The sequence below is a fragment of the Silene latifolia genome, chromosome X, assembly GCF_048544455.1.
Source record: "Silene latifolia isolate original U9 population chromosome X, ASM4854445v1, whole genome shotgun sequence".
Taxonomy (NCBI): Eukaryota; Viridiplantae; Streptophyta; class Magnoliopsida; order Caryophyllales; family Caryophyllaceae; genus Silene; species Silene latifolia.
In genome coordinates this window covers 322,303,927-322,572,424 of record NC_133537.1, presented here as the reverse complement: position 1 = coordinate 322,572,424, position 268,498 = coordinate 322,303,927, and the positions used below count along the sequence as shown (strand labels likewise).

General features: G+C 39.3%; 14 protein-coding genes, 3 long non-coding RNA genes and 3 other non-coding genes across 25 annotated transcripts; 10 read left to right on the top strand and 10 right to left on the bottom strand.

Moving 5' to 3' along the window:
• The first annotated feature begins 17,619 nt into the window (after window positions 1-17,619).
• LOC141622033 (ribosomal RNA small subunit methyltransferase, mitochondrial-like) lies at window positions 17,620-19,822 on the top strand. 2 transcript variants are annotated; one of them, XM_074438108.1, is made up of 3 exons: window positions 17,620-17,780; window positions 18,383-18,879; window positions 18,981-19,822. In XM_074438108.1, the coding sequence occupies exons 2-3, from the start codon at window positions 18,460-18,462 to the stop codon at window positions 19,719-19,721; spliced, it is 1,161 nt and encodes a 386-aa protein (XP_074294209.1). In that variant the 5' UTR covers window positions 17,620-17,780; window positions 18,383-18,459; the 3' UTR covers window positions 19,722-19,822. The 2 variants fall into 2 exon arrangements, with proteins under 2 accessions (XP_074294209.1, XP_074294210.1); XM_074438109.1 differs by having other exon boundaries at window positions 17,670-17,780; window positions 18,435-18,879.
• Window positions 19,823-22,083: 2,261 nt separating this feature from the next.
• Window positions 22,084-23,068, top strand: LOC141622034 (arabinogalactan O-methyltransferase 1-like). The gene has a single exon (XM_074438110.1). It carries the CDS (start codon window positions 22,150-22,152, stop codon window positions 22,897-22,899), a length of 750 nt encoding a protein of 249 aa, XP_074294211.1. The 5' UTR covers window positions 22,084-22,149; the 3' UTR covers window positions 22,900-23,068.
• A 1,091-nt stretch (window positions 23,069-24,159) lies between these two features.
• On the bottom strand, window positions 24,160-26,932 carry LOC141622035 (pre-mRNA cleavage factor Im 25 kDa subunit 2-like). Its single transcript, XM_074438111.1, has 7 exons — window positions 26,591-26,932; window positions 25,895-25,940; window positions 25,632-25,725; window positions 25,486-25,562; window positions 25,312-25,398; window positions 25,099-25,209; window positions 24,160-24,843 (listed from the first exon to the last, which is right to left on the bottom strand). The coding sequence occupies exons 1-7, from the start codon at window positions 26,710-26,712 to the stop codon at window positions 24,772-24,774; spliced, it is 609 nt and encodes a 202-aa protein (XP_074294212.1). The 5' UTR covers window positions 26,713-26,932; the 3' UTR covers window positions 24,160-24,771.
• A 1,192-nt stretch (window positions 26,933-28,124) lies between these two features.
• On the bottom strand, window positions 28,125-32,569 carry LOC141618047 (V-type proton ATPase subunit C-like). The gene is made up of 11 exons (XM_074435167.1): window positions 32,284-32,569; window positions 32,096-32,164; window positions 31,874-32,001; window positions 31,683-31,782; window positions 30,368-30,435; window positions 30,138-30,279; window positions 29,837-29,953; window positions 29,334-29,459; window positions 29,086-29,169; window positions 28,909-28,988; window positions 28,125-28,681 (listed from the first exon to the last, which is right to left on the bottom strand). Exons 1-11 carry the CDS (start codon window positions 32,395-32,397, stop codon window positions 28,582-28,584), a joined length of 1,128 nt encoding a protein of 375 aa, XP_074291268.1. The 5' UTR covers window positions 32,398-32,569; the 3' UTR covers window positions 28,125-28,581.
• A 23,935-nt stretch (window positions 32,570-56,504) lies between these two features.
• On the top strand, window positions 56,505-57,474 carry LOC141622032 (thioredoxin H5-like). The gene is made up of 3 exons (XM_074438107.1): window positions 56,505-56,811; window positions 57,122-57,244; window positions 57,343-57,474. Exons 1-3 carry the CDS (start codon window positions 56,545-56,547, stop codon window positions 57,472-57,474), a joined length of 522 nt encoding a protein of 173 aa, XP_074294208.1. The 5' UTR covers window positions 56,505-56,544.
• Window positions 57,475-57,855: 381 nt separating this feature from the next.
• On the bottom strand, window positions 57,856-57,928 carry TRNAA-UGC (transfer RNA alanine (anticodon UGC)). Its single transcript has one exon. It is a non-coding gene; the product is annotated as a tRNA-Ala (tRNA).
• Window positions 57,929-58,047: 119 nt separating this feature from the next.
• TRNAA-UGC (transfer RNA alanine (anticodon UGC)) lies at window positions 58,048-58,120 on the bottom strand. Its single transcript has one exon. It is a non-coding gene; the product is annotated as a tRNA-Ala (tRNA).
• An 862-nt stretch (window positions 58,121-58,982) lies between these two features.
• Window positions 58,983-65,219, bottom strand: LOC141618045 (single-strand DNA endonuclease 1). 2 transcript variants are annotated; one of them, XM_074435164.1, is made up of 14 exons: window positions 64,987-65,219; window positions 63,941-64,098; window positions 63,418-63,479; window positions 63,201-63,328; window positions 62,814-62,865; window positions 62,398-62,470; window positions 62,248-62,321; window positions 61,994-62,053; window positions 61,635-61,803; window positions 61,176-61,275; window positions 60,583-60,665; window positions 60,105-60,205; window positions 59,816-59,946; window positions 58,983-59,655 (listed from the first exon to the last, which is right to left on the bottom strand). In XM_074435164.1, the coding sequence occupies exons 1-14, from the start codon at window positions 65,052-65,054 to the stop codon at window positions 59,130-59,132; spliced, it is 1,785 nt and encodes a 594-aa protein (XP_074291265.1). In that variant the 5' UTR covers window positions 65,055-65,219; the 3' UTR covers window positions 58,983-59,129. The 2 variants fall into 2 exon arrangements, with proteins under 2 accessions (XP_074291265.1, XP_074291266.1); XM_074435165.1 differs by lacking the exons at window positions 63,941-64,098; window positions 64,987-65,219 and having other exon boundaries at window positions 63,201-63,332; window positions 63,418-63,485.
• A 10,956-nt stretch (window positions 65,220-76,175) lies between these two features.
• LOC141618042 (membrane steroid-binding protein 2) lies at window positions 76,176-79,574 on the top strand. Its single transcript, XM_074435162.1, has 2 exons — window positions 76,176-76,717; window positions 79,008-79,574. Exons 1-2 carry the CDS (start codon window positions 76,407-76,409, stop codon window positions 79,363-79,365), a joined length of 669 nt encoding a protein of 222 aa, XP_074291263.1. The 5' UTR covers window positions 76,176-76,406; the 3' UTR covers window positions 79,366-79,574.
• A 5,211-nt stretch (window positions 79,575-84,785) lies between these two features.
• Window positions 84,786-84,892, bottom strand: LOC141624939 (small nucleolar RNA R71). Its single transcript, XR_012534741.1, has one exon. It is a non-coding gene; the product is annotated as a small nucleolar RNA R71 (small nucleolar RNA).
• Window positions 84,893-91,571: 6,679 nt separating this feature from the next.
• On the top strand, window positions 91,572-95,639 carry LOC141618041 (uncharacterized). 2 transcript variants are annotated; one of them, XR_012531283.1, is made up of 4 exons: window positions 91,572-91,586; window positions 93,186-93,325; window positions 94,214-94,326; window positions 95,108-95,639. It is a non-coding gene; the product is annotated as an uncharacterized LOC141618041 (long non-coding RNA). The 2 variants fall into 2 exon arrangements; XR_012531282.1 differs by lacking the exon at window positions 91,572-91,586 and having other exon boundaries at window positions 93,161-93,325.
• Window positions 95,640-101,099: 5,460 nt separating this feature from the next.
• On the top strand, window positions 101,100-103,113 carry LOC141618039 (uncharacterized). The gene is made up of 3 exons (XM_074435161.1): window positions 101,100-101,204; window positions 101,483-101,666; window positions 102,620-103,113. The coding sequence occupies exons 2-3, from the start codon at window positions 101,514-101,516 to the stop codon at window positions 102,842-102,844; spliced, it is 378 nt and encodes a 125-aa protein (XP_074291262.1). The 5' UTR covers window positions 101,100-101,204; window positions 101,483-101,513; the 3' UTR covers window positions 102,845-103,113.
• Window positions 103,114-103,613: 500 nt separating this feature from the next.
• Window positions 103,614-106,446, bottom strand: LOC141618038 (large ribosomal subunit protein eL24-like). The gene is made up of 5 exons (XM_074435160.1): window positions 106,337-106,446; window positions 105,321-105,396; window positions 105,109-105,210; window positions 104,200-104,348; window positions 103,614-103,920 (listed from the first exon to the last, which is right to left on the bottom strand). Exons 1-5 carry the CDS (start codon window positions 106,345-106,347, stop codon window positions 103,767-103,769), a joined length of 492 nt encoding a protein of 163 aa, XP_074291261.1. The 5' UTR covers window positions 106,348-106,446; the 3' UTR covers window positions 103,614-103,766.
• Window positions 106,447-107,356: 910 nt separating this feature from the next.
• Window positions 107,357-112,466, bottom strand: LOC141618046 (uncharacterized). Its single transcript, XM_074435166.1, has 7 exons — window positions 112,347-112,466; window positions 111,073-111,264; window positions 110,187-110,327; window positions 109,015-109,123; window positions 108,832-108,893; window positions 108,310-108,413; window positions 107,357-107,687 (listed from the first exon to the last, which is right to left on the bottom strand). The coding sequence occupies exons 2-7, from the start codon at window positions 111,163-111,165 to the stop codon at window positions 107,594-107,596; spliced, it is 603 nt and encodes a 200-aa protein (XP_074291267.1). The 5' UTR covers window positions 111,166-111,264; window positions 112,347-112,466; the 3' UTR covers window positions 107,357-107,593.
• A 4,794-nt stretch (window positions 112,467-117,260) lies between these two features.
• Window positions 117,261-119,650, top strand: LOC141618037 (uncharacterized). Its single transcript, XR_012531281.1, has 3 exons — window positions 117,261-117,411; window positions 117,686-118,632; window positions 119,383-119,650. It is a non-coding gene; the product is annotated as an uncharacterized LOC141618037 (long non-coding RNA).
• Window positions 119,651-127,725: 8,075 nt separating this feature from the next.
• LOC141620697 (uncharacterized) lies at window positions 127,726-128,898 on the bottom strand. The gene is made up of 3 exons (XM_074437502.1): window positions 128,700-128,898; window positions 128,265-128,366; window positions 127,726-128,163 (listed from the first exon to the last, which is right to left on the bottom strand). Exons 1-3 carry the CDS (start codon window positions 128,736-128,738, stop codon window positions 127,726-127,728), a joined length of 579 nt encoding a protein of 192 aa, XP_074293603.1. The 5' UTR covers window positions 128,739-128,898.
• A 12,559-nt stretch (window positions 128,899-141,457) lies between these two features.
• LOC141620696 (uncharacterized) lies at window positions 141,458-150,975 on the top strand. The gene is made up of 5 exons (XM_074437501.1): window positions 141,458-141,496; window positions 141,871-142,010; window positions 150,388-150,574; window positions 150,661-150,753; window positions 150,838-150,975. Exons 1-5 carry the CDS (start codon window positions 141,458-141,460, stop codon window positions 150,973-150,975), a joined length of 597 nt encoding a protein of 198 aa, XP_074293602.1.
• An 85,390-nt stretch (window positions 150,976-236,365) lies between these two features.
• On the bottom strand, window positions 236,366-237,507 carry LOC141620695 (uncharacterized). Its single transcript, XM_074437500.1, has 2 exons — window positions 237,097-237,507; window positions 236,366-237,013 (listed from the first exon to the last, which is right to left on the bottom strand). The coding sequence occupies exons 1-2, from the start codon at window positions 237,505-237,507 to the stop codon at window positions 236,366-236,368; spliced, it is 1,059 nt and encodes a 352-aa protein (XP_074293601.1).
• A 5,864-nt stretch (window positions 237,508-243,371) lies between these two features.
• Window positions 243,372-246,871, top strand: LOC141618024 (uncharacterized). Of its 3 annotated transcripts, XM_074435150.1 has the most exons (4): window positions 243,372-243,459; window positions 243,850-244,040; window positions 244,409-245,888; window positions 246,656-246,871. In XM_074435150.1, the coding sequence occupies exon 3, from the start codon at window positions 244,425-244,427 to the stop codon at window positions 245,886-245,888; it is 1,464 nt and encodes a 487-aa protein (XP_074291251.1). In that variant the 5' UTR covers window positions 243,372-243,459; window positions 243,850-244,040; window positions 244,409-244,424; the 3' UTR covers window positions 246,656-246,871. The 3 variants fall into 3 exon arrangements, with proteins under 3 accessions (XP_074291251.1, XP_074291249.1, XP_074291250.1); XM_074435148.1 differs by lacking the exon at window positions 243,850-244,040 and having other exon boundaries at window positions 243,375-243,459; XM_074435149.1 differs by lacking the exon at window positions 243,850-244,040 and having other exon boundaries at window positions 243,375-243,459; window positions 246,660-246,815.
• Window positions 246,872-250,401: 3,530 nt separating this feature from the next.
• On the top strand, window positions 250,402-253,424 carry LOC141622030 (uncharacterized). Its single transcript, XR_012532841.1, has 3 exons — window positions 250,402-250,561; window positions 251,725-251,934; window positions 252,958-253,424. It is a non-coding gene; the product is annotated as an uncharacterized LOC141622030 (long non-coding RNA).
• Window positions 253,425-268,498: the final 15,074 nt, after the last annotated feature.

Here is a 268,498-nt window from a genome sequence, read left to right as displayed (position 1 = left end):
CGGAGTATTACATCTTCATTAGGTCTAGGTGTTCATCCTATTACCCTTACATATCAAAATTAGCCCCTAAGACAGCACATTATAATGTCGGCTCACGCTTGTGCTGCTAATAATGATGATGCTGATACTGAGTCCATATTCTCTTTTGATGATGAACTAAAAAAGATGTCGTTCTTGCCGTGGGAATACAGTTTTCCTATATAGGTGTTAGCGCTTAATTTAATTAAGCTACTTAATTTATTATTTTAAAGGTGTATGCGGCACTGTTTTAGCCAAAAATTGATCAAATATTATTAAATCGTTTATGGTGGGTCAAAACGATCTACTCTATTTAGCCTTGAAACACGAGTTAATGTATATGTGATTTATGGTAAAAAATGAAAACTAAGTGACGGTAAGATGTAAATAACGACGAAGATGAAGTAAAAAATATAGACACGAGATTAGTGACGCGGAAAACCCAATGAAGATGTACCAAACCCCAAATCAGTTTGGGATTAAAGCTTTGATGTTGTTTTTATTGTCGAGGAACCGGAGATTTTAAGTTTTTTTATAAGGTTTAAAAAAAAAAACGAGGCTGAAAATTTTATCGGGTTTTATTTTCAAACTCATCCTTTCATGTTTAATTTTTTCATAAGAATGTTATAGCCTCTTAAAGACTCAAACCATCAACATATAATATGACCAGCCTAATCATGTTTTTTTTTTTTTTTTAGTGCAAATGGATGTTGCCTTTGACAGATCAAAGTGCATTCGAAACGGGTAAGGTGCCGCAACTTAGACTCGACAAAACATACAATTTCAAATCAGAACGCGTTGAGGAACTTGACTTGAAAAGGTTAAGGTGGTCGCTAGTTGTAAAGCTAGGGCGAGGTCGTTGGTCACTACGGTTCAAGGGTAGTATTTCTTGAGTTGGTCTAGGTTGGTTGGGTTTGTAAAATCCTCCCCGTCTAGGTCACTCAGTCTCACTGCGCCCCCCGAAAGTATTTTCTTGACCAGGTATGGCCCGACCCAATTGGGTTTGAATTTCCCCCTAGATCGACAGGTAATGGTGCTCGAACCGACTTGAGGACCAAGTCGCCTTCCCTGATGTTCCTGGGTTTAACCTTTTTGTTGAATGCCCGTTGTATACGTCGTTGGTATAGTTGGACGTTGTGCAAGGCGTTGAGCCGTCGTTCGTCTAGAAGAGCGAGTTGTTCATACCTTCGACGGGTCCATTCCGCCTCAGGAACTTGACTCTCCAGTAGGATGCGTAAAGATGGGACCTCTAACTCTACCGGTTGAACCGCCTCCATGCCATATGCTAGGTAGAAGGGTGTGGCGCCTGTCGGTGTTCGAATGGAGGTTCGATATCCCCAAAGTGCGAATGGGAGCTTGCTCGGCCAATTGCAGTAGTTGTCTTGCATTTTCTTGATAATGGTGACAAGAGTTTTGTTTGCTGCCTCCACCGCTCCGTTGGTTTGGGGACGATAGGGGGATGATCAATGTCGTTTGATCTTGTATTTGTCCAGCAAGGCCTGCGTCTCCGCCCGGAAGTGAGAGCCTTGATCGCTGATGATTTCATGGGTACCCCATATCTGCAGATGATGTTGTTTTGGATAAACTTGGCCACTTGTTTGGCGGTCAAGACTGCATATGACTGCGCTTCTACCCATTTGGTGAAGTAGTCGATGGCAACGAGGACGAAGCAATGTCCCTTAGTGCCTATCGGGTTGACTTTCCCGATGATGTCGATGCCCCAGGTTGAGAAAGGCCAGGGTGATGTCATGGTGTATAAAAGGGATGGTGGTATGTGTTGTATGTTGGCGAAGATTTGGCAATTGTGGCAATGTTTGACGTAGTTACGGCAATCGGCTTCCATGGTGGTCCAGTAGTAGCCTAACCGCATGATCTTTCGGGTAAGCATCATTGCGCTCATGTGAGGGCCACATTCTCCGTCGTGGACCTCTCCCATGACTTTTTTTAGCTTTGTGATGGTCAATGCAAAGGAGGAGAATCCCTTGGGGTGTTCTTTTGTATAATTGGTCTTGATTTATCACGAATTGTGAGATGCAAGTAAACGGATGGCTCTTTGTCCTCTTGGGTCAGAGTTAGGAGGGAATTCGTTTTTGGTTTTGTAGTTAAGGATGGCTTGGTACCAAGGTTCATCAGAGTTTTCCTCGTCGTTGTTGATGGCATAGACGTGAGCTGGCTCGCTCCTTCTCTCGACACATAGGGGCATCGATGTCATGTCATCAGGTATGTTGACGAGCCCGGCAAGTTTTGCCAGGGCATCAGCAAATTTATTTTCCTGTCGTGGCAAGTGGAAGTAGTCGACTTGGTCGAAAAACTCGGCCTCTTGATTGATTTTCGCTCGGTAGGGAGATAAGCTGTCACTTCGGATTTTCCATGATCCGGACACCTGATTGATGATGAGCGAGGAATCGCAGTGGACCCTCAGTCTCTTGATGCCAAGTGTTATGGCTTCTTGTAGGCCGATGAGGCATGCTTCATATTCGACGGCATTGTTGGTGACGGCAAAGTCTAACTTGACCGAGATCGGAACATGCTCTCCCTCTGGTGATATTAGAAGGATTCCTACCCCGAAACCTCTCAGATTAGATGCACCATCGAAGTATAGGTTCCATGCGTCGGAGTCGGCACAAAGGATGTCTTCGTTAGGAAGTGACCATGTGTCGGTCGTCGGATCCTCGTTGACGGGATTCTCTGCCAGGAAATCGGCGACTGCTCTTCCCTTGATAACCTTGAGAGGTACAAACTTGAGGTCAAACTCGGACAGCATGAGTGTCCACCTAGACAGCCTTCCGTTTAGTACCGGGTCTATCTTGGAATAGATGTGGACCGTGTAGCTGAGCATGTAATGCCGCAACTTCTTTGTTGACCATACTAGGGCAAGGCATGTCTTTTCCTGTTGGGTTTACCTCGTCTCATACTCGATGAACTTTTTGCTGATGTAGTAGATGGCTCGTTCTTCGTCGTCGACTGTTTGTGCAAACATTGCTCCCATGGCTGTGTCGGTGACAGTCAGGTATAGGGATAAGGGAATTCCTTGTTGAGGTGGCATGAGGACAGGAGGTTTGGATAGGATCTCCTTTATCTTGTCGAATGCTTTTTGACAATCGTCGTCCCAATCGGTGTGATCGGAGGCGCGAAGTTTCTTGAATATTGGTTCACAAATCATGGTGAGTTTGGCTATGAAGCGGCTGATATATTGAACCTGGCCGAGAAATTCCCGAATCTCCTTCTCGTTCTTAGGCCGAGGCATTTGTTGAATGGCTTTGATTTTTGGCTGGATCAATCTCAATGCTTCTTTTGCTGACAACATGTCCCAGGAGTTTTCCGGAGGTAACCACGAATGCACATTTCTGAGGATTTAGTCTCATGTTATACTTCCGCAGACGAGCGAAGAATTTCCGAAGGGCGCTGATGTGGCCGTCCCGTTCTCTTGATTTGACGATCATATTATCGACATATACCTCTACCTCCTTGTACATCATATCATGTAGGAGAGTGGTAGCGGTTCTTTGATAGGTTGCTCCGGCATTGATGAGGGCGAAGGGCATGACCGTGTAGCAACATGTACCCCACTGTGTAGTGAATGCAGTCTTGTGCATGTCTTCCTCAGCCATTTTGATCTGGTTGTACCCGGCATACCCGTCCATGATTGATAGGAGGGCGTACTCGGCGGTGTTGTCCACCAGAATGTCAACATGTGGCAAAGGAAGTCGTCCTTTGGACTCGCCTTGTTCAGATCCCTGAAGTCGACGCAAACCTGAATTCTCCCGTCTTTCTTTGGTACAGGAACAATGTTGGCCACCCAGTCAGAGTACTCCGACACTTTGATGAAACCGGCCTTGAACTGTTTATCCACTTCTTCCTTGATTTTCAGGGCCCATTCAGGGCGCATCCGGCGCATTTTTTGCTTCACGGGTTTAACTTCGGGCTTAATGGGTATCCGGTGCTCGGCAATTTCCCTGCCGATCCCAGGCATATCTCTGAAGGACCGGGCGAATACGTCCTTGTATTCGTGTAGGAGGTCAATGAACTGTCGTCTTTCCAAGGGGTCAAGGGTTGTCCATATCCTAAGTTCTTGAGGTGTGTTGTCGGTTCCTACGTTAATAGGTTCGGTCTCCTCAATGATGGGGGTCCTGGTTTCCCTCTTGTCAAGTTCTTTGGCTAAGTGAGTTGGGTAGTCACTCAAGTCAAATTCATCATAGTCATTCAGAATTGCATTACAGTTAAATTGAGACGAGTTATAAGTAAACTTAGCGTTCATTAAGTTGACACGAGCGAAAACCTCGGAGAGGACAGACATATCATGGTCGGTCAAAGGCGACACAGCAGAGGAGGTGGCCCCTGGAACAGGCTCCAGGTTGTCACCTTCCATGGGAGTGGGGATGACCCTAGTTGACTCAGCCTCTGAAGCAGCCACAAGCTTGTGATAAAACAGTGGGAAGGGGACTTTGGCTGGGACATCAGGAGTGCTAGGAGCTAAGACAGACTCTGACTCCGACTCCGACTCAGATTCTTCTTCACTTCCCTCTTTGAACATAGGGCCTTCTCCAGTTGTAATCTTGAGAATGCGGCCTTGGCGATCGGTCCATTTGACGGTCTTCCTCCAGCCTTGTGTAGCTTTCTCTGGGTCAGTATCAGAGATCGAGGCGGTGGGGTCAAACTGATTGTCCTTCAGGGCGATGTTGATGATGTCCTCTTAGTCGAGGTGCTTGATGTTATCCTCTCTAAAGAGGAGAGTGACAGCTTGTCCGTCGAGGCATGAGGACGACTTAGACTCGGTTGATGCAACTTCGGTGTTGCTGGGGATGAAGTAGCAGTCCTGGAAGATTTCTACACCCGGGTACCTGACCTTGGTCACAGAGTCATAGATCGTCTCAGGAAAGCCATGATAGAGCTCAGACTCTCCCTCGGGGACAAAGTATCCATTGAGGGTCAGATGATAGAGACAGAGGATAACTCCGTGCTTCTTGCGCTTCCGAATTAGGAGGTTCATCTCCTGGATATCTTCATTGGTAGGTTTATAGCCCAGCCCGAAGGGGATGTTGGGGACCTTAGCCTAATTCAAGGGAGGTAAGGTGCTCTTTAGCGGATTGAGGGGTAAACCTGGGAAGTAACCCTGGTGCATCAGAATGCGGTTGACTGTGAGGTTGGCAAACGGGTCACAATCTGAGGGTGTTGATTCATCAGTTAGGGCATTCACATCTTGAAATCCCCACATCTCGTTGTCATCCTCCTCAATGGCCTGGGAGGCTATTACCTTTTTCATGACGGCTTTGATCGGGGAAGTAGGAATCGTGATCGTTTTCCCGTTGAAGGGGACCCTGATTTTCTGATGAAGGGTGGAGGTAACCGCCTTGACGGCGTGGATCCAGGGACGTCCCAGAAGCATGTTGAAGGACGCGTCGATGACGACTACCTGAAAACTGGTTTGCCTTTCCAGTGGTCCGGTTGCGGCGGTTAGAGTGATAAGCCCTGCGACCTTACGACGAGTGCCTTCATAAGCGCGTACTCCTTGATTAGTTGGGACCAAATCAGCTTCTTTGATACCCAGTTTATGAGCCATTTTGAGGGGAATGACATTAACCGGGGATCCGTCATCCACAAGAACCATAGGTACATTCTTTTTGAGGCACTGTACGGTGATGTACAGGGCCAGGTTGTGGTTGGCTCCGAAGGGAGGGATATCTTCATCAGAGAAAATGACCGGGTTGTTCAGGTCGGGGACATCCTTTGTCATGTGTGCTACTACTTCTTCGGGGGAGGAGGTAGAGGGCACGGTCAGTTTTCCCAAGGCTTGTAGTAGAGCCTGCCGATGTTCGAGGGATGTAGCAATCAGTTGCCAAATTGAAATTTCAGCTTTTGCTTTTTGCAATTGTTTGAGGATCGAATTCTCGGGAGCCTTTGGTTGAGTGTCCATGTCTGGGACAACTTGGTCATTCGTTGTTGGAGCGACCGTTGAATTGTTCGGGTTTTGATAGGGGCGTCCGGACGGGTAAGATGACCGATCTCTTTCGCCTGCTTCTCTTTCCCTGGGACTATATAGATATCCTCAGCATCATCTCTCCAGATACCATTGATTTTGGGATCTCAGGGGTACCTTGGAGGGGTATTCCTCGGTGGTTAGTTTTTATGAGGGAAATTTTTGTGAGGGTAGTTTTTGTGAGGTTGATTATTGTGGGGGTGATTATTGTGAAGGTGATTATTGTGAAGGTGATTATTGTGAGGTGCGTGCCAGAATGGTCACGGGAGCAATCCATCCTGGTGAGGGTAGTTTTGGGTGTTTGGAGGACCCTCCCTCGGGCGTGGTGTTGGAGGATTGAAAATCAATCGGCGGTAAGCATCGTCAAGTCGGGTAATCCTTTCGGAGAGACTGCTATAGCTTCCTCGACTTGTTGAAACATGGCAAGCATGGTTGCGGCACTGAACATAAATACCCCGTCTGAGGCATCCTTTTCAAGGGCATTCACCTCGTCATCAATTGGTAAGATGAGGTGTAAGCAGTCCAAGGTCGGCTAGTCATCGGAGATAGCATGGATTCCCAAAGGGTTTGTCTTGTTGTTTGGTTTAGTTGGTGGAGGCAAAGGCAATTCCCTTTTCTCGATCATATCCTGAATGACGTGTTTGAGTTTGAAACAGGTTTATGTGTCATGACCTTTCCCTTGATGGTACTGAAAGTAGGCATTAGGGTTCCAGAAGCGGGATTTCTTAGCATCGGACGGATCTGGGGTGGGTCTGATCGGCTGTAACTTCCCTTGGCCCATAAGCCTTTTTAGGGCGCTTGCATAAGTTGACCCTATGTTGGTGAACACTCTTTGAGGGCGTTCAGCTCTCTTGGCGGTCGGCTCGAGGAGGTTGACCTCGTCAATTTTGTTTGTCTGGCCATAAGGACGAGATCCGGTTAATGTGCATCCTTGGTAGCCTCTACCAGTGGTTTTGGCTAGGACACCTTTTCGGAGGTCGTCTTCAATGCGTGTCCCAAGGATTTGCAGATCTTGGAACGTCTTGATGTTTTGGTACCTCAGTAAGTTGGCATATACCGAGTGGAGATTGTTGACAAATTTTTCCACCAAAGTTGACTCACTCGGCTTGCTGACCAACTGAGTGCTTACTCTCCTCCAACGGGTTAAGAATTCGGTGAATCCTCCTTGTCATTCTGGGTTAGTGTAGATACCTCATTTCTGCACCTCTCGCAAACCACCCGGTGATGATTGGGCCGCATGTTTTGTACGCGGAACGATTTGTGACAGTTCATAAGTTTATCGTCAAGTGATTGCTCAAATATTAATGTCTACTTCTTAGTTGTCATCTACGTGCCGATACGGTCGTTTTGACAGTAATTAGAGTACATTTGGAGTCCGAGTCTAAAACCGTCTCCATTTCCTGATAATCGTTCAATCCCGAGTCGGAATGTTCTGGAACGTTCCGGATATTTCTATTCCATATTTTATAAATATTTCACAATCTTTATCTTTTGGCAAACAATTTCCCGTAATATTCATATAAAGTATTAAGGAAAACCAAAATATTCCGTCCTACCATAACTTAAACACGGAAATCTTTCTTCCGCAGGAGGAAACCACTTGGGAACAGACGCAGCAGGTGTTGCGCCTCTTCCAAGAGACGCAGTGCTTGCTGCGCCTCTTCCCAGGTCCTATTCTGCGTAGTTTTCGTATCTTTTTCATATCTTTCCGAGATTCACTTCCAAAGAGTCTCCGAAACCCTGTTTCCTCCACGTGATTAGTATAAATAGGAGCCTTCGCTCCTCATATTTCTCACGCGAGTGTCCGCCCTTCTCTCCTCCCTTTGCATTCTAGACTTTTGTTCTTACTTTTTGGCGTCTACGTGCTTGATCTTTCGACCACGTAAGCTCGGATCCTTCTGAGTACCAGCCTCGTTTGCATGACCGACCAATTTGACCAACTCCACAATCAATCAACTTAATTAATCTAATCGTTTTCCTCTTACGAGGGCACTTTCTTTGCATTCGCGTCGAGCATCACTAATCGATATCTTAGTCCTTCTCATTTCGTCAACATGTAAGTCTGAGGGTGTATAATCTCTCTTTTATTATTGTTATTTACCTTTTTGTATCACTAATGTAAGGTTTATGTCGAAAATACCTCTTAAAACCGATTTCTAAACCATGCTTTAAAAACCTTTTTTTACGGATTTCCATAAGACTAACCGTCGAGAAAGGACGCAGCAACTGCTGCGCCTCTCCGAAGGAGCGCAGTACCTGCTGCGCCTCTTCGTGAGGCTGTCGCAGTTCCTGCTTCCTTTCTTCTTCCTTTGTCCTCTGTAATTCGTCAAAGTTCATTTGTTTCGTTTGTTTCTTTAATTATTCGTCATAATAGCATATATTTCACATGTATATTATTCATTATCATTAACATATTTAATTCGTCATTAAATTCGACTTAAATCCCTTATAACCAATATTTGCGGGTTTTCGTCATTAAATTCAATCCGAGTTGTAGAAGTTCGATTTGTTCATATTGAGTTTCTGGAATTCGTCTTCGATATATTTTAATCTGTCTTTTGTCATATTCATCGCATGTTCATCATTAATTCGTTATTAATTTGTCATATTTAACCTATTTAGTTCACCTATGTCACTAATCAATCATTAATCATGTATTTAATCCATCTTATCTTCGCCTCATCCATGTTTATCGTTTTCATGACCATTAATTGTATGTAAATAACCTACTAATCACTTCCATCTGAGTAAATAAATTAATCCATCGTTAAATTCACCAATGAGTATTAACAACACGCAATTCCGCTTCACGGCCGATTCAGTCGAAACAGACGCAGCGTCTGCTGCGCCTGTTCCAAAGGACGCAGCTCTGTTGCGCCTGTTCCGGGTTGAATTCTGTCCCTGAACTTCGTTGTTGTTTGACTTAGTTTAATTAACTTACATTTAACTAACTATTATTCGTATTACCACCTACTGGTCGGTTCGTAATTCTTTCTTTTATTCTTTTTCTCAAATTTTCCGTTTTAAAGGTATTTTCGACATAAATCGCCTAATCCATTGTAATCATTGTAATTTTCATTATTGTAATTTATAATTATTGTGTTTCTTTTATTGCTTGAATGTTTTCACATGTAATTGAGCATTAAATCCCTAATTCGACCTAATTGTTTGCTAAATTAATTGTCCACCGACTTAGTCTAATTCTCACATGCTAGGACTAAAACTTGGATGTTGCATTGCATGCATACAATCGACGATATATCGAGTACGAATAACTTCCCTAATCATTAGTAGAGGCCGCTATCGAGGCGGGCGGGATTAGGTGTTCGATCAAAAGAGCTTCCTAATACGTACTCTCACCCCTTACTCCAGATCTCCGTGAACACCCGTGTTCATTGGCATCCACGAGAGTCATTCTAGACATAGAATGCTAAGGGTAACGATTGCTTAGTGTTCATGTCTCTACTTTGTGTCTTGACATGACACAAGGTATTCGAACGGTTCCAATTTCCCATAAAAATTGGTGGCGACTCCAACAAAAATGCAAACGCTTATTTCTCTTCTCTCCCAAGCGCCCCCGTGGGCCCCCCGCTGTCCACATTTAGGACCTCAAGAGTACGGGTATTGGCTTGGATTTCGACATTGTCGGCATATTGCTTAGTAAATTCAACTGCAACCTCATCCCAGATAGTGAGGTTCTTCGGGTCAAGGAAGTAGTACCATTGGCGAGGAATCGGTTCCAAGGATGATGGAAAGATCCGGGTAAAGAGTTCCTGTTTAACCCCTTTTATGGCCATGTGTCTTTGAAGGCTCGAATGTGATTGAGTGAGTCCTCCACTCCCTTGAATTTGGGCAAATCAATCAAGGTAAAGTAGTCAGGTAGCAGATCCCCAACGGGTTCAAATCTTCGATTGTTCTCATGGTGGATGTTGTTACCCCGGGCTAGGAGTTGTTCTTCCAAGAGCTTGAGCCTCAAAGGCGGAGTGTTGTGCTCTCCAGTTTCCTTGTTTTTCAGGGTGTCGATACGGGTCTCGACACGGTCCAGAGTGACTTTAAGAGCAGTGAGTAGGGTGGCTAGCTGAGCAGTTGTGACATCTCTGTTGTCGTTGTTGTTGGACGAAGTTGAAGATGAGGCCATGGTTCTGATGCAGAAAAACGGCTCACATTACAACTTAATCCGACAGGGTTCAAAGACTGAACGCAGACAACGCAAAGGACGGAACGAAGATCGAACTCAACAAGACGAGGATGACCGTGCGTGGTATCTCGGTGCTGACTCGATTTATAATGTGACGGTGTTGACCGGACTTTGACTTGCGTCCAACGTGGTGGCGTGACGCTGTTGGACGAGTCTCATGGTGAGACGACTCATAAGTAAAGACCCATAGGTACGTTTGATTCGACTCGATAGACACGAGGCGGAATTGGAATGGTGGACTGAAGTTTTCGAAAATAGAAATTTCCAAAAAGATTCGTTCGTCGCTTTATGGACGGCTTCGAAGATAGGGATCTCCGCAAGTCGGCCAGTTGAAAGGTCGTCTTAAGTTTTTTTGCAAAAGACGGTTTGAGTTTGAGTCGGCTCGGAAAACGAAGTACTGTTTCCCAAGATGGTTTTTGAAATTCAAAATTGTATGTTTTGAAAATCGAGTTTTAAATGTTTGAAAAGGTCTCGGGGACGATGCGTGGTCCTCGGGATCTCGAAAGTGTCTCGAGAAAAGGGTGTGTGCCTTTCTCGGGTTTTGAAAGAGTCATTGTCGGCAAGAAACGGGTTAAAATCCGTGTCTAGACACGGCGATTATAACGGCGTAAAAAGGTGTTTTGAAATGGTTGTGGAAACCGAGCTTGAAAATCGTCATTACGACGGCCTAGGAAGGCGTGTTGAAATGGTTAGAAAAACCGGTTTTGAAAATCGTCATTACGACGGCCTAGAAAGTTGTGTTGAAATGGTTATAAAAACCGGATTTGAAAATCGTCATTACGACAGCCTAGAGAGGCGTGTTGAAATGGTTATAAAAACCGGGTTTGAAAATCGTCATTACGACAGCCTAGAAAGGCGTGTTGAAATGCGACGGTCGGCGAAAGACCGAGGTTTGAAATGGCCATTATAACGGCGTAAAAAGGTCTTTTTGAAAGTTTGAAAATGACACGGAAGGACTTATGATCACATAGCACATAAGCACTCGCAGTTTCATTATATTATGCATAATGTTGACACGGGTTTTGGCTTAAAAGGGTGGGTTACGCACCAAGCAATCAAAACCCGATTTGCGAGAGGGATACCAATCCAAACAAAATGTGTAAGGAGGGTGCCCTAGCCTCGTGCTCGAAGGTGATGAAAGCTCTTTGACGAAACAGAAATGTGTAACGTCAACGGTATATATGCTTGACTCAATCGGGATTCGAAACGCGGGGATGAGAAAACTCACGCCGACGAGACGAGCCAATTGGTCGAAAAGGTTTAGGTTGTGGGCCCGGACAAGGAACCCGACCGTGACCGTAATATCAATTAATGCATTCCAACCAAGACCTCGTTCGAGTCTCACCATCTAGGAATCACAAAGACGCAAGTGTCCTAGTTTTCCCCAGCGGAGTCGCCAATCTGTGAACACGGGCCCACCTGCGTATGCCCAGCCGATCTGTGGACAATGGCAGCGGTCTCTTGAAAGCCACGCTCGGCGGCGTAAAAAAAATGCTTTCGACCGGATCGTTTTAGATCGGTCGGTTTTGTCTCGAAACGATTAGAGATGTTCGGAGTCGCCACCAAGCATTTGTGGGATGCTTGGAACCCGTTCGAATCCACTTTATACCTCGGTCAAACGAAGCACAAAGCAGTGTTTGACATAGGTACTAAAGATAAGGAATCGTCCCTCTTTAGCATCCTATCTCTAGAATGACTCTCGTACGCCCTGGATAAAGTCGTCCACTATCCAAAGTTTCTGAGTAAGAGGTGAAGGTACGTATTGGGAAGCCCTTTAATCAGACACCCAATCCCGCCCGCGGTAGCGGCCTCTACCGATCGATCTTGGTTGGTTGAATGCAAAAGTTGATAAAACGGTTTAAATGCATGAATGCGCATCCAATAGTTTAAACCTAACATGTGAGAGCTTTCTAAGTCGGTTGATGATAGGCTTGTCGCGTACCTATGCAAAGATAAATTTCCTAAACACAAATAAATGTAGTAATTAGGGTCGAACCACAAGGAAACGGGAATTACGTCGTGAATTGCTATGGGGGGATTCTTATCAAGGTCGATTTCGTTTTTAGTTTGGTTTGGTTGTTTAATGATTAACAAAGGTTGTAATGTAAATTATATAATAAAAGGGAGTCTAAGGGCTTCGGGTCACACATGCAAAAGTAAACATATGATTATGATAAATTCGGTACTAATAACATTGTCAATTGCTTAGGCTTAAAGATACCCACCTTACGATATTAGTATCAACCATAGACCGGGTCTTAGAGAAACTTTCGTCCATGACTAGGTCGTCCTACTACACATGCTTTGTCTAATTCAATTCCGTGCCTCTCGACTTTTAGAATGAATGAACACACTTAATCTATGAATAAGGCCTTAAACAAAGATTAAACATTATGGTGCAAACATGTGATAGAAACAATATGAACAATATTATTATTAACCTATTTTATCATGTTATATATTTGATTTATGCATGGCTCCCCTAGCCCTTAGACTAAGAGATTTAGCTACTCATATTAAGGTGCAAATTGTAAATTATATTTAGAGGAATGATAAACATGATTATATATTTTATATAAACTAAATGATTTAACATGTAATGTGATATTAAACTAAGTGGTAGAAACGAAAGGCTAGCGATGTAGATATGAAAACGTAAATGGAAAAACATAAACTAAATAAGCAAGGGTAAGAATTACCGAAATAGAAGTAGAACTTGAATTGCAAAGAGAAACAAATGCTTGAATTAACTTGGAACCAAATGTTTAACAGCTACAAGCTTAATAAAATTGTAAACTAATATGAAAACTATTGAGAGAATTATATTTGCTTAAGGCTATGAAGAGTAAAATGAGACGTGAAGAAGAGATGCCCTAAGCCTTGGAATGCCTCTCCTATTTATAGGAGAGGAGGAAGAAACGTAAACATTCAAGAGGGGTGCAACCCCGATCGGGGTTGGGCGGCCCCGATCGGGGTCGTGTGTTTCCGGGTAATTTATACTTAATTCCTCACTTAATTGTTGAGGAATCCAAAGAACGTGATTAATGACCCTTAATGCACCCGGGTAAATGCTTCATCTATCATCTTTAGAGCTCCCAAAAAGTATCCTAAGCATGTTGGAATCTTATGCTTTCCACCTTGACTTGGACTTGAACATTGGGCTTTAACTTTGATTGTTGGCAACATTTACATTACACATATTGATCCACTAATTTCTCCATGCAAAACCTATTCCAATGCTCCATGCTTAGTCCAACACTTGGTCTTGTTTAGCTTAGTGAACTTGGTGTATAAAATGATAGGAAAAAGCCTCTAAATGCTAAGATTCCTATAAAAACATAACAAACACAACAATACACCTAGAACACGTGATTAGCTCAAAAATATACTATTTAAAGTATGATGAACAATAGAAACCGAGCTAAAATGAGGGGTAAACGTATATACAAAATGAACATATCAGTTGATTTAATCCAAGTATCAAGTATAAGATGTCGAGTTGGATTTATGGTTGATTTGCATGCAAGACGAAATTAAACATCCATTTACCGAATTAGGTTTATGGTGCATAACGTGATCCATTTGTCTTAGTAAAGCGTTTTGCAAATACGGCATTTGAATGAGCAAATTAGTCGTCTGATCCGTCCTATATCCGGGTTAGCCGGAGTCGGGATCGTCCTAGACCAATGCTGGAAGGGGAACAGACCCTGCATCAGGCAGCCAAAAGAGGCGCGAGCCTATTGGCGATGCAAGAGGGTCTCCCCTGGTTTGAAAATAGAAAAAGAAGTGGCCTGTTTAGGCGCGTGTCAGTCAACGATATATGACGTGTTCTAACCATTGAAAAAAAACGTTTGTAAAACGTATTGAAAAATGGGTATTTGAACCCGTTTTGGTTTGAAAAGGCCATTTAGGCCGCTTTTGTGTTGATTTGAAGAACGAGACTTGAATAACCGTCATTGTTTTGACGGTATTCGATGTCGGGTTCGACTTTGCAAGCTTGACATGAATAGTTTTGAAAATGATTGTGAACTAATTGTTTTAAGTTTATTTGAATGTAATTAGTCAACATTCATCATCGTACTCGGATTAAAATCCGACATGGTATATGGAACCTAGGATGACTTTGTGTTGATGACTAATGCATTTGTTTTGAAAATGTAAAGAAATGATGAAATGCTTTAAAATACCTTCCAAAATGTAAAGAAATGAAATAAAAGGCTTTAAAATACCTTTTAAATGTAATTAACCAAATATTATCACCGAAACACGGATTAAATCGTCATGGTATTAAGAACCAAAGGTGAAAAATGTTTTATGGTTAAAACTTGTAAAAATAAAAAGGGTTTGAAAATACTTGAAATGGTCAAAACCGTTTACAAATATGAAAATAAGGGAGATGAAGAGACCAAACACGGATTGGACTTAAGACTAGGCAGGGTCCTTTAGGCACGAGCCTATCTGCTACGTAAGTAGCCTCTGCCTCAACCAAAAGTCTGGTTTTGGCTCATTCTTTCCAAGTTTTGGACCATGTTATGCATGATTTAGCATGTTATAGTCATAAAACAAATGAAAACATGATAAAAGAAGATTTTTACACCCTCATACTTACATGCTAAGCATATGGCGAGAAATCGACGTAAGTGTATCAACTCGTTTGGTCGGAAAACTCGGTTTAAAACCGTTTTAGTAAGTAAAAAGAGTGTCTTGTTAAGTTTAGTGATGGTGTAGTGGTCGAGATGGTAGATCAAGTGATTTAATGCACGATGACGGTACCAAACAATGTGTAAGGCTTGTGTTTACGATCGGTAGGTCGTAAACACGTATCGGATTGTGACTTAGGAAGTCGAGTCGAGAATTTTAAGGGAGAAAAGAGGGGGCGGACACTCGAGTAACTCTCAAATGGTTGCATTTGAGGGGTATTTATAGGAAAATGAGTGGTTGTGTGAGTTTTGACCGACGTGGCTGCCTGGGCTGCTCAAAGAGGCGCGAGCCATGTAGCACATCTTCGAGGTGTCTTGTCGCTTTCACACAAGTGCAATCATGATTTGTTCTATCCTAGGATTTGGATGCGCATGTTTGGTACTTGACTATGTAAGATTCCGGGAAACCTTAACATAGAAGCTTTTGAATGGTTTTGTTTTTTTTGTTTGACTCGGTTTGACTCGTTGTTGGAGTCGGGATTTGAATTTTGAGTCGGTTTTTGGTCCGGTGTCGGTTTTGACTTTAGTTAGTGTCATTGTGACCCCGTCGTCATGCATTAAACACTCCAGGTACTTTTGAAAAGTTTTGAAATGTTTTATTTTCGAAATCGTTTTAAGTTTTCCGACGTAAAGTTGTACACAAACTGTCGATCAAACGCCGCGATTCCTAAGCATGTTGTAGTCCGATAATCATCGGGTGTTTGTTGGAGTCTCAGCAGATATTAGGTATCTACACTAAATTACAATAAAATGATTAATATCTAGCCTTTGCTCCCCGACAACGACGCCAAAAACTTGATGTAGTTTTAAAGAACCGCAAGTGCACGGCGTGCTATAGCACTTGGGGGTCAAATCCACGAGGAGCAAGTAGAGTACTAATGGTTTATAATTCAACGGTTTAGCTAAGTCAGCGATAAAATGAGTTTGAGATTATAGACTAAGCAACTAAACTAATTAAAGTAAATGTAAATAAACTAAAAATGCAAGAAGAACAAGTGAAAATAAGTAGTAATTCAAGATAAGAAAAGTTTAGGACCCGATTCTCCCACAAACAATTCGGGTATACTATCATGATTCCATTAGACTAGCTATTGGGGTGATACAAAGGGGAAGATGCCTCTAAATCGCCTAATATCTCCCTCTCGGGCTCGCATTAGGACACTAGTCCTCCCAACCCCCTTCCCTTTCGGTCTCGAAGGTCGGAATCCTAAGGTAGAAACCCGACTACCCTAGAGATGTGCACTTCTCAAGGGTACCCTAGCCTCTCCTAAGTCCAAAAGCCCTCACCATATTCCGGTCATCCAACTCCTTCTCTCGAAAGTCGAATTCAAACACTAGACTAGAGGTGCTCTCCCAAGGTTCTCCCTTTAGGTCTCAACCTAGGTTAGCAATAGGTCCAACCATAGAGTACCCGGTTCCCAACCTAACCAACTCTCGTTGGTGGACAAGGGTTAAAAACCAATCAATACTCACAATTCCCACGTCATCAAATCAATCCTCTATTCTACCCTTACTAATCACCCCAACAACTATTTTATAGGAATCAATCAAATAAACCACTCATGTTGGGGTTAAATCGAGTCCTAGCAAAAGGACTACTCACTAATCATAATTCTTAAGACAAAATAATTAATAAAGATGGATACTTTAATCATAAACATGATATGAAATTGAATTCTACATTTAAACATGCAATAATTCAACAAACTATGAGAAAAGACAAATTAAACTAAGATGAGAAGGGAATAAAGCAAAAAGACACAAACTTTGACACAATAACCCAAAGACTCAATCTTTGGATGAGAACAACAACGGTAAACAAGAACAAGATGAACTAAATAAGAATGGAGAATGAATTGAAATAAGAATGAAGAAAATCTTCAATCTTCTTACAACTCAATTACTAGAACTAAATAATATGCTAATTATTGAAGGATTTAATCTAATTAAGGAAAGATTAACAAAGTAATTAGCAAAAGGTTCAAACTTGGGAATGGAAATGATGTAGATCTAGGGTTGTGTGTACAAATGATTTGAAGGGGGGTATTTATAGGTTACACACCAATTAGAGTGGAAATTACAAAGAAGGATATTTTGCGGAAAAGGGGCTCCCAGCCGGTGGACCGACTGTCGGTGGCCTGACCGGCTGGGAGTCCGCTGTAAGGATTAAGTTGGAAAAATATCATCAGGTGCGTCTGACCGGTGGACCGGCTATCGGTGGTCCACCGGCTGGGAGCTCATTTGACTTTCCCTAACTTCTTTGTTGACTTTGTTCTTCAACCTGCACTCCCAGCCGGCTGGCCGGCTGCCGGTGCCTTGCCCGGCTGGGAGTTCGCTGGAAGTTCCTCAGTTTCTTCCTTCTTCTTGTGCTCCCAGCTGGTTAACCGGCTGCCGGTGGCCTGCCCGGCTGGGAGTTCGCTGTAACTTCCTTCTCATTTTGCCTTTGCTAAGTGTTGGGGGGACTTCCAGTCGCTTGACCGGCTGCCGGCCTACCGGCTGGGAGCTCTTCTCAGCTTTCCTATCCTCCTTCCTTCATGCTTAGTTTATCGAACCGTCTCTCTTGCTCCGATTCGTCCGTTTCCGCCTCAAAACCTGCGAGACGGACATGATATCATAGACTAGAGAACCAGGGTATAAAATGCAAGGCAAAACACATAAAACCGACTCAAATAGGGTCGGAATGCATGAAAATAGGGAGGAGAGTTAAGAAAGATTTCTGCAGAATGACTGTTGTTATTAGTCCATCACACACCACGGCACCACGGCCTGCGTACCAAAGTCAACATTAATATTCGACGCCAGTGATCCGATTGCCAACTCTTGTTGCTAAGTAACTTTATAATCGTGTTTATAAAGTGAAACGAAGGCTTATAATTCCGTATTGAAGGTATGTTTTTTTCTTAACAAGTTGTTCATGTACTCCATCTGTTCGACGAAATGCTTAGCTGATTACTGCTACGTTTTTGTTTCATATTTTTTGCCTATATTTTCTTGTGCATTCATAATATTTATTTGTTTTGTATTAATTGTGTTAATATATTTAGGTTATTGATTCTCAATATCCGAACAATAGATTTGTAGTTAGGGATTGAAACATACCCCCTCCGCCTCCGTTTCCATCATTTGTTCACTTTTTATTAAAATACGCCTTAGGTTGAACGAAAGGAGTAGATAGAAATTGTAGGGAGGCAAATTAGTAAATCAGTAAAATCTCGAAACTGTAAGTAAGACATTCATAATTTATCATTGCCCCCGCGCCCTTGGCAACTGTATTTTCAGGATGCATTACCATATGTTAGCTTATACTAGGTTGTCAGAAATTTTAATGTTTCTAAGTTGGCTTGAACAATGCTATCGGTTTTGGTCGCGTGGTCTAGTTAAAGCCCAAAGGTCTTGGGTACATTGTGTCTCATGTTATAATCGACAGTATTTTATCCCATTGTATTGATTCATTGTACTGATGTACATTTAAATTACTCGAGTTTACAGATACATGAGATAATATGAACTGCATCATGAACTTTTGGTTATCTTGTACCAGTTGAAGACGAATAGATTAAGACGACATGCTTCAGCGGCGTAGATTTTATTTTTTTTCTTCTACCATCTTGGTTCAGAGCTGCCAGTGCTTGTCACGATTCATTGATTACAAACTTTATCACCAATGCGTCTCAAAAAGCGGTGTTGTAGATGTAAATGGTGGTGAGAGGGGCAGCAAAAATAGAGATAGAGGTGAGTGTGAATTCCGACTATATAAAAGCAGGGGTCAACATCTTCTCACTAGCACACGTGTCCTTGACGCAATTGTGAAGAAATCTGATATCAAACCCACTGATACTGTTCTTGAAATTGGCCCGGGTACTGGAAATCTTACTCTCAGGCTTCTTGAAGCTGCAGAAAATGTTGTAGCAGTTGAAATTGATTTGAGAATGGCTGAAGCACTTGTAAAGCGAGTAGCTGATTGTGGACTTGAAGATCGTTTAACTGTAAGTCTGAAAATTCTGGCAGTCACAAACAAATTAGCGATATTAATAGTAATGTGTAAAATCTTGTACTGAACATTGGCTTATGCAACTTGTTCTGGCAGCTGATTCGTGAAGATGCACTGAAAACTGAGTACCCCAAATTCGATCTTGTTGTGGCCAATATTCCGTACAACATTTCATCACCTCTGATTGCTAAACTGCTTTTTGGGACATGGTCATTTCGAAGTGCAACTCTTCTTCTCCAGAAAGAGTTTGCTCGTCGCCTAGTAGCAAAACCAGGTGATTCGGAGTTTAATCGTTTGGCTGTGAATGTCAATCTGGTTGCTGATGTCGAACATATCATGGATGTAAGCAAAAGGGATTTTTTCCCTGTTCCTAAAGTTGACTCGTCTGTTGTTGTAATTAGACCAAAGGTGGACATTCCCAATGTTGATTTAAGTGAATGGTGTGCATTTACGAGGACCTGTTTTTGTAAGAAGAACAAGACTCTAGGGGCAACATTTAAGCAAAAGAGGCAGCTGATTGAGTTGATGAGGATATCTGCACTGATGGGGTCCAAGGACAATACTTCAACATTTCAAGATGTCAAGGATGATGATGGGATAGTCAATGACGCTGATCCTAGTAGGCCTTTTTATTCTGCCATGGGAAAGACTTTGTTCAAAGAAAAGGTGGTTGGAATTCTAAAATCTAGTGGATTCGAGGATAAGAGGCCTTCAAAGCTATCTGTTGAGGGGCTACTGCATCTGTTGTCATTGTTCAATCAAAATAAGATATTTTTTCATGATAAAGGGGGGAAAAGGAGTAATGATGTAGAACTCGCTGCTTCCTTCCAACTGTAGTTCTCTTGTTTTGGATGGTATCTTACATGTGAGATTATACTTACTAGCCAAACAAGGTATGACACTTGGACACCTCATTTTACGCCAAAATATGCAAATCTTTCATAAAAATGACCGAATCCGACACTTGCACACACACCATCAATTGTTGGCGTGGTGCAAGTGTCGACGAGGACTATATAAACTAACTATATAAACAACGTACTAATCCTTTGTATTAAATCAATATGAATTAGTACCCTGTTCGAGCACTTTCAATCAGATACTCCGTACTAATTGTTGTTCGTCAGTGAATTTGAATCACGTACTCTTAAGCTACATCCGATGATTCACTACCAATTTCTTACAATACGCATAACTGAGAAAGTCAAGTGACCCAAGATCAGAATTCACAGAATGAAAGTGCTCTTCAAGTGAATTAGTTTTCGAAGAGGGACATCAAATCAGGGAGAGACGGTATTAATGTTGAATCTCGACAGCTGCAACGGAATGGATGCATAAACAGGTCCCTAGTATTGAGCAATATTACTCCATCTGCTTGAGTGTAGTGGAGAGCGGGAATGCCTTAAAGCGTTGCAATGGCAACGAATTGAGAGGTCCCGGGTTCGACTCCCTACACGGGAGTGCTGCGGTTACCTGTCATCCTAAAGGATGTCTTACATGGCACAAGTGGTTTGCAGGGTATTGCATGTGCCCGGGGGAATTCAACCCCTCGTCACCAAAAAAAAAAAATATATTACTCCATCTCTTACAAGTTAGAACAGACGTATCTATGATCCCTAGTATTCCTCAACTACACGAAATTGACATTGGACAAAGCTTCTGTATTTGGTCGAAGCTGACGTTATTTGACAGGGTCAACCAGAAATTTGATTTGCATTAGTGTTGTAAAACCAGAGAGTTTTCGTGTGAAATTCTTGATCCATTTGATGATTTCCTCTATTCCGATGACAAAGGATAAAAACACGGTCACTGGTAGACATCCTAATCTGGCTGAACTTCAGGATGGTTAAAAAGCAAGATTTCTGGTCAGTTTCCTTTTTAGGCCTTGGGATGCGGCCCCAAGCCCATTGCATGATTTAACATAAACAAATGATCGGGACAGAGAAAGTACTAAACAACGAATAATCAAACCATATTAGCCTCACCTGTAACCCAACTAGAAAACAGTCACCCACGACCAAGAGGACATTAAGAACACGTTGCTTGGACGAAACCTTACTCTTGTGTCGATCATAAGCTCTGGACACAGTTTTAGAAGTGGGGGACATCAACTTCGAGCGACAAACACTACATTCTATCACTCCGTTCTTCATTTTACTTCCAAATGCTTATGTAAAGCAAAGCAGTCAAAATGTATAGAAAACCAAACCAAATCAAGATTCGCTACTATGCATTTCAAACGTAAACAATCAAAATAACTTCGCTACTATGCATTTGAAACGTAAACGATCAAAATAACTTGGGGGACGGCGTGCCGTGCAACCAACTAGTATATCAAAAGGTATGTCTAAGCACTTATTTGGATTAGAATCGACTTATTGACATTCTGGAATATAAAAATTTTTGTAAGAATGTATGGTAGTCACAATTAGAGGTCGTTGTTCAGGAAGACATTTTTTCAATTTATAGTTACTGGTTTGTTGAAGAAATGTACTCTCTTTTGTTCAAAAGAAATTTAATAGTCGCACATGAATTAACTTACAATAGGTCTCGCTTGTGACGGATACAAGCTTGTGACGGGTCAAGTATCAACCACATGAGTAGATAAGACAAAAAGTAGAATGCATAGGGAATTACAAATGACTTGTTTTTATCTTCTCATGTGGGTTTTATTTGACCTGTAATAAGCTTGTGACGGATATCGGCCGTCACAAATGAGAATTTGTGATTAACTTATGTTAATCTATGAAATCAAGGTTTTGATACTGACACGAAAAATATACCTAAAAACATTATCATTCATGCTCCTTTTAATATTTTTAAAATGTATTGAACCTCGGTGAATTTTAAATATAAAAATTACCAATTTATCTCCAATAAAATCATTAAACTTTTCTCATTGCCACAATAAATTTTCCAAGTAAATCAACTAAAAAAAAAAAAAGGAAAACTCAACAATAATGTTCTACACTTCCATTAATAAATGACCGTCACTTGTAAATTCCTCCGTCGAATCCGTACCACCATCATTTTTATTATTTACATAGCAACTAGTGATTCCATTAATCTAGCACCATCAATCTCCCATACATTTATCATCTAATCTCGAGTTCTGATGAAGTTTAAACACAGATCATACCGATACGGGCGATACCAAACAATATGAAAAGCGACAACAATATTATTCACCAAATAAAAAACAATTTTAGCCAAGTACGTTTAATAATCGTCTCATTTCTTAGTTTCATTGTTGGGGGCATTGTTAATGTTTGTTATAAAAATCGACAACTCGTCATCAAATCCACAACAAGTCATCAAATCCATCGAGCCACCGGCAACAACAATCGAACAAGAGGCGATATTGCATTATGCAACATCAAAAATCGTTCCACAACAATCGTTACAAGAGATTATGCAATCGTTTAGCGTACTACGTACAAAGGCCCCATGCAATTTCCTAATATTCGGGCTTGGTTACGACTCGGTCATGTGGGCGTCATTTAACCCGAACGGGACTACACTTTTCTTAGAAGACTCGGCCGAGTGGGTTGAATCAGTACTCAAGGACGCTCCCTTTTTACATGTAAAAACGGTGTCGTATCGTACCCAACTCAAAGACGCTGACGGGCTACTGGCGACGTACCGAAACAATCCCGATTGTCACCCTAGAAAATTGTTGAAAGGTAACCGGGGGTGCCCGTTAGCCTTGGAGAGTTTACCGGATCAAGTGTACGAAAAGGAATGGGACGTGATTATGATAGACGCGCCTCGGGGGTGGGAACCCGAACACCCAGGACGAATGGCACCCATTTTTTCCATGCCCATGATGGCGCGTGGGAGAACACGCGCTGGAAATACGCACATATACTTGCATGATGTCGATAGACACGTGGAAAAGACGTATGCAATGGAGTTTTTGTGTGAAAAATATAAGGTTGGTGGTGTAGGGAGATTATGGCACTTTGAGATACCGCCTTTTGGAAAAAATATCAACGATGATGCCACATTTTGTTAAATACTTCTTCCGTTAAGGCTTAATTAGACACACAAATCACTACAAAGCATTCGCATTCAAGGAGAATCGATCCCACATAAGATGCAAAGCAGCAGATAGCAATGCAACCATGAAAATTTTATGAATTGCAGATTTAATAGCAATGGATAAATGGTTGCTGTTTGAGTGTAGGACTGTGAGCTGACACAACTTTGTAATTAATTACGAGTATGTCAATAAACCATCTCAACCAAAAGCTTAAGCTGATGGTTGAAGTTCCTTGATTCGCTAACACTCCCCCTCACACGAAGGCCCTTTTTTTTCTTTTTGGGCTTGAAGTGTGGGTGCAGGCGGGATTCCCTGGCCTGTTCTGATTATCCACTTTAGAATAGAGGGGGTGGGATTCGAACCCGTGACCTTTTGGTCACCAGGCTCTGATACCATGTCAAGAAACCATCTCAACCAAAAGCTTAAACTGATGGTTGAAGTTCCTTGATTCGCTAACAGAGTAGTATTCTTGGGCGGAGGCGAAACTATTTACTACGAATGGGATTACGTAGGATTAAATCTTTTTTGCCAGTTAGGAGCGGCTCCCTCAAGTAGCGACTTTACTTTATGACACTAAATCGGGAAAAAAAAAATCAATAAATAAATAAAAGAAGCAAAGATCAAAGTCATCTCATGTAACCCAAGATGTGTGAGTCTAGTGGAATTTCAGGGTAACCTCAAAGCTTCCTAAGGAGGAATTGCGAGGTCCTGGGTTCGATTCCCTAGATGAACACTTTCCTGGGGACCTGACGCCCGGGGAGGGAATAATCCCCGCGGGAAAGAACTCACATGGTACAGGCGCCTAGCAGGGTGGGGTCCTGTATCCGGGGAGGATCCAACCTCTTCGTCATCAAAAAAAAAAAAAAAAAGTCATCTCATGTAATGCATTCAGAATTCTAATTTCAGTATATAAAGAAAAAATATGTCAGAGCTAAACCGCTACGTAGCGTAGCGGCGTTCTACTATACTTGATTTTCTTGCGGTTTTTTTTTTGTTTATTTTATTTCAGGCAACACCGCTACATGAAATAGAGACTTTTGCTCCGAAGTTGAAAAAAAAAATAACCAATTTTTTTCGCAAATCTTTTTTCGGAAACCTCCTAAAGTTCCTACTAAAAAGATGAAATGATTTTTGATTACCTCAAATCCGAGTAATAAGCCTTCTGATATTAAAAGCTTGTAACTAACTCTTACAATAGATAACTAACTCTGTAACTAACTCTTAAGCTATATACTCCAACAATTACCTACTATCTTCAACGCAAGAGGTTAGAATGTTACATACATTGTCTAACATACATCATATAGGTACATACTACATAGTGTGTCCGTGCAGATTTAATGAGAAGAAATGGCTGAAAACAAGTAATTGACTAAATCTTCAAGACTATGAAAAGACCATGGATATTCCGCGGCAAAAAGGAAAGAGTTGAAGCGATCATATCTCGTTAACTCGCTGCACCAGTAGATAATTGTCAAGAAACCATCTCAACCAAAATGTTCATATATCATTTGCAGTTTTTGGTGCGTAAAATAAGCTACAACGTCAATTTTTCTAATGCTTACAACCGAGTTTTCTAATTCTAATAGAGACTAAACGCGAAGCCGCTGATTTGATGCCAATCACTGTACCAAATACCAATCAATATGAATATGCTACTGTATTAACATCAGACTATCAGATACTAATTAATATCAGTGAATTAGAATCACCTGGAAATTCCAGCAAGTGATTCGCTACCAGTTTCTTACAAAACATAACTGAGAAAGTCAAGCAACCGAAGATCAGAATAACATGGGAGAATTCACAGAATGATGGTGCTCTTCAGGAGAATTAGTTTTCAGACTAGAGAGACATGGCTTTAAAGTCGAATCTGGACAGCTGCAGTGGAATGGATGAATAAACGGGTCCGTACCTCTGTCATCAACCAAATATTGAGCAATATTACTTTTCATCTCTTACAATGCAACAGACATGTAATCACAGCAACACTGAATGCCTAACATACAAGTCCTACAGTAGTCACTAGGAAGCGGAACAAAGCATTCGCATTTTATTTCCTCCAGACGGTGAAAAAATGCAGGATATTAATTATTTAAGTCAGCAATGCAACCATGAAAATAAATAGACGGTGAAAAAATGCAAGACGTGAAGCTTGATTAATGTACGTACTTGGGGATTGTCATAGAGGTCGAAGAATGGTACAGCAACAAGGTCGTAGTTCCCTGGCACTACAAAGTCTTGTCTATTAGACAGATGCACTATGAACATCTTTCTCTCTTCCTGCATTCACGAAACACAAGGACTAAAAGTGTCAGTGAACAAAAAAGTAAGAGCGACAGAGCGTCCGTAGAATAAAAAGTTTTGAACTTGAAAGGAACTTACCTTTGGTTTCTCTATATGTGGCGGACAGTAAGGATACATATGTTTTGTAAAGTTCGGACGCCACCACATAGCCACTTCCTGTCCTATCTGAAACAAGAAAACATCAATTGATATTCAGTAGTGTCGTAAAACCAGAGAGTTTTCGTGTGATAATACAGATGGACGACATAGTACCTGCCAATCTGGCTGAAATTCTGGAGGTTGGTTAAAAGCAAGATTTCTGGACAGTTTCCTTTTTAGGCCTTCAATTTCTGCAAATTACTCGAGTTTTAGCACTCCTCAAATATCGAGCTGAAAATATTACGAGAGATCAGAATTACCATCCTCGCCCGGCCTCAGCTTGCCACCAGGAAGTTTGTAGAAAGCGTTTCCCTTTTTGAGCATCAGTACGTGTGGATGCTTGTGCTCGTGAACCTGCAATACCAAGCCACCTTATACATATTATTATTCACACGACACAATCCTCAGGACGTAAACTAAATAAACCATGGAAAATCGACATGCCAGTAAGCTCGTATTATCATAATCCATTAGGAAACTAATAAGGCCATGCCATTTGACCGAAAAAGAGTTAGAAACATACCAGTAGAATACCTTCCACACTCGTTTTCATGCCGTATTTCAAATACCTGATAATAAATCAAGCGAAACAGAAACCCAATTAGGCTCCATAATCCATACCAAATACACGATTAGTCGAATACTTGGTACATTTTTAAGAGAATTTTGCATATAAACTACCAACAAAAGAGTTTAATACAGTTTCGCAAATCGCACAATGCTACGCAGAACACCAACTTCACCAATATTTTCAAGATTACAGGTCTCAAATTCTTCATTTCGTCATAATGCAGGAAACAAACAAGTTCTGTAACTTAAACCAGCAACTCTTTGCTCCTCAAGATGAAAAGAAGCAAAAATTCCGAGCACACGGATCCAAGAACAAGCACAACAGACAACAGAATTGTTAAATTAACCAATAAAATTCAAGCTCCTAAAATGCTTAGAACACCATGCTATGAAACGACGAATCCAAGACCGTCTTTTTGTATGAAACGACGATTCTTGCACCAGAAAACAACAACAATCCACTAAAACCATGCAACAGGAAGAAATCCCAACAGAGTTAATACAATGATAACTATACTATACTATTCAAGAAACAGGAAATGATGCAAACTTGAGTTACATACAATCAAGAAAACAAAATGTATAACTAACTACAATAAGAAAAACAGAACAAACAAAAACAAAGGGAATTCAAGTGAAAGATGCAAACTTGTATTCCATGTGCGTAAAGCGAGCAGCATCACAAGTACGTCTCTGAATTTTAGCCCCCTTAATCTCAACACTATAGTTAGATAATGGGTAAACATCGACTTTAGGATGACGTGAGTTCATCGTCTTTCCTTGTTTAATGAAGTGGAATTCAAGTTCTTGGAAGAATGTAGGAAAGTTTTATGAATTGCAGAGTTAATAACAATGGATAAATGGTTGTTAAGATACAAATATGGGAATTGTTGTTTAAATAGTTTGCTGTTTGAGTGTAGGACAGTGAGCTTACAGAACGTTTTTTTCACTCCCGCTCTAAAAAAATTACGTGTAATTAATTAGCGGGTTTGGGCTGAGGCGAAATATTTACAACGAATGGTCTATGTAGTATTCAATCTTTTTCCTCCGGTTAGGAGTAAAGCGGCTCTTTCAAGTAGCGACTTTACTTCTAGACACATAAATTAGAATGGAAAATAAAATAAAAAACGAGCTGATCAGAGTCGGAGCTTGGCCTTGCTCGGCTTGTGCTTGTGAAACTAAACTCGAGTTCAAGCCGATTTCAAGCTTGAAAAAACTGTGTTCCCTATCAAACTTGCGAGCTTTAACCCGAGCCAAATTCAAGCTCAAATCGGGCCTATATATATATGATTGCTAAATTGTCGGGTTTTTTTTCCTTTCGATATTTTCAATAACAAGGCTTAAGGGTTATTTATAAAACTATTAGGCAAATAAAAGAGAACATTTGATATGTGTGATACAAAGACATATTCATGATCAAATATTTTTATAAAACCTGAGCAATATCTTATCTAGTTACACAAGTTTGAGCCGCTCGCGAGCTTTTCGAGCCGAGCCAACATAAGCTAGGCTTGACTCGTTAAGCTCTCGAGCCGAGTTTTGACCGAGCTTCGACTGAGCCGATCTCGAATTTCACGCTAGCTATATCGTCTCGTAATCACCCCTAGGGCCTCACCTAACGGCTTTGCTCAATGCAATACAAATCAACATACATGCATTCAGAATTCTAATTTCAGTGTATAGAAAACAGTTATTCGGAGCTAAACCGCTACGTAGCGTAGCAGCTTCCTACCGTGTCAACACAAATTATCATTTGTGCCGGGCATATCCGTCGCAAGCTTGCGACGGGTCAAGTACTACCCATGTGGAGTAGATAAGACAAAAGCAAAGTACAACCCGTCACAAGGAAGACTTGCTGGGTGCTGCCGTATCAATTCGTTTTTAATTTATTTTATTTCAGAGCAAAACCACTACATGAAATAGTGTTTACTCGGGAACTGTGAAAGAAGAAGCCCAAACCACACACGTCAAGAAGGATCGGGCCCTGCTGCTCAAAGCAAGATGCACTCTGGAGTACAGAGTACTAATACAGTCTACATGGCATTGATGTGGATGTTTGTCCAGCAACAAAAGAGACTCATGGTGCTATTTGCCACTTATTATTATCCGAAACCTGCAGGAAATCGCGCTGTTGTGCCTCTTACCAATACCTCAGCCTGTATCAGTTGAGCTACATTTTCAAGTGAGACAACCAAATCAAAGCACAAATAAAATAACGCAGTTGTTCGTATTACATCGGTTTTACAAGAGACCAACTGTAGATGGTTTATTGACATGGAGCAATAAAATAGATAAAAGGTGATGTACATCTTGTTCCCCCACTTCTTTTACATACAAATCAAATGTATAGGAAATGGCAATTTCCTCAAAGCTACATGCAAATAGTATGCCTTTGAGGATTATTATAAACTTTGAGCAATATCAACAAACAATAAAGCTTTTGAAACTTCACCGCACTGTGATGAAAGAACACAATATCTAAAGGGACTTGCAATGCTCCATATAGGAAGATATCGAGCACAACTCCCTTTATGGCAAAACCAAGGCGTGAAAAAAAAGAATTGCGCAAATGCTGATCTACAGGCACTCTACCTTCAATGCTCGGACTCAACCCAGGTTAACAAGATAGTAGTCATTAACCTAGACAAGGTTGATTGTGAATGATACATATGGATAGGTATCAGCTTCGCCTGCCAGACCAGACATTACTCCAACTTCATCTTCTGCTTTCCAGTGAATGCTGCGCCCAGAAAATTTTGATTATTCACAAAGTAAAACTAAAACAGGTATGTCATGAGGAGACAAATGTGACATTCTATTTTAAAAGTAAACGGTCTTGTGTGATTGACATAGAACTGTATGAGGAAATGAGGATATCTACATTGTGAAAATACACAATACGACCAGAGCAAAACGATAGTAAAAAGCTTGATATAAATGATTTGATAGATTCAGATTGGTCGTTACCTGTTAGCAGGCCCACAAAGACGTTCAAGAATTGAGCGCACTTTCTTTTCACTCTTCTGAGACGGGGCCAAAACACATGCCTACGATATCCAGAAAAAGGTCAGTACTAGATGAATGGCAAGTTGGCAACCACTTAACTAAAAATATAGAGAAAGATAAGGTCAAAGGCCTAGATACCAGGAAAGATGGTGGCAATCCATATCTCAAGATGCTCTCAGTGAAGACACGTACAGCACAGAAATGCATCCATGAGCTAAATACCTGTTCACGGACTTTGTTAGTTTCTTACAAATGTCAACTCTCATTTCTTGTGTTCTGCAAACTATAAATACAATTTTTATCCTTCCAAATAAACAATTTAGCTAGAACTAGCTCATCAATAACTTTAACCATGAAGTGCAAAAACGTTTTCAGAGAGTTTTTACCTCTCCATAGCTAGAATAGCACCACTGTAAAAGGGAGCTTCTCATTGTTTCTTGGTCGTGCGCCAATTTTTCCAACTCTTGATTCTTTGAGTCTTGTGTTTCAGAGTTGCATTCAAAATCTCGAACCTGATTATTATCAGATACAATGAACAAATAAGATTTAACAATCATAAGAGAGATAAAAACAGGGTTCAGTTAATACCAGCATGTCCGACATGCTTGGAAGAAACCAAAAGTTTTCGACTTTTTCATGTCATATGTCCATCGATGGAACATTCCAACAAGGAAGACATAAAAGAAGGTAAATAGATAAAAGAAATATTTAAGAATCATAAAAGAAATAAAAGCAGGGTTCAGTACTTCAGTCGACACCAGCATGTCCAATATGCTTGGAAGAAACCAAATTTTTTTGATCTTTTCATGTCATATACGCGCATTAATGGAACATTCCAACAAGGAAGACATAACAGAAGTGAAATAGATAAAAATTGAAACCAAAGCACCTGAAACCCTCTTTCACGTGCTTTTATTCTGAAATTATCTGCAACACGGTTGAAAAGAGTCACTGTGTACAAAGCATATTCATTGTCCTCGTGAAGCTTTTTAGATGATCTAGGGACCTGAAAAGGCTCAATTTAGTGTCAAGAAAGCTGCTAGCAAGGAAGACCATTGATTTGCAACAAAAGACCATAGAAAATAAATGCAACTATATGTTGGCATATGATGATTTTCGCCACTTTCGATATCCACATGGCACTATTTTTTGTTCTTAGTTATCAAATGACTAGCAAAAGAAGCCTTTACCACATAGTCAGTCAATGTCTCATAGCTTGACAGCCAGTCTTTTTGTGAATATTTGGAAACAACTGCCAAAAGTGTTATCAAATGCTCTGATGAAACAATATCCTCTGGCTTTACCAAATTGGAGAGATCTCTCACGGCTAAGCTGAGATAGTGACAAACATAATCAGCCAAGACTTCCAGCAAAATGTTACTGGAGATACACTGCCATAAAAAAAAAAATTAAAACTAACCTGCCAGTTTGTTTGCGGTTTATTGCATTAAGTTGACTACGGACATTGTTATACTCAGCAACACGGACCTAACAAAAGTAAAATTTACAGGTTTAAATGATCAATTTTTATCTCAAACTAGCAAACTATACAATTCAGAGGGTGGAAGTGGTCTAATGCAGCACCATCAGAACCAAATACATTTATCATGCGTTGGGATTCACATATTACACTGTTTAAAAGGTGTTTCCACAAACAGTTTGTTAGTCAATGTTTAAAAGGTGTTTCCACAAACATTTTGTTAGTCAATGTTTAAAAGGTGTTTCCACAAACAGTTTGTTAGTCAAATGAATTTCATTGTAGATTCTAGACATCTTGAGGATATGGTAAGCTGATTGATAATCTGATCATATACTCTTAATTTTTTAGATCTTCGCAGATGTTTGGCAAGCATCTTTTATAAACATCTTATATGTAGATTGTGGAAGAAGTTTCCACCCTTAACTTTTATCTGCAAGTCATAGATTATGCTTTCAGGACCCGACTGATAGCTGTAATTCATTGCATGTAATTCATATGGTGTTTCTATGAATCTTAAAATTCATTGCATGTTTCTCAGTTCTCACAACCAGCCTTCACAGAGTTTATCAGAGATCACTTTGTTTAGAGGTAAAGCTGCGAAAGACAACAGTGGATGCCCTAAAGAATAATGATCAGAAGAGGATGAAACAGGGTAACCATCAATCGATGGCTTCAAACCTGAGTAACCAAACTCGCTCAACTTTAGCAAATCACGAAACTATTGGAGCTTATTCTATTGTGGTACTTGTTTGAAATCTAGATATCTATATCTAATAGTCTAATACATAAGTTACTCTTTCAAGAGCTAGCATGGAATCCCAACTATCACCAGTAGTCTTTTTGGTTGAAAAGAGCACTCAATTAATTAATCAAGAGTTCGGAGCATACAATAATATAATCACAAGTTTGCGAAACTATAATCACGCTAGAATTTAAAAAACTAAACCATATTACAATCCAAAAAAGCCAACCGATTGCCATTATTTCGACACCCTATAGGTGCACTTTACCAGAGGACTATATTGTTGCTTAATCAGAAATTGTCAAGACATCCTTGCAACTAATTGGGTATTATGACTTGATCTAACACTCAGCTGATAGTTTCAATATTTCGAGAAACACTAATCAAGTAATCATTAAAACAACTTGCAACATAAACCTCATTAAAATCATAGCTGCATATCCAGTTACATATAACAAAATATGATATAATCAAGAGAAAAGAAAGCACTAAAAATGTAGGTCAAAACAGTACCTTAAGATCATCTTCAACCTTAGAAACAAAGCTATGAATGCTACCAATTGTCTCCTTCAACGGAGACATAATCGGATACTTGGCTTCATCCCAGACAAACCTATCCAAAAAACGAAACTCACCAATTGTAATCGAAAATTCACAACTCAATAGAATTCAACCAAATATTGAGTAAAAGCCAAAGACGTCACCTAGTAAGGTAAGAATCAATCGGAACTCCATCAACAGTCAAAGATCCGGCATCGACTCCTGACGTTCTCTCTAATTCATCGATCTGACGCCTGATCTTATGCGTCACTCCCTCCACAAACACATTTGACTATACACATACACCAATTCAATTCAATTCACAAAACTCAAACCACAATTCGTAGAAATCAACACACATTGTTGAAAAATAAGCAAATTTGTACCTTCAAGAGATCGTCGGCAAGGGAAAGGAGTGAATCTAGGGTTCCGACGCGAAGATTGGGGACGTTAAACTACAAAATTTGATCAAAATTCGCAAAATTAGGTCAAAATTGTTGAAATTCAATGTATGATTAACATAAACACACAAAAATTGAGCGGTAGAAAAGTAAGAGAAAAGATGAGAAATTACGCGGTAAAGAGGAGTATCGAAAGATTGTCTGGAGATGGAATCCTGCAATTGAGACCAGAGAGTTGAAACAGAAGATTGTACTGGAAGAGACACCATCCAGTATCGTGTCGCCATTGTTGTCAACTTGTGATCACTCTTTTCGTGTCTTTGTTTGATTGTTGAAGAGGGAGAGAGGGGTACGTAAGTCAATTTCAAAACATGATCTCCTACTCCTATCCTATGTCTTCCCGGATAATTTGTCGTTTGCTTTTCGATCGGATTTTTACATTGTCGTTTGCTTTTGGGTCGAATTTTTTTGCAATGGTGTGCGTTTTGTTGAATAAAACTTACCGTGGGAAAACCGCTAAGTGACGTAGCGGTTTAGCTTCGAAATCAAATTGTTTGGGTTGGCGCTTAATTTAGTCAAAGGTACTAAATTTATTATTTTAAGAGTATGTGGGTCTATACGCTAAAGAACAAGTGATAGGGCCTAAGTCATATTAACCCATATTGAAAATAAACGAAGTCCAAGAAGAAAAACACTGGAATAGGGGAAGCTATATCAGGCGCATGGATGAAGTTTAGAGAAGACTCGACGGTTATTCAACCGCCTCCTCACTAAGAAGTACGTAGTTGTTATCAAGAAGCAGGGTATTTGCCTATATATACAAGAGGCATTCATCCGAATAGAGAACAACTCAAACAACAACTACAACTTAGTCTATCTTTAAATTGTAGATTCGTGGCTTAAATTAGATTAGCATAGCTTTAGACGTAGCACGGTGAGCCCATCCAATTATGGAGGTAATCAGTCATCTATCCCCTAGTTTGTAATTTAGCAATCCACAAGTACTCTTGTGAAAACTCTAGTTGATGCTGTGTTATTGGATTTTTCTTGATATATAAGTATCGTTGGAAATTCTTGTGTTTAAGTTTGAGAATTATATCATTCATCTTTGAGCGCTAAATTATTGTAATTTAGCGTTGTTTATTAGATTACGCATTTAGAACCGTGGCTCAAACCAATGCATTAAAGGGTAGATCACAAAGTGTAGGAGGATAGTTACGACTTCCAAGATACCTTAAGGTACTGTGCTTGTTTCCACACAAATAGTTTATGTAGCGGTTTAGCTCCAAAACATTCTGTAATGCAATACAGTTAGTATTCTACATCAAAGTATATACCTAAAATGGAAATGACCGAAATGAACTAGAATTGAATATGTAAACAATTTCAGGATAAAATGGATAGACCTTTAATGAAAAGTCATTAGATGCTATTGACTTATTGAGACTTTAAGAGCAAGTCTTCGTGACCAAGGTTTGATGGTCATGAGATTTGACCACTCGGCCCAAATCATTAATATCTCTATGCATCACTTGTAGTAACTTTATATTTTTATCGGTTAACTAATTAGCATCTTTAGAAATAATCTTTCCGCGTTTATTTGGTATATCCAAGCATCTTCATTTTTTTTTTGTGTAAATTGGGGTGTTCACTATCGACAACAGTGTATAATCCTCTCGCCGCGTGTGCTCTCACGAAGAGGTAAACGGCTGGCCAAAGAGTTTGCTCCATTCCCATTGAAGGGATCGAACCCTTGATCTCATGGTTAAGGGATGAGGTGAGCAACCACCACACCAAACACATTTGGTTACATCCATGCATCTTTATTGAAACAAGAGCATTTTGACTTTTTTAATGAAATATGGAGTATACTCTGACTCTTTGTTTCTCATACAACAAATACAAGGGCGTTTAACACCATGTGCAAGTGGAGCGATGGCACCAAGTTTCCAATTTTTTAGGGCCAAATTTGATGTGTGATGATAAGTATTTTGAGATAAGAAATATGAACGTTTTATCAGATAAATCATAAATGAGAAAAAAAAATTATTAAAAGGTGTCTATATGGCTACTGAATAGTCACTACACTTTTCCACGATTATTACTCTGATAGGTTTTCATTATGAAAGTTGGATCGATAAGTTTGCTTTAAGAATAGGCTTTTATTACAAGACTTCTAATTTTAGGGACGGCATATTGCCACGACCAACAATACAAATGCCACGAAATCATTAAGGTAAATATCTAAGTCAACAAGTCTCACTACGCATAAAGTTCGTGGCATTAAAGAAAGTAACGGTGGCAATATCACTGCCCTAATTTTATTAAGACGCCCCTATATCGGACCGGCCCAGGGGTCGTGCAAGCGGTGCGTCCGCACAGGGCTCTCGACTTGAAGGGGCCCCAATCGTAAGAAATATCTGTGTTAGTTAATAATTAATTTAGCGCGTAATTTTAGCATATTAATCAGCTGGACTCAGTGGTAAGAGTAATGGTATATATTGCCAATGATCTTGTGTTCGATTCCCACTTCAAGTTAAATTTTGTTAAATTTTTAAACAATGTGTTGTTCAATTTCAATTTTCAGAAAAATAAGACCATGGGGAATCGAACTCGGGTGGCATCTCTACTTTATCATCCAACTAACCACCATGCTAATTAATTGTTATTGAAGAATGGAAAAGAAATATATTTATGTACTATATTACTTCTAGAATTGAGAAATAAACTAGCCATATAAAAATTACTCAAAATAGTTAACATACGTTTTTTCAATTATTCTTTTAATAAAAATGGTACCGGGGATCCTTTATAAGATTTCGCACAGGGCCCCCAAAACGACCAGAACGGCCCTGCCTATATACATGCCACGGGTTTTTTGGCAAATTATAAAAAGTGTGAAAGTTGTATATTGTACCGCCGTCTTACTCATTAACTATTGTTAACCAAAAATGATTATAGCATAAAACTATTTTATCGGATAAGAAGACATTTTAAATGGTTAAACCCTCATTTATCACTATCATTTTGGCCAATAGTTATTGGAAAAAAAAAGGTTCCATGTACATTGTACACTGTACGGCTGTACCTAGAGCTAGCAAAAACTAACCGACCCGTTGATAGGCTATCGCATACCTATGCAAAAATAATATTTATACCCTAGCAAAACAAATGAATGTAGTACGTAGGGGTCGAACCACAGAGAGACGGGAGTTTATAATTTAGTTGTTATGGATTGAACTTTTATCTCGGTAGGTTAACGGTTGATTGATTGGTTTGGTTTGATGTGATGATAAAACAATAATAAAGAAAATGTCTAGGGAGGTCGGGTCACACATGTTAATTATGTAAATGCTCATGTCAAGTTAGGAAGTTGATTTTACGATAAATGTTTAGGCTTAAAGACACCCACCTTACGATATTAGTGTCAACCATAGACCGGGTCCTAGATAAACTCTCGTCCATGACTAGGTCGTCCTACTACACATGCTTAGTCTAATTCAATTCCGTGCCTCTCGACTTTTAGAATGAATGAACAAAATTAATCAATGAATAAGGCCTTTAAACATAGATTAAACGTGACGATGCAAACATGTGATAGAAACAATTTATCAATTTAACTTAGCCTCATTTTAACATTTACAATTTACTTAGTCACGCATGGTTTCCCTTCCTCCTTAGACAAATGCAACTACTCTAACATGATGGAAATGTAAACTAAACTAATGCTAAATGAAATGATAAATAACATAATGAAAATAGAATAAGAATTACCTTGAATGGAAATGGAAATAGAAATAAGGAACAATACTTGTAATATAAATAACTTGTAAATGTAAATTGTTTTATAACTTGTAATGTAAATAGGAAATATAAATAACATAAATTAAATCTAAACTAAGAGCTAACCTAAACTAACTACTAAATTTAGAGAGAATTTTTATGTAAAAGTGTGTAGAAAAGATGGTAAAAGATGCGTGAGATTAGCACCCCTTATATAGGAAATAAGGGAGTAAACTTTTGTAGAGGAATCCCAAAATGGCATCCTAAGCACACTCTTAATTTTCCTTCAATTCTTGAGTAATTGCCAAAAGGAATCTCATGCAAATTCTTAATGTCTCTTTAATCACATGGTTAAATGTGATATTAGCATCCAAAGCTTCTTAGCATCCAATATTTTCCACCATAATTTGGACTTTGAATTTGGGCTTGACTTGCATATTGACTTTGCTTGCATTTTCATTTTGATCCAACACTTTTTTCATGCAAAATCCATGCACTTCCAACACTTAGTCCAATCCTGCTCTCATACTTAGCCTTGCTTCTAGTGTTGACACATTTTATAGTACTTTAGCTCATTTTCCTACAAAACACACTTGAACACACAATTGCACTAGAAACACAATATTAGCTTAAAAACACTTTGATAAGTGCTAAATGATATGTAAAATCAAGCTAATATAAGGGGTTAAAATGTATAAAATATGCACTTATGACTCGTATCATAAAAATGCTCGAATACATGCTCACAGAAATGCGAGAAGGAAATGAGCGATTTATCAAAGCTTCTACTCTTCCACCTTCCCAATGTGAGTCTTTTGTAACTAATAATTTAGAACTATTGGAAGATGATGATGATGGTCCTAATTTTTCTTTTAAAATTCCCCATAACATCACTCTGATTGACCATTTAGAGACTCGTGACATTAATCTTGTAGTAGATAACACACTCACCATTGACGATATTGGGCTCGAATATAATGAAAAAGATGAGGTTTTACACGAGACCTTAGACCCCTTTGAAAATCCTTTCGTGGAGGATGTGGTTGACCTTTTTAAGGTTGATGAAGGACTTAATAATGCTAATATAAAGGTTAAGTGGGATGAACCCCCCATTTTTGACAAGTCCTACCACTTAGAGTTTTCATACCACCAATTTGAGACCGATTATAATTATAATTTGTGCACTAACGATTATTTTTATGGTTTTAAGCATGATGCTCCTTTCTTGCTGACGAGTGGAGTACGGTGGTTCTATTTGAAATCTCTCATGGGCAATTTGATAAGATTAATCCTTTCTTGCCTTTGATCTTTCAAACTTATATCTTATCAATTGCTTACATATGCTTGTGTATTGCTCATGCACAGGTATATGATTTACTTCTAAGGGCATTGACGTGCTTTTTAGAGGACGATGGAGGATCCAGTAGAGAAAAAAATAGTTTGTTTTTATTTCACTTTTTACGCAGTTTCATGTTTTATTAGAATTAGGAATAAATTTTAGACTAATTAGCTATTTTGAGTTGTGATTTGTAGGTGTTTGAAGAGGAGAAGAGGCGTTTTGAAGGATAGCATACTACCCCATGTTGTAACCTCGTTCGGGGTCGTAACATTACGTTTTTTTTCAAAAAAAAAAAAAAAAAAAAAAGTCAACGATCAACCCCGATCGGGGTCGTGACTTTCTTCCTTTTTGCGCGTTTTAATAAAAAACGGAATATGCTAATCTTTTCCATATGCTTCAAAAGCAAAGGTCGGTACTCCTTCTCTCTATTTTTCTTCATTTCTCAATCAAATCACCTCCGAAAACCTCTATTAGCATCAAAGACAAAGTACCCACCGGAATTTTGACCCCTTTCTTGATGATTTGCTAAGTAGAGGAATCCCTCAATGTTTATGCTGGCTTGGGGGAGGCTCGTTAGTCTAGTAAGTTTTCTTTCCTTTGCATTTTAGTTTATTTCTCGCAACCCATTAAATATGACCTCTTGTTCTTCTCGTTTATGTGCTTTGAGCCATTTTAATGGTTTCATTGGGTAATTTAATTGTTGGCACATTGAGGACAATGTTATGTTTAGCTTGGGGGGAGATTGCATTTGCACATTAGTTAGTTTGCATTTAGTTAGTATAGAATTAGTGAGAATTTTTGAAAAAATTGTGTGAATTTTTGCTTCTAATTCTCTGCTTGTTCTACTTATGCCCTCTTGTTTGTCCCATTTTTGGCTTGATAGTTCTTGATTCGTTACTTTTGACGGGATATAGCATGCATGGCGATGTCTTGACATAGTAGGTGGAAGATGGAAATTAAACCAAGTAGGCTTGATCTTGACTTTTGGCAAGCTACAAAATTGGTAAGGTAGAACCTCCTTAAATGCCATTTCATCTTTATTTGGTCTCACTTAAGTGAGTGGTAGGTATCCTTATGGTGTGTGTTACATTAGACGCACAAGTATGGTCTTCTTTTCATCTCTTTTAAGCATTACTTTCATTTTGCTACGCATTTTTGAAGCCAAATTCACATTGATAAATTTGCCCATTTTCTAGCCTCCTTCACATGTTCTTATTCCCTAGCTACATTAAAAATAGCCTACCCTTATTAAAGCTAGTAGCAATGTTTTTTGGTGATGGGATGCTCAAAATTGGGATGTTCTTTAAAATTTATGTTATTGTGAATTTGTTTACCGGATGTCAATGTTTTCCGGTTGTGCTATGAAAGAAAGAATTAGAGTTGAAGAAAAAGAAAAAGAAAAATGAAAAAAAAAATGAAAAAAAAAGAAAAAAAAAAAGAAGAAGAAAAGAAAAGAAAAGAAAAGATTGTTGAAAGGAGTTGTTGATAATAAATGGTAGAAGAAGAAGAAGTTAGGATTTCTCATATGGTTAATTATATATTTTGGAGAAATTCTTAAGGTTTGTAATGTAAGAAGTCATTTGTGTTCTAATTGGGCTATTTTGGGTTGGAATGAGCATTTTCACATGGTTTTGTTGCTAGCTTAACATTAGCTCTACATATCCATAATCATTTGTCCCTCTTATGTCCCATATCACAATAAAGTCTTCTTCTTACCCTTTGGCTTCATTATTTGTTTGCATTTGATTGTTTTGCTTATGATTTGATTGTTTACCATATTAGATTGCAGGCACATTCTCATGAGTCGAGGATAGCTTGAGTGATTATTCACAAAAATGTCATTTACACAAAATTGAGTTATGAGTGGATCGTGAGAGTCCGAAAGTCCGAAAGTCAAAATATCATGCAAGAGCCGAAAAGTTTACTTAAAGTCGACCACGCTACGCCGTTGTGTAAATCTCAACCATGACTTTGCTTATCCTTATGCCCACGTTGTTTAGGGATTTGAATAATTTTGCTTGTTAGCTAATTGGGATTTGCAATGTTGGGATGAACGAGCCTCGGATGCTTGTTGCTCCAAATAATCTTGAAGAAGCATTGCACGCCTCAATTCTTCTTGGCGAGCTACCTCCCGCAATTGACTTTGGCTAGCCATGAAATCAAAGAAATCCCAAAGTTCTAGCCCCATCATGTAGTAGACACTCCCATTACTCAAGTTTAGAGCTATTTTCCGGGTCTCAAAATTCATACCATTAAGCGCGAATGGAACCATGTAATCCCCATCAAGGACATGTCCAAAAGAGAGGAGACTATCGCAAAAATGGCAGAATCGGGCAAGATAGTAATGAAAAGGCTCATCTTGGAGTTGTGAGACGAATTCGTAATTCATTATGAATGGCCAATAGCTTTATCACCTACAAAAATAGGCACTAAAACTACAAAGAAACCGTAAGATGAATCTCAAGGAACAAGTGTTCCTTGAGGCAAAATAAAATAGGATAAAATTCAACAACTAAATAACAAACAAAACCGTCTCCCCGGCAACGGCGCCAAAATTTGATAGGCTATCGCACACCTATGCAAAAATAATATTTATACCCTAACAAAACAAATGAATGTAGTACGTAGGGGTCGAACCACAGAGAGACGGGAGTTTATAATTTAGTTGTTATGGATTGAACTTTTATCTCGGTAGGTTAACGGTTGATTGATTGGTTTGGTTTGATGTGATGATAAAACAATAATAAAGAAAATGTCTAGGAAGGTCGGGTCACACATGCTAATTATGTAAATGCTCATGTCAAGTTAGGAAGTTGATTTTACGATAAATGTTTAGGCTTAAAGACACCCACCTTACGATATTAGTGTCAACCATAGTCCGGGTCCTAGATAAACTCTCATCCATGACTAGGTCGTCCTACTACACATGCTTAGTCTAATTCAATTCCGTGCCTCTCGACTTTTAGAATGAATGAACAAAATTAATCAATGAATAAGGCCTTTAAACATATATTAAACGTGACGATGCAAACATGTGATAGAAACAATTTATCAATTTAACTTAGTCTCATTTTAACATTTACAATTTACTTAGTCACACATGGTTTCCCTTCCTCCTTAGACAAATGCAACTACTCTAACATGATGGAAATGTAAACTAAACTAAGCTAAATGAAATGATAAATAACATAATGAAAATAGAATAAGAATTACCTTGAATGGAAATGGAAATAGAAATAAGGAACAATACTTGTAATATAAATAACTTGTAAATGTAAATTGTTTTATAACTTGTAATGTAAATAGGAAATATAAATAACATAAATTAAATCTAAACTAAGAGCTAACCTAAACTAACTACTAAATTTAGAGAGAATTTCTATGTAAAAGTGTGTAGAAAAGATGGTAAAAGATGTGTGAGATTAGCACCCCTTATATAGAAAATAAGGGAGTAAACTTTTGTAGAGGAATCTCAAAATGGCATCCTAAGCACACTCTTAATTTTCCTTCAATTCTTGAGTAATTGTCAAAAGGAATCTCATGCAAATTCTTAATGTCTCTTTAATCACATGGTTAAATGTGATATTAGCATCCAAAGCTTCTTAGCATCCAATATTTTCCACCATAATTTGGACTTTGAATTTGGGCTTGACTTGCATATTGACTTTGCTTGCATTTTCATTTTGATCCAACACTTTCTTCATGCAAAATCCATGCACTTCCAACACTTAGTCCAATCTTGCCCTCATACTTAGCCTTGCTTCTAGTGTTGGCACATTTTATAGTACTTTAGCTCATTTTCCTACAAAACACACTTGAACACACAATTGCACTAGAAACACAATATTAGCTTAAAAACACTTTGATAAGTGCTAAATGATATGTAAAATCAAGCTAATATAAGAGGTTAAAATGTATAAAATATGCACTTATCACCCGTGAAACTTGTCCCGTCCGAAACCGACCCGGTATAACCAAAAATTGGGTGAACTGAAACCTACCCGACCGACCAGAGGCCAAATCAATAACCTATATGTAACGACGAATTTTGTATTGCGATAACTGAAATACAAAACAAGGAAACAAAATGAGTTTTTATTAATATCAGAAAAGTTCGTGTACAACCTCTAATAATCCTCTGGTTCTAACCAACAGACAGGGTACGCGTGCACGATCCACGTAGGGGGTGTGCGTGCGTTTTGCAGGGGTGCGCGTGTAGAGGGTGTATGCACTTTACGCGCGACGTTGACTTGTATTCTTGAGGGGGTCGAACGACTTGAGTCTCTCTTGAATGTTTGAATGTTTGAATATTCGAGTTTGAATGTTTGTAACACCCCCACACTCCAAGTGCCTTACCAGGACCACTCAGGTATAAGGATGCCACCATCTCGGTTATCCGAGGCATGATATTCATAAGACAATAACGAAACAACTTTAAAAGTAAATAAAGTTTAAGGTGATTACATAGCAATACCAAACTGATAAAAAGAAATACAAGATCCTCAAACGGTCTACTGCTAAAACTATCAAAACTATAAAACATCGTCTGACACAGCGGAAGACTTCTAACTGCCACGTGATGACTCATCCCAGCTATCCCATACGCATCACATCATACCTGCTCAATAACTGCTCACCACCCCCGAATGGATCACCACAGTTTTTAAAACATTTAAACGGGTCGACTAATCACACAACTCAATATATATATCAACAATAAGATAAACAGGCAGCTTAACCGTCACACACACAACCACACCAATTCCAACAATCTCAATCACCGACTGTCCACTGGACCAGCCCTGCTAGTGGGGGACCGCATCCGTACTCACCAAATCCCCGCTCCTCATAATGAGCGATAACCCTATCCATTAATGTGCACATCCCTTCTGTGGCGGGTTCCACAGAAGGCGAAATTAGGGCGTGAAGCCACTCCCGCAAGTGACCTCACTCAGCCGAGGACACGCCTCGAGAACCAGAGACCACAATCACAATCACAATCACAATCATAATCACAATGACAACCGTCACAATACAATTACTATATCAAACAATCAATCTCAACACATCAACAATCATCCCATTATGGGATTAATACTGAGTAGGAAATCCTACCTGGAACAGCAATACAATCAGACGGTCTCAACAACTGTATAAAAAAGCCTCTTCTACAAATCCTTCTCCTATCATACATACACATAATCACTACCAATCATTATCTACAACAAAACCCCCAATCCCAAAATTAGGGTTTAACGAAACTTGACGAAATACTATAAAATTGGTATGTAGATCTTACCCTCGACGCAAGGATCACAAAGGTATAAAGAACGATGGAATCCGACCTCTCAGCTCCGGGATTTGTCAACAACACGGATGAATGCGAAGAACGTAACTTGAATCTCCCTTTTAATGTTATTAGGTTTGTAAAAGTGTATTATGAAAGTGACGGAAAGATTTATATATTAATCCGTGTTATTAACAAAACCCGTCGAATTATCACCCGCTAACCGAGCTACTCGATCGAGTAGCTAAGATACTCGATCGAGTGCCCCCTTACTCGATCGAGTACCCAACAGGTCAGAAACTATTTTAAAACGCAACTCACCCTTACTCGACAGAGTAAGGCCTACTCGATAGAGTACCCAAAGACTCATAAATACGGAGTATTACAGTTTGAATATTCGAGTTTGAATGTTTGAGTTTTCTTGCGCAGGCGGCACGAATTTGTTGAGCTTGTTGACTGCTTACGTTAAATTTCACGAGATTTTCAGAGAGAATTCCAGCACTTTTCTTTTCTTCGAGTTTTTCTATCTCTTCGATGAAATGAACTTCGCCTCTATTTATAGAGAATAGTTGGGCTTTCACGGGCTTTGGGCCATTAGGCCCATTTTCAGCTTGTTTGTAAAGTTGGCCCAAATTGACTTTTGTTTGGACCCGAATAACCCAGAATGACCCAAATTTGATTTAAAAGGGACAAAAATAACTAAATTGAGTAATTTATTTATTATTAACTCAAATTAATTAATTTTTGTATTTTCGACATTTAAATAAAATTTTAATGCCTACGAATTGCCCCCTCGAGACTTTGTCATACCCACTTTCGAAGTGTTTTACCGTGGCGGGATCTTGACACATTTTTTTGGTTTGACTTGGAAGTTGACGGGCATCCATCATGTTGCATCGATAGCATTTTTTGGCCATCCTGTCATTATCTGACTTGGCGGATGACTGGCAACTCTTCTCAATATGTTTGTGTCACCTTGGTAATTTTGTAACCTTGAATTTTCATCATTCTGGCCATTTTGTAACCTTAACGGATGACATTTGAATTTTCAACACCCTGGTCATTTGTAATCTTAACGGATGACACTTGAATTTTTGCCACCCGGGTCATTTTACAAGACGGATGACATTGTTTATGAGATAAATATTCTCCACTTGACAAGTGGCACAAATTTTTGCGGCTCTGACCTTCCATGTTTGTGAAAATAATCTTACCTCTTGGTTACGTACACCACGACTTCATAGGTAAGAAAATTTACGAGTAAAGTAGAGTAGAAGGACCCAAAGTATGCAAAAGAGTAGGTTTAAGGACCTGAAATATTAAAGCAAAGGTTTAAGGACCTACAATTAACTTTCCATCCATTTTTCCGTTACAAACCACTAAATAGAGTACTACATCTGCAAATTACAAGTTTCCCACCAAAAAGACAGTGTTATGGACACCATTAGCCAAGTGAATGATACAAAAATTTCCAAATATGTATTTGTTCCCATAAAATATGGAAAAAATAATTCTTCACTTTGTTATGCAAAAAATTCACCAACGTGCTGCTGAATATGTCCATTCACCAAACTGGATCATACTATATAATATATCGACCAAGTTTCCGAATAAGTATATATACTTTGAGCTTGATTATTCATCTAAATTTCGTTTCTTCTTTCCATGTTATGAGAAAAATCCCGATGAAGAAGAATGAAAACCCGAAAAAAACGTTAATGTAATAGAGTATTAATTTAACCGGAAATATTTGTAAACTACCTGCAATCGTTGTCTAGTAACACACATTCTGCCGTTTGAGTCAACGAAAGACATCAATGTATTTTCTGATTGGATGGAGGCTTAAGAAGGCATACTGGGAATATCATTATGCTTATTGGTCATGGATTGTAAGATTTGGTGACCTTCATTGTCAGTGTAGTATGCCATTCTTTTTCTTGGTTGCATCATCTATTTCGATTCACAAAAATACTTATAAAGACGAGACCGATAAATTATGAAATATAAAAAAGTAAAAAAAAAGTTAAGAATACTTACACTAGCTGATCTGGTAAAACCGTTTGGATAAGTATATACACCATATCCCCTCTGATGCATTGGTGTCCTAGACTGTTGTGCTCTTCCATTTGATGTCTCTGAATTTTGGATTTGTTGTGGACCGACTTGTGGTACATCTTCACTTGTTCTAGTGCATGCTGGTACTCTTATAGCATTAGTGCTCTTGCACTTTCTTTTGTTGTGGCCAGATTGATTACATTTGCTGCATCTCATAATACCACCAGATTTGGTGAGCTTGCCAGAGGAATTTTCACCAATTTGCGTCCTCCTTTTTGTCTTCGGCCTGCAAGCTTTGAGTTTCTTCATAGGCGGGGGGTTAATTGGTTGATATTCGGAGATAGGCCATTCATGTGGACCATTGAGTGGTTCCATGCTAAACTAATAGGCTTTTAAGTACCCTGCCTTGTGATAACATTCAGGAACATAATGCTCCGGGTGCTCCACGTTTTTCCATATAGCTGTTATTGCATGTTTACATGGTATACCACTCAATTGCCACGATCTGCAACTACATGTCTTGTATCGCAAATCTACTACGAACTTAACTTGAGTGGCTCCATCTCTTACTCCAAAGCAAAACTTCCCATCTCAAAAAGCCGACCAACCCCTTGCTTCAATCTTAGCTTTCTCTAATTTATCCTTGATTCTTGGGCATAAAAATATATCTTTTTTTCCCAATCAAATCTCTTTTGTTATACAACCTCTCCATCAAACTTTCTCGGATTTCTTCTAACATTGATATTACAGGTTTTTGCCTAAATTTTAGAATGTAGGCATTGAAAACTTCACTCATATTATTATCTACGTTGTCACATTGTGATTGCGGAGTGTAGAAAGCCCAACACCATTTTTTGTAATTCCTATTCAGCAAATCATTCGCCCCTGAATCTGAAATTAACCTAAACTTTGCAATATTTTCATAAAAATCATTCTCGGTTGAGCTCTTAGCGATTGCCCAGAACCTTCTCTTGTAATCTAGCCCTCCTCCAAACACACCCCTGAAGTTCACATACACATGTCTAGCACAACACCTAGATTCTGCTTGTGGCCACACATCAGAGACGGCTCTTAAGAGCCCTTTTTGCTGGTCAGACATAATGGTGTATCCACTGCCATCGGTTGTTCCCAGGTCAGATGCTAGTAATTCCATAAACCAACTCCAAGATTCGGTATTTTCTAATTCAACTACGGCCCAAGCAATAGGAAACATTTGGTTGTTCCCATCCCTCCCCACGACCACAAGAAGTTGTCCGCCGAATGGTCCTTTGAGAAAACACCCATCTAGAGATATAAAAGGCCTACAACCTGCCAAAAACCCTAGTTTCAAGGATGAAAAAACATATATAAACTCTTTGGAATACCCCATTATCCAAGGAGAATTTAACAGTGTTGTCAGAGTTAGCCTTTAATATCTCAGCCGCATACCTATGAAGCAACAAATATTGCTCCCTATATTCACCAACCACCGATAACTGAGCCTTTTTCCTAGCTTGTCCTACCATATAATTTGACACCTTAATCCCCCATTCACTCCAAACAGTGTCTATAATTTCCTGTAACTTTATATAAGGATTAATCTTAAACTTGTTCTTGTAGTACTCTGCTATCCAAGAGGAACTGATTTTTTTCACCACGTTTCCTCTACCACATTTATGTTCACCATTATAAGTCTTTACTTGGAATGTCTTGCTTTTTCCGGCCCAAGATGCCCATATTCTCCAAGGACAACCTGGCGTTTTGCAATTAGCTCCTACTTTGTCTTTATGATTTTTCTTGTATTTGATATCGATCCCCAAGTTTACACAATAATTAATCAATGCTTTCCGAAAGTCAATTGCATTATTAAACATTTGACCAACAAAAAAGGCGGTATCATGTGGGGTTGTCCCAAATTTGTATGTCATGTTACTCACCCTTATTTTCTTAGAACTTTTAGTGTTGGCAAGGTACCCAATGTCGTTATTATCTGAGCTATCATCAGGACTATTTAAGTCAGAGTTATCCTCATAATCACTTCCATCACTATTTGGTTGCTCCTTTGACCATTCAACTAGCCTACCAAGACCCTCCATCTCACCCTCATACGCTTTTTCTTCCTCTAAGCTTTCCTTAATTTTATCTCTAGCTTCAACGACTTCCTCATCTTCATTATCACTCCCTTCGTAATCATAATCAATGTCTCCAATGACCATATTATGGTCAGTTGCATTAGTTCCATGTGTGTCTTTTAATAACTCAGTAAATGACACATTCATATCTAATTCACTAGTTCCGAAGTCATTAACATCAAACCCAAGCTTATTTTTGATATCACCCATTACGACTGCATGTTTAAGAAGAAGAAAAAAAACAAGCTTTCGAAAAAAAATAAAAAATCAAAAGATGTGCATTAATCATAATTACAGATTTACAAGGAAAAATATAAAGAACAAAAAGTTTCATCCATGTTTAAGAAGCGGGAGATTTAATCGCATACCTTAACTTCTAAAAAGAATGAAATTTAATCAATATTGCATTGGAAAATAAAAATTCATTACTACTTTGGTGATGATTGGGGTTATTGTGTATTATGTTGAACTAATTTGGTGGGAAAGGGTTTGGGGTTTGCCTTTGTTGCCGCCAAAAACACAAATGGGAGAAGAAAGTGACAGTGCTTTTGATAGATTTTAGGTTTTTTTAATTTTCTATTTATTTGGTATATACACATGTACCTACATGCGTAGACATTGATGCATAATTTGACGGATTTTATGACGGAGTTACTTTGAGGTCCTTATACCTACCTAATAATAGTTTGGGTCCTTAAACCTCTAAAAGTGTAAATTTTAGGTCCTTAAACTATGGTTTACTCGAAAATTTACAACTCAAGTGTTTAACCGACCCAGCCACTTCTTAACGCCATGTTATTGGTCCTTTCCAAAGGTGGAACCGGCATAGATTTTCTTGTAGGGCAAGCTTTTCATTTTCTAATCATAAACTGTGTGTATATATACTTGACGAGTCATGTATCTTTCAGTCCATACTTCTATATTGTTCTTGTTGAAGCTAATAAAAACAATAGCAACAGCTAATCTTCGTACACATATACTATTGTGTTTTATCATTCTCTTGTACTGTAATCATACATTTATGATTCTTTTTTTTTTTTTTATCTTTTTCGTTGTTTTAATCTTTCGTTGCCTCTTTACTTTCTTTCGAGCTGCTCTGTTCTTGTATCACGAAGTATACTTCGTAATAGCTTTGTTATTTTTTAATGTGACAACAGTTCATGCTCCTTATGAGACTTCAAATCTTCCTGGAGATTTGTCGAGTTGAGAAGTTGAGATTGGTCAAGCTAGCTCCTTGATGATTTTTTTTTTCTTTTTTTTGGAGATTTGGCTTTGATAAATATGTGAACTCTTCGTAAAATGTAGAGATTTGACTACAACTCAAATGTGTTTCCTTTTTTAATCCTTTTGCAGGTACTGAAAATTTGAGACTATTGGAAGTTGAGAAAAAAAGACTTGGAGCGATAGCTGGGTTTCAAATTTTTAGTTTTCATACTGAGTCGAAGAAGGGATCGTAATACACTAATGCCCATCTTTATTTTTGTTAGCTTGCAGGCAGCTTGATTTTTGGCGACGACAAATGAAGGCGGGAGGTTAATTTTTAATGAGTAGTAACACTCCGTACACAATCTTCAATTGCACAAGTTGTGGCCTTGTGGGTATTTTTGTTGATTGATGAAATTACTTTCAATGTTGTAGGGGATAAGGCTATACGGCTACACCCTGTACCCATACGACCATATTTGACGTGTTCTCCTCAAATTTGAGTATGCAGAAATTAAAATAGTTGTTACTTTGGAGTACCACATGTTCGTTCTTTATATATATGCATTGAGGTAAAATCATCCACAAGCAAAACTCCAACAAGAATCATGGTGGTCATCATATCCCCATCTAGTACTCGGTCTGTATCATGCTTGACTTCGCGGTACTTGTTTGTTACAGCGGTCGATCAATTTGACGGCATCCAGCAAATTTGATTATTGCTTTCATAAGACTTTGGGAGGATGACGATTTGAGGAATTTTCTCTATTGAAATGTCTTTTGAGGCTTTACTTTGTAGCCAACTCCTGACCATTTTTTTTGTTTGATTCCTGTGTAGGACAGATTATTCAACAATGTTGAATCTTCATTGTTCTCGTCCTTCTCGTCCTATCAACAAGTTTTTGAAGTAATCTTATACTTTTTTGTTGTTCAAACTGGACTTCTTAACAACAAAACTTGCATTATTGATCTTATATTTGAGTTCATTTTGATGTAGAGCTACGACCATTGCCCGAGTATTGAGCTTGCGACGATTAATTCAAACGAAGGCTTCAGTATCGTGATCGTGAATCTCTAATCTCTTCTTCCCGTTCCAAGGACTGCAATTTGGAGAAGCATGAATTTTTGTTTGTAATATTTTTTTTTTGTCCAATGGTGTGACTGCAGGGATTAACACTGTCTATTCGATCGTTCTTGTGCAGGTTGATCTCTACTGTTAGATTTTGAAGATTTTATCATTATGCAGTGGCCTTCTATTTTTTATATGAGTTAATCATGAAATAAAACCTCATCCATTGGTGTTGGAGCCGTTGGAGATTTTATTTTCTAAGCTAGATCATCAAGCAAATTAGCTTATGTATACGTATTTATCTCGTTGAAACTTTATCAATCTGGGAAGTCCCTTGTGTTTTCCTGTGAGTTATCGCAACCTGTCCATCAACCGTTTGAGGTTTTATTATTCCAAGTTAATCACTGCAAGTCTTTTTGTCCGTGTATTCCGTCGAGAATTCATTATTTATTTCAAAGGAGATGCTTCCTTATTCTAGGCGAGATCTCGTCAATTACCGATTATCATGTTATGAACCGACCTATCAACAACTTCGAGCAGGTCATTACATGAACTACCATGCAATGAACTCGTTGGGTCATTTCGGTTATCATGTGATGTATATTTCTTGGAGACCACATCAAATGATTGAATCCCATATTCGAGCTGGAGCCCTGAAGATTATATTTGAAGAGCCTTCGTCTTGATAACTTTTTTCGGGAGATCATTCTGATTCTCATATGAGCTACCATGCAATGAACCCGTTAGGGTCATTTCGGTTAACATATGAGCCCATGATGCAGAGCACCGAGCTGTGAAGCGTTGAAGTTTTTTGTGGAGAGCTAATTTCGATTCTCACATGATCTACCATGCAATGAACCCACTGGGTTATTTCGGTTTAACGTGTGAGCCGAGCCCATAATGCAGAGCAGCGAGTCAAGCATTGAAGATTGAAGATTAATCTGGAGAGCTGATTTCGATTCTCACATGATCTACCATGCAATGAGTTAACATGTGAGCGACCATGGAGTGAACCCATCAACCGTTGGAGATGACTACAAGCATGTTATTTCATATCTCATATGAACTACCACGCAATGAACCCATTGGGTCATTTTGGTTATCATATGAGTTATTATGGCCGCGAAGCTTTGGAGATTACTTGAGGAAGTATTATATTAATTGAAGATTCTTGAAAAGGATGGAAGACTCTTGAAGAGAATGCATCGTGAAGTGTCTATAAATATTTGAAGACTGAAGATTTGAAGATGATTCAAGCATTGATTCAAGCCTCTCAAAGAGAAATGCTACACGAAGAGTATTGGAGTCTTTCAAAGACCATTGACGCTTTTGAAGACCGAATTATCTCATGGAGTTTCGTGAAGACTTGTTGAAGACTATTATCAAGGCTTCACGGAAATGGTGTTTGTTTGGAGGGATGACTGTACTCGAGCTACATGTTCACTCAAGCTGCATACGTACTTGCAAGGTGACAAATATGACAACTCGCAAGATCAAGCCGGCGTAGTTCAATTTTTGATTTTTTTTTTTTTTTTGATTGATTGATTTTTTTTTTTTGAGGTATGATACACATTTTTTTTCGTGACTGCACTCAGGCTATATGTTCACCCAAGTTACCTACGTACTTGCAAAGTAGAAACAACACTCCACAAGATCAAGCCGACGTAGTTCATAGAGGTTTGCAGTTTTGACTCTTGCGTAGGAGCATGGCTTGCAGTTTACGCTCTTGCTTAGGAGTCTGGCTTGCAGTTTACGCTCTTGCTTAGGAGTTTTATTATGTCGTTTATCCTCTTGCTTAGGAGGTGGAACTTGCTTATTTAGTAGCATTCTCAATATTGCTCACCTTGTATTTGACGTACAGGGGAGTAGATATTTCTTCGTTATTTTCATATTTATCGAGTTTAGAAGTTTTTTGTTGATTTGTGAGTGCTATAATTCGTCTCTTTACTTTGAGGGGTTCTACTTCAATGATATCTACTATCTCCATACGCTTCATACTAGAAGGAATGAGACTTTTGACGTCATTGTTATCTTTCACTTCTTTGATTTCTTGATATGCAGAAGCAAAATGTCGATGTTCACTGTGACAGACATTTATGGACATCCCTAGGCGACTGAAGACACGGTTTGTAGTAGAACTTAAGCATTGAACCACCAAAGTCTCTTCTTTTGTATGCAATAAAATGGCTGACGTGAACGAGCGTCTTCTACGCGAGCTTAGCCTCTTGAAGACATATCGATGATTACTCAAAGGTAGTTGTCGCTCCTCTCTAGCTGCAGATCTTCCTAGTCGATTAAAGACAGACGAACGTGGTCTCGTTTTAGGTTGATGTATCATATGAAAGACGGAGAACGTTGTTGGAAGAGGTACATTGTTTTCCTCTCCACTTTCTTCATTTGTCATGATAGAGATAGTGTTGACACTAACTTGGTTAATGTGATCTTGTAGGTGCTCTAGCGTTATTTTATTTCCTTGTTTTCCTCGTTGTTGGGCATAATGTGTTTCTAGTTTTGCTTGCCCCATTTGTTTCTTTATTGTTATTGTCTCCCAATTTTTATGACCATCCACCATTTTGTTATTATTTGTAGGTTGGCTTATGTCTGGCGATGCTTGAGCTACAGACGACAATGCCTTTCGGCTCCAGATAGCTAATGGTTCAAGACTTTTAAACTGAATCGTGTTTACGCACCATCCATTCTCATTTGAGAAATCGTTTTGTACTTCATGTAAAGCAAGGATTGGCAGAGTTATAGGATGTTCCATGGCAACAGAAGCATGATTAGTTGTTACTGTTTCATCAAGGTCCAAGTTGATTTGTCCATCTCTGACAAGTTGCATAATCTTTTCCTTAAGAGTTATGCATTTCTCAAGGGGATGACTAACCAATCTATGGTAATGACAATAGTTAGGATTAGTCATCTTGTTAGCTTGTTCCGGTCGTTTTGACTCTGGAAACTGTATTACGTTCTTTTCTAGGAGGTCATCTAACATATTTGACAGGTCAGAGTCAGCAAATGGATACTTCTTAGCCAACAACTCTTTCAATGTAGATCGCCCTCTTTTGAAATCTTTGATAAATGCATTTTGCTTATTGTCGAGCGTGGGATTCCTGGATATCTTCATTGGTTTGTTGCTAACACTGACGACCATGGTCTCTTTGGCTTCTTCTTCGACATTTTGGTATTCCTCCTTTTCATCATACTTTTGAAAGTACGTTGCTTTTCACTGATTGTGCCCCTTAATTGTGATTTCCATGTCATGAGCGCGCGTTGACAGCTCTTGGAAACTTTTAGGCTTGATGCCTTTCAAGATGTAGAGAATATCCCAGCTCATCTCGTTGATGCACATTTCCACCGCTGAGGTTTCACTTAAGCGATCCTTGCATTCCAGGCTTAGCGCGCGCCATCGGTTGATGTAGTCAACGACAGGTTCATATTCCCACTGGGTTGTATTTTTCAATTCACTCATACTGACAATGCGTCTGATACTGTAGAATCTGTTGAGGAATTCATCTTCCATGTGACCCCAACTTTCAATTGACTCCGAGTCCAAATCCGTGTACCAATCGAACGCAATTCCTTTAAGGGAACGCACGAACTGCTTGACTAGACGATCACCATCAGTCCCAGCATTGTTGCAGGTCTCCACGAAGTGGGCGATGTGTTGCTTTGGATTTCCCTTCCCGTCGAACTGTTGAAACTTCGGAGGCTGATAACCAGGAGGCATGCACAAACTGTCAATCCTCTTAGTGTAAGGCTTGATGTAGTGCTCACTGCTGATCGAGCTATTGCCTAGCTGACTTTTGATTGTATTGACTATCAACTGCTGGATTTGGTTTTCAGTGAAGGCGCCAATTGCATGGCCGGAAGGCTTTCCACTATCATCTTTGTCATCATCCTTATCAGTATCATCATGTTTGTCGGAGTCGGTGTGCTCACTTGCTATCTTCTTCTCACGGATCTCCACCACCTCGTTCTGAAGTTCTTCAAGTTTCTTGTTCTTCTCTTCATTTTCCTTCATCATCTTTTCGAGCAGATTACTCATGTTTTGGATTTTTTCCTCAATAGTAGAACCAGCAATCACCATGACTGAAACACTAGAGGCATCCTTCTTCTTTGACGAAGCCCTAGGTTTGTAAGGGGAAGCCTTCTTGTCGACCTTATCACTTCGAGTCTCTTCGCGCGAAGGAGTAGAGGAAGCAAGGATAGTTGTAGCAGCAGCAGCTATGGAGGCAACATAGATCTTGCGTGGCCTGGTAGGGACATGTGCAGAGCATAGGCTAGTAGCAGCAGCGTTGATAGCAGCTTTCTTTGCCATTCCTCTAGTGCAGATGTCAACTGATTGCGCGGCTGGGGAGGTAGCAGCAGTGGGACTGCCTTGCAGGATAGATGCGTAGGTCTTCTTGGAAGCGTCAGGTGACATGTCCTGCTTGGTAGACATCCTTTTTTAGTAGACTTGGCTTGTAAAGTAGTAGAGATGAGAGGTAGAGATTTTCACGTCGGGTTCACCAAATTTGTAACGACTAATTTTGTATTGCGATAACTGAAATACAAAACAAGGAAACAAAATGAGTTTTTATTAATATCAGAAAAGTTCGTGTACAACCTCTAATAATCCTCTGATTCTAACTAAACAGACAGGGTACGCGTGCACGATCCACGTAGGTGGTGCGCGTGCGTTTTGCAGGAGGTCTGCGCGTAGAGGGTGTATGCACTCTACGCGCGACGTTGACTTGTATTCTTGAGAGGGTCGAACGACTTGAGTCTCTCTTGAATGTTTGAATGTTTGAATATTCGAGTTTGAATGTTTGAGTTTTCTTGCGCAGGCGGCACGAATTTGTTGTGCTTGTTGACTGCTTACGTTGAATTTCACGAAATTTTCAGAGAGAATTCCAGAGCTTTTCTTTTCTTCGAGTTTTTCTATCTCTTCAATGAAATGAACTTCGCCTCTATTTATAGAGAATAGTTGGGCTTTCGCGGGCTTTGGGCCATTAGTCCCATTTTCAGCTTGTTTGTAAAGTTGGCCCAAATTGACTTTTGTTTGGACCCGAATAACCCAGAATTACCCAAATTTGATTTAAAAGGGACAAAAATAACTAAATTGAGTAATTTATTTATTATTAACTCAAATTAATTAATTTTTGTATTTTCAACATTTAAGTAAAATTTTAATGCCTACACTATAGGCTATAGCAGCCTTATTTGTTCCAACCAGACCCTACCAGAGGCTAAACCGATAACCGATAGCAACCTTATTTGTTTCAACCAGAACCGACTTGACTCATCCCATAATCCGATATTTAATTAACCCGATGGATGACTCGATAACGACCTAGCTTAATAATGGTGTAAATAAAATCAAACTACAATGAAAACACCTACTCTTTGTTTAGACGTACAAGAAAAAAAAAAAAAGAATCCAACTAAAATTAAATACATTAGATATATAGAATGTATGTTGATAATCTGACCCGTATTGACCCGAACTCAATGCGACCCGACTTATCACCTGCTGTTGATTCGGCACGGCGATGACTCGACAGGAACTTTAATGACCCAAATATGTCATTAACCCGGGACATCCCAAACCCGATATGACCCACCTGTTTTAACTCGACCAATAACCGCCTATATTTGCCTTTGAGTTTTGGGGCTTAAAGCTCACTTTATCCCTTTGGCAAAAATACTTCCTACCCTAGTAAAATCACAAAATACTGTAAAAGTTAATTTAGGGTGCTGATTTTCGCAGTATACATTTTACTCATTGCAGTACGTTTTTGACCATAATACCCTTCTCATTTCTCCAAACAAAATGTACTACATTGAAAGGGAAAAAAAAAAAAAAAAATCAACACCACCAGGCAACCACCATCACCTCCACTGGACCCACCTATCCTCTACCATTACCAGCCGCCGCCCACACACATGCCACATCCCTCGCTCAACTCCTCGGATCCCCACCGTGACATCCACGCCCAACCGCCGCTCAAATCCCCCTCACACCCTGACCCACCGCGACTTGACTCATCACCACCCCTTGACTCGCGCGATTCAGACCTCTTACCCACCGTGACCCGCATCCTCTACCTCAATCTCCCACCACCAGCGTCGTTCCTTCACCCGCCCCCATTGCCGGCACCACCACCAACCACTACTATCAAACCCTAAATTGAAAACCCAAAAAATTGATTATAAAACAAAAAACTACTGAAATTATTAAAATAAAACCATAAATTTGTTCTCTAGTTTGCAATTGACAAATTAAACACCTTTTTACATTCAAAATTTCATCTACTATTGAAGAAATTGATTGAATTGAGAGATTGAATGGATAGGAATTGAAAAGGAAAGGTTTGGTGTTGTTTTTTGGTAGAAGGGTATGAAATGGAAATTTCGGTGTAAAATGTACTGAAATGAGTAAAATTCGTACTGCGAAAATAAATTGCGTTAATTTATTATGTACAATTATAATATTGTTCTTGAAAAAACTTAATTTGTTAGGTGTACAACTATAAAATTGTTCTTGAGAAACTTGAACTTGAGACTCAACCCGCGAGGATTCCCTTCCCCTCTCATTTTTTTTAGTTGTGACACTCAAATCTCAAATGCATGCATGGAATTAATACTCAACCCAACTAGTTGTTCCAAGATTAATCCAAAGCTTTAATTATTCACTAAAACTTGGGAGAGACGGTCTCTCACTATGTTACTGAGAGACCAATATTTCGTACCCTTTTATTTGTATTTCGTACCCTTTTTATTGTTGATCGTGACATAGTAACTTTGTACCTATTTACATGATAAATGTACCCATTTTATCATTAATCATGATTTGTACCTATTTCATTACTTTTAGTACCACTTTTTCTTAAAATTGTACAATGGTCTCTCAATAAAGCTTATTAAAAGATCGTCTCTCAGAAGACCTACTCTCAATTATTTCACATAAGATTTCGACACTACAGCAAATCTATCATGACATACATTCCCTCCTCAGTCTCCCCTCAAGAAACATGTGTAGAATCGTAATCTTACAAAGAAGCATAAAATGTATACTAAAATCAGCAGTCCATTATGCTACAGAAATACAGACTATTTTATTTAACCCTTGCACATGTTAAAACATAGAGTTTGTAATGAGAATGGAAAAGAGTTGTTTATGGGTCAATTCGTCTATTGAGTCTAGTCTATGATCTATCTGGCTAACAAAATAAGCGGGTATGATTCGTACTACTATAATTTAAGAAAGAAAATTACAAAGACCCGGTCCATAAACCCGTCACAGACCCACTTGTTAGTAGTCAAAAAACTTAACATGAGCCCGACCATGTTCGGCCAAATCCTCGTTTAATCGGCTCTAAATCAAACAATTGACGCACAAGGTCTTTTTTTAGAGGAGTCAATTTACAATTAATCAACATTTCTTAAAAGTAAGACAACATATTCCATGATTCCATCTCAACTATAAAACACCATTGTATCAAACTCTCTTAATCCATCATATTCCAAAGATAAAATCAATTAGAAAATAGTTATAACTAATTTGCTTTTGTGACATATTTTCCAAAATCTCAACAAAAATCAAGCATGTCAAGCTACTACAGAAGAGAAATGCCAATTCAAAGTAAGGCTATCATTCAAACCCCTCCTTGTTACAAGTTCCCTGCTACCCAATGTTCTGAATTTCGCCGAATCAAGGCGCCTGTCGGCCACATACCATCTCGTTATGAAAACCGGTCCAATGTTGTTGCTAAGTTTTCAGGTCACACTGCAAACACCAACCGGGTCATTGCCTTTCACTCCTCAGCATGTTGGAGGGATTACTTTCGTGCTTCTATGATGTCTGATAAACTGGTATGTAATCATTCCTACTTGGCTCATTGCAGATGTCAACTAGCTTAGCTGGTAAAGTTAAGAGAGGTGATATGACCCGAGTTTAAACCCCGTCAGCATCAAATTCAGCTCTGTGGCTCTCTTTACACGCAAACCAAAAAAACCTTCTACTTGGCGTGTTACATGAAAAATGTTCCGAGTACATTTGTTGTGTAATGAAAAATGTTCCGAGTACATTTGTTGTAAAAGAATGCGTAGTATTTTATTTTATGAAATATCTTACATAAATAATACTCCAGATTACTGATTTATGGTTTACATTGTTTTGTAGATGGTGATATACTTCACGGCTTCATGGTGTTCACCATGCCGGTACATGGCACCAACTGTTGACGAATTTGCTGCTCATTATACCGATGTCGAATTTGACAAGATCGACGTGGATGAATTATATGTAAGACAACCCTTTTTATCAACATTTTTTCTTAATTCATTAAGACTTGTTTCGCTGAATTTGTGCTGATAAGTTAAAACATCTATGAATGTTAACAGAATGTATCACAAGAGTTGGGAGTTCAAGCAATGCCTACATTCCTGTTCATTAGGGGAGGAAAAGAAATCGACAGGGTTACTGGAGCAAGGCGCGAAGAGCTTCAAAGGAAAATTGAGAAACATCGGGCTTAATCGTACCTTAATCATCTTACAATTTATACAAGTTAATAAATGAGTTACGAGTATATTGGAATGTTTTTTCTAATTCAAATGTATTTGCGTAATAGTTATTCCCTTAGAGCAAATGATTGGGATGACGGGTGTACAATTTATTGTATTATCTACGCTATACTCCTACGAAAACTAATGTATTACTTCATCGTTCATTAGCAATGATAAAATTGAACTATTATGGAGACCTTCATGAAATCTTGCCATTGGAAAATACATTAAAAAGAAGTAAAATGCATAATGTGGTATATTGATATTTGCTCTACGCATTAATCTAAAAAAAAAAAAAGTAATATAATAATAATAATTATTATTATTATTTAAAAAAAAAACATAAAAAATTGGAGATGCGGGGGATCGAACCCCGTGCCTCTCGCATGCAAAGCGAGCGCTCTACCATTTGAGCTACATCCCCAATTTGTGTTTTTAATTGTTTATTATTGTTTTATTTTCTTTACAAGCTAATCTAAAATCAATATTCTTTGTATAATGTCGTATATTGATATTTGATCTACGCATTAATTTAAAATAAAATGGAGATGCGGGGGATCGAACCCCGTGCCTCTCGCATGCAAAGCGAGCGCTCTACCATTTGAGCTACATCCCCAATTTAATTTTGAATTGTTGATGATTATGTTATTAACCTTTATAAAGCTAATCTAAAAATAATATTCCATGTTACTTTCAGTCTAATAATAAAATTTATTATTCTGTTAAAGTTTGAAAATTATTCGACCCTTATGAGTTACTCCCTCCATTCAACTCCACTTTACATGTTTACTTTATTACGTTTGCCAACGCGACTTTTACTCGGTAAATATCTTTAGTTACGTATTTGCAAAAATTATAAAAGTTCGATATTTTTAATGTACTCTTAAAGACGAATCAAATAAGATCCCACATGAATATATTTTAACTTATGTATCGAGAGAAAATTGAAGTTGAATGTCCGCTTGTGAATAGTGTGCAAAAGAGAAACATGTAAAGTGGAGTTGAATGGAGGGAGTATGAGCTAAGAGCGTGTGTCGGGTGAAAGGGGAAAATTATCGTGTTAGATACGGAGTAACAAATAGTAGCTACGTATTGTTTTTATACAGATAGAACTATTATGTTGTATTGGTAGATTCAAGTTTAATCGGATTCGGAAAATGTTTTATGTTAGACGACTTTAAATCGTATTAGGACTAAAACTTTGTTATTGTTGTCAATACTCGGCCCTTGAATAGCTAACTTTGGAGGTGACGAACCTCCAAGTTAGGTTCGAAATAATGCTTGTACTATACGTCTATACATATGAATTTTCTTCTCGTCTATTTGATTAGCTTTGTCAATACTCGGGTATCTCATACAATGATTTGCGGTTATTTTCGTGGTTTTTAGTTTATTCAAATGTCCATACCTGATCTGTAAACTCAATCGTAAAAATGTTATATAAAAAAACAGTGATATTATCGACTCACGGGACCATAGGTAGAAATAAATGGAAGGGGATACAGATTACATAACTTTCCACACTTTTCATATAATCATATTCTTCTTACAACATTAGATACAACACTCAATAATTGGCTAATAAACAACAGGAAATCATAAGTAAAACACCTGAAATTTAAAATTTATTGAGAAATCTCTTCCCGAATACTTGCCAGGAACAATCTAAGATCCCTCGCTTTCCTAGCATGTTCGGGTGATATCTCCATATCAGAATCACTAAGATCAATAACATTTACTAGTTCTGTGTTCCCTTGACACTTCGAGACATATCGCAATTTTACTTCAGGAGACGGACTTAAGAGATCAACAATGTCCATTGCCACAACATTTGGAGGGTCTGGTTGGTAATCCTCGCTGCCATTAACAATTTTGCTTTCACATTCTTCATTGAAAAACATGTCGGAAACCGTTAAATCAACTACACTGCTACTGTGAGTACTGTCGGAGTCCTGCCTACTATTCCGCAATGAATTCTCACGCCTTGCATTGCTGTCGGATTCAATTTCTAATAACAGGTTCTGCAGTTTCAAATCAACATTAGGCAAGGATGCTTTCTCATCTGATTTCTTTGATCTTGGTTTTTTATTCTTCTGTTTCTTTTCCTGAGCTTTTCTTTCCTTGAATTCTGCAATCTTCTCAGGACATGCACTGTACATAAAACACACACACAAAAACTATAAACTTGCTGTTTTGCCCTCTTTTTTTTTTAATTATAATTCTGAATTCCCATGTGACTGCTGTTTGCTATAAAAATCGATTCAAAAGCAACGTAAATAAATGGATGAGACACGAGAGGATTGACGCATACCTCTCCACAAGATCAGCGGGTACAACTGATGATTTAAGGCCATCTAAATCTTCCCAGGAAACTTCAAAGCAGTCTACACACTTAATTCTTCTGTGCTTCAAAACTTCCGAAATTGGACAGTTTACAGGCATCTGTGCATAGAAAAACAATAATAGAGGATACTTTAAGATTATGCTACTATATCAGTGAAAGAAAGGTTAAATTAGTCCAGAGAAAAGAAAGTAAAAGGTATTTCAAGGAAAAGCCTTTTTCTGCATTTGAAAAATTTGAAAATATTAAGAACGTTTACCTCGTGCAAAGGGAGTGCAACTCCTAATCGTGAAGAAGAAGAACGTAAATTGGCAAATCTTCGTAGATTTCTTTCGGCAATCTTTGGAAGAATATACTCATCTGTAAAAAGTTGTTCGGACGCTGAGAGTAATGTCAACTTTATTGCGAAAATAATCTTTTAAGATGAGTGTCTCAATGGTACTTGGGAAAAGAAATGAAGAATCCGAGTAACAACAAAAACATTTATGAAGTCCTGGAGACATAACACTAAGAAAGACTTCATTTTTCTTTATCACACACTGTTTGAATCATCAAACTCCAGTTATTCACTTTTTTGTCAACGTGTCTAAATGCTAAGATTTGAACTCGTAAATACAAAGTATACTGATAATCACTTTCTGTTCTTTTCAGTTATTCGTGACTGCAGTAAATAAAGACATATTTCAACAAAGTATCAGCACCAATCTATTTGCATAGCCAATGGTTAAGCAAGCAACCTGTCTTTTCTGGAGGCCACTCAAAAAATTTGGCACATATTTCTTGAAGCTCATTTCGCTGGAAAGCATGTACAGCAAGAACCCTGCACGAGTAAGAACAACAAATTCATCTACATAACTAAAATACAAAGAGAAGGGTACTTTATATCTTCATGACAAGCAATAAATGAATAATAGAATAATTAAATGAACAGACATAAGCAACTTAATCATAAAACACACCCCCTTATCCCTGGATGGCTGTGAATCATTATTCTACGTTTCTCCATGAGCATGTTTTGAAGACTTACACATTTCTTTTTCTTAATATGTTCTCTTACGTATCTTCGCACTTGCTTTTCGACTACCTCCTCTCCCCCTTTTTTTCTCTCCTCTTGCTCCCCTCTCTTTCACTCTCTCAATTTTCCAAGTTTTATTTTCTTTTGGTCTATAGGCTGTGTGGAGCCACAAGGGCAAATTTTCATACTGAATGGTTTCATACCCAAGTCATGTGTACCACTTCCATATGACGCTTCGTGAAAGTCGTACCCAAATTAGACTGAGATTAAGGCTTTTTTGCCATAAACAAAGAGTTGAAGTATTAGTGTATTTACCTATAAACAGGCTCTGAGTCGGCTGGATGACACTTTGGCTTCATATATGCATCAATAACCTGCAAAGCTTCATTGTCCTGTCCTAAATGCTGCTGACAGCCTATGAGAAGACAATGGGAAAAGTTTAAACAAAGCTCCTTCACCTATTTTTATCATGGACTAAATACTGAAAAATATGAGAATTTTCCATGTATGACATCAGGACATGCACCAAAAAGTGAGCACGCGTGACCACCTAAATGGCTCGCACTTTATAATATATGTAGGTAATTAATTTCAAATAACAGCAATATTGTGTGTAGTTTTCATAGGTTGAACGATGATAGTTTAAGGCATGCTCCAAATGATTTATTTAATGAATGTGGGAGAATGTCCTTGGATCTTAACCCCGAGTTTAACCCAACATAATAGGGCAAGGATGTAGTAACAGTCAAATTTGAATTTTAGTTCTCAACCCACCAGTATCCTTTACATGACATTCTGAATAATTCTCTTTATCACTGCTCTTTCGAGATTGCACATTTTTCTTCGAGGATTTCAGTGTCTTCAAGAAAGATAATCCTTCTGATGTAATAAGACGAAGAACAGCATCTTCACCAATGGATCTAACAACTTGGCAAGCCGTTTCCTGTAGCCAAGGAAAGAAAGAAAGACCATCAAGAACAACAGCAAAAAAGCCTTAGTCCCAAATTGAGCCAAGGAGAGGAAGATAAAATAGTCAATCCTCTTCCACAAAAGATTCTATTTCAAATTATTGGGTTAACATATGCAAGTAGTCTAGTAGTCCATTTTTAAGTAAGGCGCAAAAAATGTCTTACAGGTCCAAATCCGCGAACTCCGTGAGAATAATCACTTCCCAGAAGAAGGGCCAGGGCAATCTGAAAAGTACAATACAATAATCAATTACATGCTTACAGCATCCACGACAAATAATAAATTGACAAAATGCAACAGAGGTCAAGTAAATCACAGGCAACAGAAGTTTACTAGGAAATTATCAAGTGACTGACGAGATTTTGAATATACGGAGCGAAAAATTACAAGGTTTACCAGGCACAAGAAAAGACCTTACCAACGAACGCCTTCCAAGTCTAAGCTTCTTCTCAATCTCTTTCATTTCATAGCAAACAATATAACCTCCCTCTCCTAATCATCAAGTGAAAGCAATATAAGATTTGTAAGAATAACTACTCGGCAGAGAAAACAAAGGCAAAATACCCACCGAGACAGATATCCCTGTAGACAGTTTTTGCACCAAAAAGGAAGATATCTGAATCCGAAGTGAAACATCCATCCTGAAACAGCAGTAAGTGAACAACACTACTATTGTGATAACAAATGGCTATCCCTCTAGGTAGTTTATTTTTATTCCAAATCACTCTGTAGGCGCCAAGATTAAAAGGGAATTTATAATGGTTTACTCCAGTCAGCAAGTATGAGAACACATTTTTTCACAATTCTAGATAGCTCCTCAATGCAAATGGAACAGACGCAGTTTGCCTCGCCCAAAAATAAAAACATATAATTCATGACATGTTTCTTCTAGGGTTCTTGGCTTCTTGCAATGTATGAATTAGTATGTAAAACAATGCCAAAGAGCATGGTGCTTATAAGAAGGAAATAGAAAACGGAACTCACACAAAGTGATTCGGAGTTTAATAGTGCGCACTGTGCCTCAGCTTCCTCAACCCTGAAGCATGAGAAAAACATTGTCAACAAACTCATATTGGAGGGATAGAGCCATGTTTCAATGCAGGAAATGTTGTCTAAAGACCTCATGCTGCCCCGACTTAAAGTGTCTCATAGAATTTATAATACAAGTATACAGCACGACTCCTCAGCTGTTTTCCTTTTCCCGTTCTTTTTAAGATGTCAATGGTTGCAAGGTGGTTACTAAAATCATTTGTCTCACTTCTATCAAGTTGGCATTTTCATCTAGAGGTAGTGCCACGCATTCAGTTAAACCCTTCATAGCTAATTAAAAAACATAAGGTTGTAATAAATCAGAAAAGTAATGAAGCTTACCCATCTAAGCAAGGAATACCAAGTGCTGTGGCAAGAGCTTTCGCCTCTCTGATCATACAAGAAAATTCAGAACCCATATTTCTTCGAAGTGAAGTACCCTTTTGTCTCTCTATGTCATCTTTCGTAACCTAGCTTGAGAAAATAAAAAATTAATGAACAAGTTTCTAATCTCATTTGCTAATTAAGAACTTGATGGAGAGGCAGCAATGGGACGTACATCATTCAATGTATTCAAACGCCTCCTATACGTAGAAAGTTTAATAGCCGGGACTGCTCCATCTATTAAAAAGCAAACAATATGGAGATTTCTGAAAAAAAGTTTTTCAGAGATTTAAACATAGTCCTGTCCAAATAAACACAGAAGATTTATCTATTTCATGGATTTTCATCTCATAAAACTCTCTCTATATGCATTTTACAGGGCAATTTTTATCAAAAGTAATCCATAAACAGCCTTTGTTTGTTAGAGACGCAAGGCTAAAATTGAATAAATCAGGCCCCTCCTAGCCAAAAGGTAGGAACCAGTAATGTTGTTATCGTATCTCAACGAAACACTAAACAAAACAATCAGATTAAGAATTCGATGGCTCCAAACCCCCCACAATCATGGCTTTGACATACATGACATTGCCCAAAAGATAATTACAATTTGTAAAACATCAAAACCAATAATCTCAACCACTCTGCAAGCACCCAAGACATACAATGAAAGAAAGCCAAAAGAAGGATTTTGGACGAACCAGTCACACAGATAAGACTACAATTCAAAGCAATGAGAGCCCTGAGACGGTGAAAGAGGCCCCTAAGATAAACCTTGTCTTTCGTAGCACAGTATGACTTGTTGACACTTTGGAGTTGTACCATCCAACATGAGAGGTCTATGCACACCCTCTTGTTCCTGCAGCCGCAATAAACAACAATATTTAGCTTTCTACATCATCTTATGAAATTAACCCTCAGCTAGCAGCAAAATTTATAAACTCCGCTGTTCTTTTATAAGGACCAAACTCAAAATCCTATAACGTTTCTCAACATAATTAACAGAAACAGCAACAATAATGAGCATATGTAAACATTAACATTATGGCCGGGTTTCCCCATGCTCGCCTGATAAAAAGGCAACGACTGCGAGACCCTTCCTATCCAAATTGAAAACTGTAATGAATTGGACCAAACAGAGGTGTAATTAATAGAGATAAAACACGACGGACAGAAACACAAGACAACCAATGATGTACTAGCAGCAGAAAAGATCAGATTTTGAAGCAAAATTCAAAATGAACATCCAACATTGGCAAAATGAATGGTCAACTAATCATTTGTTATCAATTATTAAGTTATCAATTTCCTCCGTCTGAATCATTTGTTTACCTTCGATTAGAATACTCCTCAGAAAGAATTAAAAAAAAAGGTCGAACAAATGATTGGGACAAAGGTAGTTTCATACTATCATACACTACATGAAAGCACAAAAGTTCAAAACTTTGGGAACTAAATCATAAAATTGATTTGAACAATTGATTGAGGATTAATAACTAAACGGCAAAACAGCCCACAAAATGCAGAAACAACAATTAACAGCAATAAACAAATTAATCCATTGGAAACAGTTATTCTAATGTAAGGCCGCCTTACACAAACATTGTGTAAAACGGATCCTTCAATACAAATGACAAGTTAGTTACTGTATAATAAACCGTTATACAAACTTCTTGTGTAAGGCCGCCATATAATAATAGTAAGAAAAATGAGGTAAAAATGAGAAATGGAAAGTGAAAAGACTTACTGAAGATGATGAAGAGGCAAAGTTGTCTTGCATGATTCTAAAATATCCCACAAGTTTTTAACCCCCATTTTTTATGATTCTTCACCCAAATTGTCAAGAGATTAAATTTGAGGGGCACAAAGGAAGAAGGAAGGTTCAAGATTTGGTAGAGAGAAGCAATGGAGTGAAGGAAAGTTGGCGTCTTGATTTTTTGGTTTGGACAAGGAGAAGTCTTGATTTTGAATTTGCATAATAATTTGATCGTTGGAGACTGGAGACTGGAGAGTGTTGATAACCGAGTTATTGGTTTCAAACCCAAACTGAACTACTCCGTAATACTCGAAGTGGCAATCAGGACAGTCGAGTGGGGTTCAGGTTGGGTTATGTCATATCGGAATTATATTGGGTTTATGCCATATCGACTCAGCCTTCTCTTTCGGTGCGAGCCAGGTTAGGATTGTTATTGGTCGGGTCATTTCGAATCAAATAATGAATCGGGTCTGATTTGGGTTGGCCATTAGCAGGTCGGATCCAGTTATTTTATCTCATTACTTCAATTTTTTACCGTTAAATTTTGTTTTAACCATTACTTAGTTGATTTCCTTCATTATTACGTCAAAACATATAAAAAATTGTCGGGTAATCCGTTTCATCGGATCAATATCTAGTTGAGTCGGGTTTGGGTCACTAATCATCGGGTCTTGTCGGGTTAAGGGGCCATCATCGAGTCGGGTCGATTTTGGTTTGCAACATACTCGGTTCTGTTGAGTCGGGTTTGCTCGGGTCACTCGGGTTGGGTCAAGCTTGCTAGATTAACGTAATACTACTACTACTCTCATTTTTTTTCTTCTCTCATTCGACTTGCTTGTCAAGATTTCAATATTTTGACCTTAAATACATTAAAAACAATTATGAATTGTCTTATGATACTAATATATTTATATCTATAAAATATAATTAAAAGACTACCCTAAAATGATAAATAAATGTCACCTAGACAAAGCCACGTAGGATCCAAAAAGTCACCTAGATTAAAATTTAATGTGACGTGGCATATTTAAATGTGATGTTGCATATTTTTAATGTGACATGCCCGAATTAATGTTACATGGATTATCAATTTATTATTACATGACATTAATTTAAATCATTTATCTATAAATTAATTTAATTCACTTATATTTATAATTAAAAGATATTATCATTATTCTTAAATTAATTTTGTATATTAAATATATTGTCATCCAAAATTTATATAACCCTTACAAATTTACATCAAATTTCATAATTTATAATTAATATTCACATTTTAATTAAATTTTTTGTAATAAAACATGTTAATAAATTTCATAATTTATAATTAAAATTGAAATTTTTGTAATAAAACATGTTAAAGAATTAATTAAACCTCTTCATATTACTAAACACTCACCATTATTAAATCCTATTTAATTCATTGTTTTTAAAATTTTTGTAATAAAACCTATTAATAAATTAATTAAACATCTTCATATTACTGAACACCCACCATTATTAACATTTTCCTATTTATTTTTTTTTAATTAAACATGGTAATAAATTGATTAAAACTCTTCATAATACTTAACACGCACCAAATTAATTAAAAGTTTTTCCTATTTAATTAATTTTTATAATATAATATGTTAATAATTTTATTAAAACTCCTTATATTACTCAACACCCATAATTTTCACTAGCATTTTGTCCTATTTAATTCATCTCTTGAGGTCCACGATAATCAATTATCTAATTTAATAATACCACAAAATAAATTAAAATTAAAATTAAAATATGGGAATTTATGGTTGTGTAATGATTATAAAACCTATAATACCTATAATAGTTTCTATTTAATTTATTTATTTAAAATATGCCCATTTGTCATGAGTTTCTAAGTTGTGGATTGTATTTTATGGTTTAATTTATTTATTTTGATTATATTGAGTATTATTGTCGAGTATTATTATCGAGTATTGTTGTTGTTGTTGTTGTTGTTGTTGTTGTGTCCAATAAAATATATTTTAATTTATTATGTTGTTGGTTTTATGAATCATTTGCTTTATATTTGAATTCATGTTTTCCAGTTGATTTAATTTAAGTGACTTACATTTGACAATGTTTTTATTCGTTTGCCAAGTTTTTGAGAGGTTGATGTTTTATCTTTTGTTCAATGTATTTTTTATATAATTTTAAAGCATCATGAAACGTATGTGAATGCAGATAAGGCAAACCATCACGTGGGTAATCTGAAGAGAGAGAAAATACAAAAGGAACGAAACTGAGGTAAAATTAAAGGTAAAAAAACGTAAGGTAGAAACTGATAAGTAATGGATGATTGTTGATCTCAAAATAGAAGTCTTATAATATTTCTTTTAGTTTGTTATTAAACGTATATTGTGGTGTAATTTTACTATTATACTTTCCCAATCAACCTATATTGATTTTGTATTTTTGTATTCACGAGTATAATCATCAATAACATATATTTTTCTTTTTCATTTTATATGAACTATTATCAACGCATGTAATAAAAGGAAGCGAAAGTGAACCTTTGGGTAAATATTAAATAGTATGATTTCTAAATTCTAACCTGTATGTTTTTAAGTTTATGTGTTTTTATTTTTCAAAAGCGGAATAGATTATTTTATAGTCTTTAATACTATTTTTATTTTTTATAGGATCGTGGACATAAGTATAACAAGAGATGGATCAAATTCTTGAAATAGTAATAAGGAACTTAAAAAAATTTATGAACCTTTTGGAATTTGGATTTAGGGAATATAGTTTTTTAGATTATTGAGCAATTGAAATGAAAATTTAATTCGTAATACATACATATGGAGTAGATACCGACCATACCGTTGAGTCGTATCTAATATTTTTCTCTTGATATAATAAATGTTTTTCGGATGTAAATAATATATATTTGAAGCATGCACATGGTGATAAGACTTCAAAGATATTTTTATGCGAGGGTTGATGGAGAGGTCTGGAAATAATTTAGACATGACTATACTGAGCTATTGAGTTTACAACCTTATAAGACGTCATACTTAGTTAAATTCTAAATATTAACAATACGATAAAAATATCAAAATTAAAACGAATAAACCCGTGAATTTCACGGGTCAAAAACCTAGTTAAATTCTAAAAAACTGTAATACTTAGTTTGATGTATTTTATTTAATATTTAAACGCGGTGTTTAATTACGAATAGATTTTACATACTCCGCATATATCAAGTAAACCTTTTTGAAATTTTTCCTAAATAAATCCTTTTAAAATTTGGTTTTACTATTCACATAAGTAAAAAATGAAAGTCATACCCTTAAGTAAGAGATGAGAGCTTTTATAACTCAGCTCGATATCTGGCTAGCTTTGATACATCATGGATTCATGGGCATTACATAATAAGGAATTGGAATGTGTTGTGTTTTTGACATTGAATGGTTGTAAATCTCTTTTTACCCGAGGATATAACAAATTCCGGATCAATGAACTCGAGTAGTAATCAACTCATGTTGCTTGTTAAACTATAGACCAAAATTAATTTATTTTTCGCAAGATCACATTAAAAGATAATTGTCTGTCAAACTTCGTAACTTCACTTCATTTTAACCCATAAATTTCTAGCTAACCATGGTTATATAATAAAGGCTTTATTTTCTTGTAGCAAATTATTTTTTTTCTTTAAGATTATTATCTCAAATTCCTAATCCCTTAAAAATAATTTAATTGTAACACCTTTCAAAAATATACGGTATCACTCATCTACATTTCTATACTTAAAATAAAGGGTTATTCTACCTGATAACCCTGTATTTTTTCAAATTCTATATGGTAACCCTATTTTTCAGAGAGCACACATGTTAACCCTCAACTTTGTTAATACGCATTGCCGTGTCCCTTAACATTTTTTTCCGTCAATTTTGTCCGTTAAGTATGTGACGTGGCCAATTGAATTTTGAGATTTTCTACAGGGTAACTCTTAGTCTTTATAAATCCTACAAAATAACTCTATTCATTTTTTTTACAAGAGAAACACTCTTAAAAATACTTCATTTATTCATAAATTTATCATTCTTAGTACATTTTTCACTCGATTACTCCAAAAAACGTCAACTCTTAATATCATTATCTCTTTAAGGTATCATTACCATAAATTTCCAAAAATCGGGTTCAATAATTAACAAAGAAATCTACTATTAAGTCTAATGTTTACAAATGAGTCTCCACTCCTTAATTTTACCCAACTTTATTGTGTCAATTTGTCGAATAATTGAAGTAAGTTATATTGTGTTTACAACGTTTTCAATTTTGTCGTATTTGATGAGGTTTTGAAAACATACGTTTATTAATTATATTAACCCTATGAATCAAATTTGGGATTGATTATTATAATGCTCGGAATAGAGTACTTTTACTTGGTATTTAGAATATCTTATTGGGAATTTTTTTGATATCGAACAAAGTTCTTATTGGATTTTTCTTTAAAAACTGGTTAATTAAAGGGTAATGAGGATGGATATGACAATTTGGGAGTAATCGAGTAAAATCGTGAAAAAAAATATTAACTAAGGGATTATATTTTTATGAACGTGTGATTGTAGAAAAAGTAGGGTTAACTTGTAGAATTTTTAAAAATATAGGGTTACCTTGCAGAAAATCTCAAAGACACATACTTAACGGACAAAATTGACGGAAAAAAAGTTAAGAGTCATGACAATGCGTATTAACAGAGTTGAGGGTTACCATGTGTGTTCTCTGAAAAGCAGAGTTACCATGTAAAATTTGAAAAAATATAGGGTTACCAAGTAGAAAAACCCTAAAATAAATAAATAAATCTATTAACTAATCCTCTCATAAAACAAATTGCACAAAGCACAAACAACTTGGACATTCCATCATTCATTCCCTCCCTAACTTGAAACTTCAACTACTCTCAATGATTAAACTGTTTAATATTTTACTTAACAGAAATGGAAAAAGCATGTCAATATTTAATGCAATTGCTAAATTCTGCACGAGGTTTTACTTTATCCCGCACATTTTACCATAATATTCCAATTTTACCCTTTCTTTCGAAAAGAAATTTAAAAAGTTCTCTTCCTCGCAAAACTAAACCAATTCATCAATAATTTGTCTATTATAGATCTTAATTCGCACATATCATGAGTCATTTTGGAGTTTTGTCAACAATTTTATTAATACACGGCTTAATATTGATTTAATGAATATCTACATAGTATAAAAGATGGGTTTTTTCATGGCTTCCTATTGGTCCATATTTTCTAGGAACAATTTCTTTTGTTTTTTGCTGAAAAAAAACCACGTTTCTTTAGGGGATTTAATTATTTACTTTGGTTGTGCATTGTGCATTCATTCACCTTGATCATAATAAAACCAATTATTAAGAACCATGCATCATACATTATATTATAATTATAATACAATATAAAAAATTACAAAATTAACATATTTGTGCGGGAAAAAAAATACCATATAATCAATTAAAAACTAAAATCAGAAAAAGAATTAAAAAGTAGATTACATGCAGGTTATAAAAGAAAACTTATTGTGAATTAATTTGAAGAGGGTAAAAATATTATGGAAAAAAACGAAAGTATCATTTAATTAAAAAGAAAAATTAATTTAAATATGTAATTTTAATGCAAAAATAATCTACCTTTAAATCTCTACTGCATTCCCAGTAAATTAGACCGGCTTTTTTTTGGCACAAACATAGTTTATTCTCAAAAGATTTAAATCAAAGAAATAAACCAGGTTTAAATCACATGTAAAGGTAATATAATCTTAACTTCTTAAGAAAAAAATTATGCCTTTAAAAAAAGTATATGATAGAAAATACTCCGTAAGATCCATATCACAAAGAATTTTCCAAAAAAAAAAATCTTTAATTTCTGAAATAAAATCCTATTTATTAAAAGAACAACCACAGTGCTGATGTGTCAGCCTGTGGTTGAAAGTACATAATTTTATTTTTTCTAAGTAGGTGGTCCACCATGTTCTCGCAACTCTTTTATTTCCCTCTAGAATAATCAATCTGACAAATTAGAGTCATGTGAATTGTTTAGTGCTCCGTGAATAACTTGAATAAAATAACTTTTATCATTAAATTAATTATAATATAAATATTATTCTAATAAATTTACAAAATAAAAAATACAATTGACAAATTAAATACAACAAAAATTAAAAGCATTTATAAAAAATAAAATAAAAGCCGAAAAACTATTCAACAGTCTTTTAAAAACTCATAACTATCGGGAAAAATACTGAAAAATAACGCCAAAAAAATTAGATACGTAAATATTATCATGAAAAGTATTCATAGATGACATTAAAATTAAAAAAAGTCACTAGAACTACACTGTTCAAGCGCTCATGAGTAAACATTCACATATAATATTTACTCCGTATGAATAACGAAAATCAATTGGTAAATTGAATTAAGTCGAAAAAAAAAATAAGAAGTATTTTGATAAAAAGTACTTGTAAATTTTTTATTGAAACCCGAAAATATGGACAAAAAATACTTACATACAAAAAATTTATTTATAGAAATCGGATGCAAAATTACTTTGTATGAAGGGTCGCAGCGAGAGAAAGGGATCGGGACATTGAGAGTTTAAATGATGTTCGGATGATGTTGAAATGACAAGTGTAGAGGAGTAGGTGAGACGGAAATCAAATGAGTAGGGGAGATGGAAAGGTACAGAGTTGTATGTTGTGGAAAGGTAGGGTTTATGGCAATTTTATACAAGGGAAGGATTCTAAGATGTTATGGGCATGATAATTTGGGTTTTTAATTCTTTAGTCTTTCGTATATATGGAGTACTTATTACGGACAGACTATGAGGTAAGGAGTAGTTTGGTTCATGAATTTATACGTGGACCAACCCATATTAATATAACGTCGATCTAAATTTATATGTTTATATAGTATATAATAGGTCTTTTTTAAGACGGTTATATTCGTCTCAAAGAATAAAAAAAACAACACGCATTTCTATATGAGATAAATTTTTACAAATTTCAATGCTTTTTATTTTTGTCTGATGTGTGAAAATTGAACCGTCTTAAACTTAAGTCGGATATGATCGGTCTTAAATAAGCGAATATTATATTACGTGCCATAAGTCACAAGTTTAAGTCACATGCATGATGCATGATACATGTAAAAAGTCACGTGTCAAGACAACGGGTTCATATAGCGTTCCGGGTTAAGGTCCCAATACGTAAACTTTTTACAAGAAAAAAAATCAACTAATTTTACTTCACAAGTATTTAGACCAAAAGACGTCGTGAAAGTGCCCAATTGTTACAAGTCAATGTAAAAATTCGAGATTTAATATTAATATAAAAAAAATTAAAAATTGAAATAATGTAAAAATCAATATCTTTTTTAAACAGCCAACTAAGAAATGTGAAAGTAATGGATTAGAAAAATATTTATAACTCCTATTAATGTCGTAAAAAAAAGAGAAAAATTACTTAAACAACCAAAAAAGAGAAACATTACTTAAAAACAAAAAATAAAAATAAAAATGTATTCATTGAAAAAGATAACCATGTATAACTACTATCGGCAGAATGACAGTAAGTGGATTATACATCCGATGTATTACCACCAATTGCTTAGTTTTTAAGCATTACAATAAAGTTTTCGAGTTTTGTTTTAAAGTTCAAAAAATTAAGCTCAAAAAAATTACAATATAACTCAAAAACATTACATATAAGCTCAGTTAAATTTGAGTTTTGACGGAAAAAAATTAAAAGGTAACTTATAAACTTTAAAAATCTCAGAAAAAATACACATAAGCTAAAAAACTAATGAGGTCGGAGGTAGTACATCCGATGTATGTTCCTATTTCTCGCAGAATGAGGATACTACATAATATTAGGTCTTTATTATTAATAGTAGGATCCTAATAATATGTATGAAAACCATTAATTTTTTAAAAAATAAAAACTACTAAACAATGATAAAGCAGAAAATAACTTAAAAACGAAAAAAAAATGTAAATATTTTTCTAAATAAATCATTAATCTACAAAGTTTAAGACAATATAAGTAAATATTCACATAAGTAATGTTTGAAATAAATTTCAAAATAATTGAAAATGTGTTAATTTAATTGTCATTAGAATCATGGTTCGATTTTACGATCGAAAAAAGTTGTAAAAATATGGTCATATGATCATAATAAAATATTAATTATCAATATTTTACGAATAATTATAACTTCTTCCATTCTGGTCATTTGTTTAAATTTGATTTTGGCACAAAAATAAATGAATGAGAAGGGAACCATTTGTGGGTCTCATTATTGAGTAACAAGCGGATAAGAGGTTATGTAGATGATCAAATTAATCTTCAAAAATATTTTCAATAATGAAAAGTAAACAAATAAATGAGACACCATAAATGGAATAGATAAACAAATAATCGGTGAAAGGATTAATAAGGATCATTTTGATAATAATCAATTGAAAAAGCAAACCCGTGCAATTTGCACGGGTTTAAGACTAGTGTGTTCTAACATTTAAACCCAAATAAATCATCATTTTTTGCCAAAAATTATCTTTAATTTTGATAATTGTAGAATAGAAAAAAATTGGAAAGTTTAAAAAGAACATGCATTGAAGTCTTATCAAATTTAAGATTTTAGAAGAACATAAATTGACTAAAAAGCAACTAGACAAAATATAGGATCCAAACTGAAAATATTATAAAATTAAACATACCAACCCTGACCCAAATCATATCAAGACTTAAAATAAAAGGTCTAGAGTAGCTATAATTTTTCGAACATGTGCTTGAATTTGTCGTACAAAGAAATTTTTTAAAACACAAAAAATTAATAGGTAAATTTCGAAAGAGTAAAGAAAGGGAAATGCATATGATCTAAGGTTCATCAACAAATGGTAGTAAGGGTGATTGAGAGAGAAGGGGTGACGGTATGACGGGATTAAATATTTTAGGTTTGGTAAATTTGGGGGAGTGACGGTAGTGATGAGGTTAATTGAATATGATAATTGTGGGTTTGTTTGGTTATTAATAGGTGGGTTTAGGGTTTGAAATGGGTAAATGGCTGGTAAATTTGGCCCACACTTGAATCTGTAATGATCATTGTTTTGAGTTACTATTTTACTTCTTAGCCCATTATATATACACCAATTCCTACTTTAAACAACATTAAAACGGTTTTTAAGTTTAAAAATAATATTGTAAAGCCTCTTTTAAGACGGTTATTTTTAAGACGGATATAACCGTATTAAAATTAAAACGGGTCAAATATATGTCAATAAAGATAAGTCTTTTGCTAATATCTAGACAATTTATTTTATCATATCTTAAAAAATGTTAGTTATTTGACCCGTCTTAAATTTGAGACGGATAATGCCTTTTTTAAAAGAAAATTTGTGCTTCATTTGATACGTCAAACAATTTAACTTATGTATTCAATGGTAGCGCATGCTACTACAATAATACGACCCGTGTATTTTTTGCACGGGTTTAAAACTAGTTTATGTAAAGAAATATGAAGTAAGAAATTTGTAATTAGGATTTCTTTCAACTGCACATTGTTCATTGAGATTGCACCTAAGATGTTGAATACTCCCTACAAACTAAGCCATCAATAACTCTATTGAAGTATTTGCCATGCCATATTGCCATTCCCCAATTTCAATTAACATCATTGTGATTGCGCAAAACAATGTTAATTATATATTTAATCAAATTCATTGCTGTCGACTACCATCGTTGGAGTTAGATGTTCGTTTGTTGGTGGAGTGCGGTGTTCGTCTGTTCGGTCGGCGTTGGTGTTGGCGTTGTGAGACGAAGGGGAGAATATAGTGTGTTCTCTTGTGTTTTTTTGGGTTTTTTCAATTCTCTCTCAATGGTTGTGAAATGTGAGAGGGGCATACTCGGTGTAAGAGAGAAAAATGTGCGGGATTTAGTAAAATGGGGTGCGGGATTTAGCATGTCCCGTATTTAAAGCACACATTCTTATTTAACACATGAATATTCGGAGAAAAAGGATTATACATCAGATATACTACCTCACACTTAATGAGTTTTTGACTTTTTGTGTATTTTTATCGAGTTCTATAAAGTTTATAAACTACATTTTAGTTTTATGATGTCAAAAATCAAATTTTTCCGAGCTTAAATGTAATTCTTTTGAGTTATGATGTAATTTTTTGAGATTAATGTTAAGTAAATGAACTCAAAAACTATATAATAAAACTCAAAATTTTTAAATTAAAACTCAAAAATTTTATCTTAATGCGCAAAAACTATACTATCTGATGTACTACATCAGATGTATAATCACTTACTGAAATATCGTCTTAAATTTAAATAGATTAAATAGTACAATTAAGATAAAAACATAATACTTAGATATTAACAAAATTTTGTAGCATATTTATATAAATGAAATGTTATTTAACACTTTCTAATTGAACAATGTCAATATTTTCTTCTTCGCCCTTACCAACATAAATAACATTATAAGTGTGTGTTTAACCTTGCTTTTTAAAGTGTTTTTGGACTTAAAAACACTTTTTGGCCAAACATATCTTAAATTTAAAAACTAATACTCGTAAATTTTCAAAAGCTCAAATACTTTTTTGTCCATAAAAATAGAAGTATCAATTTGATGTTTCTGTTTCTTGAAAACTATTTTTGAAAAATTAAGCTTATAAAATAGAAACTCATTTTAACCAAACTAGGCGAATCTACATCTAACCAAGTTTATGTATAATTTTTCTGAGTTTTTTAGAGTACTCCCTTCATACCACACCAATGGTAACATTGACTTTTTCACACTTATCGAGGCACGTTTTGCAACGTAAATATCTTTTGGTACGCATTATTAAAAATTATAAAAATTTGATATTCTTATAGCATTCATGACGATAAATCAAACAAGATCTCACATGACTATATTTTGTCTTATAGATTAGGAATAATATCGAAGATTCCCTACGAGTCTACGACCATGAATAGTGGTAAAACGGTCAATGTTACCATTGGTCTGGTATGGAGGAAGTATTTTTTTAATATTTAAATGGGTAAGTTCAAAAACTTAATGATATAACTCAAAATCTACAAAACTCGAAAACCTTATAATAAGCTCAAATTCTGCCCCATAAATTACAGTACAACTGGTGGTATAATCTATTGACCAACATAAGTACGAAAATTCTCATCCAAGAGACCAAGACGGCAATATCCGGTTTAAACTCGAGACCGATATAATCTTCTAGACATTTTACTATAAAAGAGAGAAATTAGTGAAAAACTCAATATCCCCCTCCATCAAAGACCCTCACTTTCCTCTACCCTACCTAACCCCCAACAAAAAATCTCAAACCTTTCCACAAAAAATGGCATTAGAGCTATGGGAAACACTGAAAGAAGCCATAACAGTATACACAGGATTATCTCCTGTAACATTTTTCACAGTAGTTGCTCTAAGTCTAGCTTTCTATCATGCTGTTTTCGGGTTATTTGGATCCTCATCATCTGCTAATCATCAACATCCCAGATCTTTTGAAGAACAAATGGAACCGTTACCGCCACCGGTTCAATTAGGAGAGATTACTGAAGATGAGTTGAAACAGTATGATGGTTCTGATAGTAAGAAACCTTTGCTTATGGCTATCAAGGGTCAGATCTATGATGTTTCTCAAAGCAGGTGGTTATCTTTTTTAACTGTTTATTTTTAAGTTGATTGATTGTTAATTAGTTGTGTTGTTAATTACTCCCTTTGTCTCGATCATTTGTTTACCTTTTTTATTCTTTGTGAGGGGTATTTTAATTGAAGGTAAACAAATGATTAAGACGGAGCTAGTATGTTTTTATTTTGTTAGGTTGGGTGATTAATTAGTTGTGTTGTTAATGATGTGTTTCTTGTTAGTTTGATTGTTGAAATTGATTAAATTTAATTTGTGGGATTTTTGCGATTTCATGTTTTTGTGGCTTGATTGTTGTTAATTGGTATTTAGGGTTTTGTTAAATTGGGTGAATAATTAGTTGGGTTGTTGTTAATCGTGTTTTTGTTATTAGTTTGATTGTTGAAGCTGGTTAGTTTAATTTTGGGGTTTCTGTTTTTATTCGAGGGTATTTTAATCAAAGGTAAACAAATGATTAGGACCGGAGGGAGTATGTTTTTATGTTGTTAAATTGGGTGGTTAATTAGTTGTGTTGTTAATTATGTTTGTCTTGTTAGTTTGATTGTTGAAATTGGTTAATTTAATTTGTGGGTTTTGTGTTTTCATGTTTTCATGTTTTTTGTGGCTTGATTGGTGTTAGGTAGAAGTTGGGTGGTGTTGTTTTCTTGGTTTTATCGATTTTTTGGGGGATTGATTAGTACTTCCTCCCTCCGTCCCAATAATTTGTTTACGTTTGATTGAAATACCCATAAAAACAAAGAATAGAAAAGTTTAACAAATGATTGGGATGAAAGGAGTAGTATGTCAGAGGGGATTGATTAGTATATTTCGCCGTTTCAATCATTTGTTTACCTTCCGATTGAAATACCCCTATAAACAAGTATTTAAAAAGTGAACAAATGATTGGGAGTTGGGACGGAGGTAGTCGTATGTTGGATGGTTCTATTTACTACTGATTTGAGAGTGTGAATTGGGAATTAACATTTTTTTTTTGAAAGTACAGAACAATTCATTAATAGAACGCCATATGGCACTTACAAAGGATAGCTATAATCGAAAACCAATCTAATGGAAACCAAAGAAAAATAACTTTCTTATTAACTAGGGATCTCAAAACATGATCTGGCAATTCGGCTCGTCCTATTATCGCTATCTTCATGTAGCTTTTGAGGGGATCCTTCGTTATTCTGAGATAAAATTTACCTCTGACTGATTCCAAAGATCTTATTATCTGGGTACAAGTGATTTGTCAACTGGGAATTAACATTTTTGATTATATCTTATTATCTGGGTATCTCGTGTCATGAATCATGATGCTTTAGTTATAAATTTTGATGTTAAAGAACTTATAGTCTTTGAAGCGTGTAATCTATAAGTTTAATTGGTTTTTAAGTTCTTCAGTGCTCACCAAACTGATTGTGATGCTTTTTATTGTGAATTAGTAGTCATTTAACGCAATTCTTGATGCAAAGCTCATTTTCGACCTTTTGGAAACGACCTCTCTGTGTTATAGGTGAAAGACTGTACTTTTGACTCCTTTATATGCGGTGGACTGGAAGCCCTTAAGACATTGTGGTGATGTTATTGTCGTCGTTAAGTTCTTGGACATAAACTAATTATGGTTGCTGTTATTTTCTGCTTGACAATTAGGGTTGGTTAGTGTTAGGTGTGTGTGAAGTTTCAAGCTTTTCGGCAATTATTAATATGTCATTGAAATTGTGTTCCATGATATTTAAGCCTCTAGTTGGGGGTTTCAGCCTTCAAGATGTGACTTATATTTATGCAGTTGTTGGTTATTGGTGAAACACGTATTCTGTGCTGCAACCTCATATTGGATCTTTCTTTTACGGACTGCTTTTCTAGCCTCATTCACATGCTATGTTTACTTGTACTTGTTAACCGTAGTTGAATAGTTACATTTTGTGAAGGTGGCGAGGAAGAAACTTAGTGTTTATTTCGTTTCTTTTGTGTTTTCTTATTGTCCATCGTTTTGTTTCCTTAATACATCGACTATCCATCGTTCTGGTTTCAATCTGCCAACTGTTTAGAGTGTTGCTCAAAAAAAAATTCGTTACGGTGTCTAATGAGACTGAGACTACATAAGATATTCATGGATCCGCCAAGGCATCAAATTAGGATTTCCAAATGAGCAGGCAAGTTTGAGTGCATGAAAGCTATGAAATATATTGGCAGCCATCTCAATGTGCGACTTCTGTTTCGTTTCTGCATATGTAGCATTTAGCCGTTTAGCACTGATGTTATTGCTATGTACTTCTACGCCCTAATTTACATCGTATATCGCACATTTTCCAGGATGTTCTATGGTCCAGGTGGCCCATATGCACTGTTTGCAGGCAAAGATGCTAGCAGAGCCTTGGCCAAGATGTCCTTTGAGGATAAAGATTTGACCGGTGATATCTCTGGTCTTGGTCCGTTTGAGCTCGAGGCCTTGCAAGACTGGGAATACAAGTTCATGAGTAAGTATGTCAAGGTCGGAACTATCAAGAAAGATGTTGCTTCAGGTGATGAACCGTCATCTAGTGAACCCTCCGAAGCTGTTAAAGCTACTGACAGTGAAGTTCCAAAGCAAGAAGATGTCCCACAGGAGAATGCAGCTGTCGAGACAGTCAATACATCTTCTCTTGGTGAGGCCGACAAGAAGGAAGAGTAGTGTACTTGTACTGCTGTTCGAGGGAGTTTTGAATATCATCTGTAAGAGTTTAAGTCGGGATTTGGGTTAATGTCGTGTATTATGGTGATGCATTTGGATTCTTCACATTGGATTTCACTTATCCTGAATTTCTTGGATGTAAAATGTACATGCATCTTATGTTTACTTCGTCAAATAATTTGGATTTCGAAAGCAATCACTGTTATGCTTATTATATGTTCAAATTTACGGGTTTTTTTGTTAGTCCTTGATGCTGTGTAATCTTGCCATCTTGGCATAACACCATCCTAGATGATACTTCCTCCATTCAACTCCACTCTACCTATTTCATTTTTGTACACTATTCACAATTGTGTATTCAATTTCGATTTTCTCTCGACATGTAAGTGGAAATATATTCATGTGGGATGTTGTTTAATTCGTCTTTACGAGTATATTAAAAATATCTAACTTTCATAATTTTTGCAAATACGTAGCTAATGATATTTAGCGCTTAAAACACGCATTGGCAAACGTGAAAAAAGAAAGTGGTAGAGTGGAGTTGAATGGAGGAAGTATAACGTCTTTACCAACAAAAAATGGCTGACATGGTCTACCATACTCAATATTTATGTAGCTGGATTATATATTATACTCTGTATATCTTTGATCAGTCATCGAGATTAGGACAACTTGATAGTCGAAAATCTCGAAATTATTTTTGAGATGTATGTATGGACAATGTCTGGAACAAGGAGATGCGCTGATGATTGTTGAATGATACTCCCTCCTATTCTATATATTCTTCCCTATTTCCGTATTCGGTTATTCGGGTTTTCTTCCCTATTTCCTTTTTTAGGTTGATTTGTGTGGTCCAAATTCAATGGCATGTAGGGTAGTGTGTTTTGTGTGGTCCAAATTCAATTTATTATTTCTTGTGGTAAAAGGAAAGGGGAAGAATATATAGAATAGGAGGGAGTATAATATATAGAGTCCAATATTGTGAAGGACTTCCCAGCCATGTTACTTTTACAAACTACTTAATTTTTTTAAAATAAAATACTAGCAAAAAAAAACATGGGATTAGATAATACTCCAATTTAATTGTATGGTGAGATAGTGTATGGTGGGATAGTATATTTGTGTGGTTCAAATTTATTTATCTGGTGGGGTAGTGTGTTTTCTTAATTTTTGTGTCAAAATGAAATGGGAGGTTTATTGTGAATATGAGTGAGTATATAATATTACATCCGTTCGTTAATATAAAGATAAAATTATTGGTGGGCCTTGAGATAAAATTTACATGAGTTTAAACAAATTCACTCAAGATTTTCAATAATTTACCAAAGTCTTGACAATGTCTTAAGTTGAGTCTTGGAAATCCAAGACTTAACTTAAGACTCTTGTAGGGTCTTGACACAATATTCAAGGGGAGGCATCCAATGAATGGATACCATATGTTATTCTTATTTTTTTGTTATTTTTTTTAAGCCTCACACACTTTCAAGTGAAGTGAAAAAGTAGAGTCTAACGGATAATGTATAAAGTTTGAGGTGGGTTTGAGATGATCTGAACAACCTATAAATAACAAAAATTAGTGGAAAACTGATGTGACAAAGTCTGACCAATAATCTTATCCTAGAGCAAGTGCAATGGAAGAATTTTTTCATTTGCCATGTCATAATTTGACACTCTCAAAAGTGAAGTACTCCTTACCCCAATAGAAGAACTTTTTTTTTTTACAAAAGTTAGGCGGTTATGAGTAATAAGAGCTCTCATCTCTTAAACAACAAGAACTTAGGAGGGGTCAATCCATTAAATTATTACAGCTGTCGGTATGTATACTGTCGCCAAAAAAAATCGGTATTGCTTTTTCACATACGAATTTTACTCTTTCACATACATTTTTTTACAATTTTACCCTTGCCATTTTTTCGTTTCCTCAACCAATTAATTTCTTCCTCCCTTCCCTCATCCCCCTTCACCACCTCCGTTCACAAACCCTTGCTCCGGTCGATGCACCTGACGTTTCTCCGTCCAATCTCAGGCTGCCTCTACTCTAGTCTAATGATATCTTTTTATACATTCAGAGAAAAAGGTCTCTGATAAGTGGCATTTTAGTCGTATTTTACCACGAATTTATACCTTATTCCGACTCGATTTTGCGTGCTAAAATGATTAAATAGCTCATTTAATAGCTTTATTAGTTAATTAGTATTTAATGGTTTAATTCTATTTATCGCAAATAAATATATATATATATTTGTTAGTGTATTAGTTCTATTATAAATTTATATGAATAATGGTTTTTATATTAAGTTTATATTATCGCTTCACTTTTATATAATTTAATTTTGTAGGACTCGTATTCGTGAATAAGATAAAGGTCAAGAAGCAAGACGGGTCAAAACAAGTCTAACAAGCTGCAAAACGCCAAAACGGATAAAGTGATAAGAGCAAATTAACCAAGTTGACCAAAAGCCATCAGCAATCAGCATCTTCATTTACCAAGTCAACTAAGTTACTCATGCAAATGAGCTCCATCGTCATCACCAATCATACCTCCATCACCATTGTTGTCCCCTGTCTCCACCACACGACATCATCAACCTCACATCACCAACCTTCACTCACCATTAATTCACCTTCCTCATGTCATCCGTCATCGTCCTCCATTAACAGACATCACCACCATTACCATCGTCATCTTCATCATTCAGCTCCACCTCGCCACCATTTTAATCCACCACCATTAACCAATTAGCAGCTAGTACTCACCACCATTACCGTCCCACCTCAACAATCACCATTTTCACTCCCCTGCAATTCAACCATCATCATATTCAGTCACCATCCGTACCCGCATCATCATCAACTCGTATCATCGGGTATGAACTCGGAATCAAAGCAACAACAGAATTGAAGACGAGAATGAAGAATGTTGGCCCACTCAAATCAATGAAAACTGATGAAGCTTTGCCCTGCCGGTCAACCGGCAGCCGACATCCTCAACCGGCAGAACGCACCCATTTATCCTCCCTTTTGGTGAAGGTCTCGCTACCGGTATAGGGACCGGCAGCCGTCTAGCCGGCAAAACGCACCAAATCAACTACCTCGCATCATTTTTGTGATCTTCTACCGGTGCCCCGGCAGCCGGCCTACCGGCATAACGCACATCTCATTTATTTCTTCCCTTTGCTCCATGGCCTCGCTGCCGGTGAGCACCCCGGACGCCGGTGGACCGGCAAGACACCCCCTTGCTGCGTTTTGAGTCCCGTTTTCCCCTTCCCCTTTTTCCTTTTTCTGGGATTTTCGATTGTTTTGTTTAGGGGTAATTTTGTGTCGATTAGTTTTTATAATTAGGAATATTACTAATATTATTATTATCATTAGTATATTATTAGTATTATTAGTATTTCTATTAGAGTGAGTATTATTATTAGATTATTATTATCATTGGTTAATCTAATTGGATTTGTAATTAGAGGGGTTATACTTGTATAAAGCACTCCTCTCATATTAGACATGACCACTACCACTAGAAATTAGAATAGAAGGAGATTAGTTCATCACTCTCCTCTAAAATATTGTAGAACCCTAATATTTCCTCTCTCATTTTTCATTCAATAAAATTTGCAATCTTTCTTTAATTATTAGTTTAATTCTTCCTTTGTTTATCAAGTTCTTCATCCCTCATTAGTATACAATTAGTATTTTGGGTTGTATTTGAAGATTAGAAGAAATTCATTCTTCCATTATTATCCAAGATTGTTACTTTCCTCTTTGTTGGTACAATTCTCATCTTTTGTTTACATTATTTTCATTTGTTTACATTTCTTATGTTGTTTTATCATTATTCATCTAAAGTGGTAATCTTTATCATATTTACAATGTTTACTTGTGTTTTGTTGCAATTTATTGTTGAATTCTCACCCATGAACATGTGTGAGTAGTCTTATCTAAGGTCATGGGGGGATTTGGGTAATTAAGGGGATGAATTTGGGTTGTTAACCTTTTGAATTGGGTGATTATGTGGTTTCTACTCTTAATGCATTTGAAGTGTTTGTGGAAATGCCTCAATGAAAATTGGACATTTTATTAACATGTTTGGCTTACCTTGTGCATTGTCTTTATTAGATGGTTATAGAAGTGTTTATAGATGAGTTTTAATGAAAGTTAGAACATCTCTTTGATGCATTCGGTCCGTCTGGGTGCTCATGCTATTGGGTAGTCTTTATGCTTTATTTGTAGCTAGTTCATCTCGATCAAGTGACAACTTATTGAGGAGCTTAAGGTGACTAAGAAATTAGTCTTAAACCCTTGACCACCATTATTACCCTTTTCTTGTTAGACCTTGTTTCTCCCCCTAATTGCCCTTTGTGAACCCAAAGACCTTAGCCTTCCATCAATTGAATACAATCCCATTTAGTTTAATTTAACTTGTTTGCATCTTAGTTTTAGATAAATCAACATCTTATTTTTATTTGGCTAAACTAAAGACTTAAACAAACCTAGTATCTAACCCCCGCCATCTTCGTGTTCGACACCCGAATAAATAATACTTTTATTTGGTTTTATAAATTGTTTTTGATTGGGAAGTGACGGCAAATCCCTATATCAAAATGGCGCCGTTGCCGGGGATGGCGTTAGGTTATGCTTAGTTAGTTAGAGTCTTAGGCTTAGTCTTTACTTGTTGTTTGCTTGTTTGTGTAGTTTGTGTGCTTCTTGTAGAGTGTGTGTGATTTTTGCCTTACCCTAGTGTGTAAAAGCACTAGGAGTCTTACGGTTTGTCAAGTTGTATGCCTAGGAGGAACCACCAAGCTTTGCTCTTTGACTCCGATCCCGAAAGGCTTTTTAGAGCCTTAAGGAATAGGACCATTGCAAGGGTTATAACCTCTTCTCAAGCAACTATAAACCAAGCAAATCCACCCATCCAACCTCTCATTGAAAACACAACTCAACAACAACCAAACATCACAATTGAGCCTTCAATAGAAAATCCATTTCACAACTTCCAACTTCCAAATAACCCACCTCAAACACCACCATCTCATATACCAAATCCACCACCACCACCAATGGCTTTACGTGACCATAACCGTCCTAACCATAATGATGCTTGTGACCCAATTAATTTTGGCGCCTTGGCTCCCAACAATTTTGAGATGCATCCCGCCCAAGTCGGGTTGATTGAGAAGGATTTGTTCGGGGGGCATATTGAAGAGGATGCCCATGCTCACCTCCGGAAGTTTAAGAGGAAGGTTTCAATGATGAAAAAGAATGGGGTGTCCGAGGACACCTTGAGAATGATGTTGTTTCCGTTTTCATTGACGGGCAAAGCGGACCGATGGTTGAACATTCACCCACCGGATACTTTCACTACTTGGGATGCCTTGGCTAAAGCATTCATGGCCAAATATTACCCTTCCTCAAAGACCGCGATGCTCCGTAATGAGATTCATACATTTCAACAAGAGGATGGGGAGTCTTTGGGTGAAGCTTGGGACCGTTATCAAGACTTGATAGCAAGTTGTCCCCACCATGGAATACCGGAATGGTACATCACTCAAACATTCTTCCAAACTTTGCTACCAAGAACTAAGGAGATGGTAAATGCCTCCGCGGGGGGAGGATTTGATCACTTGAGTGATGAAGAGGGCACGACATTGATCAAGAAAATGGTAGATTCGGAAGCAAACTATGGTTCTAGAGGAAACATGTTAAGAAGGAATGGGAAGTTTCCTAAGGAAAACTCCTCCAACTCCGAGACAAATGCCAAGCTCGACTTACTCACAAAACAATTTGAGAAGTTTCAAAGAAATCAAGTGCACCAAGCCGCAACCTCACATGGGGCACCCATGGAGGAAGTGGCTCAAGTCTCAAGTTGTGAACTTTGTGGAGGAAGTGGTCACACATATGACTTGTGTGCCGACAATTACAACAACTTTGATGGGAACAATGTGCAAGAGGTGAATGCTTTCCAAGCATTTAACAATTTTTCCAACCGTCCACCTAGACCCTCATTCAACAACAACCAAGGATCCAACCAAAACTTTGCCAACCAATCTCAAGCATACCAAGATTATAGGGGTAACCAAGGGAACCAAGGTAATCAAAACTTTTACCAAGGAAACCAAGGAAACCAAGTTAACCAAGGGTTTGGCCAAGGATTCAATCAATGGAACAACAACAATGGGTTCAATCAAGGATACAATAATAATCAAAGGTACAACCAAGGGCAAAATCAAGGGTTCAATCAAGGGTACCAAGGGAACAACCAAAATTCCAACTTTAAAGATCAAGGATATGGTTTTTCTCTTCCAATTTCCAACCAACCTTTCAACCAAGAGCCACCACCCCAAGCAAGCAATACCATGGGAGATGATAAATATGAAAACTTGGTGAAGTTGATAGGGGATTTGGCAAGTAATACCCAACAACAAATCAAGAGTCTTGAAGCTAAAATGGCTTCCCAAGCTCTCATGAGTTCTCAAAAATCACCGGGTGTACTTCTAAGACAAGGGCAAAATCCAAGAGACCCTATGAAGGCAAAGGAAGTTAATGCTATCATGGTTGGAGTTGAAGAGGAAAGAGAAGAGTCATTTGATTTGCCAAGTCAAGAGGAGTTATCTTACACTACTCCCTTTTCCATGGCTATGGAAACATTCCAAGAAGTTGACCGTGAGCCCGAAAAAGAGAGCATAGAAGACTATGTGCTTGAGCAAATAATGACAATTCATGGTACAAGCTTGGATGTTGAAGTTGACCCGGGTAAGGGAGAGATGATTATGACTTCACCAACCACTATGAGTGAAGAATTTGTGCTTGAAGAAATTGTGAAATCACCAAATGTGATGGTAGAAGTTGAGAAGAGCCCGGAAGAAGAAGAGATGGTCATGGTAGAAGAACACTCTTTGGCCAAGCAAGAAGAAGTCATTTCTAGAAGAGTGGACATTAGTAGACATGAGCTTGATGCCTCAAGTGAAGAGTGCAATGTGGTCAAGTCTAAAGTAATTCCCGTCAAACTTGATGACCCCGGGAGTTTCTCAATTCCATGTACCGTTGGTGACCAAAAGGTGGATAGTGCTTTATGTGACTTAGGGGCAAGCGTGAGTGTCATACCACTTGCCCTTGTGAAGAGGTTGAATATTTCAAGCTTAGCCCGCACTTCCATTACAATCAAACTTGCCGATGGAACAATCAAATCTCCAAATGGGATTCTCAAGGATATCATGGTTCAAATTGGTAAGCTTTCAATTCCTACCGATTTTGTTGTATTGGACATCCCTATGGGAAGACGCTCTCGTGTCATTCTTGGTAGGCCATTCTTGGCCACGGGAGGAGCCGTCATAGATGTCAAAGAGGGACAATTGTCATTCAAAATTGGGAAGGAAAAAGTTGAATTCAAGCTACCACATGCTTCAAAGAAAACCGTGGTTCAAACCATGTTTGCCGTGGAAACATTAGAACTCCATGAGAATGAAGATGAGAACATGGAGCTTTTAATTTCTTGTGAGCCGAAAGTTGATGATGAGCCACCGGATAAGTTCCTTGAAAAAGAAGTGAATGCTAAAGATAAGTGTGGGGAAATGGGCAAGACTTGGGAAACCGAGTTCAATTCTAGCACCAATGCCCCTCCAAAATCAAAACCGGGAATTGAAAAGAAGAAGCCAAAAAGATGGAGAAAGAGATCAAAAGGTAAAAGGGTATGTGACCCTAATTTTGACAAAGAGACTAAGGTAAAGCTTGAAGAAGAAATGAACCGAAAATGGCAAGAGATTCAAGATGCCATGAGTAAGTTGCATGACTTGATGATGAAGACCAAGGGGTCGTGTGTTATTGACTCTTGTGTTGAAGGTGGAAGGTTGATGGGATCTCGGGATATTGATCCCGGTTGAATGAAGACTTTTGAATGAAGAGGTTTGGTGGAGTTACTTAAGAACCACCGCAATGTATATATTCTTCTCCTCTTTAATTAAGTCTTTACCGCATTTTGCATTTAGTAACATGATTAGAAAAGGAGCTAATCCAAATTAGCTCTCTTTGCATTCATATAGTATAGTTGCATCATATTTCAATTCCGCATATAGAATAGATCATGCATTGCATACCTTTTTGAAAACCACTAAAAATTTGAAAAATCAAAAATCACCAAAAACATGTATTTCATTTCCGAATTTTCTCCACACATTGATTTCCATTGAGAATATGTAAATAAATAAGTGTGGGGAGGAAATTCCATCATTTTAAAAATCCAAAAACATGTTATTTACTTTCAAATATAAAAAAAAAATTCCAAAAACATGTTCCTTAATTTCGAAAAATTCAAAAACCACCAAAAATATGTTGTTTATTTTTCCTATTCTCTCCCTATATTTTGTTCCATTGAGGACAATGTAAATTTCAAGTGTGGGGAGGGAAATATCCACTTTGTGAATATTTGTTTATATTTGTATATACCTTTAAATGTGATAAAAATACAAAAATGCCTAAAAATTGAAAAATTTCAAAAATTTCAAAAATATTGCATTGTTTATATTATATATATTGCATTTGTCCTAACCATTTTGATAGGCAACACATGAATCATCGGAGAAGACGCTTGGTAAAATTCTTCCAATTCTTTTCTCCTTTATCCTTCCTTTTCTTTTTGTATATATAAGCATGGAGGAGGACGGGATATGTGATGTGGGTGTTCCTTTTGGGAACCGTTTTGGATATACTTGTGTTGTTGGTGTGTTGTTAGGACTAGATATTGTGTGCACTTAGACTAGAAATGTATATATGTGTTCACTCTTGCATTCACATAGCTTGTTCATATGTGTAGTTTGCATCTATACACGTTGCATTTTGTTTGTAAAAATTTGCATAGATGGTCTAAATGTGGAGGGTATATGTCGTCAATGATGATAATTGTTTTGCCCGTGTCATTTCCCTCTTGATAGCTCGTGCCTTTTGATGACACATGTTAGGGTTTTTGCTTGCAAAAACCCGGAAGTCTAGCTTAACAACCAAGTTGCGACCACCTTGTGAGACCGTATTAGGCCCGAGACTAGACCTAGGCTCGACATAACTACTAAAATGTGAGGATAGAGCCTCCTTATGGCCGGTCCATCAAACCGGTCCCGTTTAGGTTATGAGAGTAGTTCTCCTTACGTGGTATGTCATGTCAAAACGCATAAGTATGGAGCTCATTCCTTGATTCCGTAGAAGTGTAGATGTGCATATTGAGACAACTTTGTTCAAATAAAGTAACCTCACAATAGCCAAATAAGCTTTTGTTATGCCCTTGAGTCAATTGTTTCCTTTTGTTAACCCATTTTGAGCCTAAGCCTTATCGTTTTTATTGCCAACAAAATAACTACATCCCATAAACAACTCACCTTGGTTGAGTAGTTCGTCATTGTGGTTCTTTTGTGGAGTATATTTGGGTTGAAATTTTGACTTATCTTGAGGTGTATGATCGAAAAGCCACATGAGTGAAGCGCAACTTTTGTTTAATAAGAGGTGAATAAGTCGTGAAGAATGCAAGAAAGAAAATCAAAGAGAAAAGAAAAAAAAATGAAGAAGAAAAACAAATAGAAAAAGAGAAAAATGAAATGAAAAACAAAAAAAAAAAGAATGTATATTTTTGTCTCAAATAAAGGGTTAGTAATTTGCAAATCGAGTCTTGTTTTGAAGAGTATTGAATAATTTTTGAAAATGGCAATCTTGCCATATTTTGTGGAAGAATTTATTTGCATTGGTTGAGTTTAGTGAATTGGTTAGATGTGGCGACTACTCGATCTTTAGCCTCACATTTCCTAAAAATGGTGCTTGCACCAACCCCTTTTCACCGAACCCAAGCCCCATTACAACCCGGTTGTCTCTCTTGTATGTGCATCATTTAACATTTCTCTTGCGGATATTGGATGAAGTACCATATTAGATTGCGGGCATGCTTCGCAAGTCGAGTTAGGAGAGTGACTTTGGTTACTTTTTGTCACAAAAATCACCCCGTTCTTTCATTTGAGTGACTAGTGAAACCCGTGAGAGTCGGTCTTTGGTCTCCTTTTGGTCAACGGTTTGATATGGAGTCGAATCTTGCGTGTGTCGTGTCATTCTTGGAAGTATAGCGAAGTACTTCCTCTTTCCTGCCTAGAATTTGTTTCTTTGGCATCCCGAGTTGTCAATTTTGGTTACTTGAGCTAGAATTAGGGAGTCGACACATTGGTAAGACCCAGAGACGGCATCCTCCACTAATGACTCTCTCTATTTAATTTTTTGAAATCAAAACGACCGCTTAGATGAGGAAAGCGGTTTGACTTTTTGTAGATGCATCCATTGCTTATTTGTGTGCCTAATGTTGGATGTGTCAAAATTTTCCGCAAGCCCCCACTTGCCTTGCATCGGAATGCATACCTCATTGTGTTTTGGTGTGAGTTGAAGGGACGGAGAAGGCCCGTTAATTGCCTTTCATCGGATATTAGTAGCTTAGATAGTCTTTTATATTAAGGGTCTTAGTTTATTTAATGAGCTTACTCGAGGACGAGTAAGGTTTAAGTGTGGGGAGATTTGATAAGTGGCATTTTAGTCGTATTTTACCACGAATTTATACCTTATTCCGACTCGATTTTGCGTGCTAAAATGATTAAATAGCTCATTTAATAGCTTTATTAGTTAATTAGTATTTAATGGTTTAATTCTATTTATCGCAAATAAATATATATATATATTTGTTAGTGTATTAGTTCTATTATAAATTTATATGAATAATGGTTTTTATATTAAGTTTATATTATCGCTTCACTTTTATATAATTTAATTTTGTAGGACTCGTATTCGTGAATAAGATAAAGGTCAAGAAGCAAGACGGGTCAAAACAAGTCTAACAAGCTGCAAAACGCCAAAACGGATAAAGTGATAAGAGCAAATTAACCAAGTTGACCAAAAGCCATCAGCAATCAGCATCTTCATTTACCAAGTCAACTAAGTTACTCATGCAAATGAGCTCCATCGTCATCACCAATCATACCTCCATCACCATTGTTGTCCCCTGTCTCCACCACACGACATCATCAACCTCACATCACCAACCTTCACTCACCATTAATTCACCTTCCTCATGTCATCCGTCATCGTCCTCCATTAACAGACATCACCACCATTACCATCGTCATCTTCATCATTCAGCTCCACCTCGCCACCATTTTAATCCACCACCATTAACCAATTAGCAGCTAGTACTCACCACCATTACCGTCCCACCTCAACAATCACCATTTTCACTCCCCTGCAATTCAACCATCATCATATTCAGTCACCATCCGTACCCGCATCATCATCAACTCGTATCATCGGGTATGAACTCGGAATCAAAGCAACAACAGAATTGAAGACGAGAATGAAGAATGTTGGCCCACTCAAATCAATGAAAACTGATGAAGCTTTGCCCTGCCGGTCAACCGGCAGCCGACATCCTCAACCGGCAGAACGCACCCATTTATCCTCCCTTTTGGTGAAGGTCTCGCTACCGGTATAGGGACCGGCAGCCGTCTAGCCGGCAAAACGCACCAAATCAACTACCTCGCATCATTTTTGTGATCTTCTACCGGTGCCCCGGCAGCCGGCCTACCGGCATAACGCACATCTCATTTATTTCTTCCCTTTGCTCCATGGCCTCGCTGCCGGTGAGCACCCCGGACGCCGGTGGACCGGCAAGACACCCCCTTGCTGCGTTTTGAGTCCCGTTTTCCCCTTCCCCTTTTTCCTTTTTCTGGGATTTTCGATTGTTTTGTTTAGGGGTAATTTTGTGTCGATTAGTTTTTATAATTAGGAATATTACTAATATTATTATTATCATTAGTATATTATTAGTATTATTAGTATTTCTATTAGAGTGAGTATTATTATTAGATTATTATTATCATTGGTTAATCTAATTGGATTTGTAATTAGAGGGGTTATACTTGTATAAAGCACTCCTCTCATATTAGACATGACCACTACCACTAGAAATTAGAATAGAAGGAGATTAGTTCATCACTCTCCTCTAAAATATTGTAGAACCCTAATATTTCCTCTCTCATTTTTCATTCAATAAAATTTGCAATCTTTCTTTAATTATTAGTTTAATTCTTCCTTTGTTTATGCAAGTTCTTCATCCCTCATTAGTATACAATTAGTATTTTGGGTTGTATTTGAAGATTAGAAGAAATTCATTCTTCCATTATTATCCAAGATTGTTACTTTCCTCTTTGTTGGTACAATTCTCATCTTTTGTTTACATTATTTTCATTTGTTTACATTTCTTATGTTGTTTTATCATTATTCATCTAAAGTGGTAATCTTTATCATATTTACAATGTTTACTTGTGTTTTGTTGCAATTTATTGTTGAATTCTCACCCATGAACATGTGTGAGTAGTCTTATCTAAGGTCATGGGGGGATTTGGGTAATTAAGGGGATGAATTTGGGTTGTTAACCTTTTGAATTGGGTGATTATGTGGTTTCTACTCTTAATGCATTTGAAGTGTTTGTGGAAATGCCTCAATGAAAATTGGACATTTTATTAACATGTTTGGCTTACCTTGGTGCATTGTGCTATTAGATGGTTATAGAAGTGTTTATAGATGAGTTTTAATGAAAGTTAGAACATCTCTTTGATGCATTCGGTCCGTCTTGGTGCTCATGCTATTGGGTAGTCTTTATGCTTTATTTGTAGCTAGTTCATCTCGATCAAGTGACAACTTATTGAGGAGCTTAAGGTGACTAAGAAATTAGTCTTAAACCCTTGACCACCATTATTACCCTTTTCTTGTTAGACCTTGTTTCTCCCCCTAATTGCCCTTTGTGAACCCAAAGACCTTAGCCTTCCATCAATTGAATACAATCCCATTTAGTTTAATTTAACTTGTTTGCATCTTAGTTTTAGATAAATCAACATCTTATTTTTATTTGGCTAAACTAAAGACTTAAACAAACCTAGTATCTAACCCCCGCCATCTTCGTGTTCGACACCCGAATAAATACTACTTTTATTTGGTTTTATAAATTGTTTTTGATTGGGAAGTGACGGCAAATTCCTTACATCAGTCTCCATATTAAGAACAAAGCATTAATTGAGCACGTCAGTTGTTGCTTGTTGTTTTTGAACGAGTCAAATGGTTCTATGTAGCAAGAATTACTCTTTACTAATTACTACTCTACTAGCAAACTGGTAACACGCACCTATGGTATTGCTCTGAAAACATATTCTACATCTTTGTTACCAGTTTGCTACTCTACTAGTCAAATGCTTCTTCATCTTTGTTGCTTGTTGTTGCTTTTTCAAAGGGTATTGTTCTTTCACAAAGATGAAGAATATGGATATAATAGATTATATACGCTGGAAACACATTAATATCAATCAATTTCACTAATTGACAAACCCTAATAATTTCAATGGAGTATATTAATAATTTTTGAACAACAAAATTACTTAACTAATTGAAGAATTATAATCCATTATTCAAGATTTTAGAACAATTAGATTCAATTTTAGGGTTTAGTGTATACAAAACTTAATTTGTCTAGCTTAGGAAAAGGGTATGATATGGAAAGAAAATGAAAAAAATGTATGTGAAAGAGTAAAATGCGTATGTGAAAGAGCAATACCCAAAAAAAAATGGAAGACTTTTTTTTTAAGGAGAAAACCCGCATAAAAAATTATCGCTATCTTTAAATAATTTAAGTGGGTCACAGATTATTGGGCTTATTGGGCCTACAATTAATATCTGGGTTGGGCTCTATATAACATATTGTCGAAACTTTTCACATTACTTTAGTTGAATAAATTAAAATTAATTGGGAATTTATACAGTCCACAGGAATCTGGAAAGTATACCATAGAGAAATGCAACTCTAAATTGTAATTCAACCTCACCATTCTGTCTTTCTACAATTCCAGTTCATTCTTCCTTTATTGTTTACTTCTCTGTGGTTTTCCTTTCTCAATTTCAGGTAAGTTTCATTTCCTTCTTCTTTTTAATTTCTCTTTTATTTCTTAATTACTCATTTATATATAATCTTGGGTGTTATTGAATCAATGATTTGATATTTAGTTGGTAGTTTAAAATGGAATTGGTTCTTCTCGACGCAATTTTCATCTTGGGTCATTTAGAAACCGCCTTTTTTGTGTTGCTAACGCAAATATAAGGTTGCGTATATCCAACCCCCCTTACCTTTCGATTTTAGGCACTGGGGTAAATCCACTAAAGTTGTTGAACTGGATTTTTTTTTTGTGAACTTTGATAAGAGTTACATTTTTGACAACGTTGCTTTCGGGTTTTTCAAGTGCTCCCGCGAATGGCGGGTTAAAGGGGTTGGTGGACACGGTGGTAGAAAGCCTTACTCTTGTATCAGACTATCAGCAATAGAGAGAGTGCTTCATATACGGAGTATTAACACTAAGGAATACATTTAATTGAATGAGTCGTTTGCTACAACCTCCCGTCCCAATTATTTGTTTACCTTTTATATTATTTTGCGAGGGTTTATTTTAATGAAAGGTAAACAAATGATTGGGACAAAGAGAGTATGTTTTACCTTTACCTGGTGTAATAGCCGGTGAATTTCTAACTCCATTAGAAACGGAGATTGATGGAGATGTAATTTAAGGTTGTTGAGATTGTTTGGACCTCTGATCTCGTGTTTGGAGGGTGAGAACTCTAGCTACTTGAGCTCCTACATCTCAATAATAAGCATGAAGTGGGAATCATGGAAAAGCGCAGTAGACTATCGTTTTTGTGTGGAATACAAGGTTGTTAATTCGCAATAGTTACCATGTAGGTATTGGCTGATCATGTCTTGTACTTCATTTGAATGCTCTATTTATATTTTATTGTTCAGATTTATTAAGGGAAATGAAGAGGACAAGGGGACTGTTGGATGGTCACCAAATAATGGAATGCAGATCCAACTTTGTGTTTGGATTTTCATTATCATCGATTCAACCCATTGAGGTAAGTCTGTAATCTTTCTTTTGGTTGCTTCTCTACATGATTAGACTAGTATTCTTGTTTCTTGTACATTACATGAGCCAGAATCCTAAATACAAACATTTGACTCTATCTGATAACTTTATGTGTGTACATGCCTGTGCCCGTCTGTATATGATTTGACTTGACTGCAATTAATCCAATTTTGGTTTTTGAAAACATGCTCGTGCCTGTCTGCATATGTATATGTTCCAGTTGTTGTGGTCTTTCGGAACTAATTATCCACTCCAGATTAGTCAATAATCCCCAATCTTCAGACTTTCCCTTGCAGTAAAATGAAAATGGGGCTTATTGACTGATACGGAGGGATTAAGTAGAGGAATTAGGAAGGTACTTTTGTATAATTAACTGCTGATACGTCTATGAGGTGAAGGAGTATCGACTGCCAGTCTGCTAGTGGATTGTTTGCCTCCTGTAGAACTGTGTAGCAAAATATGTTTAATTTGATGATGATGATGATGATGAAAAGACCATCAAATGGTGTTAATTAGACTTACCATGATATGGTGTTTCTTATGGGTACTTCCAAGATTATTAGAATGAGTAGATATTTCATGACTGAATCCGTGATGCTTGGACTCGTCCATCCACCCCATCATATCAGTGTCGGGTACAAAGATCCGACATGGGTATGGGTCCGACTTCCGAGTGTGAAAATGCAGAAATAAGTACATGACATGATGACAACCAATTGAGTAGAATTTGTGACAATAAAGCAATGACACCGCCTTTAACACTGTTTCAGGATGAATGCACTGAATCCGATGATCGCATTAGTAAACTGCCAGATGAAATACTTGCTATGATTCTATCCTCTCTGCCACTTAAAGAGGCTGCAAGAACAAGCATTCTTTCAAGAAAATGGAGATATGTTTCGTCGATGGCTTTGAAACTGGATTTGACGCTTAGAAGTGTTAGAATGTAGCATGTCGAGATTCTGGGGAACTGTAATTAAGACAAAAGTTTTGCAGCTTCAAAGATGTAGGAGGATTGGGATTGGATTCTTCAAGCATTTGTGTTCTTTGGGTGAAAGGGATGAATCTTAAAACTGAAACTCCCGCCGTTTCACTAGCTTCTGTGCACTCTTCAAAAATTTGTAACAGTGTAAAAATAGCGTCCGTGAAATAAAGGGAGTATATGAGTAATATGACTTCTGGCCATAGTCAACCACAAACTTCATGTTTAGGGCCTATTTATCTAACTCGAAAAAATACAGTATTTTTCAGGATCCAATGAAACTTTTACATGGAAGTATACAATTAGATGATGATGTGAAATGTGAGTTACTGAGTTGTGAGTAATGTTAAATGTGTTGTGTCCATTGCCCCAAACTTGAGAGCATGAGTGCACACTGAATATCACTTACTCTTTAGTAAACTCCAGTATTCACTTGCCTTCAAATTTCCAATTGTGTGGAGCGAGTATTTGTCCCATCTTCGTATTATAACTTAATCGAACATGATAGATATCCTCTTCTTAAACTTAAATCAAATTCAAACGTTAAAAATTCGGAAAATCGAAGGAGTATTGATTTAGCCAAATTCTCATACAAGGATGTTTGACGCAATTGTAGAAACGTATAATCCCCGATTTGAGTGATTATTATGATTGCATAAATATAGGAAGGGTACAACAACTAATTAGCTGGTTACAAGGCTAACTATGTAAACTAAATATCTGAACAATATTCTACTATAACAAAAAGATTACAATCAATCAATAATATACATACAATCAATAAGATATTTCCTAATACACCCCTGCAGTCGGAGCGGGAGGAGAACAGACGCTTAGACTGGAGCGAAACCGAGTGAACAAGTACTTGGGAAGGCCTTTAGTGAAAATGTTGTACTGGTATTCAGTAGGAACATGAAGTACTCGAACCGTTCAACGAACTTTTTCACGAACAAAATGAATATCAAGCTCAATATGCTTAACCGGGTTATTGGAAAGATAAACCGCGGAAATATTGTCACAATAGACAAGGCTAGCACGTGTGACTGAAACATGGAGCTCTAATAATAAATTACGTAGCCAACTTGTCTCGGCAACCGCATTAGCTACACTCCTATATTCGGCTTCCGCACTAGACCGAGGTAGGTTGGTGTTTGGAAGACCAAGACACCAAATTATCGCCAAGAAAAACACAATAATCGAAAGTGGCAATTCATTACTCTGCTATTTACGTACTCCCTCCTCTGTCTACCCTTTCCAGTTTTGGGTATCACATTCATTTGTTTACGTATTAATTATCGTTAATCTATTAATTTGACCCTTATTAATCACACATTAACAATATCATAAACGTAATTGATTTTCGCAATACACATTTTACTCATTTCAGTACTTTTTGCACAAAATTTTCCATTTCTTTACCCTTGACTAAAAAACAGGAATTCTAATTCTCTCTAACTTCTCTATATTGTCATATATTATATTAAAGCAATAACCGGAGTGCCTCTTTGATTGCCATGTGTTATTGCCACTTGTCACTACCATATGTTATGAACATGAATATCTTCCCATAATATCATATATAAATAAACCACTTATAATTTCCTTAATTAAGTTTGCCTCCATTAATTGCATAAATTTGGAATATTCGAAATTTAAGCCATGATTAATGCAACTGAAAGATATGGATGCATTCATTTCCTATTTGGAAGGATAATCAATTAGGTGAGATTTTGCTAGAAGAACTTATTTATCAACACAAATTCTTACTTAAGACGGGCACTATCCGTCTTAAGTTATAGACGGATACCATTTTGTGAGACAAAATGCCCAAATAGAGGATAGTGGGAGGCAGATGGGGGTGTCCCCACCTTGTCTCCCCTATTTGTTTTGTGAGTGTAACTACCCGTCTTAAGATTCGACCCGTCTTAAGCAAGACCAACTCATTTATCAAATATTTTGAAATAACTATCTTTATTAATCTTTGCATTCATTTCCTACTTTAAATGGTCTCATGCTATCTTTTACCACTTAATTTCCATTTTTTTCCCTTTAGTTTGACGATACGTATCATTTTTTTCGTGACTATATAAATAAAATGTGTGAGATTGTCCACCACCATTCTTAATTTTCTATGATTGCCTCCAATCGCCACCTTCGCTCACCATCAACTCCCTGCCCCAATTGAACAAATAGTCTCGGTCCATTGTTTCGGGTATGATTTAGCAAGGTATGACAATCAGAACATTGTCGTTGTTCTTTTTTAGTCTTTGTTTTGCTTACCCTTTTTTTTTTTTTTTTTTATGTCGCAGTTGAAGTAACACTAATTAAAGTGTGTCGATTATAATTAGTTTTATAATTGAAATTAATTCACTTTTTGTAGATCGGATTCCTAATAATAAGAGTGATTGGTGATTGCCGACGTCAGACTCAAGGTCGAGGCCCCAATTAAACGAGATGAAGGAGTTGGGTAATGAAAAATGGTATGAGGTTGACTTGCATTTTATTCTATTTTGGAGTAATATTATTAATTATTATAATCATCATTTTTCTATTTTATTTAGCCTTTAGAAAGTATTGTTCTCAAGTGAAGATGAATTTCCATATTACAATCATTGTTTGGCAAGTCTTCTTCATAAGTTTGATTTTCTATCAAATGTTGCAGGATGCCATTCACTCTACCACTTGTCATTGGGTACGAAATTTGCGGATTTTTGAAGAGTTGCCTTATTCATTGCCTAAGATTCTCACGGGGGTGAAAATCGGCTTCCAAGAATAATTTAGATCGAGTTGCTAAATGAACGAAATTTGACAAAGATTATATATGGCAATTAACGGGGTATAAATAAAAGAAGAAGAAATCACAAATATCTTTATCCTAATCATTTGCTTACTTCTAATTAAAATACTCATCACAAACAATAATAAAAAGTAAACAAATGATTGGGACGGACGAAGTATAACAATTATAAGAACCGAGATTATGATATTCGAGTATTTTTAGGACATTAATCTTTAAGATTAGAGGCATATCCGATAATTTTAACTCGATCGTAGACATACGTGGTAGAAAAGGTGAGAATAATTATACGCCTTTTAAAAATGGGAAATGATAAATACAACCCTTAGGGCTGTATTTAAGGAGTTATAAGAGGAAGTAAATCCTTAATATTTGTATTGATTGCATTGAGTAATGTGTAATTTAATTATTAGTTCTTAAGTTAATTCCTCATATAGAAGGTATTAAATACTTAAATACAATCCTAAGGGTTATATTTAACATTATCCTTTTAAAATACATGAAAATACACTTTCAAAAATGGCTGAGCAACTCTAATGGCAAGCTACAAGGTCTTGTAGCTTGCCTTGCCACATCGTTTTTTTAAGCAACACGACTTTTAAGCTACAACGTCCTCCAATGGTAAACTACAACAAATCTGGCTTAAAAGGGCCCACATAACAAATAAATATCATAATTTGTTTTATTTTATTTTTTTCTTAATTACTAATTTATTTCAAGCATGTAGCTTGACAAAGCTACACCTGCTTACAAGCATGTAGGGATGGCAATTATGACTCAAACCGAACCGAACCCAAATCGAACCGAAGGAAAAAATTTGATCCAAACCCATTCTTTGAAAACCCATTCCCGATTCACTATTTAAAAACCCATATCCATATCCACTATTGGAAAACCCGAACCAAATCCAAACCCGATCCATTCATATCCGAACCCGATCCAAGTGGATATTATTGAAAATTTAGGTTTTATTAACCTTGAAATTTAAATTTTCTTATATAAGATTAAATTTTTATGTAGTCAAATCAAGTTTCGTATTGGGTTTTGGATTATGTAGTGGATCGGGTATGGATTTGGAGCGGGTATGGATTTGAAAAAAATATAATGGATCGGGTATGGATTTTAAAATTTTGGATATGGATCGGGTATGGATATGGATCTGTGATCCAATAAGTAAGTGGATCGGGTTTGGATCTTGCAAAACCCAATCCAACCCGACCCATTGCCATCCCTACAAGCATGGACGTATTTCTATACTCCAATGGTGAGCATACCGCTTGAATATTTAGAATAATTGCAAGCAGATCCCTAAATGTAACCATTGGAGTTGCTCTTGGTGTTAAAATGATTAAACTCCTTAATTTTTTTTCGTAAAGTTATATATTGGATACTAAGCAATCATGGTAACCGAGATTATATGAACATCCCTTGTCATTTTGTTGATTAATAATCTAATTTCGAAATAAGAATTACCTAATTGTACCTAGAAATCAAAACTTTTTTAAAAAAAAAAGAATTAACGAAATTTGTCAAAGCTTAGACTCGAATTCAAAAAAAATGAAAAATTACGCTTATTTTCATATTTGAGTAAGATCATAATTCTCCTTAAATTTTAGGCATGGGGTGGCTTAGGGTGAGTAAGTCGCAAAAGGGTACGAGAATGGTTAGGGTCACGCATGGGGTGGGGTCGGGATGATGATTATGCTCGTGGTACAGGGGGGGAAGGGTGGAGGCAATAGGGAGAATGGTGGTTGGAGGACGTAGAATATGAATTGCAAGGCGGTTGAGATATGGATTGATAGGGACGTCGTGGTTTAAGGTTCGATCATTACTGCAACGAAGGGTCTCCTGGTGGTTCTCGAGGTAGTCGGTCAGTGATGTCGAACCCTGCTTCCAAACGTCTGATGGTGGGTGGGAGGAAAAATGAGAGAAAATGTAGAGAATTGATATAAGAACAAACAAGAAGGGTATTATGATAAAAAAAAAAAGTGTACATTAATGAGTAAAATTAAATGTATAATGCGTAAATAAACAAAGTATGAAATATCCAGTAATTTTATATCTACTTTTCAGATTTCATCTTTTATAAGTTAAAAAGTCGGGAAAAAAGAGCAAAGTACTTCGAATAAAATTAAGCAACATAACTTATCAAAAGTGTATGGGTTAACCATTTTCGTTATCGCCCGTGCAGTGCACGGGTTCAAAAACTAGTTATCCTTAATTTCCTTCAATCTCCTCCAAACTATTCAAATGACTATTAAATATAGAACATGTGTATACTGAAAATTAAATTGACTTTTTCTTATTGTTTTGCAATTAGGGTTTATGTATCTCTTAATTTTTCCCAAAATCAAAACTTTAATTTTTCAATCAAATCACATTTCATATCCAAAGACTAAATAAACCATCATCAAACGTATTGTTGCAGGATGAATTTTTAGACATATACTTTGTTAATCAAGTACGGAGTAATTCCTACGGAGATAGGGTTTTTAGCATTTTAATTGGTGATTTTAGCATCTTTAATTAGTTTAAGTACGAACCATTAGCGGTGTAGTACAATGTGCTCTTGTACGTAGTTAAACTGGTGATTATTTGTACATCGTTAATGATTGATTTTAGCGTAGATCTTATGTAAATTTATCTACATAAAATGATCGTCAATGTAGTATATTAATACAGTAATACAGTACGGTTATCAAAATCGTAAAATAATTATAAACGTAGTACATATATTAGAGGAGAATGGGTATGTGAAATTAGAGAGAATAGCTTAGAGAGAATTTAGAGAGAGAAATTAGAAGGGAAAATCGGAGGAGTATAACTGTCAATAGAGTATTACGATGAGTAAAATTTGTACTTCACAAATCAGCACCTTATCATAAATCACAAATTCACAAGTCCATCAAACTAGTTGGCTTAAGTTAAAATACCCAAAGTTACTAAGCATTATGGCGGGAAATCATAAAAACGACGGCGTATAATGTTCCAACCAATCCTTTAAAACCTGCTTCTTATGCTTCTACCGCCATCCTTTAAAACGACGCTGCGAAATCATTAAAACGACACCGTATCATCTTCAATCCAGGTACCAATATTTCTCTCTCCACTTATTTATAGTATCAATTTTATTCAATTAATCACTAAATTGAAATTCAGTGTGTAATTAATCACATACTAGTCTGTATCCTAACACAAATTATAGAATAAGATCGTCTTATAGTGTGAGACGGTGACACAATTAGACTGTATTACACAATAATTATTGATATCACGAGGCTGATTTACGTTGCTTTTCAATTCAATTAGAAATTCCCAAATGTTTGAGCTATGAAATACTAATTTTTGAGCTAAATTTACATGTAGGAGATAAAAAGTGAAATTGAAAAGGGAAAAAATGGGGCCAATACAAGTAAAATGCAGTTGTGGAGAAGAGAAATGTCCAGAATGGGCAATTATTGAGGTGCAAGGTGTGGTTGAAGTTAAACCTGAACTCCAAAACAATCTCCAAAACCTCGAAATCGGCCGCCTTTGTCGTCCTTCTTCTCAGGTTTCTCGAATTCTCCTCTCTTCTTTTGTTGTTGGCTCATTTGCTTCTTTACATTTGCAATGCTTAGTTTGTTTATCAGGGTTTAGTTAATAAAATTTGACTGTAAGTTGGTCCAAAAAGGTGTGATCTTTTTGTTTGTTGGAGAAATTGAGTGGTGGGTTTTTGGTGGAAAGGTTTAGTAATGTGAATTGTCGTATTCGATTGGTCGAATTGGGATCTGTTTGAGGTTATTTGGGTGTGTGTTTGGAGATTAATTAGAACTGAATTCATTGGAGCAGGAGTTTTGGGAGATTATGTCCTGAATTTGTTGTATTTTGCAGCTTAAAGATTTGTTCTTTGATGATGTTTGCTGCTCTTTGATGAATTAGTTTTTAACCTTGATCATTTTGGGGAAACTGTTGGATATTTGAGTCATTTTCCAATGGAGGTAAAGTGTCCCTACTATTTGGCTTCAGAATGTTGAGTAATAAGACAAAGGACACATTACAGATTAAATGTCTCCAAAATCGTTGAATAACATTCGATTGATGATTCATGTGATTGCGAATGCATATTTCATCTTTGGTAGTCTTACTCGTCTATAAGCAGCTTTTTCATGATTTCAACACAAGGGTAAGATGTATGTATATATGAGCTCTATTGTTCTGCGATAGACAAGACTTGATCTAAGGCATTGCGATGATTATATTGTTGTTGCTTTGTTGGATGATGTAGTCACTCTCGCATTTCATTGGATTTGGATTTATGATTGATTGAGGCAAAGGCTCATTAAAAGGCACTATAAGTCATATCCTCTTTGCAATTTGATATAGGTCGTGCACATTCGATCCCATTATCCATTATTTGTTGCCTTGTTGGAGCATTTGAGGCACCTGTAAAAGATTTGGCATATACGGTATTAGTCTTCATATTTCTTAAGGTGTCACTTATGAAGTCTTTGTTCTGTTACATAGGAAACATACACATTTACGATTGGATACCACGAGCTAACAGGCTCAAGGGTCAAACTAAAGAAGCCGCTTGTGGTCCTGAAGAAAGTGAAACATTCTGATGAAGATCAAGAGACAAACACAAACTCATCATCAACAGTGGAATTGGATGTGATTGGTGTCATTAGGCAGAAAATTCTGTTCAAGACGAGGCCAAAAGCCCTCATATCCGTTACTAAGAAGACATAGTGAGCAACATCCTCAATCTAGTCACGACTTTCTGCTTGGTATGCAAGAACATGTTTAGTCCCTACTCTCTGTTTGGTATCATTTGCGCTGAAGGCTGCAAGAACTCTAGTTTACGGTCACCCAATTGTCAGTGCAATGTTTGGTTTGATCTAAACCTGTTTAATGTTCCGATTGTTATCAATCAAAGTTGTAATTCATGCACATGTTTGGTTTGATCTAACTTGTTTGATGTTCCGGTTGTTATCAATCAAAGGTGTAATTCACCCACATGTTTCGTTTGATTTATAACCTGTTTGATGTTTCTGATGGTTATCAATCAAATCCGTAATTCATGACGCTATCATTTCGCACATTTTTTTTTTTTTTTTTGAGTGAAGGGTAATTTTTCTTCCTGAATAAACGGAATGATTGTCGAACTGCAAGCCGAGATGATGAATCAAACTTGCTCACATTTTCAGGAATTTAGTTGGTAAAATTCACCAGTTCTATCAAGGATCCTCTACATTTAGGAAATGACGGTTCATTTATAGACCAAGACATTATCGGGAGTATATTCTCTCCCAGTTTACGAAATTGATCATTCTAAAAAAAATACGGATGATCGGAATGAAGAACAAATGTAAAGGATCTTAACTAAATATCTGAGTTGCTTTCGGAGGAAGATTTTTTAGAGAGAATCAAGGAACTACAGAAGACCGATTACATCGAAGCTATTAAAATCTTCCCATTTCAGAAAATAGAGTCACTCAAAACAGAAAGAAAGGTAAGGGGAAATGAAAAAGAACTGATTTAACCAAATATCTGGTGATACAACAATCTCTATGAAATAGCCACATCCATATTCCAAATCCAAACATATTAAAACCCAAAATTTGACAGTCCTCAACAGAACACAAATCTAGAACTACGGAAGTGAAATTATTCAACGCTTTCCACCACCGCCACCTAGCTTGGGTCCTTTTGCTGCTCCTCCCTTGGGTACACCCTTGCCCACACCCTTTGATGTTTTGGCCATTACCTCGGCTTTCTTCGCCCTCTTCTCATCCTTGGTTTTCTTAATTCTTTCCTTGATCTCACTGGTAAATTACACAAAAGGACATCATGGGTTAGAAGAGGATCATGTCTCATGTAAATTAGCAAATTACATTTAATACAAACTTTGCTGGGGCAGTGAAAGGCAAATGCATTTTCATGTTGGGAGTTTGGACGGTAATAATAGGGTCCCTTTCATTTTTCTACAACAGTGCAAACCCTTTAGCATAGAAACGGTTTTAAAGGAATCCCTTCGCCTTTAATCACTCTCCTAATATCATATCCAAACAATGCCAAAATGAAAAATAAGAATTGGAACTAACCGAAGAGCAGCCTCCCTAGCGGCATCTCTGACTTCTGGCTTCTCAGCTCTCTTCTTTTGGATGACTTCCAAAGTTGCACCCACAATTGACCTTGAGTATGGCTTCTTGGTTGATCTTCTCCTCTTCTTCACAGCTTCGGCAGAAATATCCTGCAAGAGTAGTAACAGATTAGCATTACAAAAATCAACAGTAATAACAGATTAGAAAAGGCAAATGATGTTAGCAAAAGTTATACTCCCTCCTATTCCAGATAATCGTCCCATTGTCCATTTCCGTCTAGTCGGGTAACTGTCCCATTGTCTATTTTTGGTAAGTGTTGTGTGGTCCAAATTCAATTCCATTTCCGTCTATTCACATAACTGTCCCATTGTCCGTTTTGTGTGGTCTAAACTCACATTCTTAATTCTTGTGCCATTTTCACAATGGGACGGTTATGTAGAATAGGAGGGAGTATGATACAGTTGTATGCATCCACAACCAAATCATTAACCTGACCGTATTATAAAATGAGAACTACCCAAGAGGCCAAGCCGTCTCATGTATACAATTGTGAACTGTCTCAAATAAGTGTTGGTAACAGAATTTGATCATGATTATTGTGATCTGATCTGATTATTGAATGTATTAAGAGAGAATATTGAGAGAGAATTCTTGAGAGATAAAGTGTTTGTATATTGAATGAATCAGGTGAGTACAATTCCTTATATACAGTTTAGATACACGGACTTAGATAACTAACTATGACTAACTAAGGTTAGTTATGTAATATAACAAGTTGTAACTAACTCTTTCTTAATCTTGTAACTAACTTCTCCTTAGTCTCCAACAATAAGACTCACTAACACACTTATAGATGAATGCATCTAAAAAACAAAGAGATGAACAGATGACGAAAAAGTGTTATCTAACCTTCTTGTGCTGTTTTCGGTACACAGCAGTCCAGCAAAGCTTAGCAGGCCTGAGCTTGTTGTGAAAGTACCTCTTACATTTGGAGTTTACAAACAGGAAAACCTTCAAGAGCAACATAAAAAAAGAAGTCAGATAATTGAAAGGATATCAAGAAGCAAGGTATTAAGAAAGCAACTCGAGATCAGCAAGTGAACGCCACAACGAGAATTTACCTGTGAGTCTCCACGAACAAACCTAATACCTCTGCCAGGGTAGATCTTGGCACCGCTGAAACGGCATAGCTCAGTCCTGACAAACAAGAATCATTGTCAACATTCACGACCCACACAAAGTCATTTAACAATTCTATCAAGCGTAATTTGAGTATACTTGACCATCAACAACCAACACAAAAGACTAATACTATTCGACTAAAGAGATGCAGCCTACTTTAGCTATTGAATTCTGGTTGTAGCAAATTGCAATATCGGGGGTGTAGACCATTAAGTTCTGATAAAAATATTGAAATCATTGTGTGCAACAGATTAAGAATGTTACATCAAAAAGCCGGAAACTTTAAGGCTTTTTCAAAATAGTTTCCGAATCACTACTATCAAGCACTACTGATTAGAAAACTGCCATTGACTTAGCTCATTTTTACCATATAAGTCCATAGATCAACAGAAATATGATCCTTTTGATAAAGTAACGGCTCAAACCGCAATATGTGCGCTAGCTAAACCGAAACACTAGACATTAACCAAGCCGAAAGCGGTAGTTTCATACTTGCATGATTTAACAGCATAACACATCATTTCAAACGCTTAGCTAACACTTCGTCTCATGTAAGGCGATATCTGTCCAAATCATGGTGAATCATTTGTTCACCTTGATTAAAATACTCCGCATAAAAGGTAAACAAATGATCGGGACGGGGGGATGAAAATGATACATTAATGTCAAAAATTACTTCGTAGCTATCAAAAGATTTGATTTACACAAGAATTTGTGCTTAAACTAGTACATCATTAGCAATAATTTAATCAAATTTGATATGACTTAGGTAAATCAACATCAGCGTCGCTCATTTTATTAATCGGTACGCGTAAAACAACAGACGATGAAATGTAAATTAATACTATATAAATGAATCTAAATAATAGGTAAATGATGAATAATCAAGCAAAGTTAGTGAACAAACTAGTGTAGATACAGATGACTAAGCGGTGAAAGAAGAAGAAAACCATACTTGAGAACCATGGTAGCTGCTGATGTTGGAGATTCGGCGCTGTGAAGCTGCAGATAACCCTAATCTCCCAAATTATATGCGATAGTTTGTTCCAAAATGTATGTGAGGCGTTATATGGGTTGCCAAAACCCTAGGTTTGCTTTGGGCTGATTAATAATTAAGGATATAGCCCATGGGCTAGAGGAATTACCCAATACCGAGTACTACTAGTAAAATTTTGTTGGGACTGGCTTAAACCTGACAAAATTAACCTGACTCGGCATTCGAACTGAGAACCAATATGATTTGATATGAATGTTTATTATTGCAAACTGACCGTTATTCATAAGGAATTTGATAGGACTAGCCCTGAATCCAAAATGACCATGCCCCATATGACCCAAAATCTTGCACACCGAAAATGAACTAGACAACACTGACTGACCCGACCTGACCCATTTTCTAGGTCTAGACTTGCCATTTTTCTTACAAATACAACGCTAGGGGAAAAATATTGGGTAAAATCGTTATATGTATATGATAATAATAATCATATTTTAATGTTATGTTAATAACTTAATGACTTTTGAAGCACGTAATTGTTTCTCACATATGAAAAAACGGAGATTTTTGTTTTGTTTTATAGGACCATTTTAAGCAAAAGACTAGCCTAATGACCACAAAGCCCAACTAAGTAAGTTAATAAATGTGCAAGAAAATTGTTTATTTTGGTAACATAATACTTTATCTTGATAACTTGCATATTTAAATATGTCGGTATTCATTATAAGATATCGGGAACTAAAAATAAAAATGAAATATGAATGTAATTATATGTTAACCTTGGGCTTTTTTTCTTTTGGGTCAGTCTTATGCTATAGGACGATTCTATAGGAGAATTGCTATTAAAAAAACGTTTGAAATAGATCAGGCTGTGCGTTGATGCTGAAGAATACACGGCATGTTTGAAATAGATCAGGCTTTCAAAATGTGTACGGAAATGGCAATCCATTTGTTATTCATTCGTTTGTGAACACTTCGTGACTAAATATGGTGCATATGCATTTCATTTTCGACATTATGTTGGCTTTTGACTAATACAATGACCGTTTTATTATCCAAAAAGAATAAGTTCATTTTGCGGAGCTACAAACTGGATTTCTCAATATATCTTCTATAAACCAAGAATTGGAAAAGCACATCATAAATTTTATGTACAAAAGGTTTAGTACTCAACGGCACGGAAGGTGACGGAACACTGTCAATACAAAATCTTATTCAGACGGGAGGTGTACGACTCCTCAGCACTTCCGTTCGTTTGCTTCTCTCCATAACATCAACGAGCCATTCCACGCTTTCCTTAATCCCTCTACTGCAATCAAGCCAAACACGATTTTATCTTTGTCAACATTTACCCAACATGACCCACACCATACAAATAACTTGAATATTGCCATATATTGACCCAATCTGACACAAATTTTGATAGTCCCAAACTTATTACCCCTCAATGACCCAGCTAGCCCGAACGCAAAATGACCCGTACTTGTGCTTACCAAACCCACATCCCCAAGTCACCTGTTTGCTAGGACTAACCCAGACCATACAGATTCCATGGACAAGGAATTTTCGCTGGCCTGTCCGTGAATATTCACATTTTCATGACCATAGAGATATTTAGTGATTCTAGAACCACAAGGAACTTAATTAAGACGAACATGGAGCTAACATCGAGAATTCTTCTTCGTGAGCAAGTCAGAGCATTCTGGGGGACTGGTTTACAGGCTTTGCTCAACCAGAAAGCAATTCCAAAAAGATTTCAGCATAAACTATCATCATGCTTGCTTAAAATTTAAGTCATTTCATTAACAATGTACCGCAAAACTGATACTCATATCGAACTATACAACCTTGCTTGAAAATGAAAGTCATTCACCATAAGAGATACTAAAAGGTACGACCATAAGAGTGTGAAGGAAGAGAATTGGTTTTACCCGTCATATGCTGAGACACCTTTGAATATATAGGCCCGCTCATCCAGTTTTTTGAGATCCAGGTATCGAGCTACTTCATCAGCTGATTCCGATGAAGAAAGATCCTGTTATGGGAGGAAGAAAATGAAGATTGAGAAGTCAATCGATAGCATTTAAAAGTACGCATGGTCAATCTTATTATTGTATTCCCCCAGCTCAGTGAAACCATAGAAATCCAATTTGTTCTACTGTAGGTAAGATGCTTAACATCCATCACTTCACTTCAATCTCACTTAACAGGCACACAATGCCACATGTATCATTCCTGAAGTAACAGTCCTCAACTTAAGCCGTCACAAGTAAACTTCTTTAGACTACTGGACGGCATCAAATAGAATGGCTAAATGGCAGGAAGCAACACAGTTCTTCTACATATGAAAGTGATTTAGTCCCCGAATCACTTTCATAGAAGATATAGTTGTAGGTCTCGGGGAGCAAACGGAAGAATATTTTAGACATTACAAACCAAAATTCGTAGTATACCTGCTTGTTCGCTAGAATCAGAAGAGGAGCACCTTGCAAATCCTGGTGTCGAAGAACCTTTTCTGAGAGATGTCAAGTAATCAAGAAATTATTGTCTTGCAACCACCGAAGAGATATGGTTATGAACTTGTGATAATCTATTTTGAAAAAGAGTGAATGGTAATAAAATTGAAAACAACTAACCCAACGCAGATTTTGAATCTTCGAAGCGTGAAGGAGTATTTGCATCAACAACAAAAATCACAGCATGAGCCTCTTCATAATATTTTTCCCATATCGAACGAAGGCCTAGCTGACATGCCGAAAACAATACATCAGTCTTTCAAACGACTTAAAATGTATTGGAAGGAACGAACATCCAATACAGCAGGGTAATGAGCAAGACCCAGCTGGTGCTGAGACACCTAACAAAAAAAAATATGGACGGAACATTGAAGCACTGACAGAGAGACAGGTCATTCGTGTCATCAGGAAGGAGGAGCCTGGTGACAGCAAACTTCACTATCCAATCCTGGTATGTGCATAGAGCTAAGGACAGGACAAATAATTAAACCCCTCCCCGTCCCAATAGAAGGTAAATGTCCATGGAAGAGAAGTGTAAATAACAAAATCTGTGGGAGCCGCACACTCGCACCTATACAAAAACTACTTGAACTTGATTGGTTGAATGAGTTCAAGCAAATCAAATAGCCGACTGTGTATACAAAGCAACTTTCATGTTCTCATATGATGACTAAAGACTACACTCAGCCCGTGAAATACTTAAATCTTCTATGGACCACGACATCCAAGGCCAGTAATCAAAGAGTAATGTGCTGATGGCTACAGGGCTTACGGCTGACGGGAGAAGCTCCAACAATGGTGATGTTTCAAAAGAAGGGATAAGAGAGAAAAATTCAATGCATAAAAAAACGGAGTAACAGGAATATTCCTCTAGCCTATATTATTCTATAAAACAAAGAATCTCAGATCTGCAGTAACGTACATACACGCAACAATGAACAGTGCATTGATACACCATATGTTTATGCTAACATAGACATTGAGGCAGTTATCAGCTATCCAGAACCTAAACTGGAACCATGGTTACCGGATTCGCTATGAATACGCCCATGCCGATTCGCAATTCGCTTTTACAGAATGTGTGTTATGTGTATTTTCGTTAAGCGACATGATAGAATTCGCTCTTAACGACTCGCGATTCGTAGGGTACCCAAGCAAATCCGGTAACCCTGACTGGAACAAAGGTTTCTCTTTGATATAGAGAGATCTAACCTTTCGCACTAATAGAGTAAAACCCGGGAAGTGGAGGAATTTAACTATACAAAACCACTCAATCAAATAGAGGCACACACCTGGCCACCCAAGTCCCAGAACACAAGCTTTGTGTTTGCAACTTCAATACGTCCAATATTGAGTCCCACGGTTGGAACAATTCGATCAGGTGGAATACCTTCCAAATTTGAGTACAGTTCTTTCAACTTTTCCAGTAAAGTCTGCAAGACAAAAAAAAAAATAGCATGAATCTCTGCAGAATATCTTTAGTTAGATATTTCCTGTATCTAGAATACAAACAAAAAAAAGTGGAAAATAGGGCAACAAATAACACACAAAAGAACGTGATGAGTTATTGTATACGAATTTGAAGAAAAAGACTCAAAGAGAGTAAGACAGGCACATACGACTACATGTAAATTCATACTAAGTGAGACCCATTAGAATGCTCTTGAACTACGAACCAAGAATTCGAGAGTTTGTATTACATGTCCATAATCCCCTCTCACTGTCACAACTCATAAATCTGATTTGGATTTCAGATGCTTACAAAAGCCCATCTTATAATTTAGTCAGAACAGGAGATGCACAAGGTACTATCTCAAATTAACAGTAATACAGATTCAAGGCTTGAGGTAACACTCCCCTCCACTACCACTACATTTGATCAGACTTTTATCATCAGAATCATTAGACAATGACAAGCTCACAACAAAACAACAGAGACACCAACAAAAATATGAGCAATATAGGCGGGGTATCAACAGAGACATAGAATGATAAACTATAAAACAACAATAACAACAACAACATTACCCAAGTACCTCAATGGCTCCCGCAAATTGCGGGGTAAGGAGGATTGGATGTACGCAGCCCCACCCTTGTCTTAGGAACAGAAAGAGGTTGTTTTCGAATAAAATGATAAAACTATATGAATACAAAAATGCTAGATGAGATCAAACTTACAGTTTTCCCAGCCTTGTCGATTCCAAGAATAAGAACATGGAATTCTGTCTTACTAGAAATCTGCTTCCAAAGCCCATACATAAGAGAAAACATGTTGGCCGGTTTTCCAGCTACTCCTTTAATCTGGCTCTTCTTACACCGCTAAGAGCCTCAAAATGAGTTAATGTCTCCCAGACTCACAATATCACTGACCTACACCCATATAATGCTCATAATTACCATGGGGTGAAGGAAACGTCACAAAAATTTAAACAAGACAATCTTACATACAAGGCTACCCAACCCATTAACTCTATAATTCAATAAGGATTCCTTAAGTTTTGGGTGCGTCACACATGTGTAAATGTGTAATCAATATCAACCGACGTCGCTTTGTTAGAATAGCTGATGCTAGAGAAAGAGAAACAGGATAAGTTGCTTGTCTGTTATAATAAAGTTGTTATAGAAGTTGTTAGACGGTTGTTAGAAGTTTAACAAACTCTTTAGTCTTTCCCTAAGAGCTTACCATAGTCTGTTGTAACTTATTCATTCAACACATCAATAATACAACACACTTTCTATTTACATCTTTTCTCTTGAATCCATTGTTTCTTCATAATTCTTCTTCTCCAAGCTCGTATTACAGAACATCAATGGTTTCCAAATTCTCCATGAATTTTTTCTAGCATACAATACTCACTGAAGAAACTTCAACGGACTCATTGAGATACATCACGAGTTTTTCCATATTCTGATATTCACATACATCATCCAATGATCCGAGCAATGGAAAAATCGGAATTTTTAGTAATTTTTTTTTTTTTATTATGATTTACCTTGTTACATTACTAGTCCCCCTTCAATTCAAACCCTTGCTCTGCCACTAACATCATCTATGATCTATCTATACATTCATTTTCGAATAGCCGAGAACTTGCATCACTAGCACTATAACACCAAACAAGCCTAAATCAACGACAAAACGAGGCGCATTTGCATAATTCTAAACATAAATTAATCCAGAATTCAGTCATTAATTCAACATACTACACACAATCCTTCACACCACAACAATGCCTAAATCAATCAAATTTACAAAAATCAAAGATTAACACCCCTCAAATCGCTAATCACACGTTTAATCCAAGATCGTATAATCAACGCCACGACATAAACCAAAAAAATCCAAAATAATACAGAAATAATGATAAATCTAGCAAAACAATGGAGATCCAAGCTAGAAAAATAGAATAAAAAGATGAATCGAGTGAAAAACTATGAGAAAAAGTGATTACCAGATGAAGATCGGAGTATGGCGAGCAACGGAACAAGTAAACAAGGTGTTGAAGATCGGAATTAATTTTTGCCGACAATTGGCGAGGCTGACTTTTTCGATTTTTCTTCTCAATTTTTGGGGCCAAACAACCAAATTGGTAAAAAAAGTTGTTGATGTTTGCCAAATTGGTAAAAAAAGTATAACATGTGACAAATTGGTAAAAAAAATAATGGAATGTGACAAATTGACCAAAAAACTACCACCTTAATTAATTTACTATATTCCTAAAAGTAAATTTGACTAAAATGCCCTTCTCGAAGCTATGGAGGACGAAGACTTCAAGGACCGAGGGCACAAAATTATCTTCCATCTTAAGACTATTTTTATGTTTCGAATTTTGTTTCTGAATAAATTATATTTCATCTTACAAGTATTAAACTTCTTTAGTAGAACCGAACAATTGTCATAGACTAACCCGCCTTATACTTCCGACCGGTTTTTCAAGCATCGACCCGACCCGACCCGACAATGATTACCTCTAAAATTAAGTGATTTCGGGTATCCCAGTTAAGATATACGAGTAGTATGTTTGTAAGATGGATCGGACAATTCATATCTATTTTAACTAAGATATTATAAGTCAATTTTTACTAGTAGTTTTTGTCTAAATCAGTTTCATATAGGTTTTTATGGATCTCAATATTTTTGGTTGAATTATTAAGATTGGGGAAGTATCATATTTAAGAAAGTTGGATTGATTTCGGGTAAAATTGGTTCGATTTAAATTTGGGGTCATAATTAAGTTGCGAACAACAAGTATCTAATTTTTTTTTTCAAGTTTACTACTTAGGAAAGGGTAGTTTGGTCAATTATAGATCAAATAATAGAGAATTAGTTAAAATAAAAGTTTTTTGGCCAAATTGTCACAAATCTATACTTTTTTTACCAATTTGTCATAATTGACACTTTTTTTACCAATATGGCAACTACCTTCCACTTTTTTTACCAATATGGTAGTTTGGCCCAATTTTTGGTGATTACATTTTTGTTATACGGGGTGTGAAAACTGTAGTAATACGGACTACGGACTGTAGTAATACGGACTGTAGTACTATGACTTTTTTTTACGGAGGTAAACCGAGTTGAGAATCTCGGTGACATGGTATACCATGAAATTTAGGACATGAGATACAACAACAACAACAACAACAACATCAGAGCCTTAATCCCAAAATGATTTGGGGTCGGAGGACATGAAGATATATTTTTAAAATTTAATAAAATATATATTCCCTCCATTTTTATTTGTTTTCCCCATTTGACTTACGCGGTCTCCAAGACTAAGACTCTGTTCTTTTAGATTGAAATTGTCTGAATTGAATTGAATTGAACTTAATGAAGTTGAACTGAACTTAATAGAGCTTAACTGAACTGAAATAATAATAAAAAAATTATACTAATTACAATACCAATAATAATAATAATAAATATTATAATAACAATAATACCAATAATAATAATAAATATTATAATAATATGATTCATTAACAATAATAATAATAATAATAATTTATTAATATAATATAATAATAATAATCTAATAAGATATATAAAAAATAAAATAGTAACTTAATAATAAACATAGTAACAATAATAATATATTAGTAATATAAATGATAACATTATTAATAATAATAACTAAAAAATAAATAATAATAATAATAAGGGTTATTTAACAAGAATACTCTAAACTATAGACCACCTTCTCAAAATACTCCGAACATTAGTTTAACTCACAATAAAACACATTATTAACTGTCTCTTCTCATATTATACCCGTATCAGTTTTAACCTGTAAAATCAGGTTAAAAAGCAGTTAAGTAACTTAAGTTCCATAACCACCGATGAATTACTCTTCCAACCCACCACAACTCCATCTTTTTCAATCATCAACCATTACCAAACCTACTGCTCATTTACATCAATCACTACTCACCATCGTAGCCACCCACAAATTACCGCCATCTTCCGCCCATAAAACCAAAACACCACCCTTCACGTAACCAAAACCACCATCAAATACATCTCGCCTCTTCTTCTTCCCCGCCTTGTGTGTCAATAAAGCTATGGAAGCCTCTTTACTGTTTATGGAAATTAGTTGGAACCAAGCCATGGCAAACTCGTAGAAAATTTGGTGGAATAATGGTTCACACTCGGTTTTTATTTTTGATTGATTCTAAAGAGGAATGTTTTTTTTTTTTTTTTTTGAAATTGTCATCTCATTAATAATCAACTAGGCGTAGGTTACAATGAAGATAACAAATAGACAAAGGAAAATCAAGATTGCTAACGAAAAAAATACATTCAAAATAACTATCTAAATATTTGTAATGAATGCTGCCGCTCCAAAATCATAAATTTCTTGAATCTATGAATAATCGATGTCTTTGCATCCTTCTTGATGGAGGGAAACAGTGTAGCCGTCTTGATGTATTCATCCACGAAACAAATCTGATAATCTCCCCGTCGATTAAAACTTATTATATTGATAACAATCCCACGAAAAAATGGAAAAACCCCGAAAGAAGGGACGGAACAACAGATCTCACCAAAAGGGAGACTATTATTGAAAATAAGATAGATCTGCATAATATTAGTTGTTTAAGAAAGCTTTTGTGGGGCTTACCATCGATGGATGATCGATGGAAGCCCCCGAATAATAATGGAGGCTAGGTTTTTAGAGAGGGGTTTTTTTTTAGGAATGTTTTATTTTTGACTGCTTTCAAAGAGGAATGTTTAAATGGGAAAAGTAGCTCAACCTTTTATAGAATTTGAAGTTGGAGTAAATTTTATAAGAGTCAATTTCATTGACTAGGAGACCCTATCATTTGCAAATGGCATTCATCCAATTTATCTCCTTCCGTTCAAAATTGTTCTTCTCAACTTCTAATCTCCCACTAATGATTCCAATTAATGTTCCTCTCAATTTAGCAATTTGGTTTCAAAAGTGAATTAAGTGAATTAATTTCCTGAATCAAACCTTCACTCATTGTCGTCCTCGTGGTGCCCCTCCATCAACAGTGGATTCAGAATCCCAAATCAAATTTGGGGTAAATGTTAATTTGGGGTTTGTGAGGTCATGAAGTTGCGTTGTTATGAAGGTCATATGTTTGGCTTAGCTAGGCTGATTTTGGGGGTGGGTGTAGGTGGTTATGGGTGTACAGTGGCGGTTGTGGGTGTAGTGGTGTAACGATAACTGACAGTGGTCAAGGGTGAGTTTGTAAAAATAATGGAAGTGACCTCTTAAACAGGTAGCCGGTTAATGAGTCTAATATGAGAAGGGTAGGTCAATAGTATGATTTATTGTGAGTTAATTCAAAGTTCAGAGTATTTTGAGAAGGTGACCGATAGTTTGGAGTATTTTTATCAAATAACCCTAATAATAATAATAATAATAATAATAATAATAAGTGTAAGATGATAAAAAGTACCAATATAATTAAGGACCATATTTTATGAATGGTACCAACATAAAAATTAATTTGTAAATAGTACCAGAATATTTACTCCGATCTAATAATAGAACTAACACACACTTTCCAGCCAAAAATGACATAAAATGACCAGAATGCCCTTATTTTTAGATATGAAAAACCACTCCCTTCTCTCTCCAACACCCCGTCTTTTGTCTCCAACATACCACCACCTCCACGACACCACTACCACCGTCAACAAACCGCCATCATCAGCCTTTCACCACCGCCACCGTCAAGCACCAACACTTGTTCTCCAGCTCACAATCACCACCAGTACACCCTCTTCTCCAACTAACAACTACGTTATGTCGGAAAATTGGAATTTACTTGGTCACTTACTATTGTCAAATGATCCCATTTTGAGTGTCTCTTTTATTTATTTATCTTTCTATATTGAGAATATTTTTAAAGGGTAATTTGATCAACCTCATTAGCAATTGTCCACTTATCACTCAATTGCAACACTCATAAATGATCTTATCCTCTTTTCTTAGTATTTATGTCAAAACTGAACGTAAATAAATGACCGGGATGAAGGAAGTAAGTGATAAAAAGGGGGCACTTGGTAAAACAAGATAAGGTTCACCGCTTCATGATTAAACTAGTTTTGTGACCCGTGAGAATCACGGGTTTGATTGTTTTTGTTCTTTTATTTTTGCGGCATCGCTCATGAATGCGTTATATATTCGGCTTGTTTGTCTTCTTACTTATTACTTGGAGATATGTTGGTAGGATACCTAAGTAAGGCAACAAAGGGGTCCCGTTACGCTTTACGAGGGTAACTTGTTGAAAATCACAAACTCTGTATTAAACAATGGCACAAAACCCATGAATCCCTCATTTAAAGGAACAAACGAATGTTCGTTCTCTGATTTCGAAGGCTGGTATTGCATATAAATTAAATGGAAAATTGTATTGTGTTGTGTTTCATCAGAGCACTCTAACCAACTTATTCTCAAAGCCTATAAGCAAAAGTCAACACAAGTTATGGGAAAACGTAAAATTGCATTCAAACAGTGGAATATTAAGTTTGCAAATTACTCTTAATTACTCTTATTTTGATTGGTCTTCATTGTCTTTGTTCTTTTACTAGTTGTTGTCTTGTTGTGTTAATAACTGTCGGTCCCCTTTCTATTTCTATTCTCTGCTTTTTTTTTACGGTGTTTGGATTGTCTCTGGATTTCGAGGGCGCTCGGCTTTGTCACGGTGGTTATTCAGGCTTTTCTGTTGGGTCACGGTGTTTGGATTGTCTCTGAATTTTGATGATTGCGCATCAAAAGTAACGACCGTGGGTTCTCTCTTCATATAAAATAAAATATAAAATACTATAGGAATACAAGCTGTACAACCCAACAGAAGAGCCTTTATTCTCACGCAAAACAATAGGGTTTAGCATTGTTCAGCTTTCCGGTACGCCCAAACCCTTATTTATCTCAAATTTTCTTCTTTTCTAATTTAAATTAGGTTAAATTTAGTCACTTAATTTACCTGGAACATTGAAATTCGACCATCTTCATTCATTCACGACATTCATTTCCTTCGAGTTTGGTACTAATTTCTGTCATTCCTCTTTAGTTTATGTCAATTAATTTCTCGTTCATGTTAATTTACTGGATTAGTGTGCTTATTTATCTTAGATATCTTTATTGTTAATTACGATTAATAACATGGTTTTAGGGTTGTTTTTTGTGTTAATTTGAGTAATTAGTATGTGCGAGTTGTGGAATTAGTTAGGGTAATTGCTTATTATTGTGTTTGGTTATTGGTTGACAAATTATTAGTTTTGGAATACTAATTCCATGATTTTGTGCTACAATGACAGAGTTACTTTTCCAACACATCAAGTTTTTGGCGCCTTTGTGAGACGGTATCCAGGACTGATATTGGTTTTGGTTTGAACTTGGGGCTTGTTTCTTTTGTTATTTGGTCTTTCAAATGGCCGAGAAGACCATAGCCGACCATATGAGACCCGACCTTAGGTGGACTGGATCACCCATTAACATTGGAGTTGTGGAGGCTAAAAGTTATGGGTTTGAGCCGGAGTTAATTATGTTAGTTGAACGACATGCCTTCCACGGGCTTGATAGTGAGAAAGCGATTGATCATCTTGTGAGTTTCGGGGAATTGTGTGCTCTTGTTAGGATTGACGGGGTGCCTGATGAAACCGTAAAGCTCATACTCTTTCGCTTTAGTCTTCAGGATGAAGCCAAAAGTTGGTTGTACTCTCACCCTCCCAATACGTTTTCTACTTGGGAAAACCTCTCTCAAGCATTCCTTAACAAATACGTTTCTCCTTATAAATGCCTCCAATTTAGGCTTTCTCAACTCGACGTGACAAGCCAGCCACAACCCTTACCCACCACCCTTCCTGAGACCGACACCAATGATAAAGACTTCCGTAAGGTGATGCGAGCGAGACTCTATGCAGCAGTTATTGGCCAATGATCTTACCCTTATGTCACAAATGGAGCAAGTCATGACGACACAAAAGTATCAAAACATCAGGCTTCAAAACCTTGGAAATCGTGTTGACAAAATTGAAAACCTTCTCTTGCCTATGTTTAGTAATGTGTGTGGGTTTAATCCAGGCCCTGAGCACTCCGTTTATAGGCCGCCAGCCGATTATATTTACCAACAACCCATGGATTCCCCCCCTTTACCTGACTACAACCCTTACCCGGAGCAATAACATTACCATACTCCTCATCTTTCTCCACAATAGCGTGGCATTCTCTGTGCGCTGCAGGACAGTTGACCTCGTCTTAAGAGGTTAGTGGTGTTTTTTTACTCAACCATATGAATTTTGATTATATGCTTAATGGGTGAAGTTAGTTATGTAGTTGGCTATCCTTGATGGCATCACTATGGGATATGCCAGCGTGGGCGCTCGCTCTAAATAGATAGCATTTTAGTCTCAATTTTTAGGCTTTTAGCTACATTATGATGCCTAATCTATGTTAATTGTTTGACCAACAAGAGTTTCTATTCTGCTTTGGCATATATATCATTAAAAACTTGCTAACGAACCTTTTGATCTATGCTCATGAACCACAGATACGATGTGTTATACATTCGCGTTTTTAACAGGGGTTCGGGCGAATTGGGTACCAGCTGTGGATATTATATGCATGACATTTACTTCGTTTATCCATTAATCGTTGATTTATATGGTCTGATTGATTGGGTAAATTGGTTGTCACGTCAGACGCTCTCTTCAAAGACTGCCAGTCTATACACGAATCATACTTCTGTGTTGGAACAGGCTGTCAACAAAGTCCCCATCTTCCTGCAACTATTTTCAGCGCAGGATGATGCAGTGAGATTTGCAAGAGAGGAGAGAACTGAAACCACTGCGACATTTCGTGATAACAAATTAACAAGACACTTGAAATGCAGTACGATCTTGACTGGTTATGCAGTGTTAGACCTGATTTTAGTTTGTGCTTTTGATGTGTGTTTATTGTAGTCTTGTAGATATGAATATATATATTTAGATTTTGGCAGTGATATGTTTTGCAGGCTTGGTTATTTGCTCGTCATCACGATCCTTCAACAAAGAAAGACCCGTGTGCCACCCAACTCGCAGTCCCAGTCTCCTCGCAAGTCTGAGGGAGGCAAAACCTAAGACGAACCAACATGTGTGAAGCCAAGTAAATATTGCTAGAGTAGTGAAAAGCTTACTTTATTGCGGAAAAAGCTACTTCGTAGATAAGTAAAGTATTGGTCATTTGGTCATGTGTTTGGTTACGAAGAAGTTTTGTCTATCCATATTTGCGTTCCGAGTTCAATTTTTGGTTTCTATAAACCCTTGTAAAACCCATTTGAGCTGGTAGCCTTACTAGAGCTGGCAAAAGCCGACCCGACCCGACCCGCCTGAAACCCAACCCGATACAACCCGGAAATTGGGTGACCCGAAACCGACCCGATCCGACCCGACCTGAACCGACTCGATAACCGATAGCAGCCTTATTTTTCCCAACCCGACCCGACCTGTTTCTCAACCACATAGATGACCCGATAATAAACTAGCTTAATAATGGTTTAAATAACACCAAATTGACATTGATCTTAATTATTTTCACTTAAAACTACAAGTAATACACCTACCCATTATTTAAACATAAAATTACCATCTAAAACTAAATATCTAAGATAAAATATATGCTGATAACCTGACCCGATACTGACCCGACCCGACTTGCCACCCGTTGATAACCGGACCTGAAGATGACCCGAATCGACCTTAACCCGTCACTTACCCGACATAACCCGAATCTGATATGACCCGACCCGCTTTAGTCTGACCCGTAACCGACCCGAGTGACCCGATTGCCACCTCTAAGCCTTACATTCAAAAGTTCTGAAGTGCTCTGGGGTTGACTTTGGGTTTGAATTTTGCTCAAGTCATTTGTAGACGATTATTACTCAAACTTTAGTTATTGTTCAAGGGTTCTTTATTAATTTGATCATTCTTTTCTCTAAGGGTGTATTTTTTTTTTTTTTTATTTTTTTTATTTTTTTTATTTTTTTTTGGTGACGAGGGGTTGAATCCCCCCGGGCACATGCAATACCCTGCAAACCACGTGTGCCATGTAAGACATCCTTTAGGATGACAAAATCAGCAAAGACACTCCCGTGTAGGGAGTCGAACCTGGGACCTCTCAATTCGTTGCCATTGCAACGCTTTGAGGCACACCCAAACTCCACTACACCCAAGCCACTTTGGTTTATTTAGATTAAGAGATTAAGAGATTTGGAGCGAAAAAAAAGAAAGGGAAAGTAGGGATCTAAAATCCCTTGTTTGTATAGCAAATGGAGGTGGAGGGAAATGAAGGGGGGAAATTTGGAGGGATTAACCCTCCTCCCCTTTCTTACCCACACCAGGTTCTGGATCGTACGGGTCTGCCCGTTCCTCTCGGTCTGCGTGGTGTATGTGGGTTGTTAGGGTCTTATCGGACGAGTTTGTTGAGGTGGTGTGGCAGGGTGGTGCTTGGATCTGGCGGTGTTGTGGGTTGGTAGGGAGGCGGTGGCTTTCGTTTTTTTCCTGTGTTCCGCTTTGTTTCTTTTATGTTTTTGTTTAATTTCCGCTTTCGTTTTTGTTTCGTCTCTCTTACTGAGGGCTCTGTCCCCGTCTATCGGTGGTGTCCTTCTCTCAGTTTGAGAGCTTTCGTTTTCTGGTTCGTTTGCAGTTTTCTAATAAGTCAGCAGAAGATCAGCGTTGTTATAGATCGTTATATGGGTTTACATATTTTGTCCGATTCATGGCTACAATCAATCACGTCAGAAGAAATGGATACTCGTCAAGGAAGATTCGGAGACCCTCTTATGGATGAAAGCCTTTTGCGGCGAATCGATGATAGAGACTCTGTTGCAGTGTTTCATTCTTTGAACAAGAATTTATTTCATATGGTTGTAATCGATTTGTATCGGATTGAGGTTGGCATATGTTGTAGATGTCGTATGACTTTTTATTAATGATAATGATCTTTTCTCAAAAAAAAAAAAAAAATTTCCACAATCTATATATATCTATATAAAAGAGAGTTTTTTCGAGCGATTCTCACTACAAAAAAAACGCGGCTTAGTGACCGGCATACCGACGGAAAAAAGTAGCCGTCAGAAAACACGGATTTTTGACGGAATTTCCGTCGGTATCCTTTCCTGACGGAAATTCCATCAATTGTAATTGGCGCGTTGACAAAGTCAATGGCGCTAAAAAACATGTGACGGAATATCCGTCAGTATTTCCAAAAAACTGACGGAATTTCCGTCATTGGCATTCACCCACAACAGTGGATGACAGCTGGTAAACATTTAGGGTATCTGACGGAATATCCGTCAGTAAAATAAAAAAACTGACGGAATTTCCGTCAGAGGTATTAATTATTTGAATCCAGTGTGTGTGACAGGTTGTCATAATAATTGACCCACTGACGGATTTTCCGTCAGTAATTTAAAAAAACTGACGGAATTTCCGTCAGTGGGCCAATTATTGTGACATGTATAGTCACTTACATTATTGTTGTGATAAAGTGGATAGTGACGGAATTTCCGTCAGTTAAATAGGAATACTGACGGAATTTCCATCAGGATTTTTATGTATGTGTTTCTTCTTTTAACATGTACAATTTGAAAATATTTCCGAAATAGCCATTTTTTCCCCTTTTTTTTAAAAAGAAAAATAAAAACATATCGTCTCTCATGTCTTTGTTTTTTGTGCAGAAGGAAATGTAAAGATTAATCGGACTGAGAGTATCAAATGTGCTTATATAGACTATAGTACTCTCTCCATTTCATTTTTATTGTTATACGAAGTACTTTTTATTTTGGGAAGAATTTAAAAAATAGGGTAAAGTTACAACCATATCCCTTGAATTAACGAAAATGAGAGCAATGTCATTTTAAGGAGGGAATAGTAGTTAGTAAATTAGAGGTAAGATTGGTAATCTAGTCATTTACCATACTAAATTTAGAAGAAGAAACTTTGGAATAGAAGAGGAAAATAAAAGTGAAATGAAAGGGGTACTAATTACTTATATGGAGTATGCTAATATGCATGCTTTGACAAGTTTTAAAGGGTATGATAAAGGTGGAGGGAGTATATTCTGAAATGTTTAAAAACGTTGTTAGTTTGGTACCATTAAATGAGGAAAGACCGAAAGACAAAGTAAACAAAGAGAACTATACTTTATCCGTTTTAATTATTTAATTACCTTTTTTAATTTTTGTGAGATATATTATAATGAAAAATAAACAAATGCTTGCTATGGAATTGATCAAATTAATAAAGAAGAACCCTTGAACAATAAAAATTAAAGTTTGAGTAATAATCGTGTACAAATTAGGGCTGCTTAATGGTGCGGGTCGGCCAGGTCAGAGGGCGGGCCGTGCTTGGTTAGAGAGACCCGGAACCAGCCCGAGATTGAGGGCGGGTCGGGCCGGGTAAAAGGTAGCCCAGGTAGCGGGTTTAAGGCGGGCTCGGTATGGGCCTAGGGCGGGTCCGGGCTGGGACTGGTCGGGCTTGACATTTGGAGACCCGGAATCGGCCCGGATATAGGGTTGGTCGGGGCGGGTCGGACCGGACTAACTCGCACTTTTGACAACCCTAATACAAATGACTCGAGCAAAATTCAAACCCAAAGTCAACCCCAGAACACTTTAGAACTTATGTGAGGCTACCAAATGGTTTTTTTTTGACAACAATGATACATTATTATTAATAATAATAAAAACTTAACTAGTTACAAGACTAACCGACCAAAAGCTATGTAGTGCTAAGAGGTTGCGCGCCTGAGAATAGTATAGTGAATTTGAAGCTACCAAATGGGTTTTACAAGGGTTTATAGAGAAACCAAAAATTAACCTCCGAACTCAAATATGGATAGAGAAAACAAGTGTCGTCACAAAACACAGGACCAAAACTTTACTTATGCAGCTTTCCACAATAAAGTAAGCTTTTCACATTTCTTTTAGCCTTCTTAATCTTTAGAGTAAATTATAAATTACTCCCTTTTAAGTTGCACTTTTCTAAACTTACTCCCTTATATGTTTCTTTTTTTAAATTACTCCCTTAAGTTGACCTCAGGACAAAAGTTGCTACCAAGCTAGTTCTCAGGTGAAAAAAATAAGTAAATGGGCGAAATTGCCCTTCGAAAAAATTACTCACTTTATCTCTTCTTCCTCATCTCCTAGATCCACCCTTCTACCATCGGCCATCGCACCACCGTCACCCCAACGACCTCCCTCCCACTACCTGATGTACGACAATGCCCCACCGCACGCACCACCATACTCATCCAAATTTGCCGACAACAAGCAACACCTCGCTCCCTTCCCCCACCTAACACACCGACAAATTTAAGAAGCTAATATTTCCGGCGACGTTGTCGGCAAAATTAGAGCCAATAACTGGTTTCGTCAACATTTTCCGTGGTTGAGTCGCCGGCGACGTCGCTCATCAAAGGTGGTCGTTATCGACAAAAAACGCAAATGGGGCGAGAAAGGAGAGACAAGGGCGGATGGCAGGGTTCTCGTGAGGAAGGAGAACGGCGGGTGAAGGGGCGTTGGAGAGGAAGGAGGGGGTGGCGGCTGGTGGAGTAGTCGGGGAGATAAAGAAGGAAGATGGGTGACATTAACATAAGGCGAAGGAATCTCAGGGGTATTTTCGTCATGAATTTAGAGAAATGGAGGGAAAATTCAAAAAGAGACGGAAATACTCACCGGAGTTGGAAAATGGTAGCAACTTTTGGTCTCAGGTCAACTTAAGGGAGTAATTTAAAAAAGAAACATATAAGGGAGTAAGTTTAGAAAACTCCTGTAACACCCCTGATTTTCGGCTAAATTAAAACTAACTTTTAAAAATAAAACTGGCCGAAATACAGATATATTATAATTAATATACAAAGTTTTTCTTACAAAATGTCTCTTAAAACCAAATATACAAAATGAACTAAAACTTTTACAAACACTCTAAATAAAATCTTGTCTTGAAATAAAATCCTTTTTGAACAATGAATGGAAGACACAAAAGCAAAACCAGAAGACAGAAAGGAACTACCCCCATGACGAGTAGCCCCGAAGGGAGAAAACACGTCAGCCGGAAAGCTGAGTAACAGATAATACCTCAATATAAGCAAAATAGCTTTTGGTCATGGCGCGGAAACACAGACATGTAAAAATAAAAAGAAACACGGAGAATAATAAAAACACTCCCCATAAACTAATCTCAAACTCAAACTTACTCCATAATATAATAGACACTCTCATCCTAATAATTAACTCAATCTCAACTCATTACTCCATCTCACTCATTACTCCGTCTCACTCATTACTCCGTCTCATAATATAGTAATCAAATATCGTATTCTCATCGTCGACCCTAAGACCAAGACAAGGGGTGAGTGAACTGGCGGATAAAAACCGCGAAACAATATTTCCATCTCAATATCGATTCTAAACAATATAACTAACTCAATAACCATGGTCACACTAGACCGTAACACAAAACTTGGCACAACGGCCCCAATAACTCAATACCAGTAACCAATATTCATCTCAATTTCAATATCGATATTGTCAAAGGTTCAAAGAACCGTGCTCAACACTTAGAGTATAAACCCCAAGCTACTCACCCACGAGTCAAAGACAAAGGAAACGACAATAAAAATACAATACAAAATAATCACGCTCCTCAATCAAGCATGATAAAATTATTGCTCTCAATACACCCACAAAACCGATAACAATGCCAATACGCTCACAAAACTCATAACCATACCAGTCAACTGCATATTCAAGCATGATAAAATTATTAGTTTACCAGTCATCCAAGACCTGAACATTATTAGTTTCAACGAGTTTTTGTCAAATTATGATACTATTATAAGTCAAAATTTTCTAACGAAACTTAATTATCTCAAGGATTTAATTTCAAAAGATGACTTTATAAAGATTATCTTTATTTGGTGGAATGCATGGTTTCATAGAAATGATATTATCTTTAATAATGTTAATTTAAGTATCAGCAAACTTATTACTTTATGTAATAATAGCACTAAGACATGGAATGTGACTAGATTTAAGGTCTCAACAATCCCGAGGTAGAAGAGTCAGCTAGAAACAATTCTAGTAAGGAAGAGATTTGGTGGGAAAAACCTACAAACGGTTTCCTAAAGCTAAATTTTGACGGATCGAGAATAGACGGTAATAAAGCTGCTTTAGGATATTCTTTAAGAGATCACAATGGTAAAGTCGTTTTGTTGGGAGCAAAAAAGTGTGGATCCAATAGTATCCTTGTTGCGGAAGCACTTGCTTTAAAAGAAGGTATTTTAGCAGCTAAATACTTAGGAATCTCAAAGTTAATTGTGGAGGGTGATAACTTATGTGTTATTAACTCGATTCGAGGTACTTGGCAAATTCCGTGGGAAATTTCTAGTATTATCAAGGATTTGAAATTAGACCTTCATTTTTTCGATGAAGTGATAATTAAACATTGCTTTAAATGAAGCCAACAAGGTTGCTGATTTCATGGCTTCAGTTGGACATTCATGTCCAACTCTTTCGAGGTGGTTTGATAGCCGGTGGCTTCAACTTACCTCCCTCATTCGAAAGGATGAGATAGGTTGATCCTACCTTAGAGGATCAACCTAGTTTTCTTACCTAAAAAAAAAAAAAAAAAAAAAAACTAACTGCAGATTCACAATTTCACCAAGTATCCGACCACTAATTAACATAATCCACTAGTCAAATATTGATTTCTATTGTCATCATCAATCTGATTATTCTACTAGTCTGCTCGTCCAACACTCCAACATTAATCCAACATGTTTACATACTACCCATCTTACAATTCTAGCAAAATAAAATATAGTAGTCACAAATAATACTAGCAAACATTATAAACCACCAACTACAATTAGATTTATCACATCAACACGTAATAGTAAAAATATACATACAACCTCGAGCAATAATAAGAATAATAGGATCGGTAGAATCGTGTTACCTTCACTCTCGAAACGAATCCGACTATTTTGTTACGGAAGTCAGACCATAACGTTGACTCGTGAATTACTAAACAACGCGAAAGTGATGATGGTGGTGTGCAAAGTCCACCCCATACAAGTGGCATAGTTGATGAAGGCCACAGAGGACAAAAATAACAATAAGAGTTGCCTATTATGTATACAATATTAATGACGTCAAGGCATGACAAATTCCTGAGTGTTTCAAGTAGAGTCGAGCGTTAGGATCGGAGGCAAGGACAATTATTTGAGTGTTTGATATATAAAGAACGAAAGAAAAAGGCAGGGAAGAACGAGGGAGTTGAAAAACAATTGTAGGGTTTTATTGTGTGCAATATGGAAATTAGGACTTCAGACGAGAAATAAGGAAAAGAATGGAAAGCTTAGATGGCCCATATGAACAAAATTCTCATATAAATTTAAGACTCCCTTTATAAAAAAACAAACACTTAAATTTAAATTAATAATAAATAAAATATCAACTTAATTATTAAAGTGTCGGAAATAATTGGGATATTACAACTCCAACTTAAAAGGGAGTAATTTATAATTTACTCTAATCTTTACTTAGCTTCACACTTGTTTAATTTGTTCGTCTTAGCCTTGTTTTGGGGTTTCGCCTCACTCAGACTTGCGAGGGGACTAGGACTGCGAGTTGGGTGGCACACTACAAAAAAACAGGTCATTTGGGACGGACAACCTCGTCGCAAAAATCGCCAAATCCGTCGCTAATACCTCACTTGCGACGGAAAAAATCCGTCATTTAATTTTGTCGCAAAAATACACGGACGTCGCAAAATCAGTCGCAAATAATGTAGCGACGGAATCTAGCGACGTTTTTCCCGTCCCAAATTAATGGCAGTCAACGTTCCAGAATTGACTTTTTTCTGTTTTGGGACGGAAATTCCGTAGCAAAAGCCCAAAATCCGTAGCAAATAAATTGTTATCCGTCGCAAAAAAATAAAAATCATCGCGGAAAAATTAATGAATCCGTCAATGTGCAAATTTATCTGTTTGCTAACTAGCCAAATTCCAACACCTCTTTGCCTCATTTTTCCTCCCCTTGAACCATCCAAATTTATCTATACACCTGCAAAGACTACCAACACCCACAATTTATATAATACACATCTACAAAGCAGTTATCCATTCGCACGAAGGAAGTAATGTCAACTTTCCATTGAATGGAAATTTAATTGTCATACATATTAAAGCAATCCGAAAGTCATTGACTTAGTACTACTTACATACTTCATGCTAACGTCAAACTACATACTAATGACGTGCAACTAGTGCCAAGGGGACCAAAATATCTAGTGTTATACCAATTACCAAGCTACTAATTAACAACATTGGTTGACGACCAAGGAGTGAAAGGAGTAGGAGTAGTGTTGTCGCCGTGACCATTACCATCTAAGTCATCCTCCCTTCTTTGACTTGAGTTGCCGGGGTTGCAATTTTGGGTAACGTTACGCCCAAAATCTTTGAGTCGAAACTCCTCAATAGTGGCCAATCGCTCGGTAGTATCATCAAGTTTGGCCGAGAGTCGCTTGTTCTCACTTGCCATTCTGCTATAAAGACCGGGGGAGTAATGATTACCAGCGGGAGTAGTGGTAGAAGGCGTAGGCCGCTCAAAGTAGTCTTCTGCTGCTGAACCTAGGCCATAAAATCCTCCCTTCTTGTTGTACCCTTCATGGACTTCATAGTAAATCGCATTCTCATCGATGTCCGTCACCCCTTCACTTTCCAGCTCGGCCTTCTTATTGGTAATATCAGTCTACATCAAATACATTGTAAAACATTAGATTCTTGACGATATTTAATTTATAATTTATAAGTTAAAAAAACATAAGAAAAAAAAAGGAAACGACGACTTACGAATAATGTCCCTGCCTTTGGTGTTGGCCAAACACCTTGCTTGTTCTGCTTTGTTCTTTTCAGCATCTCTAACGCGGTGGGTAAGTTCATATCCGGTCCCGCCTAAACACAAATAAAAAATTATTAAAATCAAATTACGAAAAACTAGTTAACTAAAATATTGAATGTCTCTTATACCCTTGTTTAATGTTTAATCCACCTTCTTCCTCAATCACCATAACTGATTTTTTCTTTTCACCACAGGACAAACCACACAATATCCATCCAAAAACTATTTTTCTTTTCAGCACAGAACAAACCACACAATACCAACATTAATATGCTTGCCCTTTGCACTAGCAACACCACTACTTTAAATAGCACAGGGGTACCTTGTAGATTTTTAAAAAAAAATGAAGGGTACTATGTAAAAACTGAAATTTAAATTGAAGTTACCATTTTCTCCATTAACTGGACGACATTCATTCGACCCATAGCATGAGTAGGAGGTGACTTTCCCTTCTCATCACCACCAGACTTCCTATTTGCTGAACATTTGCTTGATTTCTCTTGAAATGATTGTGACAAAGTCTTATCCAACACCTATTTGTGGAGTTCAGCTGTCATCCATCCCGGCACATTCTCTGATCGACGAGCTCTGTACACCATTCAGCTGTCGCATATATATTTTGCTACAACTTTTTCAACTGTCGCAGGGATTCCGTCGCTATGAATGCTTTTTTTTGTAGTGGCACACGGGTCTTTCTTTGTACAATGATTGTGGTGACGAGCAAATAACCAGACCTGCAAAACTATCACTGCCAAAATCTAAATATATATTCATATCTACAAGACTACAATAAAAGTTGGCTTTGACACTTCTGTAACTAGTCAAGATCGTACTTGCATTTGACGTGTATTGTTAATTTGTTATCACATTGAATCATACTGCATTTCACGTGTATTCTAGCACAGAAGTATGATTTGCCTAGACTGTAGGCAGTCTTTCAAGAGACCGTCTCACACATGAGACGAACCAATTTACCCCAGTAATCAGATCATATTAATCAACATTAATGGATAAACGAAGAAATGTCGTGCATATAATATCCATAACTGGTACCCAACTCGCTCGACCCCCTATTAAAAAAAGAAGCTTTTAATGATATGCCATAGGAGAATAGAAACTATTGCTGATCAAACAATTAGCTAAAACTTGAGACTAAAATTCCGTCTCTGTCATATTTTTTTTTGCAAATCTCAACTCAAATACAAAACTTACTTATTGAATCAGTAGAAAAAAGGAACAAACCTATTAGGCCGACTCAGGCCGTATTGTTATATTATCTCGCTTATGGGCTTCGACCCAATGTAATATGTATTTATATCTCTTTGTGTGAATTGTGTATTATGCCTTCTCATTAAACACAAAGGGATATAAATACAGATTACATTGGGTCGAAGCCCATAAGCGAGATAATATAACAATACGGCCTAAGTCGGCCTAATAAAATCATTACCTATTGTGGAGGATGAGAAGTATTGTAATGGTATTGCTCGGGGTAAGGGTTGTAGTCAGGTAAAGGGGGCGGGGGGGGAATCCATGGGTTGCTGGTAATTATAATCGGGTGGGGGCCTGTAAATGGAGTACTCCGGGCGAAAATTGCCTGAGTTAAACCCACACACATTACTAAACATAGGCAAGAGAAGGTTTTCAATGTTTTCAACACGATTTTCAAGGTTTCGAAGCCTCGTGTTTTGATACTTTTGTGTCGTCATGACTTGCTCCATTTGTGACATAAGGGTACGATCATTGGCCAATAACTGTTGCATAGAGTCTCGCATCACCTCACGGAAGTCTTTATCATTGGTGTCGGTCTCAGGAAGGATGGTGTGTAAGGGTGGTGGCTGGTTTGTTATGCCGAGTTCAGAAAGTTTTATTTCGAGGCATTTCGAAGGAGAAACATATCTGTTAAGGAAAGCTTGAGAGAGGTTTTCCCAAGTATGAAATGTATTGGGAGGGTGAGAGTACAACCAACTTTTGGCTTCATCCTGAAGACTAAAGCGAAAGAGTATGAGCTTTACGGTTTCATCAGGCACCCCGTCAATCCTAACAAGAGCACACAATTCCCCGAAACTCACAAGATGATCAATCGCTTTCTCACTATCAAGCCCGTGGAAGGCATGTCGTTCTGTAACATTCTGTTCCAACCGCTTGAGTCCATGAATCCTTGTACTAGAAAATCTGTTTGGTAGTTGAGCGAACTTCGGGACGAAGTTCATTTTAAGGGGGGAAAACTGTAATACCCCGTATTTTATATAATATAATTAATTAAACGGATATTAGTATATATTAATTATTATATATATTATTTTACTAATTATGTCGGGATAATAGTTGAGTCGAGTTAATTGTTTAGTCGTGTTGATATCGTAAGACCAAGTTACTCGTAAACTTGTTGAGACGGGTCTAATTGAATGATAACTTACCCATACCCATGACCCATATCACGTTACCCATACCCATGACCCATTTACCATCTAACTTAACCTTTTAACCTAAGTTTAACCTAATTCTACCCTAACACAAAACACCACTCCCTCAAACCGTCACCCTCCTTTCAGCAACACCAATCCCCATCTTCACGCAATTCGAGAGGGAGTGAGAGGGCGTGGACATTAACGCGCAGCGAGGAAGAGATAGGGGTGGTTGTCGACACTCATAGGCGCTCCGGCGGCGGTGGTGGTGGCGAGAAAAGGTAAGAACACAACCCTTCTTCTCGGTTTTCACTTTACGCGGTTTTGTTGGTTGTTTCGTGCCCTAGAGAGGTGAGGCTGGTGGTTGTTGATAGGGTAAGGGATTTGGGTGGAAAGGGACGAGTGTATTGGTGGTGGTTAGGGAGGTTTTGGGTGGTGGTGGTGGTTGTGAGAGGCGGCAGCGACAGGGGTAACCAAAACGGGTTTGGGTTACGGTTTCGAAGCGAGTTTTAGACGCAGTTTGGGTTTAGGTGGCACCACCGTGGACTCGGGAGAGGTCGAAATGGTGGTGCCACGGTGTTTAGGTTCGTGGGATGACGGCGAGTTGGATGGTGGTTATGTGGCAGGGTATGGTTGTTGGTTGCGGTGGTGGTAAAAAGGAAAACAGATGGGTGTTGGTGGTGATGCGCGTGAACCAGGCCAAATGCCAGCCCTGGTTCGACTTCCGGCGGCGATCGACCAGCCGGTGGTGGTTCTTTGTGGTGGGGGGGCGAAGTGGGGTCGATCCGGTGGTTGTCGTGGTGGCTAGGTGGTGCGTGAGGGGTGTGTGAGTGTGTGAAGGGACGGTGGTGCGTGAGGGGTTATTCGAGTTGTTGTTGAAACGGGTTTTCATAGTTAATCGTTATAATTCGTTAATGGGTCGTATGTTTAACTAATTAATTTAATTCCGAGTTATTTAATTAATGAAAGACGGGTTTAAGTCGGGTTATTGAATTGTTTTATGTTAGTCGGGTTTTCTTAAAATGTTTAATTAGTTCATATTTTATCTATCATAGTAGTTATTTAATTTAATTCCCGAGTCGGTTAAATAATTCAAGTCGGGTTTTGAGTCGGGACCATTAAAGTGGGAAGTTACTATTTCGGGAAAGTTTCTATTTTGGGAAATTCTGTATTTGGTAGTTAATAATAATAAATATTATAATTCGTTTAGGTGACGGATTCGTGAAGGATCGATAATCAAATTCATTGCCTTATTTCTGGACTGCTTAACTGCTTAGTTGGATTTGCTGGCACTTTGAGGTAGGGGAAACACACTTGACTCCTTATCGTATTATTGAATTGAGTTGACTTGTTTGTGTTTCATATGACCAAGCTGAGATCGTTGACTTGTTCGTGGTTGTGATTGATGTTGTGTTTTCATGTAATGAGGTGGGGTTGATCAATCATTAGTGTTGAGTATATTATTCCAATATCTTGACAAATGGCATGATTTCATTCATTAATATACACATTGTGTTGCATTATCAACATTGAGCATTTCATATGCATTGGAGTTGGAGGATGGCGTAGGGGTGACGATGTTGAGATACGATGTGGATTGTGATAAGGCCCGGGGCGGGTTCGCGGGACTTGCCCTGGTGTCCTCAGTGGTGGGGATCGGCTACGGTCGATATATATAGTCTACCTGGGATCGGTATGGCTGGGTTGTCCGGGTTATGAGATATGAGAAATGAGATATGAGGTATGAATTGAGATGGAGATGGAGGTGGCGGAGGATCATGCATATCACATTTTGTTGTTTAATTGTTTTCCCTACTCGGCTTGGTGACCTGTGTATTCGTATGCGCTGTGATGATCCAATTATTGGGAGCAGATTGACAGGTATTTCGAGAGGCGATGGGAGCTGGCGGGAGGAGAGTTGGATGACGGACTTAGTGCCTAGCCCACCTTAGTCTTATTAGTAGTTTTATCAGACTGTATCTTTTGGTCATGTGTTCTTTTCTGTTACATGTTGTTGACAGTGTTTTGTTACGTTGGAATATGAAAGTTGAGAAGAGGTTACGAGGACGTAACCATGTTTTTAGTTGGGTAGGATTGTAAAATCTTAAGGGTTATGTTCCACTTGTGTATAGATTGTGGTTTTGATCAAGTTGTAGATCGTAGTTTGTTCAAGCTGATGTTTCGCTGATGTTTCGTTGCGTGGTACCCATACAAATGAGTCCTCTATGTTGTGTAATTAAACTGCTGCTGTTATGGTGCTCTGATAGTTTGCATGAGTTTATGAGTGGTGTTAGGTTTGCATGAAGTAAGTTCCGGGACGTAACTTTCTTTTTAGGAGGGAAGAATGTAACATTCTGTTCCAACCGCTTGAGTCCATGAATCCTTGTACTAGAAAATCTGTTTGGTAGTTGAGCGAACTTCGGGACGAAGTTCATTTTAAGGGGGGAAGACTGTAATACCCCGTATTTTATATAATATAATTAATTAAACGGATATTAGTATATATTAATTATTATATATATTATTTTACTAATTATGTCGGGATAATAGTTGAGTCGAGTTAATTGTTTAGTCGTGTTGATATCGTAAGACCAAGTTACTCGTAAACTTGTTGAGACGGGTCTAATTGAATGATAACTTACCCATACCCATGACCCATATCACGTTACCCATACCCATGACCCATTTACCATCTAACTTAACCTTTTAACCTAAGTTTAACCTAATTCTACCCTAACACAAAACACCACTCCCTCAAACCGTCACCCTCCTTTCAGCAACACCAATCCCCATCTTCACGCAATTCGAGAGGGAGTGAGAGGGCGTGGACATTAACGGCGCAGCAGGGAAGAGATAGGGGTGGTTGTCGACACTCATAGGCGGCTCCGGCGGCGGTGGTGGTGGCGAGGAAAGGTAAGAACACAACCCTTCTTCTCGGTTTTCACTTTCTGGCAGTTTTGTTGGTTGTTTCGTGCCCTAGAGAGGTGAGGCTGGTGGTTGTTGATAGGGTAAGGGATTTGGGTGGAAAGGGACGAGTGTATTGGTGGTGGTTAGGGAGGTTTTGGGTGGTGGTGGTGGTTGTGAGAGGCGGCGGCGGGGGGTAACCAAAAAAACGGGTTTGGGTTACGGTTTCAAAGCGAGTTTTAGACGCAGTTGGGTTTAGGGTGGCACCACCGTGGACTCGGGGGAGGTCGAAATGGTGGTGCCACGGTGTTTAGGTTTGTGGGATGACGGCGAGTTGGATGGTGGTTATGTGGCAGGGTATGGTTGTTGGTTGCGGTGGTGGTAAAAAGGAAAACAGTGGGTGTTGGTGGTGATGCGCGGTGAACCAGGCCAAATGCCAGCCCTGTTCGACTTCATGCGGCAGCCTGACCAGTGGTGGTGGTTCTTTGGTGGTGGGGACGAAGTGGGGGTCAGGTCTGGTGGTTGTCGTGGTGGCTAGGTGGTGCGTGAGGGGTGTGTGAGTGTGTGAAGGGACGGTGGTGCGTGAGGGGTTATTCGAGTTGTTGTTGAAACGGGTTTTCATAGTTAATCGTTATAATTCGTTAATGGGTCGTATGTTTAACTAATTAATTTAATTCCGAGTTATTTAATTAATGAAAGACGGGTTTAAGTCGGGTTATTGAATTGTTTTATGTTCGAGTCGGGTTTTCTTAAAATGTTTAATTCGTTCAATATTTTATCTATCATAGTAGTTATTTAATTTAATTCCCGAGTCGGTTAAATAATTCAAGTCGGGTTTTGAGTCGGGACTGATTAAAGTGGAAAGTTACTATTTCGGGAAAGTTTCTATTTTGGGAAATTCTGTATTTGGTAGTTAATAATAATAAATATTATAATTCGTTTAGGTGACGGATTCGTGAAGGATCGATAATCAAATTCATTGCCTTATTTCTGGACTGCTTAACTGCTTAGTTGGATTTGCTGGCACTTTGAGGTAGGGGAAACACACTTGACTCCTTATCGTATTATTGAATTGAGTTGACTTGTTTGTGTTTCATATGACCAAGCTGAGATCGTTGACTTGTTCGTGGTTGTGATTGATGTTGTGTTTTCATGTAATGAGGTGGGGTTGACTGAACTGTTAGTGTTGAGTATATTATTCCAATATCTTGACAGCTGGCATGATTTCATTCATTAATATACACATTGTGTTGCATTATCACTGTTGAGCATTTCATATGCATTGGAGTTGGAGGATGGCGTAGGGGTGACGATGTTGAGATACGATGTGGATTGTGATAAGGCCCAGGCGGGTTCTGCAGGACTTGCCCTGGTGTCCTCAGCTGCGAGCTGGCAGATCGGCTACGGTCGATATATATATAGTCTACCGGGGATCGGTATGGCTGGGTTGTCCGGGTTATGAGATATGAGAAATGAGATATGAGGTATGAGTTGAGATGGAGATGGAGGTGGCGGAGGATCATGCATATCACATTTTGTTGTTTAATTGTTTTCCCTACTCAGCTTCGGCTGACCCTGTGTATTCGTGTACGCCTGTGATGATCCAATTATTGGGGAGCAGATTGACAGTATTTCGAGAGACGATGGGAGCTGGCGGGAGGAGAGTTGGATGACGGACTTAGTGCCTAGCCCACCTTAGTCTTATTAGTAGTTTTATCAGACTGTATCTTGTGGTCATATTTTTTGGAGGCTTTGTTTTTATTCCTGTTGTAATATCACTTTAAACATTTTAATAAAGTACTGTGTTTCTTTCCTTTGTATCTACTACCTCGGGTTTCCGAGATGGTAACACCGTCATTTATCTGAGGAGTCCTAGTTCAGGACCTTAAATAAATGGGGGTGTTACACGTTCAACTAACATAACTAACTCCGGCTCAAACCCATAACTTTTAGCCTCCACAACTCCAATGTTAATGGGTGATCCAGTCCACCTAAGGTCGGGTCTCATATGGTCGGCTATGGTCTTCTCGGCCATTTGAAAGACCAAATAACAAAAGAAACAAGCCCCAAGTTCAAACCAAAACCAATATCAGTCCTGGATACCGTCTCACAAAGGCGCCAAAAACTTGATGTGTTGGAAAAGTAACTCTGTCATTGTAGCACAAAATCATGGAATTAGTATTCCAAAACTAATAATTTGTCAACCAATAACCAAACACAATAATAAGCAATTACATACCCTAACTAATTCCACAACTCGCACATACTAATTACTCAAATTAACACAAAAAACAACCCTAAAACCATGTTATTAATCGTAATTAACAATAAAGATGTCTGAGATAAATAAGCACACTAATCCAGTAAATTAACATGCACAAGAAATTAATTGACATAAACTAAAGAGGAATGACAGAAATTAGTACCAAACTCGAAGGAAATGAATGTCGTGAATGAATGAAGATGGTCAAATTTCAATGTTGCAGGTAAATTAAGTGACTAAATTTAACCTAATTTAAATTAGAAAAGAAAATTTGAGATAAATAAGGGTTTGGGCGTACCGGAAAGCTGAACAATGCTAAACCCTATTGTTTTGCGTGAGAATAAAGGCTCTTCTGTTGGGTTGTACAGGTTGTATTCGTATAGTATTTTATATTTTATTTTATATGAAGAGAGAAACCACGGTCGTTACTTTTGATGCGCAATCATCAAAATTCAGAGACAATCCAAACACCGTGACCCAACAGAAAAGCCTGAATAACCACCGTGACAAAGCCAAGCGCCCTCGAAATCCAGAGACAATCCAAACACCGTAAAAAAAAAAAGCAGAGAATAGAAATAGAAAGGGGACCGACAGTTATTAACACAACAAGACAACAACTAGTAAAAGAACAAAGACAATGAAGACCAATCAAAATAAGAGTAATTAAGAGTAATTTGCAAACTTAATATTCCACTGTTTGAATGCAATTTTACGTTTTCCCATAACTTGTGTTGACTTTTGCTTATAGGCTTTGAGAATAAGTTGGTTAGAGTGCTCTGATGAAACACAACACAATACAATTTTCCATTTAATTTATATGCAATACCAGCCTTCGAAATCAGAGAACGAACATTCGTTTGTTCCTTTAAATGAGGGATTCATGGGTTTTGTGCCATTGTTTAATATAGAGTTTGTGATTTTCAACAAGTTACCCTCAGAAACTATAACAGGACCCTCTTTGTTGCCTTACTTAGGTATCCTACCAACATATCTCCAAGTAATAAGTAAAAAGACAAACAAGCCGAATATATAACGCATTCATGAGCGATGCCGCAAAAATAAAAGAACAAAAACAATCAAACCCGTGATTCTCACGGGTCACAAAACTAGTTTAATCATGAAGTAGTGAACCTTATACTGTTTTACCAAGTGCCCCTTTTTTTATCACTTACTTCCTTCATCCCGGTCATTTATTTACGTTCAGTTTTGACATAAATACTAAGAAAAGAGGATAAGATCATTTATGAGTGTTGCAATTGAGTGATAAGTGGACAATTGCTAATGAGGTTGATCAAATTACCCTTTAAAAATATTCTCAATATAGAAAGATAAATAAATAAATGAGACACTCAAAATGGGATCATTTGACAATAGTAAGTGACCAAGTAAATTCCAATTTTCCGACATAACGTAATCTCACAAATAATTTGTGATAAGACAGTCTCAAAAGTAACTTGAAGACCGTCTCAAAATTAATTTATAATACAGAGACGGTTGATGCTTGTCTAAACACAGTACATATATCGCAAAACATAATCATTAGCACTCTCCTACAGTGAGAGACGATTTCTTAGGAGACTTATAATAAAGCCACAACATATTAGTACATTGATCATTTGGTCTAACGGTCCTAAATTTATTCATAAATATTCATAAAAGTAAAGGTAAAATGAAAGTTTGTAATGCCCGTGCGATGCACATGCCTATTTTTTTAATGCTCTATTATGTATAATGGAGTAACATAAAAATATTAAAGTGACTGAGTATTGTTCTAAACATGCGAAGAAGTGACAAATAAGCCCCATACGTTTAGTCTAGGGATGGCAGTGTCACCCTGACCCTGTGGATATCCATCCACCCGAAATTAAATGGGTGGGATATGGATGACGATTTATTTTTGAATTTAGGGTGGGATATGGATATGGGTAAATTTAGGGTGGGATATGGATTATAGTCTATCACCCGCTTAATCACCCAGTGGATATTCTAAATTAATTTTTATGAAAAATTAATAATAAGTTTTTAAAAATATTAAAAATAATTTTGATATGTGTTTCAAAATAATATGTTAACTGATATGTGAGCTAGAAGTTAAAAATTGAGACATGGTTATAAAATATAAACCTCGTTGGCCTGAGTTTAACTATAGGCTTGTGACTTGTCAATGTTTTTCACTTATTATCTAGTTGCTTTGCATTACCTATATGAATTAATCTTATTTCAAGGGGCCTGAGTCTAATTAACTTATGCTAAAAGATATGTGAGCTAGGCTTATTCCACTATAATCCAATATATAAGATGATTTATTTGGTGATGTACGCCTTTTAATTTTATCGTCTTAATTTTTTTTTACGCTATATGGTCTTTAAATTTTATAAGCATGAAAATATCCAACGGGTGACCGCTCCACCCGCTTCACCCGGTGGATATGGATATGGATGGATGAAAATATATTAAATGGATAAGGGTGGGATATGGATGACCATAAATTAAATGGATATGGATATAGATATGGCTTCACCCCATCCATATCCCACCCATTGCCATCCATAGTTTAGTCCTATGTGCAAATCAACCCCATAACTTTCAATACGTGCAAATTAACCCCATAACTTTATGTTTTGGTACAATTCAATTCTATTATTAAACTTTTGTAATTTAAAACATAAAATTGAATTAACATGATTAATTAGTATTAAACTTTCACATATAATATTACTAATTTATGAAAACCCAAATCTGCCATTCGTTTATATATCATCGTACCATACCACCACCTTTTACATATCTTAAGTTTATCATCTCCTTTAATTTATCTTCTTCATTGATAGAATAATTCTCCCATTGTTGATCAACTCCTTCATCCCGGGTGTAATTCCGAAGCAAGTATTGTTACCACTCGTGGCTTGTAGAATGATGTCTTTGACTGGATCCTCCTTTCGGTCTCCTGAAACGATGAACAAACTGAGGGCTCGGCTTTGGCCGAGCGTACTCACTCCGACGCCCAAGTCAGTGAACTTAAAGAGATAAGTTATGTGTTACTTGGCTAAGTATACATTGTAGAGAGATAAGGAAGATATTACCAGATTATGAGGTGTTTTGGTTATGATTTTCGGATCTTTTCCTCAATGAGCGTTGAGGAGTATTTATAAACTTTCACCTTTTGTCACGTAGTGGCCAAGTGGCCATGTGGCTAGCAGGTGGAAAGACTGATCTACCCTCGGCCGAGGGACCCATGGCAGGTCGGCGGACCCTGTTGACTCGCCGCCGAGGGGTCTTGGACATGAGTACGCGGATATGTGCCCCGGCTGGCTAGCTGCCTGGCCGGGACCCAAGTGACAGGCCGACGTAGCTGAGTCGGCTAGGCTGTCCAAGTGTGTTGACTTGCTGTGGATATCTTTGACCTTGCTCAATATGTTGACTCGGTCAGCGGGTGCAGAATATGCCCCATCAATTTGCCCCCAGCGTAGTCTATGCCGTGGTATGGGCTTCGATGTGTGTTGAGCGTATATTCTGCGCAAGTAGAAATTTCCTTTCCTGGCTTCTTCTATCTTGGCTTGGTTCTGCTTAGGCCGTACCATATCCCCCCTCCACATGGATGTGTAAAGGGCATCCGATGTGGAAAAGAAAGTGACGCTGGCCGAGACCAGGGTTAAGAGTGCCGGTTGTTTTTGATTGCCCCCGGCCGGTGCTACCTAGCTTGGTTGATCATGTGGCCGGCGGATAACAGATACTTAGGAATTTGTTGAGGAAGATGAATAGGCAAAGAGATATGAAGGGGCGTGTTGAAGACGCTTGGTTACTGTTGCGTTGATTGACGTTCAACTGTTGCAACGATTGACATTCCGTGGTTGCATGTTTGACACGTGTCTGTTCGCTGATTGGCTGACGTTTCATGGGCTGTGCCCTGATTGGTCCTTCTTCATGGGCTTTCCCCTATAAATAGGGCATTTAGTCCCTGAAATTGGCCACCAATTTCATTTCCTCTAAAATTTTCTTCTCTCTAAACTTTCAAGGGCTTCTTTCTCTTCTAGTCTTCAGAGTCGTTACTTCGGCTAGTGCTTTTCTTCAAGGTAAACAAACAAATTTTTCTCAATCTCTTATTTTGTTAAGTAATTGTTGCTACCATGTCTTCTGCTGATGCCGGACCTAGTAACCGTGCGCCGGGGGGTTCCCCGTCGCGTCTTGATGAAGAGGAGGTACTAGCCGCCGTCCCGCTAAGGTCCGGGAGTCCTAGGTCTCCTTCTCCTGTCGTTGATCCGCAAGTTTTGGAGGAATGGGAGGATGAGGATGATGATGTTGATGATGACTGTGATGATTTCGAAAGGACTCGTCCTAATGTGGGGAGGCCGTATGTCTTGGATCACGACGACGCCTGTAAGATCGAACCTGATCGGGCTTGGGCCAACAAGTTCGCCAGTTGTTCCGGGGAAACTTTTTTCGAGGGCCACTTTTCCTTCGGCGAGGGGTACAAAATTGTTATTCCTGAGGAGGGTCAGGCGGTCTGTTGCCCTCCCAAGGGCCATATAGGCGTATACATCAGACACTTGGAGTATGGGCTCCGGTTTCCTTTGAACGAATACGTTATGGCCATAATCAAAGCCATGAACGTCGCCGTGGCCCAACTATATCCGTTGGCCATGAGGACTATAGTTGGGTTCGTGTGGCTCTGTCTCTTCAAGGGGGTGGCCCCTACGGTTAACTTATTCCGTCGGATTCATCACCTTAAACCGTCAGTCGCTGGTCGAGTGGGGTGGTACAGCGTGCAGACGGAGCCGGGTTACGTCTCCGTTGATAAGCTTTCTTCCTGTAAGGACTGGAAGGAGCGGTGGGTGTATGTCAAGGTACCGGCGGATTATCCGCTGCCCCGGTCCTTCCAACACCGTGTCAATTTACGGTGTGAGAGCGATGGGGAGCGTGAGAAATGGGTCTCCCGGAAACGCCTTAAAATGGACGCCGCCAAGGTCTATCTTAGTGCGGATGAGAAACAGGCGATGACGCTGTTTGAGGCTGAGAAGAATGGGACGCCGAAGGGATGGATGCCCCCGACGCAGATCATTCTTCAGGATGAGCTGCTCTGCCATGTCGGCCTCATACCGGCCCTGGAACAGGGTGAGTGGGGTCGGTGTGAGGCCCATCTCTGCTTTTAGTGAATCTGTCTTTTTGAATTTTTATTTGTTTCTTCTACTTAACTCTTGCTTCGTTTCTTTTGCAGATCGTTTTGGCCCGGATCTGTCTGAGGATATCCTTGAGAGAATAGGGCTTGATAAGGACAAGAACGTTGTCAATTTGCACCCTACGGCCCAGGCTCGTGATCGCAGATCGGCGCCCACTGACCTCATGGATCAGCAGCTGAAGGCACTGGATCCGGCGGCGGCTCAGGCACGGGTTCTCGGAGGCGTGCCGAAGAGAAAACCAAAGGCAACTCCCTCTTCAACCCCAGCGGTCCAGAAGGAGCATGTGGAGGTCGTCGATATCACCGAGGAGGTGGTGACCGTTGCCAAGGGCCCTCCTCCTCCAAAGAAGAGAAAAGAGCCACTGCCGGCTTCTACCGTTGTCGGGGAAAAAAATGATTCATCCGGTCCTTCATTTAAGAGGGTCCAGACTGGTACGGATCTAACCTGTGGTTCAGACTTAGCTGGTTCATTATGCATTCCCGATGACAGACTCTCTAACGTGTCAATGAATGTTGACATGGATGCGCTGTGTGAATTTTTTGTAGATCCGCCGTCGGCAGCCGCCGTTCTTACTGAACGGCAATTAGAGAAGCAGCCTGAGAAGGCGGGTGATAGAAATGTCACCGTTGACTCCTTACTCCAGAAGGTTCCTCCCGCCGAGCTTGTGGCGGAGGGTACGAGAATATACAAGAGGCTGGCGAAGTGGACTCAACTAGCCGGCTCCCACATTATGGAGCAAGAAAAGGCCATGGCCCAAGCTGGGCCATTGATCGAACGGCTTAAGCTTGATCTTTCCGCTGCGAAGGGGGAAGCCGGGAAGGCTAAACTGGACCTCCTTGCTGCCCGAAAGCGTGAGGAGGAAGATGAGAAGCTGCTCTTGGCCGAGAGGGCCAAGGTTGAGGCTACTGATGCTGCCGTTGCCAAGCTTCGGGAGGAGCGGGACAGGTATAAGGGCGGTTATGACGCCGTGGTTGCCAAGAGGGAAGAATGGAAGGATCTCATGATTGGCTCGCGGAGGCACATAGGGGCACAAGGGCTATCCTTGCCCAAAGGGAGAAAGATATTGAGATGCTTCAAATCGAGCTCATCCCTAACATGTGCGCCCAATTAGGGACCAGCCGAGGAAGCGACCAGGAGGCAATCAAGAAGCTCGTTCTGAAGGCTCCTTCCCGTGGCAAGAATTTGACCACTGATGAGATGGCCGATCTTTGCGGAAAAAGCGGCTGAGAAGGCGGAGGCGGCGGGCGGCTCGGAGAATGGCCGAGACCAAGGCGGCCCACGATGCAAAGGTGAAGGAGGCCAGAGAGGAGGCTGAGAGGCTAAAGGCACTTGAAAATGACGAGCCTTCTCCTGAGCCGGCCACCAAAGATGATGCTGCTGCTGCCGATGAAGGGCAGCAACAGGCATAGGGAGACGAGCGGTCGTCACCAGACTCACCTGGCATCTCGGACAGCTTCAGCTGTTCGGGGGCCAATTATTAAGCCTTTCCTCCCTTCCATCTTTTGGCGCTTCAAATGATATGTCTGTAACCTTTTGCTTTTCTTTTCCTTGTTTTTTGTAAAACTTTGGTAGGTTGTGTTTAGGCTATCCCAATGGGGACGACCGTCGTCTGTATTTTCCTTGTAATCATTTTCAATAAAGTTTGTCTTATTGGCCCTCGGCTTGGCCGGGGCTTTTTGATCACCATACTTCACTTGTCTTCTTGCGTTATTAATTGAGCGCTTTTTCGTTTTTACCTTCGGCCTGGCCGAGGCAGTTAGAATGTGTATCTCAACTGTGTTCGTCTTTTTTTTTTTTTTTTTTTTTTTTTAAACATGTTGGCATGTTGGTCGCTTCCTCTTTCACTCTCGGTCTGGCCGAGGCGTCCGATTTGCGCTTCCCAACCGCCGTTGTGAACATGTTAGCGTATCTGTAGACATATTGATCGCTTCCTCTGCCATGCCTTCGGTTGGCCGAGGCGGCTAGAATTGCGTCTCAACTGTACTGAGTATACGTTTCTTTTAGCGTATCGGCCGCTGTGTCCCCGTCGGGGTTAACGACGCGACGGCGTTCGTATCTGTAGACATATTGATTGCTTCCTCTGCCGGGCCTTCGGGTGGCCGAGGCGGCTAGATTTGCGTCTCAACTGCACTGAGTATACGTTTCTTTTAGCGTATCTGTGGACAGCGGGCCGCCCACGGGGGCGCTTGGTGAGAAACAAGGGACAAGCGTTTGCATTTTGTAAGGAGTCGCCACCAATTTTTATGGGAAATTGGAACCGTTCGAATACCTCATGTCATGTCAAGACACAAAGTAGTGACATGAACACTAAGCAATCGTTACCCTTAGCATTCTATGTCTAGAATGACTCTCGTGGATGCCAATGAACACGGGTGTTCACAGAGATCTGGAGTAAGGGGTGAGGGTACGTATTAGGAAGCTCTTTTGATCGAACACCTAATCCCGCCCGCCTCGATAGCGGCCTCTACTAATGATTAGGGAAGTTTATTCATACTCGATATATCGTCGGCTATATGCATGCAATGCAACATCCATAGATTAATCCTAACATGTGAAAATTAACTAAGTCGGTTGAACAATTAATTAATCATACAATTGGGTCGAAGTTGGATTTAATGTTAATTGACATGTGAAGACAAGCAATAAAAGAAATACAACAAAAAGAAATACAATAATAAAAATTACAATAATAGAAAATTACATTAATTACAACGGATTAGATGATTTATGTCGAAAACACCCTTAAAACGGATAATTTGAGAAAAAGGAATAAAAGAAATAAAAGAAATAAATAAATGAATTAACGGAAATCAGGTGATAATACGAATATTAGTTAGTTGATTACGTAAACTAAATAAACTAGGTCAAAGCAGAAAGGAGTTCGAGATAACTCAACTGAACAGCAGCAGCAGATCGCGCCCTCTGGAAGAGGCGCAACAGTTGCTGCGTCTGTTCCAAGGGTGAGTTCTGGCTGTGAAGCCGGAACTGCAAATCGTTAATGTCAATTGATGATTTTAATGGTTAATTGATAATAATACTCGGATGAAAGTGATTTAATGCATTAATTACATATGAATTAGTCATAAAAACAGTAAAACATGGATGAGACGGATGCTAAAAGGGATTAATTACATGAAGGGACGATGTTAATGAATGAATCAATAAACAACTAAACAAACTAATTAATTGATTAGACTAAACATAATGAATATGACGAATTAACAATGAACATGGATGCAAATATACCAAAGATAAATTCCAGAAACTCAATATGACGAAATCGAATCTCTAAAACTCGGATTGAATATTAATGACGAAAACCCGCAAATATTGATTACTTGAGATTTAAGTCGGATCAATGATGAATTAAAACATGTGAATTAATGATGATGAATATATACATGTGAATTATATGCTATTATGCGAACGAATTATTAAAGACAAACAGAAACAAATAGACAAACACGAATCACAGAAGACGGAGGAAGAAGAAAAGAAGCAGGAACTGCGGCAGCCTCACGAAGAGGCGCAGCAGGAACTGCGCTCCTTCGAAGAGGCGCAGCAGTTGCTGCGTCTTTTCTCGACGTCTGTCTTCTGGAAATCCGCAAAAACAGGTTTTAAAGCACGGTTTTAGAAATCGGTTTTAATTAGATGTTTTCGACATAAACCTTACAACGATGAATAAATAAAATACAGTAAATAAAGAGAATTATACACCCTCAGACTTACATGTTGACGGAACGAGATGAACTAAGTATCGACTAGTGAATGCTCGACGCGAATGCAATGAAAGAGTGCCCTCGAAAGAGGAAAACGATTGATCAATTTAGATTGATTAAGTGTAGTTGGTCAAATTGGTCGGTCATGCAACGGAGAGGCTGGTACCCGGAAAGATCCGAGCTTACGTGGTCGGAAGTCCAAGCACGTAGGCGCCAATTAGTAAGAACGAAGTCTAGAATGCAAAGGGAGAAGAGAAGGGCGGACACTCGCGTGAGAAATATGAGGAGCGAAGGCTCCTATTTATACTAATCACACGGAGGAATAGGGTTTCGGAGACTCTTTGGAAGTGAATCTCGGAAAGATATAAAAAAGATATGTAAATCATGCAAAGAAGGGCACGGGAAGAGGCGCGCAGCCCATCTGCGTCCCTTGGAAGAGGCGCAAGACTGGCCGCGTCTATTCCCGTGAGGTTTTCCTCTGGAAAGAAAGATTTCCGCGTTTGAGTTATGGTAGGACGGAAATAATTCGATTATCTTTTGAATATTACGGGATATTATTTGCCAAAAGATAAAATTTGTGAAATATGGAATAGAAATATCCGGAACATTCCAGAACATTCTGACTCGGGATTTAACAATTATCAGAAAATGGAGACGGTTTTTGACCCGGACTCCGAATGTACTCTAATTACTGCCAAAACGACCGTATCCGGACGTAGATGACAACTAAGAGGTTGACATTAATATTTGAGCAAACACTTGACGATAATCTTACGAACTGTCACAAATCGTTCCGCGAATCAAACATGCGGCCCAATCATCACCGGGTGGTTTGCGGGAGGTGCAGAAACGAGGTGTCTACAGAGCCCCCACTTTGACTGAGGCTTGGACAAGGCGAAAGTCAAAGTATAGCCATCAGGTCAATCGAAGATTACAACCTGACGACTATGGCGACGCGAGGCGGCTCAAGGGGTCTGAACCAAGGACCTGTCGTCGGGAACATTTTAGAGTCTGTCGACTATCGGGGAGGGTCGTTTAAAGTCCATTAGACTACGTAAGGAGGCTCGCCAGCCATAAGAAGAGACCATACCTGAGACTTCTTTCTCGAGATGCTTCCGGAGGTGCATAGGAGCTAAGGGTAAGCGTAGGAGCTAAGGGTAAGACCTAAAAGATATATAAGGATTGTGCTAGGGTATGGGGCCCTAAAGGAAAGCATTGACGGGAAGGAGGCCTAAAGTAAGTTCAACTTAAGGGGTAACCAAGGTTTGGGTATAGGAACTCTAAGGAAGTGATGATCCTAAAGGAATATGATCCTAAAAGGAAAAGGTGATCCTAAGGGTGGAAGTGTATGAACTCTAGGGAGTTTGGGAACCTAAAAGAAGCTAGGTGTGCGAACCTGGGTATATGAACCTAAAAGGACGGCTGGTATGGGAACTTAAAGGCTTGCGAACCTAAGAGGAATTGGGATCCTAGGGTTAAGTTTAGGAACTACTGGGTTACTAATTCTTGTTTTAAAATGGGCGCGTTTAAGGTTTCTGAGGTATGAGAACTCCAAAAGGATTTATGGGTTTATGAACCTAAGGATGTTGGTGTGGGAGCTTAAATGTAACACCCCGGCCCAAACCGGGTCGGGAGCGGTTACTTATGATAGCTCACCAGGCTGTGTACATGGCCCACAGATCAACACGGGTCCTTTATAGCGCATTTTGTCCTCACTTATGCGCATCCCGGAAACCTTCCCAGGAGGTCACCCATCCTAAGACTACTCCCAGCCAAGCACGCTTAACTTTGGAGTTCTTTCTCATGGATGACCATAAAAGAAAGTGCACTTTGTTGATATGAGTAGTACTTCCAATCCCTTTAAGCACTAGTCATTTAAGCCTATCACTGGACCTCTTCAATTACCGTGGGGTGTTACAGTCACCCCCACTTGAAGAACGCAACGTCCTCGTTGCGCCTGGGAGCATAACCGCTAACCCAGAATCCTCCCCGCTAGGTGTGTGATCACAATGGAGCGTATAACCACTGCCTCCAGGAGCGTATAACAACTGCCTCCGATCACCACACGGTCGCAGGGTTGCTCTGATACCACTTGTAACACCCCGGCCCAAACCGGGTCGGGAGCGGTTACTTATGATAGCTCACCAGGCTGTGTACATGGCCCACAGATCAACACGGGTCCTTTATAGCGCATTTTTTCCTCACTTATGCGCATCCCGGAAACCTTCCCAGGAGGTCACCCATCCTAAGACTACTCCCAGTCAAGCACGCTTAACTTTGGAGTTCTTTCTCATGGATGACCATAAAAGAAAGTGCACTTTGTTGATATGAGTAGTACTTCCAATCCCTTTAAGCACTAGTCATTTAAGCCTATCACTGGACCTCTTCAATTACCGTGGGGTGTTACATTAAAGGTTTATGAACCTAAAGGAGGCCATTTTGGGATCTAAGAATCTAGGGGTAAGAATCCTAACTTTGGGTTTACGGACCTAAGGAAGGAGGCTTTGGTTTGGGAACTTTCGGAGAACGACACCTTTGCCGAACTCCGTGGGGAAACAATAATATCGAGGGTAGCAGGACGTCGGTAGAAACTGCTGGGGAATCTGCTTGCGTCGGTCTCAAGCGAACTCTGGCAAAAACTTGAGGTTGAATCTGCTTGCGTCGGTCTCAAGCGAACTCTTGTTGGGGAATATATCGACGACTAGGAACATCTTGATCGTCATGGGAGAAACTTCGAGTGAGCAGTACTGCAAAATACTACGCGCCGGATAAAATAAATTGAGCAATACTGCAAAATACTGCTGCGCGGGATAAAATGAATTTGGACAATACTGCAAAATACTGTCGCGCGGATAAAATGCGGGCCAGGACGAAAGAAAATCGTCGAAACGGGCCAAAAGAATACAATAGCGTTGAAGAAGAGGCGCACCAAAGATGGGCCCACAAATAACGAACCCATAACGAATTTTTGAAAATTCGTATGGAGGGAACGTGAGGAAGAGGCGCAACAAGAGCTGCGTCCCTTGGAAGAGGCGCAGTACCTGCTGCGTCTTTTCCCCAATTTGGCAACTTCCGCGTAAAAAACGCGAAATCAGAAGGTTTATGTTATTATTTCGAAATACATTTCCTTCAATTTCTCTCTCAAATCTTCACCATTTCCGTCGAGGTTGGATTCAAAAGCTTGCTTGAAATATGACTAATCGAGGTATGTGTCTTAATCTTGCATTAATCATCCGTATTTGTCGAATTTTGAGCCACGAATTCTAGGGTTTTCAACCCATTTGATCGAAAATTTGGGGCTTTTCCCCCAAATGGATTTTTTTTGCCAAATTGATGCTAGAAATGGATAGTAGGCAATGTTAGGAACATAACCATGTATTTGCTTTGAATTTTCATCGAGTTTTGAGCCCTTGAGCGAATTTTGAGACGGTTTTACAGCTGAACCGTAAATTGCTTCGAAAATAGCCTTAGGATTACCCATTGGCGGTGAAAGTTGATATTTGGGACCCTTGGATGATGGGTAAACTTCCTGCCATCTCGAAATTTTGGTTTGTGATAACTTTTTCAGGGCACCTTTCTAGGGCATAATCGTCGTTATAACGAAATGCTGCCGAATTTTCGACTCGAACCCAGAACTAGGCTTTGACTTGGACTTGACTTTGACCCAATTTATCACATGAGCGATTGGATTGGCGGGAATATGGCCAAAGATGGCCAGAAAGGGCGGTTTTCAGGGCTTTGGAGGCTCGAAAACTCCTTAACAAAGGCTTGTCGTCATGTGACGCGGCCTAAATTTATTTTGACGTTGCAGGTGATGGGGCTTCTACTTCTGGGAGGACTCCCATAGAGATAGACGTTGCTGCTGTTGAGGAGGCTTTAGAGCAGGCTTTCACCGACGCGGTGATGGCCACTGGAGACGAGGCTCACGAGGAGGCGGAGGAGGAGGAGGAGGAGGCTCCGAGACGGGCCAACGTCGAGGCGAGGAGGTCGTCACCGAGGGGAGCTCTGCGTGGGCCGAGACTCGGGAGAGTAGGCACCTTGTGTGGGCTGGGGAGAGGGTCACCTCCCTACAGACGGTGAAGAGCTTGGTAAATAAGAATTTACTACTCATTACCTATTTTCTTTCATTCTTTTTGTCCAAACTTCTTGCAAATTTCCATTCAAAACTAAAGATAGCTTTGTTTCCAATCATTATAGGAGGCCGGGAACATCGGTCGTTCTCGGGTTACACGACAAATATGGAGCACTACGAGCAGCTATCGGCGGAGGAGAGGGCCATGATCGAGCGCGGAGCGTTTGTCCTCTGGTTCGTGCCGGAGGGATATCGTGAAGAGGAAGTTGCGGGCCAACCTTAGCCTGGTCCGCGCTTTCTTGGATCGATTCTGGGATACGACTTCCACGTTTCACCTGCCTTTTGGTGAGGTGGGAGTCACTCTGGAGGATTACGGCATGATTTCTGGTCTGCCGTGCGGGACCGAGGAGATGGTGTGGCCGGAGACTGCCATGAGAGCGGATTCGGCCGAGGCGAGGAGGTTGATCGGCTGGAACTTGTCGCCGAAGGCTGTTGCAGTGCCGGGCTTGGTACCCAATACCTATGTCCGAGACTACTTTGCGGGGAAGACCCCGGTGTCGGTGACGATTGATGGGAGGGAGACTGCTCCTCCTCCTCAGTACACCGAGTGACAGAGGGCTCGTCGTGGCTTTGGTGGTTCTTGTCTTCGATTTACCTCGGAGACAAGGGCGAGAGGCTATCGACGAAGCTTCTTCCCTTTCTTTCGACCTCCGAGTTTCCTAGGGCGTTGGGACCGGGTCATCACTGGTTTTGCGGTCCTCATCCGCTTCATGAGGGCCATGGTTCGTCCGGAGTTGATGGAGAAGGGGACTTCTCCTGGCGCTGTCGGACCTGGACTGCTGTTGGAGGTATGAACCTTCCAAAGTAAATTCCTTTCCTTATTGAAATACGAAAGATCGTCATTGATTATTTTGTTTTATAGGCATGGGTGTATTCTTACTTCCCGAGTCTCGCGCCGAAGAGGACAGAGCCGCTGGAGAAGGCCTATCCCGTGGTGAGGGATTGGGTGATGTGCAGGACGAAGAGCAAGCGCTCTTCTCACAATGTGTACCGGCGGGATGTGAATGCTCTTCAGCTGAGCAGCGTGAGTATCCCACTCGTATTCATATTTCATGTCCTTTGCTTCCACTTGATCATAGGAATGATCTTTGCCTTCATATTGTCGCAGTGGGTGCCCAGACCTTGGGCGGAGTACGCTGGAGCGCCTCCTTTTGTTGCTGAGGTCCTTCGACCTAGGAGCCCGAGTCGGCTGCTGTTGTGGACGTCGATGGGTCCTGTGTGGTATCTGGGCGAGCGTTTGGCTCGTCACTGCTCTCGGGGCGCGTTGACGGTTCCCATTGATCCTCCGAGGACGATGTTCGGGGAGCCTGCGAGGCCGAGAGGAGGCGGACTTGGCTGGTGCCAGTGGCGACGACCTTCTTCTGCCTGGCGAGGACTACTCAGCATTCCTTTACGGGAGGTTGGCGTACTGGCCAGTAGTGGTGAGTATCCTTTACTTTTCTTGATTTGATTTCGAGAATTACGATGAAAGATCATCGGTTAATGATAGCTATTTGTCTTCGCAGGAGGTCGAGGCGGCGGGCGTCGAGCCCCCAGTGTACCCCGAGACTCTTGAGTACACTGACGCGACTGGGAGGACGACGATCTCCGAGTTGCGTGACTTTGACGTAGCTGTGACGGATGCTGGCCTAGACGACTGGCAGCATCTGATTCGGAGGGTGAGCCTCCAGCTTATATACCCTTCGTGTAAGAACACATTTAATTGAACTTTGTTTACTTTACTGAGAATTCTTTTGAAATGCAGGTCGCGCCATCTCGGTTCGTGGCACTTTGGAGGGTGGCCAACCGGCTACGAGCTACCGCCATCGAGGCACTCGTCGGTGGTCGGGGTCGTCAGGTACGAACCTCGTTTGCTTTCTTTTGATTTTTGATTTTCAGTTCTGTTTGAGTTGATTGACATGAGCCAATTTCTTATTTACAGGGTGACCGCGAGCTGGAGCGAGAGTTGGCCCAGTCTCGGGAGGAGACGGCTCGCTTGTCGAGGGAGCTCGAGTTTCGGGACGCCGAGATTGCTGCTCTTATGGCGAGGGTTGCTGAGTTGGAGGGTGCCCAGCAGTAGTTCTGCGTAGTTTTGTGGACTTGTACATTTGGACATTTGATTTTGAACATTTTCGGACTTGTTTGGGGCGCAAGCCCCCAGTTTGCTTGGACTTTGGATTTGGTTCGGGGCGCAAGCCCCGCTTGTTGCTGTACATTTGTATATATGATGGCCTGAGTGCCTTTGCTGCTGGGTTGTGTCGCTTGTACCTGCAGGTTAGCTCTTGAACAGGTTTGGTAGACAACGGTTTACGCCGTCATGCTGCCGAAATTCACATGGAAATCACGCAAAACATATATTTTATACACATAAGGTCTTAATTAGCGCAAAAAGAGACTCAAAGGATACAAAAATGCAAAAAAATGCAAAAATTTGCAAAAATTTTGACGGAAATGACCGGACGGTAGAGAGGGTTACCCCTAAAAAAAGAAAAAGAGAAATCTATAAGTGTAGAAATGAAAATGTTGAAATTTGTTAAAAAAATGAAAACAAAAGAAAATGAATTCCTAAAAAAAAAATGAAATTAGAAATGAAACTTATGAAATTTAATTAAAATGAAATTTTATTTCCTAAAAATAAATAAATGAATTAAAATAAAAAAGAAGAATTAAGTGCGATGAAAATGGCGAAGGTGTCGATGTCGCCTCGAAATGTGTGCCCGCGAATTCAGGAAGTTTGAAACATGGTAAACTGCTCGTATTTACCAAAATAAAATCCCGTAGGAATAGGAAATTATTCGCTATAGAATTAGGAAAGATCCAAACGCGGAAATCACAGAAAGTGAGCCTGGGGAAGAGGCGCAGCATGAGCTGCATCGCTTTGAATAGGCGCAGCAGGAGCTGCGCCTGTTCCCAAGCCCGTCTCTCCTGGCGGATTTTGGAAACAGAAATTAGTATAAATAGAAGCGTCGACGAAGCTTTAAATCATATAATTCTTCCGTCTTTTCTCCGTTAATCTCATAAAAAACTCTCAAAATAAATTTTCAAGAGAAAATTTGTCATCATGAACACTTTGGAGGTCCGCTTGAAGGAATGGACCAATGAATTTTCGAATGTCGAGAAGCACGATATGGGTGCTCATAACCTTGGGTCTCTATTGAGTTTAAAACTCATTAAGGTTGTAAAACCGTTCTTGGATGCTTGTCTTGATTACTGGGACCCAAATTGTCATGTTTTCGCGTTCCCAGGTGGTGATATTTGTCCTTTTCCGGAGGAAATTGCTGCTATTGGTGGGTGGGATCCCGAGCACTTACCCGCTATTCCTTCCACTTCACAAGGGTATAAGAGCAAATTCAGAGACTTGCTTGGAGTGACTAGACTCGAGGTGGATCGCTTGGTTACCCCGAAAGGCGTGAGAATGCTGGACTTTGTAGACCGATTCATCAACAGAGCTGACCCCACAGTCTCTTACGTTGCCAGGAGGAGAGCCTTTGGCTTCTGTTTGCTACATGTGTATGTCTTTCATGGACACGTTGATGAAGATTTGCAGGGTGATCCCCGTCTTTTGGGTCTTATCGAGCAAATGGAGTCGCGCAGAGCCCGCTTTGCTTGTGCTTAGGGGAGATCATCTTAGGTTTGGATAATAGGAAATCCAACCGCGATCCGCCATTTCGGGGAGTCCCGTCATCCTACGAGTAAAAGACACCTTTTTTTTTCTTTTTCTTTTCTTTTTCGTTTTTTTTTTTTTTTTTTTTTTTTTTTTTTTTTTTTTTTTTTTTTTTTTTTTTTTTTTTTTTTTTTTTTGTGTCTAATACCCGCTTTTGGTAGGTTTGGCTTATGGAACAGCTCCGATCGCCGAGCCCCAGTTCATGCACTTTCCTATCACTCCCGTATGATTGCGATGAGGACGCGGTTGTACATGGTGGACTTCACTCGTGTTTGTGACTATTGGAAGAACAAGTCAAGAATGATGATGGCCCGTTGATTAGATGGGTCGTACCATGGTGGCACCTCAAGTCCATTCTTCGGAGTGTCTTCTTTGGATCCCACTAGGTCCGTGCGTATTCCGGGATTGGAGTTCATGGTATGCATCTTTCCGGAAAGATTGATGAGGCAAGTCGGGTGAAGCGCACCATCCCGAGGCTTGATACTGTTCCGCAGATCGCCGTAGCGCTTACCACCGAGAGCCGAAGAGAGTGGGCTATCAAATGGGCCCAAAGGAACATGTGGTTCTTGAGCTTCTCCGCCAATGCTTTGTGGGTGTCGGATTCCTATCTGAGGTGGAGAAAGGCTGCAACTTCGGAAGAACGCGAGAGACTGAGGAAACGCGAGCCTGTTGACTATAAGGTGCGCGAGGGAGAGAAAGAGAAGGAGAAGCATCTGACAGAAGGAGAAGAAGAAGCTGGATTTCAGGTCATTCATCCTTCGAAGAAATCAAAGACTACTCCTGTTACGGAAGTGGTGGTCGGCAAGAATGGAAGAGTCAGGCCTCGGGAAAGACCGTTGGTGATTAGGTCTGAAGTGGTGCAAGAGCGCCCGGCCCGAGGTCGTGACAAGAAGTATGACAAGAATGACAAGGGCAAAGGGAAGATGGAAGAATAGCCCGAGTCTTTATTTATTATTTGAGTATTATTATTATTGTTGTAATAAAAAGGAGGGATTTTTAGAATCCTAGCCTATTCTATTTATTATGTATCGTATTATTATTATTAGAAAATGAATGGAATAAAAAAGGTTAAATGGTTATGAAACCGTTGTGATTTTCTTTTATTATTCTTGTCGAATTTAAATGCAAAGCAAATGTCCTTCTATTTACATTTTAGGTATAATGGGTTGAATCCTGTGAAGGATTGCCTACGTATTCACTTAGAAAGCGAAATCAAACCCTTGCGCGTAGTTCGAGTAAATGTAAAAGAATAATTGTTCGAAGCAAGAGCTTGTAATGAACATAGAAAATAAGCATGAGCTTTTGCTTGTTCTCAAGGTGCGAATTTAGTTTATTTGACGATATGAGGATGACAATCTTGTCAAAATGCAAGAGCATAGTGACACTTAGCTTATTTCAGCTTGGCCAGGGCCGTTTATTTAGTGCCACAAGAGCGACACATGGGTTTACGCGAGGCGCGTTTTTGTCCTCTTCTAGGCATAGTATCGTTTCAGTTGGTCAAGGTTTGTGGGGTTTGAGAACTCATTCCCGTCTAGGTCTATGATTCTAACCGCACCCCCTGGGAGTATGGATTTGACTAGGTATGGTCCTGCCCAATTAGGTTTGAATTTTCCCCTTGGGTCGACAGGTAAAAGAGCTCTAACCGATTTGAGTACTAAGTCTCCTTCTTTGATGTTTCGTGGCCTAACTCTTTTGTTGAAAGCTCGTTTGATACGTGCTTGATATGTTTGGACATTGTGTAAGGCGCGTAGCCGACGTTCATCCAGGAGGATGAGTTCTTCATATCTATCCCTCTTCCAATCGGCTTCAGGGATTTGGCTTTCGAGTAGAATACGCAAGGATGGTATTTCTAGCTCGACTGGTTGTACGGCCTCCATGCCATAGGTCAAATAGAAAGGAGTAGCCCCAGTGGGTGTCCTAACTGATGTACGATATCCCCATAAAGCAAAGGGTATCTTGCTTGGCCAATCTCTGTAGTTGTCAGTCATTTTCTTGAGAATTGTGACAACGTTCTTGTTTGCCGCTTCTACCGCGCCGTTAGTCTGTGGTCTATAGGGCGAAGAGTGGTGATGCTTAATCTTATATTTGGCTAGCAATTGCTCGGTTTCGGCTTGGAAGTGTGACCCGTTATCACTGATGATCTCATGTGGGCAACCATATCGACAGATGATGTTGTTTTGTATGAATTTTGCCACATTTTTAGCCGTAAGAGCAGTGTAGGAAGCCGCTTCTACCCATTTGGTGAAATAGTTAATCGCTACTAGAATGAAACAGTGACCTCCTGTTCCGGCTGGGGTTATCTTCCCGATTATGTCAATTCCCCATGCGGAAAATGGCCAAGGAGATGTCATCGTGTATAGCAACGAAGGAGGGACGTGTTGTACATTCCCGAAGATTTGGCAGTTGTGGCAATGTCTCACGTATTTGATGCAATCAGATTCCATGGTGGTCCAATAATACCCTAAACGTGTGATTTTCTTTGCCATCATGGGCCCGCTCATGTGAGGACCGCATTCTCCGTCGTGGACTTCTTCCATCACCTTTCGTGCCTGTGAATGATCAAGGCAACGTAGGATTACACCAAGAGGTGTTCTTTTGTATAATTCTCCTTGCATGAGGATGTATTGGGAAGCTAATAGGCGTATAGCACGTTGTCCCCTTTTGTCTATATCCGGTGGATAGGTACCATTGAGCTTGAAATTTAGGATCGCTTGGAACCAGGGTTCCTGCGCGATTTCCTCTTCATTGGTGATTTGGTGGACATAAGCCGGTTCCGATCGTCATTCGATGCACAAAGGCATTTCCACCATGTGATCTGGTATACTTATCAAAGATGCAAGTTTCGCAAGAGCGTCTGCAAATTGATTTTCCTCTCGAGGTAGGTGTAAGTAGGTTACGTGATCGAAGAATTGAGCCACTTGGTCTATTCTAGCTTGATAGGGTGCGAGGCTTTCGCTTCGGATTTTCCAAGATCCTGTAACTTGATTGATGATCAGTGATGAATCCCCATGTACTCGGAGGTTTTTGATTCCTAAACTTACTGCCGCTTGTAATCCGATGAGACAAGCTTCATACTCTGCAGCGTTGTTTGTCACCTCGAAGTCGAGTTCGACAGCAATCGGTGTATGCTCACCTTCAGGAGAAATGAGCAACACTCCTATTCCGAATCCTCTTAAATTTGATGCTCAATCAAAGTATAGATCCCAAGAGTCCACGTCTGTTTGAAGTATGTCCTCGTCGGGAAACGACCAAGTATCTATGGTTTGCGCGTCGTTGATAGGATTCTCTGCGAAGAATTCGGCGACGGCGCGACCTTTTATGACTTTCAGTGGGACATATTTGAGGTCGACTTCGAGAGCATCGTAGTCCACCTTGCAAGACGTCCGTTGAGGACGGGTTTCTCGAAGAGGTATTTGACTGGATCCATTTTGGAATATATCTTGACGGAGTAGCTAAGCATGTAGTGACGTAGCTTCTTCGTTGCCCACACAAGAGCGAGGCATGTCTTTTCGAGTTGCGAGTATTTGCACTCATATTCCAAGAACGTCTTACTTAGATAGTAAATAGCTCTTTCTTCCCTTCCTACAGTTTGAGCCAAAGATAGCACCCATGGCGGTTTCGATTCTTGTGAGATATAAACCAAGAGGTTGATCTCGTTGTGGTGGCATGAGCACTGGTGGTTTAGCCAATATTTCTTTGATTCGGTCAAACGCCTTTTGACAATCATCATCCCACATGGTGTGGTCTATTTTCTTGAGTTTCTTGAAGATAGGTTCGCAAATCATGGTAAGTTTCGATATGAATCGACTTATATATTGTACCTTTCCCAGGAATCCTCTGACTTCTTTTTCTGTTTGAGGTTGTGGCATTTCGATCAGAGCTTTGATTTTCGAGGGATCTATTTCTATACCGCGTTGGCTAACGACATATCCCAGGAGTTTTCCGGATGTTACCCCAAATGTGCATTTCTGAGGATTGAGTCTCATGTTGTACTTTCGTAGCCTTGCGAAGAACTTGCGAAGTTTTGCAATATGTCCTTCTCTTTCTTTGGATTTGACGATCATGTCATCTACATATACCTCAACTTCTTTGTGCATCATGTCATGTAGGAGTGTAGTTGCGGTGCGTTGGTATGTAGCTCCGGCGTTGATCAATCCGAATGGCATTATCAGATAGCAATATGTTCCCCATTGGGTGACGAAAGCGGTCTTGTGCATATCTTCCATGGCCATCTTGATTTGGTTATATCCCGCATACCCATCCATGAAGGATAGTAATGCGTGGTCTGCAGTATTGTCCACCAATATGTCAATGTGGGGTAGAGGGAAGTCATCTTTTGGACTTGCTTTGTTTAAGTCTCTGAAGTCAACACAAACACGGATTCTCCCATCCTTTTTGGGCACAGGTACTATGTTAGCTACCCAGTCAGAGTACTCGGAAACTTTGATGAACCCGGCTTTGAATTGCTTATCAACTTCTTCCTTAATCTTTAGAGCCCATTCTGTCCTCATTCGTCGAAGCTTCTGTTTCACAGGTTTGAAACCCGGTTTAATAGGAATCCTATGTTCGGCGATATCCCTGTCGATCCCTGGCATGTCTTTGTAGGACCAAGCGAAAACGTCTTTGAATTCATTTAGGAGGTCTATGAAATCGGCCCTTTCGGTAGAGCTCAAGGTAGTCCCTATCCTAAGTTCTTTGGGTTCTAATTCGGTTCCTACGTTGATTGGTTCGGTGTCCTCTATTACTGGTCCCCCTTCCCCTTCCCCCGTAATATTTCTTTGGCTACGTAGGAGGTATTTCGGTCAAGTCCGGTCTTGGTCATCCTCGGTATCATCATAATCGAATTGCACTCGAAAGAACACAGAGTAAGCAGAACCTGATTTATTCATGTTAAGATTTGAGTAAAGTTGAAACAAAGAAGCCAACTGATCCATGGTCAGTGGCGGCAAGGGAACAGTAATTGGGGCATTTCCCGAACTACTGTGATTACTCGAGGCTAAGCTAGGAGAAACGAGGGGAGTGGGGATGACAACAGGAGTAGACTCTCTAATGACTTCTCTAGACTCCGACTCTGACTCCGACTCCGACTCCGACTCGAACTCGTCGTCTTCCTCGTTCTCCTTTGAACATCTCTCCTTCTCCAAAGAGTGAGCTTGAAGAGTCTTCCTTGGTTGTTGGTCCATTTGATAGATTTTCTCCATCCTTTCTGCTGCTTTGTGTCGGTTTCTGTGATTAACGCGGTGGGGTTGAAGCGATCGTCTTGAAGTATCATAGTAATGATCTCATCCTGCGCGGCCCTAATGAATCGGTCCTCCCCAAACAAGAGGCTAACAACTTGTTCGTCGAAGCAAGGTGCTTGACGGGTTTTGACGGTAGGAACCGTTTCGGGAGGAATGAAGTAGCAATCGTGAAAGATCTCGATTCCGGCTAACTTCTTCTCAAGATAATGCCAAGGTTCGGGAAATCCATGGAAGAGTTCTGAACTTCCTTCTTGAACGAAGTACCCATTTAGAGTGGGGAGATATGGTCTCATTTGGACTCCCACGTATTTGCGATTTTGGACTTGAGCGAGCATTTCGAGAACTTCTTCGGCTGTGGGTTTGTATCCTAGTCCAAGTGGTATCCTTGTCGACTTGCCTTTCTTGTATGGTGCGAAGGTGTTCTTCCGGATTGGGTTCAAAGGCATTCCAGGGAAGTATCCCTGAGACTTGAGTATGTGGTTGACCACCAAGTTGGAGTAGGGATTATAGTATAAGGGTGCCAACTCACTTTCTATGACGCTCACACTTTGGAATCCCCCAAGTTCGTATATGGGATCCGCAAGGACTTGGTTGTTTGATTGCTTCTCAATTATCGCCTTGATGGGTGACGAAGTGATCGTTACAACTTTGCCATTTAGTGGGATCTTGATCTTTTGATGGAGGGTGGATGTTACCGCTTTGGAAGCGTGAATCCAAGGTCTTCCCAAAAGTATGTTGAATGAAGCTTCGATGTCCACTATTTGGAAATTAGCCTTTCGCTCGATTGGTCCCGTGGCTATGGTTAGGCTAGCAAGTCCGACCACTTTTCGTCGTGTACCGTCATATGCACGTACACCTTGATTGGTGGGAGTCCAATCCGACTCCTTCATGCCTAGTTTGTATGCCGTTTTGAGGGGTATGACGTTGACCGCGGAGCCATCATCTACCAAAGTCATTGGCACGTTCTTCTTCAGACAGATGACAGTGATGTATAGAGCAAGGTTGTGACTAGCGCCAAAAGGTGGCAAGTCTTCGTCTGAGAAAGTAATAGGATTACTTAGCCTCGGTGGTTCTTGGAAGACCAAGTTGACTACATCTTCAAGAGTGGAGTTATGTGCTACATTCAATTTGGCCAAAGCTTGCAGTAAAGCTTGGCGATGCGGAAATGAGCTTGCCACTAGTTGCCGACTGAAAGATCACCTTGGTTTTCTCGTAATTGCTTGAGCAAATGATCAGTGGGGTCGTCTTCGTTATCATTTGGCGTGATGACGTTGGTTGGACCGTTTTGAGTAGTGTTTTGATATGGACGACCCGAACGAGTTAGGTGATCCACATCTTGGTCTTCGCCATTTTGGACTATTTCCTTGACTAAGGAGTTTTCAATGAGGTATTCGTCTTCATCGTCATCGGCCCAAACCCCATTGACTGTAGCTAGTTCTTTCATTCTCATGATATCACTTTCTAGTTGTATGATTTGATCGACTAGTCCATCGACCACGGCGACTACTTCTTGCATAGTGGCATTCTGAGAGAAGATCAATGGTACACGTTCTTTAGGCATTGCATTGGGGTTGCGTAAGGTCGTTACCATGTTTTCTAATTCCCACACTTGTCTATCTACACTCCTTGCCCATGCGATGAAGTCGGAAATGGTAGGGGAGATGGTAGAGTAGAGCCTTTCTTTCTCAATTGCATGAATTTCATTTTCGGTGGGAGAAATGAGATGTGAGCAATCTAAGGTAGATTCGTCACTTGTAATCACTAGAACTCCAAGAGGATTCTGAGTGTTGTTGGGCTTACCTCCTGGTGGAATTGGAAGTCGACCATCTTCGATCATATCTTGAAGCACGTGTTTCAACTTGTAGCATTTTTCTGTGTCGTGCCCTTTACCCCTATGGTATTCACAAGAGAGTTTTCATCCCAGAATTTGGACTTCTTTTCAGGTTCGGGAGTAGGTCCAATGGGTTGGAGTTTACCTTGCTTCATTAGCCTTTTTAGAGCGTTGGAGTATGTATCCCCAAGGTTTGTGAACTTCCTTGGTGGGCTAGTTTTCTTGGATGGCTCGAGAAGGTTAACTTCGTCGGTCTTGCTAGTAGAGCCGTAGGAACGACTTGTGGACCCTTGATATCCTCGACCTACCGTTTTGGACAAGAGTCCTTTGCGGATGTCATCTTCAATTCGTGTCCCTAGTACGGTTAAGTCCTTGAAAGTCTTGATGTTTTGATATCTCAAATGGTTGGCATATATGGGCTTGAGATTATCCACGAACTTTTCCACAAGAGTGGCCTCATCCGGGCGTTCAACTAGTTGAGTACTAGTCTTCCTCCACCTACTTAGAAAGTCGGTGAATCCTTCTTTTTCATTTTGGGTAAGAACCTCTAGGGTACGCATGTTGACTTGGATCTCGGCATTATCCGCGTATTGTTTTGAGAATTCGATCGCGGCGTCTTCCCAAGTAGCGACCTTTTGTGATCCAAAGTGTAGAACCATTGCTTCGGAATGGTGTCAAGAGATGAAGGAAAGATCCTTAAGAACATCTCGGGTTTGATGCCTTTGATAGACATGTAGTCCTTGAAGGCGCGGATGTGGTTCAAAGGGTTCTCATGTCCTTTAAACTTAGGGATATCCGTCATGCTAAAGTTAGTAGGCAATTTGGAATTGACGGCTTCATACTTGCGATTGTTTTCCATATAGATGTCATCCCCCTTAAGGTACATCAATTGTTCCTCTAGGTATTGGAGTCTTTTCTCAGCTGCGGTTGTCCCTAGGGCAGGATTCTCATCTTTAGACTCGTCATCAGAAAATTGTAGTACTTCACCTTTAGGGGGAGGCAACCTTCCCTCTACATCAAAGATACGGCCTTCGATAAGTTCAAGGCGGTCATAGGTTTGTTCTTGAGTGATTTGCATTTGGGCTATCGCGGCTAGGATTCGATCACTACTTTCTTGAATTTGCTGGAGGTTTGTTTCATCACTTGACCCAGGCATCTTGGAAACTGGATAAGAGATTGGCGACGAATCAAAACACGATCGACCATTCTATTACACTTGCTAAAAGAAGAAAAGTTTTGACTCGTGAAGTGGGTGTGTGCCACTTGTGTTGGGTGAGTTTTGAAGAAAGACAAGGTCTTTGAAAATGTGTGTCCTAGCCAACTGTAGTGTAGTTGCAGGAGTGGACTCGAAGTGAGGTTTTGAAATGGGCTTGTGGCCCGAATTTTGACTTGACAAACGGACAGAGTTTTGACCGGATTTTGCGCTAATTGAAGGCCTACTTTTTTTTTTTCGAAAATCTTGTTTGAAAAATGAGTTTTGATTTTTTTTTGAAAATTCGTCATGGTTTTGTTTAGAAGTGGTGATCACGTAAGGTTTACACATTTACACAAGCATTATAACGGGATGCTGAGTGCATTTAAAAGGGTTTTGGTTTAAAAGGGTGGGTTGCCATACCGAACCATCAAACCCGAAGTCTGTGGAGAGGCTCGTGCCAAACAAGAGTAAGGCCGATTCCTAGTCCATTTCCTCAAGTAGTGAAGGCCCTTGACACAAACAAGAGTAAGCATCATGGTATGGATGACGTCAATCGCTATCCATCCTTAGGCCCAAATAGGAATTAGGACCGTTTAGACGGGACGATTGGTCGAATGGGTTGGGTTGGGCCTAGGAAGGCCGAATAAAACGGTCTAGGAAGACCGAGTTATGAAAACCGACAATTGTCTTGTACAAACTTATTCCCTAACCTTGTTCAAGTTTCACCCTAGCTACACGTAAGTGTATGATCCCCAGCGGAGTCGCCAAACTGTGGACAGCGGGCCGCCCACGGGGGCGCTTGGTGAGAAACGAGGGACAAGCGTTTGCATTTTGTAAGGAGTCGCCACCAATTTTTATGGGAAATTGGAACCGTTCGAATACCTCATGTCATGTCAAGACACAAAGTAGTGACATGAACACTAAGCAATCATTACCCTTAGCATTCTATGTCTAGAATGACTCTCGTGGATGCCAATGAACACGGGTGTTCACAGAGATCTGGAGTAAGGGGTGAGGGTACGTATTAGGAAGCTCTTTTGATCGAACACCTAATCCCGCCCGCCTCGATAGCGGCCTCTACTAATGATTAGGGAAGTTTATTCATACTCGATATATCGTCGGCTATATGCATGCAATGCAACATCCATAGATTAATCCTAACATGTGAAAATTAACTAAGTCGGTTGAACAATTAATTAATCATACAATTGGGTCGAAGTTGGATTTAATGTTAATTGACATGTGAAGACAAGCAATAAAAGAAATACAACAAAAAGAAATACAATAATAAAAATTACAATAATAGAAAATTACATTAATTACAACGGATTAGATGATTTATGTCGAAAACACCCTTAAAACGGATAATTTGAGAAAAAGGAATAAAAGAAATATATAAATGAATTAACGGAAATCAGGTGATAATACGAATATTAGTTAGTTGATTACGTAAACTAAATAAACTAGGTCAAAGCGAGAAGGAGTTCGAGACGTAACTCAACTCAACAGAACAAGAGATCGCGCCCTGCGAAGAGGCGCAGATTCTTGCCGCGTCTGTTCCAAGGGTGAGTTCTGGCTGTGAAGCCGGAACTGCAAATCGTTAATGTCAATTGATGATTTTAATGGTTAATTGATAATAATACTCGGATGAAAGTGATTTAATGCATTAATTACATATGAATTAGTCATAAAAACAGTAAAACATGGATGAGACAGATGCTAAAAGGGATTAATTACATGAAGGGACGATGTTAATGAATGAATCAATAAACAACTAAACAAACTAATTAATTGATTAGACTAAACATAATGAATATGACGAATTAACAATGAACATGGATGCAAATATACCAAAGATAAATTCCAGAAACTCAATATGACGAAATCGAATCTCTAAAACTCGGATTGAATATTAATGACGAAAACCCGCAAATATTGATTACTTGAGATTTAAGTCGGATCAATGATGAATTAAAACATGTGAATTAATGATGATGAATATATACATGTGAATTATATGCTATTATGCGAACGAATTATTAAAGACAAACAGAAACAAATAGACAAACACGAATCACAGAAGACGGAGGAAGAAGAAAAGAAGCAGGAACTGCGGCAGCCTCACGAAGAGGCGCAGCAGGAACTGCGCTCCTTCGAAGAGGCGCAGCAGTTGCTGCGTCTTTTCTCGACGTCTGTCTTCTGGAAATCCGCAAAAACAGGTTTTAAAGCACGGTTTTAGAAATCGGTTTTAATTAGATGTTTTCGACATAAACCTTACAACGATGAATAAATAAAATACAGTAAATAAAGAGAATTATACACCCTCAAACTTACATGTTGACGGAACGAGATGAACTAAGTATCGACTAGTGAATGCTCGACGCGAATGCAATGAAAGAGTGCCCTCGTAAGAGGAAAACGATTGATCAATTTAGATTGATTAAGTGTAGTTGGTCAAATTGGTCGGTCTTGCAATGGAGAGGCTGGTACCCGGAAAGATCCGAGCTTATGTGGTCGGAAGTCCAAGCACGTAGGCGCCAATTAGTAAGAACGAAGTCTAGAATGCAAAGGGAGAAGAGAAGGGCGGACACTCGCGTGAGAAATATGAGGAGCGAAGGCTCCTATTTATACTAATCACACGGAGGAATAGGGTTTCGGAGACTCTTTGGAAGTGAATCTCGGAAAGATATAAAAAAGATACGTAAATCATGCAAAGAAGGGCCTAAGAAGAGGCGCAGCAGCCACTGCGTCCCTTGGAAGAGGCGCAGCACCTGCTGCGTCTATTCCCAGGAGGTTTCCTCCTGCTGAAGAAAGATTTCCGCGTTTGAGTTATGGTAGGACGGAAATAATTCGATTATCTTTTGAATATTACGGGATATTATTTGCCAAAAGATAAAATTTGTGAAATATGGAATAGAAATATCCGGAACATTCCAGAACATTCGACTCGGGATTTAAAAATTATCGAGAAAATGGAGACGGTTTTTGACCCGGACTCGAATGTACTCTAATTATCGCCAAAACGACCGTATCCGGACGTAGATGACAACTAAGAGGTTGACATTAATATTTGAGCAAACACTTGACGATAATCTTACGAACTGTCACAAATCGTTCCGCGAATCAAACATGCGGCCCAATCATCACCGGGTGGTTTGCGGGAGGTGTAGAAACGAGGTGTCTACAGTATCGGCCGCTGTGTCCCCGTCGGGGTTAACGGCGCGACAACGTTCGTATCTGTAGACATATTGATCGCTTCCTCTGCCGGGCCTTCTTGTGGCCGAGGCGGCTAGATTTGCGTCTCAACTGTACTGAGTATACGTGGCGTATATTCCTTGGGGTGACTGCCCGGTGGCGACCGTCGGTGTCTACCTCGAAACGACTATGGAGAGGACAAGCACTTTGGTGGAAAACTTGGGTGATTCTCCATTTGATATAATCATGCGTTGGGTTGCCCACAATGGGTTTGGACACCTCCGCCGCTATACAAAGTACTTCCTTAGGTTGTCAGTGTTCCAATGGCTCATCAAAAGCACACCCTCCATGTCTGTAAGCCGGTATGTACCCGGCCTCATTTCCTCAACGACTTTGTAGGGACCCTCCCAGTTGGCCGTCAATTTACCATGAATGTTTCCTTTGTTGGTGGCGGCTGACTTCCTTAGGACCAGATCCCCTACTTTTAGGTCCCTCTTGTGGACTCGTCGGTTTTAGGCTCTTCTCATTCGGTTTTGGTATACTTGCCGAGGCGTGCCGTATCTCGGCTTTCTTCGACCAGTGTCTAGGAGGCTTTCGGCCTTCCTCATTTTCAACCGGGTTAAAGGTAGCCGTTCTGAATGTTGGTACCGCTGCTTCAATTGGTAGGACGGCTTCAGATCCATAGACTAGGTGGAATGGACTGTACCCCGTTGCTTCTTTCTCCGTGGTTCGAAGGGACCACAGAACGCCGGGTAGTTCATCGACCCATCTTCCTTTTAAGTCTTCAACCTTTTTCTTCAAGCCGTTGAGTATCGTCTTGTTGGCTGCCTCCGCCTGTCCGTTGCTCTGAGGGTGGCAGACGGAGGAGTATGCGAACTTGATGCCCAACTCTTCTAACCAGTTCATTATCAGGTCACTCCAAAATTCTCGGCCGTGGTCAAACACCATGACTTGGGGTAGTCCAAAACGAGTTATAACATTCTCCCAAATCACCTTTCTCACGGCCGCCGTAGTCTTTGCAGGCACCGCGACTGCTTCGACCCATTTGGTGAAGTAGTCGACGGCGACGATGAGGAACTTTCTTCCGCCGGAGGCCGTCGGGAAGGGCCCTAGTAAATCCATCCCCCACTGTGCAAATGGAAGGGGACTGAGCACCGGTTGTAGGTTTCGGGAAGGAGTGTGTATCACCGGAGCATGCATCTGACAGTTCGTACACTTCTTTGTTTTTGCCCTGGAATCTTCAAGCATGGTGGGCCAGAAATAGCCGGCTCGGAGAGCTTTGTGGGCTAGCGTTCTTGCCCCCATGTGGTGTCCACAGATGCCTTCATGAATTTCTGTCAGTATTAGCTCCGCGTCGGCTGGGCCGACACATTTCAAAAGTGGTCTTATTACGGACCTTCTGTATAGTTCTCCTTCGAACACCAAGTACCTGGCGGCGATCCTTTTTATCTTGGCCGAGAGATTGCGGTCCTCCGGCAACTCATTTGTAAGTTTGTATTTCATTATCGGAGTCATCCACGTCGTCTCGGCTTCCACGTCGCCCACCATGCCGACGGTCTCAGTGATGCTCTTCGCATTCCTGATATCTACCAGCACGGTTCGGCTGACATTCTTGATGGTTGAACTGGCAAGTTTTGAGAGAGCGTCGGCCCGGTTATTCTCAGACCTGGGGACGCATTGGATCTGGAAAGATTTCAGTTTTGCTGTGTCAGCTTTTACCCTTTCCAGGTATCTTACCATCCCGTCGTCCCGAGCCTCATACTCTCCTCTGATTTGGTTCGTCACCAATAGTGAGTCTGTTTTCAACACAATGTGTTCTGCTCCGGCGGCTCTAGCTAGCTCGACTCCGGTTATCACCGCCTCGTATTCGGATTCGTTGTTTGAGGCCGAGAAGGTAAATTTCAAGGCATACTCAAACTCGTCCCCGTTTGGGCTGATGATAAGGATGCCGGTGTAACACCCCCTCATACCAAGGTACCTTACCAGGACTACCTACGCATGAAAGGCTGTTACCATCTCGGTTGCCCGAGGTTAGTATAGATCAAAAGCGTCCGTCCCAAACACATTTATTAGAAGTACTGTAAAGTATTAATGTTTACAACAATCCAAACCCAAACCAAAACCAATACAAAGAATACAATCGAGGACAATTACAAAATCATAGCTAGGACTCGTGGATCGTGATACTACAACTGGTGATGACGACTTCCCATGACCGCCCAAGCTCATCAAATGCAATACTCAAGTCCGCTCACCATCCCCGAATGGATCACCGCAGTTTTACAAAACAACAACAACGGGGTCGCATACCACTCAATCAATATAAGACAAAGAAACAATAACACCACCGATCATCGATCTCACTCGAGAATCGACTACACACCGAAGTGTATAGCCCCGCCAGATTACCCATCGCAACAAGTAATCCTCGCCGCCAGTGGGTGACCGCAGCCCATCCCCACCTAGTCCATCTCATCAACGAGCGACTAACAATCCCCGTCCCTTAATGTGCACATCCCCCCCCGTGGCGGGTTCCACGGAGGGCGAACTAGGGTGTGAAGCCACTCCCGCAAGTGACTCCACCACAATCACACAAACCACAAAGCATCACAAACTGCCTCAACACCACAACCGTCACCACACAATCACATCACCACCGTCACCACAACACCCATAATCCGATGATCGCAGATAACAACAAATACAACATAACTACGGTCTTAAATCAATTAACAGTAACTGAGTAGGGAAACCCTACCTTTTCGCAATCCTCTTACGCTGCAATCAATCATACAATAAGCATAACAATTACCACATCGTCACCTACAACAATGATAATCAACAATCACATAACGCACACACTATATGCAAAACCCCATTTCCCCCAAATTCATAATCAAAGACAAACCCTAGGACAATCATCAACAAGCATGGGGAATAAAGACTTACCGACGAAAGGATGAATGATTGAATGCGGTTGCTAAGATTGTCCATACATACACAGAGGAGAGATTGGGAATGATTAGAGCGTCGTAGGTTTTGATTAGGTTTACAAACCGTGTTTTAGAAACTGATTTCTCAAATTTTATAATCTCTAAAAACACTCCCATCAACCACTGAATTAATACTCGTCAGACCGGATACTCGGTCGAGTATGATGTATACTCGGCCGAGTATCCTCTACTCGGTCGAGTATTCATCTTACTCGGCCGAGTATTCCTCAGTGCAAAGCCAAACAGAACATACACTTAGCACTACTCGGCCGAGTAGGCTCTACTCGGTCGAGTACTTAGCTTAATAAAGTCCGTAGTGTTACAATCTTCCCCCTAAAAAGAACTTCGTCCCCGAAGTTCCAACCCAACCTATAAAACATGGACACCTAACACTAAGTCTACCAACAACACTTACTTCCACAACATGACTCACGGTATCATCCCAACTACAAAGATAGCCTCTCGACACTAACTCCATAATATTATCGAATAACCACAATATAACGTTGTCAACCTTGTCTCACTTCCATAACACTCGAGCACTCAATCCACAAAAGAAGATCAATCATCAAAACGGAGTGTTACATTCTACCATCCTTAAAGCGAACTTCGTCCTCGAAGTTTACTCAAATACATAAACATCATCTTCCAACCGTCAAAACTATCGGACTCATAATCATTATCATACAACCATCACAACACCGTTGAAATATTCTCTCATTGCTAAACATCGAACTACTACAAGCACGGTCATGACCTTTAATCAAATCAATTAAAACAAATATCCGTCCTCTATGCTACACCAACACTCTACTTCCAATAATATTACGACATGCACAATCCTCAAACGCTATTTGCCGCATCCTACTCCTCTTAAGACACATGTTACGTCCTCGTAACTCATTAGTACTAAATCCTCGCCTATACCTCTCATTATCTTCATTGCCACCACATGTGAAAGATACACGTGTATAATCTAAACACTTACTATTCCTATATCCAAGGCTCTCTTACTTAAACAGTTATCATACCTCAACTCATTTTGCACTCCATTTAACCAATACCACACAATCCTGATCAAAACAAACACTCTAACTCTTCCACATTACCGCAACACGACATTCCTCTCTATATAAACTATATAAAACTCTTATCGCCAAAAGCATAACTCACGATCCACACTTTTTACGTACACTCACACGAGATCCTCATGTTCTTTCCTTCATTACCGCAAAACTCATACATAACTTAACATGACACTAATTCCCCAACACTCTACACTCACTATCTCAACCCAGGATTATGAACCACCTGCATCTTTCAGGTCATTACCACACATGTTTTACGAATCACTAACCATTACCATTTCTACCAAAGCCTCATCTAGAACAAGATCAAAATTATAAATAACCTATCACAATCGTGTCTCATCAACAGATTATCGCTATACCATGACAACAACGAAAACATATACAACTCTCTTTCATATCATCCTCTACCCTCATTCCCAAACCGAAACCGGTAAGAAACATCAACAAACAAAACAACAAAGTCTACATGTCTAACCGAAACTCACCGAAACAACAAAACAAAATAACGATCTCGTGCATAATCGGTCCGTACTTTCAAACTCAATCGTAACCACCCCGTATACTCCACCACAACCGTGACGGCATCGCAACTTCGCCACCAACAGCCGCACATCAGCGGCACGAAAAATGCCCGCATCACAATACGAAGTACCGTGCCCGGATCACCACCCGAGGCACAACAACCACATCGATAAACATCACGCCCACATATAATTCCCACAAACACCGACTCAAGATAACTCTCCTGGACAAGAAAACTTACTCAAAACCGCTTTACTCGATCATAACACAACATTTTATACGGAATAAACATACAAGAATCTCATGTACATCATTCTTACCATTTCACGGAATAAACATGTATCATCAATACACATACAATTTTAACTATCCATGTCAGATCAATCAAATTATTACCTTTTGAACCTTATTCCATTATATTGTCGTACTGACATATATCACAAACATTCATATAACATCTTTATAACTATCACACCATACCGCTTCTCGTGAGGTTCGAACCTCACACAAACATTTATACACATCATAGACCCATAATCACATCCAACCAAATAATCCCGATCACGTAAGTTACCACTTGACAATGAATACCTCTCATCCTGATTTAACCCAGTGCCTTTCATAACATATCCTCTCATACCCACAATTATCACTCCTCCGAAAATTGTAGCCATAACATCGCACCCAACTTCGAGCGAATACCTCACATATCTACATCTTATACTCCCTCACAACCAAACATATTAATTACCCCCACAAAATCAACCTCATTAAAACAACTAACTTCCCTAAAGTTACATCATCCTCAACCACTAGTGACAATACGATGGCACCAACATCCTTCATGTGATCACTCTCTTACTAACACTTCGTAATATCACAATCCGTTTTCTCTCTTTGGTTATCATCCCAAATAAAGAACATCCAATCCATCAACAAGATTTACCTCAATATTCTTCCCAATACTATGCTTAATTGTCATATTACCCGATTCCCCACCAAGATTTCATATCGTGCAAATTCTCTACCCAACTTTTACTTTACTTAGTTCCTCGAAACTCCCGACTAATCATGTTGTTCAAAACTCCTATATAACCATTAACTCAAATCCTCATGCTAGTATCATACATCTCGACGATTATTTCTTACTTTATATCACATAACTTCGGTGAACATTTTCTTAGTTTTACTCCCCTCATTCTTTTCTTTTTACACTCGACAAAAGCAATTAACCACTCAACTCCTTATTACTTCTTACCTAACTCTTAAGTAATTTGTTTATTTCCCCCATAGCTCCACAACTCTAATTCCATTAATTCATATCAATATCTTATCATTCTTCTTATCATTTATCCTCTCTCATCTTGCTTCTCACTCACCCTTGTCACATCAAGTCTACACACTAATGGTTACTCTTCCATTAGTCGTATCTCCCTTTCGTATCTCTAGGAAACCAAAAATTTATGTCATACCGTTAATTTTCCATAGAATTACACACTAGGCTCACCCCTTAATATTCCAACTTCCCAAACTTAGCCACTATCTACAAATCCACATCGCGACATCACTTCCTTTAAGTTCACTATATACCTCTCTTTCCTATCTTCTTACAACAACCTTCCATTACATATATCCTTAAGCAACTCTATCCTAGCTGTCTTCCTCCCTAAATCCTTACACATCCAAATATGCCACTATTCTGGTCCCATATCTCAATCTTTCATTCTCATGCTTCTTTACACTTACATCACCCTTGTCCATATATACTTACTTTTATACTACTCAACACACCGACTATATCACTCATCATATCTCACAAAACATGCTCTTTGCCTCAATTAGCTCACATTCTTTTTTTTTTTTTTTTCTTTTTCCACTTTCTCTCACATGTCTTCCTTATCCAACACATGTCCCTCATAAGCCGGCATTCCCCCTATCATAGTATTTGGTAACTTACATATCAAGACCGTCTCACATATAAGAGAATGCGTTAAAACTCAAAACATACATGTGTATATACCCTACGACTCAAACAATGTAAGAACATAGCCACCTACTCAAAATAAAAGTAAGAACATAGCCACCGACTCAAAGTGGCCGCCCAATGAGGTACTCGGTCGAGTACATAACATACCAGGTCGAGTATAAGGTACTCGGTCGAGTAACTATATTACTCGGTCGAGTTTTCGACTCCACAAGCAAACTCAATTGTCGCAGAAGGATTACTCGGTCGAGTATTGGGAATACTCGGCCGAGTGGACCTTACTCGGTCGAGTATGAGACTACTCGGCCGAGTTCGGACTCCGAGACGCTAAACAGTATTATCACAGAGAGATTACTCGGCCGAATATGGAACACTCGGTCGAGTACAAAAAACACTCGGCCGAGTAGGGACTACTCGGTCGAGTATCAGCTTGATTCTCAGACCGTCCAGTTTTCGTAAAACAGTCATATCTCACTCGTTACTTGGTCATTTTGGGCGTGTGACCTATCGTTAGAATCGTAAGAGGACAAGCTATCACCTCAACTTGGAATTACAGCAATATCATTTCTAGAACTCGACTTATGACAGTTTTAAGACAACCCTTCCAAAATCGGTTTGTATACAAATCAAAATTTCTTAACAAAACAACTTAAACATGCATAAAGCAAACAATAACCACTCAATACTTCTAAAAACCAGTACATAGGTGAACTTTCATCATACTCACATTAGAATTAAACACGACATTCACATATGTAGACGTATGACCTTAACCACATGCTACGACCAACAACCAAACATTAACATCATCATGATTATGTATACACATCCTACCTCACATTACATATACTCCAATTTCACATTTCGTTAGCACAATTACACAAAATTTTCCATCTATATATGACACTTCACACCCCATTTCAAAAGCCTAGCAAGAACCACATAACATGCTTCGATTCTCACACACACAACTACGCAATTCTTTTATCATATACCACCATGGTCAAATCCTTTCATTTCATCCAACAACTACACAAGGCTCAAGTTACAAGTATTACACACACATGACTCAAACATACAAAATTTCACCCCATGTGACCGGCTTGAGATCGTAAGGGCCTTAATGCGACTTCGGACGTCTCCCAAGTCTTTGCGGTAGCTCCAAACAACTCTCCCCGGGTTCATTTTATTTAGACTCCCTAAGTTCATTGGGTTCATTTGTTTTAGGTGCCGGAATCGTCGGCTTCGATACCACTTTGTAACACCCCCTCATACCAAGGTACCTTACCAGACTACCTACGCATGAAAGGTCATTACCATCTCGGTTGCCCGAGGTTAGTATAGATCAAAAGCGTCCGTCCCAAACACATTTATTAGAAGTATCAGTAAAGTATTAATGTTTACAACAATCCAAACCCAAACCAAAACCAATACGGTGAATACAACGAGGACAATTACAAAATCATAGCTAGGACTCGTGGATCGTGATACGAAAACCGGTGATGACGACTTCCCATGACCGCCCAAGCTCATCAAATGCAATACTGTCAAGTCTCGCTCACCATCCCCGAATGGATCACCGCAGTTTTACAAAACAACAACAACGGGTCGCACCACTCAATCAATATAAGACAACAAACAATAACACCAGCTGATCATCGATCTCACTCAGTAACCGACTACACACCGAAGTGTGTAGCCCTGCCAGATTACCCATCGCAACAAGTAATCCTCGCCGCCAGTGGGTGACCGCAGCCCATCCCCACCTAGTCCAGCTCATCAACGAGCGACTAACAATCCCTGTCCCTTAATGTGCACATCCCCTCCCGTGGCGGGTTCCACGGAGGGCGAACTAGGGTGTGAAGCCACTCCCGCAAGTGACTCCACCACAATCACACAAACCACAGCATCACAGCTGTCTCAACACCACAACCGTCACCACACAATCACATCACCACCGTCACCACAACACCCATAATCCGATGATCGGCGGATAACAACAAATACAACATAACTACAGTCTTAAATCAATTAACAGTAACTGAGTAGGGAAACCCTACCTTTTCGCAATCCTCTTACGCTGCAATCAATCATACAATAAGCATAACAATTACCACATCGTCACCTACAACAATGATAATCAACAATCACATAACGCACACACTATATGCAAAACCCCATTTCCCCCAAATTCATAATCAAAGACAAACTCTAGGACAATCATCAACAAGCATGGGGAATAAAGACTTACCGACGAAAGGATGAATGATTGAATGCGGTTGCTAAGATTGTCCATACATACACAGAGGAGAGATTGGGAATGATTAGAGCGTCGTAGGTTTTGATTAGGTTTACAAACCGTGTTTTAGAAACTGATTTCTCAAATTTTATAATCTCTAAAAACACTCCCATCAACCACCAATTAATACTCAAATGACCGGATACTCGGTCGAGTATGATGTATACTCGGCCGAGTATCCTCTACTCGGTCGAGTATTCATCTTACTCGGCCGAGTATTCCTCGGCAGAAGCCAAACAGAACATACACTTAGCACTACTCGGCCGAGTAGGCTCTACTCGGTCGAGTACTTAGCTTAATAAAGTCTGTAGTGTTACAGCCGGCCCCCGCGCTGTTCGTCGTGGAGGAGCCGTCGGTGTATACCTCCCATACACCTGGATTTGGCTCTTCTTGATATGTGCATTCGGCCAGGAAATCTGCAAGTGCTTGCCCCTTTATCGAAGGCCTCGGCTTGTACTGAATGCCGAAGCCAGAGAGTTCCACTGCCCATTTGATAAGCCTACCAGATTGTTCGAATTTTTCCAATGCCTTCTCCAACGGCTGGTCGGTTAAGACCGTTACGGGATGTGCGTCGAAGTAGGGTTTTAACTTCCTTGCGGTAACGACAACGGCGAAGGCTGCTTTTTCAATTAGTGGGTAGTTCCTCTCGGCGGCCAGTAGTGTATGGCTGATAAAGTAAATTGGGTGTTGCTGCTTGTTCTCTTCTCTGACAATCACGGCACTGACCGTGGCGGAGGTAACTGCTAAGTATAGATATAGCATCTCCCCAAAGATCGGCACGGACAGGTCGGCGATGTCGGAAGGTGAGCTTTCGTTGCACGAAAGCTGTGCTCTGTTGCTCCCCCAGTGAAGTCTTTATTCCCTTTTAGCATCAGTAAAGAATGGAGTGCTCTTGTCGGGTGACCGAGAGATGAAACGGCAAGAGCTGCCATCCTCCCGTCGGCGTCATTACTTCTTTTCGGTTCCTCGGCTCCGCGGTCCAAGATTGCTTGGACTTTCTCTGGGTTGGCATCAATGCCTCTGGCACTGACAAGTACGCCGAGGAACTTGCCGGCCCGGACACCGAAGTTGCATTTCTTTGGGTACAGCTTCATCTTGTATTTCCTTAGTGAACAAAATGTCTCGTGTAAATCGGCTAAATGCTCGCTGTCAGACATGCTTTTTACAATAGCATCGTCGACGTAAGCCTCAACGTTTCACCCTTTTTTACTTTGGAACACTTTGTCCACTAGCCTTGTGTAAGTTGCGCCGGCGTTTTTCAAACCGAACGGCATCATTTTATACATGAATGTGCCGTCTCTGGTGATGAATGCGCATTTAGGCATGTCTTCTTCGGCCATGAATACCTGATGATACCCCGAGAAGGCGTCCAAAGAGTCGATAGTGTAGCCTGCCGTGGCGTCAATTAAACTATCTATCCGAGGCAAAGGATAACAATCTTTGGGGCATGCTTTATTAAGATTGGTAAAGTCTACACACATTCTCCATGCCCCCGATGATTTCCTCACCATTACAACATTAGCTAGCCACTCAGGATAAGTACAAGGCATGATAAAGCCCGCCGCTAGTAATTTGTCTACTTCGGCTTTGATGGCTTCGTCCTTCTCGGCTGAGGAGTTCCTCATCTTTTGCTTGACAGGGCGGCGGTGGAGAGTACGTTCACTTGTGAACAATCACCTCCCGGCTCACACTGCATCTCGGCCGCCGAGTAGGCGAAGACATCCTTATTCTTCCTCGGCAGTCCAGGAGGTCGGCTCAATTGTGGTTCCAGGTTGACACCGAGCGATTCACGGTGCGGCACGGGTCAATCTCCACTTCCTCGGTCTCCGCTCCTTCGACCATGCCGACGGAGGTATCCATGCGTTCGCCCTCCTGTTGCAAGGATGGGCTCTTCCCCTTCTCTGATTTCTTCGCCACTTTGAAGGATTGCATGTTGCACCCTCTGGCAGATACTTGGATATTGACCACCTCGTCCTTCTCGTTCTTCGAGACGAGCTTATGCGCTTCCCCCGGTCCGAGACATACATCAATGTCAGGGCCCGGATGGACATCACAGAGTCGGCCTCACTTAAAGTGACCCGGCCTATGAGAACGTTGTAGGCAGACGAGCCGTCAATGACCACGAACTCGGACATAATATTCTTGGCCGCACTTCCCTCACCGAACCTCACCGGCAGCCTGATTGACCCAAGGGGTACCAGGCCGGCCCCAGAAAAGCTGTACAACGGGTTGGTGCAGGGGCTCAAGTCTTCAACCTTCAGACCGAGGTTGAGAAAGCATTCTCTGTACATAATGTTGGTGTAGGCGCCTGTGTCAATCAGGCACCTCTTCACCAGATGGTTGGCTATGTCCAAGTGGACTACAAGTGGGTCGCTGTGAGGGGCGATGACTCCCTCGTAGTCCTTCTTCCCAATAGTTATATCGGGGATACTGGAAGCGGGGGTTGCTGTGTTGGGCACAAAGTTGATGGCCTGATATAGTTCATTCAGGTGCCGTTTGTGCCCATGAGCGGACCCACCGTTCTCGTTGCCCCCGATGACGACATGGATTACTCCTATCCGTTCAAAGACGGATTTCTTATTTGACCCGCCGGCATCAGTTTTCTGGCCTCCGGCAACGTATTTGCCGAGGCTCCCCTTCCGGATCAGCTCTTCAATGGCATTTTTCGATGCGGCGAGTTGTCGATTAAGTGACCGGTGTGGCCGTGGTACTCACGATCGGCTCGTGTCACCGTCACTCCTCGGCCTGGGGGGCCTTTCCCACTTCTGACCCTCGTTTTTGCTCAGGGCGAAGACCTCGGCGGCCGATACGACAAGGGGGGTGTGATCATTATACCACTTTTGGTAGTACGGTCTCGAACTCCCCCCGGCGCCCGCCGAGTTCTGTTTCCTGGCAGACTTGTCAGACCGTGACCTATTATTGTCACGGCGTCTTTCATCCGGGTTGTCCTCCCGGCGGCTCTTGCTCTCTGAGTGCCCGGCCTCGCTGGGGCCTACCCAGGTTTTGTGGTAGTCCTCCACCTTTATGGCTTGGTAGGCCATCTTCCTGGCGGAGTCTAAGTTCAGGCCTCCGCGCTTGATGAGCTCGTTTTTTAAGTCCCCTCTTGGGAGGCCTTTCATCAGCGCGAAAGCCGCCAGTTCGCTGTTCAGATCACGAATCTGCTGAACCTTGCCGTCGAACCTCTTCACATAACTTCGGAGAGACTCGCCTCCCTCCTGTTTGATAGTCAGGAGGTCCGATGTCTCGACGGCCCTCCTCTTATTGCAAGAATACTGGGCCAAAAATATGTCCCTTAGGTCGCCATAACAGTATATCGACCCATTGGGTAGCCCCTTGTACCAGCTTTGTGCCATCCCATGCAGGGTCGTTGGGAAGACACGACACCAAACCTCATCAGGCTGCTCCCATACCGACATGTAAGACTCGAAAGCCTCGGCATGGTCGGTTGGGTCGCTTTCTCCTTTGTATGATATGGGTGGCAACTTTAGTTTAGTCGGCACCGTGTCGAACGACACGCGGCGATCGGCTCCTCGCATCCCTAGTCCGGCTCCTCTCCCCGTGGCGGGAAGGGCTTCTTCTCCGACTCTGTTGAGTCGGGCTTCTTCTCCGACTCTGGCGAGTCGGACTTCTTTCACTCCTCTGGGGCAGGCCTCGTCGGTGCTGCGGCGACGCTGTCCTCCCGCGAGTGCGGGAAGGACTCAGGTCTACCACTAGCACTCTGGGCTCCGCCGGCGTCTTGACAGGGTCAGCTTCCTCCAATGCTTCGTTCAAGTTTCTTGGAGTCAAATTTTGGGCCCTGGTCTCCGGTGGGGGTGCCGCCGCTCTTGTCGTTGTGACAGTGTGAGTCGGCGTGCCACCTATTAGGTCCAGGAGTAGCTTCAGCTTGGCTGCATCAACCACATGTCCCATGATGGTGACTTGGTCGGCGGGCAGCGGTGTATCTGGTATTATTGGCTTCCCGTACGCCGGTTGAATTATTCGGCCGGTGGGGGGCTGCACAACCCCAGAATTGTGGATGGTATCATCTTGGCAGAAATCGGTTTCGTCAGTCACAAATACCTCTTGTTGTTTCGACATCTTCTTAGCTTTTTGGGTGGGTTTTTGTTTTTGTTTTTGTTTGGGAATGAATGTGACTAGCTTCTAGTATCTCTTTCCCACAGACGGCGCCAATTGTTCCGGGTGTAATTCCGAAGCAAGTATTGTTACCACTCGTGGCTTGTAGAATGATGTCTTTGACTGGATCCTCCTTTCGGTCTCCTGAAACGATGAACAAACTGAGGGCTCGGCTTTGGCCGAGCGTACTCACTCCGACGCCCAAGTCAGTGAACTTAAAGAGATAAGTTATGTGTTACTTGGCTAAGTATACATTGTAGAGAGATAAGGAAGATATTACCAGATTATGAGGTGTTTTGGTTATGATTTTCGGATCCTTTCCTCAATGAGGGTTGAGGAGTATTTATAGACTTTCACCTTTTGTTACGTAGTGGCCAAGTGGCTAGCAGGTGGAAAGACTGATCTACCCTCGGCCGAGGGACCCATGGCAGGCCGGCGGGCCCTGTTGACTCGCCGCCGAGGGGTCTTGGACATGAGTACGCGGATATGTGCCCCGGCTGGCTAGCTGCCTGGCCGGGACCCAAGTGACAGGCCGACGTAGCTGAGTCGGCTAGGCTGTCCAAGTGTGTTGACTTGCTGTGGATATCTTTGACCTTGCTCAATATGTTGACTCGGTCAGCGGGTGCAGAATATGCCCCATCACTATTAAGTTGCAAGATGATACAACTGATGATGATTTTTTTGTTCTAATTTTCCCATTTTGGCTCTAATCCAATAATTGAACATCGATAATAAGTTAATCACAGCAATGGAGATGATGGTTTCACGTTTCTGGTGTCCCGCCAAGACTGTTGTGCGAGAGATGCGACCTGTTTCTGGGCTTGCTTGGGCTTTGTTGCAGCGGAAACCCTCTGGTGGCGATTGTATGAATTGGATCAACAGGTTTCGGGTTGGTTGTAGCGGCTACTATTCTTTGCCGGTGTTAAGGGCGGAGGTGTGAGTCGAGTTCGAGCCATGGTGTTGATGGGCGTTGCTATTGTTGTTTGAGATTGAACGGAGAAGCAGTGAAGCATATCAGGGAAGAAGGTGAATTTGAGTTGAAGAATAAATGGAGTGTGTAGGGGTAGATTGGTCAATTAACTAAATTTCTAACAAAAATGAAGGAAACTAGATGAGAAATAAATATATTTTCAAAAAGAAAAATGAGAAATAAACAAGAGTGTGGAGAAATCAGGTAAATTAATTAAATGGAGTTAAATTGCACCAAATGTTAAACACACGGGTTAATTTGCACGTATTGAAAGTTGTGGGGGTAATTTGCACATAGGACTAAACGTATGGGGCTTATTTGCCGTATAATCTCAGTTTATGGTTAGAGGTGCGTTTAGGGTTAGAGCCTAGAGGTGGGTTTTGGGTTCAACGGAAGAATTGGGATTTTGGTAAAGAAAGACAGTAAAATAAGAGTCCATATTCGAGTCAATACTTAGTACATTGATCATTTGGTCTAACGGTCCTAAATTTATTCATAAAAGTAAAGGTAAAATGAAAGTTACAAGGGAAATTATTATTAAACTAGATATAATGCCCGTGTGATGCACATGCCTATTTTTTTAATGCTCTATTATGTATAATGGAGTAACATAAAAATATTAAAGTGACTGAGTTACTTTAACATGAACCCGTTGAAGAATACGTGTTTTATGGGTTGAAGAATACGTGTTTTTTGTACTACAATTTTTTCATTAAATTCCTTAATATTTCCTTTGAAGTTACTTTAACATGAACCCGTTGTATGTATCTTTGCACTTTGGTCAAATTTATACTCGTATAAGGAAATAACAACAACTGGAGTATAGTACTTCTATGGCAATATGGCCTTGTTTTTTTCTACCTGAATTGAACTGAACTGAACTTATAGAAAAATGAGTATGAATTCAACTAAAATTATCTGAACTGAATTTATAAAAGTTGAACTGAACTTACACAAGCTAAACTCAACCTGGCTTAAAGGGAGTGACTTTAAGTCGAAAAAGACGGCCTTAGTTTTCCGAACAATTACATAAAATCCAACTTTTCCGACCGACTTTGTAGTGATACAATCATATCTTTTATAAACTACTTAGTTTTAATTACTTTGAATGATAATGAGTAATATACAATTGCTCTTGGAAAAGAAAATAGTAAATTGAGGATCATAAGATCATTAAGTTCAAGCTAAATTTAATATTTTACGTAAATATTAGGAAAGACCAAAACTATAGATATACGTAATTAATGGTTTTGCTAATAGTATTTGATGGCACTATTGCTTACCCAGATATCCTCAAGGCCTTTATGCTACAAATTTTATAGTCCATCCAATTGTGGCGATATGTATGTGTTGCTTCAATTTTTGATTTGATAGATATGAAAAAATATCTTCGAGTTTATTGATTCTAAGGACAGTAATTGTTATTTTTGTGATTCGTGTTTAACTCGTATGAGTTGATAAGGTATGATGAATTTCATAAGTTATACGTTACTCATTCTAATATGTGCTCCAGCAAAGGACTTTGTTTTAAATCACTCAACTTAGTGTTCATTATTTTGGATAACTCCATTATTATTATTAGTAGGAGCTGTTTTTTTAGAATAAAAACATCAAAGAATTTAAATAAAAATATTAGCTTTAGAAATTCTCACAACATGAATTTTCAAATACCATAATTAGACTTTCTATAACTAATGACCTAACCAAAATTTGAAGTATATACAATAAGTACGATTTATACTCCACCCATCAAGTATAATAATGTATAAACAACGTGAAACAAAAAGATGCGTAGAAAGTAGAGATTTATGCATAATACTTCCTAATCGCTATCCTATTTCCGATTAGCATTGAAACACTTGTTAGTGCAGCGTATCATTACGGTATTACCTCTCTAGCAGTTCAAAATAATCAAAATACAATTTTTTTTAAAAAAATAGATGAATAATTCATTAATAGAACACCAAACGACGCTTACAAAAGATATTTATTATCAAAACGAATCTATTGCTAAACATTAGATAAATTAATATATTGATATGCATTAAAAAAATCAATCATACAAAGACATTCCCCCCTCCCGATCAATTATTTACCTTTTTTTTTCTTTGTAATACTTATTTTAATTATAGGTAAATAAGTGATGAGAATGAAGGGAGTACATGACAATTTTCATTTACTTACTATTTACTCCGTATTTGTGTATGGTAAAGACCATGAAAACATCATATTATTCCATAATCCCCTATCTATAAAAGCTGAAGCATTTAAAAGCTTCCTATTAGCTACAATATTTTTAGGAAAAAAGAAACCCACGTTTTAGCCAATTTCTTTAATTCCCCTCTCTCCTCATTTGGTAATTAATTACTCTCTCTCCTCTTTTAACATGTTTTCAGATTTATTTTAAGGGACTATATAATATATAATGATGATATATGATATGAAATGGATATATGATTATATATCGCCTAAATGATAAGTAATGTATTTTACCATCCAAATAACAAAATTCAAAATAAAATTAAATACAGTCCACATACAAAAAATTACATTACATACCAAAAAACCGAGTTAATATTGAAATTAATTACAGTCCAAATATCAAAAATCAAAAAATTACATATCCAAAAAATATAAATTACGGTCCACTGTTACATACCCAAAATTGAAATTTTAGCAACCAAATAACCAAAATTTTACATGTCCAGTTGGGTATATAGGAAAAGTATTAACTAATAGTACTCCTCAATTCAATAATGGTAAATAAATTTGCAAACACTCAAATTCTATATAAAAATGCAATAATGGTACGTACAATCATATATTAAAAAATTGTACATACATTAAAATGAAAAATGAATAGAAATCTATACATCTATACATATGTTAAAAAACATTAATTAAATTTTATTTTCCAACTACCCATAAATTATAATTTAGACTTGTATAATTATAAAAAATTATACAACACTAAAAAAAATACTACAGCACAAAAAAACAAATGTGGATCTAAAATTCGCAAAAAAAAAAAAAAAAAAAAAAAAAAAACTGATTTGTTCTTCAAAATAAAATACAAAAATAATCAACAAATTTGTTTAGATATAACCTATATTTAATTGATCTTAAACTAGTGTAGATCCCCGTGCTACAGCACGGTATTTTTTAATTTTGTTTTATAAAGAGACATTTTCTTTAAATTAATTGCATAAATTAACTGTACCTTTATTTAATTATTTAATGTTATAATGTACAAATATAATCTTAGTAAGGTAGAAAATGAACGTTTATTACTATCAAAAGACACTTAAAGTTAAGTTAATTTTGTCTTAAACCATTTTTACTTTACTATAAAAATCAACTCTATAATGCTATATCATTGCATGAAACTAATTTATGACATTAAATTACAATTAAATGATATAAAAATGTAAAAGTTAATTAAAATACGTATAAACCTTATAACAAAAACAGATAAAAACATTATATCACGCACTTAAAAAGACGATTTACGAATAATTAGACTAATGTTTTTTTATTTTTAATTAAAAAAATACATATAAATTGTTACGTCCTTTAAAATATACACCATATTTAGAGTGTAACTGATGAAGGATAATATAAGAAACAGATTTACGTAATTTTAGGGTGTAAGTGATGACAATAATTATGTTAAAGACCGCATAAGAAGCAGGTTTGCTTAATTTTAGAGTGTAACTGATGAAGAATAATATCTATGGAAATGGAAATGGAAATAATTGCATAATAAATTATGAAATTTAATGAAACAGTCATAAATATGAATTTTAATTAAAAGATTAGAGTTTAATTATAAGAATTTATTAATTGAAAAGATAATAATGTAATGTTTTATTTTTACTTGTTACCTTATTTAGTTAGATACCTTTTGGAGGGAAAATTAAGAGAATTTTTATTCTCTTAGTAGTAGGGGGATTGCATGTGATGAAGAATGAGGATTATGGACTTTTATAGTTGATGGGGCATATTCTGCACCCGCTGACCGAGTCAACATATTGAGCAAGGTCAAAGCTAAAAGACAGCAAGTCAACGTATTAGATGCCTAACCGGACACTGTCGGCTGCCACTTGGGTCTCGGCTAGGCAACTAGCCAGCCGGGAAGCATATCCGCGTACTCACATCCAGTCCCCTCGGCATGGGGTCAACCAGGCCAGCCGGCCTACCATGGGTCCCCCGGCCGAGGGTAGAACGGTCTTTCCACCTGCTCTGCCACTTGGCCACTTGGCCACTACGTGACAAAAGGTGAAAGTCTATAAATACTCCACTTCTCTCAACGAGAAAAGGATCCAAAAATATAACCTAAACATCTCATAATCTGGTATAAGCTCCCTTATCTCTCTACTATATACTTTACCAAGTAACACACAACTTAATCCCTTTAAGTTTACTGACTTGAGCGTCGGAGTGAGTATGCTCGGTACCAAGCCGAGCCCTCAGTTTGTTCATCTTTACAGGAGAGAGCGAAAGGAAGAGTCAAGCAACGACATCATTCCACAAGCTTACGTGGTCACAAAACACTGCTCCGAAATTACACCCGGAACAATTGGCGCCGTCTGTGGGGACTTCCATACTAAAAGCTAGTCACCTACCTTATAAAAAAAACCATTCAAAGAGCTAAGAAGATGTCAAAACAGCCAGAACTTGTGAGTGTAGAAACTGAATTCCACCAGGATGACACAGTCCCTCATTCTGAGATCAGGCAGTCCCCCACCGGCCGGTTCACTGAACCGAGGTACGGGATGCCGAAAGAGCTAGAAACACCGCTGCCCGCCGACCAAGTCACTGTCATGGGACATGTGGTCGATGCAGCCAAACTGAAGCTATTCCTGGACCTAATGGGTAGTACGCCGATCACCCCTGTTATGACGACGGTGACGGCAGCGCACCCACAGGTGAACAGGGCCCATAAAGTGACTCCGAACAACCTGACCGGAGCGATGCAAGAGGTTGGGCGTACCAAAACGCCAGCGGTGCCCGTGTTGTCAGTGGCAGACCAAAGTCCTTCCCACACTCGCGGGAAGACAGCGTCGCCGCAGCGACAACGAGGCCCGCCCCGAAGAGAAGAAAGAAGTCCGACTCACCAAAGTCGGACAGGAAGCCCTTCCCGACAGAGGGAGGCAAGCCGGACTAAAGGTGCGAGGAGCCGATCGCCGCGTGTCATTCGACACGTGGTCAGACAGCCCCTCAGTGCCTATGTCCTCGACGTCCCGGTGCGACTAAACCAAGTCGCCACCATATCATACAAAGGGGATAGCGACCCAACCGACCATGCCGAGGCTTTCGAGTCGTACATGTCGGTGTGGGAGCAACCCGATGAGGTGTGGTGCCGAGTCTTCCCAACGACCCTACATGGGATGTCACAGAGCTGGTACAAGGGGCTACCTAATGGTTCGGTATACTGTTATGTCGACCTAAGGGACAACTTCATAGCCCAGTATGCTTGCAACAAGCGAAGGGCCGTGGAGACCTCAGATCTCCTGACTATCCGACAGGGGGAGGATGAGTCCCTCCGGAGCTACGTCAAGAGATTCGACGCTAACGTTCAGCAGATTCGTGAGCTGAACACCGAACTGGCGGCCTTCGCACTGATGAAAGGCCTCCCGATAGGCGATTTCAAAAACAAGCTCATCAAGCGCGAGGACCTCAACCTAGACTCCGCCAGAAAGATGGCCGACCGAGCCGTGAAGGTGGAGGATTACCACAAGACCTGGGTAGGCCACAGCGAATCCGGGCACCCAGAGAGGAGGAGCCGCCGGGACAATGTAGATGAAGGCCGCCGTGACGTTAATAGGTCACGGCCTGAGAGATTTAACAGGAAACAGAACTCGGCGGGCGCCGGGGGGAGTTCGGGACCATACACTCAGAAGTGGTACAGCAGTCTCACCCCCCTGGTCAAATCACCGGCCGAGGTCTTTGCCCTGAGAAAGAATGAAGGGCAGAAATGGGCAAGGCCCCCCAAGGCGAAGGGGGACGGTGACCTTAGCCAGTTTTGCGATTATCACGGCCAACCCGGCCATAAGACCGACAACTGTCGGCATCTGAAGAACGCCATCGAGGAGCTAATCCGAAAGGGAGCCCTCAGCAAGTATGTAGCTGGAGGCCGAGAAACAAGCTCCGACGAAGCAAATAGAAAATCAGTATTCCAGCGAATGGGAGTGATCCAGGTTGTAATTGGAGGAAACGAGAACGGTGGGTCTGCTAATGGGCACAAACGACACCTAAATGAGCTTTATCAAGCCATCAACTTTGTGCCCACCACAGCGATCCCCGCTTCCACCGTCCCCGATATAACCATCGGAAGGAAGGACTACGAAGGAGTCGTAGCCCCGCACAGCGACCCGCTGGTAGTCCACCTGGACATAGCCAACCACTTGGTGAAGAGGTGCCTAATTGACACAGGCGCCTACACGAACATCATGTTCAGGGAATGCTTTCTCAATCTCGGTATGAAGATTGAAGACCTGAGCCCCTGCACCAACCCGCTATACAGCTTCTCTGGGGCCGGCCTGGTACCCTTGGGGACAATCAAACTGCCGGTGATGTTCGGCCAAGCCGATGCGGCTAAGAATGTTTTATCTGAGTTCGTGGTCATTGATGGTTCGTCCGCCTACAACGTTCTCATAGGCCGGGTCACTTTGAGCGAGGCCGATGCTGTGATGTCCATCCGGGCCCTGAAATTGATGTATGTCTCGGACCGGGGGGAAGCACAAAAGCTCGTCTCAAAGGACGAGAGAGATGAAATTGTCAATGTCCAAGTATCTGCCAGAGGGTGCAACATGCAATCCCTCAAAGTGGCAAAGAAGTCAGAGAAAGGGAAGAGCCCATCCTTACAACAGGAGGGCGAACGGATGGATACCAACATCGGCATGGTCGAAGGAGCCCAGACCGAAGAAGTGGAAATTGACCCAGGCCGCACCGTAACTATCGGTGCCGACCTGGAGCCAAAATTTAGAGCCGATCTCCTAGACCTGCTGAGGAAGAACAAAGACGTCTTCGCATACTCAGCAGCCGAGATGCCAGGCGTGAGCCGGGAGGTGATCGTTCACAAGCTGAACGTACTCTCCACCGCTCGCCCTGTCAAGCAGAAGATGAGGAACTCCTCATCCGAGAAGGATGAGGCCATCAAAGCCGAAGTAGACAAATTACTAGAGGCGGGCTTTATCATGCCTTGTACTTATCCTGAGTGGCTAGCAAATGTTGTAATGGTGAGGAAGTCATCGGGGGCGTGGAGGATGTGTGTTGATTTTACCAATCTTAATAAAGCGTGCCCTAAAGATTCCTATCCCTTGCCTCGAATAGATAGCTTAATAGACGCAACGGCAGGCTACACTATGTTGAGCCTGCTCGACGCCTTCTCAAGGTACCATCAGGTATTCATGGCCGAATAAGACATGCCTAAGTGCGCATTCATCACCATACACGGCACATACATGTGTAAAATGATGCCGTTTGGTTTGAAAAACGCTGGCGCAACTTACACTAGGCTGGTGGACAAAGTGTTTCAAGATAAAAAAGGGCGAAATATCGAGGCTTACGTCGACGATGCTATTGTAAAAAGCAAGTCTGACAGCGAGCACTTGGCCGATTTGAGCGAAACATTTTGTTCACTAAGGAAGTATAGAATGAAGCTCAACCCAAAGAAATGCAACTTCGGTGTCCGGGCCGGCAAGTTCCTCGGCGTACTTGTCAGTGCCAGGGGAATTGATGCTAATCCGGAGAAAGTCCAAGCAATACTGGACCTACCGGAGCCGAGGAATCGAAAAGAGGTTATGACGCTGACTGGGAGAATGGCGGCTCTTGCCCGCTTCATCTCTCGGTCGGCCGATAAGAGCACACCGTTCTTTACAGTTCTAAAAGGAAATAAAGACTTTAGCTGGGGCGAGCAACGAGCACGACTTTCGTGCAATCGAAAGCTCACCTTCCGACATCGCACCATGTCCAGGCCGATGCTGGGGGAGACGCTATATCTATATTTAGCAGTTACCTCGGCCACGGTCAGTGCCGTGATCGTCAGAGAAGAAAACAAGCAACAACACCCAATTTACTTTATCAGCCATACACTGCTGGCCGCCGAAAGAAATTACCCACTGATCGAAAAAGCGGCCTTTGCCGTCATCGTTACCGCAAGGAAGTTAAAACCTTACTTCGACGCACATCCCGTGACGGTCTTAACCGACCAGCCATTGGAGAAAGCCTTAGAAAAATTCGAAAAATCAGGCAGACTTATCAAATGGGCAGTGGAGCTATCCGGCTTCGGCATCCAGTACAAACCAAGGCCTTCGATAAAGGGGCAAGCGCTTGCGGACTTCCCCCGAGTGCACATATCAAGAAGAATCACATCCCGGTGTGTAGGAAGTATACACCGACGGGTCCTCCACGGCGAACAGCTCAGGAGCCGGCATCCTTATCATCAGCCCAAACGGGGACGAGTTTAAGTACGCCTTGAAGTTTACCTTCTCGGCCTCAAACAACGAATCCGAATACGAGTCGGTGATAACTGGAGTCGAGTTAGCTAGAGCTGCCGGGGCAGAGCATGTTGTGTTGAAGACAGATTCACTCTTAGTGGCTAATCAAATCAGAGGAGAGTATGAGACTCGAGACGATGGGATGATAAGGTATCTGGAGAGGGTAAAAGCTGACACCTCAAAATTGAAATCTTTCCAGATAGAGTGCATTCCCAGGTCTGAGAACAACCGAGCCGACGCTCTCTCAAAACTTGCCGCCAAGCATCAAGAATGTCAGTCGAACCGTGCTGGTGGATATCAGGAATGCTAAAAGCATCACTGAGACCGTCGGCATGGTGGGCGATATCGAAGCCGAGACGACGTGGATGACTCCGATAATGAAATACAAACTGACTAATGAGTTACCGGAGGACCGCAGTCTCTCTCATAAGATAAGAAGGATCGCCGCCGGTACTTGGTGTTCGAAGGAGAATTATACAGAAGGTCTGTAATAAGGTCACTCTTGAAATGTGTCGGCCTAGCCGACGCGGAGCTAATACTGACAGAGATTCACGAAGGCATCTGTGGACATCACATGGGGGCAAGAACGCTAGCCCACAAAGCTCTCCGAGCCGGCTACTTCTGGCCCACCATGCTTGAGAATTCCAGAACTAAGACCAAAAAGTGCAAGAACTGTCAAATGCATGCTCCGGTGATACATGCTCCTTCCCGAGACCTGCAACCGGTGCTTAGTCCCCTTCCATTTGCACAGTGGGGGATGGATTTATTAGGGCCATTCCCAACGGCCTCCGGAGGAAGAAAGTACCTAATTGTCGTCGTTGACTACTTCACCAAATGGGTCGAAGCTGTCGCGGTACCAGCCAAGACCACGACGGCCGTAAGAAAAGTGATTTGGGAGAACGTCATAACCCACTTTGGGCTACCCCAAGTCATGGTATTTGACCACGGCCGAGAGTTTTGGAGCGACATGGTGATGAACTGGTTAGAAGAACTCGGCATCAAATTCGCATACTCCTCTGTCTGCCACCCTCAGAGCAACGGGCAGGCGGAAGCAGCCAATAAAACAATACTAAACGGGCTAAAGAAGAAGGTTGAAGATCTAAAGGGAAGATGGGCTGATGAACTACCCAGAGTCCTGTGGTCCCTTCGAACCACGGAGAAAGAAGCAACAGGGTACAGCCCATTCCACCTAGTCTATGGGTCTGAAGCCGTCCTGCCAATTGAAGCATCGGTGCCGACATTCAGAACGCAAACCTTTGACCCAGCCGAAAATGAGGAAGGCCTGAGAGCCTCCCTAGACCTGGTCGAAGAAAGTCGAGACACGGCACGGCTCAACTTGGCAGTGTATCAAAACCGAATAAGAAGAGCATACAACCGTAGGGTCCACAAAAGGGACTTAAGAGTGGGAGATCTAGTCCTTAGAAAGTCGGCCGCCACCAACAAAGGAAACATCCATGGAAAGATGACGGCCAACTGGGAAGGACCCTACAAAGTGGTTGAAGAAATGAGGCCGGGTACATACCGGCTGACAGACATGGAGGGTGTTCCTCTAATGAGCCATTGGAACACGGACAATCTAAGGAAATACTTCGTATAGCGGCGGAGGTGTCCAAGACCGCTGTGGGCACCCCAACGCATGATTATACCTTATGAAGAATGATCCAAGTTTTCCATCAAAGTACTTGTCCCCTCCATAGTCATGCCAACGCAGACGCCACGGCCAAGCCCGGGCAGTCACTACAAGTGCAGTTGAGACTCGCGAAAGCGGCCAACATGCTTAGGAACGTATAAGTACAGTTGAGACGCAAATCTAGCCGCCTCGGCCAACCGAAGGCCTGGCAGAGGAAGCGATCAATATGTCTACAGATACGAACGCTGTCGAGCCGTAACCCCGATTGCCTCGGCCAAAGCCGGGAGTGACGGGGACACATCGACCGACATGCTTAGGAACGTATGAATACAGTTGAGAACGCAATTCTAGTCGCCCCGGCCAATCCGGGAGTGGCAGAGGAAGCGATCAATATGTCTACAGATACGAACGCTGTCGAGCCGTAACCCCGATTACCTCGGCCAAAGCCGGGAGCGACGGGGACACATCGACCGATATGCTAACATATTCACAACGGTGGTCGGGAAGCGCAAATCTGACCGCCTCGGCTAAGACCGTGCGCGGAGGAGGAAGCGACCGACATGCCAACATGTTGATAAACGTTTAAGTACAATTGGGTGCGCCTTCTAGCTGCCTCGGCTAAGCCGAAACTAAAAACGAAAAAGCACTCAATATGTTGAAACGTAATAAGGCAACTGAATGAAGGATGAGAACAAACTTTATTAAAAATGTTTACAGGTGAGGCAAAACAAAGTCGACGGCCGTCCCCGAAAGGATAGCCTAAACACAACCTACCAAAGTTTAACAAAAAAATAAAAGGTACAACAAAAGGTTACAGACATAAGACTTGAAGCGCCAAAAGGATGGCAGGGAGGAAAGGCTCAAAAGTTGGCCCCCGAATAGCTGAAACTGTCCGAAATGCCGGGTGAATCTGGTGACAACCGCCCGTCTCCCTATGCCTGTTTCTGCTCGCCACCGGCAGCAGTAGCAGCATCACCATCATTGGGTGGCCCAGAAGCCAACTTGGCAGCTTCATCTGCCTTAGCCCTCTCAGCTTCCTCCCTGGCCTCCTTCACCTTTGCAGCATGGGCCGCCTTCTCCGCAGCCTCCTCAGCGGCCTTCGCCGCCTCTGTCTCCTCCGCAGCCTTTGCCTCCGCAGCAGCCGCCTTCTCATCAAGAAGCCGGTCAAAATCTTGCCACGGGAAGGAGCCTTCAGAAAAGAGCTCTTTAATCACATCCCTGGTAGCATCTTCAGCCTGGTCCCGGTACTGGGCACGCATGCCGGGGATAATGACGGTTTGGAGCGTCTCAATGTCCTTCTCCCTCTGAGCAAGGACAGCCTTGGTATTCCTGTGCTCCATCGCCTCGGCGCCATGCAGGGACTTCCATTTTTCCCTATGCTCAACCATGGTCTTATAGCCGACCTCAAGCTTGTCCTTCTCCTCCCGCAGCTTAGCGGCATCAGCTAACAGAGACTCAGCCTTAGCTCTCTCAGCCAAGACCGCTTTCTCAGCATCCTCCCTAAGCTTCCGCTCATCGAGGAGGTCCAGCTTCGCCTTCCCGGCCACCTTCTTAGTAGCAGCAAGCTCAAGCCTAAGACGTTCCAGCTCAGGAGTGGATTGAGCCACGGCCTTTTCTTGCTCTATAATGTGAGCGCCGGCTAGTTCAGTCCCTTTCGCCAGCCTCTTGGACAACCTTGCACCTTCCGCCACAAGCTGAGCAGGGGAAACCTTCTGGGATGAAGAGTCAACGGTGACATTTTTACCACCCGTCTGCTCAGGCCGCTTCTCCAATTGTCGTTCAGTGAGAACGACGGCCGACGACGGCGGATCTACAAAAAACTTAGACAAAGCATCCATGTCAACATTCATTGACATGTCAGAGAGCCTATCATCAGGAATGCCTAAAGAACAGGCTAAATCCGAGCCATGGGTTAGATCCGTACCAGTCTGGAACTTCTTGAATGGAGGGCCGGCTGAGTCCTTCTTTCCCCTGTCTCTCGTAAATGTAGCATTGGTTCTTTCCTCTTCTTTGAAGAAGGAGGATCCTCCACAACGGTGTCTTCCTCTTCAACATCGATGACCACCACCTGCTCCTTTTGGACTTCGGGGATTGAAGATTGAGCTGGAGTTGACGTCGTGGCCGTCGTAGACGTTGTCTTTGGTGTTCGGCGCGGCACACGTCCGCCAATCTTCGCCTGATCAGCCGCCGCAACATCCAGTGCCTTCAACTGCTGCTCCATAAGTTCGTTAGGGGCCGGTCTGCGATCACGCGGCTCAGCCTTAGGATGCAGCTCAACAACTTTCCCGTCCTCGTCAAGACCCAACTTCTCGAGGATCTCCACAGACAGATCCTGGCCAAACCGGTCTGCAAGAAACAAAGCAAGAGTTAAACAAAAGAAGTAAAACCAAGGTTCAAATACAGAAACCTAAAAGTAAAGGTGGGCCTCACACCGACCCTACTCACCCTGGCGGAGGGCCGGTATGAGGCCGACGTGGCAAAGCGGCTCGTCCTGAAGAACGATCTGCATCGGGAGCATCCATCCCTTCGGCGTGCCATCCTTCTCAGCCTCAAACAGACTCATTGCCCGCTTTTCGTCCTCATTAAGATAGACCTTCAAGGCGTCCATCTTAAGCTTATTCCGGGAGACATATTTATCATGCTCCCCCTTATTCTCGCACCGCAAATTGACGCGGCTCTAGAAGGACCGGGCAAAGGGATAATCCTCCCGCACCTCGACGTACACCCACCGCCCCTTCCAAATCCTTGCAAGAGGACAACTTGGAAACGGTAACGTAACCCGCTCCGTCTCGCACACCGTACCACCCCCGACCGCCTAGGGTAGTCTCGCGCAGATGATGAAGCCGGCGAACAAAGTTAACCATTGAGCCTCCCCTTTAAAGAGACAGAGCCATACGAAGCTCACAATCGTCCCGATGGCCAACGGATGCGGTTGCGCCACGCGACGTTCATAGCTTTAATTATGGCAGCAACGTGTACATTAAGAGGAAACCGGAGCCCATACTCCAGGTGTCTGATGTACACGCCGATACAGCCTTCAGGAGGGCAACAGACGGCCTGATCACCCTCAGGGACAACTATTCTATACTCCCTGCCGAATGAGTAATGGTTTTCAAAAAGATCGGGCCCGGAACAAGAGGCGAACTTATTTGTCCAAACACGATCAGGATTGATCGAACAGGCGCCGTCGTGATCCAAGAAACGCGGCCTCTTCGAACCAGATGGGGTCGCCTCATCATCATTATCATCATTATCATCTTCATCAGAAAAACTCTCCAAAAATTCATCAGCAATTTTCGGAGAAGGCGACTTGGGACCCCCAAACCCTATCGGGGTGGCAGCCAGTGGCTCCTCTTCATAAGGACGCGACGTTCGCCCCTAAGACAGGTCTTGGGTCCAAAGATCGCGAAAGACATGGTGACAACAAATAATTAACAAGCAAAAAAGTTGGAAAAATTTGTTTGTTTACCTTGGGAATAAGTGTTACGCCGAGTAACGCTTTGAAGACTAGAGAGAAATTTCTTCGAAAAAGCTAAGAGAGAGGAATTTTTTTGAAGAAATGAAGATTGTGCGGAAAATTGAGGGGCACACTGCTCTATTTATAGAGCAAAACCCATTCAATTGACCAATCAGGGCAAAGCCCATGAAGCGTCCACCAACCGACACCAGGACACGTGTCACGCATGCGGCCACGGAATGTCAATAGACACAACAGTTACCAAACTTCTTTGACACGCTCCTTGGTATGTACTTGGAAACCGGCCAGCTGATCAACCAAGCTTGGCAGCACCGGCCGGGGGCAATCAAAAGCACACGGCACTCTCAAACCTTGGTCTCGGCCAACAATTTTTCTTTTCCACATTGGATGTCCATTACACAACCATGTGGAGGGGGGATATGGTACGGCCTGAACAGAAACAAGGGAACAGAACCAAGCCGAAGAAGAAGAAGCCGATGGAGAAATTCAACATGCGCAGAATATACGCTCAACACTCATCGAAGGTCCATACCACGGCATAGACTACGCTGGGGGCAAATTGATGGGGCATATTCTGCACCCGCTGACCGAGTCAACATATTGAGCAAGGTCAAAGCTAAAAGACAAAGAAGTCAACGATTAGATACCTTAACCGACACGGCACTGTCGGCCGCCACTGGGTCTCGGCTAGGCAACTAGCCACCGGAAGCATATCCGCGTACTCACATCCAAATCCCCTCGGCGGGTCAACCAGACAAAGGCCTACCATGGGTCCCCCCGAGGGTAGAACGGTCTTTCCACCGCTCTGCCACTTGGCCACTACGTGACAAAAGGTGAAAGTCTATAAATACTCCACTTCTCTCAACGAGAAAAGGATCCAAAAATATAACCTAAACATCTCATAATCTGGTATAAGCTCCCTTATCTCTCTACTATATACTTTGCCAAGTAACACACAACTTAATCCCTTTAAGTTTACTGACTTGAGCGTCGGAGCGAGTACGCCGCACAAGCCGAGCCCTCAGTTTGTTCATCTTTATAGGAGAGAGCGAAAGGAAGAGTCAAGCAACGACATCATTCCACAAGCTTACGTGGTCACAAAACACTGCTCCGAAATTACACCCGGAACAATAGTGTTGGAGGAGTAGATTGAATGTGACATTGTGATTATGGTAAAAAAAAGGGCGATGAAAGGTTGTGATTATGGTAGAAAGGGGTGATTTGGTGTATATTGTGGGTAAAGAAAATGAATGGTGATTTGGTGAAGGAACTCGGGGAGTCAAGCCTGGATAATTTTTTGTGATTGAGGGAGTGTTTAATTTAGGGTTTTTCTTAAATATGATACCGTTTTCCGTAATATAGGTTATTGGGCCCCTTATTATTCATACTATATCCAAATTTTTAACGGTGTATCCACCGCTTAACAAAGCTTTATATTGCAATAATACTGGTTGTATGGTGTGGCGAAAAAAAAAGTGACCACTTTATATTAAATAGTTATTATTTTATGTTAAAAAGTGACCATTTTATAAAGTGGTTATTTTATAGTATAAAAATGGTCTATTTTTTAGAATAAAGTGACCATTTTTTTATCATAAACTAATTATTTTTTTATGTGGTCGGAGATACGATAGTCTCATCATAGATTTGCAATTATATTGCTACTTAAAATAAAAACAAAATCCAAGGTTATAAAAGAGGTTATAGCCTTCAGCCTCAAGCTAATTCAAGTTCTAGCTATAGGATGGGGGCGTCAAGCTAGGTTGCACGAAAACGGACACGGGACACGGACACGACACGGACACGGGACACGGGACACGGCAGCTCATTTTTAGGACACGGACACGGCAGAAAAAAAACAATATACATATTAAAATAAAGGAAAACTAAAGTATATTATAACCAACCTCTAAACTTTGAACATTTAAAGGCCACAAAGTTGTAAAATGACAAAACAAATACTAACATTTTATACGTCAAAATCAAAAATATCTTACAAAATACAAAGTTCCAAATTATAAACACAAAAAATAAAGTAACATAACACAATTACACAATATCAATTATAATTATATTATAATATAATATCATCATTAATAAACCAATTAGAATTTCCCACTCACATTACTTTTGTTACCAAATTTACCAACTCATTCCAAACAAAGCACATTAATCGTATGGATTAATGTTACTTCTGAGTTTGATCTGCTTCTCCCTCCGTCTCTCAATCTCTATTTTCTAATTTCTATGTACTCATCAATACAATCTCCATATAAACAATCATCAACACAATCTCCATAGAAACAATCAAACATGTTACAAAAATCTCGTTTAACAAACTCATTCTAAACATGTATTAGTTGGTGTGGTCTGAGGTATAAGGTAATTAATGGAAATCGAATTCAATTTGGCAGTCGCACAAAACCCTAGATCCAATTTGGGGAAAAGAGAAAACAAACTTGCAGTGCCGATTGCCGAGAGGGAGTGGTCGACGACTGCAGTAATCGGAGTGGTCAAAACGGAGGAAACGGAGGAGGTCTGCTGGTCGTCGCCGTCGGTATGGTCGAAGAGAAGGAAACTAAGAATGGTGAAATAGAATGTCCAGGGAGTTTGAAAGAGCTTTTTGTTTTGAAATTTTCAATTTGCAGTGTCCAGATTGACACGGACCGTGTCCACAGTGTCTTGGCCGTGTCCGAGACGTTTTGTAATTAACGTCAGACCAAGGACACGGTCCAAGGTGTGTCGGACACGTTTTTTGGCGTGTCGCGCGCGTGTCCGTGTCCGACACCGTGTCCGACACGCGAAGGCTAAAAATTAGGCGTGTCCGTGCAACCTAGGCGTCAAGCGGACTCTCGATTACTTAATAATATGATCCGATTACCAATTTATATAAAATGACTTACTTTTACATGATAATCTCATTGTTTTAGTTTATTACTTTATTTTAGGCCTACACGTTGGTTGTTGTTGAGTAAATTGGGTTATTTAGAGTGTTAGTCTTATTTTTATCTACTTTAACAAAATGTGATCATATTTTACGTAAGAGTATCATGATAATTATGGGTTTAATAACATGTCATTTTAAATTAATACATATTTTAATATTTTAGTACTCATTCTCTAATACCGGGTAATCAAAATAAAATTGATCAAGAGTTCAATATATATAATTGTAAAGGTTGACTTTTTCTTCTTTTATGTATAAATTTGTATTTCAGAAATTTAAAGGTAAGCCCGTGCAATTTTTGCACGGGTATAAAACTAGTTAACATAATTGTGCTGCAAACGAAAAATAAAGAGATCAAGATCAATTCTATGATTAGATAAAAGAAATAAGTAGATTAATACCAATACTATTATAGTAAGTTTTACAATTAAAATGGCAAGCAATAACAAATAACAAATAATCGTATAAAAGTATTTAACATCACAATCACAAAAAAAAAAAAGAAAAAAAAAAACTAAAAACGTGTAATTAAGGAACATTGGATGAGAAAGACTAAAATCATTATTGACTATTTATAATAGTTATTGTGCAAGAGTTTAACGTATAACAGGAAGTTACAAGTGTTTAAGATAGATTGCATTTTGACTTAATGATCTTATTAGATTAGATAATATCTCTTATGTGATGTATACTGTATAGACCCAAGAATTTGACACGTTATAGAATTTTATACCGTATATTATTATACGTACAATGAAATTTTTAATAGTTGATGAAATTAGAGACTTTAATTGGTCGAAAGTCATTCGGAAAATTTGGACTCTCTATAATCGCTTGAAAGAAGGAAATTGAAAGGATCCTAATCTAGAAAATAGAACCATGTGTGTTACTTAGAGCTGATCATATGGCCCACGCCAGCTAGCCCCACCCGGCCCAGCCCGATTTTTCCCAGGCTTAGGCCTCGATTTTAGGCCCGAAAAGCCAACGACTCGAAGCCCATGGCCCCATTCAATATAATAGGGCCGGGTTTGGGCCGTCGTTATGCCCGGATTTTGGCCCGGCCCGAACATTGCAAAATTTACGAATATGTAAAATTTAAGAATGTTAATAAGCATTTAGTAAAATAATTAACCAATCAATTGTTGTATTGTAAATAAACCGTAGTCACTTGTTTACATGTATTAGTTTGATAAGGCTTAGTATTTTCCTTTACTAGTATTTAAATGATAAAAAATGAGCTAATGATTTTGTATCACACTAGTGCCGATAAATTCTTTACCATTATCGGCGTGCTAAGTCAGTATTTTTGAGCCTAAAGAACAACAAATATCAACTCAATTACAACACTACAACAACATACATTAAACACCACACTACAATATATTATTACACTACTAAAAATTCTGCATTTAGTTTGTATGGGTCACCTCTATCAGTAGGTTCATAAAAGGTACGTTAGGTTACTACTTAATTGACAATACTTGAAAAAATCACATAATTCTATACGAAAATTTTGATAACAAATACACAAAGTATCTAACTTCATAATGGGGATTTCTAAACTTATTTAAAGAGAAAAAATAAAATTTAGCCCAAATTGGCTCGAAAGCCCGCTTTAACCCCGGACGGGCCAGGTTTGGGTCGATGAAATAGGCCCGTACTTGTAGCCCGGCCCGCACACTTGGGCTTAATTTTGCCCGAACTCTGATTGCTTACGGCAGTCGGCATATGCCCATTAATTTTTGCTTAAGGAGCCCATTTTTTTAAAAAAAATATTAATTCTTTTATAAAACGTTTTTACAGATTGTGAGGTTAAGACGGTAAAGGACTAAGAGGAGAGTAATTGTGTGTATTTTTAAGTTTTTTATTAGGCGGGTCAAATTAAATAGGTTTTGTAGATTGTAGTTGGTAAAGGGCTAGTATATTTGGGTCGTGCGAATTTTGCTCGAACTCTGATTGCTTAAGGCTTACGCCCATTAATTTTCGCTTAAGGAGCCCATTTTTTTTAAAAAAAATATTAATTCTTTTATAAAACGTTTTTACACATGCATTAATAAAAAAACCATGTATAACTTTACATTATTAACCTCATAAAACTTCTATTACTTAACATGGTTGAGTGATAAGGGCATCAATGTAGTTTGTGGATGGTTTTACAATGATTTATTGTAAGACATTTTATGAGAAACTTACTCTTTTTTTTATAAAAAAATTTAGAGTGGGCCTAAATACACTATCAAAATGTCCTGAGACACTCCCTTTATGTTTCATATGACTGATTTGCCATTTAACTTCCAACCTCTCGAATGCAGTTGTTATAATAAAATCAGGGGTATTTTCGTCCATTACTTATAATTGGAGTGTCCCAGGAGATTTTGTGAATGTATTTATTTGCACCCAAAATTTATTAGAATGTATATGTGTATCCTATGAGCATAAGACTATCGCCTTAGATCGGCTTATACGGGATAAGCCATAATACAAGTAAGGTTATAAATGTTAGATAAAACTAAAGTTTTAAGTGTATTTGTAATTTATAAGTACTACAATTAATTATTCTTTCAGTTAGATTATATAAATATTAATGTATTTTATTAATATTAGTGACTTATATGTTCTATAATTACATTTAAGACAACTTACATTAACGGGTTACTTCGGGGTCCCATGTCATTATTCGTTGGACTTAACCACGAAAAGACAGGTTGAATTTAAGGGGAACTAAGTTAACGGGTTACTTCAGCCCGACTGGTTTATATCAAAATTCGCTGGACTTAACCTCGAAAAACACTAGCCGGTGTCAAGTCAAATTTTTACAGGTATATCATAGATGCTTTAATGTTTGACCTTAGAATTTATAATTTTTTTAAAAAAAATTAGCCCAATTCATTTAATTCATATTTCTCGGTTTTTATTTAGTCTCTCAATCACCATGTCAAGTAGTAACTCAAACTTAGATTTCAAGAGGACAAATCATTGGACAATTAAACCTAATGCGTTTTATATCCTAATTTTGTTGCCTTCTAAATGCAAATATAATTTATACTTCAAGTCCAAATTCTTAAATATGACTTTATACAAAAGTTAAGTGTTATGATTTTTTTAAAATAATGATGTTTGAAGTACATATCCGTGCAATTTTCACTAATTAACAATCAAAATTAAATAAAAAAGGGTTAATTTTTTAAATTTAAACGTGCACGGAGCAAAATCATTTTAAACTTGCACGGGTTCTACAAACGTAAATGAGTTTGACTAAATAAAAAATAGGTTTAACAATTTGCACGAGTATGCAACTATTTAGGGAGTTTCACTTTTACTAATTTTGTTTTATTCATCTGAATACTTTTATTTGATATGTAAGTCGGGTTTTTTGAAGTCCCTGCCTAACAAGACAAAGTATTGACTCAAATTTAATTACCAAGAAAATATATCATACATACTGTAATAACTACTTAGCCAATTGACCGTAATGCATTATTTACTTTAATTGCAAATGTAAATTGTTATTCAAAACAAAAAAGAACTTAAATATGACTTTAGAACTCAAATATTACAATTGTAATTTAAAATTGTTGAACAAAAAGTAAAAACATTTATTACTTTAGAGTTTTTTGTCAAAAAGTACCTAACAAGTAGGCCATTTTGCGCGCAGGTACCTAACATTAATTTTTTTGCCCAAAGGTACCTAAAGTTTATATGTCCTTTGTTAACAAGTACCAACTAATGTTTTTCGTTAAAAAAAAAGTCAAAATTCCGTCTTGACCTAACAAAAACCATGTTTTTTCATTCAAATCGTATAATTGCACTTCATTTAAGGTGAGGAAGGAGATAAGGTGGTCGGAATAGGAGATGAAGCGGAGAGAAAAGGTGGTGAAGTGGGGGAGTAAATATATTAAACATGATTAGAGATGAGATAAATAGGTTAAATTATATGATTATTAATAGTTCTTAAGAAAGGGATTAAAGAGAGAAGCAAATAAATTCAGGTTTTCCGTCTTGTCAAGCCTTAAAGTTAAGTTTTTTTTAACAAAAAATGTCAATTGGTACTTCTTAGCAAGTGAATTATAAACTTAAGGTACCTTTGGGCAAAAAAAATAATGTTAGGTACCTCCATGCAAAGTGGCCTAAATGTTAGGTACCTTCTAACAAAAAAATTTAAAAATTTCTTTTTAAGATAATTAACTTTAAAAGGAGATAATTAACTATTATATATTACTTGTCGGTATTAATTGTCGGGCGGTTAATTTTATTTAATAATCAACTTTAAAAGAAGATAATTAACAAAAATTAAAAATATTTATTATTATATACTACTTGTTGGTATTAATTGTCGGGCAGTTAATTTTATTAAGAGAGAGGGTATTGAGCTTTTATGTTTATATGATTGTATCGAATATAACATAGAATATACGAGTAATCTGTGAATATTTTTTTTTTCTAATTTTTTAGAATATAACATAAATATAGACAAAACTTTCGTATACAAATTGTATACTTTTTTTTATCAATAAATCTTGATAAAACATTATTCAGTCAGAACTTTGTGCATTTTTTGTAAAAATCTTCATTCATTATTTAGATTTTACAAATAAAATGAATGTGTATATCCGTGTAATTTTTGCACGGGTTTAAAGTTAGTAAAAGGTGAATCCATTTTTGAAATAATGGTTAAAAATAAAATATTTGTCGTTTTGGGTCGGTTTTGAAAATATTTGTCAAAATGGTGTCCACGTAGGCTCGGGATTTCTGGACCTAAAACACGCCACTATCAATGACGTGTTTATAATGAGTAGGGAAAGAAACTTCATTAAAAAATGGACTAAAACAAACACGCCATTGGGAATGGCGGGTTTCGGAGGGGAAACACGCCACCCCCAATGGCGTGTCTTCCGTAATTTTTTTTTTTTTTTTTTTTAAAAAAAGTTCAGTCAGTTGAGGAAAAAAATTGTTGTAAAGACACGCCACTGCTAATGGCGTGTTTTGGAAACACGCCATTAGTAGTGGCGTGTTTCAGGTCTAGAAATCCCGAGCCTACGTGGACACCATTTTGACAAATATTTTCAAAAACGACCCAAAACGACAAATATTTTATTTTTGACCATTATTTCAAAAATGGACTCGTAAAAGGTAAACAAATGACCGGAACGGAGGGAGTATAATAAATAAAGACAAAATATTGAAGACAAACAACAATAATAACAAAAATCGTGGCAAAAGACTAATAAACGTAACAATATTCATAGCAAAATATTAATAATTCCCTAGGTATAAAAGCCAAGTTTTTTAGAGGGATATGATTGGTCCTCATAATTTTTAGAGGGCGGGGTCCACTCTAATTTCTCTTCTCTTCTTTTTCTTTCCTCTTTTTTCATGACATAATCTTCTTGATTTCATTATTTTTCCAATGTTTCTAATTTTAGTATAAAGTAGATATAAAAAATATGCAACTTCAAAATAAATGAAAGCAAATATTAAAAAATATATAAGTGACGGATATATTTATATTTATGTCGACTTTCGAAACTATCTAAATTTTCAAATGGTAGATATATTTTTATTTTATTCAAATTCTTGCATATTAAATCCCGTACAATTCTATCCGCATTAGCTTAATTTATACGTAACATATTATTATTTTTATCGTAAACCGTGCATTATTTTGCACGGGCATTAAACTAGTTTGTGATAAAGTTTAGTAAATTGTGGTCATAAACATAACATATGTTTGGCGATATATTATGGCAATATACCTATTGATTAATAAAGGTTTTTTCTTACGAGTTTTTTTTTGTTCCTCAAGGCCCAATGCGATTGCGAATCCGGGTTTACAAAACACTATCAACGTAAAAACATAGATAGTCCCGTGAATTTCACGGGTAATAAAGAAAATGATCATACATTGTATTTTTTTAAAAGGGCCCTACTTAATCTACACTTTTGCCTAGGGCCCCACAAACCTCAGGATCGGGCCTGACCAGATATTTCTTCTCACTAACAATACAATACAATGAAACAATACAATGAGATCAGTGAACTAGTTACATGGTAAAAATAGATTTTATAGGAAATTTGCTACAAAAGAAGATTGATTTAAATATACCTCTTATAATCATTCAAATGACCCATCAAATTTTTCATTTCAGGAGGAATTAAAGAACGCAATTGCTAAATCCCGCACGCCTTTTTACTAAATCCCACACACTTTCTCCTAATATTTCATAACTACCCCCGAGCCACGCTATACCTCTTGGTATATACAAATCTCAATTTAACTGATCCGTCTAAAACCCACAAGTTGTTAGGACGCAAAACCTTCTTTTTCAAACAAAGACCTCTCTTTTGGTGACGGAGGATTAACAATATAAGAGACCTTTACAATGAAAACAAAAAGTTTTAGGTGAGAACGGATCGATAGACATTGTTACCTAGATCTATTCAATTTATGATAAGAGTGAAATGATACCTTATATATTTTCTTAATTTCTCCGCAACAAAATACGAAGCGACAATTCTTTTATATGGTATGAACCGAGACAATGGAGAATTTTTCCTTTTAAAATTTACTAGCCACGATGTAAATTTTTGACGATGGTTCATCTTCAACCTTTAAACATGGAAATTTATTAGTAATAAAAGTCAAATATTGCAATGTAATAAAATATAATTGTGAAAAGTCATACCAAATTTTTGGTGCTCGTGTGCGTGCATAAAGTTGCATTTTTTCTCTTGAAAGTATAAACCGCGTCATAGTCAAACACCTAAATTAAGTCATGAGATGAAAACAGAAATCAACCCATAATTAACCTATTTTTATTATTATTGACACAAATATATCATTGCTAATAGGCCTCATTATCAGAATGGAGTATCATTTATCAGTCTATTAGTACCCAAAGTCCAGAACTTAATGTTTTGATTTTTGGTGAATTAACCTACAATTGCAAATAATAAAAAACAATAAATAAAGCTACCGCAGCAACCAAAAACACAACCCCATCAAAATTAAAGTCTAGCATCCTAAGGGCTAATCTGCGGTACTCTACAAGGCCAAGCAACCCACCGCGATCACAGCCAGTGTAGCCGGCTACTCAATCCCCAAATTTGTGCATAAGCCACTCTCCACTTCTTCAGTTTCTGTCACTCGATTGATATTATGAGCATAAGCCAGGCCTACTCAATCTCGACAAATTAACAAGCCTGTCAAACTCAACTCTTATGATTCCTACCCCCAAACCAAATGAAATCAAAACTTTTTAATTTCACATACTTACACACGTACAAATTAAAGAGATCGCAAATGAGCGATATCAACTAGTTTAGCTAGTGCTCGAGTCTTATCAGATGCATTGGTTCTAATTTATAAACTATTATGGAGTATCACTGCCAAAAATGAAAAGGAGTATATTTTTTTCAGCAACCAAAAGCAACAAACTCAATTTCTACCTGATCAAACAACAATCAGCAAATGAACACAGATAGAGAGTAACAATTAAATCTTATCTTTATTAATACAAGAACATTTAAAGCATCCTCATTAACCCACGTCATCATATGTATTAGTTTTTTTTTTTTTTTTCATTTCCTCAAAAAATCAGTAATGGTGGGCCATGTTGAGAATACATGAGAATTAGTTGTTTTGGTTGACTTTTACATCCGTGTTTACAACTTAGTAAGTATTTTGTACGCGAAAGTGGCAATTAACCCCCTTAACTTTGTTCAATGGTGAAATTAGGTCCCTTAACTTTTAATTGTAGTAATCAAGCCCCATAACTTTAACAAAAAGTGAAATTTAACCCCAATTTTTATTTTTCACTTAAGTCTCAACAAAAATTCAATTTATATTTATATTACACAACTAATTATACATAAAAATTACTAATTTTAACTTTATTAATTTTCATAAGATTAATTATTATTTTATATTCATCTATGATAAATAAAATAAAAATATGATAAAATTTGATCAACTATTCTTACATTTATAATAAATTGTCTAAAATTGTAAAATTATAAAAAATACTACTTATTATAATTATAGATTGTATAAAATTTATAAGGTTATAAAAATTAAATTTATATTTAAATTGAATTATAAATATGAATTTTGGTGGAATTTCATAAAAAATCAAATAATGGGGTTTAATTGCACTTTTGACTAAAGTTAAGGGGGTTTGATTATTACAATTGAAACTTAAGGGGCCTAATTTCACCATTGAACAAAGTTAAGAGGGCAAATTGTCACTTTCGCGATATTTTGTACGTTGATTAGTATTATTTTCAATTTCAATTTTAACAAATCAAGTAAATCAGATAAATGACATTCTAAAATTAGTTACTTTAAAGAATATTTGGAACAATATGACCAAAAATGTTCGTTAAATTATATCAAGTAAATCAAATAAAGTTATATCCATTTTTAATTTTGTATATAAATAACATCAACATACACTTACCATCAATATTTTAACGATAATCATATCAATATCAGCATACCAAAAATATTAAAAATAAGAACTTTTCTAAAAAGTTGATTTAAAGCAACAAAAAGAAGAAAATGACAAAAATACGAAATAAAAAATACAAAAAAATTCTAGCATAAAAATTCATGGATGAAAATTTTAATTACTATAAAAAGTAACTTTTCAAGAGTTTATGAGTAAAGTTGCACATAAATATTATTTGAAAAAATCGCTCCAAATAATAATGACACGATTAAAAATGGCGTATTAAAATTGCAAAAGAAAAATATCATACAGATTACTTAACATTCACAAAAATACGAATAATGACAAGCTTTGGGGACGGTCATGATGGGGTTTGGGCCTGAAGCAACGACTATAATAATTAAAACTACAAAACTCACTTTAAATGTATAATCTTGCCTAATAAAACAGTTATTTGGCTGTATATGATAATAAGGTTGCTATTTTCCAAGATTGGTGTTTAGTTGTTTACACATGTTTAACAATACGTTGCATCACAAGTGAAAATGGGTTGACAACTCTGATTTATGAGTGAGTTATGACAATGAAAAATGCATATATAATGAAGAAAATTTTGAGATTTTTGTATTACCATTTACTTATGATTGTACATTGTAACAACGTTATGATATTTCAAATTTATATAGGTTCATTGTGTTTTGATATACTTTGAATATAAACTGTGTTGTTAATATTATAATATTTTTAGTACGGCGGTCATATACTCATCTACATATTCAGTAATTGCATATGAAAGTATATTACAAATCGAAAACCTTAAATACGGCTAATCATTATTTTAAACACTATTCAGAAATAACAACACTTGAAACTGCAATCCCGTGCAATTTTCACGGGATTAAAACTAATTAAAATATATGATTATAGCTTCATTAGCAGCTCATAATGATAACGAGATAACCTAGATTAGCAAATAATAATAATAATAATAATAATAATAATAATAATAATAATAATAATAAACAAAATCAAAATAATCCTCTAAAACGTACGTTACTCACCCTATTAAGGAATAAAACACTAATAAAATAATGTTAACATCTTTATTTAATAATGCTAACCTCTTAATTTAATAATGTTAACATCACAGAATAAAGAAAGGCGACAAGAAATTACAGTCCCAAAATAAGCAAGGTAAGAAAATTACATACATGACAAGAAATTACAGTCCCAAAATAAGCAAGGTAAGAAAATTACATACCTGATGAGTACCTTGTAGAGGCTAAGACCAGCTTAGGGATGAATGGGGTTGGAGGCCTTTGGGGGTAACAGAGTGAGTTGGATAAATGGTCTTTTCTTTTCTGAAAAACCTAATCAAATGCTTTGTGATATTTTTAGACCATAAATTCTCATTTGTGAGTCACAAGTTTATTACCTCTCACAAATTATAAGTGAGAGAATAAGTGGAGAATAAGTGAGACAGATTGTGAAATGTCATAAGCTTGTCACGGTCATAAGCGAGGCTTATTGATTTTAGACGGTCTTTACAAGTTACAACAATACAACACACAAATAAACCACCTCATAATAAGTACCTATTCTTTCTTACTCAATTTCAGCTCATTTCATTTCTGTTCAGCGTTATTCAGTTCAGTTCAATTTAGTTTCACTCAGTTCAATTCAGCTAATTTTTTCACAAATTAACTCTTATTTTTCAACTTTATTCAATTTAGCCAAGTTACATTCAATTAAGTTCACTTCAGCTCAGTTCCATTAAATTTAATTCAACCCCTTTCAATCGAGAAGAACAGAGCTTAAGAAGCGAGTGAGATGATCACCCAAAATAAAAACACTAACAATCTCATTATCCAAAAAAAACGTATATTCATCTAACAATTTCACTTAAAAATTTTAAGTAAGTTTATAACTGACAGTCTGACACAGGCACACAACTTCACAAGAGACTACTCAATTATACAAACTAATTTAGATCCCGCGATATAAATGCGCGGTATTTATAGAGTTTTTATTTTTATATTACTTAATCATGCTAAATTAACGCTTCATCAATTTTTCATATTTCATGTAACTATATTCTAATATGAGGAAAAAAATTAAACTGTAAAGTTATTCAAGAAAACTGGGTAAAATTAAAGTGTAAAATAATGGTAGTATCTCATTTATTGTTCATTTTTCTTCTTATTGTATTTTATTTCGAACAAAAAATAAATTAAAACAGAAAATTAATCCAAGAGAATTAAGTAATGTGTCCAAATGTATTTTTAAAAAAGTATTTTTTATACCACAAAGCTAATGATTCCAATTTATTAATTCTCTCATTTCTTTTTTTTTTGTTATGAGAGTAATCAAAATTATTTATAATTTTGTTTATAAATAGTATGAGTCAAGTCATTCTCAAATAATATATCAATCAATAAAAGATTAACAATTAGTCTTGCTCGTGACGGATATATCCGTCACAAGATTGCGACGGGTCGAGTAGTACCAATTACATGCAAGCGGGTTGAGAAGTGACAAGGTATTGGTACTGTGCGCATTATTATGACTGTCGGATAGAGGTGACTTTTGGAGAATAAAAAAAAATCATTTGCTTTCCCTAGGCTGACTATTTACCACAAACTTAAGAACACTTTTTAACCTAATCTAAACAATTTGTCACCAAACTACCGTCACTTTTTCAATTTCTCTTCTTCTCTCTAAAAAATTCTTCTTCTCTCTCAATCTCTCTTTCTCTCATTTCATAATCATCATGCAAATCAACCCAAAACCAAAACATTATCATTAAATATTGGTAAGATGATAATGAAACAAGCTTCAAGATGGAAATCAGTGAAGAAGAATACTAGTATGTTGGATGAGGTTATCTTTTTTCATAGATTTTATTTTCAGTTTATTTGTTTTTGGTTTTGTTTCTGGTTTAATAATGGACACATGCAAATGATCCATGTCGACATATTATGGCTCAATTGGTTTTGGTTTTGTTTGTTGTTTTTCTTTGTCTTTGTCTTTGTATATGCTTTTGTGTTTAGGATTTAATAATAGATATATGCAATTGATAATGGTGGTTTCAGTCTATTTTATTGTTTATTTTTTTTACTTTTAGTTTTAAAACAGTTTTTTCGACATTTGCAATGTGTTATTTGTATCCAGTTTAGGATTCAATGTTGTCTAAACGAATTGGTCACAATTTGAGTTTAGGGTAATGGATACATGCAACTGATAATGGTGGTTTAGTTTTTTATTTGTTTAATAATCTGTTGTTTGTTTGGGCAATATGTAATTTGTAACCATTTTTAACTTCATTGCCGTATAGTTGAAATGGTCACAAACTGACTTAAAATGTTTACTGTTTCTGTATGTTTCATAACTTAATATGTCTTGACTTTGGTTAAAAATGTAAGTGGGTAAGTTAAAAATGTAGGTATGTAACATTTGTTTGTTAAATTAGGTAATTTTTATGTATTTGGGCAATATTTAGTTTGTAACCATTTTAAATTTCATTGTTGTATAACTGAATTGGTTACAAATTGAATTAAAATGTTTATAGTTTTTGTATGTATTTGGGTAATATGTAGTTTGTGACCATTTTAGATATCATTGTTATATAGTTGAAATGGCTACAAACTGACTTAAACTGTTTACATTTTCTGTATGTTTAATGACTTAAAACTATCGTATTTTAAAGTTGTTAAATTGATTTATTCATTTTGGTGTTATTAGATGTTGAGTAAGGCGTGACAAATGAACCAATTAAGCAGTTAAAGGCTCGAGGAAAGAAGAAAGTTGTGACAAATACCCGCACCAGGTAAAAAAGGCCGCTGCCAAGAAACTGTAGCATTGTGAATGTTTTGTTGTACATAGTTGTTTACATTTCTAAATATGGTAACATATTATTCAAAAATTTGAACATAGTGGACATTTATATTGGTAATGACAAATATAGTGTTACCATGTTTGAAAAAAAATTACATATTCATTTATTATGTTAGCAGAAATGTTGTTCACATTTTTATCAATAATGTTTACGTGTTTGAAAAGATTTTACATGTTCGAAAAAAGTTGTTCACATTTTTATCAATAATGTTACCAAATTGTAAATGCTAACATATTGTTCAAGCATGGCAACATGTCCATTGTTCACATATTCATTTATTCTGTTAGCAAACTATTTATGGTAATTCTAAAATGTGAACATAGTGAGCTTTTATATTGGTAATTACAAACACAATGATAACATGTTTGAAAAAAGTTTATATAAAATGTTTTTACATTGTTATCAATAATGTTTACATTTTTAGCAAAAATGTGATATTAATACATCATTTGTTACCAAAGAAGGACGACAACATTCTCAATAAAAATGTGAACATAAATCAAAAGTAATTGGGAATGTTACCACACACTACCATAAACTGTAAACATATTTCACATAATTGTAAACATTACATGTTTGCCAAACTAAAAGCATTATAGTAACATAAACTGTTACACATTTTCTGATCACATGTCCCAAATGATATTAAAATAAGTTTGTATAAATTTATATAAAAGACATAAACACCATATGCTCATGTTCACACATAAAAAAACATGTCTATATTAATGAATCATATGTTACCAAACAAAAGACGGTAACATTCTGAATATAGATGTGAACAGCTGAGAATGTTGCTACACGCTAACATAAACTATAAACATAATTCACATAATTGTAAACATAACATGTTGACCTAACTAAATGCATTATACTAACTTAAATTGTTCCACAAGCTCTGCTTACATATCACTGCTTACATATCCCACAAAGGTGGTTACGTAATATTGAACGTCGCAAAATGTTTAAATCGAAATATGGTTCTACATATGGTGGTGTTATTAATCCGTTTCCAAAATCCAACTATGATGTTTTCTAATCCCACATGGAGTAGGCTTTTCTACTATTAAATTCAACGGTTCGCGAGTGTTTTTTATACATCTTCCATATGAGTTCTCATTTCTCAGCGGTCAATCCAACAAGAGATCGACAAAGAAAAAAAAAAAAATAGACATTCAGAAGACAATTACCAACATATTAAGTAGAATGAAGGGAGGTTGAAGGCAGGTTGACAGGGGCAACAAAAAGTTCAAAACTACACACGTTTAGATGATAATTACCTACATATTTAGATGATAATTAACTACATACATATTTATTCATCATAAAACATTGACTAAGCAATACTTGTCATAGGTGCCAGAGTAACAAAAGGATCAGATATAGTCTTATATTTTTAATACAATATTCTCTTTGTGCCAATTATTTATTTGCTTTTTTTAAAGGATATTTTATTCAACGAAAAAATATGATTGTGACGAGAGAATTAGTAATTCTACTCCCTCCGTCCCGGTCAATTGTTGTCCTTTGTTTTGGCATAAAGACCAATGAAAGAGGAAGAGGCCAATTATTAATTGACAAGTGGACCAAATTGTGTATGAATTGTTAAATTGCTCATCTAATTCATTCTTTGTATAGAAAAAGGATAACAATTAATTGAGACACCCAAAAATAAAATAGGATCGGAACAAAATGAGTATATGTAAACCTTGAAAATGGTTTGATTACGCATTTACGCCACGCAACAAAGTTTTCACACTCCACCTTCACAAATGTAGGACTATCTTTCGACGTTTTTTTCCCAAAAGGATATCATCTATAAAATATAATTAAAAAGGTACCCTAAAATGACTAATAAACGTCACCTAGATAAAGCCACGTAAGATCTAAAAAGTCACCTGGATCCAAAAAGCCACTTGTCCTTATTATCCTACGCGTCATTTTCTACACCACCTTTCCTATGCAATAACAAAGAAAGAAAAAATTAAAAAAAGCGATGTCCTTCATCTTCATCTTCGCATACCTCCATTCCAAACCGGAAAAACCCAGATTAATAGCTCAAATTTATTGCCTAATAACTCTAATTGATTGATTGCCCCATTATTCACCATCATACTATGTCAATTAAAGAAAGGGGAAAAAAATCGGCCCTTCATCTTCACCCTCTTCGTATACCTCCGTCCGAAACCAAAAACCCCCATTATTTACCATCATACTTGTCAATTAAATGCACCATTATTCTCCATTATTACATCTCTATTATATCTACTACGTCATTGTTAATGGGACAACTCAAGCGGAATCCTCTACCAAATTTGACGCGGGTTAGTACTCTACCTTTTTGTGTTTGGTCTATCTCAGTTAGACTGCAAATATAGACATCTAAACTGAATATTATCTTTTTGTTATTATAATTTTGTACTTCTTTTAAATTGACTTATGCAAATTTTAAGTGCTCAAACATAAATATAATTATGTTAACTGTCGTTTTATTGAAGTTTTAAAACTTATTGCAAGTAATTCCTGATGAAGCGCATAATTTTTTTGAGTCTTTAGGCTAATAATCCGGGTTCCTTGACAAAATAAAAACTGAAATGTAAAACAACCTGCTAATAAGAAAGTTGGCGGATGTAAATGTGCGGTTTTGTAGGTGCTTTTGTCGCATCATTTTTGAGTGTGCTGTGGTGAATTTCTATGAGACAACTCAAGCGGAATCCTCTACCGAATTTGACGCAGGTTAGTACTCTGCCCTCCTTTTTTGGTCTATCTCAGTTAGTACTCCATATCCCATGATACGGGTGATAAGGCTGTCGCAACCTATCAAAAATAAACCAACTGGTCTCTAACTAATATAGCTAGGGAAGTCGAGATCGTATCCACATGGAGGCTTTTAGCGTTCTACTTGTCAAATTAAGTCTGTCTAAGTAACCAAAAAGGGTTTGTTTGATTTGTGTTCTAAACTAAAGCAATAAAATAAAAGGTTTAAAGAGAGAAATTAAGTCGAGAAAAATATAAGAGAAACGAGCTAGGACATCGGTTCACCATGGATTATTACGGGTCATAGGTAGGGTCAAACGTCAGTCTCAATTACCGGTCTATAGGGCAGTGAAAAGGTCATCTTGGTCCGCTATTCGCCCTAAAATGCTTCTAGCGGGCTCTCGCAACTTACTAGGACACTCTAATGTGTGTGACAGGTCTAACCCTTACCAGGCTTTCGATCTTAGGTCGGGGTTTACCAACTTAATTAATCAATTACGTCGACTTAACCAATTAATCACAATTAAATGTCACAATTAACAACATAGACAAATTATATCGACTAATCTAATTACCTAATTAATACCGTCTCAATCCATGGCTCCCCTAAATCCTAGCAAAAAGGGATTTAGCTACTCATAATGAAATTTGCAATAATAATTGAATAAGATAATAAAGGGGAAGAATTCATGATGAAATTAATTGAAAGACTAATAAGCATAAATTAAACTAATAAGACTGGTAAGAAAATTAGAAATAATTAATAAAGAAGAACAAAGGGAAAGAGGAATTAAAATTACCAAATGAATCCGAGTATAAGCAATAGAGAAGAAAGGAGAAATTCTAAATCTAGAGGTTGTTTAGAGAGCAAAGTTACGTCATAGAGTTTTTTGGAGTAGAGAAAGATGCCCTAATGAAATAAAATTACAAGCCTTTTATACTAAGTCCAAAGAAATAGAACAAATAAGTAACTAATAAGCCCAAAGCTCGAACTGAAATTCGGCCAATGAAGCATCTGTCGATCGACACTCAACCTCTGTCGATCGACACACTTGGACCCTGTCGATCGACACACTTGGACCCTGTCGATCGACACCAACATTAAGTCGATCGACAGACACTAATAGCCCCGAAAATTCATCTTCCTGTGACGATGGCAAGTCTGTCGACGGGCCTTCCTCCTCTGTTAATCGACACTCAACCCCTGTCGGTCGACACACTTGTCCTGTCGATCGATACACCTGTCCCGTCGATCGACACAGCAACTCTTCACCGATCGTCCGTCTACAGCTTCCAACACAAGATCGAACACGGACTCATCCCCTTCCTTAATTAATGGGTTTTGGCTCATAATCGCACATTCAGACCTAAAACCTGCACAAATCACACAACTCACCCAGTAGCGAGAAATGGGAGGAAATAATAGTGTATGGCCGTAATAAACCATGAAAATGCATGCTAAATGAAGGCAAATATCGTATGTAAATTGCACGCATCAAACCTCCCCAAACCAAACCCTTGCTTGTCCCCAAGCAAGCAATAAGTAAAACAGGAAAGAGGACAAACAGAGTGGCATGAGACTCAAAGCTAGCTACACAATTGACTCGCCTAAACCAATTTAATGCAACAATGTACACCAATGCTAAGGAATTAATTCCAAAGCAAGAGAGCACAAAAATTCAAAATCCAAACGAGTTAAATTAATGACCAAAAACTACCGAACCGTCGACCTTGCAAGACCCATCAATGTCGGACTCTCACGGGTCGCTCATCACTCATTTAAGACACATGGTGAGTATAAATTTTTGTAAGATAGAAAAAATATAGACACTCACCTAACTACGACCTACAAAAACATGCATGCAGTATAACATGATAGGTATCTCTAGCTACCGTACACATACACTCCAACCAAACAAGGTCCATAACACATGCTGAGGACTTACATATGAGAGTGAGGAGCGGTAAATGGGTAAGAAGGGGCAAAAATATTTGGATATGTGGAGGTAAAAGCCAAGCTAGCACCGAACACAACCAAAAATAAACACACTCCACTTCTAATTCAACATCAAAAATGAAGCATAATGCCAAGTGCGGCATAAACTCGCTCACAACCACAACAATACTCCTCAAATTATGAATAGGATGAACATAGGAGTAAAATAAAATTTCCATCTTTTTTTTCTTTTTTTTCTTTTTCATTGTTTTCATATTTTTCATTTTTTTTTTCTTCATCAATTTTTTCACAACCTTTTTTTTTCGGTTCTCTTTCTTCACCTTCCTTCCAACACAAAAGCATTCTTCATAAAATGACCACAAAAAGGCTTCCAAAACATACCAACAAGACTAGCTTGACAAGGGTAGGCCATATAGGAATGTAGTTGAATAAGTTGGTCAAAACAAGGCAAATTTGGCTAATGTGAGGCTAATAGGTTAAACATAAAGGAAGGGTCGCCTCTCCACATGTGTCACCACCACAAACCCGAGTGTATGTAGACAAAAAGAGATAAATTTCATGCTTGTGCAAATTAATGTTACATGCTTTGTAAGTAGTACTACTCACATCCTAAATGAAATCGGTCATGAATGTCACCAGTTTATAAGCTCTAACCTTAGAATGTATATGTAGTTTGCCAACAAGTAGGTCAAGTCTATTCGTTCGGTAGAATCTATCAAAAACTCGTAGATTATGCAAATGATTTTCTCAAAATAAAGGTGTCACAAGTGCAAGGCTTAGGCGAGATAACAAAAGTATAAATGTAATGTCATCTTTGTTACATAGCCACTCCTGACTCGACCTAAGACTCTACCTAAATGCAAACATATTTTTGTATTTTTTGCAAATTTTTCAATTTTTTTGGTTTTTTGAAATAAATGCATGCAGAAATACAAGAAATATGCATATGGATGCAACACAGACATATGTATACCCTCCCCAAGCCAAATCACACAATTCCCTCATTGTGTTCAGCAAACAATCAGCAGCATCAAAATATAGGGGATGGGACATACGAACAAGATTAATGCAAATGAATATAAATTAGAAAACGAGAAATCACAATAAGCGCAAAACGGACCTCCCCAAACCAGCATCAAGCATAGGAAGGTCGTGACCAGCGCCCACCAATCAACTCTAACACGCATATAAGAACCTGCGTGAAACTCAGATGTAAATTTAATCTCATTCCAAAATTTATATTCATGTGAAGCAATACTAAACTAAATGAAAATGCAATAAAGGAAACATGATTAAGCATGTGAATTAAAAACTAAGCACACTTTACAAAGCTTTTACAATCCGGGTTGCCTCCCGGTCAGCGCTGGTTTATATGGTCCCGCTCGATCTTTGTTACCTCATCTAGCAAAACAACTGAACAACCCACAACACGGCTGCTGACTGAATGAAGTACTCTCAGCATTCTTTATCTTGGCCATAGGCCACCACTTTACCTCTTCTTCAGAAATAGAAGGGCATACCGTCGCACAGGCTAACTCACTACACTTAGCCCTCAGGTGCTCCTTCTTCGCTTGCGGCATAGAATCTCCTATCCTTCCGCCATAATCAGCATTGCCAGCTTTAGAAACGACACCCAATGCACCAAATTCACCTCCTGAATCCTTGTGGTGGCTCAGCCTGTCATGTCCTGGAGAAAGAGAAACAACAGAATGACCCTCCATCTTGCTCCCAATATGGGGCGGAGATGTCACGGCAGTAGTAACAGCAAAACATGACCCAACTGGGGTCATATCGGCTATCTCATCTGATTCTACGGGAGAAATAACATGGCAAGGTACAATTTTCATAGGTGCCCTACGAACACTAGTTTGAGTGTATTTCAATTTCTCAGCCCCCACCTTAAATGTCAATGTCCTCGCTCCGACGTCAATTATTGCACCAGCAGTGTGCAAAAATGGCCTCCCTAACATAATAGGGGTATGGGTATCCTCAGGAATGTCTAAAACAATAAAATCAACGGGTATAAAGAACTTCCCAACCCGCACAGGGACATCTTCTAGGATCCCTAAAGGACGTGACAAGGAACGGTCTGCCATTTGGACAGTCATATTGGTACATTTAAACTCAGTCAAACCTATCTTTTTAGCTAAAGACAAAGGTAAGACACTAACACTGGCACCCAGATCACATAAAGCATTATCTATAGTATGGGTGCCTATGGAGCAGGGGACGGAGAAACTACCTGGATCAGCTAACTTGGATGGAGACTTATTTTGTAAGAGTGCACTACACTCCTCAGTAAAGGCTATAGTCTCCACCTCATCAAAACTACGTTTACGAGTCAAAATTTCCCTCATAAACTTAGCATAAGCAAGTACCTAAGTAATTAATTCAGTGAAAGGAACAGTTACCTGGAGATTCTTGACAACCTTCAAAAATTTGCTGAACTGCTGCTCAATCTTGATATGCAACTGTCGGCTAGGAAACGGAATCTTAACAGCTATTTGTGTCTCAGCAACTTTCTCCTTTCCTTTATTTGTATTAGTCGACTTAACGACTTCGCCAGTCAACTTATCACCAGTAGAAACCGACTTATCAGCAACGCCGGTTGACTTACGAACAAATCCTGTCGGTTCATCACAGATGCCCGTCGATCGACATGGTACGTCTGACGATCGACCTGGTATGTCTGTCGATCGACATGACATGTCTGTCGATCGACCTTCCTTGCTCGAATCAGCCGCCACTAGGTCGTCTATCTCAGCTTCAGCATTAACATCTATTTCTTCAATAATGAAATCGTCACTTTCCTTAGGCATTAGTAGTCCATCATAAGTTAGGCCGCTTCGAAGATGTATAGCATTAACCGTCTCATGAGATTTATCTGGCTTAGACGGCAACGTACCTGACTGCCTACTTGTATTTTGGCTCGATAAATGGGCAATTTGTTTATTGAAGGCCTTATTGTGAGCCAACAACTGAGCGATTAAAGCTTCCTGCTTTTGTGAAGCAGCCATTTGCTGTTGTAACAAGGCTTTAATATCTGATAGATCATTGTTTGAAGCCTGAGGAGGAGGCTGCATCTGTTGAAACTGCTGTTGAGGTGGCCTATTAAAGTTCCCTTGTGGTTGATTACCACGATTTTGAGGGATAATGTAGGGATTGGCTGGCGGAGGAGTAGGTTGGAACACATTCTGATTTCTCTCAGCAAAGAAATTGGAATACGGAGTACCTTGCTTGAATGATTGATAGGCATGAACTTATTCCAAAGTACTCATACATCCAGCTGCAACATGACCATGGGCACCACATCGCTCACAAGGGACCTCCTGCTGAACTAAAGCATTAACTGTCTGCTGAATTCCCAAGGACTGAGCTGTCTTTAGTTCGGCAATCTCGGCGGTTAGAGCCTCTAACTGAGTTGCAATTGCACTAGACGAACCACCCCCTCTTTTGCTACCTCTTGGATTACCGTACTCAGCTGTGTGAGTCACTATCTGATCAATTATTTTCCAGGCATTAGAATCATTAGTGTGTAGACATCTCGGAAAACCAATTTGGATTTATGCCCAGGAGATCGACTATGGATGCGATTGTTATCATGAGACAGTTGATGGAATACCATCGGGACAAGAAGAAGGACTTACATATGGTTTTTATTGACTTGGAAAAGGCATATGATAGGGTACCAAGAGAAGTACTTTGGTGGGCTTTGGCGAGAAAGGGTGTGTCGCGAAAATATATTGACCTCATAAAGGACATGTATGAGGGGGCTAGTGCAAGTGTTCGCACTAATGTTGGGAGAACGGAAGAATTTTTTATTACCATCGGGGTGCATCAAGGTTCCGCACTTAGTCCTTTTCTCTTTGCAATAGTTATGGATGAGTTGACAAGGGATATTCAGGACGACATCCCTTGGTGTATGATGTTTGCTGATGATATTGTGTTGATTGATGAGACAAAAGAGGGGGTGGAGAGAAAGTTGGAATTGTGGAGGCAGACTTTAGATACTCGTGGGTTCAGGCTGAGCAGGAGTAAGATTGAGTATTTAAGGTGTCAGTTCACTAAGGTGGCGGGGCTGAGATCGACAGAGGCGGGGAGTATTATTTTCGATGGGAATGTTGTTGAGGGTTCGGATTTCTTCAGATATCTAGGATCTATTATTCAAAAAGATGGGGAGTTAGACGGAGATGTGGCTCACAGAATTAAAGCAGGATGGTTGAAATGGAAGAGTGCTTCAGGGTTTCTATGCGATAAAGATATGCCCCAAAGATTAAAGGGAAAATTTTATCGCACGACAATTAGGCATGCCCTACTTTACGGCTCCGAGTGTTGGGCCGTGAAGCATTGTCACATTCAATAGATGAGTTGTGCGGACATACAAGGAAAGATCGGTTAAGGAATGAGGTGATTAGGGAAAAGGTAAAAGTGGCGTCAATAGAGGACAAGATGATGGAAAACCGACTAAGATGGTTTGGCCATGTGAGAAGGAGACCTATGGACGCACCAGTTAGGAGGCTGGAGACTTGGAGAACAAAAAAGGTCCCTAGAGGCAGAGGAAGACCGAAACAGACATGGTTGAGAGTGATAGAGCACGATATGAGAGTTCTGGGGCTTGAGGAGAGTATGGTGACGGAGAGGGCACAATGGAGGGAAAGGATACATGTGGATTTTTAGTATTTGATGTTTTTTGACAGATTTAATGTTTTTTTTTTTATCTGAAATTATTTTTTTTTATTTTTTTTTCTCCTTTATTACACTTTTTCACCAACCATACCTGGTTCATTCTGGATCCTTAACTCTATTTCGGTTTTTAAAAATCGTTTTAATCTTTTCCCTCGATTTAAATTTTAAGTTTTTATAAAAGAAAGACGGAATTCGATTTTAAAACCTCTAAGTTCACCTTAACTTTCCATTACATTTTCGTTCTTCCTTTTTGTTTTTCATCTTCCCTTTTTTTATTCGCATTTTGAGGCGTGCGTTCACCTATGGACGGTTCAAAAAGATGATTCATGTCAGCCGACCCCAAATCATTTTGGGATTAAGGCTCTGATGTTGTTGTATTAGAATCATTAGTGTTGTCCTGGAATCTTCTGTTGGCAGCTGAATCAAGTAGGGCTCTATGATCGTCATACAGCCCGTTGTAGAATTGATTGCAAAGGAACCAGATGTGGAAGCCTTGATGTGGAACAGAGCGAACTAGTCATTTAAAACGAACCCACATCTTGTTAAAGTCCTCATCAGGACCTTGTTTGAAACTCGTAATTTGGCTTCGGAGAGCATTAGTCTTCTGGGGTGGCAAGTACCTCTTGTAGAAAGCAAGAGCTAATGAATTCCAGTCTGTGACACCATGATCTTCCGTATCCAAGTCACGGAGCCACTCCGCTGCATCATCTCGTAGGAAAAAAGGGAAAAGTGTTTGTTTGACTTGCTCCTGAGTTACCCCCGCAGTCAAAGGAACGGAGCAGCAGTAATTAACAAACTTCTCCATATGTTTAGCTGGGTCCTCACCAGCTCCCCCTCCAAATAAATTCCGCTTCACCAGATTAATGTAAGATGGGCGAATTTCGAAAGTACCAGTATCCGAGGTGGGGAGCTTGAATCCCTTGGGAAGAGAGGCGAGGGTAGGCTCAGAGTGACTTGCTAAAGTCGGCATAATGGTAGTAGGGGCAGAAGTAGACGTGTCTTCCTCGAAAGACTGATTTTCTGCAAGAAATGTTGCGTATGCTAAATCAAGCATACTCAAGTCTTCTACTTGATATATCTCCTTCCAAAAGTTTCGTCTAGCACGGAGAGTCCTTTCTGGTTCTGGGTCAAATGGTATGAGTTCAGACCTGAAAGACCTGGGCATAAACAAAACTAGAACTGAAAGATGAGAAAAGGTCTCAAGGAACACAGGTTCCTTGAGACAAGAGACAAACTAAAATAAACAAATAGAGAAATGCGTCACCTCCCCGGCAACGGCGCCAAAATTTGATAAGGCTGTCGCAACCTATCAAAAATAAACCAACTGGTCTCTAACTAATATAGCTAGGGAAGTCGAGATCGTATCCACATGGAGGCTTTTAGCGTTCTACTTGTCAAATTAAGTCTGTCGAAGTAACCAAAAGGGGTTTGTTTGATTTGTGTTCTAAACTAAAGCAATAAAATAAAAGGTTTAAAGAGAGAAATTAAGTCGAGAAAAATATAAGAGAAACGAGCTAGGACATCGGTTCACCATGGATTATTACGGGTCATAGGTAGGATCAAAGGCCAGTCTCAATTACCGGTCTATAAGGCAGTGAAAAGGTCCTCTCGGTCCGCTATTCGCCCTAGAATGCTTCTAGTGGGCTCTCGCAACTTACTAGGGCACTCTAATGTGTGTGACAGGTATAACCCTTACCAGACTTTCAATCTTAGGTCGGGGTTTACCAACTTAATTAATCAATTACGTCGACTTAACCAATTAATCACAATTAAATGTCACAATTAACAACATAGACCAATTATATCGACTAATCTAATTACCTAATTAATACCGTCTCAATCCATGGCTCCCCTAAATCCTAGCAAAAAGGGATTTAGCTACTCATAATGAAATTTGCAATAATAATTGAATAAGACAATAAAGGGGAAGAATTCATGATGAAATTAATTGAAAGACTAATAAGCATAAATTAAACTAATAAGACTGGTAAGAAAATTAGAAATAATTAATAAAGAAGAACAAAGGGAAAGAGGAATTAAAATAACCAAATGAATCCGAGTATAAGCAATAGAGAAGAAAGGAGAAATTCTAAATCTAGAGGTTGTTTAGAGAACAAAGTTACGTCATAGAGTTTTTTGGAGTAGAGAAAGATGCCCTAATGAAATAAAATCACAAGCCTTTTATACTAAGTCCAAAGAAATAGAAAAAATAAGTAACTAATAAGCCCAAAGCTCGAACTGAAATTCGGCCAATGAAGCATCTGTCAATCGACACTCAACCTCTGTCGATCGACACACTTGGACCCTGTCGATCGACACCAACATTAAGTCGATCGACAGACACTAATAGCCCCGAAAATTCATCTTCCTGTGACATGGCAAGTCTGTCGATGGGTCATCCTTCTCTGTCGATTGACACTCAACCCCTCTCGATCGACACACTAGTCCTGTCGATCGATACACCTATCCCGTCGATCGACACAACAACTCTTCACTGATCGTCCGTCTATAGCTTCAAACACAAGATCGAACACGGACTCATCTCCTTCCTTAATTAATGGTGTTCCGGGTGTAATTCCAGAGCAAGTATCGTTACCACCCTTGGCTTGTAGAATAATGTCTTGAGTTGACCCCTTCTTGCTTCTATCGTTCCTCTCGGCCTCTCCTGCAACAATGAACGAACTGAGGGCTCGGCTTTGTGCCGAGCGTACTCACTCCGACGCTCAAGTCAGTAAACTTAAAGGATTAAGTTGTGTTATTTGGCTAGGTATGTATTGTAAAGAGATAAAGAAGATATTACCAGATGAAGTGTATTTAGGTTTTGTTGTGGGATCCTTTCCTCAATGAAGGTTTGAGGAGTATTTATAGACTTTCACCTTTTGTCACGTAGTGGCCAAGTGGCCAAGTGGCTAGCAGGTGGAAAGACCGTTCTACCCTCGGCCGATGGACCTATGGCAGGCCGGCCGACGGGTCTTGGATATGAGTACGCGGATATGTCTCCCGGCTGGCTAGGTGCCAGGCCGGGACCCAGGTGACAGGCCGATGGGTTGCATCGGCTAGACTGTCTGAGTCGTTGACTTTGCTGTGGATGTCTCTGACCTTGCTCAGTGTGTTTGACTTTGTCAACGGTGCAGAATATGCCCCATCAATTTGCCCCCAGCGTAGTCTATGCCGTGGTATGGGCTCCGATGTATGCTGAGCATATATTCTGCACAAGTAATTTTCGGAAATTTTTCTGTATCGGCTTCTTCTTGTGCATCGGCGTGGCTCTTGTTAGGCCGTACCATATACCATATCCCCCCTCCACATGGATGCGTAAAGGGTATCCGATGTGGAAAAGAACATGACGCTGGCCGAGACCAGGGCTGAGGGTGCCGGTTGATTTTGATTGCCCCCGGCCGGTGCTTCCTAGCTTGGTTGATCAGGTGGCCGGCGGAGACTAGATACCTAGGAATTTGTTGAGGAAGATGAATAGTCGAAGAGATGTGAACGGGCGTGTTGAAGACGCTTGGTCACTGTTGCATTGATTGACGTTTAACTGTTGCGACGATTGACATTCCGTGGTTGCATGCTCGACACGTGTCTGCTCGTTGATTGGATGTCGCTTCATGGGCTGTGCTCTGATTGGTCCTTCTTCATGGGCTTTTTCCCTATAAATAGGGCAGTTTTTCCGTGATTTTGGACGCTAATTTCATTTTCTCAAATTTTCTCCAAAATCTCTAAACTTTCAAGGGCTTCCTTTTCTTCCGATCTTCAGAGTCTTTGATCCGGCGAGTGTTTTTTCTTTTAAGGTAAACAAACGAATTTTTCTTTTATCTTGATAGTAATTTGTTGTGAACATGTCTTCTGCTGATGCCGGGACTAGCACTTCTGCGCCGGGGGGTTCCCCGTCGCGTCTTGACGAGGAGGGGATACTAGATGCCATCCCGCTAAGGTTTGGGGGCCCTAGGTCTCCTTCTCCCGTAGTTGGCCTGTCCATTCCGGAGAAAGGGGAGGATGAAGATGATGCTGATGATGATGGTGAGAGGGCTCCTGTTGATGGTGAGAGGACGACCATCCCGGATCATGGTGAGGCCTGCAGGACTGGCCTCGACAGTGTCTGGACAAACAAATTCGCAAGCAGTTCCGGAGGGACTCTTTTCGGAGATCATTTCTCCTTCGGTGAGGGGTATAAAATTGTTATCCCTGAGGAGGGTCAGGTGGTCTGTTGCCCTCCCCCGGGCCATATCGGCGTGTACATCAAGCATTTGGAGTATGGGCTCCGGTTTTCTTTGAACGAACACGTCGCGGCCATCATCAAAGCTATGAACCTTGCCGTGGCCCAACTGCATCCGTTGGCCATGAGGACGATAATCGGCTTTGTGTGGCTCTGCCTCTTTAAAGGGGAGGTCCCTACGGTCAACTTATTCCGCCGACTTCATAGTCTTCGGCCGTCAATCGCCCGAAAGGTGGGGTGGTACGGCGTGCGACGGAGCCGGATATGTCTCCGTCAACAAGCTTACTTCCCGCAAAGACGGCAAGAGCGATGGGTGTATGTCCAAGTGCCGGAGGACTACCCATAGCCTCGGTCTTTCCAGAGTCCCGTTCACTTGCGGTGTGAGACCCGGGAAGAGTATGAGAAATATATCTCCCGGGGTAGCAAGGTCAAGATGGACGCTTCGTTGGTCCCTCTTACTGCGGATGAGAGGCAGGCAATGCAGCTGTTTGATGCTGAGAAGGGATGGTTGCCCCCAACTCAGATTATTCTTCAGGACGAGCTGCTGTGCCGCGTCGGCCTCATACCGGCCCTCAGCCGTGGTGAGTGGGGTCGGTGTGAGGCCCACCTTTGCTTGTTATGTTCCTGTTTGGAGCTTTCTTACTTCCTTTATGTAACTCTTGTTTGATCCCTTGCGGTCGGTTTGGTCGGATCTCGTCATGAGAAAGACTTGGAGAGGTCAGGGGCTTGATAAGGACGGAAGGTTCTCATCCGTCATCCTACGGTGAAGCGCGTGATCGCCGATCGTCCCCTAACGAACTCATAGACAAACAGATGAGGGCGTTGGATCGGAGACGGCTCAAGCACGGGTTCTTGGCGGCGTGCCAAGAGATCAAGGAAATCGGCGTCAGCCAGCGGCGGCGTGTGTGCCGGCTCCCTCTTCGACCCTCGTGGTTCGAAGCTGTGGAGGTCGTCGAAATCGTTGACGGGTCGGTGATCGTTGCTAAGGGCTTTTCTCCAAAGAAGAGAAAAGATCCTCCGTCCGCTTCCAACGCCGGGGAGAAGATCGACTCAGCCGCCCTCGAACCAAGAGGGTCCAGACCGGTACGGATCTAACTTGTGGTTCGGATTTAGGTGTTCGTTGGACATCCCAGATGACCGGCTTTCCGATGTGTCAATGCATGGTGACATGGATGCTCTGTGTAAATTTTTGTAGATCCTCCTTCGGCAGCCGCCGTTCTCACCGAACGACAATTAGAGAAACAAATGAGAAGGTTGTTGAGAAGGCGGGTGATGTAAACATCGTCGTTGACTCCTCGGCTCAGAAGATTTCTCCCTCCGAGCTTGTGGCAGAGGGTGTGAAATGTTATAAGAGGATGGCCAAGTGGACCCAACAAGCCGGCTCCTATATCTTGGAGCAGGAGAAAACCATGGGCCAAGTTGCGCTGCTGATCGCAAAGCTTAAGCTCGATCTCTCTGCCGCAAAGGGGGAAGCCGCGAAGGCTAAACAGGATCTCTTTGCTGCCAGCCGGCGTGTGGGGGAGATTGAGAAGCTGCTAGGGGCCGAGAGGGCCAAGGTGGAGGAAGCTGATGCCGCCACTGCCAGGATGATGGGAGAGCGGGACAAGTACAAGGATGCTTATGACGCCGTGGCTGCCAAGGGAGAAAAGTGGAAGGATATGTTCCACAACTAGGCCGAGGCGCTCAGGGACGCGCAGGCTGCCCTTGATCAAAAGGAGAAGGATATCGAAATGCTTCAAGATGTTCTTCTCCCTAAAATGTGCGCCCAATTCCGGGACCAGGCTGAGGAGGCGGCAAGGGAGGCAATAAGAAGACTTGTCCCCGAGGGCTCTTTCCCGTGGGATAAATTTGAACAGCTTTTGGACGAGATGGCTGATGCTGAGGAGTCAGCGGCTGCGGAGAAGGCGGAGGCAGCGAAGGCGGCTCAGATAGCTGAGGCCAAGGCGGCCCATGATGCGAAGGTGAAGGAGGGTGAGAGGTCAAGTTGCTCAAGATGTTCGGCCTTCCTCAAAGCCGCCACCGAAGATGCTTGTTGCTCGACGGAGGGCAAGAATAGCATAGGGAGACGGGCGGTCGTCACCAGACTCACCCGGCGTCTCGGATAGCTTTAGCTGTTCGGGGGCCAATTATTGAGCCTTCTCTCCCTGCCATCCTTTTGGCGCTTCAAATCCCAAGTCTGTAACCTTTTGTTTTTTTGTTTCCTCGCTTTTTGTAAAGCTCTGGTAGGTAGAGTTTAGGCTATCCTTATGGGGACGGCCGTCGTTTGTACTCTCCTTGCAATCATTTTTAATAAATTTATCTTATCGGCCTTTGGCTTGGCCGGGGCTTTGATCATGGTTCCTCGTTTGTCTCTTTGCGTTATTAATCGAGTGCCTTCGTTTTTACACTCGGCATGACCGAGGCAGCTTGAATGCATGTCTCAACCGTGTTTAACGTCTTTAGCGTTAGAATCGTAGGCATATTGACCGCCGGATTGACGTCTCAATTGCGCAGAGTATACGCTTCTTTTTTAGCGTATCGACCGGCGTGTTCCCCGTCGCTCTCGGCTTTGACCGAGGTAATCGGGGTTGCGGCTTCGATAGCGTTCGTAACTGTGTAGGCATATTGACCGCCGTTAGCGTCTCAATTGCGCTGAGTATACGTTTCTTTTTTAGCGTATCGACCGGCGTGTTCCCCGTCGTTCTCGGCTTTGACCGAGGTAATCGGGGTTGCGGCTTCGATAGCGTTAAATCGTATGTAGGCATATTGACCGCCAGATTGGCGTCTCAATTGCACTGAGTATACGTTTCTTTTTTAGCGTATCGACCGGCGTGTTCCCCGTCGCTCTCGGCTTTGACCGAGGTAATCGGGGTTGCGGCCGATAGCGTTAAAGAATCGTAGGCATATTGACCGCTCGTTGGCGTCTCAATCATACGGCGAGTATACGTTTCTTTTTTAGCGTATCGACCGTGTTTCCCCGTCGCTCTCGGCTTTGACCGAGGTAATCGGGGTTGCGGCTTCGATAGCGTTAAATCGTAGTAGGCATATTGACCGCTTAGATTGGCGTCTCAATTGCGCCCGAGTATACGTTTCTTTTTAGCGTATCGACCGGCGTGTTCCCCGTCGCTCTTGGCTTTGACCGAGGTAATCGGGGTTGCGGCTTCGATAGCGTTCGTAACTGTGTAGGCATATTGACCGCTTAGATTGGCGTCTCAATTGCGCTGAGTATACGTTTCTTTTTAGCGTATCGACCGGCGTGTTCCCCGTCGCTCTCGGCTTTGACCGAGGTAATCGGGGTTGCGGCTTCGATAGCGATTCTTCTCTTTGAGTTCCTGCCTGGTGGCAATTTGTGGAGGGGACAAACATTTTGACGGGAAACTTGGGCGACTTATTTGTTCATGATCGTGCGTTGGGGTGTCCACAATGGGTTTGGACACCTCCGCCGCTATACAAAGTATTTTCTCAAGTTATCGGTGTTCCAATGGCTCATCAAAGGTACGCCTCCCATGTCTGTCAGCCGGTAGGTACCCGGCCTCATCTCTTCGACCACTTTGTAGGGACCCTCCCAGTTGGCCGTCAGTTTCCCATGAATATTTCCTTTGTTGGTGGCAGCTGACTTCCTTAGGACTAGGTCTCCCACTTTTAAGTCCCTTTTGTGGACCCTGCGGTTGTAGGCTCTCTTCATCCGGTTTTGGTATACGGCCAAGTTGAGGCGTGCGGTATTTCGGATTTCTTCGACCAGGTCTAGGAGGCTCTCGTGCCTTCCTCGTTCTCAACCGGGTTGAAGGTGGCCGTTCAATGTTGGCACCGCGCTTCAATTGGTAGGATCGCCGGAACCGTAGACTAGGTGGAAGGGGGTGTACCCCGTTGCTTCTTTCTCCGTGGTCCGGAGGGACCACAGACGCCGGTAGTTCATCGCCCACCTTCCTCGAGGTCTTCAACTGTCTTCTTCAAACCGTTGAGGATTGTTTTGTTGGCCGCCTCCGCCGCCTTGCTCTGTGGGTGGCAGACGGAGGAGTACGCAAACTTGATGCCAAGCTCTTCTAACCAATTCATTATCAGGTCGCTCCAAAACTCTCGGCCGTGGTCAAATACCATAACTTGGGGTAATCCGAAGCGAGTTATAACATTTTCCCAGATCACCTTTCTGACGGCTGCTGTGGTCTTTGCTGGTACTGCTACGGCTTCAACCCACTTGGTGAAGTAATCGACGGCGACGATTAAGAACTTCCTTCCTCCGGAGGCTGTCGGGAACGGCCCTAGCATGTCCATTCCCCACTGTGCGAAAGGGAGGGGACTAAGCACCGGTTGTAGGTCCCTGGAGGGAGCGTGTATCACCGGGGCATGCATCTGACGCTTCGTGCACTTCTTGGTCTTCGTTCGAATCTTGAAGCATGGTGGGCCGGAAGTAGCCGGCTCGGAGAGCTTTGTGGGCTAGTGTTCTTGCCCCCATGTGATGTCCACATATGCCTTCGTGAATCTCTCGTGCTCGATTCTGCGTCCGGACCGACACACTTCAGAGTGGTCTTATTACGGATTTTCTCGTACGCTTCCCCTTCGAACACCAAGTACCTGGCGGCGATCCTTTTCATTTTGGCCGAGGGATTGCGGCCCTCCGGTAATTCACCTGTAAGTTTGTATTTCATTATCGGGGTCATCCACGTTGTCTCGGTCTCTATGTTACCTACCATGCCGACGGTCTCAGTGATGCTTTTCGCATTCCTGATATCTACTAGCACGGTTCGGCTGACATTCTTGATGGTTGAGCTGGCCAGTTTGGAGAGAGCGTCGGCCCGGTTGTTCTCGGATCTGGGAACGCAATGGATTTGGAAAGATTTCAACTTTGCTATGTCGGCTTTTACCCTCTCTAGGTACCTTACCATTCCGTCGTCTCGAGCCTCAAACTCCCCTCTGATTTGGTTAGTAACCAACAGTGAGTCTGTCTTCAACACAATGTGTTCTGCTCCGGCAGCCCTAGCTAGCTCGACTCCGGTTATCACCGCCTCGTATTCGGATTCATTGTTCGATGCCGAGAAGGTGAATTTCAAGGCGTACTCGAACTCGTCCCCGTTTGGGCTGATGATAAGGATGCCGCTCCCGAGCCGTTTCGTCGTGGAGGAGCCGTCGGTGTAGACTTCCCATATGTCTGGGTTTGGCACTTCCTGATACGTGCATTCGGCCAGGAAATCTGCAAGTGCTTGCCCCTTTATCGAAGGCCTTGGTTTGTACTGAATGCCGAAACCAGAGAGTTCCACTGCCCATTTGATGAGCCTGCCGGATTGTTCGAATTTTTCCAAAGCTTTTTCCAACGGCTGATCGGTTAGGACCGTCACGGGGTGTGCGTCGAAGTAGGGTTTTAACTTCCTTGTGGCAACGACGACGCGAAGGCGCTTTTTCGATTAGTGGGTAATTTCTCTCGGGGCAACAATGTATGGTGACAAAGTAGATTGGGTGTTGCTTTTTGTCTTCTTCCCGATGATCACGGCATCGACCGTGGCCGAGGTAATCGCTATGTATAGGTATAGCATCTCCCCAAGATGTCGGCCGGACAGAGTTGGGAGAGTCCGAAGATGAGCTTTCGGTTGCTTGAAAGCCGTGCTCGTTCCTCCCCCCACCAAGTCTTTATTTCCTTTCAACACTTTGAAGAATGGGGTGCTCTTGTCGGCTGACCGAGAGATGAAACGGGCGCGGCGCCGCCATTCTTCCTGGTCAAGATCATAACCTCTTTCCGATTCCTTGGTTCCGGCAGTCTAGGATTGCTTGGACTTTGTCTGGATTTGCATCGATGCCTCTGGCACTGACAAGTACGCCGAGGAATTTGCCTGCCCGGACACCGAAGTTGCATTTCATTGGGTTGAGCTTCATCTTGTATTTCCTTAGTGAGCAAAACGTTTCGTGTAAATCGGCCAGGTGCTCGCTGTCGGACTTGCTTTTTACAATAGCATCGTCGACGTAAGCCTCAATGTTTCGTCCTTTTTGGTTTTGGAACACTTTGTCCACCAGCCTCGTGTACGTTGCTCCGGCGTTCTTCAAACCAAACGGCATCATTTTGTACATGTATGTGCCGTTGGCGGTGATAAATGCGCATTTAGGCATGTCTTCCTCGGCCATAAACACTTGGTGATACCCCGAGAAGGCGTCCGGAGCTCAAGATGGTGTAGCCCGCCGTGGCGTCGATTAAACTATCTATTCGAGGCAAGGGATAACAATCTTTGGGGCATGCTTTATTAAGGTTGGTAAAGTCTACACACATTCTCCATGCCCCCGATGACTTCTTCACCATTACAACATTGGCTAACCACTCGGGATAAGTACAAGGCATGATGAAACCTGCCGCTAGTAATTTATCTACTTCGGCTTTGATGGCCTCGTCCTTCTCGGCCGAGGAGTTCCTCATTCTCTGCTTGACTGGGCGAGCGGTGGAGAGTACGTTCAGCTTGTGAACAATCACCTCCCGATTCACGCCTGGCATCTCGGCCGCTGAGTATGCGAAAACATCTTTGTTCTTCCTCAGCAGATCCAGGAGGTCGGCTCTGAATTTTGGTTCCAGGTTGACACCGACGGTTACGGTGCGGCCCGGATCAATCTCTACCTCCTCGGTCTCTGCTCCCTCGACCATGCCGATGGTCCGGTCGTTCCCGGATCTGGGGGTGTACTGTATCCGGAACGATTTTAGTTCTCGGCGACGCGCTCTCACCCTCACTAGATACCTTATTGTCTCTTAGTCCTGGGCTTCGCTCTCTCCTCTGATCTGGTTGGTCACGAGGAGCGAATCTGTCTTCACCATGATACGCTCTGCCCCGGCGGTTTTAGCTAGTTCAATTCCGGTTATCACCGCCTCGTATTTGGATTCTTTGTTTGAGGCATGCTCGAATACGTCTCCGTTTGGGCTGATGATAACGATGTCGGCCTTCGAGCTATTCGTCGTGGAGGGGCCGTTAGCATAAACCTCCCATAAACCGGGATCTTCCTCTTTCTTCGAGATGAGCTTATGTGCCTCCCCCCGGTCCGAGACATATATCAATGTCGGGGCCCTGGATGGATATTACAAAATCGATTTCGCTCAAAGTGATCCTACCTATGAGAACGTCGTAGGCGGGCGTGCCGTCGAAGACTACGAATCGGACGTAACATTCTTGGCCGCACCTCCCTCGCCGAACCTCTCTCGCAAACGACCGACCCAGGGGTGCAGGCCGCCCCGAAAAGTCCGTAAACGGGTTGGTGCGGGGCTCAAATCTTCAATCCTCAGACCGAGGCCGAGAAAGCATTCTCTGTTCATAACATTCGTGTAGGCGCCTGTGTCAATCAGGCACCCCTTCACCAAGTGGTTGGCTATGTCCAGGTGGACCATAAGTGGGTCGCTATGAAGAGCGACGACTCCCTCGTAGTCCTCCTGTCCGATGGTCATATCGGGGATGTTGGAAGCGGGGTTCTTTGTGTTGGGCACAAAGTTGATGGCCCGATAAGGTTCATCCAGTGCCGTTGTGCCCGGAGCGGACCCACCGCTCTCGTTGTCCCTGATGATGGCATTGACTACTCCTACTCGCTCAGGAGCGGACATGCTATTTGATCCGCCGCATCCGGTTTTTGGCTTCGCAACATATTTGCCGAGGCTCCCATCCGGATCGGCTCTTCAATGGCATCCTTCGTGTCGGCAATCGTTGGTTAGGTGTCCGGTGTGGCCGTGGTACTCACAGTACTGGCTCGTGTCACCGTCACTCCTCGGCCTAGGGGGTCTTTCCCATTTCTGGCCCTCGTTCTTGCTCAAAGCGAAAACCTCGGCGGCCGACACGACTAGGGGGGTGTGATCATCGTACCGTTTTTTGTAGTATGTTCCCGAGCTCCCCCCGGCATCCGCCGAGCTTTGTTTCCTGGCAGACTTTTCTGACCGTGACCTATTATTCTCACGGCGTCTTTCATCGGACCGTGACCCGTTGTTGTCACGGCGTCTTTCGTTCGGGTTATCCTCCCGGCGGCTCTTCTTTTCTGAGTGCTCGGCCTCGCTGGGGCCTACCCAGGTCTTGTGGTAGTCTTCTACCTTGATGGCTTGGTCAGCCAACTTTCTGGCGGCGTCCAAACCTAGGCCTCCGCACTTGATGAGCTCATTTTTTAAATCTCCCTTTGGGAGGCCCTTCATCAGTGCGAAGGCCGCCAGTTCGGGATTGATTTCTCGAATCTGCTGGACCTTTCCGTCGAATCTCTTCATATAGCTTCGTAGAGACTCGCCTCCCTCCTGTTTGATAGTTAGGAGGTCCGATGTCTCCACGGCCCTTCTCTTATTGCAAGAGTACTGGGCTAGAAAGGCGTCCTTTAGGTCGGCGTAATAGTGTACCGAGCCTTCGGGAAGCCCCTTGTACCAATTTTGAGCCATTCCATGCAGAGTCGTTGGGAAAACTCGGCACCAGACCTCATCAGGCTGTTCCCATACCGACATGTAAGACTCGAAAGCCTCAGCGTGGTCGGATGGATCACTATCTCCTTTGTATGAAATAGGTGGCAACTTGAGCTTAGTTGGCACCGGGACTTCTAGAACGTGGCGTTGAGGGGTCGCTAACCACGTGTCGAACGACACGCGGCGATCGGCTCCTCGCATCCCTAACCTGGCTCCTCCCCCCGTAGCGGGAGGGGCTCCTTCTTCGACTCGGGCTTCTTCTCCAACTCTGCTGAGTCGGACTCCTCTGGCTCCTTCGGGGTGAGCCTCGTTCGTGTTGCGGGGACGCTGTCCTCCCACGAGTGCGGGAAGGACTTAGGTCTACCGCACCCACTTTGGGCTCCCCCGGCGTCTTGGCTTGGTCAGCTTCTCCTAGTGCTCCGTTCAAATTTCTTGGAGTCACGTTTAGGGCCTAGTCTCTGGACGCTTTCCGCCGCTCTTGTCGGCGTGACGGTGTGAGCGGGCGTACATCGATTAGGTCCAGGAGCATTTTCGGTTTCGCTACGTCAACCACCGTCCCCATGATGGTGACTGGTTGGGGCGCATGGCATGTCGGGTATTATTGGCATCCCGAACTCGGTTGGATTACTCCGCCGGTGGAGGGCTGCGCGACTCCAGAGTTGTTGAAAGCATCATCTTGGTAGAACGCGGTTTCGTCGGTCACGACTGCGTCTTGTTGTTTCGACATTTTCTTAGCTTTTTGGGTGGGTTTTTGTTGATTTGTTTTATTTTTATTTTTATTTTTATTTTTATTTTTTTTGTTTGGGAATGAATGTGACTAGCTTCTAGTGTCTTTCCCCACAGACGGCGCCAATTGTTCCGGGTGTAATTCCAGAGCAAGTATCGTTACCACCCTTGGCTTGTAGAATAATGTCTTGAGTTGACCCCTTCTTGCTTCTATCGTTCCTCTCGGCCTCTCCTGCAACAATGAACGAACTGAGGGCTCGGCTTTGTGCCGAGCGTACTCACTCCGACGCTCAAGTCAGTAAACTTAAAGGATTAAGTTGTGTTACTTGGCTAGGTATGTATTGTAGAGAGATAAAGAAGATATTACCAGATGAAGTGTATTTAGGTTTTGTTGTGGGATCCTTTCCTCAATGAAGGTTTGAGGAGTATTTATAGACTTTCACCTTTTGTCACGTAGTGGCCAAGTGGCCAAGTGGCTAGCAGGTGGAAAGACCGTTCTACCCTCGGCCGATGGACCTATGGCAGGCCGGCCGACGGGTCTTGGATATGAGTACGCGGATATGTCTCCCGGCTGGCTAGGTGCCAGGCCGGGACCCAGGTGACAGGCCGATGGGTTGCATCGGCTAGACTGTCTGAGTCGTTGACTTTGCTGTGGATGTCTCTGACCTTGCTCAGTGTGTTTGACTTGGTCAACGGTGCAGAATATGCCCCATCAAATGGTTTTTGGCTCATAATCGCACATTCGGACCTAAAACCTACACAAATCACACAACTCACCCAGTAGCGAGAAATGGGAGGAAATAATAGTGTATGACCGTGATAAACCATGGAAATGCGTGCTAAATGAAGGAAAATATCGTATGTAAATTGCACGCATCAACGGGTTATAAAAACTCAAATGTAAAACAACATGTTAATAAGGTAGTTTGGTGATGGTAAATGTGAGGTTTTGTAGATGCTTCTGTCGCATGATTTTTGAGTGTGCTTTGGTCAATTTCTGAAGTCTTTAAGGTCAAATACTTAAGGGATGATTCAATTATATAGTTCAACTTTAGTCAGCTTACTACAGATAGTGGTGGAAGTGGGCAAGTGGGTAGTTGGACCAACATGCCCCAACTGTTCGAGTAATTATCCTCAACAATAGTGCGATCACATGATTAAACATCATAATTAAATCTCATAATAAGAATACGTAAGGGATGATTCAATTATATAGTCAACTGATCAACATTAATCGGTAATGATTGGCTAACTAGAGTTTGACATTACTGTCGTTTGATGATGGTGATCAGTTGATCCTTTAAGGTCACACCTATAGGACAATTCCCTTAATAGATAAGTTGATTAATTGTATCTCGATACAAGTTAATCAATTCCTTAAATTTGAACAATTCATTTGTGAGTGAGAATATTAGTATCGTATTGTAATTTGATTAAATAAGATTTATTTTAGTGATTAAAAGATTTCATTACTAAAATTGATTATTGTTTATGAAACAATTAAATTCTTCAAAGCGTAGATTGGGCGAATATCTTGCTCTATTCATAATCATTTTCCAGAAAAAATTATGAATTAACTTACTTTGAATACAAGATTCGCATACACCAAAAGATTCCCAATCAAATGGTTTGGGAGACTAGTCAAAACTAGTTTCTAAATGCGATTTTCAATCGAGAATTAAGAAATGATTGGGGTCACCAACTTGAGTCTTGTAAATATGACATATCATTTTAGTTTTGTATTTAGATATGTAACTCAATAATTATTCTGATGTATAATATGTCTAAATAAGAATATAATTCAAGTTTTTGTAGAAAACCGCAAAAGGGTTTCTCTATTATGCAATTAAAACAAGCGTTGTGCCCTAACATACCACGATTAAGTTTATGGTGAGACCATATGGTCGATTACAATTTCAATCAGAAAAGGTTATTACTTCTTCATTCTCTTTTACCAACGAACTAGGTAGATACTAGGTATCCACTTAATGAGGTAAGATGAGAAATTCTTTGAATAAGTTCAATGAATGTTTAAAAGGTATCAAAACCTACAGATTATAAAACCAAAGTATTAGTACTTTATTAAAATGGGGAACAATAAAGTGCCGACTTTTATCTGCACCAAAAAGAGTGAGATATGGTATCACAAGTTCACTTTCATTACGATATGATTGAATCTTTACTTTGTAGTTGGAGGTAGTTTCTGTTATTAAATTTATCTGGCATTTAAATTTTCCCACTAATATAAAACACGATTAAAGCAATCATCTACTTTTTATATAAGATATGGTTAGGCATGGTACCTAAATTGTAGCTTGTTTCGATAGTTAACATGTGCTCTCTCTTCCTACATGATCACGAGAACAAAGGGTTTGTGGCTCGTGATGCCGTCTATTAAATAAAAAAGGATTATTTCTAAAAGACAGAGTGGGAGAAAATGTTTAAGAGCCACAAACTGAGAATAAGACGTGGGAAGATGTTCCTTCTTGGTCAAAATCAGTGATTATTTCTTCAAAACCTAAGTTGACAGGAGTCATGTCACCTTTTGAAAGTAACAATCCTGTAACTTATTAAGATGCTTTATATAGCTTCAACTCCGCAATAGTCCGAACTAAACATAAAAGATGTTTCTATAACTTGGTTGATTTGTGGTAAGAGATTTACACCAATTGCAACGCTTCGTTAATTCGGATTTCATAATATTATTTGACAGTTTGATTTTAAAATCATCTTGCATGATTTTTGAAAATCGTAACTATTCTAAGGTAGGATGGAAACTAAAGAAGAAATCTTAAGTAAAAGTCAAGGAGCTGAATGATATGTTTTAGTCATGTGATAAACTTTTCTCGAATTGTCGAATAGTTCTGTTTATACATGGAGTTTAGTAGGAGTAATATGGTGTTACTAGTCTTATGTGTAAGGGACATATTGATCATTGTGAATGATGGAAGACTTAAGAGAAGAATAATACATCTCTAGGGTATCCAGACCTATAAAGATAGTTCTAAGAGGATATTAGCTTTGAATGGATATTCTTATGTTAATAAGAATCTTGACAAGTTCAAAAGTATTGAACATGTAGAAATTGTATCCACATGCTTCTGCTACGGGATTAATTCATTACGCTAAGATGTATCACCATTCTTAAATTTTGTATACTTGGAGTATGACGAAAAGTTATCGAATCTTTGAGAGAAGTCTCTATATAGCCACATAGTTCATTAGTTAGTAATCAGGAAGTACTAAATATATGAAGCTAAGCATTTAGAATTGAGATGGATTTATGTGCAAGGAGTTACACAAAAACCATATTCTAAACAAATAAGGATGGTTAGAGAACCATCTTGGCTATATTATTTAAGGAGGATATCTGCTAGGAACATCTTAGGCAGTTGAACAATGAGATATACACAACGGAAATTGAGTACACTTGCAATAAGAACATATGCAAGAAGGAAAGGATGATATTAGGATTCGGTTTTATGAATTGGGGAACTATGGTAGTTCGCTCCAATAACTGAAGGTCCTATCCCTACACACTGTGAGTACAGTGGGAGTTATTCAAAGGCAAGAGAGTCTATGTCCATATTGGATCTAGACACGTACTAAAAAAAGTTCTAATAATACAATATTATACACAAAATGGGAAATAGTATATAATAAGGTTAGGGAAAGTGCAAAGTGTTGCTGAAACTTGCTAACCAAGGCCTTTTCATAGGCTAAACGCCTAAACATGATAAGTCATACCATTTAAATTGAGTTGAGATGTATAGTTATATATAATATTAAGTATGGATTATAGATTATGTAGTAATTGATATGGTATCAATTTTATATATGTGATAATGCATTCATCGTTTGAGTTTTATATTACTCTTTTATCACTTTGTTATATCCAAATAGGTTATAAGGACAACGTTGAACCTATTAAAGTGAACTGAATTAACATAGTATTGGCCCCTAGTTGCTTATATAAGGTGACGCCTCGAAGTTACTAGAGTGTGATGCGATTGATGGCAAGTTCAAGTGCCATAGAGTCATATGGGATGACTAGTCGATCACATAGGCAAACTGTATGGGACACTCCGTCGGGCAGTGATCGTTTATAGAGTTCTGGTAATTTTTACAAAGCCTGGTCGTGGCGAGAGCTACTATAGTATTCTTTTGAGTCAATTCTTTGACTAGAGACTGTTCGCCCAAGGTGGCACAGTTTCTGAGTGACTTTGATTTATGCTCTACGATTTTCGTAACTGAGGTCAAATGGGCATCTTTTGAGTCATGATGAGCTGTGGCTATTCAAAGGGAATAGTGCGATAGAAATTGTCCACCCCCTTGTTAGGGTTATCTAAATCTCAGGGCCACTCGAGGAGTAGTGAACTGAAAATGCGTGGCCACGCTCGGAAGGTATCTACGGTAGATAATTCCGGTCAGACAGTTACTCTCCAGATCGAGGAAACCACTCAAGATATGATCAAATGCAAGTACGACCTGCAAGACACCTTGCATTGAGTGGGAGATTATGTAATAGGGCAAGAGAATTGGTGACGCACACTTGTCTCGGACAAGTGGGAGATTGTTGGAGTAAGTGTCCTCAACAATAGTGCGATCACATGATTAAACATCATAATTAAATCTCATAATAAGAATACGTAAGGGATGATTCAATTATATAGTCAACTGATCAACATTAATCGGTAATGATTGGCTAACTAGAGTTTGACATTACTGTCGTTTGACGATGGTGATCAGTTGATCCCTTAAGGTCACACCTATAGGACAATTCCTTTAATAGATAAGTTGATTAATTGTATGTCGATACAAGTTAATCAATTCCTTAAATTTGAACAATTTATTTGTGAGTGAGAATATTAGTATCTTATTGTAATTTGATTAAATAAGATTTATTTTAGTGATTAAAAGATTTCATTACTAAAATTGATTATTGTTTGTGAAACAATTAAATTAAGAATACAAATTATAATTGCAAATATTGTGAATTATAATTATATGATCCATTTTATACTTGTGATCATAAATTACTAACTAATTTGTCATATGTAATTAATTTATTAAGAAATGATATTTATTTGGATAAATATGCATTAAAATTAGATATGGGCATGGTGTGTGACACATGACCTAACAAATGACATTTGACAAAATCACAAAAATAAAATGGAGTCCATTTTATAGTAGGGCACCGGTTTTAGAGGAGAATAAGAGGTTTATTATGTTTGTTAATTTTGAATGGCAAACATGATCATTACTCTAATTCTCTAGCCTTACACACCTAATGTTTAGAAAAGAGAAAAAGCAAAAGGGTGAAGACCATGCATTGGCCTTCTAGACCCCCAAAACCGGCTCCCTCATGGTACATAGAGAAGTTGTTCTCTATTTTTTCCATTCATGCAATTTATCATTCTTATTCATCTTCTCACTAATCTCTCTCTAAAAATAGTTTTAGAATCTCTAAAAATTGTTCAACAAATTCTAATATTAATACAACATTATTACTAGTGTAGTAATACATATATATTATTAGAATTATTAAGTACTACTAATATATTAGTCTAGTTAATTTGTGTATTAGTTTTAAGGAAAAAACTTGGGTACAACTTTTAAGGAGTATCTCTATACTTGAGGTTGGAGGATCATCCTATTATTCATAGCTCAAGAACAAGTGAAGGTAGAAGACCTTACTTGTGCCCATTTCGTGCCTTTCTAAATGTAAGGAAACCGTTTTTCTTATTCTTTTGTTATGCATGCAACTAGATCCATGAGATAAATTAATGAGTAATTTATAAAACGAATTAGATGAGTCTAAAAAGGGGTATATGAACCCAACACCAACATGGTCTATGATCTATGTTAACATGACACATGAGTTACACGAACCAATACGGCATGACACACCATGGGTTGCATATAATTGAGTGTTATGCCAAGGCCTTTATTTAGCCAAAAAAAAAAGTAATTTAAGCTCAACACGACACAATCCATCATGCTCCACTGGCAACACGGTGGGTTGGCACGAAACAAAAAAAAAAATTGGCACATTTGAGATGAGGTGGGTTGAGACGTCCAAAATTCAAACGGAACAACTAAAATTCACAATTAAAGTGACAGTGGGTTAAGTAATTGGCACACTGATGGCGCCATTCTTCAGTTATAGATAGAATTCATCTACTCCGTACTATTGTGAGCTATGAGGTTGACATAGTGTATAATGATCGATGGTGCAGCCACATGTGAATTGAATAAGGTGAGTGGTGTGTTCATTTGATTGTTTTCTTTCATTTATGTACAAATTTCTAGCTTTGTTCATTTGATTCTTGATACTCATAGTTGTTGAAGTTTCCACTAGCTAAATTGTGAATCGTACACCAAGTTTTCCTATGACGCTGCGATTTTGAATGTATTGAGTGAAATTGGTGGCGGGTAGGAGGAGCCTTATGCTTTTTTGATAGGAATTGCATTCGTCACTTGGTTTCAGATGTGAATACAAGATCTAGGAATACGGAGGTGAGAAATATGTTTGACTTAACGACAATAATGCAACTTCAAAAAAAAAAAAGTTCGACATAGGATTTGATCGACTAGGAGAGTTGAATAGAGAAGCAAAACATTATGTTGTGGAAATTGGAGTAGAGAAGTGGTCCATATATCATGATGGTGGATATGTATGGAATATTGACTACTAACTCGGCGGAGACTTTTTTTTTTTTTTTTTTTTTTTTTTTTTGACAATCGGGTTAACGAGACTTACATATTAATAGCACGCTTAGCTATCCTATGAGCGGCTTTGTTACAAATTCTAGGAACATAAGCAAAAGTAATACAATGAAAGTTTGCCGCTAGATCGGTTATATCGTCAATAGTGTTCCTTGTCCAATGTTTGAGTTGAGAGAATCGTAGGACTTGGGCAAGAACCTGTAGACAATCAGAGAAAATGTTAATATGGAGGATGTTGCGCGAGAGCGCCCACTTTAAGGCTTCCCTAATTGCCAAAGCTTCCGCTTGTTCAGCATTCTCTGCCATTCCTTTGATACAGAATTCAGAAACAATATCATTATAAAAAAGGATGCATCCGCCAAACCCAGCAACAAACTCCTTAGACCACGCCGCATCCACATAAATATGAGACCGAGAGCAACTCACAGAACTCTGAATCAGAGGAAAGGCTACTCCATTCCTAAGCTTAGTCAAGTCCTCCTCCATCGGTGTTTGGAAAGCTATGGACCCCGGTTTCCCATCTTCAGCAGAAAGAGCTAAGTTAAGGGAGTCTTGATAAAGAAAGATAGCACCAATATGGGAGCACTCGGTACTATCAAAAATCTTTCTGCACTTTACCACCCAAATAGTCCAAATGGTACACAAAAAGGAGAGACAAGCCTTATGCTTATTGTCAGCCTTAAAAAGAACGGAGAGCCAATTGCAAACCCAAGAGCGGAGACTCAAATTATCCCCTGATTGTGCCCTAATCCCCAGGAGACTTCCAGCCCAAACTCTGTTAGCAAATGAATGTCCGAACAGTGTTCCGGTGATTCCGTTTCTTGTGAATCACAAAGCACGCAAGTAAAAGGACCATCAAAGCCCCTCCTTAGGAATCCTTCCCCAGTGGGCAACGATTCCGTGAGAAGTTTCCATAAGAGAATGATCCAGCTTTTCGGCCCTGGCAAGTTCCAAAGGATTTTTTGAAAGACACCCATACATGCAGCAGGAACTCTTGATCGGTCTTTCGGGGAAGCTGAAGTGTTCCAGTAATTTTGAAGAGCAATGTGATAGCCAATCTTAACTGAGTAATTCCCAGATGACGAGGCAGACCAATAGAAGATGTCGCTGCCTTCAGAGCATCGAATTGGAATAGCAAGAATGTCCTTAATGGAAGTTTCATCAAAAGACATAGACACAAGTCTATGGTCCCAATCTATTCTTTGTTGCAAATAAGATCTTTGATTCTCAAATTACACAAGTTGGGTGAATCAGTAAGAAGCTCAACACATCGTGGTTTCGGCACTGTTCCATGAACCCATTTAGTATTCCAAACACCAAGGTCGGAAAAAGAGGAGAAGTTCCATGCTAAATGAGGTTTGATGAGTTGAAGGCCCCAAACAATACCTTTCCATCCCCAAGAAGAATTACTCTTGCCATCGTTAAAAAGCAGATCACCATCACGCCACTTTAGGCCATATTTAGCACCAATAGACTTACAGAGAATAGAATTAGGGTGAGTGATCATTCTCCATCCAATCTTTGCTAGAAGTGCTTGGTTGAACTCCTTCATACGTCTAATACCCAGACCACCATTCCTTTTGGGTTGACTAAGGAAAAGCCTACTACACCAGCTAATAGAGGGAGATTTCTTATGACCCGCCCACCAAAAATGTGACAAAATAGCATCTAATCTTTTTGTCACACTTACCGGTATTTTGAATACCGATAGAAAGTAAACCGAGAGGGAGGACAAGACAGAAGAAATCAACGCCAATCTACCCGCCGACGATAGAAGAATGCAATTCCATGAAGATAATCGCTTCCTTACCTTATCAATGATAAACTCAAAAATTTCCCTTTTACTTTTAATCCCACCTGAGAGTCCCACGTCCGTAGGAATACCCAAGTAAGATCCCAAATTAGTGTTACACGGTATGTTGAAGGTTTTCAAGCATTTTCGAGCAAAGGACAGACTAGAGCTCGAACTTAACATCATAGAGGACTTATTATCATTAATAACCTGGCCGGAGGCATGACAATAATCCTTAATAACTTTGTCAAGGCTTTCGCAACTCTTAGAATTACCTTCAATAAAAAACATAAATCATCCGCAAAAAGCATATGGGAGACAGGGGATACTATTTCTCTGCGATCTTTATTCCTCGTATAATCCCCTCCTTCTCCATACGTAGAATGTTTAACGAGAGAATTTCCGTGCACATAACAAAAATATAAGGGGAAAGAGGATCGCCCCGACGAAGGCCGCAACTTGGGTGGATACGTTTGAAGGAACTCCATTAACTGAGAATTTCATAAGACACCGTCGTGATACACTTCATAATCAGCTGAATGAAATTAGGAGGGAATCCCATCAAGAGAAGCGTGCCTCTGATAAAGTTCCAGTCCAACCGATCATAGGCTTTACTCATGTCAGCCTTAAAGGCCATCCTACCCATCCTACCACTTCTAGATGAAGAAATTTTGTGTAATATTTCATTTGTAATTAAAATATTATCACCAATATTCCTCCCAGGGACAAAAGCATTTTGAAAGTCACCCACTAGTTTTCCCATGTACTTTTTCAATCGGTTAGTGATACATCTAGTAATGACTTTCATTATAACATTGCATAAGCTAATCGGTTGGAAGTTATCAACTGTTTCAGGGGCACTAGATTTCGGGATAAGAACTAAGAAAGTCTTATTCAGAAATTCTGGTGAGCTATTACCATTGAGGATAGCCAAGACAGTCCCAACAACATCATGCTTAATAAAATGCCAACACTTATGGAAGAAGATAGCAGAATACCATCGGTCCGGAGATTTTAACGGACTAAGTTGAAACACAAAATTTAACCTCCTTAGGGGTAAAACGAATGCAAAGTGCATCTCTGTCATCAGGAGAAAGGAACTCTTTATTAATATTGAACAAATTTCTCACAGTAGGGTGGTACTCATCAAAAGTGATCTGATTCGCTCCTTCCTGAAAGAGTCTAGAATAGAATTGGACAAATAATCCCTTAATACCCTCACTGTCAAAATTCCACTCCCCATTATCCATTTTAATCCCAGCCATGTAATTCCTGCCTGCCCTACCCTTAACCCAATTAAAGAAGTACTTGGAGCATGTATCTCCCTCGGTGTTCCATTTCATCTTGGCCCTCTGTTTCCAATATTTAGCCGAGACTTTAGCATACTCCGCTTGACTAGCATATGCAGTGGTGAAATTTCGAGTCACTCCCTTGGTCTCAATTTCGTGGAGCCCTTCAACCAGATTGTCATCAAAATCACTCCATTTCTTATTCCATTCCTTCCTCTTGGAAATAGACCAAAGACGCATACAATTTCTAGCTCTTGATAACTTACGTATCATTCTGACGGTGGCAGAGCCTGAGACAGGCTCAGTCCATTCGTTATGAACCAAGCTAATACATTCCTCATAATCCAGGTTCCAAGCCTTCATACGATAAGGTCTTCTACCATTACAAGTAATTAAATCTGTTTCAAAGATAATAGGCGCATGATCTGAAACTTGAATAGGAAGATGAGTAATACCAGAAAAATATCATTCCAATCCCACGATCCATAACCCTTATCAAGTCGTTCCAACACTACACTATGATCTTCTCTCTTATTACACCAAGTAAATCTTGGCCCCTTAAACGGAATATCCATCAGAAGATGCTCAGCTTTCCATTTACTAAAAAGAGCAGCCCTCGGAATCCGACCCTTACTACCTCCCCATTTATCTTCTTGATAATCAACTTGGTTAAAGTCCCCTATAAGGAGGAAAAGGTTGTCAAAAGATCGAATCCATTCACTAAGATCATTCCAAACAGCTTCACGTTTATGGGTGACTGGTTCGCCATAGATAAGACATAAGTACCAAAAACTACCACTACATTGCGTGACTTTGATAATAATGAAGTTTTGACATGCTAGAAGACATTCAAAATTGGCATCATGTCTAAAACCAAACCAGAGACCTCCTTTGGTTTCATCAGCATCAACACCAAAACTCCGAGAATACCCAAAAGAACGAAACATAGGATCAACTAAAGCTAATTTACATTTTGTCTCAGCTAAGAAAATAAAATCAAAATAAGTACTTGAAAGAAGCGCCCTAGTCTTAGCGATTGTAGGGGCAAGGGGATTATTAAATCCCCTAACATTCCAACAAAGTCCTTTCATAAAGAGAAGAACCACCACAGCAATACCAACCAACTCCACACCAGGCTCATATCGACACAAGTCACACAACCCATCGATTCCCCCACCACGAAACCAACCCATAAAGGCTCACCAGAGGTGGTCAGAAGAAAACAGTAGCCATCCAAAAGTCTCACAGAAAACCAATTGAAAACCGGAGCGAAAAGGCCACTACAAACCCTTACCAAATCAATCTCAAACACGCACAACACATCCAACCAACACTAGAGAGAACCAATAAAATTCCCGTAACATACCCAAGAAAATTAAGTAACAGACCTCATGACCACAACCACCCCAATAGTCGAAAAAACACCAACATGACAGTAACCACCCAGCCAAGGGACAACACAGACCCTTACCATAAAAAAGCCAAAAAACAAGGAGAGTAGCACTGAACATGAACCCCGCAAAAGACACCCAATTTCACCAAACGACACCTCCCAGGACCACCGCCATATAAGCAAAAGGCCGGACAAAGGGACGACAAAGACAAAACACAAGAGACACAAAAACACAATAAACAGGCCAAACCAGGGGTGAGGGGAATGGAGGGATCACCCCTAGGTTGAAAATATGGTTTTCGGTGACAGGACAAGGGTACGGAGGGACGGGAGTCCGACACAAATGGAGTCCGAACCATTTATATGAAAATAAAATCCGACCAAAGGGTTGACCGCTAACAATTACACGCAGCCAATGTGAAAGGGAAACATTAAAGCATGTGATATCTGAAGCTTGTCCTTTCTATTGTTCAGAAAAGCCAAGGATGATTACTAGTCAACTGGATAAAAGCAATGGCTATGATCAATCACCATGACACAACTACCACGCCAAAATCACAGAGAAGGCAGCCATTGGACCGGCTTGTTACCATTTTCTTTTGGTTTTGTCTACAAAAGATGTTTAGTTGTGTAAACTGGGTTTGGACTGATGCGAAGCCTTCATCAAAAATCAATCAAATTAATTAAAAGGCCAGGATCAGCTCATGCGAAAAACAGGTAAGTGTCGCACTGATTTCGCCACTAGTTCATAAAGACCTCGCTTACCACATTAACGACAGACGAGATGAGACGACGGTGTACCGCACTTCGCACTCCAGGGTGAACCGCAGACGGGGAGAAGAAAAAACGACGGCAGGGGAAATCGATCTGCCGGAGATGAGCAAAGACACCGCCTCATCTCCGTGGGCGTGGCCTGAGAGAGGAGCGAGGGTGTCGGGTGGTGGCTGAATGTGGTGGATTAGGTTAGGGTTTTGATTTGGGGGTTTTTAATTTGGGGGTAATTACACTTTCTCTCTCTTTCACTTACGAAAATAAATGTTATTTTAACGCTATACTAAGGACTAGGCGGAGACTTTTAATAATGTGCTTAAGGGAGCACATTTTTTCTTCTAGTAATTGTACTTGTCAAATGTCTATTTTTTAGAGTCAATGCCTACTTTGTTGAAAGACGTGAGTCGACAAGTAAACGGTATTTAAGGGACTTCATTATAGTAGGAAAATCACACATAAGTTGGAGGAAGATTGTTAAAAAGGATCATACCACAAGATGTACAAGTATTGTTAGAGGTAAGGATAAGAGGAGAAGTTGTTAGTGGAAGCACCGCTTTTCATTGATCAACCTTTGTAAATGAACTCTTAGGGGAAACCCCGTATACTGATGATATTAAAGGGGCTTCATTAAGGATTTGGATGGTTGATAGAAAACTTTAGTGGTCTTCCGGAAAATGCAAATGAAGAAATTTTACACCAATATGTGTTGAGGTATTGAATATTCGTCCGCCTAGTGATACATAACCTAAGTTGTACAAAGTTGAAAAAAGGGGTGCCTTACTACGGCCCTTACATGGTTTGGTAACGGGATCACACTCGTCGATTCATTAACCCTTTGTAATATCCGACAATTTTGACATATTATAATTAGATATATATATTTGGTTTACCTTTTGATTTAAAGGTAGTTCATTTTTATAAATGAGGAGTTAGTTTAGATGAGCAATATAGTCACAAGAGTCATCCCCTATATACTAAAAGATTAACACATTTTCAAATTCTCCCGCTTAAATTTCCCGCCTAGGTGATATTCTACTAGACAATATTTGTTTCCTAATTAATTAGTGTTGACTATCTATATTTACTACTCCCTATTATTAAACACACTATTTATCTCCTAATTAACTGTATAACATCAATCATTATTTAACTTTTATATAAATAAGGCTAATAAAATATCTCTTTGGAATTATATATGCAAATTTTCTATCATTTTCAAAATAGAGGCAAACTGCATTAGTTTGATTAATAATCAAAGTTTCTAATATCTGTATCTAAAATACCGTGCATTTGCACGGGTAGCTACACTAGTATTATGATAAGTCGATAACTTTTTTTGGTGTTGACTAGGAGGAGTATCCTCTATCGACAATTGGGGCAATCTCCCTCAAGGTAATAAAGATTAGAGGTGTGCAAAATTCGGCCCGAACCGAAAAAATGGTCCAAGCTGGAACCGAAATTAAAAATTAGGATCTGATCCATGGTCCAACATTTTTCAAGATTCCGGTTTTCGGTTCGGCCCGGTTGTAAACCAGAAAGACCAGAATTATTGTTATTTATTTTATTTTCTTAAAATTTTATTTTTTAAAAAAACAATTATAGGCCCAATTAATCCCGTCCGTCCTGGTCCAATCGGTACAAATTTTTGGACAAAAATTTGAAAAAGTGGATGTCTAAAAATAATTCCGACAAAAAAAAAAAAAAAAATTCCGATCCAAACAATTTGGTCCGACCCGGATTCCGGACCGATGCACAACCCTACTAACTTACCAAGGACAACTGAGAACCCTTGCCACAATCTCCACTCTATTTATCAATTTCTCCTCTCCTTTAACGTGAGATCGTTGGTCGCTGATCAAACAACACGAGCTCAAGGCAGGCAAGTATATGCGTCGTGCTATTTTTCAATTGATATGATGTGCTATTAATTTTGTTAGGTCATAGATTCTGCTATATATCTGTGATATCTTCTTGTTTTTGAGCTATTAATTATGTCAATTGTTTTTATAATTGGGGAATTTTATTAATAATTTGAGTTGAATGGATTGTAATTGGGAAATTTGCTTCTTGAGCTAAAGTTTGTATCTTTGTGCTGTCTTAATTTACAAGTACTTCATTACCGATCATTTGTTTACTTTCTTTTAATCCGGTGGGAGCCTGGGAGGGATATTTTAACCGAAGGTAAATAAATGATTAAGACGGAGGGAGTAGCAATTAGGAAGCAACCTTACACTCTTTTAGATACTCATTTTTTTTATTTTTCTTATAGAGTTATTTAGTGTCGCATGGCGATGGACAAGCATAGGTCATTGTTCTTAATTACGGGAGACGAAGAGTTTCAGTATTGCATGTACCGTGTTAGTGAATCCGAAATGGCTCCTGATAACCCTGAAGATGAATGCACCTTTCTTAAACTCGGGCAGCCGATACTGAAGATGGAAAAATCAATCTTTCCAAGTTGTATGTCTTTTGTTAAAGTAGGGACGAAAATTTATATGGTTGGTGGCTATTTACGTGATGGAAATAACCCACCACATCAATCTAAGACTTTCATATATGATACCTTGTCGAACTTGGTGGTTCCTGGACCGGCTTTGGTTTCCGGCAAATGTGCGCCTTACTTGCTTACCATTGGATCCAAGATATTTGCCTTTTGAGTTTTGAACTATGTCCCGATCATTTGTTTACCTCTCTTTTTTATTCTGTGTTTGGGATATTTTAATAAAAGGTAAATAAATGACTGAGATGGAATGAAGGGAGTAGCAATTAGAAAGCAACCTTACACTCTTTTGGATACTCATCTTTTTTTTTTCTTTTCTTTCTTGTAGAGTTATTTAGTGTCGTATGGCGATGGACGAGGTGATGGACGAGGATAGGTCATTATTCCTAATTACGGGAGACGAAGAGTTTCAGTATTGCATGTACCGTGTTAGTGAATCCGAAATGGCTCCCGAGAACCCTGAAGATGAATGCACCTTTCTTAAACTTGGGCAGCCAATACTGACGATGGATAAATCAGTCTATCCAAGTCGCATGTCTTTTGTGAATGTAAGGACTAAAATCTATATGGTTGGTGGCTATTTACGTGATGGAAATAACCCACCACATCAATCTAAGACCTTCATATATGATACCTTGTCCAACTCGATGGTTCCTGGCCCGGCTTTGGTTTCCGGCAAATGTAAGCCTTACTTGCTTACCATTGGATCCAAGATATTTGCCTTATCTAACTCCCTCAATTGTAATTCCTGTAAAGATTCTGGCATGGACCCTATACCTCAGTTTGAGGTATTGGATACCGAGGATATTGAACAAGGGTGGTCTGCGCTGCCGCTTCCAGCTCTTTACAGTTCCAATCGAATGAAATTTTGTTCTGTTGATGCTTGGGCGGCTGCTTACGTTGGTGGAACTTCCAGCGCTATATTTATAAGTGTGAAAGATGGAGGCGGTACTTACGCTTTTGATGTAGATAAGAAACTATGGAATCCCGTTAGTGATCAAGTTTTACCTTTCCCTGGGCCTGCCACCCCACTGCCAGGATCGCCAAATCTTCCTTATGCTCCTACACTTTGTTGTGCCTCTTCTTTAAGATCTGGAAGATACGCTGCTTTTCGCTTTCACTATCATGCCCAGGAGTTTCGAATCGATGAAATTGAGATCCATAACTCTCCTCTTCTGTCTGCACCACTACCACCAGACCTATATCTTAGTTATTTGGTGAGGGTTCTCGGCCCAAATGGTCGTATTTATTTTCTTGACTGTGGTGTCGATGATGCTACAGCATGGACTACTGGTCGTGGTAACGTTTATTTTAAGGTTAGTGCGCTTCAAGTTTGTAAAATCAAGCTTGAGGAAGGACAGAAGAAGAAGAAGAAGAATAAAAGGAAGGAGATGGAGCATGGCGGAGAAGAAAATGAGACAATTATGCCTGGCTCAAACAAAGAACATGTGTTGAAGATATGCAATAAAAAGCGTGACTCAAACAAAGAACAAGTGCTAAAGAAATGCAAGAAAAAGCTAAAGATATGCAAGAAAAAGCTTGACTCTAACAAAGAACAAGTGCTAAAGATATGCAAGAAAAAACTTGGTTCTAACAAAGAACAAGTGCTAAAGATATGCAAGAAAAAAAAGATGCAGAAGGGGAATGATGAAGAAAAGGAAACGACTGTCACGCTTGACCAGATGAGGAATGCTCAAGTAGAGGACGAGACAATAGAGCTTAAGATGAACCACATATGGAGGAGGAGCTTGTTTGCTGGTCCGATAGTTGATATACTCAAACTTGTAGTTGCCGCATTTGCTTTGTAGGTTTGTTTCTTCATTCTTTTTTGTTAGCTTTCTTACCTGTTTATTTAGGCACCTTTTTGAGATGTCACAATTCATGTTTTTGGATTTTGTCAATTAATAATGGGTTGCTCTTTACCTTTATTATTTGTGTTATATATCATTGTGGCCATTTTCCTTCAGGATGGTGTCTTCCATGTGACTTAAACCCTTCATTTTAGGTCATACCCGTGGTTGACCCAATACTCGGTTGATATGTATCTCGTAATTTGTACCCGAACGAGTTGACAGACAATTTTTTTAAGAAGAGACAAAAAGGCTGACCCGCTAGGTTGACCCAATAAAGCAATGATGTTTATTGTTTAGCAAATAATATTTAGTATGATATTTAGTGAATTAGTCAGACACTTAGATACATGCCCATGTCGCCATGTGCGAACATGTGCAGGAGTCTAAGTAACATTGACCGTCTTAAGTCTTAACATAGAATTTCTGAGACATAGAGAGAGCAACTTGCAATTGCGGTTGAAATTTTGGTAAGTTGTTATTGATTCATTGCTAGCGTTTTCTCTATGCTTATAAAATTTTGTGATAACATGTGAAACTGAGGAACTGTTATGTTAATGTGATTATGTTCTGCTAATGGTTTGTACTCGCATTGATTTTCTTACACTCCTCTAATCTTTTACCTGTTGAGGTATGGTAATGCAATTATGTTGGATAAAAAAGATTTCGGTTTTGTGCTTTATCTCGCGGTAACTCATTATGATTATTGCATGTGCATTGTGCAGGTAGCTAGAATGTAGAGGTCGGAGCATGTGCTTGGCTCTTTTACGTCGTAATACTATTCCCTAACAAGATCTATTTATGTTCAATTATTCACGGTTTTTAGTTAGCAGTACTTGATGCTGGACTAATATGCTGACAATATAGGTCCAGTCTTTTGTCAAATGGTACTTTCGACTATTCCCTTATCATCTTATTTATTATGTTAATTATTCATGGTTTCTAGTTAGCACTTAGCAGTACTTGATGTTAGACTAATGTGCTGACAATATTGTTCTAGACCTTTGTCAAATGGTACTTTCGACTATTCGAGTATATACTTATGTTCATCTTACTACTGTACTAGAATTTTTTCCATTTCCTAGGAAAAATGGAAGGTTTGTTTCTAATTAGTGGTTTAGATTGTACAACATATTTGATCTTAGGGGTCTTAATTAGACATTCTGAAGTGATGATGCTCACAAGTTAGTCGCCATTCACTCACTAACTTATCTGGGTATCCAAATGATGCACATTGGACGAGATTTCGGGTCACAATGTCAACCTTTTTTTGACATTGTACTTTGGATTATTTGATTTGCATACAACTTTTTACCTGAGAAAACTCAATAAATCTACTATTTTATCACTTAGAAATCCCGAGGGACGATCTCAAAATAACATGGTTTTTGTGTTTTTCTTAAAACACTAGCAGCTGTCTACCAAACACTGTTTCATCTAGAGATTTTGAGTTGTTATCAACATCAACTGTGACTCCAGTAGGTGTCACACTTATGGATGTTAATAATGTAGTCCGGACCACAGACTAAGCCAAATCGTCACACTTTAGTCTGGACCGGACTGTACCAAATTTATTGTGGTCTAGTCACAGACTCACGGCCAGGTGTTAGTGAATAGTGCCAATTTAGTCTTTGGCCCGCTGTTTACTGAACCCAATGACCGACCATAGCCACTGAACTACAGATACGGTTCATCTACTCCGTACTATTGTGAGCCGTGAGGTTGATCAGAGTGTATAATGATCGATGGTGCAGCCAACGGACATGTGAATTGAATAAGCTGAGTGATTTGTTCATTTGATATTTTTCTTTCATTTATGTATAGATTTATAGCTTTGTTAATTTGATTGTTGATACTGATATTAATCTTTTCCCTTTCGTGTTACATTTCATAATTTGATTTAAATGAAACTAGGTAGGAAGGAAATCACAACTCAATGTGAAAAGAACAAAGGTTTTAATCATAAGTCAATGTGAATTGTGGTTCCATAATCAGTAGTGTGCTAATTAAATTCAGTACAAGGTTAAATAACGGGAATATAGCGCAACTAGCGCTCAATAGAATACTACGGAGTGTGTTTGGTACTCCGTCCATCCCAATTGTATTGTCCCATTTCTCCTAAAATTTATCGCAAATTGTTTCTTTCTAAATTTAGTAATGAAAAAGTTTGATCATCCAATATTGCCCCTAGATTATCAACTATCCCCTCCCCATTACAATATTACTGTCAACTTTATATAATTCTAGGAGTAGAATACGTATTTCACCCATTTTCCTTAAATCTTCCCAAAATAGCTATGGGATGGAGAGAGTAGAATTTTTTATTGCCTTTGTGATTATTTATGTTTGTATGTGATGTTTAAAGATAGTAGAAATGTCAAATCGTGAGACATTGTATGAGTTCTTTTAATGAAGGTGTTTTGGAAAGAGTTGGAGCTTTAATGGCTATTATTATGGGCTTACTGAGGACTCTGATCGAATTATGTGCTTGCAATGTCGTTTTTATAGTAAAATGGGATTGTATACTGGTTGGTTTTTCCTTCACTCTTCTATTTCAGATTAATTTGTCTAATTTTTCTAAGTTTGGATTCTTGGGTTTGGTAGCATGTGATGAATTTCTTAGCCATTTATGGCATTGCTTTCTTGACGTATTCACGTCATTTTACTTCTCTATTTTCACTTCTATTACCTTTTTGTTCCTTGCTATTTATACCTGTAATCTGGGACTGGTGGCCGTAGTTGAGATTGATTAAGCGTGGTAAAATTATACTCCCTCCTATTCTCAATAACTCTCCCTATTTCTTTTTTCGTCTATTCACAATACTCTCCCATTTCCTTATTTGGCAAACTTTTATACTTATTTTAATCATTCCACCCCACAATAATACCCCACAATACTCATACTTTATCTGATTTTAATCAACTTACCCCACAACAATACTTATTTTAATCACACAATACCTTCTCTCTCCCCAATCTCCTACCCCCACTACAATACTTTACCATATAATACTCCCTCCCTTAATTCTCGTGCCCTCCATGAATAGGGAGAGTTATTGCGAATAGGAGGGAGTAACATGTATATCCCTGGCCCTTTTTTTTTTTTTTATTTAGTTTTACATAGTGTGCAGTGCTAGCTGATCTAGTACCCGTTTTGGTGACAATCCAATAGGTACAGAATCATTTTTTCAACTGAAGGAGATTCAAACAACACCTGGATTCAAACTGCAGTACAGCACCCAAAACTTATGAGCTTAGTATTCCCTACATAGTATAAAAAAGGGTTGTGAAGTTTGGTATCTATTCCTAAGAAAATCATTTTGGGTTTATGTTGTTATTGGGTGTACTGACATTTGCGGGTCATTTTTTGCCATTTTTGGCTGCAGGGTAAGGGAAGGAGGAGGTGGAGGGGTTATTTTACAAAGGATTGTCTTTTATTATGCCTATCTTTGAGCTGATTTCTGCATTCCAAATAACCCCGGCACTTTCTTTCAACCCAAAGTTATTAAGCCGGTATCTGTTTTCCATATATCAGGATAAAAGAGAAGCTAATTAGTCCTAATAATTGATAAGCTTGCTTGTTCGTCGTTATCAAATGTTCTGTAGTTCACCCTCTTTATAACTGCCGTTTAGAGTGATCGCGCTTGAATGAACATGTTTTTATTTGTTTTCAACTTTTTATAATTTGTACTCTGGTGAAAGGGAGAGGGAAGTGATGATGATTGATACGAATTAGGCCAATTGAACTGTCAGTGTAAAGTAGGTGAGAGGTAAATAACTTTAGTGGTTAATATTCATTCCATCTTCTAAATCTGTTGACTTTGGACATTTAGAAATTGACTTGGCACGTTTGATTGTTGTCATGGACACGGAAGGTCTTGGCTTGGTTCATTTGAATTATACTTTTATTATAGTTCTATTTAGTTTCACTTTACTAAATATATTGCACAATATTTTACTGGGTAGAGATATCCAGAAAATAACTGAATGAGAATTGAGTAACCCAAGCACGTTATTACAACTTCCTTTCTGTATAGTGGATTTTTGGTTTTGGATTTTGAATTCCTTTCTGTTGTTTTTTAGATTACATTTGTGGTTCATGGTGTCTTTGAACTGAAATAGTTGACACGAATTTGGATTTTTGGGTTTCTGAAATGAGGCGGGTTTTGATTGACTTCAGTGGGTTGGACATCGAAGAAATCAGGACTTAGAGTACACAGTGCTTATTGATTAACGTAGTTTGAGGTAACCGCTAACTATATATATATATATCTTCTATAGACCTCATACAAGTCTATAGAGAATTTAAGTTGTGACTAAGTAGTCTTCCATTTGTGGCTTTTTAGGAGCCCAGTGCTTGTAACCGCAAAGATTTGTCTACACCTCTCCATTGTTAGTAACTTAGTATGAAATACGGAACCATATTGAAATCAGAACCAACTGAAATCCCCTTAACTAAGCCACCTTGTGCATAGGGGGTATGTCATTCTCTGTCCACTCTAAATGTGCATAACATGCCTATATTTGTTGTAGGAGAAGGAACCTTTGAGAAAGTACAAGAGGAAATTTAAGAAGCACAGCTGGTAAATCGAAAGAAAGTTGCTGTTACATTTGACTTGGTTAGTCATGGGGTATGTTGTCTTGGATTCTGGCTGATTTATATATATAGTGAGTAGTGACGTATAAACAAAATTGAAATGTTAAGATGTTTTGTATGTACTCTATCATTCTTGTTTTCAGTTGTCTCCTTTAAGACTTCGATACCGAGCTTAGCCTTTGGGAGGGACTTGGGGGAATATACAGGGAATATTTTTTTCAGATAACAAATTGGATGAAGGAGATGAGAGGGATTCATTTTCCCACTGACTAGATAAACTAAAATTCATCCAACATAAGAAAGTTTCGAAAGGAAAACCCTCAGGCTCCATTCCTGCTCCCTCCTTTTTCACCCCTGTTCCTCTCACTTTTGTAATCTAACCGGATTATGTCTTCAGTCTTTCTTGTTTGTTAATAATAGTGACAAATATCTAATTAGACTTGTAACTCTGACGAAAAGTAGAAGGGTGTATGAAAACATAGAATCCACGTGTTTCCGATGCTAAGGACCAACTTTTAACCGTGCTTCACATGTGGGTTACACATACCTACTTTATCGCACTACATCGTTAGAGCTGCGAAGCTGAAGAGAGACCACAACTACAGTCATTTCTTGTTTCTTATGTGCATTGCTGCTCAATGGCTTTTTAAAAGCTTTTTCAATGCAGCTGAAAAGTCACTTTCTCTGTATAGCAGAGTTACCACAAAGCCTAAAGGCATACTGTTAACAAACACAACAACAAGGAAGAAGGCGCACATTATAGCAGAGCTTTTCACCTGTCTCACCAGCTCCTCATGGTGGTTGTAGAACCTCTAATTAAGTTATGCAATTGATTTGTTATTTTGTCGCAAGTTGGATATCATGGTGTGTTCTTTAAAATGAGTTACATTTTATCTGTTTAAACTATACCTAGCTTCATATGGGTAGTACGTTGGCTGTTTTGAGCTCTTTTAAAACGGGATTCTCTCATTTGTGTTTGAAATCTCTAGCCTAGCATACATTACGTAAGTAAGATGCCACACACCATACGTCTTACCTAGGTGAAGAACATAGGACACCTAAACATTATCGTAACAAAAAAACTGCGTAAATCGCGAAGCTCGCATAGTGGGTTAAAGATCAGCGAAACAGGCATAGAGGTGTAAAAGCTCATGCAGACCGCTTAGTAACATACTTTTTTTTCCTGCTTATCAACAGAACTGCTAACAGTTGAGGCATCGAAGAGTGGCTGATGGAAAAAAAACTGTGCTGGCAAAGGGGAAAGCCTAAAAACCGAAGCTACACAACATCATGACTTCTAAAAGACCGTATAAATCTACGCACACTAGACGGTAGCTCAGTCACTACTATCAGCTAAGCCACATAGGCGACAGTGCCTACCAATATCACCATCTGTCACTTTCCTTGGTATTTCATCACTCATATCTTAGTCCTTAAAAATTTGAATTTTTTGTTAGCAATTAGTTTTATTCACAAGAACAGTACGCTAGATAGGAGTGAAGTCCTAAAAGTACTTCAGAGTTCAGATATTACCTGCTTGTGAGTTGTGGCTCCTGATTTGAAAATTACGGTGAAGATAAAAAAATTACTGATTGATTTGTGTTATGAATTGTTATACACTTTATGGTGGATGGTTGGAATTTGGATTCCGTGATGCACCATGTTAGATTTGTGTGTGTATGCTACGAACAATACTGCTAAAACTGAAGGCCTATTAAAATATTAGCATCACTCCTTGGCTTTCAAATAATTGGCTCGTAGTTGAATAAACTTGTAAATTTATTACATTGTTTTTTAGGTACGCATTTATTTCTACGCTGTGTCCCTGCCTTTTGCATTTGAAATCATGAACAATTTTTGTCTGTTCTCTAAAAAACCCTGTAGTGACTACGAGTTGTAAAATGGTGTAAAAAATATTGTAAAGGGTCCATTTCTGCATTTTGACTACATGCGCTATTCAATGGTCGATACGAGAGTATTTTAGGCCTGAGTAATGAATTCATCAAAAAATCACAATCGGTTGTTCAGATGTGCCAGTCATCAACACAAACAGTTTCGTGAGGCTTTTCTAGCTCATTTTATCCCTTTAACATCTCTCTGCCTCCATTGTGCCCTTGTTACCTTATAAACCCTTGGCTCACAGCCTGCCGCATCTTATGCAAAACTCAAATTGAATTGTGCAAAATTTATTTTATCTTTAGCTGTTGCCTTTTTGGGCAGTTTTAGCTTCATTTTGTTGTTAGTTTGTTTGGAAGTTACGTGCATTGTTTATTTGGCTTAGTGGTTTCTACACTTAGTCGCTTTTCTCTAGACTTTGGTTGCTCACAAACACCCTTGCTCAAGCTCATTTAGAGTCTTATATAGTTTTCCCAATTGTCTCTGTACATTCATACCTGACTTTGTTTTTAGTGCTTCTTCTTCCTATTACAGTGCCTTGGCTATGACTCCCTAGCTACAACATTGATGCTCAAAACTTGAGATGGAACCTTTGTGCTTCCGATAGATGCTTTAAAACTCTGTTCACTTCAGCCTTTTTTTTGGTCTTTAAAGGGTTCGTCTGTTTCCCCAGCCGAAGGAATTAACCAGAAGGTATTTCAGTCCTAAATAAAAACTCCTACATAAACTCTATATTCAAAAGTGATGTAAGACTATCTGCTGCACTTTCATGTATTTAATTTGTTTCAGGGGTCTGACATAGCTGTTTTTAAACTAAATTATGGAGATTGGGTGCTCGTCTTTCCTGAAGGGTTCACGAGACGGAGGAAAAATTACTGGGTTCGCCGAGCAGGCCATTGGGAGGTCAGTTATTTTGGAATTTGTTTCTGTACTGAAATCTCAGTGGTTTAGTTGATATCATAGCATTCTAACTAATAAGATCAAATCACCTTAATGACCATGTGTATTATAGGCCAGATCTCGTATTAGATATGATAAAATTAATTATATTGAAAATATTAATGTCTAAAATAGTGCACAAGTTTAAATTGGACGTGTGTCCCTGTTTTAAGGGAAAAGGTTTGATTTGTGCCATCTTATTCTTAAATTGTCATATGTCCGATGTCATACCCATAGTCGGCATTCTTAATGTGTTGGTGGCTCAATTCTCCCTAAAACATGGTTATGCAACATTGAAGCTTGAATATTGTGTGTAAAGTGAATTGTATTTTCATTATGAAAAGAGCTACATATTTATAGATATACAAGGTAGATGGCAGCTAGAATATTTACTCTAATTACAATTATATGAAAATATACACTCCCTATTTTTACAATATAGACACAATCATTTTCCCTTGATTGTGGGTGAGGATTGATATGAGGATCGCTGATTTGCCTGTTTGTCAATATTGATGATATGTGCCTTATTTGAATCAATATGGTTAATACGCCCCCTCAAGATGGACGTCCTTGGAAGAAGGCCAATCTTGCTACGTAGTTCTTGAAAGTGACTTTTGGATAGAGGCTTTGTGAGAGCATCGGCTAGCTGATCTTTGCTTGCAACGTGTTGTATGCGGATGTTGCCGAGTTGAATGTGTTCTCGAACAAAGTTGAAAGAGATTGCCATGTGTTTCATACGTGAGTGGAATACGGGGTTTTTTGCATAAAGTGTAGGCGATATATTGTCACGTAAGATAGTGGTGATGTGGTGACAGAAATGTGAAGTTCGATTAGTAGATTTCGAAGCCATAGTAGTTCGGTTGTGATCACTTTCTACGAACGAAATTCGTTTCGGTGGTGGATAAGGCAATGCCTTTTTGCTTTTAGAGGACCATGAAATCGGGTTCCGTCCAAGATAAACGATGTAACCGAGGGTTGAGAGGGAGGTGTCTTTATCTCCGCCATGGTCTCGCATCGCGAAGGCATGAAGACAAAGTCCGGTTGGAGCGATAGAGTTGAATGCCAAGAGTGATGGTTCCTTGGAGATAGCGAAGAAGTCTTTTAAGGGCTCGATCCAACGAGTCATAGTGGGATGATGAATAAAATTGTGCAAGACGGTTGACGATAAAGGCAATGTCGCCCAGTTAAAGAGAGGTATTGTAAACTTCCAACTATTGCACGATAGTTGGATTGGTCGTGTATTGGTTTATGATCTTCACGAGCGATCCGAGTGTCACCGCCATTGGTGTGGCATTGGGTTTTGCTTCTAACATTTTGTGTTTGTCAAGAATATCAGTAATATATTTAGATTGGTTTAAGTGTAGTCCAAGTGAATTCGGAGTGACTTCAATTCCGAGAAAATAAGAGAGGTGGCCTAGGTCTTTTAGCGAAAAGCGATTTGATAATTTAGCAATGAAGGTCTGTAATTGTTGAGGATGTGGTCCGGTGACGATAATATCGTCAACATAAACGAGCATATATATGCAGGTGGTTGTGGTATGTAAAGTAAATAAAGAGGAATCGGAAATTGATTGTTTGAAACCATAGTTGATAAGATAGGTTTTTAATTCGGTGTACTAAGCTCGAGGAGCTTGTTTTAAGCCGTATATTGCTTTGTTCAACTTACAAACATAATTTGGTTTCGTTTGATCAACAAAGCCAGGGGGTTGATTCATAAAGACATTGTCGGTTAAATTTCCTTGTAGAAATGCATTATTTACATCTAATTGCCTAAGAGACCACGACTTGGTGACAGCTATAGCTAATATTAGACGAACTGTTGTTGGTTTTACTACGGGACTGAATGTTTCGGTATAGTCAATACCGGGTCTTTGATGGAACCCTTTTGCAACAAGGCGTGCCTTGTGTTGTTTAAGGGTGCCATCTGGATTATATTTGTTCCGAAAAACCCACTTGCATCCTATAACGTTCTGGGATGAAGAGCGCGGAACCAGTGTCCAGGTTTTGTTTTGTTCAAGAGCTTGAAATTCTTCCTGCATAGCATGTCGCCATTGAGGAAGAATAAGCGCTTGCTTAACGGTGTTAGGAAGGTTGTCATTGGTTGGAGATGCTTGAGCTAGGTTGTTTGTATAACGAGGGTTGGGTGTTCGAATATTGTTATCTAGTCTGGTAGTGACGGTTTTAGCAGGTGGTGGTAAGGTGGATTTGGTGCGATTTGGACACGGTGCAGGGGTAGTGTCTGTTGTTGCAGTGGAAGAAGAGGGTTGGTTAGAGGGTGTGGGATTGGAGGAAGAAGCAGGCTGATTAGGAGATGGAATGGAGGATGAATTGGGGACAGTCGTGGAGGAAGGTGGTCTCCTAGAGTAGACATTTGTGATGGGTTTTTGGTTGCGTGGAAAGGGAGCAGAGATACGTGTGGGTGACGGCGAGGGTGTGGCAGGAGGTGGTAGGAGTGGTATGTGAAGTGAGCACCAAATCATCAGTAGAATGAGAGGATGATGTTGGTGTAGTCGGGGTGGTGTGGCGAAAGGGGAACTCGTCATCAACAAATTTTACATGGCGAGATGTGTAAATCCGATGTGTTTTAGGATCGAGACAATGGTAAGCGCTTTGAGTATTGGAATAACCAACAAAGATACAAGCGATGGAGCGGTCTTCTAATTTATGGTTTGTATAGGGTCTCAACCACGGATAACAAAGGCATCCAAAATTATGGAGTTTGGTGTAATCGGGTGGAGTATTATGTAATTTTAAATAAGGTGAGCTACCATGTAAGGTTTTGGTAGGCATTCGGTTTATAAGATAGACGGCCGTACTAAAGGCAAAAGGCCAATAACTTGTAGGAAGGCCAGCATGATTTAGTAAGGCAAGTCCGGTCTCAACAATGTGACGATGTCGTCTTTCGGCATAGCCATTGTGTTCCGGTGTGTGTGGGGGTGACGTTTTATGGGTTATACCGTCATTAAGAAGGTGTTGATTTAACTTAATGTATTCACCGCCATTGTCGGAGAAAAATCGTCGAATTGGTTTTTGAAAATATTTTTCGACGAGAGCTTGAAATTGCATAAATACGGTAGTGGTTTCGGATTTACGTTTTAATGGGTATAGCCAAGTATACTTTGTAAAGTGATCGACAAAAATGACGTAATATTTGTAGTGGTCTCGGGATAGGACTGGGCTTGTCCATAGGTCCGAAAAGAGAAGGTCGAGTGGTGCGTCGGAATGCAGTGATGAAACAGTAAAAGGGAGCTTTTTACTCTTCGAAATACTACATGAATGACAGTGTTCATAATCCATAATTGGAGATGATAGGTGTTTATTGATAATTTTGATTACATCATAAGACGGATGACCTAACTTATGATGCCATGATAGTGGTGGTGTCCCTTTCACAGCAGCTAGAGCGACCGGTTTCGGGGGACACCATTCATATACCCCTTGGTTAGCACGGCCCTGAAGGAGGGTTTTCCCGGTTTGTATTGCCTTTACAAAAAACGAGTCATGTGAGAAAAGCACATAAGCATTATTATCTCGACATAATTGTGAAATTGATAAAATATTACATGAAATTTTGGGAACATGTAGAACGTTATTAAATTTGAGGTTTTGCATATGAAAAGAACCGGTATTTGCAATGGTGATGGTGGAGCCGTCGCCAATGATTAAATTATCAAGGCCGTCATAGGGAGAATGAGAAGCCAAGGTGTCTAAGTCATGGGTTACATGATGAGACGCCCCACTGTCGAGGAGAAAATTCGGGTTCGGCTGGGGACTACCACGGGTGGCGAGGTGAGCTAGTGGTGCATATTGGTGTTGACGGTTGGGTGGTGGTTCAGGAAACACTATATTCGGAAAGAGTTTCCTGAATAGTGGACAGTTTGCTGTCACATGACCGGTTTGACGACACCATTGACATCGTCCTTTGAAGGGTCTCGGGTTTGGGTTGGATGTAGGGTGGTTTTGGGTGTTGGTGGCTGCCTCGGTTTGGTTAGAGGCAGGCTGATTGTTCAAGGATATCAATGGTTTGGAGGTTTCACGTAGGTTTGTGATCATGGTGTTATTGTTGATGTTGGTATTGGTGAAGAAGGGTTGCGGAAGCAAGGGTGTGGTGCGGTTGAATGGAGAGCAGGTGGGTTGTAGGTTGAGTACGGATCGATGAAGGTCTCCTGATACCATGTGAAGCTTGAATATTGTGTGTAAAGTGAATTGTATTTTCATTATGAAAAGAGCTACATATTTATAGATATACAAGGTAGATGGCAGCTAGAATATTTACTCTAATTACAATGATATGAAAATATACACTCCCTATTTTTACAATATAGACACAATCATTTTCCCTTGATTGTGGGTGATATGAGGATCGCTGATTTGCCTGATTGTCAATATTGATGATATGTGCCTTATTTGAATCAATATGGTTAATAGCAACCACTGTTGTAGAGTTGATTTCGTCTTGTGTCTATGTGAGCGACCTTTATGTGTGAGTTTTTACAATTCCAGCTTAGCATTAACATTCACTAAACACCATAAAATACAAAATTATGAGATCTTGTGATTCATCTTTCATTACTAATAATAAAAAAGATGATTGTTTATAACTTCACATGCTACAATGATCCGAGTTTAGTAGAATTTTAAAATGGGAACGTAGTGTAATGCCCTCAGTGCTTCAACCTCATTACTAATAATAAAAAAGATGATTGTTTATAACTTCACATGCTACAATGATCCGGAGTTTAGTAGAAATTTTAAAATGGGAACGTAGTGTAATGCCCTCAGTGCTTCAACCCACCCACCCACCCACATGCTACAGTGTAATTTTAAAAGGGATGGAGGGAGTAACTTATAATTCTAATCTGATTTTCCAAAAAAATTTGCAAACTTAAACATGTATACTACCTTGGTTAATTATGTACATTTTATGTGCCTGCTTGTAGAACGTTGTTTCCATTCAAATGTTTAGTAGATTAGTCGTTTTTCTATTATTTTGTTTGTTGCAAGGTATCCATTCAGATGTTTTAGTTGCATAAAAGATTGTCATGCGTGAAATACGGTCTTCGTGTTAAATTTCGGTTATTTATATTTAAAACTTCTAACTGTAAAAAACTAAAAAACAGGCTTTATTTTATGGTGTTAAATATTCGGGCATAAGTCAGAAGACTGTTTGGAGCAACCTTTTTTTTTTTTTTCCTGTCTTTCCTTGTCTTCCACCTGCCTCCTCTGGGTCCAAAGGAACGAATGAAGTAACAGGTTGAAAGCAGGGACTAGCTCTTGTTCAAAAAACTTCTTTTGGTACATTTATTCATGCTCCTATACCCATTCCACTCCTCCAATGGACTTGTTATTTTATCCAGAGTTCCGGACTGTGACCATAAAGACAAACCGCCATCTTTTAGCTTGAAAGCGTTGATTGTAGTTGAACTTCACTGAAAAGCTAATGAGCTCAAATGGAAGAGCATGTGTAATACACAAAGTTGGGTTCGAATCCCACATTGGCTACATAATATCTCTTATTTTAAACTCCAGCTACAAGCATATTCCCAAGTTTATCAACTGCCTTTTGTATTGACTACCAAAAACAAAACCTTTTATCAAGTACTTTAAACATGTAACACTTAAATTGGCCCGACGATAGCATGTTGGGGCTACTAATAGTCATTTAAATAAGCCATTTAATCGTTTTTGGGTGAACGAAAGGGATACTCTTAACCAAAGCAAGACTGACTCATATGGGTGTTCCTGTGGTCAGGATAATAAAACTGAGGGGTACTTGTTCTTCTCCTTCCTATATAGCAAGGTCTGTTTGCTTAAGCGGCTAGATCGGCTACATGCTAATATCTCATTGCAGGAGGTTTTGACTCAGTTGATTAGGCGGAATGATGGCACTTTGATGCAAAGACAAGTTGTCAATGCTGGAGCCAGTGGTCTATGTTACCATATCTGGATGATCCGTAATAGGTATTGGTTGATGAATGAAATTGAAAAGCCAGCATTAATCACCGAGAAGGTTTAAGAAACAGTTGACAGTAGAAATGGTATGAAGTTGCAGAGGCCTATTAGGTCAAGGGAGGGATCAACAGTGGTTAGATTCCAGATCCTAATGCTAAATAAACTTGCATAATTACTCAACATATGCATCCCTGCACTGTATTGAAATTGTAATGGCTGAATGTAACCATTTTTGAGTTGTAAGCTTAACAGATGCTAGGATGATTACAGTTACTGTGCTAAACAAGGCGTAGTTTGTGTAAGGCTGATTAAATGCTATGACAACACTGCAAATTACTCAGTTTAGTATATTATGACGTAACAAAGAGACTGTACGTTGATCCACTTGATTGTACATACAAAATCTTGATATCCTTGGTTGTGTGCTGGTTGATCCCGACATTTTAATTTACAATACTATTTTACCTAAATTGGGGTGGGGTGGTGCCACAACTAGTTTGAATAACTTTGGCGATACTACATTGTTTTAAAAGAAATTGGATGTCACGTTAATACTATTAACAATATTCCTGCAATATTATCAAATAAGGAAGAGATTACAAAATCCTCTAATCAATCAATTACACCCTAAAATCAAGCAATCAAATAATTCTTTCACATTGTAAATATAGCAAAGATAATTGTATAGGCTCCTCTTATTTACCATATTTAGCTTTGTACTCAACTATATAATGTACAGCTGCATCAGTGTAAATTATTCAACATTCAATACCAATACAATCATTTTACCACTCTTACATGGTATCACGACGCCACAAGAGATCCGCAATTAACCCGCTTTCACCACGCAACACCACAACCTTCAAACAAACCCTGCCTCAACCCTTTTCTGCCACCATCACGAAACCCACCACCTCAATGGCCACCAACGAAAACACCATCCCAAACCCACACGACAACACCACTCCACTGATTTCACTCAATCTCAACCATTGCGTGAAACTGACATCGCTAAATTACGTATCTTGGCGATTTCAATTGATGAACATATTATTCGGGTATAGCCTCCTTGGCTTTCTCGACGGTACAAACCCAGCACCATCACCTACTGTTTCCGGTGATGACAAACAAGACAAACCCAATCCCGCTTACCTCTCGTGGCTCAAGCAAGATGGCTTGATCCTTGGTGCCCTAATGGGTACCCTAAGTGCCACGGTTCAAGCACTTATAGTCCGAGCCACCACTTCCAAAGAAGCATGGGACATCTTGGCTAGCACATACGCAAACTCATCTCGCGCTCATGTGCTACAACTCAAAGATCATCTCGACTCCATTGTTAAAGCAACCGATCAGTCCATAACTGATTATATGAATACCTTTAAACTTTGCATCGACCAACTTGCCTTGCTTGGCAAAACCATTGACCCCGATGACCTCGTGTCGAAAGTCCTAAGAGGCCTCGACTACAACCTTTACAAACCAGTCATGGACTCGGTCTGTGCCCGCGATAACCCTATTTCTTTTAAACTGTTACATGAGAAATTGCTCCAACATGAGCTTCTTCTCAAACAACAACCGTCACCTGACCTCTTTCAACCCACGACAAATCTGTCCTACCGCCAAAACCAAACCTATCGCGGAACCAATCATCCTAACTACACCAATCAAACACCATCCTATAATCACGAACCCAACCCGTCTTCAGCATCCACCAACCCAAACCCACGCCCTTTTAAAGGGCGTTGTCAATGGTGTAGACAAGTTGGCCATGTAATCGCCAACTGCCCCTTCTTTCGCAAGCTGTTCCCGAACATCACCTTTCCCGCACCACCGACCCGTCACCATCAAAACCCACCCCAGGCCCACACGGCTACCACTGCCAACCCAAACCCCAACACCAATTACTTGTTAGACAGTGGAGCCTCTCACCATGTTACACATGACCTTGATACCCTTGCCCTACACTCGCCTTATTTCGGTCCTGACGATCTCACCATTGGCGATGGTTCCACTCTCGAGATTGCTAATATAGGTTCATTCCAACTTCCTTTTTCTACTCTTAAATTCAATAATGTATTACATGTACCGAAAATATCGCGCAATATACTGTCTATTTCGAAACTTTGCCATGACAATAATGCATATGTAATTTTCTCATCTTCTTCTTTTATTGTAAAGGAAATCTCGACGGGTGTGACGCTCCTCCAGGGCAAGGCTAAAGACGGAATTTACGAGTTGAGCAAGACCCAGCCGATGGCCTATCTCACCAAGAAAAGCTCAACTCACCTCTCATGGCATCATAGACTAGGGCATCCTACCTTTGATGTAATGAAAACAATTAATAAAATTGCATCGTTTCCCTTTTCTCGAATTTTTGCCTTTGACCGTGAATCATGTGATATTAGCAAGAGCAAGAAACTGCCCTTTGCAACGTCGACATTCCAAACCACTGAACCCCTTCAATTGATCTTTTCTGACCTATGGACAAGCCCAATACCATCTCGGGAAAATTACAAATATTACGTAGTTTTTGTCGACCATTTTAGTAAATATACGTGGCTATTTCCGCTACGACAAAAATCCGAAACCACAACTGTTTTTTTAAGATTTAAAACACTTGTCGAAAATATTTTAATAAACCCATTCGACAATTTTTCTCCGATAACGGTGGAGAATTTCAAAAACTAAATTCTGCCTTACTTGACAACGGCATTAGTCACTTCACCTCTTCGCCACACACCCCGGAACATAACGGGTATGCCGAAAGAGGACACCGTCACATAGTTGAAACGGGCCTCGCTCTTTTGTCTCATGCCGACCTCCCCACTAAACTTTGGCCTTTTGCATTTAGCACGGCTACGTACCTTATAAATCGGATGCCGACTAAAACCCTCAATGGCCATACACCATTCTTTAAATTAAATAATAAACATCCCAACTATACCAAATTACACAATTTCGGTTGTCTTTGTTACCCATGGTTAAGACCCTACACAAAGCATAAACTTGACTATCGATCTGTACCTTGCATCTTTGTTGGGTACTCATCGACCCAAAGTGCCTTTCATTGTCTTGATCCCAAGACAAATCGCATTTACACATCGAGACATGTCAAATTCATCGAAGATGAATTTGCCTACTCTCGCCTACTTCAAACAACGCCAACCCCGTCTACACATTCCAACCCGGATGATTGGTGTCATCACATCATTCCCAACCCTATCGAAACAACCAACCCGTCACCTACACTTGTAGCTCGTCAATCCCGCCATCCCATAACCAACACCTACACTAGACGACCACCCACTTCTACTCACGAGACCACTAATCCCACTCCTACCACCACGCCTCAATCTGCATCCACTCACTCCACCCCTCCTAATGACTCTAACCCCACGACGGATCACACGACACCCCAACCCAAACCCAGCCAACGCATCACGACTAGACTCGCTAATAACATAGAAAACCCAATCCTAAATATGCTAATCTCGCTCACACAACTACCACTAGTACTTCACTTCCCAAAACCGTCAAACAAGCGCTTATTCTACCTCAATGGCGTCAAGCCATGGAGGTCGAATTTCAAGCTCTTACCAACAATAAAACATGGACATTAGTCCCTCGACAACCGTCTCATAATATCATCGGATGTAAATGGGTCTATCGAATAAAATATAACCCCGATGGGTCCCTAAAACAATATAAAGCACGCTTGGTCGCAAAAGGTTTTCATCAAAGACCTGGGATTGACTACAATGAAACATTTAGCCCAGTGATAAAACCAACGACAATCCGTCTAATTCTCTCACTCGCCGTAACCAATAATTGGCCCTTACGACAACTTGATATTAACAATGCCTTCTTACAAGGCACGTTGACTGACAATGTCTATATGGCCCAACCCCAAGGCTTTGTTGATGCATCTAAACCCAAGTTTGTGTGCAAGCTGAACAAAGCGTTTTATGGCTTAAAACAAGCTCCTCGAGCTTGGTACACCGAGTTAAAATCCTATCTTACCACCTATGGATTCAAGCAATCCATTTCTGATTCATCACTATTTTTGCTCAAAACCAAAAACACATGTATTTATATGCTAGTTTATGTTGATGATATCATCATTACTGGCCCAAATCACAATCAATTACAACAATTTATTACGACTCTAGCCAAACGCTTCTCACTAAAAGACCTCGGACCACTCTCATACTTTCTTGGAATTGAATTAACACCAAATAATCTCGGATTACATCTCAACCAATCAAAATACATACATTACTTATTAACCAAATACAAAATGTCGGAAGCAAAACCAAACACTACACCCATTGCTACTGACACTCATCTTGTTCGAGAAGACCACAAACCCGTCCACGATCAAGCAGACTATCGTGCAATAGTAGGAAGCCTACAATATCTCTCTCTTACTCGTCCTGACATTGCATTTACAGTCAACCGCCTAGCACAATTTCTACACCACCCTACTCTGAATCATTGGACAGCCTTGAAACGACTCCTTCGTTACCTTCAAGGCACCCCTACCCACGGTCTTCAACTTCATCGAAACTCACCCCTCTGTCTCCATGCCTTTTGTGATGCAGATTTTGCAGGCGACAAAGACACATACATCTCCACCACTAGCTACCTCATTTACCTCGGCCGCAATCCAATTGCTTGGTCCTCCAAAAAGCAGCGTGGACTAGCCCTCTCTACAACTGAAGCTGAATATCGAGCCCTAGTCGCTGTTACCACCGAGATATTATGGCTTCGCAACTTAATCACAGAACTCGGTGTTACCATAACCAAACCGCCTGCCTTATACTGTGACAATATGTCCGCCACTCTTTTTGCTCGAAATCCAGTATTCCACTCAAGAATGAAACATATGGCTTTATCATTTCACTTTGTCCGTGAACAACTTCATCTTGGCCATATTCGTATCCATTATCCAACACATAGCAGGCAAGGACCAACTCGCAGACGCACTTACCAAACCCCTCCACAAACTTCGATTCCATGACCTACGAGACAAGATTGGCCTTCTTCCACCACAGTCCATCTTGAGGGGGCGTATTAACAATATTCCTGCAATATTATCAAATAAGGAAGAGATTACAAAATCCTCTAATCAATCAATTACACCCTAAAGTCAAGCAATCAAATAATTCTTTCACATTGTAAATATAGCAAAGATAATTGTATAGGCTCCTCTTATTTACCATACTTAGCTTTGTACTCAACTATTAATGTACAGCTGCATCAGTGTAAATTATTCAACATTCAATACCAATACAATCATTTTACCACTCTTACAAATACAATCGGTTGCATTAGGGCACTAGTTTTTATCTCGTTTCCCATATTATGTGATCCGTAACTATTGCACATATGAGTAAAAGAAGAAAGTGCACACATACGTCGTGGAAGTAAGAGACTCGTAATTAGATATGATCGTTGGCTCCTCTTGGTTTGATTTTTAGAAGATGTTTTAAGCAGACTATGCAGTTATACAATTGGATATAATTGTATAATTGCCTTATCAAATAGTGCAGGGTAACATAGACAGAAGTGAATTGGTGGTGTCTTGCCCATCAGTACGCATCACAAACACTGAGAGCAAGCTCTAAGCGGGCCATGTTTAGCAATCTACAACATGCTTCTTGGAAGAGATTCTACTCTTTGGTTCAAGCATTTGTCAAGCTAGACTGCTAGAGCATCATAGGTTCTCTGATTTATTTCAGGAGCAAAAAGGGATCGTGTTTGGGATGCTGTGACCGAGATTGTACTGCAAAGACTTATTTCACCATGAAACCCATTTATTTATGATGCATGGTCAGCTGCTAATCGAGTGGACATCTTCCTCTGGTTAGGTCCTGTAAACCCTAGAAGAAAGGAAGAAAATGCGAGAGCTTATATCAACAGTATGCGAGCTTCACCTTTTTTCAGTTACGACAGCCCAATCACTATTATAGTCCTCCACTCGTCCCCTTTATTCTGACTTTAAAACGCAAACCACAACTGCCAGCTCTGCACCATGACACAACCAGAAGGAAAGGTGGGGATGGTCTATTTTGCAGATCTATGCATCCCATAGCTTATAAAAATAACAAGAACAAAGCATGAAACAGCAAAAACACAATCAAATTTCAAACCCAAGCACAGTTTAACCTTATTCAATGCTACGACCAATAGAAGTGATAAAAGAGTATCTATCGTAGACAATGCAAGCATAACAAAAGCGCTTTAGTGTATTTTGTGTATACCACGGTAGCCTCTACCATGTTGTAAACTGTACCAGCAAATCAACAATTGTATCCCACTAATAAAAACCAAAAAATAAAAACCAAAAATAGTAGCTATAGCAAAAGATCTAAATTATACTCAACAAACCCAAAATCTCACAAATAGGCGCAATGCCTGAAAGCGAATCCAATTGCTTTGAAATCTGCCACCATATGCAACCATGGTGTTTTCCAGCTAAAGCTTATGCATTTTAAGAGCAATCATAAAGATTTTAAAAAAAAATCAGATGGACTTGATTTGCGTAGCTAACAAGCGAATGCGCACACAGTTAATACACAGTACCCAGATTGGACTTCATTTGTTAAACAAGTTGATTGAGTTGTATCACTGATGGTTCATAACCTGTCATCCTGATGAGATTATCTATGGGCGTTAACCTTAGTCAAAAAATTTAAGGCGAAACAAGAGGAACCCCCAATTGTGGCAAGCAACAATTTGAGGGATAATCGGAAGTAATCCTAAATGTTAAATTCGATTCTACAGCAGAATCAATCTAGAAATTAGACAAAGCAACATTATGAATATACCGTTAAGAAAATGTAAGCTAAGAGAGATTGAGTTGGGAATTGTCTGTTGTTCCATTCATCAACCAAAAGGCTTACATAGAGCCATGATTACATAGATTTATCAAGTTTGACAATAATAATTCACCTTCCACATCCCCAAAGTACGACAATGAATGTAAAATAGTCAATGCAAAACTCCAAACATATGCATATCAGCATAATTTCAATAACCTCATTCCTAATATCAACAACCATTTCTAGTCTAATACTATTCCATATAATCCATCACCAAGAAAAATGAACTTTGATAGCTTGCCTCATTACGCAACCGCTTCTTTAAGTATCCAAAATCCTCAATGTTAGTAACTGACAATCTGAAATCCAAATTTTGATAACACTACTACAAATGAGTACTTGGGCCACGACTAAATTCGTGGCGCAAGTGTTAAATTTCCGTGGCTAAATCATTTGGTCACCGGAATACCTTCCGTGACGCAATTGGCCGTGGCAAAGAGATAGCCACGGGAAAAACAAGAACGTGGTTATTATTAAATTTTTGGCCACGGATTCCCTCGTGGCTAATAACTCCGGTGCCCAAAAAAATTTCCCGTGGCGAAAAACAAATTCCCGTGGCAAATAATATATATAAAAATTAAATAAATAAAATGTAAAATAATTTTTTTTTCACGATCGATATTTTATCATATATGGAACCGTGACAATCTAGGTACTGGTTTTGCTAGTTAACTCGATTCCTTTCATCTGAGCACGCTTAACCGTAGAGTTCTTTTGTTGTGCTACTGAAATGAAGTTAACTTTATTGATATAATTAACACTTTGAATCCTTTTAAGTTTTTTTTTCTCTTTTGAAACTTACCTTTAGTACTATTTAATTACAAAAATGTTACATGATTTACGAATTTTTGCGGGAAAAACATTATTGGCCAAAACAATCAAATTTCGAAGTTACCTGTGAAGAGGTAATTCAAGCTCCATTCATGGAGATCAATGTAGTGGAAGCCATTAAAGCATGATAAGAAAGCTTGAAGAAAAAGATTCTAGAGAGATTAATTAGTTGACACAAATGTAAATAAGAAATGAATTGTAGTGATTATTGTATGTAATTACATCAGTGGTAATAACCTTATTTATACAATCCATTATAATAATTTAACTCATTCTTCTAACAAACTAACTCACTCCTTTAGAGTTAGCTAGACAGCTAGATATTTTCTTGCTCTGATTAGCTGGCAATGTGCTGGCATTAGTTGTCACTGATGATGTTGTGTGTGTACCATCATCATCAGTCTCATATCCCTCCTTCAAGTTGGAGGTTGGGGATGACAAAGGAAAACACAAACCCAACTTGGACGATAGATATAAGTGCTGGTGCTGGCCAAGAGGTTTGGTCATAAGATCTGCAAGTTGCATACTTGAGCTAACATGTGCAGTAGAAATCAATCCTTCTTGTATTTTCTCTCGAACATAGTGACAGTCAATGTTCAAGTGCTTGGTGCGCTCATGAAATACTGGGTTAGCTGCAATGTGTTGGACAGCACGGTTATCACAATTTAATTGAACAAGAAGAGGCACTTGCACCTTTAAATCTTGAAGTAAACCATGTAACCAAATGATTTCACCTGCTGTGTATGACATGGCTCTGTATTCTGACTCTGTGGACGATTTAGAAATGGTCTTCTGCTTTTTAGTTTTCCATGAAATCAAGGAATGTCCAAGAAGAACACACTGACTAGTTAGCGACTTACAACTGAACTGACAGGTGCCCCAGTCTGCATCAGTGTAGGCTCTTAAAGCAAGAGCAGAATCTGCAGGATAAAATAGTGCAGCATCAGGTGTACCCTTCAAATATCGCACCACATGTAGGGTAGCTTGAAAATGGGGTTGTCTGGGAGTGCTGAGGAATTGACTGAGATGCTGAACAGCATAAGATAAGTCCGGTCTAGTTAGATTAAGATAGAGCAATCTTCCAACTAGTCGTCTGTACTGTTCAGGTTCAGCTAGCACAACACCTTCATCAGTGGAAAGATGCAATCCCTTGGGAAGAGGGAAACTGGCAGGTTTACAGCTGGCCATACCAGTGTCCTGTAATATATCAACGGCATATTTCTGTTGATTTAACCATAAACCATCAGAAGATATACTAATTTCCAGACCAAGGAAATATTTGATGGAACCCAAGTCCTTTATAGTGAAAGCCTGGTCCAAAACTCTCTTGATGGTAGTGATATAAGCAGAATCATTACCAGTGACAAGAAGATCATCCACATAAACTAAGATTATAGTGAAGGAAGTCCCTGATTGTCTCAGGAAAAGAGAATAGTCATGCAAGGATTTGACAAACCCTTGAGATA

What these genes read in the sequence shown, in the direction of transcription:
- LOC141618042 (XM_074435162.1), top strand. Translation starts at nt 76,407, where the DNA reads ATGGCATTAGAGCTATGGGAAACACTGAAAGAAGCCATAACAGTATAC. An exon ending in TATGATGTTTCTCAAAGCAG is followed by an intron (nt 76,718 to 79,007) that starts GTGGTTATCTTT and finishes CACATTTTCCAG; the next exon opens with GATGTTCTATGGTCCAGGTG.
- LOC141622033 (XM_074438108.1), top strand. Translation starts at nt 18,460, where the DNA reads ATGCTTCAGCGGCGTAGATTTTATTTTTTTTCTTCTACCATCTTGGTT. An exon ending in GACTTGAAGATCGTTTAACT is followed by an intron (nt 18,880 to 18,980) that starts GTAAGTCTGAAA and finishes TTGTTCTGGCAG; the next exon opens with CTGATTCGTGAAGATGCACT.
- LOC141618038 (XM_074435160.1), bottom strand. An exon ending in TTGTTCGTGGAGACTCACAG is followed by an intron (nt 105,211 to 105,320) that starts GTAAATTCTCGT and finishes TTGCTCTTGAAG; the next exon opens with GTTTTCCTGTTTGTAAACTC. An exon ending in ACCGAAAACAGCACAAGAAG is followed by an intron (nt 104,349 to 105,108) that starts GTTAGATAACAC and finishes CTACTCTTGCAG; the next exon opens with GATATTTCTGCCGAAGCTGT.
- LOC141620695 (XM_074437500.1), bottom strand. Translation starts at nt 237,507, where the DNA reads ATGTCTTTTGATGAAACTTCCATTAAGGACATTCTTGCTATTCCAATT. An exon ending in TAACAGAGTTTGGGCTGGAA is followed by an intron (nt 237,014 to 237,096) that starts GTCTCCTGGGGA and finishes GTTCTTTTTAAG; the next exon opens with GCTGACAATAAGCATAAGGC.
- LOC141622034 (XM_074438110.1), top strand. Translation starts at nt 22,150, where the DNA reads ATGTTTGTTATAAAAATCGACAACTCGTCATCAAATCCACAACAAGTC.
- LOC141618039 (XM_074435161.1), top strand. Translation starts at nt 101,514, where the DNA reads ATGGGGCCAATACAAGTAAAATGCAGTTGTGGAGAAGAGAAATGTCCA. An exon ending in TTTGTCGTCCTTCTTCTCAG is followed by an intron (nt 101,667 to 102,619) that starts GTTTCTCGAATT and finishes TCTGTTACATAG; the next exon opens with GAAACATACACATTTACGAT.
- LOC141618046 (XM_074435166.1), bottom strand. Translation starts at nt 111,165, where the DNA reads ATGTTTTCTCTTATGTATGGGCTTTGGAAGCAGATTTCTAGTAAGACA. An exon ending in TCTGGGACTTGGGTGGCCAG is followed by an intron (nt 109,124 to 110,186) that starts GTGTGTGCCTCT and finishes TCGGCATGTCAG; the next exon opens with CTAGGCCTTCGTTCGATATG. An exon ending in GGTGTCTCAGCATATGACGG is followed by an intron (nt 107,688 to 108,309) that starts GTAAAACCAATT and finishes GCTTGATTGCAG; the next exon opens with TAGAGGGATTAAGGAAAGCG.
- LOC141618047 (XM_074435167.1), bottom strand. Translation starts at nt 32,397, where the DNA reads ATGGCGACACGATACTGGATGGTGTCTCTTCCAGTACAATCTTCTGTT. An exon ending in AGGTTGAAGATGATCTTAAG is followed by an intron (nt 30,436 to 31,682) that starts GTACTGTTTTGA and finishes TACTTTTGTTAG; the next exon opens with GTCCGTGTTGCTGAGTATAA. An exon ending in GCTATTCTAGCTATGGAGAG is followed by an intron (nt 29,170 to 29,333) that starts GTAAAAACTCTC and finishes GTCCGTGAACAG; the next exon opens with GTATTTAGCTCATGGATGCA.
- LOC141620697 (XM_074437502.1), bottom strand. Translation starts at nt 128,738, where the DNA reads ATGGGTCGAATGAATGTCGTCCAGTTAATGGAGAAAATG. An exon ending in TCCAGTTAATGGAGAAAATG is followed by an intron (nt 128,367 to 128,699) that starts GTAACTTCAATT and finishes ATTTGTGTTTAG; the next exon opens with GCGGGACCGGATATGAACTT. An exon ending in CAAAGGCAGGGACATTATTC is followed by an intron (nt 128,164 to 128,264) that starts GTAAGTCGTCGT and finishes TATTTGATGTAG; the next exon opens with ACTGATATTACCAATAAGAA.
- LOC141618024 (XM_074435150.1), top strand. Translation starts at nt 244,425, where the DNA reads ATGGCGATGGACGAGGTGATGGACGAGGATAGGTCATTATTCCTAATT.
- LOC141620696 (XM_074437501.1), top strand. Translation starts at nt 141,458, where the DNA reads ATGATTCATCCGGTCCTTCATTTAAGAGGGTCCAGACTG. An exon ending in CTTCGGGAGGAGCGGGACAG is followed by an intron (nt 142,011 to 150,387) that starts GTATAAGGGCGG and finishes TTACGATGAAAG; the next exon opens with ATCATCGGTTAATGATAGCT. An exon ending in GGCAGCATCTGATTCGGAGG is followed by an intron (nt 150,575 to 150,660) that starts GTGAGCCTCCAG and finishes TTTGAAATGCAG; the next exon opens with GTCGCGCCATCTCGGTTCGT.
- LOC141618045 (XM_074435164.1), bottom strand. Translation starts at nt 65,054, where the DNA reads ATGGGGGTTAAAAACTTGTGGGATATTTTAGAATCATGCAAGACAACT. An exon ending in GGTATTCCTTGCTTAGATGG is followed by an intron (nt 62,866 to 63,200) that starts GTAAGCTTCATT and finishes CTCATGCTTCAG; the next exon opens with GGTTGAGGAAGCTGAGGCAC. An exon ending in GACTCAGAGCCTGTTTATAG is followed by an intron (nt 60,666 to 61,175) that starts GTAAATACACTA and finishes TTACTCGTGCAG; the next exon opens with GGTTCTTGCTGTACATGCTT.
- LOC141622035 (XM_074438111.1), bottom strand. Translation starts at nt 26,712, where the DNA reads ATGAACTCACGTCATCCTAAAGTCGATGTTTACCCATTATCTAACTAT. An exon ending in TTTACGCACATGGAATACAA is followed by an intron (nt 25,941 to 26,590) that starts GTTTGCATCTTT and finishes ATTTATTATCAG; the next exon opens with GTATTTGAAATACGGCATGA. An exon ending in GCTGAGGCCGGGCGAGGATG is followed by an intron (nt 25,563 to 25,631) that starts GTAATTCTGATC and finishes AGTAATTTGCAG; the next exon opens with AAATTGAAGGCCTAAAAAGG.
- LOC141622032 (XM_074438107.1), top strand. Translation starts at nt 56,545, where the DNA reads ATGTCAAGCTACTACAGAAGAGAAATGCCAATTCAAAGTAAGGCTATC. An exon ending in CTATGATGTCTGATAAACTG is followed by an intron (nt 56,812 to 57,121) that starts GTATGTAATCAT and finishes ATTGTTTTGTAG; the next exon opens with ATGGTGATATACTTCACGGC. An exon ending in TCGACGTGGATGAATTATAT is followed by an intron (nt 57,245 to 57,342) that starts GTAAGACAACCC and finishes GAATGTTAACAG; the next exon opens with AATGTATCACAAGAGTTGGG.